This window comes from Polypterus senegalus, chromosome 8, assembly GCF_016835505.1.
Source record: "Polypterus senegalus isolate Bchr_013 chromosome 8, ASM1683550v1, whole genome shotgun sequence".
Lineage (NCBI taxonomy): Eukaryota > Metazoa > Chordata > Cladistia > Polypteriformes > Polypteridae > Polypterus > Polypterus senegalus.
In genome coordinates, this window is record NC_053161.1 from 96,548,417 (window position 1) to 96,836,774 (window position 288,358).

At 37.0% G+C, this 288,358-nt stretch overlaps 1 protein-coding gene across 1 annotated transcript; it reads right to left on the reverse strand.

Moving 5' to 3' along the window:
• Positions 1-22,977: 22,977 nt before the first annotated feature.
• Positions 22,978-185,691, reverse strand: sema3e (sema domain, immunoglobulin domain (Ig), short basic domain, secreted, (semaphorin) 3E). The gene is made up of 17 exons (XM_039761469.1): positions 184,848-185,691; positions 110,792-110,952; positions 108,579-108,638; positions 104,780-104,899; positions 78,466-78,559; positions 68,164-68,280; positions 60,807-60,949; positions 60,030-60,144; positions 59,437-59,506; positions 56,574-56,718; positions 52,384-52,606; positions 45,231-45,322; positions 42,702-42,743; positions 37,260-37,426; positions 36,122-36,189; positions 29,953-30,089; positions 22,978-27,425 (listed from the first exon to the last, which is right to left on the reverse strand). The coding sequence occupies exons 1-17, from the start codon at positions 184,951-184,953 to the stop codon at positions 26,970-26,972; spliced, it is 2,316 nt and encodes a 771-aa protein (XP_039617403.1). The 5' UTR covers positions 184,954-185,691; the 3' UTR covers positions 22,978-26,969.
• Between the last annotated feature and the right edge of the window lie 102,667 nt (positions 185,692-288,358).

Sequence of the window (288,358 nt, forward strand, 5' to 3'; positions counted from 1 at the left end):
TATAAAGGATGCAATTGTGTCCAACCATTGTTAGGCATCACACCGGATATGGTGGTGTCATCAGCAAATTTAAGGATGCAATTAGAGCTGTGTTTGGCCACACAATCATAAATGAACCAGGAGCATAGTAATGATTTCAAATATTAATGATAGTAATGATGTAATGATTCAAGAAGTTCAATTAACTTTCTTGATGTGATGCTTACCCCATTGCCTAAGGTTAATGGTCTCATTGACAACATTGGTAACATGCATTTGTTAACCACAGTTATGACTAAGAAGTGTTGGTAGATTTCTTTGGCAGATTTTGATAGTACTGCATTCTATATTTTGGGCTGCATAGGTTCCAGCGACCTGTCAGAATCTGATGGACAGACTACTTGCCTTAGATGAATATTTATGCCACATAGGGGCTTTACTAGGTTTCCTAAAAGAAAATCTAAATCCAAATTGGTGCCTTCAATCGAGGAATGTGGCCTCCGCTCCACACTATTGGACATAACATAAAAGAATGTTGCTAACTGTTGTCTTAAGAAACAGAGAATGTATTCCATGTTCTTGACACTAATACTGTTAAATTGTCCTCTCGCTTTATTCTACAGGCACATGTGTCAGGGACAGGACTGTGAGCAACACTGAGCCTGATCATTAATAGTATGCAGCACCCCAGTATGTACTTGAGCCGGAAACTGCTGGACAGATAATGCCACCTTGGAAAAAGAAACTCTTACCATCAAGTGGACCATCATGCAATTACATTATTATCTGTTGTGTTCATGCTATTGACAGATTATGCACCCTTAAAAGTGGGCAACCCAACATAACGTACTAAAGCTCATGTCACAGAATGATTTATTGACCTTCATCCTTAAAAGTTCTTGGTGGTGCACCAGAAGAACACTATCCAAAGTTAACAGCTGATGCTTTGTCTCAGGTTCACAAGCATAGTGTGAGGTTTACAGAAACCATTTAGAAGGGAACACTAGGGAAGGATAATGAGGGGACACCAGAAACTAACCATGTCCCTTCATCCTCCACAGTAACAACCAAGATTAGGAGGAAATCTTGAGAGCCTATCTCCTATAAACTGGTAAGTAATGACTCACTTAATTAGGCTAAGAGTCCAATGAAAAGCAGAAGTTGGTTGGAACAAAAACCTGCAGCCACAGTGGGTCCCCAGGACTGAGTTTGGAAACCACTACACTAGTGTGAGCGAAGTATAACCTTATTTGTTTTTCTTTTGATTTGTTTCCCTTTTTTTCTTTTCTGATGGCATTAAACTGGGTTTGTCCATTGTGGACCCCCAAACCTTTCTTTTTTTATGTCTGACTGTTAATTACAGTCAGGCACAATGCATAAACCAGGCCTGAATGGGGCAGAAAACCAACCTATCCACTGCCCGCAATCCACTAAAGCAAAAAGAAGCTTTGCTGTATGTTCACTAGAATGTTCAAGAGTGTTTGTGCTACAGTTGGTTCACTGTTGTTTTAGCTTCTAGGTTGAAATGTATAAAAATATCACTTTAGTTTCCGAAATCAATAGATTTCCACCATTCCACCACTGATTGCATTTTGAGTGTCTACTAGCCTAACACAAAGCCTCTGTTGATGTAGGTCAAGCAAGTAAACTGCTTTCTGTGCCTTTTGTTCTAAATATAGTAGGCTGCACTTGTTTGAATGTCACACCAAGATTTATATGCTCATGTAAAAGAGGCAGAGGCATGCTTTTCCTCATGGAAAAGCACATTCATGTTTCCAAAAGAATGTTTCCCATTTTTCATATATAGTTAATTTAAATTTAATGATATGTCCAGAATAAGTGGTTTAAATTTCAAATGGTTCCAAATGGATAAAACATATTCAGTAATTAAATAGATATATAGAATACAATAAAAGAGGAAATACACATATTTAAATTACTCATGTCACATCATGCTATATGTTGAAACCTGTGCTCTTTTTCTGTTTACATTTTATTTGGAGCAATGCAGTATACACTTCATGCAGTTTTTTTTTCTTTTACTGTCACAAAAAAAAAATTAGAGCTGATATTTGATTGCTTTTTATGGAGCAAATCAAAAACAATCTCACCCTCCTCCCATAATGCTATGCACAATATAATGTGGTTATTGGCACATGCAAAAATGCAGCAAATAACCGGTGACTTTGTCCAAGTATAAAGTCTAATGGCAGTATGCAATCAAGTCAGTGCTGGTTTGGCTACCACCATCTACAATTGGAAAGCTGGAGGTATGCACACATGCTTCAGCCAATTGACGTGGGTGCCATGGGCTAGTTCTATGAACCCAACCAACATTTTGATAAGGAAACTTGAACTTTATTTCTCTTTAAAGTATAAAGCCTTTTTTTTCATAACAGTCAAATCAAAGCAGAGATTTCATCTTTGCCATTAATCTCCTAGTTAGTCGTAGTATTGTTTAGCCCCTCATTACTTGTAGGTGGAAGCTGCTGGCAGACCTCGAGATTTCGTTGAACCTGAAAAAACTTTGCCTATATGTGGATGAATGTAGGCTACAAAAATACTACTAAAGCACCCAGTTAGTTGCTCTGTTACTGCTACTTTTACTATTGCAAATAGCCAAATGGACGATTTTTTTAATTTCTTTCAGAATTAAGAAGCACATATTAAAATAAAGATAGACAATGGCCCTAGCAACATTATATTAAATTGATATTTTAAAGTTGTTTTTTATTTAAAACAAAACAGTTAACTAAAGACATTTATAAAGGAGTACTCTTTCATACTTGTCTGTATAATAAATGCAACTTCTGAATTTGTAAAATGCACTAATCAAGGATCTTGATGCAAATACAGATGGGCACTGAAAACATTAATTAGCTAGCCAATAATAAGTGTAAATGAAGGCATATCAAGAAACATGAAATAAGATTTTATTCATATTGACAGGGTCTGTTCAATGAGCTAAAAAATAAGTTGAAGTGCTATAGCTCTACATCTGTAACTAAAAACTGGCTCTTTCTAGATCTGATACTAAATATCAGATTTTAATTGCTATAGATGAAATGCCATCATACTTAAAACTCTTTACAATTTTTATCACTATTTACATGCAAATGTCATTGGTAGCATTATTCATTCTTTCATTGCTGTAATGTGAGGTAGGATGAGCATCGCCACATGAGGGCAGGCTTAACTTTTTTTGCATTTACATTTACTTATTTAGCAGACACTCTTATCCAAAATGACTTACAAAAAAGTCAGCATAGGTAAATATCAGTCTGGGGGTCTGTTTTGAAAGATGTGCTACAGGTCTAGGAGAAAATAATTGATTGTCATTTGTATTCACCCCAATGGCTTTTTGATCCATATTATTTACACGTTTATTTTTTCAAATATTCCACTCTTGTGAATTCACGTTGTTCAATTATAACTTACTGTTATTTTAACGTATCATATTATCTTACAGTTTAAAGTACCAGTTTTCTGGTGGCACAATGACAACTTCTCTTGATCAATGTATTTTACACCAAAAATCTATTGCCTGTTTTGTATGTATTACAGGGAATTCCAAATAATTCTTAGCCTCTTTGGTGGATGCTAATACTGTTGCCAATAAATAAGAAAGAATTACAACCATGGTTTACTTTTAATCTTTCTAAATTAAATGAATAATTGTTGAAATATGACCTCTTTTAACATATCCATCATTTATAATTTCAGTTTTTGTTTTATACAGCACACTCCCATTTACAACTTAAAAGCACTGTACGTATTTCAAATATAGCATTGTTGAAATAAAACATGTAAAATTATACAACAACACCAAAGGACGTGATTCTGGTCACAGTCACACAGTGTAACATGTACATAGCGATTACACATTATATCATAAGGGCTCTGCATAATAAGTGGCTAGGATAGTTCCCTTTAAGAGCATTCCAAATCTATTGTAAGCATGATGTGCGCAAAAGTATTTGTCTCTACGCGAAGACACACACTAAAATTTCAGTACATGCAATATTTAGAACAATCTTAGTGGTATCTTCTCAAGTGAGAAAGACAGAACAAACACCATTATGTTCAGAGGCATTTACAGAAAGGGCAACAGTTTATGAGTAGAAAAGGCTAATTGCATTTGATATGCTGGAAAGCATATACACATAATAGATTATGGTTATTGCAAACATGCTCGATTAGATGGAGGCAACGTTTGCTCTAGATTAATGTTATTGGTGTGACCTACTTGTAGTATTTGACTTGCTATATTATGTACCTTTCCTTTCTTGATGGTTGGATGAGGTATACATAGCATTCATGCATATTGTTATGGAATAATATACTCATGGGGTGTCAATAAAACCTAGAAAGTAGAGTTCATGGGTAAAAATAAGGATGAGATAGACTGGTGTTAGTTCAACAATCGGGTTCCAAGAACCTGATACAGCCAAACAGCGTTGCCCAGTGTACTGCTACGATGGTAATAGCAGCAAAGTTTTTTAGGCATCAGAAGATGAGACTGAGTCAAAGAATGAAAAGCAAGAGAAATCAATGAGAAAATTACCAGAGCCAGAACAAACCACACAAACCATACTTGAAGAGATGTGTTGAAAGAAATGAGAAATCAGTAAATAAGGTGGGTTTTTTAAAATTTTGATATCCTTAGTCTTGGATACCTACATGGCAGAACTACAGAGGAGCGGTTGCTGGCGCACACATTCTGTTGTCGCTCCTCCCTGATAACAACACTTTTCATAAAATTCATCTTAATCCTGTACTTTTTTACGCTTATTTCTTTTATTGTACGTATTATTCTTTGCATTTATATAGTGCTTTTTCTCACTATTCAGCAATTGCAGGTTAAGGGCCTTGCTCAAGGGCCCAACAGAGCAGAGTCCCTATTGGCATTTACAGGATTCGAACTGGCAACCTTCCGATTGCAAGTGCAGCTCCCTAGTATAGTTTGTGGATGCAGCTGACTTGAATTGTATGGATTTGGATTAATTTTACGGACTTTATGGACTTTACCTTGACTGGGAACAACTGAATCTGTGGATAATTGGACCAAACCTACAAACATTTCTTTGAAACTGGTGATCTAGGAGCCTGGAATGATCTGTCTCCTTGATTATAGTTGCTATGTTAGTCTGATCTGGATTCATTTTATTGTGCTTTTTGACTAAGAACTGATCTGATGTTCACACCAACCTGGCTTGTGGCTCTGGGGTGATCAAGCCTGTAATACCCAGCATTACTTGTTTGCGGCTGTATGTTAGAATCTCCAAATCATGTTACCTTCTCCTGCTATGCTTTCTGCTGCTTTGCTCACCGCACCTGTTCATCTCACAGGCTCCGCTGTGCTGTGCCTCTTCTCCACTGCTAATAGATAGGTATTGCTCAGTATCATGTTAAAATACTCTCGTGTCAAACTCCTTCATATTAAACAGTTTTTCCAGACCAAATGGTCTGACTGGAATATCCTAAAAGACACCAGTATTTTGCGATGCTCGAAATATGTACATCGCGGGTCAGGTCACCGCCACCGTTGGACTGCGAATGAAAAGAACACGGGCAGCATTTGCTCAGGAATACGCTGTCCTACTCATGGCCCTGGAAACAGTGTGCCAAATTTACAGTATCTGAAAATAAACTCTGGTCATGGCTCTGTGCAAAAAGAAGTCTCATCAACTAATATTGCATTGTTTAATTTGAGATCTCTTAATGGCAAAGCATTGGTGATGCTTCATCATTGACACCAAACTTGATATGCTGTGTTTAACAGAGAGTTGGCAAAAACCGAATGAATTTACGTCTCTCACGGAGGCCACACCACCTGGTTATACTTTTCTCACAGAGCCTCGTAGCTCAAGACAAGGTGGAGGACTTGCAGTAATTGTCAGAATGGAGTTAAACATCAAAAGAATCCCAATTGAATGTCCATTGTCTTTATAGTGTCTGGCTCTTAAACTAATAACGGAATCAGGTCCTGTCTTACTCATTGTTCTTTATCATCCTCCAAAATACAATTCATCCTTCTTATCTGATCTGACTGAACTATTAACCCACTTACCGTAGATCCCGGAATACAGGCCGACCCGGTATATTAGCCGAACCCCTTCTCTACCTACTAAATTACATGTATTTGCCGATGACCAGTATTTAAGCCGACCCCCTTCTCCAAGCAAAATTTTCTAAATTTCCTTAAAAGTGTCTCTTCGGGTATATTTATAATGTTTATCGGCGAGAATTTGAGACTGCCGGCATTTTTGATATACAATATAATGTGCATAATTTACCAAAACACCAATCATTTTTCTAATGTACTAACCAAAAAGTTATAAAAAGTGCCAAGCCTACTTGATTAAGCTAGGAGCATGGCGGCACGCATGTCGCAGCGGCTCAGGGCTCTCCTTTTCAGTGCACTTTTTTGTTGTTTTTGTACTTTTTTTTGTCCTTGTTTGTGAGAGCCAGACATCTGTTTCGAGTGTTTTTCATCACACGCACAACATCCCAGACAACATAGCGAGACCAGCGGGCTCTCCGTGGATTGTTGTCGGGTCTAGGAGACAACACAGACGGAGGAGGGAAAGAAAGCAGAAGCGGGGCCGCAGATCCGGCGTTATGCTAAAGCTAAAACAACCATACAAGCCCTATACAGAACTTTTTTCTGCACTGAAGGAGCTGCTTTTAATCTCATTGTAGATGCGTATAGTGACAATAAAAGGCATTCTATTCTAGAAACACTTTCATACTGTACTCACCATTTAATTTGACATCTTTGGGCTGCAGTAAGGGAGGAGATATTTCCACACAATGTCCATCTTCGTTTCGATTCGATCGCTTACTTTTACCTTCTCTTCCTTCCTTAGCAATTATGTGTCTTGCTTGCATGGTCTTAATGAATTATATATATAGGTAAATCACTGCAATGATGGAAATTACATCCACAAACACATGTATCTGGGCTCCGACTGACGCTACTAACGCTCTCGGTTGTTTGTTTACAATCGCGCAAGCGGATACACGTGACCGCATCCGTTTCGAACGCAAGATGTTGATCGTAAATCAAAACAAAAAATTTCATTTTAAACTTCCCGATAATTTATTATAAATTTTATTAATAAAATCAACAACTAAAACACTTTTTTGAATAAATTATTTATTTAATTTAAAGTACCGGCATGCAAAGTTACTTCTTCATCTGAAAGATGGCTCTGTGGTTTCGTCATTATTTACTTCCGTATTCATCGGCAAAACCGGCATTGCGCTGGAAATCTTGAATCTGAAACGATACTCGTTGTATAAACCGACCCCCAAACTCCAAGCCAAAAATCTAGGATGAAATTCTCGGCTTATATAACGGGATCTACGGTAAGTTCCTTTTCCCAGAGAGTTATTCTTCTTGGTGATTTCAACATCCATATTGATATCCCCACATTTAAACTGAGAAATGAATTCCCATTCTTACTGGACTGTTTTGACTTGACACAACATGTTGATTTTCCCACCCACTTTGGTGGTCATATAATCTGGAGTATCTGTTGCCAACACTTACAGCACTGATTTGGGACTCTCTGGCCATAAAGCAGTACTTTTCACTGTCTCATTACCTCTCTATCCTCTTACCTGTAAACAACAAATTTCTTACAGAAACCTTACAAATATCTATCCCTCTATCCTTTCTGGATCCATTTCTGAACTTTTACTGTCTTTACCTATTCCATCAACACTAGAGACCACTATAACACAGCCCTTCATTCAGCATTAGTTAAAACAGCTCCTTTAAAAGCATTCAGCTCCTTGGTATAACTCAGAATTGTGATCTTTGAAAGCAGCTGGCCATAGCCTTGAGAGAATGTCACGTAAGACTGGCCTCACCGTGCACATCCAGGCTTTCTCTGACCACCAAAGAGCTTACAGAGAAGCACTAACTGCTGCTAAGAACACCCACTATGGCAGAATAATAGAATGTGACCACGATAACCCAAGTGTTTTGTTCTCTGTAGTTAATAAACTACTCCAACCCACATCTGGCCCAACTATCTCTTCTACTGAAGTCTGTGAAAAATTCCTCCACTTTTTCCATAACAAAATTAAAGATATAAATAATTCAACTAACAAATACATCAGTTTATATCTTTCCCTGTTTTTCCACTCCATCCAGCTCCTTCTCTAAGTTCTCACCAGTCACATCTGCTTTTGTCAGTGACCTGCTTTGTAAGATTAGAACGACTACTTGTGTACTGGACCCCATCCCCACCACACTACTTAAATCCTGCCTTCATGTCATAATCCTGAGTATTACAACAATAATAAACTCATCCCTTGACACTGGCTTTGTGCTGCTCACTTTTAAAACCACTTCTCTAACCCCAGTGTTAAAAACATCTGGTCTTGATGCTGACAGTCTTAACAATTTTCGGCCTATTTCTCACTTACCTTTTCTGTCAAAAATTCTTGAGTGTGTTGTAGCTTCCCAACTCACCAACTACTTAACTTCTAATGATTTGATGGATCCCTTTCAGTTTGGTTTCAGAGCACAGCACAGCTGTGAAACTGCTCTGCTACGGGAAACCAATGATTTGCTTATGGCAGCAGACTCTGGACAAACCAGCATATTAATTCTGATAGACCTTAGTGCAGCATTTGACACTGTCAGACATGGCATTCTACTGTCCAGAATGGAAAACATGCTGGGTATCTCTGGCACTGCCCTCCAGTGGGTCAAGTCCTATCTGACTGATAGGCAAGAGTTTGTTAGTCTTGGCAACAGCAGATCCAGCATAGCGCCAGTCATACAAGGAGCTCCACAGGGCTCTGTCCTTGGCCCTCTTCTCTTCTGTATTTATATGCTTCCCCTTGACCATATTATTCGTAGCTTTGGACTGGGTTATCATTTTTATGCATACGATACTCAACTCTTTTTCATTGTTAAAAGTCCAACTTCATCAGAGTTTTCTCAGCTCACAGCTTGCCTCAGTGAAATTAAAACTCTTTAAAATTAAATTGCAACAAAACTGAACTCCTGCAAATTGGGACTAACGTGCAACTTAAAAAAATTAGCTCCTTCCCAATCAATCTTGGCAGTGATCTCATCAGACCTGCCTCTACTGCAAAGAATCTTGGTGTCATTTTTGATTCCTCTCTTTCTTATTCTGCCAACATAAATCACATTAATAAACTTTCTTACTTTCATCTCCGTAATATATCACGTGTTCACTCCTTCCGCACCTTTTCTAACGCTGAGAAACTTGTCCGTGCTTTTATCACATCCCGCATAGATTATTGTAACTCGCTATTGGCAGGTGTGCCTTCTAATCTTATATCACAGCTAAGGCTTATTCAAAACTCGGCTGCAAGAGTCCTTACACGGACCAGCAACAGCAAGCACATAACATCCATCCTGCTTTGTCTTCACTGGCTCCCTGTGTCTTACAGAATCAGGTATAATTCTGCTAATAACCTACAAAGCCTTAAACGACCTTGCACCAAACTACATCAGTGACCTTCTCCATCACTATGTGCCTGTCCGCCTACTAAAGTCCTCTGATTTTGGCAATCTTGTTATGCCCCACACTAATCTACACTCCATGGGTGACAGAGCCTTCAGCTGTATAGCGCCCAGACTCTGGAATGAGCTACTGAAATTAGATCAGCTGACTCCATGAATTCTTTTAAAAAACAACTCAAAACTCATCTGTTCAGGAAGGCTTTTAGCTCTACCTGACTTTATTACCCTTCTTTCATTTTACCTCTATGCCCAGATGCTCATGTAACCCCTTTGCTGTGCTAGACCATCAATTATGTTATCTGTTAGGCTTTTTCTCTGAATTTACTGTCTTACTCTTCTTTATTTATTTATCTGGTTTAGTACAATGCTATATGCAGGCAGTCCCCTGGTTACATACGAGATAGAGACTGTAGGTTTGTACTTAAGTTGAATTTGTATGTAAGTTGGAACAGGTACTTTATTTTAATAAATGCTGTTGTTGACCAACTGTAACCAAATGCTCTGCCAATGAATGATGGAGTTTCACCTCTTTCTGACCTTTTTATCATTTCTACTTTATTTTCAATGGTGATGTTTTTTCTCTTCTTTACTGTATCACCAGCACTTGCATCAGATTTGTGTTTCAGAGACATTCTTGAAGGGTGAAGACAAATCATTAAAGATGAGCTCTTCTGCACAGCACTGTACACGTTATCACAGCAGGAAGGCACCGGACGTCAACACGTCTGATGTATGGGGTGGTCCAGATATAATCATGTAATTTTCATTACGCTATAACTTGTTCAGTTTATTACATAGAAAATCACCCGAAAAATCCCGGACCATCAAGAAGTGTGCAAACTGACGACATGAAGAATCATTTTCGCGCCGAACTGGAATCGTCTCTGCATAAATCAAAGTCGATCTGGATCTGCATAATTAGATATGGATCACCTTGTACTGACAACTTCCTGCTATGTGCGTAACAGTACAAGCAGGCTTGCTATTGAGAATGAATGGGGGCAGCGAGGGGCGGTTCATCACCAGCCCACCTCACAGTCCCCTCCACTACAGTAAGCTGCCTGCAGTGTCCGCCGCACCACCACCCCCATTCAACACGCAGCCATCCGAGGCACACTACAATGCTACCCACCGCTGCCCCGTTTACCCTCAATGGCTTTCGTTCAGCCACAACCGGGTCACCGTTTGCAGCATTACCAGCCGCCCCAACGAAAATGAACGGGCAGCCGTGTGTGGAAGGCGGGCAGTGAAACTGCTTGCCGCTGGGAGCCGCCCGAGGGATGCTTCACTGCGCGGAGCAGCCACCGCTTGCAGCATCTCAAGGCTGAAGATGACGGAGCGGCAGTTACTGAGGCGCATGCGTCGCAGCTGCGGCGCTATATAAATAAAATGCATTATTGTTATTATATGGAAAAGGTGTTATTTTATTTAGTTGTGTATGGAAGTCACGTGTTGCCTTTGCAAAATCTTTGCTATTGAGACTATTAGGCTACTTGCTTTTTAAAAACCTGAGGCTTCCATAGAAAATAAAATGGTGATAGAAACAGTGCAAAATAAAAATGCAAAATCAAAAATGCACTTAGAACAAAAGGATAAATAGTCTAAGTGTAGTATTCATGCAATAAAACCCCAAATAGAGTCCGACAAAACAATGAAAAAGCTGAGAAAATGAGAAAAAAAAAACATCACATAACACTGAGTGGTGCATTTGGTGTTGCCTGGTCAAAGGCCAGGTGAAAATAACAGGAGGAAAAAAAACTCTGATATTGTACCACCAAACTGATGTGACAGTTTTTTTCTGTGATTGATTTTTAGAAACTGTTCTAAGCTTTTTTATTTCTGAGTAGACATGTTTACCTTTTTAATGTGTCTAGGAGCTCCCAAGAGGTAGTATGGCATGATCGGGGTAGTCAAATTATTCCAAATCTCTATGTGTGACTTCATTGCTGAGCTATACATGGTCAGATGTTACAGTAGACTGTTTTAGTCATGGCGATGTTTTTTTCTGTGCCAAATAAATTCTGAGCTGATTCATACAGTATATGTGGTACTATTATTTTTATAGAAGTGATACAAAAAATGTATCTTGCATTCCACCAGAGTGAAGTGGTGCTGCATTACTGAAGAGTGACCTTTACTCTTCTACGAGATACACAATGGATTGTACAGACACAAATCACAGTACCATCACTATTTTAATGGAACCCTCTAAGCAAAAAGTCATCAACTTACAATTAAAGGGCAAATAAGAAAGCATGATAATGTGTTAACATTTTGGAATATTAATTACAGTTTTCGTGTAGCACAGTAGCGTAGTAAGGAGACCTGAGTTCGCTTCCCGGGTCTTCCCTGCGTGGAGTTTGCATGTTCTCGTGTCTGCGTGGGTTTACTCCCACATGCAGGTGAGGTGCATTGGTGATTCTAAATTGTGTGAATGAGTATGTTTGTGCCCTGCAGTGAACTGACGCCCTGCCCGGGATTTGTTCCTGCCTTGCGCCCTGTGCTGGCTAGGATTGGCTCCAGTAGACCCCAGTGACCTTGTGTTAGGATATAGCAGTTTGGAAAATGACTGACTAATTACAGTTTTCAATTTTTAAATATCACTGAATCTTCTATTATAAAGCCACTTGTTATTGACTTTACTCAAAAGTACAGCCACATTTTGAAATTTTATTTTTCAGGCTGAATATGAATACTTTAAAAAGGAATATATCCGTTTCTGATGATTTACATATTTTCTACAATTTTATTTTTATCTTTAAATAATTTTATTTTGACCTGTTCATTCCAAACCTATTATCTGTTTAACATCTGATAATATTTCAACATTTTCTTCACCTCTACAAGTTGACCCCAGTGACTTAATAAGGAATTTCAATGATTTACATCAAGAAGCTCTTAATGTTACCGCATGCAATATAATAAAAATAAACATTTGTAAAAATGTATTAAAATAGATAATTATGAAATGTCACACATATTTGTAATGGAAACTCAACTAATTTAACAATCCCTTACAATAACTGTATATGGTGTTTTGACATAAGCTAGTTTAGGGAAAATATTTTTCTGATCACTGTCAGATATCTGTCACAATTCTCAAATCTCATTCAACATTCTCAGTTACATAATTAGCCCTGGTCACAAGATTATCAAGGAATGAATTAGTGCACAGAGCAAGAAATTTTAGTCATTTTTAACTATAGGCAGAGATCATAACCAGGCTCATGTTGGTTAGGTGTGAGCTTAGTATCATTGTTGGTGAGGTTATTTCAGGTGAGGATTGTTGTTTTCTTACATCTACATTAGATATTATATTACAAGTCATAAGATCCAGAAACAGGAAAGAACCAAACAAATAACAAAGGGAAAAAAGAAAATGGCAAAAACAATTCCATGAATGTACAGAATCACAAAACCCGATGATTGCTAGCTTGCAAATCTCCCTGGTCAGATATAACATTAAATAGTGTAAGAGGGCAGAGAAGAATACAATATAAAATATTAAATCACTATAGCTTGTGTCTTACACAGACTGGTTCCTAAATAGAATAGCTTCTGTTTTCATTATTGAATGAATAAAAAATTCCTGTTTCAAGTGTTTTTTTTAAACGTATGACAGCGTTTTCTTGCAATTTTTGATTTTTTCATTTGAGATTTTTTTTATACTAGTCTTTTCCTGTGTGTCGTCTTTTACAATTCATTTGGTTTTTACCTTCACCTATGTAGTATTCCTTATTAGCTGGAATTAAACTAGCATGTTTACATAAACCACACATGAGAGAGGATGCTGGGAATTGCTGCGAGATTTTGTGTTTTCTGTGGTGTGAGATTTAATTAAGAAAATATATTTTGCTCCTATAAACTTGGGTTTTAATTGCTGCTAAGGAACCTTGCGGGAATTTAATTTTTTTTAGTCCTGTTGGGTGTTGGAGATTTCAGATGATGACTTGGAGGAGTCAGTTGTCTATGAGAGCTAAATCTGCAGGAGATGCCAGCTGATCCAGCACCTTGAGCTCAGGGTTGCTGAACTGAAGGAGGAGTTGGCTTGCCTGCATTGTAGTAGATAACTGATGGACCTGGCCCAGGTGTCCTTTAGAAAGATAGTGTGCACCCCCAAGGTGGGAGAGGAGATTCCAGACCTGACAGGTGGGTGACAGTCACAAAGTGTAAGGTAAAGGGGTGCACACTGTCTGGGGGCATTAACCCCAGTATTAGAAGTGTCAAATCACTTTCAGGTCCTTGCAGAGCTGATCAGTGTCTCTGATGATTCTGAGGTGGTAGGTAGGGATGAGGGTCTCAGTCATTAGGGAGACTGAAGCACAGGTTTGCTCCAGAGAGAGAGAGAGTCTCAGACGGTGGGTTGCCTTCCAAGTGCAAAGGTGGTGGACCTCCCTGGAAGGGTGGATGGACTCTTGGCCAGAGTGGGGGTGGATCCAGTTGTCATTGTCCATGTTGGAACAAATGATACATATATAATGGTAGTATGTCAGTTCGGCAATCTAAATTCAAAGAGTTAAGTGCCAGGCTGGGGAGGAAAACTGACAAGATAGTCTTCTCTGAAGTTCTGCCTGTGCCACACACCAGTCCAGGTAAGATTGAGGAGATTAGAAGGCATAATGCGTGGCTCAAATCTTTGTGCAGGGTAGAAAGGTATAGGTTTATGCGGCATTGGGGCTCCTTTTGGAACAAATGAGATATGTTCCGTAGCGACAGGTTATATCTGAACTGGAGGGGTATCAAGTAGGCATATGAGTAGGCTAGTCGAGGATTGTTTAAAATAGGGATTGGTGGGGCAAGGAGTTTAGAACAGGCCTACACATAGAGGAACAAACAGTATTTTTTTTTTGTTTAGAAATAAAAAAGTGTAGTAATGTAAATTCTAACCAAACATTTAAATGTAGAAGGAGTAACACATTAAAAATAGCTTGCCTTAATGCTAGAAGTATCAAAAATAAGGTAAGTGAGTTGGAGCTGTTTGCAGCAGAGCATAACTATGATATTATACAGTGGTGTGAAAAACTATTTGCCCCCTTCCTGATTTCTTATTCTTTTGCATGTTTGTCACACAAAATGTTTCTGATCATCAAACACATTTAACCATTAGTCAAATATAACACAAGTAAACACAAAATGCAGTTTTTAAATGATGGTTTTTATTATTTAGGGAGAAAAAAAAATCCAAACCTACATGGCCCTGTGTGAAAAAGTAATTGTCCCCTTGTTAAAAAATAACCTAACTGTGGTGTATCACACCTGAGTTCAATTTCCCTAGCCACCCCCAGGCCTGATTACTGCCACACCTGTTTCAATCAAGAAATCGCTTAAATAGGAGCTGCCTGACACAGAGAAGTAGACCAAAAGCACCTCAAAAGCTAGACATCATGCCAAGATCAAAAGAAATTCAGGAACAAATGAGAACAGAAGTAATTGAGATCTATCAGTCTGGTAAAGGTTATAAAGCCATTTCTAAAGCTTTGGGACTCCAGCGAACCACAGTGAGAGCCATTATCCACACATGGCAAAAACATGGAACAGTGGTGAACCTTCCCAGGAGGGGCCGGCCGACCAAAATTACCCCAAGAGCGCAGAGACGACTCATCCGAGAGGTCACAAAAGACCCCAGGACAACGTCTAAAGAACTGCAGGCCTCACTTGCCTCAATTAAGGTCAGTGTTCACGACTCCACCATAAGAAAGAGACTGGGCAGAAACGGCCTGCATGGCAGATTTCCAAGACGCAAACCACTGTTAAGAAAAAAGAACATTAGGGTGGGCTCGTCTCAATTTTGCTAAGAAACATCTCAATGATTGCCAAGACTTTTGGGAAAATACCTTGTGGACTGATGAGACAAAAGTTGAACTTTTTGGAAGGCAAATGTCCCGTTACATCTGGCGTAAAAGGAACACAGCATTTCAGAAAAAGAACATCATACCAGCAGTAAAATATGATGGTGGTAGTGTGATGGTCTGGGGTTGTTTTGCTGCTTCAGGACCTGGAAGGCTTGCTGTGATAGATGGAACCATGAATTCTACTGTCTACCAAAAAATCCTGACGGAGAATGTCCGGCCATCTGTTCGTCAACTCAAGCTGAAGCGATCTTGGGTGCTGCAACAGGACAATGACCCAAAACACACCAGCAAATCCACCTCTGAATGGCTGAAGAAAAACAAAATGAAGACTTTGGAGTGGCCTAGTCAAAGTCCTGACCTGAATCCAATTGAGATGCTATGGCATGACCTTAAAAAGGCGGTTCATGCTAGAAAACCCTCAAATAAAGCTGAATTACAACAATTCTGCAAAGATGAGTGGGCCAAAATTCCTCCAGAGTGCTGTAAAAGACTCATTGCAAGTTATCATAACGCTTGATTGCAGTTATTGCTGCTAAGGGTGGCCCAACCAGTTATTAGGTTCAGGGGGCAATTACTTTTTCACACAGGACCAATGTAGGTTTGGATTTTTTTTTCTCCCTAAATAATAAAAACCATCATTTAAAAACTGCATTTTGTGTTTACTTGTGTTATATTTGACTAATGGTTAAATGTGTTTGATGATCAGAAACATTTTGTGTGACAAACATGCAAAAGAATAAGAAATCAGGAAGGGGGCAAATAGTTTTTCACACCACTGTAGAATTAACAAAAACCTGGCTAAATGACAAAGATGGGGATGAGTATAACATAGAGGGATACACATTTTTTTAGGAAGGATAGACAGAACAGAAAAGGAGGTGGAGTTGCTGTTTATGTCAAACAGAATTTATATGAAAGTCCTCTTCAGTTGGACAATGAGCCCCATCTTAGTGAGGACATGTGGCTTCACCTGGAAAGCATTAGGGAAAGAGCCCTTATTTTAGGAGTGTATTATAGACCACCCAATTCAGACAGTAACTTTAACACACAACTTTTTAGAAATATTAAAAAGGCAAGTTTACAAAAGGATATTATAGTCATGGGGGACTTTAATTATCCGAATACTAACTGGGATAACATTGCAAATGGAGGAGTACAAAAGCAGAATTTTTATAAGTACTCAGTGACTGTTTTAAACACAGTATGTTAAAGTACTAACATGGGGTGAAGCTTGTCTGGATTTAGTATTTTGTAATAATCAGGATAGAATTGAGGGTGCAGAGGTGACTGAACCACTAGGGTCATGTGACTATAATATACTACAGTTCTCAGTGCTTTGTAAGAGTGTGGTTGCAAAGACTAAATTTGTTAAGTTTAACTTTGGTAGGGCAAATTTTGAGCAGATGAGGCAAAGTCTAAGGAGGTTAGGCTGGGATAAGCTTTTAAGTGTGGAGACAGTCGAGGAGCAGTGGAATAGGTTTAAAAATGTTTTACATGTAATGCAGGGCAGGTACATGTGGTATAGTGGATCCACAGATCATGTCAAAGGACCATTTTTAAAATAAATAATCACCGCACTTGTGGCTTAGCGAGGGGGAGTGGTGATCCGTGGCTGAAATGGTTCCTGGGGTGATTTGTGGTACGGGCGAGTCTCACTTAAGTGCACAGGTGAGGAGTCGTCTGCATCCGTAATTGTTCCCGGGAGACGCTGATTGCCACAGGTGAATCACGTCCCAGTCATAAATAGAAGCACGAGGCGGCTAGGAGGGGGAGAAGAAAAAGGAAAAAGAAAAAGAAAGACGGAGGTTGCAGAGAAAAAGGCAGGAAACAGGAGGGAGAAAGCCGGTAGAGAGAAAGCGGGAGAGCGACCAAGCGCAGGCTCGCTCTGTATACGAGCAACTGGGAAAGGTGAACCCGAGTGAGGTGTTTGGCCAGCACCTGAGGGCCGACAGTAGTGGTCGCTCCTGCTGAGTGATTGTTTGGAGCAGGAGTGACCGGGAGAAGGTTGGCTCACCTCAGCAAAGGCAGGCAGCAGGAGTCGGAGATTGGGAAGAGAAGCCCCAGTGTGAGCGTCCTGGTCTCTGGGCAACCAAAGTCTCAGTCTGGAGGGAGCGGAACCGAAGCCAGGGATTGGGAATCCTCCAGACCAGTTGAGTGGAGAGAAGCAAAAGGAAGGAAAAAGAAAGACGGAGGTTGCAGGAGAGCAGGAAGCAGCGTGGAGAGAGAGCCGGTGCGAGTGAGCAAAGGCTTGCAGGCAGGCAGCTGGACAGTTGAGCCCCTAGCAAGGGTTTTTGGCCAACACCTAGGGCAGTTGGAAGTGGTCGCTCCTGCTTAACATTTTATGGAAGAACGGGAGTGACCAGCAGTAGGCCGAGAAGGCAGCGGGGATTGGGAGGCTTGGGCAGTTAATTCCCTGACGTGAGTGTCCTGGTTGTTAGGGAAGCCAAGTCTCGGTCTGGAGAGCGCAACCAAAGCCAGGGATCGGGAAACCTCCAGACCAGTTGAGTAGTGAGAAGGCCAGCTGCAGGAAGGGCGACTCCCCTGTTGTGAAGCCAGATGGGAGAAGGGATTTTTTAAAGGGACTGCTTTATTTTAACCTCATTGTTGTTTTAAAGGATTGTTTTTTTTTCTGTTTTTTTTAACCTCCACTTCACAACTGTTTTTATGGATTATTTATTTATGGAAATTGATACACTGCACTTTGTTTGGATACTGTTTTGTTGTTGATTTTAATAAAAGCACTTTTGCACCATCCCCTTGCTCTATTTGTTGTGCCTCACTGCCGAGCTCATCTCTAACATTACCGACAGTGACGGGTTCAAGGGCTCTTGGAAGCAAGATGGAAGCATGGAGCAGAACTCGCATTGTCACAGTACATACCTAGATTTGGAACTAATAAGAGTTTAAAAAAACTCCACAGTGGGTTAATAAAGAGTTAAAATAGAAGCTGCAAAAGAAAAAAAAACTGCTTTATTAGTCATGTAAGACTAATAACTGCAAAGTGAATCGTAGGGTGTATGAGAACATGAGGGCAACCATTAACAAGGATATCAGGGAGGCTAAAAAACAGTTGGAGAGGAATATAGCAGATAAGGCGAAAGATGACCCAAAGAGATTCTTTCAGTATTTTAGTAGTAAAAGAACAGTCAAGAAGGAGGTGAAGAGAATCAGAAATAGTTAAATGGAATTTACAGACAGTAAAATAGTGGATGCTCTAAATAAGCATTTTTCTGAGGTCTTTGCAAGTGAGGAACTGGATAACCTCCCAGTAGTAAACAGGACTACTAACAAGGTACTGATGGATTTGGAAATTGTAGAGGGAGAAGTACTGCTCAGATTAAATAAGCTGAAACCAAACAAATCACCAGGACCAGATAATATTTACCCCGAGTTCTTAAGTAGGCTAGGAGGTACATATATAAATCCTTGACATATATTTTTAGGAAGTCACTGTGCACTGGGGAGATTCCAAAGGCCTGGAAAATGGGAAATATTATCTGTTATATAAAAAGGGTCACCGGGCAAATCCAAGCACCTATAGGCCAGTAAGCTTAACATGCATCACAGGAAAATTAATGGAATGAATTATTAACGATAAGATTGAGCGGCACATGGCAAGTGCAGGAGTTTTTCTGAACAGTCAGCAAGGGTTCAGAAGAGGGAGGACGGTTTTTACTAATATGCTGGAATTATGTGAGGAAGCAACAAAAGGATATGATCAAAGTGGAATAAGCTACTAAGAAACATGGTAGACAGACAGTAAGACTTTCGGCACTTTCAAAATCAGAATTGATGTTTTTTTAGAAGAATTAAGTGGATGGGACTGGCAAGCTTTTTTGGGCTGAATGGCCTATTCTCGTCTAGATTGTCTAGACTGAGCTTACTCAGTCTTTAGAAATCTTTTCCACAGCCTTTTGCTGCATTTTGCAGCTTTCTTGTCTAATTTGGTTTATCACTGGTAGGCTGTTATATTGCTTTCTAATTATTCTTACCCTCAATTATAGTGGAAGTGGAAGTGATGTACTTTCTCTCTTTTGCATCTAACTTTAGTCCATCTTTTGTTTTTACTTTTTGATTTTGACTTATTCCACCATCTTGATAAGCTTGAAATTCATTTAGCAATTTTATTGATGTATGACGTCTCTTCTTGATTTGCTAGTTTTGTTGTTGAAAATGTCTATAGTTGCTGAAAAAGTGTATTTGTTCTTTACCACTTCTCCACCCACTTCAGCATAAGGAAAGGGCCATATTACATTTCTTAATGACTTCCTTGCATTTTTTTTTTTAATAAATGTCAAACAGGCAATAAATGCTACAGAAGGCTAAGATCTGCCTTGAATTGCTTTTATATTATCTTTATTGTCCTTAGAACATTAGAAAAATTTGTGATAAAAGCAGGCTAGTCAGCCCAACATGTCTATCCTAATGCCATGCAGTTTTATAAGAAGCCCCTCATGGAATACCTTATCAGATTTTTTTTGAAGGTCATGGTGCTTCTTAGCAACAAAACACTTTTGTTGCTTCATCATGAAACATGTGCACATTATACAACTGTGATATCCCCATCAAAACTCATGTTTTATGGTAATTTTATTCCTTTCCATAGCAGATTATCTGTTCTTGTGCTTTATTTTTGTTTCTATAAATGTATCTGTGATACATATTAAGAGGACTCACCTAAAATACCTGATTTTTCCAGGTGACATTTTTGAATATGCATTGATTTTTAAAATCTGTAAGGAATTAGAAATTATGGATACAACTCATCCAAGCTTTATTCATTTGTAGTCTTTTAATTACAGAAATTATTTTCATTTTTATTTTGTCCTTTACATTTCATAATATCTTCTCCTCTTCTTTGACCATTTTCTTACTGCTAAAATAAAGAAACAATCTCCTGGGGCTATCTTTTGTATTAACAGGAATATTCTTATCTTACTGCCTTTTGGCATTTCTAATTTTCTTGTTAACTGTGCCTTTCATGTGTACATAAGCATTATGATATGCAATGGACTGCATACCCCTAGCTTTTATAAATAATTTTTTTTTTTATCTCTTTACTGACGACATCTGCTAAATTTTAAATTGCTTGTAACATCTGGAATGAAATTACCCAGCAAACTTTCAAGCATATCCTATTGCGGGTGGAGTGGTAGCTCTGAACTAGGGATCTGCACTGGCAATCAGAGGGTTGCTGGTTCAAATCCCATAAATGCCAAAAATGACTCTACTTCATTGGACCCTTGAGTAAGGCCCTTAACCTGCGATTGCTCCATCCTGGGTATGACGTTAATCTGTATCCAGCCCTGCATGAGGCCCTCCAAACTGCAGGGAAAAATGTGAGGGTTGGTGACAGAATTGGCATTGCAGCCACCATAAAAAACCTCCCACTGTTTCACTCCATCTGAACTAGTGTGGTGCTGAGGTGACACCCATTGCATGACTGCACTCGGGTCCTAATCTGGGATCCTGAGTTGGTTTGTCGTGTGGTGGGTGCGGTAATGCGCTGTATCAGTGCTTGCTCCTCTCTGTCTCTGTTGTTCCATAATTATTGATATATCTTGGAACTTTATCTGTTAACATTAAAAGTAATTGTTTTGTACACTTAATATGCTAAAGTGCTGTAAAGTATATACTATACCTAGTTATCTATATATGCATGCATTATGAATTTTCATGTTTATCCTGAGTATCAGGCCCAGAGAAGTTTCCAAATTAGCCAGTACTTTAACGTACCAAAAACAATTACTGATTATATCTGTGAGCCTGTGTTTAGTGCATTCTACTACTTATGGAGTGCTCTCAGCATATACTGTATTTGAATTGCCATTACTATAACAATCCCTAACTAAACCTGTTTTTTTGTTATTAAAATAAAGTTGACGATACACGCTGTTATCAACTTATTTGGATCTTTAATACCTGCCCGTTGTTATTCTTCTATCCATGTAGATTTCTTTTCAAACCCAGTATTTCGCCTAAGTTGTATCTCATTTCTCACATTTTTAAAGTCTGTTCTATGTGCCTCACTTTTCCAGCATTTCCAGCCAATCTTTTCTAAGTAATCCCTGTCCATTATACTCATCCCCATTCCTCACATTAAGGTAGGTTTGTGTTATCACTATCATTTCATTCAGTGCAGCCATACGCGGCTGTAATGCATTTATTTTATTAAAACTTCTAACATTAGCAAAAGCAATTTTACACTAAAATGACTTATATTATTGCCTCTTCCCAGCATATTCCCATTTCTATTTTCTGTAAATATTCTTTAATTACTGCCCAACATTTTACTTTAACTACTAACCATGATATGCTGCCTGCTCCCTGCACTGCAATTACCTTGTTTAAACACTCCTTGTTGCCTTCCTAACACCAACAGTGCCCACCTGCTTCCAAAGAAAGTTGTCCTGAACTGCTAGTCCAGTCTACTGCAAACTGCACCCACATGTCCCATAAACCGGTGCCTCTCTATCCTGCATCAGTTTTGAGCTGTACATTAACACTTCTGAATTCCTCAGTCATATTTGAACTGTTTCATGTGGCACAGGAAAAAAATTCTGAGAAGCCCACATCCACATTTCTGCCCCTAAGCTTTTCACCTATCTTTTTCAGTTTGCTCTTAACAACAGAAACCTATTTGTAACCAGAACATTTATTTCACATGATCAGTGATAACTTGATCAAGCTCAGCTTTGTACAGGAATATATCCACAAGCCCTGAGGGGTCTGCACTGGAGATAATTACTGGTGTAAACCTACAGGTCCTTCCATCTAGCAAAAGAGATAACAATCACTTCCTCTTCATGGAGACAAACTTGTAAAGTTCCTCTATAGTTCTCTTATCTTGCCTACCACACCAGAAGTATCAAACTCACTGTCCAATTAAAAATGTTGTTGACACCCTGAAACTCCAAATCAGATGGCCATGGAAAGAAAGCAACTTACATTTTTCTGCTGTTTATGTTGTCACAGTCTGAACGGCTTTACTTAAATGAGAGCAACTTAACCTATTTATTTTCTGTGTCATTTACAATTTGTGTTCTTACCCTTATCACTATGACTTTAAACAACAGCTGAAAAATTGAAGTCTCACTAGGTAACTCTTTGCCAAGTTAATCTGGCTAGCTGATTCCCTCCTATAAATCAGTCACTTGACAAGGACTATGCAATATTCGGCTCTAATCAGCTGCAAAGAACACTGGGCACAAAATGTTCAAAAAACAATATGAATGACCTCAGCATGTTGTAAGCCGCTGCTTCTGTTGTCAGTTGAATCTTTCAGTTCAATGGCAAAACAGAGTTCAAGTTAATGTGCATATTTAATTTTTTTTTTTTTACGTTTGATACTTTTGTTATTTTATACCATAAGTCATCTTAATATGGTATGTATATTCCCATTTGCAATATAATTTCAAGACAGTTCTTCAATGTATTATTTTCAGAACAAAAATATTAAATGGACAATGTAAGGACCAGAAGAACTTCAAGACTGGTAGAAATTAATAAGAAATTGATGGCCCAGCTTGAAAATACAATACAAATATTCTTGAATTAACATACCTCTTTATTCTTAGATACAAATGAGGGGCATGTTAAAAAGTATTATAAAATAATGAAACACAACCTAAAAAAATCCTTAACATACGTTTAATATTTTATTTAACAAAACATTCATACCTACAAGCCTCATATTTGCTACATACTTGAAAGACTTTACTCCATAATTTACATTTGTCGGAATAATAATAAATTTTTTTGTTTGTTTGTTCTCCAACATATTTCCAAACTGAGTTTTTATTCTTAAATATGATTTAAATGGAATGCATGGTTGTGCTTTTAAACATATGTACAAAAAAGCATGCTGATGCCAATCTGATGCATAGCATTTGTTTCTAGCACAAGACAACAGTTGATAAACAGAAAGATCACAACAAGCAGATCATAACAAACAAAATACAGTACAGCATTTCTATGAAAATAGGGTCAATGCTAAATGTTTTGAAAGAATTCTGAATGTTTGTGGAGATGCTGTGGACAATCAGCTTGTTTAGATAATATCACTGCATCGGAAGTATGAATGATTTTCTAGCAAACCACATTATAGAATAGGAAAACTTTTTGACACAGTTTCTCAAATCAGCATAGAGCTTTAGTTTATGCTACTCTAAAGACAGAAACCATTCATATTTACAACTTATTTTCAGGTCAGGTATTTTCCTTGCACTGCCATGGACAGGCGCCTGGTCCTGGGTGGTTTTCTTGCCTTGTACCTTGTGGTGTCAGGATAAGCGCTGACCCCCATGACCCTAAACCGTAGTGATTACATCATAAGTAAAATATTACTTTTGTATTCTGAAGTGGTATTTATTTCCTATTTATGTCCCTTTCTCAATCCAAATGTGTATTTTGATAATGAAAACAGAAAATGCAATGAATATTTTTTATGTTTCACTTAATGCAATTTACATGAAAAGCAATAGTCTAGTAAATGTTACCATAACAGCCTTGTATGCATTCAATAAAATGAGTTAACAAACTTAGATAAACATATATTATATGCAAATATACAACTATGAAATTTACTTAGTTCAGTTTATAGCATATAATGTTTCAACAAATATTTTGAAGTTGTAGATTCTGCGTAGCCCGTATTTAACAATAAGTCCTGTTCATTTCATCAAAGCCTTGCTCCAATACTAAAGAAAGGAAATTTGTGTTTGAGAAAGAATACAATATACAGTACATGTTTAAATCACTCCTGGTAGAAGATAGTATAAAGGCATTATCAAACTTCATAGTGATCTGCTTTGCTTTATGTTTCATTCATAAATAAAATGTATTTAATACAAAAGCATGTGAATCTTGAACATGGTAATGACTGTCGTGGTTTCGAGTTTTTATGTGAGTAGTGGAAACGTAACATAAAAACTGTACCATGCTATAGGTGTAATAATGTAGTGTTTTTACATGTTTGATTTAATACAATTGAAGTACTGAATTTTATTTAACAGAACATGCATACTATGGTACAGCTCCATTTGGGCCTTTAATTGCAGTTCACAAAAAAGTAAACCAAAAGTAAATTACACATTTTACCCAAATAATGTATCATATCTTACCATCATGCTATGTTCTGTTTTTTTTTTCTACTCTATTCTGTCAAGTTATACCTTAAATTGAGCAAAGTAGGTACAAAAAATGGATGGGTGGATAATTTCAATGGACTAAATGAAATATACTGTACTTAGATCTTCTTTGCTATTAATACATACTATCATGTTATTTTAAATGACAATTTAAATGTAAACAGCAATAAAATTTTGAATTAGTGTTTTTATTTTGTGTCACATTTGGAGGTATTTAAAATAAAAACCTTTGATTGTTTGGAACCGGGGCTGTACAAGTGTGTTTGTGTTGGGGTTTGGGGCTCACTGATGTCCTGGATTTAACACAACATTATCCCCTTTAATATGACACACCAAAATAATCACTAGTTTCTAACAGTCCCACACTTAGTTCAATGGAGATCATCTGTCTGTAGTCAATGGATTTCAAGTGATTGTAGTATACAGTAAATGCATGTGCATTTGGAAGGTCCAACTTGTGGTGAGGCAGTATTGCTGGCATACCTACACAATGACATCAAAAAAACACTCAAATCAACTCCATGAAAAAGGGACTGAAAAGCACAAGTCTGGAGATGAAAATGTCCAAGTCACTGAATATCCCTTGGAGTCCATTTAAATCAATTGTAAACAGTATGGCGTGATTATGCAAAAAGTGAGGGAGGGCACAGAATTCTGAAAGAGTTAGCTTTATGGGAGAATGGCAAAGAGAAAAACAACTACATTACAACTGAGCTAGAGTTTGCTAGAAGGTATATGGGAGGCTCTAAAATCAGCTGCAAGAAAGCCCTACGGTCTGATGAAGCCTGGTCCAATGAGGTTGAGCGTCTGGCCTTTAGACTAAACACCATGTTTGACAAAAGCTAACACTTCACATTATCAAAAACACACCATGCCTACTATGAAGCATGGTGCTGGCAGCATCTTGCCATGAGAATGCTTCCCTGCAGCAAGCCCTAGAAGGCTTGAGGAGGTTGAGGGTAAAATGAATAAAGCAAAATATGGAAAAATATCGCTTAAAAACAATATCATGTCCTGAAGTGGCTAAGTAAAAGTTCAGGTCTCAATGCAATAGAGAATTTGTGCCTGTACTTGAAAAAGGCTGTTCAGTCATGATCCCCATGCAACCTGACGGATCTTGAGTAGCTTTGCAAAGATGACTGGGGAAAAATTGTAGTGTCCAGATGGGCAAAACTGATAGAGACCAGTGCAAACAGACACAAGGCTGTCATGGCTGCCAGAATTGCATCTACTAAATACTGTCTTGAAGGGAGTAAACACTTATGTGAACCTTTTTTGTGTGTTATATTTGTAATTAATTTAGACTACTTTGAAGAGATCTGTTTCCAGGGTTAAAAGGGTTGAATACTTTTTATAACCACTGTCTATTCCCAAACACATGCAGGTTAAGTTAATTGGCAGCACTATGCTGATCCTGGGCTATGTGATAAACTGGTACCCCATCCTGGGCCTGTCTCTGCCTTGCGTCCACAACTCTGAACTTGTTAAAGGGATTTTGAGAATGTTATACTATTCAATTATTTTACAATGTGGTCAGATTTCTGCATACTATCAGGCAGTATGGTGGATCAGAGTTTAGTTCTTGTAAGTCATTGATCCAGAGTCATGGGTTTTAATTCTAGACTTGGACACATTCTTCCTATTTCTTGAAAGGTTTCTATCCAGGTGCTTTCTTGTTGTTCACACATTTAAAATTCATGCATTTTAGTTTAATTGGTGATTCTAAAATGGCCATGTGTGAGTGTGTGTGTACACGAGTGATTTATGTGATAGAATGGTTGTCTTTCCAGGGTTGATTCCTGCCTCATATCCAATGCTGTCAGACCAGGTGCCATCCATTGTGATTTTGAATTAGACTGATTGGGTTTCAGAATGCTTTGATATGCTAAATGAGATAATTTATACTCCTCTCTAATTTGTATTTGTTTTTATTGACATGTGCAAATTTGCAAATATTTTAAGTTAGGCATTTATATGCTGTATGTCCTGAGAAATTCTTACCTTCCATTTGTAGAAATTAATATTAGAGCTGGCAAAGCTACAGATCATTGATGAGAGTGTATGATAAATGATGTCTGAGCAACAAGAGCGAAAGGAAACTATTCTTCTAAGGGGATGATTTTTGGCTTGAAGTTATTAGTGAGTGATATTGATTTGGAAGATACATGTATAGTACAGTATATTAGCTATACAATAAAATAAATTATAATCCTGAGAGATGCAGGGCAAATGTTAAAATGTTCATGGAGTGATGTGATAAAACAAAAAGTGCTTAAATGATGCATTTTTTGGAGAATACAGTACCAAGATTGTTCTTTTTTAAGTTTGTAAACTTACTGTATATGTTCAGGTCTAGAATCACTGTCAATATTGCCAGTGATGAAGTAATTTAAAAATTGGAAAAATAATGTGAAGCAAAAGAAAGAAGTCCTTGATATATTCTTTTGACCATGCATGATCTTGCTTTCCATAGAGTCTTCAAGAATCTGTTACATCCCGAGGCAGGCGATGATGTTCCCCTTTAAGCTTTATTCGCCTCTCTGGCAGATGAGGGTACTTCCATTTTGGTGGCAATGGTCTGTGCTTTTTGCGTTTTTTATCCGTGCACCAAACCCTCTCACAATACTCCTCAACCCTTTGAAAATTGTTGTATCCTATAAGTTGTAAGAAATCCTTGTACCATAGCTTGCTGGAGCCCTGGGGCAAGCCAGAGGGAGCAAAACAAGGAACTTTATGGTGCATTTCTTCCTCATCATCTTTTTGGAACATCTCCCCAATCCGCTCCACTTCTAAAATTTCTAGAGTAATTTTAGTAACTGTGTGAACAAAACCATGTTCTACTGTTTGACATATGTATGTCCCAGCATCAGATTTTTGAAGCTTCAAAAACAGAAGGCCGTGATCTGTTTTTAAAACTCTTTCATCCGGTTTAACCTGTTAAAAAAAATGCAATTAATCCAAAAATATATAAACATGTGAATTCAGTATTCAACATGATACATAGCAGTCATGATTATTTAAAAACAGTTACAAAGACTAACCCAGCTGTGTAGAATAAATTAATTTTGTGGAGAGTCTATTAACATTTCATAAATGAGGTTGTATAACACTCCCTTTGTTACTCTTTGTACAATTTAAACAATGATACTCTAATTTCCTCATATGTTAGGGCAGCAGTTCAGCTGCAGGAAGAGGTGGAGCATGGATACAAAGTCAACTGAAAAAGTTAATTTAATTTTCTTTCTTTGGAACTCCAGCTAACTAAGATGACTGGTTTAGAAAAAATTGTGATACAAACACTGAAAAATCTGTCGAGTTTCATATCATATCATGAAATACAGTAAATGAATGAACCATAAAATGAAGAGATAACACATTATTTATAAACATATATAAATGTGAGTGGTGTTGTTTTAATAATAGCTTCTTTATATTATTTAGCCTTTACTATTACGAAAAGGACAGTGAGAGAATGAAGCCAATATTCATATGCATACAGACTACTCAGGAGATACGTTAACATAAAAAAATTCTGCTAAGTATGGTCTAATTCATACATCAATTCATTTTCTGAACACTCATTAACCAAAAGAGTCATATTAGGGCTTTCCTGGAAGCAACAGGAAAAAGACATGACCAGGATGCCTGGCCAGCCAAGAGTGCACTCCTTAGACTCCTTAAACTCAATATACATTTGCCAATTAATATAACAGCATGTCTTTAGACTGTCAGAAAAAATGATGCACAGAACGCAGACCAGTCATGAATATAAAAAGGCATTTAGTCAACGCTATATCATTGAGTAAATCAAAATTTGACAATTATGAATGCTTAGGTCAGTCTAACAGTACATGTCACTTCAACCAGGCCTCACACCTCAACATCTAGGTGGTGAACCTACAAAGTGATGCTACTTCTGTTTATGGCCTGTGCCTGACTAGGATACAGAGGTCATCTAACCACTCCATATTTGGTTGCAACCATCACTCCTCCAAGCCTGGATCCAAGATCTTGTAACCCAGTTCTGCAAGGGGTTCCTCTACATTTGTTAAGAACCATAATAAGATGCATATTGTTGTATTATCACTGTCTGTCCACTCTTCTTAGGCAATTTCATATTGAGCATTTCTATAAGGAGTACATGGCACTAGATAACATAGGATCACTGAGGCACACAAGCTCAATTACTGCATGGTGTCATGACTAGTATGGTATTCTCCATTTTGAAAAGTGGGGAGAGTGTGGCTCATTCCAGTTCCTCAGTGATCACAGTCCTAGTTCTCTGTGGGAAAGCCATTGCTGGTGTAGTAGACTGGAGACTACATCCAATAGTTGATCCTCAACTCAATGAGGACTTTACTTTGGCCAGAGAACAGCGAACCATCTCTTTGTCCTTTCAGGGATATTTGAGGAGTCAAAGGAGATTGCCTGTCCTGTTTAAATGTGCTTTTTAACTTGGAAATCATTTATGACCATGACCAGTATCTTTCTATTGTGGTAAACTTTACACAAATAAGGGGTACAATGGCTTTCTGTATACCATTACATTCCTAAGGTGTTCTTGCATTCTAGGTTAAGATAAGTCTGTTCAAGGTGGGCATGAGATTCCATTAGAGTAGTATCTCCAGGGTCCTAGAAAAGTTTACAGCTGAATATAGTAATATTGTCATATTTATGGAGTAAATATGAAATTCTTACTTGCATGTTCAACCAACATACAAGAAGAAAAAGTGGGTTGCTTACAAGTGCTGGCCAGAAGCCCAAAATTTCAAATACCTATGTGAGGGTGACCAACAATTCAATGTAGTGGCATCAGGTTTACCAACAGTACACCAAAACATGTTTCAATATGTCTAGACTGATATAGTCTAGTCATGAGCTTTAGACAGTGAGTGAAAGAAAAAGACTCCCAAGCAAACAAAATGAGATTCTTACATGGGGTAAGACATTCAACAGTATGGGAAGACCTTATAATAGATGTGTTTTTGGGCATGTTGTTAGGATAACCCTCTAGGTGCCTTCCATGTGGAGTATACAAGTCCACTGCAAAGATACTCTGAAGGATTTTATAGAGGTTAAGTTGATCGGGTTTGCTCAGCTCAGCATGTGTTCTTTTGACCCTCACCAGAAAAAGCAGATTGGATGTGAAATGAGAGAATAAAAGGGGACAGGCTGTTCTGCCACAAAAAGCCAGAACCATGTTATTTGTTCTGTGATTTTTTCATCCTACAGAACATTGGGAGACTTCTTTTTTATGTTAAAACAATAATAAGCAGTGCTGAGGCTTAAAATGGCATTTACAATTACATGGTAGTAGGATGGATTCTTGTGATGAACAAATGGGAAAAGTTCAGTCCTGCGGTTAAGAATCTCAAGTGATGTGAAGAAAAAAATCTGATTGTTGTGCTCTGCATATTGCTGTTAGCAGCTGTGCTACTTTAAATACAAAAAGCCCACTTACTTCTTCTTTCCTTTCATCATGGTTGCTTTGTGTAAACCACAAAACTTTTGCTTGAAGAGATCGTGGAATGCAGTCTAATAGGGTACTGTTATTTTCAATGCCATAAATAATTTTTCCTTCAGCCTTCTCTGTCACCTCTGAATAAAATCAGATTTGTATTAAGCTTTTCCTATTACATAAGTAAAGACAATTAGGTATTTGTTTTGTAAAATTCAGATGATACAAACCACAAAGGTGAAACAAACACATTCTCATAAGTATAAGGAATTTTATACTTAGCAATTCAAAACATAACATAAGAGATATTATATGTATGTTCTACAAAATAAAGAAATATGGTATATTTCAGTTTAGGACCATTATGTTTTGCACTTTGCCTTTTTAAATTCAATTCAATTCTTGTCATATATTAATTTTATAAACTCACTTTTCTTTGTCTTAGTATTGCAGGCAGCCCCGAACTTTCAAAGCAAAAAGAGAACTAACTCTGAATGAGATATCACTTCACGCAGAACATGCATCTACCCTGGGTCAATTTAAGGCCATCAATCAACCCATTCTGATGTGAGAAAGAAGTCAGAAAACTGAGATAATTTATGTAGAGAAATAGCAAGCTCCACTGTAAATCAAATTCAGCTCTGTGACGTTGGAGGTCAGTTAAACTAACGTAAAGTGCTCAACTAAAGTTCAATTCATGATAACTATCTTTTAATAAGAATAAGAGGTATGATTTTAGAAATAAATTAATATCAAATTAGTACTTTGAACATTATAAATTTAAGACCATTTAACTATAAAAGATAGATAAAGCTTTAACAGTGTTAGAAATTATTATTAAAGTTGAGAATCTGCCTTTGAAATAAAATGATGTAGTAAGGTTATATGTAATATTTTCATTTTTAGTTAGTTTTACACTTCCAACATATGTCATTCTCAAATATGCTTTTATTAATATTGAAACATTGGTACATACATCTTTCAAAAGCAATATGACTGTATTATAGCAAAGCTGATCAGGTCAGATACAGTGTTGATATAACATGGTATATAAGGTTAAATAATCAATTAATTTTTACCTTGTATTTTTTTAAATAAACAAAAGTCTTTTTAATAATTGTACAAACCTATCTTTTTGCAGTAATAATATTGCAATAATTTACCTATTTATTCTATATTCTAAATCATGAGAAGAATAAACTAAATTACATTTTCAATACTATTATTTTCAGTGTAAAATTTTAACTTTGAACTGTAAACTGCTTTCATATAATCAGAAAATGGTGTAAAATTGCATTCTCCTGTACCAAAAAAATTCATAAGACGGTAAATACAGAACTTGCAGCTGACTCAGTGAGTTGTTGTCAACATGCAGGCTCACTGGTCTTTGAAATGGCATCATGCATGATAGTATTTGCCACTGCTGAGCCTTAACACATCAATCGTTGCTCGTCCCCTTACTCAAATTCCTGCCCCTGCACTAAAATGTTAATTGAATGAAACTGCCTTTGCCAGAATAAATCTAATTTTATACCACTAGACTCAATCTCTATCCTTCTATATACAGTATATATATATATATATATATATATATATATATATATATATATATATTATAGCAATAAGAATGCATGTCAGCAGCAAGGTCACTACCCTCATATGCTACAATAAAAAATGAACCACTCAGTGCTATAATATACAGAGCTGTACCTGAACAGACCCACATCTGGCATCATAACGCCTTTAACTTGTCCTTTTTTTATTAAACCACAATGGAATAGATAAGTGTACTTTTAACAGGGCATTTATGTAAGGTTTATAAGAGTATTGATTCAATTCCTAAGTGATCTATTCATGAAAATCATGTGGAGAAGGAGCACGAAATACTGTAGTCTGTACACATGAAAATATTACTGTTACTACTACTATTCACTAATACACACTTTCCCAGCAAGTGTACTAAATAAGGAAATTCTGGACTCCAACGTGGAGCAAAACAACTTAATCCTAGCTTTAGACAGATTCATCTAGGAAAAAAGATAGGTGGTAGACATTTTAGGTACCCTTTTTATTACCTTGTTACCATTTCTGGTTGTCTTTAAATGTCACTCAGGTGGAAAATAATGAAAATGTTTACAATTCTGAATGAACTGAATAGGATAGATGCTATCAGTAATTTAAGAAGGAATTGCCAAATACACATTTATATATCTGTCAAAGTGGCAGTGGAGTGTTTAAGGAACAATAAGGGCTAAGTAAAATATGCAGATAATTGAATAACAATTACTTTTAGTTTGTAATCCCTAGGAATGTTCTGGTATCCATTCACTAAATTTTGCTCAGTTTTAAGTTTAGTGTTATAACACATGGAACTGTAATTTATTCTTAAACTCAATTGATACATCTCCAGCAGTGAATGACCAAGTATTATTTTAACTGTATGCTGTACATTAATCTACACTAACAAACTGCTTTTTATGTTTCCTCTGGTTTTGTCTCCAACCCTGTCTTATTTTTATGTCTCACTACTTATTCCATACTTAACATACCTCTAAAGAAGGCTCAATAGCAATAAGTTTCTGCTTCCTTTTTGTCTTTCTCTATTTTTTTAGCATGGAGTAAGCTTTAACCTTTAATTTTTTTGCAAATGCATAATGATGTAGCCTTTCTTAAAAGTGATTTTTGTTTTACTCTTCTAATAAATAGTCAAACATTTTATCTTGCAATTCTGGCCTCTAATCTTTTTATTTTTTTTCTGAAAGGTCCCTCAAAGTGTGTCATTTACTTCCCTGTCCATTCACTTAACATAATCTGCATTTTGTAACTAAAATATGTAACCAGTGTAGATATGAGTAAATATAACCCTATATTTTCAGAAACATTACAAAGCAGGTTTAATATTCTGGAAAATATTTTTCTTTTTAATTAATTAGAATAATTCAAATGTTTTTTGATAAAATATTAATTATTTAAAATAAGTAGATTACTATGTAAATCATGTGGACTGGTAATATTAAATAGTATAATTAACTGCTTGTCATTCATGGTGCTCCATGAAATAACCTTTCCTGTCCAACTCTTTACTCAAAATCTCTAATAGTTTTAGTCATCTTCATATGGATTCTCTCTAAAATGTCAGCTGAGATTGAGTTTTATTTTAGTTAACATTACCGCATACAGTAGGTCTGGAGAAAGTTGATAAGGAACTGGTTAACTGTAATGCTTTATAGTTAGAGTATTTTCACTAACCCAAACCCTGTCGCTTTACTGCACCCTTTACAATCTTACCACACTGTTTGTTTTTTGTTTTTCAGAAGTTACACAACTGCAGTTGTACAACTGCCTTTTTTCTCATTTTAGCCAAGAAGCTTTAAGTTTTCTGTAAGTTGTGCTCCATCTACTGGATGGCTGAGATTATAGCCGCAGTCTCTGATGTAAATGTGCAGATGTTTTCCTTTTTATTGAATCGGATCAAGTCAAACTTTACTGAAGGAAACGGCTTAGTAATTAAGGACAAAATTTGAATAAGGGAAGAAGTGCAATGTTTCATCAAGAAAAAATGTCACAGAGTGTTTGTGATATGTGTATGGCTGTGTCTGTAAACAGTACAATAAATTATAAAAAATTCATTGTCTTCCTTCTAGCAAAAAATGGGTGGAATCCTAAGTGATGGCTGCTGTATAAGATACTGTATGTAAGAAAAATGTAAATGATTTAGAGAATCTATACTAATAAAAGGCAAAGTCCTCACTGACTCACTCACTCACTCACTCATCTCCAACTTCCCGTGTAGGTAGAAGGCTGAAATTTGGCAGACTCATTCCTTACAGCTTACTTACAAAAGTTAAGCAGGTTTCATTTCGAACTTCTACGCGTAACGGTCACAACGGTCGACAACGTCCGCCATGTTGAACTTTCTTATTTATGGTCCCATCTTCACAAAATTTGGTAGGCGGCTTCCCTGCGCTAACCGAAACCAATGTACGTACTTATTTCGGTAGTATGATGCCACTGTCGGCCGCCATATTGAACTTTTCAACGAACGGTCTTTGTTACTTATGGGCCCATCTTGAAGAAATTTGGTACACGGGTTCCCAACGCTAACTGAATCCTACTTACGTACATACAGTATATACGTCCATAGCCTGCAGCTCGGTCACCGTGTGAGGTGGCATTGGGTCCCCCATCCCAACGCCTCCCACGTTGTTGGCTGCCTGCCCATATAAGGCCGTCTGTCGCTCCAGTCTCTACATTCCCTTACTTGCTTCGCCATGGGATTCTCGTCTCCCTGATGATAACTACAGCCTTTTCATTTAATCCACGGCTTCTCCGCTGTTTTATTGTTCATTTATTACGATTATAGTTATTGTGTAGGTATTTTAGACTTACTTTACATTGTTCAGGTACCCATTTCCTTTATCATTCCAACCATACCCCCATTAACATGTCTATCGAGGTGATCACCATCAATCAAAGAACTGTCACTTACCGAGTGGTTTCCATGCCCGGAGATGGCACCTATCTTTTCCATTCTCTTTGTTACATATTGCACGGCCATATCAGGCTCACTCTTGATATCCAGAGGAACATTGTGTCTTATGTATTGAATGATTGGGACAGGTTCAAGGTGTGGACTGATGGTGGTACAGGAGATAATTATACTACACAGGAGCACTATAAGAGTGAAATGCTTAAGCCCTTCACCTATGGTTCTGAATGTGAGTTGATGGCTGCCGCTGAATTGTTCGTTGTCGCTATCAAGTGTACCGAAATGACCAAATATTTTACACCTTTCGACAACTGCCAATGCCTCTTAAACATTTTAGATTCACAGGTGACAATTTCAGTAGTGGACACTTTGATGTTTATGAATGTTTAAACTCTCAAAAGCTGGATATGAAGTTATCGATGAAACCGGTTGTATGCTTACAACGCTTGACAGATGCCGAATGTCACTTCAACACAAGTCCTGCAAATACTGTCGGAATTGAAACAAACCATGAACTCAAACCGATTATGACAGCAGCAATCCAAGCTGTGAGATTTGAAACAAGATTACTGTTCACATGGCCAACTGTACGTTGCATGCTCAAGGGTAAGCCTAGCGCACAGCTTGATCATGTTACAACCGGAGGGCCGAACTCACAATGTGGTATACAAATGGATCCTTAACAAATAATTATTGGTATATTTTCCCTCAGTTTAAAAAGGTTTAATTTTCTTCTTAATAAAAATATTAAGGCAGTACTTCGCCGCTGCGAAGCACGGGTATTTTGCTAGTATTAATATAAAGCCAATATAGAAATATAAGCCAGAAATATTTCAGTTAATTATTCAAGGGTCTTGACATATATTAGTATATTCATATATAACATGGGGTAAAACATTTTGTAAGAAGAAATCTGGGATCAAATTAGAGGAGTAATTTAAATGTTAGTTTGTCTTTTTTAATTTAAGACACCACACAAAACTTTTACAATGTACAGCATGTAAATATTAACCTGGTAATTAATCAATCCTTTTTTTTAATCATTATAATTTCTTGAAAACTATACTTTTAGATTAGCAGGAACTGAATGCAATGTAGTAAGAATCAACATAAGATTTTATCTTCCACTCTTCAGTTTCACTTTCTTAGTCAATAAGCCATACTTACTATTGTTGCTACTTAATAATTGAATTTAAGTAAAAATAAATTTAAAAAAGGATGATTGAATATATATATATATATAGGGGGCAGCACGGAGGCGCAGTGGTAGCGCTGCTGCCTCACAGTTAGGACACCCGGGTTCGTTCCCAGGTTATCCCCGCATGGAGTTTGCATGTTCTCCCTGTGTCTGCGTGGGTTTCCTTCGGGTACTCCGGTTTCCTCCCACAGTCCAAAGACATGCAGGTTAGGTGCATTGGCGATTCTAAATTGCCCCTAGTGTGTGCTTGGTGTGTGTGTGTGTGTGTGTGCTCCCTGCGGTGGGCTAGTGCCCTGCCCGGGGTTTGTTTCCTGCCTTGCTCCCTGTGTTGGCTGGGATTGGCTCCAGCAGACCCTCGTGACCCTGTAGTTAAGATATAATGGGTTGGATAATGGATGGAAGGATATATATATACTGTATCATATAATCTGTATATTCAATGTGAATGTTATCTGTAAGGTGAATTGTTTTTTTTAAATACATACCATTCACTTGTTGGCCGTGACATTGTTGAACTGCATTGCCATGTCGAATATCTTGCCTACGGAATCGTCTAAAAGAAAAATGTATTCTTGTTTCACTTCATGACAATTATTGATAGGCAGTTACAGTAAATGTCATCATGTAATCTCTCAAAATAATAGCAGCAGAAAAAAAAAAAAACTGAATCAAACTCCTCATTTAGATAACTGAAAGAGTTTTTCTTTCAAAACACTGTGGCTCCCCATGATGAAATAATAGAAAAAGTGATTTGGAAGAAATGGTATCTATATTGTAGATTGTGCCTTGCTAAAAGGCTTTTTTTGTAGTGTGCACCATTTGCCCACAGAAGTTGAAAGGTATTTGCTTTCAAATTCTAAGTTGTACATTACGTATCAACTACTGTTTATAACAAAAACCTTGCAACAAATACCTCATAGACTTCATTAGGTCATTTGTTGCGGTGGGTGTCATTTAACTATTCTTTTGAATCACACACAATTTCGTTATAGTGACGTTTTTTTTTTTCATTAAGAAAATGCTATAGTATATTTCATTTCCACAGGAAGGTTTAAAAGCCTTTGTTTTCCACAAAAATTGTTGAAATAAAATCCTTTTCTCAGATATTTCTCTTGTTTAATTTATGAACATTAATATTTTTCTTAATTACATTTTATTGTATATTGCTGGGTTATACAACAATAGTAGCCTGCATAGATGAACATTTGCCACTTAAAGGGTGAGATGTTAGACAATAGCAGAAAAAATAAGAGACAGATGTATAAAGGCATTAGCTTGAAAATTCCTATCAATTCATTCATTTCCAAACCTGGCAGAATCAACTGTGAGACAGATACCAACTCTGTGAATCATATTTATCTGACACATTGAGATAAGTTCTTTCTATTTTATATGCAGAATGCATTACATTTTTTTAATTAATTGACTGATTCAACTGTGTTTAATATTTCACATGTTGAGCAATTCCACATTACAAGGAAACAGCATCGTGCTGAACAATGACACTTTAAAGGTGCTAAATGTTTTTAATGAACAGCCAACTTAATGCATGTATTCCTGTTTTCTATACACAACAGGGTGAAACTTTATTGAACCTGTGAAAGCAATTGAACAGCAGGGTACCTTTTAGTGAGTGTTCCGGCTGGGAAATATCTGGAGCATGACACCCCATCCCATGCACAGTAGGGGTCCCTGGCAAGACAGCAGTCAGAGCATGCTGTTCCATACATATCACACTGATGGAGCTTTACTTGAGCTACAGCAGATTCAGATCCTATATACAGTTGTTGCTGTTAGGAAAAAAAAAACCAGAATATATTAAATATTTCATCTATTTTATAACAAAATCAATTGAACAATCTGTAAATGCAGTCAAAGACATTTATCACATTTAATGTTTTGAAAAGAAGGCTTTATATTCTCTCACCATGCTTATTTTATAGAATCAAAAAGCAGATTGAATACTGTTAAAATTACCTCTTTTAATAAGTTAACCTTATAACTTTAGGGTAATCACAGCATATTATCATGTGCTAATGCTTGAAAGAGATAGACAATCTGCAACTTTTAGTTTGGGAATTCCTTGGAGTCAGTGAGCACAACTCTTTTGCTTCTTTCTCCTGCCAGTTCATTTTTCTGCATCTCACTTACAGACCAGAGACTCAGTACAGATATCATGTCAGGGGATTTTGAATTCCATCCTGAAATAATTTTCTGGCCAATCCTGCTTTTGTGGGCAGTAAGAGCCTAGTTTCTGTTGCATTCCTGAGCCTAGTGTATCCTTGAAAGAACCAGATCCCAAGGAAGCTAGTGTATTTTAAAGACTTTGTTCAGTTTAGTTTATTCCAATTCAGGACCTGATGCAATCTTTTAAAACTGTGATTTGTTTTTTTGTAAATTATATACATTTCTCTACTCCCCCATTTGTTCTATTTTTATGATTTTTGTATTGTTTTTAACTTTGTCCAGTTCCTTTCTCCCTCATTGCCTAAATGTTTGCCTTTTACTTTAGGAGTCCTGTTTAAAACCATTAATTATTGAGACATTGGTTAATTTTCTGTATTGTCATTTGGCTTGTCTAGTTTAGACTTTTGCTATTAAGAAAAATCAGGATATCTCAAAATATTTAATCTATTCTACAACAAAGGCAATGAAAAAATTTCATAAATAAATTCAAGGGGAGATTTTTTGAAGGCTTTATATTATTTCATTATAGATTTATATCATTTCATCATGGATTTTACATGTTGTTTAGTTGAGTAGTCCTGTTTTTTTTAACTGTCTGTTGCCTTGTTCAGTATTTAGTTTGTTATTTTTGGATTATTTTATTTATAGAATTTGTTTTTTATTCTGAAATTTTGTTTCTTTTGAGTGGCTGGACCAGGCCAACGGAGGGTGGGACTGTACCGTGTTTCTGCCTGGGGGGTTGCCAACCGGCATCGTGTGGCGGGTATGGCAATGTACTGTACCAGTGCATGCTCCCCAGCTTGACTTGACTTGTTTCTTTTGAGATCTTTTTGAATCATTTGATTTAATTGGACTCTTTAAATGTAATACATCCCCTTACCTGCCTGCCTGCCTTCCCCTGCCTGCCTGCCTGCTTCTAATTGTCCATCTCTTCACCAAGAGGATCCTCCCACCGCTATTCAGCAGCCTATAAGCCTTCTAACATTTCTCAGGTTTCTGTTGACTCTCGTTTCCTCAGAGTGTCAGTTCTGACTCCAATGGCACCTGCTGGACACCTTGTATGAATCTTGAACACACACACAGATTTATGTACAGCAGGGGTGCCCAATGCGTCGATCGTGATCGACCGGTAGATCACAAAGGTAGTGCAGGTAGATCGCGTTGCATTCAAAAAAAATTTTTTTTTTTTTTAACGGTAGTCTATCATATATCCTCACTTTGGCATTTGCCACTTGATTGACATACAGGGCGGCCAGTTTGAGATCTCTTTTCTTCTAACACATTGGTCATCCCGCACGCACAATCAAACGCACGAGCTACTGTAAAAGCTATCTAAGTGATCTAGTTAGCCTTCCAAAGTTATATCGACTAAAGAAGGGATTTAAAAACAAATTGTTTGGGGAGGATATGGGCTGGATGTGGAATTGGATTTTTTTCTCTCACAATGTCTCAATCGAAGTGTGTTTGTCTGATCTGTCAATCTATCATTGCTATTCCAAAGGAGGAAAAAGTGGAAAGGCACTTTCAAACTGTTCATAAAAAGTACGAAACCGACGTCCTTCCAAAAAGCGATCTGAGAAAGAGAAAGGAGAGGGAACTAAAATCGCAGTTAATCAGACAGCTGCCATTTTTCACTCGGCTGAATTCAAAAGATCCTTGACTGCATTATTTGGCTTTACTTATTTATGCGAGTCAGCCTTTTCCCACATGAAGATTATTAAATCCAAATACTGTAGTGACCATAAATGTATTGAATTGTTATTGTGCCATAAAGGTTATTCAGTTATGCAAGGTACGACAACATACATTTTATGTATAAAGTATTCTCTCTCTCTCTCTCTCTCTCTCTCTCTCTCTCTCTCTCTCTCTATATATATATATATATATATATATATATATATATATATATATAATTTTATTGTAGGTAGATCATTTCGACATGGTCATTTTAAAAGTAGCTCATAAGTCAAAAAAGTGTGGGCACCCCTGATGTACAGCTTTTCATAGGCTACATTAATTCTGGTCTACAAGCTTATAAACGCTATGAATAACTAATAAAAAATAAGTTAGTTTGTTCAAGAAATCTGTTTTGCTGGATTGAGTCACTAAATTGTATTTCAAATACAGAACTATTTGCAAGGGATGACATCAGCATATAATAAATCAATCCGTGGCATCCACTTTGGACTTTCAATACTAAAGCAGAAAACTTTCAGACATGCAGTGTCTTTTTGTGTCTTGCTGCCATATACTTATTTGTTTTATTAAATGCCACCTCCATTTTAGGTACTTTAAAATGCATTTTACTTTTGACTTCCTGGAAAGAAATGCAATCTGAAAGATGTTCATTAAGCATATTCTGAAGCATTTCATCATATTGTCTAATCATGAAAAGATGAAAAGCTACAATATGCTAATAATATACACAGACATTAAGATTAAACCTTAAAAGAGTCAAGTTATTTCAGGGAATGCCAAAAGTCCATCTCCAACAAATGTAAAGCACTGAACCCAACAAAGTTAAGCATTTTTAATTAGTCCTTGTGTGGCCTCCTCTGTAAACAGCGGTCAATGGTCAATCGGTTTAGCTTAAAAATTCATCCATCCACCCATTATCCAACTCGCTATATCCTAACTACAGGGTCACGGAGGCCTGCTGGAGCCAATCCCAGCCAGCACAGGGCACAAGGCAGGAAACAAACCCTGACCAGGGCACACACACAGAGCAAGCACCCACTAGTGACAATTTAGAATCTCCAATGCAGGAAACCCACGCAGACATGGGGAGAAGATGCAAACTCCACACAGGGAGGACTTGGGGAGCGAACTTGGGTCTCCTAACTGCGAGGCAGCAGCGCTACCCAATATGCCACCGTGTCACCTTTAAAAATTCAGTTTTATTCAAATTAAGCATTTTTAACAGCAAGACTGTGGCAGTAAACAGATCTTTCAACAGTCATCTTGCTTATTAGGTATATAGTATCATCATGCAGAAGCTAATGCTCTAAAAAGTGAGGCCTGAGTAAGGTACTAGGATATTGCATAAACTAATGTTAGATTTATACATACAGCAAATATTTATGCTAGAATAAACAAGATTAATTGTTTAATGAACATACATTGCAAAGCATCATGGTATACTGTATGCAGGTTTAGTCCTCCAACATGAGGTGACCCCTTAACTAATAACTTTGTAAACTGTTTAAAGTTAAACACCCAAAACAACCATCCAGTGTTTTTGAAAATTCAACTGACTTGATTATCTGCAAAATACCTCCATCAGTTTCATTGAATTTTATTTTACACTCATCCTTAGTAACATGTACCACCACAAAGTATTTTATACAGTAACAAGAATGTTTGTGCTGCAAAGCATTAATATCAGAATACTGAGATATAAATGTGTGGTAAAGTTTTGCTTTAAGGTTAAAAGACAATGCAGCTTTAAACATGAATCATGGTATTAAAATATAATACTGCTACTACCAGAAAGAAAGAAAGAAAGAAAGAAAGAAAGAAAGAAAGAAAGAAAGAAAGAAAGAAAGAAAGAAAGAAAGAAAGAATGCCTGCAGGACTTTATCAATTTCAAATCATTTTCAGTACAGCACATAAAAATGTTCAGCAATTATAGTCCTGTAATGCCTCTGGGTTTACATACAGCTGTAATATATTAAAAAGAAAAGTAATTTAAAGGAATGTAAAGTTGCCTGTTCAGTGTTTTACAATGGCTCTCCTTCTATTCATAAGCAATGATACTCTTTCTGAGTACAACTTTAAAACCAACATTCAGTACATTTGAAGGCATATTATTCTTATCACAATGACAATTAAAAATCCTTTAATTGTCCTTTCAGTTTTTTTTCAGAAAAATATAAATTGATTTTTTCAGTTAACACTCTTGAATCTCACCCACATTGTTCATTTTTGTGTTTCTATGGTTACCATGTAAAAAAATAAAATGTTTTTGTATTATAGTGTTTTGTACATATTAATGATCTTTATACAGGAGTGGGCAAAAGTAGGTTTACAGCTGGTGGTATGCGAAACACATAATATATTCTTGTATTAGTATTTATTTATTAATTATTGTATTATTTGCTTGTATTATTTGTCATCTTCTTCTTAAAGCTATTGAGGTAATAAAGCTATGGTAATAATCATAACCTGCATGTCTTTTTCCATACGAAAAACTTTGACCACCGTATATACTGACTTATGTTTTTTATATGCAATAGCCTCATAGGTGAAGGTCTGGGCTTTGATTGAATTACATCTGTAGTTGTATCATTTAGTGTGGAAAACAATGCCTTACAAATAAATGAAGGAAGGTATGTTAGGTACTGTATGCATGTTAATTATCACTATCATTGGGTATCTTGATAACAAATGAACAATTTTAAGTTACTAATTGTAATTACAATATATTGTTTATATGTAGTATATGCACAGATAGCTAATTTGATTAATGTTGATTTCTCTGCCATCAGTATCTATAATTAAATCATTTTTGCCCATCCAATTCTGAGATATTTGACTAAAGTTCTAATTTGATGCCGTTTACCTTGTAGCATGTCATTCATTGTCTATTATGAACATTGTACAAATGATATATTTTGTCATACCTAGACCAAGATGAATTAATCAATCTTACCCATCAAGAATGAAAGGTTCATATTATACTTAGAAATGACTCTCTCTGCATTTTCACATACAGAATTCTACAAATCACTATTAAATGCATTTGTGAAATATACATCATTCAGTTTGTTTATTTCTGATTAGACATCATGTTGGTAGCACAGTGTGAATTTGAACATGCTATTTTTTGATATACTGTATATAACAGGACAAATGAAAAATGTAAAAATACTTTCCTACCCTTTTGACAGAAATTTCCATTGACAAAATTGGCACTGGCACCTATCATAAAGAAAAAATGCAGTTTAGTATAAAAATGAATGTATTTTTCCATTTAAAAGCAATGCCAAATATAAATGCAAATTATACTGGTATAAGTTCTGTTATAACATGCAGAAAATAAATTTATCATAAGACACATATTTAAAGATAAGCAAGTATTATTCTATTCTATTCTTTGTATGACAATAAAGTAATTTATTCCACCCATCAGCTTCTTTTCACTGTTGGAACTGCATTAAAAATTAAGGTTCTGCAATATTACATGATATTTCCAGTCTATTTTCAGTTTAAATATAGAGTTGAAGATGAACATTTATCTCAATATGTGCAGACTGAGCAGAAACAGTTCTCTGTTGTGTAACTAAGAAAGTGTACTTTGCTAGGTGATAACTACAATAAAATTGCAATGATAACATTGCAGTGCTTCATGTTGTTGTTGTTGTTCATGAAACATCAAAATACAAACAAACATTCTGAATCTGCTTATTGCAATTCAGAGGGGTGGAATCTACAGCCGATCCTGGCAGCACTGTGTGCAAAGCAGGAAGTAACTCTGGACTGAGCACTAGTCCGTTGCAAAAGCCAAGCATACCCAGAGTTGTTCACACTCTTGCCAGTTTACTAGATAAAAGAGAAAAGACCATGTTGATATGAGGACAAAATGCAAAATCCACACAGAAAACAAACTGGGATCTAAACACAGGGTGCTTTGATGCAGCTGTGCTTAACTCTGCACCATTATAAAAATATGAAAACCTAATTGTATAAACCTGTGCAAGCTAGATTATCTTATCTTTTGGCAATATGGTTACAGTATATATTAAATAGCGACTGGGATGGAAATTAGCACCTCCAAATCTGAGACCATGGTCCTCAGCTGGAGAGTGTCCTCTCAGGGTTGGGAGCGAGATCCGGCCCCATGTGGAGGAGTTCAAGTATCTCAGGGTCTTGTTCACGAGTGAGGGAAGAATGGAGTGTGAGATCGACAGGTGGATCGGTCCAACTTCCGCAGTGATGCGGGCTCTGCATCGGTCTGTCGTGGTGAAAAAGGAGCTGAGCCGTAAGGCAATGCTCTCAATTTACCAGTCGATCTACGCTCCTACCCTCACCTATGGTCATGAGCTATGGGTAGTGACCGAAAGAACGAGATCGCAAATACAAGCGGCTGAAATGAGTTCTCTCCGCAGGGTGTCTGGGCTTTCCCTTAAAGATAGGGTGAGAAGCTCAGTCATCCGGGAGGGGCTCAGAGTAGAGCTGATGAGGTGGCTCGGGCATTTGATCAGGATGCCTCCTGGACACCTCCCTGGTGGGGTGTTCCGGGAATGTCCAACCGGGAGGAGGCCCCGAGGAAGACCCAGGACACGCTGGAGGGACTATGTCTCCTGGCTGGCCTGGGAACGCCTCCAGATTCCCCCGGAAGAGATAGAAGAAATGGCCAAGGAGAGGGAAGTCTGGGCATCTCTGCTCAAGCTGCTGCCCCCACAACCTGATCTCGGATAAGCGGAAGAGGATGGATGGATGGATGAAAATAAATCTAAGATAGACTATTTAAAAATGCACTTGTGGTTGATATTTCCATATAAACATTGAAAACAATGGTGTCCGGTGATACTGTTTTTTTTTCTGCTGCTGCCTGACATCTCCAACATCCTAGATTGAAGATTCCAGCAAGCATATTGTGTAAAAGTTGAATTTGAACCCTGGTCCAATGTACACCTAACATGTGTCTGAGTCTCATATCCTTCAAAACTTATGCTTAAAAGCTGATGCTGTTATTTTATTATTTACCATGATAAATGTATTTCTTGTTATTTTATATAACCCCTTAAGAGAAAATGTTATATTTATGGCATAACTATTCTTCTATAGTACTAACTTTCCTGTATTTGTAACCAGCTAGATCATAAAAATAAATTAGGCCATTGTTCTTTACTTTTTGGAAAACAAGATGTAAGTGGAAAAACTCATACATCTCCTAAAATAAAAATAATACGTTTAAAATGTCATGTACATCTTAAGGAAATAGGACTATCAATCAGATTGTGGTCATCTAAGATATCAACATCTGCCATGTCCCATTAGCAACTAGGTGTAACCAATCATGTTAAAAGTTTTCTAATTATGTAATGAATTCCTTTTTTGAATAGTGACCTAATCAATTATTTGCACAGTATACATATAGTGCAGAGTACACTTTGTTTCTCCGTAACATGTGGCTGACATGTAATGCACTTGTTACCTCTTGCGAGACTTAGATAAAGAATAACGATTGATACTTTCTCCTGCCTGTGTTTTATTACTTAAATCGGGGCATTTTGGTGGAGGATGTCTGTATTCAAATTCTTTTCTTCCACAGTTTCTCTTCTAGTTTAAAAATTGCATGAAATGATTATCTTTAAGAATATTTAAATATGTACTCTACAGAAGATTAACGAATGATGCATTAATGGGTACAAAAGTGACCAAATATGTAATATATGCACTTACCTTAAATATGTGAAGTTCTTCTAAAATGACTTCTTCCATAGTTTCACTTTCCTGGTTATATATCGTGATCACCTTTAATACAATTCCATTGTCTGGTGAAAAAAGCATTTTTTCATTTAAATATATCTTAGTTTTTATTTATTTATTAATTTTGCAGTGAGTGGTATTATTATTTTCATGCAAAGCACATTTCTTTTTGTTGTGCTTTCCTTCATGTCTTGCCAGCTACAGTAGAAATGATAATCTGACATTTTACACTGCATCACACAAACATTTTAGACAAGATGGAAGTTCTCAATACAGTAAAAGACATGAGTATTCAATCTAATGGTCCCTAGCTCAGATATAAGTGAATGCACCGACAGGCAGCAAGAGACTCGACATCTGTTATAAAATGCTGATCAGTGCGTCTGTGATTTTTTTAGTTCTCTTGTGTACTGCTAAATTGCTTCTCTGTGTTAATGGATATGGGATTTAAAACTGAGAAACTGTGTGAAAATAGTTTTCTGCCAGCCATGTCACAAAATGGTTTAATGTGTATTGTTTTATAATTATACCCTATATCTATCCATGTTCATTATCTGCTTTGTCCAACTCAGTGTATCACACAGGCCAAAGTCTATCCTGACGGTACAGAGCATAAGGGCAGAGACTAATCGTGGACAGGTCACCAGTGTTTCACAGGGCATAATTAATCACACACATATACTATCAATAACATTGGGCCAATTTAGGATTACCAATTAACCTAGCACAAATCAAAATACCTTGAGAAAATCTGTTCTGGCAGTATGAGGATATGCAGACTCCTCAAACAGTGACTATGTCTGAGAAATGAACCCAGTTTCGTGAGCTATAAGGCAGCCAACCTGCTGTATGTCCACCTACCAGCATAGCCACACACATTCATAATTCAGTTTTATGAACAGCTGACTAAGTGAATCTTGAGAAAGCAGCATTTTCTTCTTCTTATAGCATAACAAAAACACAAAAGTGCGGTGAACATTACAAGGCATCCTTTGGGCCTGTTTATTGATGCTGCTGGCTACAGTACTACATTTTACTACAGTATGGCTTAATTTATTGCACAATTTTCTACATTGATATTTCAAATGCTCTTATTATTTCATTATTTTATTTGCATTGCTTTACATTGGGTCGCTGTTTTAAGCTTCTATTTTCCTCAGAGGTTTAGGTGATGACACTTCTTAAAGGGAAGGTTTTGGTGGGGCATTGTTTTCTTTCACTGGTGAGAGAGTCTGCCTTATAACTGATTTTCTTACAAGTCTTCAAAAAACATAGAAAAGTCCTTGATAATTAAGTATTTCACAGATATCTGAAACACCCTATGTCAATAACCAGTCTTTTAAGTATTTTAAACAATCTATATATTAAAATTCTTGATGCTCAAAAAGTTATGTGTTGCTCTCAATTCTATAGCAATCTAATTGTTTTGAGCTTTTAGCCTTCATGTAGCTTAAGTCTTCATTACCACTAGACAAGGATTCATTGCAGGTTGCTTTCCAAACAAAAAGTTCTGCTGATAATGCTGTTTATGCTGTTTAAGTAAGTACCACCTTATCTATTAAAACACCTGGCATCAGTTTTTAATATGCACTCATTTGACTGATTAATTTCAGTTTTAAACTCAATTACTCCAGAAAATAATTTTTCTTAAACTATGGAACATGAACACAAATCCTGCCATTTGCTACTTTGAACCTTCCTAAAAACAGGCCCAAACAGTCTCATGCCAACCAACCATCCTCACCTCCTCGCAATTTTCTTTTTCTGTTAATTATTATCAGTTCTCAGAAAAGCTTGATCAAAGTATTCAGGCATGTTAGCAATACTACCATATTCACGTTAATCTTAAGAAATGACCTGCACCATTTCACAAGTGGTTCAGGAAGAAAGATTGTACTGGAGCAAGCACTGATACATCGTGTTGCTGCATACACAACACGACAAACCACCTCTGGATCCCAGATTAGGGCCAAATGTACTATGATGGTAATTTTACGCTAAACACTTTTACAATCACAAAAGTCAAAAATGTAAATGTTTCAATAATCATGGTTGATTTCTCAAACTTCTTTCTGCCTTTTTTTCATTGTATCTGATTTTATTCATGTGAACAGAAACCACATACTGTACATTTAGGTAAGACAGCTGACAGAAAAAGACATGTGTCTCTCACATAACACACAAGGCAAGCTGACTGACAGAGGGTGTGGATTTGTTAAGTTAGTAATATGACAAGAAGTTAAGTAACAAACAATTGTTCGCTGCCATGGCAGGTTATTCAGGGAAAGAAGGAGTATGCAGTGACCCAAAAGTTCAGTTTCTGGTTTAAAGTGGCTGTTCTATTTTATGTCAATGATGAACCAGCAAACCAGAATGTGCCATTGTTTGAAGCTTGCATGATCGGGTTTCAGACTTTTGAACTGTAGGAGATATATCAATGTTTAGACATTACCCAGAACAGAGCTCACCTATGGATGGAGGATGTCGCTCCTGCCTATACCTAGGATACAACATCCCACACACTGTCTCAAAGTTGGATGAGCAATCTCTAACAAACCTGTTCCCAGGGTGCATACTCCCCCTGCTGAATAAACACCTGTGTAAGCAGTTTAACTTACCTGTATGTCAGCAATGAACATGAAGGCTTTTCAAAGGCAGTACATCATGTAGCAACTGAAACATTACATATTTAAACAGCAGTCACTACCTATTTTTGTGCAACTACTTTTCAAACCCTGTTGGTATCTTTATGTATTACAGAAGATTATATCAAACTAGCCAACCCGTAGCGTAGCATAAGCCGTATAATTATTCATTGATCGGTGAACACTTCCTGAAAGACACAGTTGTCCAAATGGGGTGGGTTTGAGGATACGACTGTGAGTGAATCAAAATATGGAACTCTGGAGAGAGCAACATACAATTGTCCATGACTGAAAACTGATTTTGGCAGATACAGGCATATCTTTTTGAAAGTTTGGCCATGTGCCTTATTAATTGTCATTGCAAAGGCTAATCTAACAGGAAATTGTCTGCATGTAAAAGTAAAAGGCAAATTTGAATCTGATGGGGGAAATCCGGGGAATAAGGAAAGTTTGTGAGGTAGGACATGTGATAGTTTTACACTCCAGTACATTGTGGTGAATGTTGGTAACAGTCAGTCTAGTGCCATTACAGAGATCTCTTGCTTCTGAGAAGCATGACGACTGAACCAATTAAATTTTGAGTTTATGCGGAGGCATGCCAGTGGGAGTAAGACTGTTAAGAAATTCTTCGGGGAATGAAAGTTGATCTTCAGGATCGTCTGTGACGATGGAGTCAACGCTGGTGAAAGTTACTTCATCGGTAGGGATAAGTTTCAGTAATTGTTCATTAAGGTGTAGTGAGTCTTCGTTGGTGACGCTTAATATAGCTCGCGTACTGAGTTGTTCCGGAGTGACAGTTGAGAAGTCAATGTCGCCATATAGTTGTTGAATGGGATCAGAATTAAAAGGAAAACAATGTGAAGGTTATGTTACAGCTGTTCCATTTTTCCCATCTCCAACATCGGGGAGCTATTTTGCGAAAATGTTGTTCGTGAGGAAGCGCTCTCATATTTGTCGTCAGTGTAAGTACATGCATGTGACGCCACAAAGGTTGCTTGTTGATACAACTGGCGACAGTAAGTGCTCAGGAGCCACACATAATGACGGGGAGTATTTGTTGGAAATCTCCACAAAATAGTATTGTTTTCGCTCCAAAGGGCTGCGTGTCACCCGTGAGGTCACGTAACCTGTCAACTGCCTGGAATGCGTATGCATGTGTCATTGGTGCCTCGTCCAATATTATCAATTTGGATTGCAGAAGATGTTGAGCGTGTGGTGAGGTAGGTTTGATTTTGCATGTGGAAGTAGTAGTCAGCTTCAGCAGTATTTTAAAAACGGAATGTGCAGTACGTCCACCCGGCAACAATGTTGCAGCTATTCCTGTAGATGCTACGGTTGTAGGAATGTCTCCCCTAGCTCTGATGGTATGAATCAGGGTTTTGTAGACAAAGGTTTTCCCTGTTCCTGCAGGACTATCTAAGCGTGTAAACATGTTTGGTGAGGTGTTGGGAGCGGGCACATGAGCAGGCAGTGCGCATGCCTCGAGTGCGAGGGTGGGCATGGGAGGAGTGTTAGAGTTGGATGACGGGGCTCTGTCATGTGTACCCCATGGTCGTGCTTCCCATGGTTGGGCGACTTTGTCGATTATATATGTAGATTACCGTATATACTCGCAGATAAGTTCTCCTGCGGATAAGTCGGGACTTGACTTTTTCATATCATTTCTGGCATTTTATAATATCAGTCGTATAAGTCGAATGTGGAAAACCGAAGCTATTGGTCAAAGAGATTATGATATGGTAACACCCACCTGAGAGAGTAACCACGGACACTGCCTTTTTTTTCTATGTATTGCGCCTATGTAAACACATGGTAATACCCAAAGTATTCTGAAGCAATGTTTGCAGTAATTTGTGTTTTTTGTGTCTCACACCCTCACACACCTTTATAGTATGAGCATCCCTTATCTACGATGGAGCATTCAATCTGAAGAAAATATGAAGCTGGTTTTAAATTAAACGTCATTGAAGTTGTGAAAGAAATTGGTAACTGCGCTGCTGCAACAAAATTTGATGCATGTGCGAAACTGATGCGAGATTGGAGGAGGCAAGAAGATGTAAAATAAATGAAGTTTCGCATTTTTGAATGAGCGTATAAGTTGGGGTCTATGATTGATTTTTCAGGTTTCAAGACCCAACTTATACATGAGTATATGCAGTACTGGTTGTGACCTGCCCTCAGCAAGTTCTCTATTTGCTGCGGGTAAGCATATCATTTAGTATACATCAAAAATATTTTTTGGCTCTTTTCACCATATCTTTTAGCTTTTGGCAGCTAGCATAAATACAGTAATTTCTTCCATCATAAATAAGTATATCAGTATTGCTACAATTTTTTAAACAAATTTAAATTATTCTTCAATTTTGCCTTTAACATAATGCAAATTGCCAGGTAGAAAGACTTTATTATGATGTTAACATTTTGGGGACCATTTTGAAAACATAGGTAATCAATATTGGTCCCTACCTTCTAGATTTCATTAGACAGCCACAATAATCAGAAAGTCATGTTTACCGTGAAGGTATACATGATATGGAAGAACATGCCAAAGAGAAGGGTATAACCAGGACGGTATCCAGCAGGGAAAAGCCCCTCAACAGAGCTCCATAAATAAGTGAAAACAACATAAAGTAGGAGGTGCCTTCCATATACCATTGTTGGGACACAAGGGCTGCTCAATAGCAGCATGCCCTGTATGTATGCTGGGTGCCCCATCAACAAGCAAAAGCCCCAGTACAAAGAAGATACAGTAGATTTCAGAGTCTGAGTAGAAGCATTCAGTGTTATATACGAGGGATGTTCAAAAGTTTCTGCACTTTTCTATTTTTGTTGGAAATGGTGAAAGTGGGAAGAGTAGTAATTGGTCGTTTCTGAGAGTGTCATATGATTGATAATTGCATCACAAATGAAGGTGACTATGTGTTTGAAATTATTAGTAAATAAGAGATAAAATAGAGATAAAAAAAGTGTGGAAACGTTTTGAACGTCCCTCAAAGTAAGCTCCTGGACAAGTGACAAATAGATGCCAAAGGTGACTGACTTTTTCGTTAGAGAAAAAGAGGGAGCACATGGAGGTAAGGCAATAAGTCTGAAACACATCGTGGTGGACAAGTTGAAAGACACAGCTACTAGCTGAAATAATGGGGCTTGGTTGTCCAATGAGGACTGCCAGGAAATAAAAGTATCTCACTGATTCACGAATAAGCGCCTGAAAGATTTTTATGTTTATTTGTACTTTTATGTCCTGCCTGTTCGCCCCTTTCTTACTTCACAAATGCACAATGTTTTCTAAACATTTGCCTTCTTGCTGTTATTCTGTATGTGCAGGGTGCTAACAAGGGTTGCTGTTTTTGTAATCTTTGTTATCAAGAAGGTGTTTTTCACAGAACGTTTGGCCAAGTAGACTATTGGTCACAAGATTATTAGAAATCAGTTCAGTTCACGGCTTTGGGGTATGGCACAACTTGTTTATGTGATGTAACTGAAGATGATGTTCACAATGAAATTCAAATAAAGACGGATTGTGATTGCTTGATCACATTCAGTAGACCAGTCCAATTTCTAACCTGCTAACCAAATCTCAGGTAATTGGAGGCTAGACACCTCACTTAGGATCATTAGGTATCAATCAGGAAAAAAAAAGACTTGGCTTGCTGCTATTGATTTGTATTTGACATCACCCTGAAAAGAAAAGTGTTAACTTGCTGTGGCAGGTGATACTTTACTAAATCATGAAAGACTATGTTCAATCATGTCACATCAACTTCTCATACTATATATCAGTAGTTTTCAAATTCAATCCTGGGCACCATGGCAGCAGGATGTTATATTACAACTAATTTCTTGGTTAATGTGTAAATCTTACTACTAATTGATCTTGTTATTTGGCTTACTTTTAAGCAATTCGTAACTATTTGTACTCTGCCATATCTTTAAGTTCTTATTTTTATGCTGTTTCATTTCTAATTTACCCTTTTTCTCCATTAATTGTACCAATATACTGATAATTAGTAATGTGTGGTTCAGACACAGGTTCAAACTATTGAATTCTGAAGGGGTCAGATGCGTCAATGCTGTTTTTATTTGAGTGCTAATTAAGAAACATTTTCTACAAATGAGCAGACAAGTGAATTAATTGTTCCCCATTATATTTGAATACAATTAAGAGAGGAAACACTACAGCAAAGGACAAATTAATAAGAAAATGACAAAGAAAACATAAGCATTTCAAGACAAAATTACAAACATTTTAGAATTTCATAGAATAAGTCTCTGAAAAAAGGCCGATCGCTAAACACTGAGGTCAAACAAAAGTGAAAATGGTGTACTGATTGTGAAATTGGTTGGAGTAAAACCACAGCTAAGGAAGTCAACAAGGACTAAACTTTAGAACCACTGCTGTAGATCAATAATTACAGGTCACTATTTCTCTAAAACAGTGCAAAATAAATGTTTTTAGCATTAACTAAAATGTAGATTACCTGTTCCCAAAAATAGCACATTATACTGTCCATCTTCAGCTTCCACTCTGTCAGCTACTATCTGCTTGAGGTTGTATTTTCCGTCTGTCTTGAGAAGAACAGGTTTTTTGTGTGTAGGGAAGATGGACTGGTACATTAATGGGTGAGAACGCACAAAGCGAACAACGTCATCTGGATAATCTTTGGAACTTGAGTACTGACCCCCATTCATTTTGCTAGCACACTAAAAAAGGCAATAAAAACAGTTAGTGAAAAGCCAGGTTGAAATGTTTTGTAATTTGAAGATGTACAGTCCATATTGTAATAGTCGGGATGTACAGTATTTGAACAATGACATCCTTTATTGTGTAACCTATAGATGAATGCTATTCACCCAACCTAAAGAAGGCCAAGGAGGCCACAATAACAAAGTGAGAAAGTTGTTATTATAATAAAAAAAATGTTTTCTTAGATCTCTCTTCTAAAAATGTTTTCTTAGATCTCTCTTCTTCCAAACAAATGACATTTTACCATCCTTCCAACTCATAAGTTCAAAATTCAAGTTCAAAGTTTATTGTCATGTGCACAGTAAGGAAACACATTTCCCTATACAATGAAATTCTTTCTTTGCTGTCCACACCAAATGCCAATTGTTAAAAAACCAACGTATAAAGATAAACATAAATAATAAGTAGCAAACAGATAATAAGTAACAAAGGTAGCATAAAGTATAAAAACAGAAGAGAAGTATAAAGTGCAATGTGCAGGTAGGTGTGTGATGGACAAGTCAAATACAGTTGTGTGAGGCTGATAGAATGAGTTGAACCATGGCCTTGGGGAAGAAAGAGTTCTTTAGCCTGGAAGTCCTGCATTTCATACTTCTATACCTCCTGCCTGAGGTTAGAAGTGTGAACAGTTCGGGGGTGTTGGGTGGGGTCCCTGAGGATCGAGGCAGTATCGAAAAAATCGCTGGTCAGAACATACATTTTGGAACCTCCTGGATTAGGATGGGGCATAGGAGCCCCTAGACCCAATCACATAGCACCTAAATAGCCTCAGATGTCCCTGTAGCTGTGGAACTAAGATTGTAATAAAAAGGCCCATCAGGTTACCAGTCTGCTTCAGTGAGGATAAGGGAGCCATGAATAAACCAAACTACTTCAGTGCATCAAATTATTGAACTGAAGCTTTCACCTCATCACTGTTTTTTGCTTGTTTATTTTGAGACATCCTGTATAATTATAGGGCATAGCTCCCCTTGTTGATAGTGCCCCAGTACTACAAACATTATTAAAAGTGTGATGTTCTCTGCTAGGGCATCTTAATACCCAATTCCTATGTTTTACACATAATAGGTTGCACTCTCGATCCCAAGTGGGTTCCTTTTCATAATAAGCTAGGAAAGCATGTTTGTTTCAAAGTGCCATTACATTCCTTCTTGTGTTGTGTGGAAAACATACTAAACCAAATAAAACACTTATTGTTTCATAATAACAATATACTAAGTTAAAATTATTTTACAACTTTTTTTTTACTTTCCTCAGTTTATTCTTCTTTGCCAAGATCTAAAAAAAGATTTATTTCATACATCCTATAACTTTAACTTTATTCACCTATCCTTTATCTTACCCTGTAAATCCAGGCAGTGTGCCAGTTCATCACAGAGCACAGTCATGAACTCAAAAACAATTTGAACAGTTGCCAATTCAAGCAATATTCACATTTTTTAAATATGAAATGAAAAGCAGAGAATGTGAAGAAAAACAATTATGGAGATCAACATATAAAGTCCATTCCCAAAGTTGCCAACATTGGATTATAATGTTTTAAAATTGTATATACACATGCTACAGAAATCTGTGCATATGGACTTGATGAGACATAAAAGCTCTGTGATGGACAAATGCCTCATCTAGGGTTTTTTGCTATTGACTATTACCTACAAAAATGAATTAGATTTAATGGGTTTAAGAATGTTACATCATTTAATGATGAGAAAATAATAAATGTTTGGGTTATAACAAGACACTGTGTTTTACATGAATGTGCTATAAATGCACATAATACAAAAGAGTGTCTCTTTGTCTCCTCTTTTAAATATTTTGCCTTAAAGCGTAAAACACAGATTATGACAGAAATGTCATAAATGTCAGAGTGGTGGCTATGAACCACTGAAGAGGCTGTCAGCTTTAAAATGTGTCATTTTACTTATGGCACATGGAGAAATAGGATGACAAATTTTAAATGAAGGGGATTTAGTAAGGTTTCTTGAGAACTGTCAATTTAAATAGCAAAATTTCTGTTGAGCACTCATCACCATACTCAAGTGAGCAGTGACCTGAAGACTGTCCAGCGCAAACATCTTTGCTTACTGGGCATGAATTGATATTCCTTCTGAATATTTTTATTTTGGCTGATAGTCAATCAAGATTATTCTAATAACCTATTTTATGGCTTTCGTTCATTCATACTGTATATGTAGAAAAGTGAATTTTAAGTCTAACTTCATCTGTTGGTTGATGATGAACTTTAAGATGAAATAAAAATGAAAAATATTTATGTAGTAGGTTTATTACATCATTTAAAAATAATCAAATATTTTATTATTTCTTAAACATTGGGGAGGTGAAATTAAATGATTACAACAAGAATCTTGCCAAAGCTTCGGAAAAGGATAAGATAGATAAAAAAGAAGAAAATTTTAAAAGAAAGAAAGAAAACTTCTAACTTGGTAGTCAATGTCACAGTGAGACATTATGCAGACGTATTGCTGTTAGTATAAAGGTAAAGGGGCCCCACACAGCAGCATTTCTTGACACACTTCAACTGAATAATACGTTGGCTGAATGTACTTAGTGTCAATGTGTCAGACAGAGGATATGCAGCATTGTCCATAATGGCAATTCAATATATATTGCGGTCTATGCCCAGCTTGTCATCCCGGCCAATACCCCCAGGCCGCCAGGTGGAGATCTCCCTGGAGCATGGAGGTGCCCCGGATACCAGCAGGGAATCATGGACAATGGAGTTTTCCCCTACAGCCCTGCTGGATACCCCAGGGGCCAACAGAGGACGCTGCAGGGAGGCCCAGAGAGTCATATGTGCCCTATAACCCGGAAATAAGTCCTAGGCAAAGCGACAGGGGAAGTGACGTACTTCTGGGATGAAGAAGAGGACTTTTTATCTGACCCGGAAGTGAAAAGAAGTCACATGGCAATATAAAGGTCTGTGGGAAATCCCCAGACGGCAAGCTGAGCTGGGTAGAAGGGTGGCAACGCGTCTGGGAGTGGAGGATTGTATTGTTTATTGAGTATTGCGTATTTATATGAGAAGGGTGCTTTGTCCACTGTGCAGTTCAAATAAAAATTATATTTGGACTTTTACCTGGTGTCTGACGTATTTTCCAAGGGTTCAAGGAAGCAACAGCGCCCCCAATCTGTCACTATATATATATATAATGTATGTATATATATATATATATATATATATATATATATATATATATATATATATATATATATATATATAGAATATCTGTCTGCCTGCATGTTCCCTATACAATCCTACACCCTTTGACTGATCTGAAACAAATGTTACATAGTTGCTGTTTAGAACCAGACAGACAGTATAGACTACTTTGGAACTCAAAATTTTGACTCTGGGAGTTCCAACACAGTTTAACATTACTTACCCAGACTGCATTAGCATTGTCTGCTGCTTCTGTCTACTGTAATATAATTCAGCAGGGTGATGGGTAAGGCTTGGTTGGGAGTTTAAGTGCAGTGCAACATGGGGGAAAATCAAAGGGTTGTTGTTTAACTCCTCCTTTCTCTGCCTTTCTTCATAATTTATGCACTACAAACCTTGAACTAAGAGGAAGAGTCAGACATGACTGTGTTTATAATTACAACCCAGCAAGGAGTTCTCACAATTCTAGAATCCAATTGGATCCAAAAATTACAAATTATTGACATGTGCAATCAGAGACATTGATAGAGAGAAAGTGTGGATGATGGATGACACAGCTAGAAATAACAACATGGTTATCATTTAAAAAACACATTAAGCTTTGCTTACTCTCCTTAGCCCATCCTACAAATATACCTGGACAATACTGGTTGCTTCTGCTAATATTCTTTAAATGCCTGGCAGAAGAACTGAATACTAAATACAGCATTAATTAACTGGAAATAAACAAGTTAAATACTTACTGTACCAGGTCTTGGAAATGGTATTTTTCCTTCATAGGGTGTCCAGTGATATTCTGGTCCTTCCTTGTGAGCATATGGACCATTAAATGCTTCCCGAATTGCAGCCATGTGATAGATACATACAGCATACCCTTTAAATACATTACTATGAAAAAAGCAGGAATATTTTTTAAGAAAGCTTAATATATATTGCTTTTTTTATTTTACATCTTAAGTTGTTCTAACTATTCAATTAATTTAGATCAGCAATATTTCCCCAACTTACTTTAGATATAAGGTTCAGTGTGGCAGTTCAATAAACAGTGTGATAAACAGGAGAAAAACATTTATTACAGCAGATCTATTTTGTTTCTAATCTAAAAGCACAATTGCTAAAATATTCTTGATATTCAATTTGCCTTCTGAAATGATTATGACTGTTTGTTCATAATTATGACATTATACTTTTGTTGTGAATTTAATAATTGTTAAGCTCATATTGTGATTATACCTATATGCTCGAGGTTATCAAATAGACTTGTCCTTTCAAGGATTCATTAAATAATTACATTTCTGTTGTCTTAGTGCAAAAAGTGCATCTCATATGGTACAATGTATGACTTTTAATTAAGTCTTAACTTTAACTTAAGTCTATTCAAATGCTTCAACAAACAGTAACACAATGTACAAAAAAATTATATAATATGCTTCTAATAATATTTAAATAAATCAAAAACATTTGGCAGCTGGGTGGCTGACTAGCAAGAGTGATATTATTTCTATCCCTGACAGCCCCTTCATACAAGAGTATAATTACGTGTATGTTCACACATTTGGATTAGTTCTTTATAAAGCATGAGAGTCAGCTTTTTAAATCTGATTACACTGGTACTTGTGTAAGAGTGTTGAAAATGTATTCTTATCTACTGAATTTCTCCAGAGAGATCATCAAAGTCCTATCTATCTGTCTGTTTGTCTGTCCGTCTTATTGGCTGATTTTTAAATCACCTAGAGGGGTGTGCTGTTTAAAGGTGCTATGTAAAATTAATTTGATGGATTGAAACAATTGTATTCTTTATCAATCCAATTTTGAACACATTTATTCTGTTTAATGATCTGCAGAAATGATCATTTTCTTGTATAATACAAGGCATTCCCTATTAAATGAACTTTTGTTAGTATTAAATCCCAATGAAATTCTCATGGCTATTTAGTACCCAATGTTTCAGTATCCACATAACAAAATATTAAACCCTTTAATATGTCATAAATTATTCATTGATATTGCCGCACAATCAGGTGTTGAACTGAGCTCAAATGGGCCCATATTTTCCATCAAAAAAGAGAATATGCAGTAAGCTGCCTAGGCTCTAAATAAAATCTTGTTTTACTGGGACACAAGATTCAGTTCATTTGGATGTAAAATCTTGAATAGGGTCTTCTTCCACAATACGCTAAATGTTAAGGGACTCTTTTGAACACCTATGACCATTATGAAGGTCAGGGCTGACAGGGCACTGCCACTCTGCCATCAGGAGCAAACTGGCAGGTTAGTTTTCTTCGGCTGACTCATGTTAGTGTAATATTGCAGTAAGAGTTACTATCTTTAGGTAAAACATTGATTTCTCCTTAATAAAACTTCTAATTTAATTTCTGCTCAAAACTGACCATTTGTAATTTGTCTTTATTTCTATTTAATAATTGCATTGAAAATTATATTGTAATTAAAACTATTTGCATATTCAAAATCTTAGAATTATTCTTTTGTCAGTATACAGTATACATCACAGAATTGTTTTCTTTAAAGAGTATGATTTTGTTTAAAAAAAGCTTACAAACTCTTTAGTAATCCATATTTAATCCAAAAATAAATAAAACATTTAAATAAATGACAATTTTTTCAAGTATAATATATATATACAGTATATACAGATACGCAAACAGTGTGTGTATATACTGTATATACTATATATATATATATATATATATAGTATATTTTGATAGACAGCCAGGAACCCTGGGACGCATGGAGTAAGGAGGAACCGGCAGAGCAGCACTTTGCCCTGGGCACATGGACGGTCCTTTCGGGGAGGGAGAGTCGGGTGCTGGAGGAGGACGAAGCTTCAGTGACGGAGGGAAGAAAGGTGGCCCGCAGACATTGGGAGGCCAGAGTAAGGGTGACTGGTGTGGGGAACTGTGTGTGTGCAAAACTGTAGATAAACAGGTGTTTACTGGTGTCAGCCTGATGGTGTTTGGGCTTGCTCTCACAATATATATATATATATATATACATATATATATATGTAGTGGCCACTGACACCTGACACAACAGACGCAAGGCACAAGTCCAGCACAACACACATTTTATTTAAGTGTGGGAAATGCCTTCCTTTCATTCCCACCACCTCAGCACAGTTGCAGTAAACACAGCACAATAAACAGCACTCAATGCCTTTTCTCTTTCCACCTCTACTCCTCCTCTAGCAAGCCTCGTCTCTCTCTTCCTCCTGACTCTGGCTCCTTGAGTTAAGTGAGGTGGCTCCTTTTATGCTGTGCTTGGGAGCAGTTCAGGTGGCTCATCAGCATTATTTGAAAGTACTCCTAGATGTGGTGGAAACCCACAGTAGGGCTCTGCAGTTCCCCCTGGCGGCACCCACGAAACTCAAGAGGGCAGTGTCAAACTCCAACTCCCATGGGGCCCTTTGGAAATCCGAGGTGCTGCTGCAACCCAGGGGGGTTAGGGGGCATCAGTTTAAATAAGAAAGAAAACAGACTTTTACTGAACAGAAAATAGAAAACACTTCAATCTGGCCTCAAACATTCTGTTGGATATGATGCTTAAAAATGTGAACATTTATGACAAACAAATATATGAATTTCTGACCTTGTTGTGCTAAATAAAGCAATGATTTCAGGGTTTCTATTATCCTGAGTTTGTAGCAAGAACACATCCTCTAGAAAAAAAAAGTAAAGCAATTATAAAGCATTTCCTGTGAGGTTTCTTTTTTGAATTTATACTATCTGAGTAAAGGTGTTTTAGAGTTATGAACTAGACATTAATACTTCTTTTTCTGCAGAACTTTTGCTGAACACTTTCAGTGTAAATGCACATTTATTTCCATAGTTTAATCCATTCATTTACAGTCATAGAGAGAAAGGGACGCTGAAGGCAACTTTAGGTGCAAAGCAGCAACAAACCCTGAATGGAATGCTGATCCATCATATTCACACTCCCACACTCACTTAAACATGTCTAGTTTACAGTCACCAGTTAATCTAATATGCATATCTTTGGGAGATAGAAAGAAACCTAAATTATTACGTACTATAACAAAGAACGGAGTTGCACCTGTCTTGCATTTAATGATGCCAGGATAGACTCAAAATGCAAATAAGTAGTTATTTCACACTTTACCTGCTAAATCAGTGCAATGTCAAATATATATTCAATACAGTAAAAAAAATAGGAGCATTTACCTAGTTCATCAAAGTAGGTGTCAATTCCATTAGGTCCAGGCACTGAACAGATCAACTGAGTTTTGAGGAAGCTGGTCCACTTATTTACAAGCACTCTCCGTCCACCAACATCATTCTAGCAAAAATAAATAAATACAGAATGTAAGTGAGATTTGTACAGGGCAATGCACAATATCTAAACGTGGGACTGATGTTGTGCTGTTTAAGCTGTGAAACAGTTTTCATTATGCTGCAGTCTGTACAGGACACTGCTAGTCAGGACTTATCTAATATTAGACTGGTGACTGCTATCTTAGCAGATCTTCAGCAATGTCTCAGGAAGTTCAAGGTGGGCTTTAAAATTGGTTGAACAATAATATTTGATGGACTTATTTAAATGACCTGCCTACCATATGCACTTTTACTAACTAATTCAAGTTTACTTACTAATCTCTAATTTGCAGATTATTCTATGAAATAGTTTCATTTTAAGGTTTTGAAATGAAAGATAATATAGATGGTGGACAAGCTAATGTAGTTATCCTCCTTTACTGCACAACTTTTTTTCCTTCTCTCTGTGTGATGCAGTCGAGCAACATTTTTATCATGGGCATCACAATAAAAGGGTCCACTAGTTCACAACTACAACACTTCATATCTAAAGTTTCTATATTGGGTCAAAAATGGTATAAACAAGCAATATTATGAAAATATCTGAGTAATTTTGTTTATTTAACATCTACAACAAAAATGTCCACAAATGGGTGTAGATTAAAATTAAAAGAAAACACTCCTTACTGCGCAAACTCTTGCAATTCGAGTGTAAGAGACTCGTATGCCACTATCCTCCTCTGTCGCTTTTTCAGTGAAGAAGAAATACACCTTATCATCATTGTGGTCATCATTGTCAGGGATCACGTAGGAGCCAACAAATTTAGGTTCTATGAAAGACAAAGAAGTCAAAATACCAAATCATTCCTTTCATTTTTTTTAAAATTTTTGACTTTCATTAAGTTAATTATTTTGCATATGTTAATGCAAAGGACAGCTTATGAAAAGCATAATTTTGCAATTAGATACTGTTGTGAAGTTGCCTGTTTGATCAAGTATGGGCTTGAATAAAATACAGAATAAAATGATTCATTGTACTAAAAAAATAACATAGCTTGTTCTATTGTTATGTCCTTGTTATGCATAAATAAAACACAATGAGGCCACTAGGGCCTTGTCTTTCATATATAGGTATTTTTCAAATGGTTACAAATAATGAATTCTGTAAATGGTAGAACAATTATTAGTGGATACATTTTAAAAGCTAATACAGAGAAAATGAAAAAAACAGTTGTCATTTAATGAGAAGTTTGCTGTGAAAGCTGCATAGATTGTAGCTGACCTCAAAATTAAATTGATCAGTTACACCACAGTAAAAAAGCAGTAGCATTTTTAATGTGTGATGATAGAAGTGGTGTCATACAAAAGTTAGACTGGGCACTAGCAAATTGATTAAAAAATGCACTGAATAGCAATATATTATATAGTATAGAGCTGGGGAGGTTGAGGAGAATCTAGATATTTACAGTAAACATATAGAATCCATGTAACTGAGAGCATTTTTGAATAAAAACATGCGACTTGCCACCACTAATATTTTGTCCTTTCCATTTTATATTTATAAAATATGTAATCAGTACTGTCTTTATGAATCATCCCACACCATATGATTATTAATACTATATATATTTTTATTTCTAGGTCAATACTCAACTCAGCCACAGGGGGTGCAGACACCAGTGTGATTCTTCTTGCCGGTCCCAAACCCGGAAAAATGGGGGGAATTATGTCAGGAAGGGAATCCGGTGTAAAATGTTGCCAAATCAATATGTGGACAACAATATACTGTAGATTTCCATTCTGGATTGTCAAGGCCCAGGTTAACAACGGCCACCACCAGTACTGAAAGTCAACAGGGTGCTGGCAGAAATTTGGCTACTGTTGGCCGAAGAAGGAGAAGAATAGGGGGAAGGTGTTTTCAGAGGCAAGGGGAAAAGAGGAAGGTAAAGAGAGTTGAACTGAGGGTAGGGACTTTGAATTTTGGCAGTATGACTGGAAAGGTGGAGAGAGTTAGCTGATACGATGGAGATATGGAAGGTTGATATATTGTGCATACAAAAGACTAAATGGAAGGGGAGTAAGGCCAGGTGGAATTAGAGGTGTGTTCAAATTGTTCTACCATGGTGTGGATGGGAGGAGAAATGGGGTAGGTGTTATCCTGCAGGAACAGTATGTTGAGTGTTGTGAGACTGAAAAGAGTGTTGGACAGATTATTGATTATGATGCTGGAAATTCAAGGTGAGATGATGAAGGTTGTTAATGCGTATACCCTGCCAGTTGGGTGCGTAATGGATGAGAAAGAAGATTTCTGGGGTTAGTTGGATGAAGTGGTGGAGAGTGTACCCAAGTGAGAGAGTAGTAGTAATTGGAGTGGATTTCAGTGGACATGTTGGTGATGGGACCAGAGGTGATGAGGAGGTGATGGGTAGGTATGGTGTCAAGGAGAGGAATGAAGAAGGTCAGATGATAGTGGATTTTGTGAAAAGGATGGACATGGCTGTGGTGAATATGTATTTTAAAAAGATGGAGGAACACAGGGTGACATACAAGAATGGAGGATGATGCACAAAGATAGATTATTTACTATGCAGCAGGATCAGTCTTAAGGAGACTGGAGACTGCAAAGTGGTGGCAGGGAAAGGCATTGCATTATTGTCTATGGACATACATGCCCTTTTATCCACTCAGGCAGCTCCATTTGGATTCTCCGAAAAAGCTCTGAGTCTGTGGCTTAGGTGGTGTCTTTGTTGTAACCTGTTTTTGGAAACTCGTCTACTCATTTTTGATTTATTTTATACCTAAACGCCTTACAAGCCAAATATAGATTATAGAAGTGAAGACTGCATGGGAGAAAATATGGGTGGCCTATTAGAAATTGCAGTCAATTTTTAGTGAATAGTGAAAGCTCACAACTGAATAATTTTGAAAGTGCTGGTAAAGCCATACTATTGTTATTATTATTTTATGTCTCCACCTCAGTAACACGTCCTCATTTTGGTAGTTTGCTTGCAATTTTTGCACTAACTTTTGTTTCTCACATCTGCACTATACTGAATTCTATTTTTATGAATTTAGCAAACCCACCATTAATGGCAAATCTAAACATAATTAACAGATTCTTCACAAAGAATCCTAAATTTGATGAAGCAAGGCTTACTGTGTATCTCGTGTCCTACATCTCATTGACTGCAGAAACATTGAAAGTACAATATGAATCTCCAGAAAAGGCAGTTAGTTCACCTTGGCCATCCAATGTATCATCAGGCTCGGATGAACAAGCCACTAAACCAAAGTTGGTAAAATTTCCAATTATCATAATATTCAGAAAATCATGCTGTTTTTCCTCATGATGGTATACTGAATATAACTGGCTGGAATACAACATAGTTGGAGATGCAGTATTTTGTAAAATGTGTAGATATTTTCCTGAATTACAAAGAGGTGAGAAAACTACATTCATGAAAGATAAATTCAGAGAATGGCAGAGATTGGAAGAATCTTTGACAAGCATCTTTTAAGGATCGCGGATAGTAAGTATCACATAACTACACAAGCAAGAGCAGTTTTAAATCCACTAAACAGAGATAACGCAAATGTATCTTTTATCTAAAGAAATCATGAACATTTTAAAATTGTTTGCATCATAATGTCATGTGAAAAACAAGGCATCCCATTTAGTGGGCACAGAGAAACTGATGAAGTACTAAACCAATTGCCTTGACAAATTGCTAAGAAAAATGCAAAAATAATGAGCACTAATATACAAAACTATTTGCTTCAGTCTACTACTTCCCTATGCGTAAGACAAAAAAAATGCGTGCATTGGTTTTATCCAAAGAGGGATTATTCAAGGAAGAGCTATTTGGTTTGTGAATATGCAAAATATGAAAAATGGCTAACAGCACTACAATGAAAACCCTCGAAGTGTTAGGGCCACTGAATGTGGAGTCTTCATTGTGCGTGGCATATTATTTTGATGAAGTTTCATTAATGTTTGGGGAATAAAAACAGTGCAGGCACTCCAGAAGCATACTTACTATAATGAATGATGTATGAATGATGTATGCTGCAATTGTCAAGTTTTGGGAAGCTGTTTTTGTTTCCTCATGGAAGTTGTTTCATCCTGATAGTTATGCCTAGACTGTCTGTATAATATATAGCATGCATATATAGTATATGAATCTGCTGCTGTTAATTTCCCTAGTATAAAATTGCATTGAGAAATTCTTAAAGCTAATTTAATTAATTCAGTCCTTCTTTAATCTTCAAGTTTTTGTCAGCTTATTTCTAATAACTGATAAGCAACGGTTCAGTATACAGTATTTATGTGCTTTTAATGATAGTTCAACAAGACTGATTAACTTTTCAGTGGTTTAGAATTATGGCTTACCCTTCCAATTGTTTCTGTCATTTTGCAATTCCTGGCTTCACCACTGAAAGAATTTTTAAAGTTGTTACATTTCAATTTAGGTCTTGTAAATTATTATACAAATGAGCTTTATCTGGATTAATTGACCATGTAAGATATCATTAATGACGTTCAGGATGTTTTTTTTCTGTAATTCAAACTTGTATTACTATAAGTCAAATAAAGTTAAGTTGGGGAGCATGCACTGGTACAGTGTGTTGCTGCACTCACTACATGACGAAACAACTCAGGATCCCTGTTTGCAACCCCCCAGGCAGACAGGTAGTCCAGTCCCACCCTCCGGAAATGACCCTCTATCTGCTGCAGCCAGGTGTTATGTGGGCGACCCCTTGGCCTGGTCCAGCCACTTGGGTCCCCAGCAATGAGGATATTACGAGCCGGATCACCCTCAGGGAAACACGCCACGTGGCCGTAGTGCCGTAACTGACGCTTCCTCACAATGCAGGTAATGTGCCTGATTCGGGACTCCATGAGCAACCGCTCATTCGACACAAAGTCAAACCAACGGTACCCAAGGATTTTCCGGAGAGACACAGTACCAAAGGAGTCCAGTCTTCTTCTCAAGTCACTGGAGCATCCATGTCTCGCAACCATATATAGTGTAGTATGTAAGAAAGAACTTTAGTTTTTACTTTACTGTAATGATACCTAGTTTTTTGGTAAGTGTGAAGTACTGATGCATATGTATGGTAGAGTATTTTAAGTTCAGTTTGCTGCTTTTGAAACCTTGGTTGAAGTATTACAGACTGTGTTAAAAACAGTTGTGTAAAAATAAAGTAAATCATTGTCTGGTTAAAATATTCAAGAGCCTTAACCAAAGTCATTTATTTTTATTATTATACACACAATATTATTTGACTTTCATGAAAAACCAAGGCTATGCACATTTGTCAGCAATATTGCTTCTGGACTTAATAGCATCTTCAGTGAAATGTTAATCGTATTAAAAGAATATAATGTGACAATGTTATATAACTAATATGAGAATGCAGTAGTTTCATAAATACAATGATGATAGATAGCTGAAATTATACTGAAAGCTGATTTTTGAAATTAAAATAAAATAGGTTTAATTTGAACTGGAGCAGAATAAAAAGCAGGTCAGAGATGACCTGCACATTCATTTTAATGTCTGTTTGTATATGTTCTTACATTATGCTGTAACATCTAGAGGCAATAGTGACTAGGCTAGTAAACACAGTATTTCTCAGATTGTTTCATACAAGACTGACATTTTCAGTCTCCTGGCAGACTACACACCCCTGGGAAAACACCACCTGAAAGCAGATTTTAGGAGGATGTTGTATGTCATTGCTTTCTACACTCCACATCACTGGGTTTTCTGTCAACACTTAGAATAGCCTGCCCTGGAAAAAGAGGGAAATACACGTTGTTCATTTTGTACATTAAAATAGATGGCTGGTAATTGAAACTAAGGTAGAGAGAACAAGAATCAGAACAGGAGGAAAAGCAGCTAGGACTAAAATACTTGAATCAGGACTGTCCAATGTGGATAAAGTCAATTCCAAGCATCAACAGGACATACTACACCAAGTAATGGCATATACAGTAAGTGAATCAAGAGGATTGGCTTTGCATAGCCAGGTAATCGTGATCTCAGCCAATCAAGTGCTTAAGCCTGTGATTCACGAAGGCTGCCAAAGGCTTATAAAGGGTACTGAGCAGAACACACTCTTTATCTAGCAGACAACCATCAGTGACGACCACTACTTAGTGAAAAGTTAAATTAACCATTGCTGTATATGAAGAGACGCTCAACACAGACATCTATTGATGAGCTTGTCATTACCTTCAAATGGATGTTATTGTGATGACATTAACAACTGACATTATATACTGTAGCAGTAGTGAATTTTCACTCAAGGTTTTAGAAACGTCTTTCTTTTGATATTTGATACATATTGCTGTATGTGTACCTTCTGCGTTCCTTTTGCACTTTAATTCAGTGTCCCAATATGTCTGAACCTCTCTTGCCCAGCACTCCCTCACTTAAACATGTTCCTGTCAAGTCTGTTTCTCAGGCTTTGTCATTTCAAGGAACCTTGTTCGCCTCCTGTCCACTTTTTGACTATTACCAATGGTAGATGGGCCCCCATTACCCATTGTGAAAACAATGACTCATATGCTATGAATATTTTTCCGTCTCTAAAGGTAACTCTCAGTGTTTCCCCTATCCTTTTACTCCTCCTTCTGTTTCTCAACCTCTCTTGCCAGGCACTTCCTCTGTTAATTGTTATCACCAAAGTCAAACTGTCCAATGAGACCAAAGCCAAACTGAGTGATAAGATTGCTCAGAAGGACCAGACTTACACACATAGCCATGGACAGTGGTGTTTTATTATATAGCAGAAAATTGTAATCATGATTATTGTTTAACAGTGTCAAATATATTATACTGTATTAGCCAAATAAAACTAGTTTTGCATACATACAGTAGTTCAAACCTAGTGACCAATTATCAAAACGGATTGGTCTTTACTTTGCCACCAGCAATGCAAATAGTAAGCACATATTCCAATAAATAAGTAAAATGTTGAAATTACAGATGATGCTTTACTGTACAATTCAGAATTGAAGACGTTCTAATATATTTTGACTCAGGCTGAAATGTTTCCTCATACCAATAATCCAGTATTCTTCTAGTCTACATAATAAGGTTGTAAAAGTAGTGATAGCCTAGGAGAATATTAATAGCGAGTAAGGGCAATGTGTCATCCAGTTTAAGACACAGTAGATTTTCACAAAGCCAAATATATTTAACTGAGTGTCCTAAAAAGCAACTGGTAGAAAAATGTCTACCTTTTGAAGTAGAGATATATTTTTTTATTTCTCCGCTTCAGTGTGCTTGATATCCACATTATTTATTTTATTACACTTTCAAGGAGATCCATTTGAATTGATAAGACAAGCTTTTGAGATTTTTCTCCAGATGCATCTAGCTGCTGTTAAGCAGTAAAATTACTCATGTCATGAGTAGCAAGGTCATACTGAAAGTGATAACATTAGAGCTGTAAATATATATATATTAGACATTTCAGCAAATTTTTGAATGTTATTCCATTTTCACTTTTCTAAAACTCTAGAATTAAAATGTTATTACTTTCATAATTATCTATTTAAGGATGCAGTAAAGAAGTAAAATGTTACATTTCAGTTTTGAAATCTTTGCCCCTCAAGCTAGAAATATTTAGATACTTTTCAAAAAATAGTAAAGAAATAGCTGTGAATTTTTGCAAAGTGGAAGTAATTAAAAAGCATTACATAATGTTTCTGCAGTTTGGTTTATGAAGTGCTTTTCTAATTTGAGCTGAACACAATGTTTTTGAAAAGTAATTATTAATTACATATGTTCAAATTATCATAAAGCATGCCTATGTTGGCTAAGCATTCAAGTATTTGGCAACAAATGTAATTTATATCAATCTGTGCTTCTCATGAACGCCAGCTGTGTTTAAGAACAATGGGAATTCTTTTACCTCTGATAATACTTCTTAAACTACACCAGCCATTAAAGCTGTAATTTGTAAGTTATATGCTAAATATAGATTATTTAGGAATAAAAGCACAGAAGGAAGGAAACATAAAAAAGCTTACCTTTTAACTGATGTTTATTATCCCATTCTGTTCTTGTATAGGTGAGATTGCCCATTCTATAGATAGCAGCATCATTTCCCCAGTAGTCTGTGTAAAGTCCCACAAATAAGTCACCCCCTAAAAACAAAAGTAAATGGTTTATGCTAATAATAAGTCAACTGCTAATAAGTAAATATCATTTGCTTTCAAACCGTTAGGGACACAGAATGACATTTTCACAATACATGTTAATTTATGTGTGCTGGCATTTTCATTGTTGAAATAATTTAATGTATTCTATATATCCCATTGGTTAGCTAAATTTCCAATATGTTTTGGTTTATTAATAGTTTATAATTTTTATAATATTGATTTGTATAATAATTTTATATTTTGTTAATGCATACTGCACAAAATGTTTCAAGCTTGAAAAATGGACAAGAAAGGAATAAGAGGCCTAATGGAAATGGAAACTTCCAAATGGATCAACTGAAAGGGTGAATGAAAAAGACACATGAAACACAAACAAACAATAAAGCAAAAGAGAAATAGCGACACATTTAGAAGCACTGTGAGAAACTGAGAATGAAAATTTGAACAGGCCCATGATGTGGTAGTGCTGAGGGCTACGGTACATGCCAATTGTGAAAAGGAAGCTGACGTGCTGTGCAGCACTTTGGTTTAACTTTGGTTATTAAAAGGTGCTATAAAAATAAATTGATATCGACATGGAAACTAGAAGCTGTAGGTGTTAGAGGTAATCTAGGAAACTGGACCTCAAGTTGGTTAACCAGCAGGAGACAAAGAGTAAAGACAAGTCGAGAATGATGTATGTGGCGTGAGGTCATCAGTGGAGTCACTAAGGGGTCTGTCTTTGGACCATTACTTATTCTTTTTACATTAATGTCATTGTTTCCGGTGTAGTTAGTAAACTTGTGAAATTCACTGCTGATACTAAAATTGGAGAAAGGGCCAGGAGTTGTTGGAATCTGGAACAAGCTACTAAATCATGTAGTTGAAGAAGAAACCTTGAGAACCTTTAAGACATACACGGATAACATATTGGAACAGCTTAACTATTTGCTAAACAAACAAGTTTGATTGACTGAATGTTCTGCTTTCATTTGTCAAATTTCTTTTGTTCTTAAGTCCTTATGTACATTAACAAGTGTAAACCTTGACTGTGTTATGAAATATGTGTTTCTATATTAAATTGTCCTGTTCTCTAAAAATTGTTCTACAAAGATTTTGAAACAACATGAATTAACTTCTACATTACATTTCTACATCGGTTTTGATTTGAAGTTCTCTCTATCTCAAACTTGTTTTTATTTTTTGGTTGTTACTTTGAATCATTAGAACATAAGAGCATTAGAAAAACTTTGAGGAGAACAGGCCCATTAAATCTCGCCAACCCATTAAAGCTCCCCAATCCTATCCACCTAATTTCTCCAAAATAATGTCAAGTCTATTTTTGATGATTCCTAAAGTCCTACTTTCTAGCACACTACTTGGTAACTTATACCATATGTCTATGGTTCTCTGTGTGAAGAAAAACATCTGAACTTTTATGTATTTATAGTTTAAGCATAACCTCCTTTGACTTTTAGTCTCCACATCATGCTGTATAATCTAACATTTGGATAGCCTTCACAATGTCTTCTAAACACTGCCTGGAAGTTGATAGTGATGAGTCCACTATAATGCCCATGTCCTTCTCACTAGGTGTACTTTCAAGTTTCAGACCTCCTATTGTTTATTCAAATCTAACATATCTACTACCTCTGTGCAATATCTTTTATTTACTTCTACCACAAATCTGCCCAAGCTTGTATCCTGCCCAAGTTCCTCTGTAATGATTCAATTGATTTCAGTTTATCTGTCAATCCACTTATCTTGGTATCATCTGCAGACTTAATCAGCTTACTGTAAATATTCCTATCCAGGTAACTTATATATATATATTAAAAATAGTGGCCCTAGCACTAACCCCTAAGGGACAACAGTTTTAACATCAAATCCAGATAAGGTTCCTCGCACCATAACCTTCTGCTCTATGTGTTGTGGTAGATAGGGTGTGCTCTCGCTCCCTTGAACCCCTGTCCACGACTCCAAACACCAGGTAAAAGTCCTCAAATCGACTTTATTCAATTGCCACAGTGTACAAAGCACACTCTCTTCCACAATACTCATATAAATCACTAATACTAACAATAATCACAAATACTACAATCCTCCAGCTCCCAGATGCATTGCCACCCTTCCACCCAGCTCAGCTCGCCGTCTGGGAGCTCCCACAGTCCTTTTATATTCCCTGACCCGGAAGTGTTCTCAATCCCCAGTCCATGTGATCCTCAATCACTTCCGGGTCAGGTAAAAGTTCTTTTCTTCACCCCGGAAGCCCGTCGCTCTTCCTAAGATGAGCTTCCGGGTCATAGGGCACAAATGAGTCCTCAGTCCTCCCTGCAGCACCCTCTTGCGGCCCCTGAAGTATCCAGCAGGGCTGTGGATAAAAACTACATCGTCCATGATTCCCTGCTGGTCTTCGGGGCACCTACATACTGCAGGGAGGGCTCCATCTGGTGGCCTGGGGGTATTGGCAGGGATGATAAGCCGGCCAAATATCACAGTACTCCTCCCCCAGCGGAAAAACATGGTTTTTCCCGGTGTGTCCCCCTTGAGAAAACATCCTCCCCCAAGGTGATCCAAAGACGGGGTCCTGTTGATATAGTTGGTACTCCCGTACAAACCTAGGAGGAACAGTATAAGTATAAGCATTATGACGTCCTGCCCTCCTAGGACAACCTTTCCACTCGTGGCCCGGTCTGCGGCATTCGTAGCGGTCCCCTTGGTAGTCTCTCTCGTTGGGACACGAAACACCTGGGCACTTCTGGCTCCGCCCTTGTCTCCGCTGGGGAGAATTCCCCGGCCGCCATGGCTCTCTCATGGCCCTTTTCCACATTGTCAGGAGACCTCTGTTTTATTTGAGAAGCCTCCTGTTTCCTCTGGGGCTTATATACAGTCTGGGTCTCTCTATTACAAGAAGAGAGCCCTTTTACTGTTTGCACCCCTTTACTTTTACAATTGACTGGTGGCGCCGTCTTTAGGGCTGCCTTGCTCCGGGGGTCAGCACTGTTTAGCTGCCCCGGATCGATTAGCCCTTCCGCCGACCACTCGGTTAACGTACCGACCTCACTTGTACCACACGCCGTGTATTGGCACCCGCTATTCATTAAAACCGGGCCCGGATTACACTGCGTCCCTATTACTTTCTTTACAGTACCGGCTTGACTCACCTGTACTGTCGCATTCGTCATTGCGGGAGGCTCCCCACCAAATCGCCGCACGTAGGCCCTCACCTTCTCCAACGGCTCTCTGGCTGCAGCTCCCAATTCTCCGATGATCTTTTCTATGGTCATCAGGACCTGTAAAAAGCTACTTACGGGCTCGACTAAGCGTTCGAGTTCCCGCAAGTTAATACAATTATTTATCTCGGCCGACAGAACACTCACTTCCTTGTTCGCGTTACTTGCCGGCCGGGAGCCAATGAGCACGCCCGCTTCTGGCACGTGCTCTGACTGGTCTCGCGGAGGCTGCTGGGAAATGGAGTTCTCTTCGTTACAGGTTGAGGATCGGGTTGCTTCCTTCAGCAGACTGTGGTCTGTCTTATTTCCTTTTTTGACATCCCAAACAGCCATTTCCCGACCCTCCTTACCTTTTCGTGGGGTGAGCGGTGCCTCGCTCGCCTCCCCCTTCCCCTTCGGAATGTCCGAGTCCGTTCCTTCGGGCTCGAAGGCACAAACAGCGGGACATGGACCTCCTCCTTCCCAGAATGCACCGGGTTTGCTGCCGTGTCCCTTGTCGGCTGCCGTCATACGGAAGACATCTCGTAGGTGCTCCGGCTTCGACAGGAACGTGCCATCGTCTTCGGGGCAGTTTCCTTTTCCCCGCGGAGCCTCCAGGGGATCATCTCCGAGGTACATGCACGGAACAAAGTGAGTAATTATAAATGGATTATCCGTAACGTTTCCGGCACGTACCTCAAAGTAATCGCTGGTCCCTGGAGGTTTCTCCTGACTTGTAAGGCCGCTCCTCGACTCCTCCTGAGCGTCGGCCATTGCACCTAAGGCACTCCCGCTGGAGTTGTTGCTTTGCTTGCCCTTCCTCTTCCCCATTTTGGACTCAGGTTTTTCAGGTTTTGGCGATGCTGTGGCGATTCCTGACTCTGTAGTCTTCTCGGGGTTCACTTCCCACAGAAATTTTTTGTACAGGTCCTCCGCAATAGACGCTGGAGTATCCTGCCAGCTACGCCACTGTGGTAGATAGGGGGCGCTCTCGCTCCCTTGAAACCCTGTCCACGACTCCAAACACCAGGTAAAAGTCCTCAAATCGACTTTATTCAATTGCCACAGTGTACAAAGCACACTCTCTTCCACAATTCTCATATAAATCACTAATACTAACAATAATCACAAATACTACAATGATCCAGCTCCCAGACGCGTTGCCACCCTTCCACCCAGCTCAGCTCACCGTCTGGGAGCTCCCACAGTCCTTTTATATTCCCTGACCCGGAAGTGTTTTCAATCCCCAGTCCATGTGATCCTCAATCACTTCCGGGTCAGGTAAAAGTTCTTTTCTTCACCCCAAAAGCCCATCGCTCATCCTATGACGAGCTTCCGGATCATAGAGCACAAATGAGTCCTCGGTCCTCCCTACAGCACCCTCTTGCGGCCCCTGAGGTATCCAGCAGGGCTGAGGATAAAAACTACATCGTCCATGATTCCCTGCTGGTCTTCGGGGCACCTCCATACTGCAGGGAAGGCTCCATCTGGCGGCCTGGGGGTATTGGCTGGGATGATAAGCCGGCCAAATATCACAGTGTTTTATCCAAATCTTCACTCATGTACACACTTTAATTTAAACTCACCCTTCTTCTGTTTTAATGCTGAACTTCTCATGTGGGACCTTATCAAATGATTTTTGAAAATCAAGATAAATAATATTATATACACCATGTGGCCTGCAGAGGATGCTGCCCAAACCTTAGACAGGCAGCCACAGGACACAAGTTCAACAAGCACGCTTTTATTTTATTTTCTTATATGATGTCTCGTATTTTATGTATTATAACATAATGCAAAAAAGAAAAGACCGAGATTGCTACACAACACGCTGCATCTTTTAACTTTTCAAATAATGCTGGCTCTGTCAGGTAGTATACTATAGTCTGTCAAAAAAAGCAGCGAGCAAGACTGTGCTGCATCAGCCAGTAAATGAGACATGGGCTGTGATTTTTCAGTTGTGTAATCTGAGATGGTGCAGCAACATTGATTAGCAACTGCAGTCTGTAAACCTGATTTACCCCATTTTAAAGAGTTGCTTAATGCGATATCAACTTAATCTAACATCCTTTCTGAATGAAGACAGTGATTGGCCCACTATAACACATAAGCCATTTTCATAATGTGCATTTCCAATTTTTATTCCCACAAAATATAATGATATATAATATATATATTATAATATATTTATATATATAATATATTTTCCTTTAAAATGCTTACAAAATAATTTTTAAAACTACATGAGCATCTTGACATAGAGGTAAACTGAGAGAATGGTAATAAAGTCAGATAGAGCTAAAAGCCTTCCTGAACAGATGAGTTTTGTGTTGTTTTTTTAAAAGAATTCATGGAGTCAGCTGATCTAATTTCAGTAGCTCATTCCAGAGTCTGGGTGCTATACAGCTGAAGGCCCTGTCACCCATGGAGTGTAGATTAGTGTGGGGCACAACAAGATTGCCAGAATCAGAGGACTTTAGTGGGCGGATAGGCACATAGTGATGGAGAAGGTCACTGATGTAGTTTGGTGCAAGGATGTTTAAGGCTTTGTAGGTTATTAGTAGGATTTTATTTTCGATTTTGTAAGACACGGGGAGTCAGTGAAGGCGAAGCAGGATGGGTGTGATGTGCTCACTGCTGCTGGTTCGAGTAAGGACTCTTGCAGCCGAGTTTTGAATATGTTGGAGCTGTGATATAAGATTAGAAGGCACACCTGCCAGTAGGGAATTACAATAATCGATGCGGGATGTGATAAAAGCATGGCCAACTTTCTCAGCATTAGAAAAGGAGAGAAAGGAGCCTCCTCCGTTGATGGAAAATGGCAGACAGAGAGAGAGAGAGATAAAGAGAGAGACTAAGTGTATACCAGTTCCTGTCACAGGTCATGGGGCAAAGGGTGTCATGATGAAGAGTAGCCCTCCTGCTCCAACGAGCAATCTTAACCAGCCACACTTCAATCTTTAGACCCTCTACATCATTCCATTCAGTTAGATTGCCTTTTCACCTCAGACTAGGTGGTCAGTTTATGTCCTACCTATGGATATTAAAATGTCCTGTACAAAGTTATATCAAAGCAGCCTTTCAAAAATGGTTACAGTTTGATAGATGGATGCTCCCAAACACCCCACTCCAAATTACACTCCCAAAGCAGCACTTAAGAAAAAGGTTCTCATCAGTAATAGCATTCCTAAAATTCACAATGACTTACTTAAGGAACGTTCTATCTTTAAGTCACTAACTCATTTTTTAAATGGCAATTTAAAAACACTTATCAAAATGTTAAATACTAATCAAGACACTTCATTCTTACTGAATACCTTACAAAATCTAAATATTTTCATATTTGATTTTTTCTTCCTTTATGTCTTAATACCAAAATGTAAAGACTTATTATTATTACTAGCCAACTACTAGCCGCCAATTACTAGCCGCGGCGTACCATACGCCGCATAATCAGGTCGGTTTTTTAATAATTTTTAAGCACAGGGAGAAAATTAACATTTGAAAAATCGGTAATGTAATAAATCAGCAAGAAAAGCAACATTGTAACAATGCACGGAACGAACCAACACACAATCGTCCGTGCGCCGCTCAGATGCGGAGGGTGGAACGGGAGGAGAGGAGAAGGACGTCCACTCCGCTCCCTCCGTCATGCTAGTCTGCTGATTTCTCGTTCAGTATACACTGCCTGCTGATGTGCCCACCTCCAACTCGACACTCGAGTCGTTGTCGTCTTTGTACAGTCCAGATGCACCTGTGACTCACGTAGACTTTTCATTGCTCTGTGCGGTTTTGGCTGCCTTTCTATATATAATCCACCAAGACACCCGACCACGGTGGTAGCGAGGTGGGAGGGGGGTGTGTACAAAGTGCAGGAGCATCTAAGAAGATGCATGTTTGTCGCGGATGCGAATTGCTGTATGTAGCGTGTAAAACAGTTTGCTATGGTGCATGCGGTCGTGTGTCGTAACCGAAAACTCATTTTTTAAAGACTGCTCACTTCATTGTGTTTTACCTCAGTTGTAAAGGAATGTTTTAAGGATCCCATGGGATACCCCTCGCAAACAGTTTTACATTCACATACATATTCACCTCCCGAGAAACATGCATCTATGAACAGTCAATGTGGGTCAGAGCTGCATGTGACCTGTACGACAGACAATATAAATGACGCCAGTTTTTCTGTGTCGTCGCATCCGTGTTGGTGGGTGTGGCTCTGTGAGTTCTCGTCGTATCCAATGGTCTTGGAGTTGGTGGGCGTGGCTCCTTCCTGCGTGCGCCATAGGTGTCTCACTTGTCAGCGGCTTAGTGAATCCATGCCCCTTCTGGCGTGCTTTTCATGGTTGTCTTGCCTTTCCGGCGTGCTTTCCATGGTTGTCTTGCCTTAGTGAATTATATATAAAGATTATTATGCGGGGTTTGTTTCCTGCCTTGCACCTTGTGTTGGCTGGGATTCGCTCCAGCAGACCTTTAGTTAGGATATATCAGGTTAGATAATGGATGGATGGGTTATTATTATTATCATTATGCAATCTTTTGACTCTACTATTCAACTCCTTTTCTTATGATCATATATCACTTGGTTTTATTTAAAATTTAAATTTAAAAAAGTAAATGTTTTGATGTCTGTGTATAGAACGTGCTGTAAAAATAAATTTCAATAGACTGTGTTATTTATCTTAATACAAAAAATGGGTTATAAGTCCTTGCCTGTCACCAGGGCTTGGAGAGTAATACAGAAAAGGCCATCATATTAATATTTTCTGTCTATACCGATTGATAAATGATGTTTTAAAAATAAGTTTAGGGAAATCTTTGCTGTGTTGAATCCTCACTGCCCAGATAATGGTGGTGCAAAAGACAACCATTTTATTTTGCTTATTATTTTGTATTATAATTTACATACTGTGATAACATAGCTGATAATTTGTATAAGCATAATACTTTGTATACGTTGTTTTCCATGTATTTTTTCTGTCCTTTGTTTTTTTTATTATTAGTTCATGTTTACAGATACAGTATCCCTGACATGTAAAAAGGAAGTTCTAGGACTGGATATTGGATGCACTTTCCGTGTGATTGTTTATTCAACTATTGTTTACTTTTTACTAGATCTTAAATTTCTCTTTTGTGAAATTCTCTATTGTATGAAATATTTTACACTTCCATCAATGATGAAATACTGATAGAATTAAAACCGTAATTGTTCCATGTTATAATTATTTAAAAATAATAATTATAAAACAAACATAAATTAAATAAATGATAAATAATGCAAAGAACAATAAAAAGATCATCATCCTACTTTGCAGTAATGGAAACAGACTGAGGCATAAAATTATTTAAATCAAGTAATACAAATCAATAGCTATCTAAAGTCTAATATTCTCTTTCTCCACATGAGGGCAGCCTTGTACTGGATAAAGTTTAGCCTGGTATATCATGATACAAAATACAATTAACTTGAAAAAAATATGCAGTGAAAACTATTTTTAATTGATTATTTGTCATCTATAGTACACTCCAAAACCATAGACTTTTTTTGTAGTAACGTTATTTAATTTTCATATTAAGACTGACCTATATATTCATAAAGATACAGTATGTAGCACTGTACATCTGCATTAATGACTAAAGTTACATTTTAAATACATCCAGAAGAAAAGAAGAATTAACAGGAAAATTACATGAAAGAGTTAAGAGCTATGGTGAAAATAGAAGTATTTCTAAAAGTTTCTAAACTTTAATAATGTGCTTTTCTGAATTCAAAAAAGAGAAGAAATAAAAGACCAGTTACAAAAAGGGCATAATCAATTAAAGGTAAAATGAGTCACTGGTTGTGAAATTGATTGGAAGAAAACCCTGCAGCCACAGAGGTCCCCCGGGACTGAACTTGGGAACCACTGCATTAAGCCATTTTACAGTATTTTTCTTATCCTGTCTTAGCTGCTTTGTTTGTAATTTCTAAAGGCTTTATTTAATAGATAAAGTCACACTTGCCTTGATCTTTGTGTCAGTTGTCCTGTTAATGAACTGATGTAAATCATCCCAGTTTTTTAAATGGTTACCACAGGAAGATAAAGCAAGCAACATGATCCATGTCCATTTCCACTTCTATCTTATAATAAAGTGGCACAAATTTTCTTCCCCTGATCAAGATATAATTAATCAAATGGGGATGATATGCTGTACCTATTGTATTATTTGATCATAGACTCTTAGATATGTTTTCAGTGCACAAATTAATAGAAGTGTGTCGGAAACACCCAATTTCAGCTTGTTCAGTTTTTCTTCATATCTGTGTAGATTGTTCTCTAAATACTTCAGATTTGCAGTGACATTTCAAAGACATGCCTATTAGATACAATATAACTCATGCATTAAAACAGACCCCCATCAGTGTGAATATAAGCATGTGTGTGACTGTGACCTGCAATTGACTGCCACCCCAATTGTTCTATGCCTTGCAATTGATGCTGCTAGGTTAGGCTCTCCTACATCCAATCTGGAGTGGATTAAAATGGTTTGACAATAGAGATGGAATTGCTCAAAGTATGTCCTCATCTCAAACAATTAGGGGTACATCTAAAACCTAAAGAAATCATAAAAAGGTGTCCACTTAATTTGCTTAAGAACACAGGGTCTCATGCTGAACGAAAGATCCTCCTTCATAATCATTTCAATGTGAGTCCTCATCTGTTTTTTGAACTTGCTTTATACAGTAAAGGGACCTGGAGCATGTCACAGAAAATGTGCACAACACCTTTATTCTTTCCATTGATTTTTCTTAATAATTCACACAACATTAACAAGAGGCATTCTCAGTGATTCTCAACATGCAATCACAATTGTGATTTTTTACTCTGAGATACACTTAAAAAATTCATATACCACATGTATAAAAATATGTGCTGAAATAAAAACAGTGTTTTTATGTATATAAAGAGTGAATTTGCTTACTGTGATTCAGAATACTTACTATTTGTTACAGAAACTGTGGAAATGTTGGGGTCAAAAGGACATTTGCCTCGTCCACTTTCAAAAGAACCTGTTTCCAAGTCAAATAGTCTATCCTAGTAAAACAAAACATAAAAATATAAATGAATTTAATTATCACCAAAACAAATTGCAGTATGCAATATGAAAAACATACACAGCATACAGTATTATCACAGTTAAGTGAGCTATTCCAGTGGAGCAAATCAGGGAGTGACAAGGCAGGCTATTTACTAACTAACTGAGAAGACTTGAAAGGGTAGAAAATACATAAATGCTTCGCCTGTAAATGCTGAATAAAGTGCAGAATAAAGTGCAGAAATCAAAAATGAATAAATCCGGCACAAAACCTTGAAAAAACAAATCATAAATCATTGCAATGCCACAGATAGGTAAAGTTTAATACTTTCTTAAACTGTATAATAAAACAGGCCTATAATGGGCCTTAAATATTTAGATATGTAGGAGCCTACTGGTCTAGAAGTGAGGGCACTGGTGTGGTGCCCATGAGTTCCAGATTGCTGGTAACTGGGCAAAGTAAGGGATTGGTTTTAAAGTTGAACCTTCTTTTAAAAAATTAACTTCATTAAGATTATAAAGTCCTAAGGAGACATTTGACTTCTTTTACAAGGAGACGGTTTTGGTTTGGTAACCTTTGGGTTTATACCTGGATACGGTTATAAGAACCATCAATGTGTTTTGTTCTTGTAAATCATTCTACAGTGTTTCCTTATTCATAGTAATTTGGAAAGGTAGATAACCATGAAATGATTTTTGATAGAACTTTGATTGTGTGGATGTGCATACTTTGAAAATATATAGAACATTGCAAATTATTTAACAATAAAACTGGCATAGGGCTGGTCAAGGTTTGAGAACATCAATATACATTCATCGGGTACACCTGTCAGGCTCTCTTAACATAGACATGATCTCTGAAAGGCATTCTTGGAAGTGCTTTTAAAATATATATACACAATGCATTCAATTTTCTTTTCTTTTCTTTTCTTTATCATTAACAATACTCATAGTGCTTTTATGTGCATTCGCATATTAGGTAAAAAGCATCTACTGTGATAGTCATGTCTGTCTGTCTGTCCGCAGGAAACAACTTGGCCCGCAAGAACCAATTTTTTTGAAATTTGGGGCACCTATTCTTCAAAGATTTTGTCTAAGGCAGTTCAATTTTTATTGAGATTTCTCAAACATATTGCGCTGTACAAAGATTTGAAATTTCAAAATCTCCCACTGAAAAGTATTTGCAAATCTACAAACTCATCTGTGTTATAACAGAGAAACATTCTGTGTAACTTCAAATATGAAACAAAATATGATATTTGTCATGTCATCTTATTCAACTAGGATCTTCTAATCCACCCTCTATAATCCTGTTATATTGAAAATTACAAAAAAACCTAGCTGTCCAAAACTTCTTTGAAATCTGGGTAGAATTTTAATAACAGTGTCTCTAAGAAAGAATGCTGGGCCTGTGCTAATCTTCTGTATACTTCAGTTTCTTTTAGTGTCATAGTACTAAGGTGTTGTACCGTGTTAGCCATTATGAATGTAGAGAAAAGTCAAGCAAAATGACACCTTTTATTGGCTAACTAAAAAGATTACAATATGCAAGCTTTCAAGGCAACTCAGGCCCCTTCTTCAGGCAAGATGTAATCATAAAAATAGTGTCTGATTGTCTGATTTTATTTCATAGTTCTCCAGTTGTGGTGTACATTATGTTAAAGACAGTTTGGTATCTGCTTGCTGCATTTTACCAATGTTCTGCACAACCATAGTTTAGACCTGTCCAGGAAAACGACCTGGATAGATATCTGCCTCTGTGGCACATCAGTATCTACTCAGATTTTCAGAAATAAACGCCTGATTGTCAAAAAATTATGTATATTAAGTTGTTGCTGACAGGAAAATCATGGTAGTGTGCTGCCATTTATGTCACACAACAGCTATTCTACAGGGTACATCCTAAATTACTTTCTCAAAGAATTTATAACTATCACTGAACCACAAAAAATCCAGTTATAATTTATTTGCTGTGATAATGCTTCTGTTAGTGGATTGCTCACAGCACACTCTTTTCTGCAAAGGACTGGCGTATGTGTGTTTCTTGCCTTATATCAGGTCCTGTTGAGATAACTGTAATGCAGGTATTTTTACTTCAATAAAATAAGTGTTGCATTAGGTTGCTTGTTACTTTACAAAAATAATTGAACTACTTAACACCAATCACTTTTAACACGTTACTGCTCAAGAGATCTTGCTACTGAGCTTAACACTCTACATTCAGATACATCACCGACATAAATTTAGTATTTCTGAAATATTGAGTCAGTTTATTTCAACCAGGAGAATGAATAATGAGATAGATTGCCTAAACAGAGCAAACAGAGAGCAACAGACATGTGCAGAGTAGAAAATTCTAAACTTTAACCTGGTTAAGGGTTGACATGGCCAAATAACCAGATTACCCTCGGAGAAACTTATGTGTGATAACCAGGCTTCTCAGAGACCAATAACCCAGTTTCTCTAACCAGGATAAAGGTTTATATGGCATTTTAGAAACCACAGCTCTGTGAATAACCAGGCTAATAAAACACATGTAAATGCCCTGATGTTTACAATTACATGTGATAAGCATACTTTCTTTTTGGTTGCTGAAGACAGGATGAGGGTGGCTTATTTTTGGAAAATAATGACAAAAAGAAAGAATATTTTTTGTTAAATAAAAAGGCATAGAATAAGAACAAGAATATGCTTGTTATTTTTTGGAATAAAGACGGTTTCTTTAATTTTATTTATACTACCATTTCATTCATTTCTTTTTTAGGATTGGAACTAGAAACTCTGGATTAAGTAAAAGTTCTGGAAAAAAAATACTTCAAGTCTTTCTGTTTTAATCTGTTCTGTTATTTTCCTTGTCCAAGTATCCGTCTAGTATCATTGACTTGTGGCTGTCCAATTCTTATGTATCTATCTGGTCTAATATTGTTAAGCCAATTTCTGGTTTCTTGTTAATTTGACGATGACTCACCGAATTAATGCTGCCTACTAGTGTTAAGTCTGTTGAATAACACTGAGGACAGTTGATTCACACTAAGGGTAGGATTTTGGCACTTCCTATTAAATCATCCAAACATATCTGTGGTCTTATGTTTATCTGGTTATTTTCAGAATTTGAAATTAAACAGAAATATCCTTTAAATATCTAGGAGTGTCTGCTCATCATTAGAAGATGACGTATTCTAAAATATTCCTGAACATCTATTTTGCATGCCTTAGAAATGAAGCCAGACATGCAGCTCTATTGAGCTTATGAACAACAGATAGCGTAAGAGACAGGACATCAGTTACAAATGTCTTTAATTTTTTTCCCAAATACAAAAAGAAAAAAACAATAACTTAAAAAACAGTGTAGGACTCATCTATGTTCATGGTCAGAATTATTAAATTTTTTGATATGTATATGTTGAAGTGATTGTGATGGCACCTAATTTGACTTTTAAAACCTGCTTCCATACACTGTCATTTAGGTACTCTAATTTTTAAAAATAAAATTAGGGTTAATCTGGTAATATGATTTAAATTTTCAACCATATAAAGTTTTAATGTGTGCTATTTTCCCTAGTCTTAGTTTTAATTAATAGAGTGGCTTCATGCCTATACAAAGTAAATCCCAATATTAATTGACATGCTTGTTTTCAGGAATTAGACAGGCAGGTTTTATATATTAATATATTCAAAATAAAAACATAATGGTATATAAAAAAAAAATAAAGAGATAATGGCTATTCAATTCATTTTGTCAGGAAAAAGAGATTTCACTTCTAATGCATTTTTTAAGATGCACCAAAAAGTCAGCTTGGTAATCTGAATGTTGACTATATGGGTATCTGGTTATATGAATTGTGATCCATGCCTCTGTAATTTCAGAAGTTTCAAAATGATGGATAATTACAAATGAGTATGTTTGCAAGTACAGTCTTACCAAATATGACCAGTAATATGTGGGACAGAAATTAGAGTAATGTATAGTGAAGGGCTGATAAAATTAATTATGTGGCACATAGATTTATAGCATTAATAATAAACTAAAAAAAATAATGTTTAAAATGTTTCTGTATATAGAAGTAATCTGTGGAAAGTACACTTCAAACTAAAAGGGAGAAAAAAACACTGTACATCTTTTCTTTCCATTATGTTACAGAAAAAGTATAAACATTATGGTCTACATCTATATTTGCAAGTGCACAAGTCTATGTTAAACTTACATATAAAAGGGAGGGAAGTAGTGCTGATTCAGGAAGTTAGAGTTTATTCTAACTTGTATTATATTTAAAATATAATGAAGTACATTATAGATGCAGTGCAGAACAGGTAAACTGAGGGCAGTTACTGAGTCTAGATGGGGAACATCATGTTACAAAATTACTTTATATAAAAAAAGTACATAAAAATGTAATAAATGTTCTGTATGAAAAACACTAAATTAGGGTGCTGCTACAGTGTCTAAATAAATACCAACTGATACGGAGAGATTTCAGAATCATGGAGATATAATAATAATTTATTACATGTATATAGCACTTTTCTCAGTACTCAAAGCGCTATCCACACAGGGAGGAACCAGGAAGCAAACCCACAATCTTCCACATTCTCCTGTGGTATAGCGGGTCCACAGCTCACTGAGTAAAGGCCATTTTTAAATAAATAATCGACGCGCTCGCGACTTAGCAAGGAGTTGTTGGGCCATAGCGAGCCGCGGGGCGATCCATAGGGTGTGGGCGTTTCTCACCTATTGCACAGGTGAGGAACTGCTTACATTCGTGATTGTCCCGTGGCTAATGCTGCAGCTGCTGTGGCCCTCGTCATTTTAAAAGAAGCGCGAGTCGGTTGTGGGGGGATTGACAAAGGAACGAGAGAGAGGAGAGAGAGGAGAGAGAGAAGGAAATGGAGGTTGGAAGCAGGAAGGAGAGAAAGAGCGCGAGCAAATCGGTGCAGCAGGAAGGAGGCGAGCAAACGCTCGCAGGCAGCTGGGTGTTTGGCCAACACCTGGGAGAAGTGGTTGTGGTTACGCCCGCAGAAGTTTGTTGCAGGGCAGGAGTGACCGGGAAGGTGCAGGACTCTCCGCAGTCGGTAGCGGGAGTCGGGACTTGGGACGCAGTGTCCCGAATGTGAGAGCCTTGGCCATTATGGGATTCCCAAGTCACTGTCAGGTGGGAGCCGACCGGAGCCAAGGATCGGGAAGGCGACTGGCAGTAGCAGAGGCATAGAGAAGGTCAGCTGCAGAGTGAGCGTCTCCCTTGTTGCGTGGCCCTGATGGATGAAGCAAGAGGGACGCTAGTTTTAAAAGAAGGCACCGTGTTTGTTCTTCTTGTTTTTAAAGACTGCTTCCTTAAACATTTTACCTCTCGTTTTAAAGGATTGTTTTTTCTATATTTTTAACCTCCACATGTTTTATTGGATTATTTATTTATTTATTGACTCTTTTTGAATGAACTGCACTTTATTTATGTGAACACTTGTTTTGATGGACAGTTTTAAATAAAAGCACTGTTGCACTTTCAACCATCCCCTTGCTTAGATGTTTATTGCCTTCACTGACTAGCTCACTCGGTTACGTTATCGACGGTGTTGGGTTCAAGTGCTTCCAAAAATCAGATGGGAGTGTGGAGCCAGAACCCACATCGTCACATCTCCTTACTGCAAAGCATCAGCACTACCTCTGCGCCACCTGTGAGGGCATATATATCAAAACAGGTTACATGAAAACACAAAGTATTATCTATAAGTATGCTATATGAATAAAACTATATTTTTGATCTAATCAGTAATATTTTAAAATAAGTTCATGAAGCATAGAGAATATATTAATTTAGGTATGTTTAAAAGCTGTAAAATTTTTATGCCGTTTGGCTTGCTCTCTCTCTCAAGGGTGGGGATCGATCTGTTCTTAACTCTATTTTTCTTTTTGTAAAAACTTGATTGCTTTGTATGGAGTGAAATAAAATTAATAAAAATAAAAAAATATATATATATTTTTGTCTACACCTAGAAGGTTTATGGACTACATTATCTGGTTAATCCTGTATATCTAGGTGTGAGAAGAAAGCAATATATAAAGTTTATACTTATTGTTTACAATGCAAATGCTAGGCCACATCTTGAACCATTCATGCAGTCTTGAGCAACCAGAGAACAACAGTTATTCATATTCTTGAATTACAAACATTATAGGAGAAATATAGTGATCTGCGGCCTGAGTTCTAAATTTGAAATATAGAATAGGAAGAGATTCCTCCATGAAAGGATTTTTGCATGTCAGTGCATTCTATGAACTCCCCATCTTCCTCCTGGGCCTACTAAAATAATATTGTGCTTTCTTTAGTTTGAGTATTTTGTGCTTGTGATTGGATTATTAGTGAGATTAAAGAGTGGAGTGGATTACTGGAATGCCCTACTTTAGTAGCAAGATTAGACAATGGAAAGAATAAATCTGGGAAGCACACCAGAGTGTGCAAAAATTGCAACGTTGCTGCCAGCATGAAGATCCTGGTAAGTCATCTGCCTACTTGCTGTAAGTCTTAACAATACAGAGACCCTTAGGAAGTGTGAGATCACATAGATTGTAGTGTTTCAGCATAAGAAACGTATTAACATTCAAGATGGTCCTGGAATGAAGAGTCTGGCTCAGTAGTGATAATATGAGTTCGAGACAATACTCTGTGCTGTGAGAGGGTCCCCTGGGGTCAAATATTTGATGTCATGAGCCTTCTGAACTTTCCAAAAAAATACAGATCAAGATAGAATTTAATAAAAATCAGAAGGGCAGAGATATTTGAAAGACAATCCAAATGCGAGCAGTCAGATGTAGCAAGGGTAGAATCATTGACATAAGAGATCAGTATATCACAGACAAAACTTAAACTTGAGGTCATTACAGAAACAAATTGTTGGAGCCTGAAATGTATCTCAGACAACAATAGACATATTTTTAAAGAATCTGTCAAAGTTCTGATGCTTTCAAACTTGTCCTATTATGTTTACCATAATGTCACATGCCACAACGTGCCTTGTGCACGTGAATAATAAAAAAAAAAATACAAAAACAGGTTATTATATCTTTTGTTTAAATTTTTTACACAAGGAGCTTCCAGAATGGGCTCTTTGACTTAAGTGAATAGTGGAAAATTTGAAGCTGTGACACATCCTTGGAGTGTGGCACCATTTTGGCTAATGGAGAACAATTAGAAGACAGAATTTGAAGAAGACAAGAACTGAATTGAGAGAGATGCTGCACCACTCTGTGGTAGTTGGGACAGCAAGCCACCAACAAAAGACGGTATGGTGGCACCCCGAGTGAAGTTCAGTGGCACATACCAGTAATATTTAGTAGGAGAAGCTGAAAAATGTATTACAATGCAGAAATCTGAGAAAAAGTCTAGACTTTTATAAGAGAAGACAGTAAACTTCCAGCAGCAGAGGTGTCAAAATTAGATGAGATTTGAAATAAATACTTGTGTAAAGAGATGAAGAATTATATCACACATAGGCAGTGGGGCCAGCTGTAGTGATAGTCCAGGATAAGTGTAGCTCATTGTGAAAGGATGATGGTTTTTCTGCAATGAGAAAGAAAGTGCAGGCCCTCCAGTATCTTCACATCCACACTCCAGGGAATACCTACTGTATGCAGCATATTCGTACAAACAAGTAGATAAATGGGGCACAATACCAAGCTCAAAGAACTCCTAATTTATTAATGAATCCTAAAATTAAATTATAGTTAAATTAATTATTTTAAATTTCTGAACCTCTAGTGAAAAAGGTATGTAAAATCTTTTGAGAAAAAAATAACAGAGAAAAACAAAATTGTAAGCTAAAGGAGCCACATCTTTAAACTCTAAACAATTGAAACTTATATCAAATTAGTTGATGTTGATGTGAAATGTAAAAGGATCATTTGACAAAAAATCTTCCTGCAGCAAGAGCTCTTCCACATCTTTTGGAGGCTCCTATTACTTGTCTTTAGACAGCCTTTACAGGCAGCACAATACCTATAATTAATGGTTCATACAAAAAACAGTAATATTTATTGTCAGCTATCTTCAATGTGTACTTAAATAACAGTATTGGCCTTATGTTGTATTACAGTGCCAAGTCAGTGTGCTAAATATTTACAGCATGTTTATAAATGTGTTCTGAACTTCAGTGGACTTGCTTAGTCTGGTTTTAGGGCTGCAGAGAACAAGAGCTTATCCCATTAGTTCACAGGAAGGGACCAATTCTGGGCAGTGCTCAGCGGTAATGAACATTAAAACTTTATGAAGCTGAATATAATTATTTTTCTAGATTGGAAAATAATGTTACCAATGTTTTCTCAAAATTAATCTATAACACAAATTGATTCTAGAAAAGCTTGAGAAAAGGATTTTAACATAACACAAGCTTTGTATTATAGAGATATAGCTTTCTTTAAATTATAAATTGGATTCTTCACTCATATGAGATTAATTTTATGGAACTTTATTGCCAGTGTGTGGCACAAGGTAATAGACAACATCAATCAGACTTGAATTACAAACTCCAACTACATCTCTTTGAATGTCTCTCTATAGACAAAAAGCTTAACTTGACTAAAACCTAGTCCTTTGAAGCCTATGGTTTGAATGCTATATGTTATAAATGTTAAACATAGCAATACTGGGCTTTTCAAAAAGAGCAGATCTCAAAAATGTATTTCAAGCAAACATTATAAGACAGAAACACATTCCACACATCACTGGAAAGAGGAAAGCTTAAAGTTTAAAATCCCACCTAAAAGTATCAGTGAATTCTACCGAACACTGTTTCTCGTTTATGGCGACAACACCACAATATCTGGCGTTACCTGAATGACACCATTCCAGGACAATGGATTAGAAAAGGTGGACAACAAGATCTTGCTCATTGTCTATGGCCTTCCAGGTCTCCAGACCTTACCCCCTAAAGAAAGAGTGTTTATTCCACGTATGCCAGCTAATCTTCAAGATTTGCGACATCGAATTGAGGAAGCTGTGAATTCAGTGACTAAGGACCAGTTGACACGTGTGTGTCAAGAAATGGTCTAATGTTTTGATGTCTGTCGCGCTACATATGGTGCTCATGTTGAGTGCATGCAACCTCAAGGACCAAAGGACCAAACTTTGAACTTTCCTCTATTCAGTGATGTGCGGAATGTGTTTTTGTCTTATACAGTTTGTTTGAAATAAATTTTGAAATCTGCTCTTTCATTTTGAATAGCCCTGTATATTTCATGTCAACCAAGCCTATTTGCAGCTTCAATAAAACACATCCTGCACTGCTATTGCTTATGATGCACTGTCAGATAAGATCTTTTGAATCTGTAGCTTAAGAAAGCAAACGGACAATGAAACAAAGCTGACTGCAGCAAAAGGCTGCGCATTATAAAATTGACATAAACAAAATTAATTAGATTTCCTGATGTCATGCCACCTATCCATATGTTGAACATTATGTGAGACAACCAAAATGCAGTCAGAACAGGCAATTTTTATTTCTCAAAGGTCATTTTAGTTTTGAGCTAAAGCAGTCTTCTTTCTGTTTTGTACTTATGTGTAAGTTAATTAAAGTAAAGGGTTCTGCTTTTTGTTAAGTATGTCAGAAACTTCAGAACCTAACCCAAAGGAATAGGAGCAACTGGCTGCAGTAATTACACAGTTACGCCCACTAAGAAGGTTTTGGGTTTTTTGTGTGTGTGATTTAAATGGGTATGATTTAAAATAGACAAAGATTATTGTAATTTTGGATTCAGTGGTAGGGCAAAGGACAAAATGTTCATTAAATAAAAGAAGACAAGGACTTCTGTATTATAAGCAAAAGTTGAGAAAATGTGTGAACATCTACAGTGAATGGCAGTAATAATTATATCTTATTATTCTTTGGGTAATTTATGCATATAGAAAATACAGTAAAAACAATATATCATGTGTCATGACCATTGTGCATATAGTCAGATGATGAGATGGCTACATTTCCTCCTTCATCAGCAGAAGAACACAAAAAATGCATAAATCCATCCATCTTCTTCAGCGTATCTGAGGTCGGGTCACGGGGGCAGCAAATTGAGCAGCGAGGCCCAGACTTCCCTCTCCCCAGCCACTTCTTCTAGCTCTTCCGGGAGAATCCCAAGGCGTTCCCAGGCCAGCCGGGAGACATAGTCCCTGCAGCGTGTCCTAGGTCTTCCCTGGGGCCTCCTCCTGGTTGGACGTGCCTGGAACACGTCACCAGGGATCAGATCAGATGCCCGAGCCACCTCATCTGACTCCTCTCGATGCGGAGGAGCAGCGGCTCTACTCTGAGCACCTCCCGAATGACTGAACTTCTCACCCTATCTTTAAGGGAAAGCCCAGACACCCTGCGGAGGAAACTCATTTCAGCCGCTTGTATTTGCAATCTTGTTCTTTCGGTCACTACCCATAGCTCATGACCATAGGTGAGGGTAGGTACGTAGATCGACTGGTAAATTGAGAGCATTGCCTTAGCTCAGCTCCTTTTTCACCACGACAGACTGATGCAGAGCCCGCATCACTTCGATCACTGGACCGATCCGCCTGTCGATCTCACACTCCATTCTTCCCTCACTCGTGAACAAGACCCCGAGATACTTGAGCTCCTCCACTTGGGGCAGAATCTCGCCTCCAACCCTGAGAGGGCACTCCACCCTTTTCTGGCTGAGGACCATGCTCTCGGATTTGGAGGTGCTGATTAACCAAAAAATGCAGCTTATTGAAATTACACATAGATTTTAACACTGTAGAATACCTTTGATTCCTGAACACATTTGGATTTATCTTATAGATATTTGCCTAGCTATTCACAAAAGTCACCTTTTCCCATCATGTGTGATTCTATTGCAATCGCCTATTTTTGTTATTTCCTGTCATAAGTGTAAATATACAGTACAACAGCTACAACATCTGTGGAAATTTAAAAGTACTGGCACTGCTACTAGGAACGCAGCTCAGATATACCAAGTACTGCTGTTTAATTTGTGAACAGGACAGCCATGCTAAAAAGCACTTGCCGCTCCATAAACATTTGGTTCTAGTGTGACAGATAAACCAATTGTTGACCCAAACTTGGACTGATGAAATATTTTGTGGAAACAATAAACAAGCAAGATAAAGAATTTCGATTTTCAATATCTGTTTCCATGAATAACTGATTCGATTATGGAAGGCATTTTTTTGGTCCACAAATTAGACACATCATCAATGATAAGCAGTTAAATGATCTTCCAACTGGGTTAAAGGAAAGCACGTGGAAGGCATTGTTAGGAATTTTCTTAGAAGCTACAGAGCAACAAACTATGTTCATCTGGTTGCCAATGTGCTTCAAGCATGTAAAACCATGAAGGGCAACATGTTAGAGAAGATTAGTTTTCTGCATTCATACTTGGACACATTCCCTGCTAATCTTGGTGTAGTAAGCGATGAACATGGTGATAGTTTTCAAAACAACTTTGCAATGATGGAAAACCAATATTAGGGCAAATGGAAATCCATCATTGATGACCAAGTATTGTTGGACACTGACTCAAAAAGCATCAGATGCCGAGTATAAATTAATTCAGCAGTGAAACATTTTTTAGCTCAATCGATCTGATGCAATATGTCAACATCATTAAGCAATTGAATACACTATAGTCAATAAAAATAATTTAATGTTTCTCCTAATTCCAACAAGATACATTCAATCTGATATTGTATGTACGATCAGCTTGAAGTTATCTATCATGATCACCAAAGATTTTTCAGGAAGCAAATCTTTTGCCCAGTGTTATTTATTTACTTGTTAAAATAAAGAAAGGAATAAAAGTGCCAAGAGCACTAGTGTCCTGTAGACAATTAGAAATGATTACTAAAAGATTTTGAATTTTTTACTGGTCATTTATATTGCATGGTAAAAGAGATGTAGCTTCTACCAAACATATGACACTTTTGTAAATGTGCAATTTAATTTCTTTAGTTTAAGAAGCCTCTATTAACAGAGGGAGGGTGAGGACTGAACTAGAATTAGATGGAAAATGATTTACTAAAGCAAAGTGACAAACAATGCAGAGAACAGATGTAAAGCAGAGTGGGAATTCAGTGTACTATAAGTTTAGCACAACATGGATTAGAGATAGAGCACAAACAAAATATTATTAGTGTAATGTATAACATACAGTATAAATCTGTAATTCATTACAGAACCATTTAATTCTTCACAGCACAGAGCTACATCAAATTCTGCCAAGTGAAACAACAATAAAAAACACTAGATGAATATAAGACAAAGAACAAACATGGCTAGAACACCAGGCCCTGGCACTGTGACCTCACCCCTACTGGCTCAGTATAGAGTCACCAGTTACTCTAACACGTGTCACAGAAATTTAGGAGAAAATGAGAGGACTTAGAAAAAGCATGTGGAAAAATAAGCAAAATTCACACAGACAGTGATGAGGTCAGGAATGAAACTCGGGTCATTTGAGCTAAGAAGTAGAAGCCCTAAGCTCTATGCCATTGTACCACACCCAACTTAAATATGAAAAACAAAAGAATGCACTGGTTTTGTGTGAATGTAAGTCTGTGTGAGAAAACTCGTAATGAATTGGTACACAGTCTCCTTGTGTCTGTGTAGATTGCTCTCAGGCTGTTTGGTTTTTCCATCCACATCCTGAAACACATGTGTGGTAAGTTAACTGTTAGCTATACTGGCCCCTGCGTGAGTGGGCCTATCTAGGTTTACTGCCGGCCTTGTACCCAATGCGTTTGGGATAAGACACCACCCATTTTACAGCTCTGGATTGGATTAAGTACCTTTGGGAATGTTATCTCGTTTCCCACTTTGGGATTAAGAGCTCATTATTAATTCCAGGTCAGCAGAAATGAGAGAGGACACTCTCACTAGACAGTCTGTGCATAGTGGGTGAAACAGCACAATATATGACCAGGGGTATACCTTATTGGCTAAAACCCTAACTGCCTAGCAGGCAACTCCTTGAGTCCAGGTGAAGTTGTAAAATATTGGTAAAGTATGGAACATATGTGTAAGATTTACAGTCAGTTTTGGTAATATTACACTTATCTATGCTAAAGAGGCATTATACTGTAAACATCATTTTGGATTTTAACACATTAGTAATGATAACTTGAAAGTATGCTTTTTAGCATAATTAAGGCAAACACACATAAATAACCTTAGTTAACTCCAAGGAAGAATAATTCTAGATGAACAAAGCCATTTAATTCAGCACAGTGCTTATCACTGTTACCTTACAGATCCAGTGTCCGGGATCCAAATTCCTTCCTCTGTTGTTATACTGTATGTGTTGTAATTGCACATCCTCTCTGTATCTGTATGGTTTTTGCTTCAGTTGTTCTGGTTTTCCTCCTATATTCCAAAGACATATGTGGTAGGTGAATCGATGCCTTTAAATTGGCCCCACTGTGGAGGTGTGTGTATGTGTGCCCTGGAATAGACTGATACCCTGTCTGTTTTTTTTTTTCTGTCATGTACAATTTGTTGTCAAAATAGGCTGCAGACCCCCGTGTCCCTAATTTGGATCATGAGGTTTTTGAAAATGAATTATTTGAAATTACAGCTATGTAAGAAATATAGCAGGCTTTTTAGAACGGTGTGATACTTATAACCCACTTTTAAGGTTCCAGCCTTAAGGCCATTCGTGAGAGAACTGGATTAAGCTGGAAAAAAAAGGATCAATTGATGAAAGGATTGTTATGATCAACATTTACTGGTTACAGCCTTGTGAAAACGCAAACTTTTAAAGGCTACTACTTTATACTGGATAAATGACAAGGTAAAACCTGTTATGATTAGTTTGACATGTGAGACTTGATTTGTGTCATTTCAGCTGTTTTTGTGGATTAGATGACTGGTAAAAGTGGGTATGTTTAGTTTCTTACATGTCAAAGCTGGTCTGAAAGAGAGAGGATTTTAATGTATATATTTAAAAGATTTTTATTAAATTTTGAGATTTTCTAATTTCAGTGAAAACTAATGAAAATGCATAATTACAATTCTATGCTGCTAAAATTACTGATTTTGGGTGACTGGGAATGGCATGTGCTTAAGTGAACATATTATACATTAGCTATAATAGGATTTTACACTAGTGAGAATGGAATGCAGAACAGACAAGAGTACAGATTTGTTCTGACAAGCGCAGTATGGATTTTAGTGATATGTGAATGGTCAGCATTAGTCAGGCCCCAAACTGCATAGCAACAAAAACTGAACTATAATCCTGTCCGTTCTTATCAAAATAAAATGTAGCTGTAAAAAAAAAGTATGTTATTGTTAAGGAGGTTGTTTTGAGTTTTATAGAATTCAGGAAAAATAAATGTTCACTACATGACTGGTGAATTTGACCCAAATCTTAAAACAGAATCTGAACAGCTCTGTATGATGGGTGCACATAAGCTTATTGATTCAATATATAAATATAAAATATTTTAAAAATATCTCTTCTTTTCAATAATTCTTCCTGCAGGCTAACCTCTGAATCCTGATCATTATTAAACCTCATATCTTCTGTCTTCTTTCTCTCTATCTTCAATCCTCTATCGTCCAAAGCCCTACTCCATTCTTCCAGCTTCCTCTCCACTTTCTGTGTTCTGGTGCTACACAACACGATGTCATCAGTAAAAACCATGTACCTGGTGGATTGGCCTTTTATCCCATGATTCGACACCAGTGATATTTTCATAACGAAAACAAGAACTAGAACAAAAAATATTGTTTTTTCATTTTACAAGCACGAGAAATGAAATTAAGGCAAACAGAGATGCTAAAACTAAATAAAAATAAACATTTATGATATGTGAATGAACTAAAATGAGAACAAAAATTGAGTAAAAATGAAAAAAGCAGCAATAGCATTTTCATTCAATCCAGTTCAGTCATGCAGATGGGTTGTTTGTTGGTCGCCCTAAGGGTTCAGTTACGTCGCCCTGTTTACTATGCGGTGATCTTGTAACTTGGGCTTACTATAGTCATGTGATGCAACGTCCTTGAAGGGCAGTTGTTTGTTTGTTGAGCACATTTGGTTCGTTGGGTTGAAGCAGTAGGCATGTGTGATTGACGATCGTGAGTTTTGCACATATCTTTGTGGTTAGAAAGCAAAAAAGTAACGTGAAGGAGAATCAAAAGTATAGGTATTTTTCCCTTTAATGCCAGTAACTGTGAGCAGATGAACTTAACAGTTATATGACTTCTTCACATAGTCTCCCTACAGTTTGAAGCACATCTTATATCATTCCACTAACTTCTTTATTCCATTGAAAGAAGAAGTTTTTGGCTGCTTCCAAATCCAGAAATACCCTGCTTCCTTAACCTCATCATCAGAGGTAAATCTGCCATGGCGGAGACTGAAGATCTGATAGTCGCAGGTTACTAGATTAATGCTATGGGGTAGATGTGGAAGATGTCCAAACTACAGTTGTTGCATTACCTCCATCAAATATGTTGTGTTGTTTTAGCTATTATCCATTGGAGTTACCACATGGTTTTCAAGTTGACTTTACTTTTATATCCTTGTACATGAAATCATTGATAGGAAATGCATATAAAACTATTCACATGTTTTAAATAAAGGTAGTATTCTGAACAGACAAAATGCAATATAAATAGTCCAAAAGTTAAAGAGATTATCTTTTACAATAAATATTTTAAAAAATCCCAAGGTTTTATCACAACAGCAGATTCAGAAAAGAAAAAATAATGAGCTACTTAAGGTGAATCTAATTATCCCAGCTGTATGTGCATATTTATTTATTTATTTATTTATTTTGCAAATTACACTAATTTTCTATTTACTAATGTTTACAGATACTCAGAAAAAATGTCTCTTTTAATGATGAGTTTTTAATACCAGTAAAGGTTGACCTAAAGGTTGCTGAAAAAAAATATATGTTTCATTAAATGAGCTGTGTAATGTTATAATAAATGTTCAGGTGTCATTTACTATGGAGGAAAACAAATGTCAAAACTAAATGAAATAAATGAAAAAAGTAATAATCTACAGTGATGCTTAACAATTAAAGCCACTGGAGACAGATGTTCATTTTCATTCCATTTGTATGGAGTTAATTAGTTCATTATTTATGTGATTGTGAAATACAGTAAACATCTATCTGACTAACTTTATAAAATAATTGTTGTGCACCATAGTTAGGTCAAATATAAAAGACCACTAGTATCATTATTTATTTCTCACAAATTACTATTTTTGAATTTGTCAATGCCCAGAAGGATTGCTAATTCTGAAAATAAAACTTAAATTTAAAAACATATTTAAGACAAAAAAGGCCTCATAAATTGTACATTGCTCAAATCAACAATGGTATCGCCATTTTTCTGGTTTTATGCTCCTTGATATAAGAATCCTGGGCACAGCTCATTTTTGACCCCAAAGTTGCCTCACTTTATTCTATACAAGTGGTTCTCAGCCTTTATTCCTCCAAGGTCCCCCCAGTTTACCATGAGAATACACAAGGGTGCACTACACAGACCTTGATTTTAAGGCGACTCTGACAAAGGTGCATGTTTTTGAACTTACACTTCTTTTAAAAAAGCATATTTGCTGATAGTTCTGATACTCTGTGTGATTTCAATACATACTTTCAAAACAGACTATGTTCTTATAAAGTTATTTTTGCAAGTGAATAGATTTCTTAATTTACAGTACATATGTACTGTACTGACTGGCTCAGCAACTCATTTACTCACTCATCAATAAAAACACAATTTCTCATTTAGTTAAAAAGCTGAAATTTGGCAGTATGGTACAGTATATGTAGATATGTGGGTATCCATGAAGAAAGGACTTTGCTATATAGCAGTATTTAGGTGTAAACCATCCCCCCATACCGAATAAGAAAACTAAATACCCCATATTCTCAAAAATGCTTTGATGGATTTGAGAGCATTTTTTTGCAACCAATGGATGGAGCAGAAACAATTGATGGGCTGAACAGTAGCACTAACTTAAATGGGTGAATGAACAACTAAAGAAGAGGTGGTGTCCAGTACAGGACAATAGGGACAAAATCATATTTGGTGTATACAGTCAGGTTATGAAATGGAAGGCGAAAGTTTGCTGAGGCTCCAGAAAGATGCCAAAATCAATGGTTAGCAAGTAAGTTATAAACCTTGAGTGCCAGTGCCAGGTGTTGTGGTTGTCAATATGTGACACTCCAACAGAAGCAAAAACTGATTCAGAGAGAAGTAGAGGTGGAAATGGTGTCCTCCAATCCATGACCAGCAAGGAGTGATGCAGTGGCATCAGGAGGGTGGTAGGGCCTTTAAAGGCTTTTGCCCCTCTGTTATATAAATGACAATAGTGGTAAGCCCCTGAGCCTTTTGTCTATCATATACAATATAGCCTCTGAACAATGTTACACCATTATAAGGACGTTTTCAAAAGCCCAAAGGTATCTCTCCCCTTCCTTCTGCTGTTTCATTTTACATACATATAATGCCACACACAACAATTATAGGGGGGGCTAAGACCCTGATACCTGCACATCCCAGAAACACCTCTGGATGGACGGTGTCAGTTTAAAGTTAATGGGTAATCCTTCAGCTACTCCAATGTAATATACTGTACATTTGTATCTATGGACGTTGAAAGGGAACCTCACACTCCGACTTACATTTACATGCACATCTACTTAACTTTGAACAGGGATGCTCCACCGTTCCGTTTTCCAAAAATTCTTTGTATTGATGCTTGAGATCATCTGGTACTTCTAAATTTTTTGCTTTTGTTTACTACCACTCTTAGATGCGTACCTGCCCTCATAATGGTCATCCATTCCACTCTGTCTACCTCCAGCCCTTGGATGGACACAGAGCTGGTAACTAGAATTGGGACTACCACTTTTCATTCACTTAAATCGCACAATACCCTAGTGTTGGTCTTAGATTATGTCACTTAAAATTCTAATGGAAAAGCAACAGAAACTGTGTTGTGACCCTCAAAACTACTGCTCCCTGCTCCTCACTCTTCATGTTAATACATAGGTGTAACACATAGGGTACCGGCACTTATGTATACTCACTTAAAGAACTGCACTGCAAATGCATTTACAGTACAACTGCAGATTTTAAAGGGGGAATACATACAAATGTCGAAAAAAAGAAGAGAAATACAGTGAACGACAAATGAATATCATAAACATCTAATAATGATAATAATACATAGTCAGATTTCACATTATTCCTGATTACCTGTTTCAATTAAAAAAATACAATTTCCTGTAAAGTTGTGCTTTGCAATGACCATCAACAAAAGTCAAGTCGCTAGGGAAAGCAATAATTGATCTAATGCAGGAATGTTATACTTTTATATAATTGTATATACAGTAGCATGTTCAAGGGTAAGCAGATCCACTGACCTAATAATATTATTACTTACTATTTGACTGATGCCTCTATCCAATGTGACTTACAACATCCATCCATCCATCCATTATCCAACCCGCTATATCCTAACTACAGGGTCACAGGGGTCTGCTGGAGCCAATCTCAGCCAACACAGGGCACAAGGCAGGGCACAAGCCCACCGCAGGATTTACAACATTTGAGATACAATTGGTTACATTTCATTTGTTTTTCCATTTGGAGCACAGACATGTGAAGTGATGTCCTCACGATCACACAGTGTCAGTAGTGGGATTTGAATTCACAAACTTAGGGTTTGAACTTCTACTTCGAAAGTCTTAACCACTCCACCAAATCGCCTGCCAATAATATTAACCCTTTTGAAAAAAACTACAACGATTGTATACAGAAAAGTACTTAGTTACATTATACTGTATTTCTGAAACATCTGATTAACCGATGGAATAACTCCAGCCCTTTGTCTTACAAAATTTCCCTACAGATGCCAGGTAACAAAGATAGTCATAACATAAAACAAATAGCCATTTTGTAAAATTAAATAATAACCAGTAATTACCAAAATACAGAATTTGTCAGTATAAATATTTTTCATAGAAAAAGATGCTGACTAGTCACAGGGCTTAGGTATTGGTTTTTAAATTAAGCATAAAATAATTAAGCATTCTGAAAATAAAAAAAAAATCTAAAATGCAGAAATAATCACTGCTGATGTGTTTTCATAACTAGCACCTACTTCATTATTTTCTGGTTCAGCACTGGAACTGAATGCATTTTTTCTACACAGGCAACAATCACAAGTTAGCAGAAAATACAAAGAATAGTGAAGAGAAGTGGCAGAGCCGGCACACTAAATAATTGTGCCTAAGGCAAAACACATTTAAATTAAAAATGAGAAGATACACTTAATCCACAAATAATATATATATTACGATAATGCTCAAAGTGCCTTGGCATTACCCGTTTCATTGATAGTCATATACCGAGGATATATTAGTGTAATAAGGAAACAACGAAACTGGCTCAAAAATTGCTTAATGTGTTTATTCACAATCAATTGATTCAAAAGCAGTAAAAATCAGCTTCATCAATAATTAATCCATAAAAGGAAGTGCCTTTGCGGGATAAAAATTCAATAAATAAATAGATCCAAAAGAATGTTAAAATCAAGTTTAAAACAGAACTAAAATCATGTTGGTCTGTCTCTCACTCCCATCTCCTCTGCTCACTCCCTGAGTACTGCTCAGCAAAAGAAGAAGCCAATAAGCACAGTCAACCATCAATGGCTTTCGCCTCGGCCACCTCAGCTGGTAACCCACTGGGATGCAAAAAGCCCAAGTCAGTCGTCTCACAACCATCCCTCGAGAATGAGAAATCAGCCAATTTCCCTATTGAACACCCTGCAGCCTCACAGCTTTCCACAGGCACTCACCGACATCCACAAGTCTGAGCTGCACTGTTTTTATAATAATCGAACACCACAACAGACCCCTGAAGCATTTCATGTTATACTCCCACAATGCATCATCGTAACAACAAACAAAACGCTAAATAATTTCAACACTCTACAAATTACATTAAAAAAACTAAGACATTTGAAAAAAATGAAAAAAATGTTGCCTTTAAAACAATAAAATGCACAAAATATTTCAGCAACTAGTAGACTGAAGCATTATCAATTGCTCCTGGGCCAAGTACTTGTGTGTTACTGCATAGGGATAACTAATAGAGACAAAGTGAAGTTAGTCATCTGATTGACAGAAAGCTCTCTGGAAGCACCCCCTATGCTCCACAACTTTCTAGGGGGCGCTGTCCAGAGGCTGGCCACTCATCTTATTAAAAGAGTCCTCGAGGAAGAAGAGTTTTGCCTTTAATAGCAGCAAGAGATTATGACAAAGCGCAACCTGTATGATGAGTGAGTACTTCGGGTGGATGATGTAGCTGAAGTGCTGTGTGTGGCTGAAAAGACAAGGAGGTAGGAGTTGGGAGAACTGATGATCTGTGTGTTGGAAAAAGCATTGTAAAGGTGGGCACAAGTTGGCAGGTACACGATTTAAGTATGGGTAGTAAGTGAAAAATGCGAAGTGAGGCATGACTTGCCCTGGTGTTTAGCAACATACAGTATCTGTTGTTTGGGGTTAACTTGCATGTGTCTTTAAACCTCTAAACTAAACTGGACTATGAAAATTGGAAAACATTCAGTATATAGCTTGCTTGTTTCATAAAGGTAGCATTAAGGTTAGCATTACTGCCTCACATCTCCAGGTTTTTCATTTTTCTTATGCTTTTATACATTTTTCTAGGTATTCCTATTTTCTCACATACACTGAAGTTGCCCGGATAGATTTATGGGTGAATCTAAATTTTCCTGTTATGAGATACACTCATTTGGAAATCTAAGTAAATCTGAAATTGTATAAGATTCAGAAGATGATTTACCAGTAATACTTTTTAAATATACAGTTTGCAGTAGATTGTTCATATATTTTGTTTTATTGCCTTAACATTAGATGCATGGAGCCTAATTTTGTGAAACTCATACAAACAAAATGTAAATATAAATATATCATTAGGATAACAGCAGCTATCATTCCTTAAAAGCTTCTTAACTGACAGCTTAATATACAGTATATAAACATATAGTCACTACATTAGTGTAAAGACTGAATGTCAAAGATAGGATGTTTATGCATCTTACAGCTTGTAAATGAGTAAGAAATATGGTAGTCTTGGTATTATCTGCTATTTACTAGGGAAAAGGAGAGTGAACAGAAGGTGGGCTGTGAATGAGAGCTGAGAAACCCAAATCTCTGTCTGTTTGACCTAACAAACTAGATGGACAACATGGTCTCTTCTTGTTTGTCAAATTCAATTTATTCTTATAAGTCCACAGTGAGCACATGGTAATGAAAATTAGCAGCTATAAATTTGAAGTCATGGTCCACTCCACGAAGGTAAAGGGCAAGCAACAAGACTCCACGGTGTTCAGGTACCCTGGCAGTGAAAAAGGCAGTGATCATGAAACTGACCACAAATCGGTGCAGCGACAACTCTGCGGATTTTATATAGATGTGCTGGTAGATGACACTAGAGCCAGACTGAGAACACTCTGTAGGTATTATATGTCCAAAGTCTGGCAGGGTCCCAGAATTCACAAGGAGATGTTGGAAGAAGTTGCCTAACTGCCTAGCTATTGTCCTAGCACAGTTCACAATTTGGTTACCATGAACCAAATAAGGATAAGCACAGTAAAAAGAATTAGGATGAGATACGTGCAATCTTCTTATATAATACACTACTGTGGCTGTCCGTTTGTCTGTCCAGGATTTTAAATCACCTGTAGCTCGCAAACCGTTTGAACTATTGACATGAAATTTGGTACACATATGCTACATGACCTCTACTATCCGCTTTCGGGGTGAAGATTGACCTCCAAGGTCAAATGTCAACCCAGGATGGTCAAGCTCAAAAATCAAATAACGTGTAGCCCAAAATTTGGTACACATATACCATGTGACGTCTACTGTCCTCTTTCTAGGTGATGATCTTTATTACTCTTTCTATTTTTATTTTATTTTATTGCAGAATCAACTCTGGGCAGCGGTCAGCAGGGCGGCCATGCGGCACATGCATACGGGTGCTGTTCCCATCCCTACCACCTTCACTGTCTCTTTTCTCTACCTCTTCATATCTTAAATCATTCTTGAGACATGTTGAAGACTTAAGTGCCAGCTTAAGTGAAAAATGAAAGTGAAAAGATGCTGATAAAAGAAGAGAAGAAGCGGGCTGCTAGGGTGGAGAAAGGAAGAGCTGCTCATGAAGCAGCAAGCACATCAACCTCTGAGCAAACAAATGATAAACGTACAGAGAAAGAGGAGGAAAAACTAGGAATGTTCAAGTCAAGCGTATTCACTGCAAGTTATCGTGCAGTGCGCCATTACTGGTTTAGCAATAATTCAGATAAACAGTGAAGTGTTCCACTGCCTAGGAAATTTAAATTAAACTTCCACGTATAATATGCAAGAAATTATGTGAAACTTGTTATTGTCCAGTTTATTACAGTCTCCAACATCATGCCTGATGTGTAATTGTACTATAATAAAGTTGATTAATAGAGACTGACTGACCTTTTGCAAGTGTAAATTGTCTTGGTACTACAAATTACCTCTTTTCTTCTTGAAATAAACTCTTTTCTTGAGTTAATTCCATTGTGAATACTTCCCTTTAGGTATTCTTTGGGTGTTTGATTTAATTTATCAGCTTTCTGGGTCATGCCTTGCTGAACTAATACAGAAGTTGAGGGGTCTTAAAAATAAACAAATTAAATGTCTAAGGAAATAAGAACAAAAATAAATTATGTTAGATATATCCTAAGGGGGAATGCTCCAAAGAATGATGAATAATTCAATGATGTGATTATTCAACACTACTGTTACTTTATGTTTTATAAACAGAAATGAATGCAAAAATGTGAAAAAATGTTTTTTTTACAAATTGTAAATCAAAATTCCTTTTTTGCCATTACATTTTTAATATGTTGAATAATTAGAATAATTTTGGATTATTTTTCAAAATTTTTAGTTTCAACAGGTACAAGATTGTACATTTCTGTTTTAGTTCTGTTTTACTCTTGATGTAATAATCATTGTCAAAAATACCAGATAGATATTTGTGGAATATGCATATTTTCTTTATATTTATTGTCAACTTGCCAGGTAGCAAATGACTTACATTGCTTTTATGCTATTGACATTTGTAATTAAATATCTGTCTTAATATATATTTATTTTCAGAACAACCTGTCTCTAGTGCCTCCACAATTGTAAAAACTATCAGCAACATCAGGTGCAAGGAAGAAACCAACACTGCATAGAAGACCAGTCCACTGTAGGGCACTATGACACACATACATATATATATATATATATATATATATATATATATATATATATATATATATATATACACATTCATATCATGCCAGTTTACAGTCACTAATTAAGGTAATAAAGATACATTTTTGGAAGAGTGCACAAAAGCATAGTATGGGAATACCCAAAAAGTCATTGGGCACATATATGAATGAAATATTGACACTGCATGGTCAATTGTTTGAGCATAACACGGTGTTAGCCAACCCATACAGTAAGAAAGCTACAATACATTTTGTAGCAAACTGCAGGGTGGCTTAACAGATTCCTGGATTAGCTCAGCAGTGTTGTGCCTTCTGCTAATTTGTTTTTGACTTTAAATTCTTACAGACACTTATCTGCATCTACAAAAGTGTAACCCATTTTGTGACACCCGCACCCTGCTCATGCCTATTCAAAGTCACGCAAAGTAGGCAGCAGCAATAACAGGTCTATAATGCCCTTAGATCCTTAAGGTCTGAACGTGTCCTTCACTCAATGGATCGATGTTTGTCTACCCGGCACATAGTGGTGTGGGTAATTCGTTACACCCCCATTCATGATGGGGGTTGGGGCTTGCAATTGCTCCCCATGAACGAAGAATTCCCAATAAGTGTGAGTCGTAAGTCCCTACACTTTGTTACACACCACCCGTTGCTACTACTGATTGGATAGATTAATGAGGTCCTCAGATCGGTGCTGACACAGTCGCTCACAGTCTTTGGTGGAGCCCTAGAAGAGAATCAAATTTGACAATAGAGGAGGTAAAAGTCGTAGAAAGGTTTATGTTAGGTGAACCTGCTGAAGAATCATTACCAAACCTCGAGCTGTGAGTGCAAAGGCCAACCTCTATGGATTGATTATATATAAAAGGTACAGCTTTATACCTTACTTTCACTTAACTTTGTGGGTTAATAGAATGTTTCCGGTGGGATCACTGTAGGTTTTTTTTTGTTTGTTTGTTTAAATACAAACAAAAAATGGCCACTGAATATCTTATCCTCTTAAAAAAAAATCAAAAACCAGAAAAAAATTGAAAGGAATTACAAAATACTAAATTCTAAAAAAAGGAACCAAAAGATGAAAATGAGATACAGACAATGCAAAAAACCAAAACAAACTGCAGCACCACAATGGAACAATGTGAGTTTTTTTATGGTGGCTGAAGTGCCAATCCTACTACCAACCCCCAAGTTTTCCCTGTAAATTGGAGGGCCTACTTGCAGGGCTGGATGAAGATTAATGTCATACCCAAGATGAAGCAATTGCAGGTTAAGGGCCTTGCTCAATGGCCCAACAGAGTAGAGTCACTTCTGGCGTTTACGGGATTCCTCAAAGCCACCAGTCACTCAGTAGATAATAATGTTAATACTATCTGGTATTTTAAGCCTTTAAAATGAAATCAAGGAGAAGTTATATTTCAGCAGAAAAGCTCTTAGTAATAAAATATGCAGAAACTAATATCCATGGGGCAGTAAGTCGCCATTTTTTTATGCCTGAGTTGAACATCTGATTATGGTACACAAACAAAGAGGCATTGCAAGCATTGCCTACTAACAAAAAGGTAAATCATGGGACCCTACCAAGTTTTCTAGACATGGAAAAAGAATTAATGGACTGGGTAAGAAATAGGATGCTACAGGGAATCAGTGTTTAATTAATTGAACTCAGATTTAAAGATTCTCTTGTGATGGCAACAGATTTTAAAGCGTCTTATGGATGGGCAGTCTGTTTTATGAAGGGACACGGTTTTCCATCGCATAGCATCTTCAAGATGTCTACGAAAGAAAGTTTTAAAAAAATGACTGCAATTTTAATAAAATCTTGATAAGTTAAGGGTGTGCATTATATATGAATTTCTTTTTCTACCTGAAAATTTTCTGTTAAATCAGCATGTGCATTATACACAAGTGTGCATTATACGTGAGATTTTGCAGTAAACAGAAAGTATTAGGACTGAAGAGAGACAGGCTTCTAAGCTAATGCCACTCAGTTGCTATAATGGCTGCCTAAAGTTTATATAGCCCCCTAGTGCTGTAACCAAAATCAAATCACCAAAGGGCAGTCACCATATGGCACCTAACTTGTCCCACTCCTATCACAAGGGAAAAATAATTAAACTAACAAAAGGTTATTTGCAAAAAAATTTAAAATGAATCAATGAAAGGAGAGGAAAATAAAAAAGTAAAATACAAAAGAAACTCAGGGGGCAAGACTTGAATGAAACCATGACAGTCCCAAAGCTTTCTTTCTCGTTCACTTTCTTTTAAGGGCAATGCAGTACAGCTACTGGCATGCAGAGGTGTATTTTCACTGCCAAGGTCATTCTCTTTCTTATATAGTACTTTAAAATATGACATCTTGCCTTAAACCTTGGAAACTGATAATAATTATAATATTAATTTAGTTTATTTACAGTATATAGCACCTTTCCCATGTTCAAATGTTACTACATATCTTAAGGAATTTGTATGTTGTTTAAATAATTTAAATAATATTGTTGACAGTTAATTTTTGGTAATCCTTGCAGACATCTTGTACAAATCACCATTTTCATGGTGCAAGTCACACAATAGAAACATCAGGATATACTATAAGTAATCAAGTAAATTTCATATCAGAGTATCTATCGTTGTGCATGTAGACCATTTCCCTGTTTTAATTGCTATTAATTTTGTCTTCATTTTATATTTTTTTTAGCCATTTCCTTTTCCTTTTGTCTAGATTATGCTGTAAATATTCCTTCAAGTCTCCTTACCACAAACCTATACACAATTTTCTCAATTCAACAAATCCCATGCAGTAAAATAATTTGTAAAATTACAGTTAATATTATCATGAACATAATCATAATAAATACACAATCTACTGTACTACATAATTTCTGTAACAAGTGTATTAGCTTACCTGTCTCCAGTGGCCAACCCTAACAAAAGCACAGACAGGACTGAATGCTCCTGTTCCACAGGCCAGCATATGGGTTCTGTTGTGTTGTTGAAGGAGCCGAATAAAGTTAGCACATTCATTCTAATGGAAAGAAAAAATTCATTACTAAAATATATACACCAACTACAACTAATTTTAATTTAATGCCATACATTTTACATTTTGAAGTATTGTAGTATAATTTAAAAGAAAATATTTTGTCTGTACTGAATAAAGTAAAAGAAGGCCTGAAGAAAAAGAGTTTGACTGAGGTGGAGATGAAGGACTGAGCTATATGGAGAAAGTAGATCAAATACATCAACCTCACATAAAAGTGGGAAAGGATGAGGAAGAAGAAGAAAAAGAACAATGTGAAGAAAGAGCCTCATTATCTTGAGAACGATACATATCAAAGTGAAAGTTAAAACCTTTTGGCATATATTGTAGGCTTAATATATCACTTGATAATCTTAAGCTCCTGCCCTAAAACCTGCTTACTACTGAAAACCAATTAATATGACAACCTATCTTAAATACTTTTTAAAATCACCCTTATTTGATTTGTGTGGTTTTTTTTTTAGCATCGATAATAAATAATAAATATGCATGGTAAAGTCATTAGAGTTTTAGTAAATTTAGTTTACCTGGAAAACTACCACTTTGATAGTAAAATGGGAATTATTAAACTTCCAAGTACCATACATAAAAACAGTTTTGGTTATGGCAAATAGCATTGGTATTTATTATAATAATCTAAGTGTCAAACTGGATGACCTTTCCCTTTTTAACTGGATTAAAGAGAACACTTGCTTCATGACATAATACTGTACATTTCTGTATTAATGCTCTGTGCATCTAAATATAAGAACATTATTAGAATAAAACAATTATTTTATCTATTTAAATCTATGAGTTTGAATTAAATATACAGTATATGGTCTGTATATTAAATAAGAAGACTGACACAATAACTTATTTATGTGACAGTCCTAATGCTTGTCCCCTTCAATATACTCATTCACAATTACGCACCAGTGTACTCTTGGTTTCCATTTGTCGAAGGCATGGAGCAGATTAGTTTCTGTCAGCTGTTTCAAGACATCTGACGTTTTCTTCTTTACTTCTGTACTGCATCCATTGTCTCAAAAAGTGTTCCTTTAAGTGCCAATTTCAATTTAGGAAAAACACATGCGCATAAGACATGCAGTCTTCCCCATAAGCCTCAGTAAGCATTTGAAAAGATTCCATTGGTGTTTGGTTCAGTTTTACTAAAACTTCAAACTGACACGTTACTCATCATTTATACCGGCAGGGATAAAGGAAGGATTAATACCCTGCCTGGAGGCCATAATGGAAGGAGCAGTTGGACGAGCCCACCGGGAGCAGCTCATTCCCCCACACAACAGGTGGCACCATTTAAGGACCTGAAACACAAAGACCCTGTGGGTCTTTGAGGACCGCCAGAGGGTGCAGCTGGGGGAGGAATGCCCTGTATCATATTTTACCCGGAAGTGCTTCAGAGGAGACAGAAAGCTCATCGAATCAGAGTCGGGAGGCCGCAGGTATCACTCTTGGAGGACTGAAGGAGGAAAAAAAATGATTTGTACTGTGTTTTATAATTGACCTTTGCATGGGAGTTTTTTGTGAGGGCACTTTGGGCTAATAATGTTAGATATTACTGTGTCTGTGGTTTGGGGCTCAGTCATGCCCCCGGTGGTCACTATATATATGTACAGTATACAACGTATATATATATATATATATATATATATATATATATATATATATATATATATGACTGTTTTTTTCACTAGTTTTGCATTTGGCTATGGTCAGTGTCACTAGTGGTACCTAGACCCTACAGAGGTTGCACAGATAGTCGAACTTCTCCAGGATAGCACATCAATACATGCTATTGCCAGAAAGTTTGCTGTGTCTTCAGAACAGTCTCCAGGGCATGGAGGAGATTCCAGGAGACAGTTAGTTGCTCTAAGAGAGCTGGACAGGGCCGTGGAAGGTCCTTAACCCATCAGCAGGACTGGTATCTGCTCCTTTGAGCAAGAAGGAACAGGATGAGCACTGCCAGAGCCCTACAAAGTTATCTCCAGCAGGCCACTGGTATGAATGTCTCTGACCAAACAATCAGAAACAGATTTCATGAGGGTGGTCTGAGGACCCGACATCCTCGAGTGGGCCCTGTGCTCACTGCCCGACACCATGGAGCGCGATTGGCATTTGCCATAGAATACTAGAATTAGCAGGTCCTCCACTGGCGCCCTATGCTTTTCACAGATGAGAGCAGATTCACCCTGAGCACATGTGACAAATGTGAAAGGGTCTGGAGAAGCCACGAACAATGTTATGCTGCCTATAACATCGTTCATCATGACCAGTTTGGTGGAAGGTCAGTGATAATCTGGGGGGGCATATCCATGGAGGGTCGTGCAAGACCTCTGCAGGCTAAGCAACAGCACCTTGTCTGCTATTAGATGAAATCCTTGGACCCATTGTCCAGCCCTCTGTAGATTGATAATTTTCATTTCTATCAATGATGTGGCACCCTTTCGTTCCTAACACATTACCCAGTGCATATCAGTATAGATATCCAGCATGATTTTTTTCAAAGTGTTCATTTAAATTTTTTGAGCAGTTTATATATATATATATCTTTTGAGACCCTCCCCAACTGTGCTGCATGTTGAAACATGATTGACACAACTGTGAAGTGTTGCTTGCCCATTGCAGAGCCAACTGCAACTTTGCACCACCACTGAAGCAACTGTAAGTTCACAGCCTCCCTGCATGACATGTCTGTCACCCAATGGGTGATGTGTGGAACATTATAACCCAAAAACTGACCTGACCCATTCACTGCTTGTTTGCTTTGTCTGTTTGTACTGAAGTGGTATCTCATGTTTGAATAAATACCCTTACAGTTCCTGTTTTGATTGGAATAAAGTTGGTTCTCTTGAAGTTGGTTTTCTTCCTTTGAACTCAACAGTGCAAGACAGTGACTCAAGTGTCACAAAAATATATATATATATATATATATATATATATATATATATATATATACTGTATATATATTAAATGGCAAGGGACCTTGTATGTGGCTGTAATATGCGTCACTGTATTGTGTGCCTTTAATTTTCTCTCTCAGTAATACTGGTTTGTGTTTCCGTAAAATGCTTGTAATTTTCTCTGACAGTAATACAGTGGAACCTCGGTTTAAGACCATAATTCGTTCCAAAAGTGTGGTTGTAACTCGATTTGGTCGTGAAGTGAAGTAATTTCCCCCATAGGATTGAATGTAAATACAATTAATCCGTTCCAGACCGTATGAACTGTATGTAAATATATATTTAAGTTTTTAAGCACAAATATAGTTAATTATACCATCGCGCGCGAAAGAGAGACACACACACTCTGTGTGTGCGTGTCTGTCTCGTGTGTGTGTGTGTGTGTGTGTGTGTGTCTCTCACGCACGCACCTGTGTGTGTGTCTCTCTCTGCACAGGGAATGCACAGGAAGAGACTGGACACGTGCCGTGTGGCCCCGTGCGGCCCTGTGCATGCGCACACACACGGACACCTGGACGCACACAGGGGTTTTGTTAAAGAGGATATATGTATGCACACACAATTTCACTGTGAGTAAAAATGAAAATTCAACACCATATTCACACAATATCTCAAGAAGTTTTTGTCACTTAGCATTAAATTATTATATTCAATATGAGTATATAATGCTTAGACTTTATTTTGGGGAAATATATATTTACCGTGTTTTTGCCTTTCATGTGACATTGTTGTATCTGTTCAGTTGTGCTTGGCCAGTATACCTGCAAGGAAACAAATAAGAGATATCCTTTTTATTAAATAGTAGCTTTAAGAATGGACATAGTATATCATTATGGGACAATAATTTACAAACAGTGTAGTTTTTTCAACAAATAAAACAAAACTTTTGATATTGGAATATTGTGTGAAATGGATTATAACTGAATCCAGCTTTGTACTGAATTTAGGAAATCCTTAATGTTAATTTTATATCTTTATGTTGTTTCACACAAGTATTACAGGAATGTCTTCTAGGTTTTGAACAGGCAGGCACTACTTCGAGAGGAAGGGAAACACAACAAGTACCACTCTCTCTTTCTCTCTCTCACAGAGATGAGGTTCATTGTGAGGAAGATGTCTGATGTCACTTCCTTCTACAAACTTGAAGCTGTTTCCTTTTCTCCTTGGAAGCTACTGTATTTAACCATTGATGAACCTGGAAATTGACATTCATTTCAAACCAGTGACTGATGATGACAGAACTCTGACCTCAGCAGCTCCTTAAAAAAAGTTAGTCACACCATGCCAGTCCTAACATTGATTTTAATTCTTTCATGTTTTTATAGCTGCCTGTAAAGAGGGCCATGATTTGAATCCCAAAACTTCACGTTGTTTGCTGTGCTTCGTTTCTCAATATATAAGAATAATTGTACTGTGAATAATAAATGTAATAGAATGTTTAAGAATGAATTAAAAATTGGGTGCTTTTACATGGAAGTTGTGAACACTTTGTATGCCAGCATATTTACTTTTATTTTCTAGTTATTTGGTGTTTAATTAAATGTAATTTTTATTTGTCAAATCTTCACCTTTTTTAGCTTTTGAAGATTTATTTAATAAGTCACATGTCAAAGAATTAACCAGGTACTCAAATGATTTAGGCTGTTCCCAAATTATGATACAAATACAGCCTTTCTAAAAAAAGCTTTTTTGAGTAAATGAGAATTTTCAGTTGTTATTTTAGGCCTATTTGCAGAGGTGCACCATAAAGTCAAAATTAAAGACATTTAAATATATGGTTACTGTACATTTTCAGAATTGCCAGGTACATGAAAAGAGACTCTGTGTGATGCTGTCCAGATGTACGTCTTAGCTGCACATTTTCAATAAATGTTTACCATTAGCAAAAATCTTTAAACCTTTAATTTGCGTCCTGTGATCTCCTGTGTTTATCAAATGCGTAATTCAATGAAATTAGATCCAAATCCTAAGAAAAAAGTATAATCTAAAAACCATAAACAGGTTTTCCCAAAGTATTCCCTAAAGTGAAAATAAAGCCACATTCAAACCTGATAAGACAAAATAGTGGTTACTTATCTCTTTGAAAAGATTGACTTAGTTCTAATTAAATAACAATTTTAATGGAGAATTATGGAGAACTACTTAAGTAAATCTTATTTTAACATGAAACGTAGTAAGTGCATGTAATTAGTAAAGTATGCACTGATACTAAAGAACCATTAAGCTAAATGCAACAAAATGTTCAAAACTCTCCTTCTAACCTATATAGCCATTAGTCCACACCCCTTGTTGGTCTGCCATCATTACACACAACCAAACAGCAAAAACACAGAAATGCCCTGACGTAGGCCTCCTCACATCACCAAAAGCCCATTTTAAAAGGTTAGATGAGTGCACATTCAGCACCGTAGCTCTTGTTTCGTGGACTGTTATGAGTTCCATTTGTGGGCTCATATAAATCTCGCTTAAAGACTAATCTCTTCTCTCATGCCTTTGGGCCATTAGACTGTAACTGTATTCATATTCCATTTGTCTGTAACAACTGTACTAATCCTAATATCATTGTGCTGTCATCTCAGACTGTTAATCTACTCCAATGTACTATTTGCTGGTTTTTACTTATGTACACCTAAAATGAGCTAAAATGACCTATGTAACAAATGCCTACATGATTGAAGTGTGTGTATGCTTTACTTAACATACAACAGTAGTAACAACAAGAAAACGAAAAGCAAGATGTGGGGAGCTTAGTATAATTTCCTTGCAATACTGAAAAATTGCAGTTACTGAGAAATTGAGCATTTATATTAATTAGTTGGCTTTTGTAGATTGAATAATACTAATATACAGTATAGTACAAAACAGACTCAAAACATAACCAGAAATAAAAAGCACAATTTGTAAATTTTCATACCTCTTTGTATTCATCATTAATTTTTTCCAAGTTCAAAGAATACATAACATCACGACCTCCAACAAACAACCTTTCTTGATACTCGTCTAGAAGCATTGTTTTTAGATCCAAAAAGCCACGGGGTCCATAAAATACAGTGGTTCGATTTAATTCCCATAACTCTGTTTGAAAAAGAGAAAAATAATGACAATTAACTCTAATAAATAAGAATGTTATACTTAACACAAACACACACCCATCAGAGTGGGTTTCTAAAAAAATATTGACCATATATGTACAGAGGAACATGTTATGCAGTTACATCACAACGCCTGGACCCCAGCACAACTCTCTTGCAGAGTATGTCAGTTCTCCCTGTGTTGTCTTCGATTTCATTTGAGAATTTTGGTTTTTTACCAATGGAATGATATGCTTCTAGGTTGATTACCCTTTCATAGATAGATAGATAGACAGACAGACTATGGTCTGAACGCACACTAGAATGACTAAAAAGGAAGAAAAATTTTAAAAGAAAGAAAAGATAACTTCCGACTTGGCTGTCACAGTGAGGCATTATGCAGGTGTATTGCCATTGGTATAAAGGAGTTCCAGTAGCCCACAAACTGGGGTCTGTTTGATAAATATTACATTTTCCTGGAGTAGAAACAATGCAGGATGCTTTCCACAGCACACGCAGCTATGAAAGAGGTCACAGAACATTGATGGAAACAGTGTTTCTAAAACTGTAATCTGTAACAGTTTAGTATATCTAGAGTAAGTAAGATGTTTATAAGAACATGGTCAGCGTATGGTGACATATTGTGGAAAGGATGCATCATGCACATTAAATGCAAACCACAGCTATTATGTGTTATAGATATATTGCATCCAAGCCAGGGACACCACATACCTTGGTGGTGCCTACCTAGTCACACTGTAAGGCGCAGGTTTTCTGCACTTACCGCTATGGACTTTTTTCTTTCACTTTGGAACATATCAGCCCCTAGCCCTGTCCTGCAACATCTCATCTTGTTGAGACACATTGAGTCATGAAACATACAAGTGCCACACATGCACGTCTGTGGATTATCCAGGATCTTCTGAGGTATGTACTATGACCCCAAGTCGAGAGGGGGTGCTGGCATTAACCTTATCCTCTTTTATTCCCTTCAAAAGGCAGAGAAGATGTCCAGTGGGGACAATTGCCTCTGCCTACCCCTTCCAATCCATCTGCTAAATATCCCGGTTTCTGGAAGAAGGCATCACTTGTTATGAGAACGCACCCCAGAACAGAGCTCCATCCCACAGTGACAGTAACAGGTCTTTGTTAGCCAAGAAAGGTTCCTGAGACAAGATCCCTGATATTCATTTGTTTTGAAGCCATCAAGCAAACTCTCTGTTTATTCTTATGTCTCGATTAAACGGGGACAACTGAGTTGGCACCCCAACATTTCAACATGTGGAGCTGCAATTCTTTCCATCGACCACTCCAGGTTACAGATGAACACACAAGAAGCACACCAGGAAGTAGTTTTTCAATACATTTTAATATTTGTAACAGATGGGTGAAATGATAGAGTAATTGCTTGCACTCAAATTCATATATCAGTAAGAAATGTGGAAAAGTAAAATGAAATATTTTGACCTGGTATCATCTTAAAAAAAGGATACCTGAACAAAATAAAAAACTAAGACAAAACTCTTCTGCATTGAATTTTTTAAAATTACTGTAAAATTTGAAGTAGTAATTTACAGTAAATTGGAAGAGAATATCACAAAGGCAAAGACTCAAGTCAATTTCATTCAGTTTTGCTGCTGAGGCCTGCTGATACAGAAGTTATGATTTTACAGTGGCATATTTAGATTTCATTGGTTTCACATGAAATGCAACCATTTTTAATGCAATACCCAAACAAACATGCACACATAAAACTAGATTACATTTTTTGTAATGTGATCTACTATATTGTGAGGTGTGTGCAACAGTTTTAAAGTTAAATGGTCTCAGATAATTCATGATTTTAAAGAGAGGCAGCGCAAGATGTTCAGGGTGTGAGGGTGAGAAGGAAACTGCAGGACCTCTTCAGCTCTCAGACCTGCACTGACAATGTGAACAATCAGATGACTCTTTTATAAGCAGAAGTATATTTTTTACCAGTTCTAAATATTGATCAATTGAAGTCCAAGTGATGAAGTCAGTCTTTGCAGTAAAACATTAAATGTTTACTGATCTAATTACTAAATTGTAAATCTTTTCTCAGCAATGTTTGTGGTGTTTTTATAATGGGGCACATTTTGAGCTAATTAAAATAGCATGTCAGGCATTCATAAAACAGCATTTTGGCTTGGTTTATGTATGTTAAAAACCTTTTTGACCTTTCCTGTGTTGTCCTGTGTACTATACACAAGTTAAAACCATGTACTGTAACAAGCAGATTGTAAAAATCAGTGCATTGAAAGGTATGTTAGTAAACTTTCAATAAGTCCAAGTTTGAACATCTGTGGTAAGTTACACATTTATAGGACTGTGACGTGTAAACAGAAGACATGCTGGAGTTCTTATTACATGAATGAACCTGCACAATTTTATGTCAGTTTGAAAAATGCAAACTTTATAAAGTGGAACACACATCTTCTGCCTGCTACAGCCAATGAAGAATAGGCAGACCACACATTAATGTGTTTATGTTTTGATAATAAAAATGCAGTAAGCACTACTTTGCTACCTTCCACTACTGAAATATAAAATTTACACAAAATCTTTACATGTTTTATTAATTCATTTAGGAATATTATACTGTAGAAAATTGTGATTAAGACTTATAAAAGTAGGAATACAGTGCTGATTCAAGAGTGTGGTGGTAGTGTAGAAAAGTAGGGAATGCTTTCCCTTTGTGAGGGAAGGCCAGAACATTGCCCAAATGGGATGCCCTCATCAGTGGGTTGGGGGGACAGCATGCATGGGACAGTATCTCCCCCAGAGTACAAGAGGGCAGTCACCCAGGGTTTTGGCAGTGCCCCAGATTCCCACAGGGCATCATCAAAGCAGGATTCCTTGACTCAACCCTGTTGGGTTCTGTGAGCCTCTCTTTGTTGGGCTCCCACCACAGCTTCGGGACACCGAAAGTGCTGCTGGATGTAACATAAAAGGAGCTGCCTGTCACAACTCCAGGAGCCAAAGTCGGGAAGAGGAGAACAATGATTGCTTATAGAGGTGAAGGCAAAGAAAGAAAGAAAGACAGAAAAGTCAACATATAAAGAGCATTGGTGTGTGCTTTATTAGCCGTATTCTGGTTGTGGTGTGGGAAATACTTGTCGAAGAGTTTCCCATTAATAAATCCTCTTGTTTGTTGAGACGTGTGTTCAAGCCTGCTTGTGTCGAGAGGTTGGGGAGCTGGAGAGACCCACTGATGTCCACCTCCATCAAGGTGTAGTGTACCTCCACTACACCTTGTGCTTCTTTGTAAAATACCCAATTCATCACTGCAGGCAACTTGATGCTTGTTGATGCTTGACTCACTGGATGGAGATCAGGGTGGTATTCTATGCACGTCACTTAAATCATCCACAATCAGAAGCCTTATCTTGGATCAGCTAATGGCAGTTAAGTTCATTTGATTATGTTGGTTCTTCAGACGCACCTGAGGATTAGATTAGCATAGCTGGATTCGATCATCTAAGATGACTATGTTCTTTTGCTGCTTGAAAAACCCATATATATCAAAACTAGAAAACATGATCGGCAAGTCACTTATTGGTGGATAGAGATGGCTAAAGAAGCAGTGCCCATTTTTTCCCAGGCTGAGCAAGACATTTTACTGGAGCAGTATGATGAATTCAAGGAATTAATATGTGCAAAAGGAAACACTGCAAAAGTTGCCAAAAACTCAAAAAAAAAAAAAAAATAGCTGGCAAAAAGTAGCAGGCAAATTAAATGTTTATTTCTTTTAGGACCCCCTCCCCCCCAACGGGACGGCATGCCGAAGCGCGCTTGCCACGTCTGTGGAGGACTGCTTGTCCATTGCCGAGGCAACCACCGGTTCGCTGCACAGCAGCAGAGTGCCGTGAAAACAACTATGAGCTGATCAAAATTGCACTATATGCGGCTGTTACTGATGGGTGATGCAAGGGACGTTTTAAATGCAGGGAACAGTATAATTTGCCACTGACCTGGCCCCGACTATGCCCGTTTGCTGTGTCTCTGTATAGAAGAGTGGTAGCTCCCGCTGCAATAAATAACCAAGCTGTTCTAGCTAGTTTTGCAAAGTACTGAGACTCAGCCTCATGTTTTGGTGTGCAAGACAGTGAATCACACGTCATAATTTATATACAACATTAAATTTCCACAGGGTTACATCATTAATTATTATTTATTCATTATAATGCAGATCAAATAAAAGTACAGTCAGGACCTGGGAAAAGGTTAAAGTGAAGTACAATAATATGCTTCAAATTGGCAAATCTTACATATCACAGTATAAACAGTTTCAAGAACTTTATTTTTTTTTATATATTATTACATTATATTATTCCTTTAAAAGCTAATAAGAAGAAGGCTGTCCTCCTGTTGCAGACCTCACCCGTGTTGAAGAGTTGGCTCTCCAGCAAAATATCCATCTCCCTGTTTCTGAGGGCATTGAAGGGTAAAGCTCTTCCTCAGAGCCAGTTTTATGATGCAGCAGTGGTCACTTCATTGCGGATAAAGGACCAGCATTGCACATATTTGTTCTTTGTGTGTACCATAGGTGTGTTTTCAGAGGCCTTGTGGTTTAATTTTCATATATATACCTTTTTGATGGGTCAGTTGCAGGGAATTTCATACTTCCATCTGTGTCTGATGTGGCATGAGGCTGAGGGTGGTACCCAGCCAGGAAGCCCGAGGGGACCGGAGGAGGGCTGGTGCCTCCTCCCGACCATGAGGGGGCGACCGCCCTGGTTTTGTTGGTGACCTCGGGTAGGGGGCTTGGAAGCCCAACCCTGTAGGGGCCCATGGCAACCGCCAGACGGACGCCTGAGGAACCCTGGAGCCCAGCACTTCCGCCACACCAGGAAGTACTGGGGGGAAGAAGACAGGAGATACCCGGAGGGCACTTCCGACACACAGGGGCGTGTCCAAGGAGGAGTGCCGGGAAACACCTGGAGCCCATCCGGGGTGGAATAAAAGGGGCCGACTCCCTGCATTCGAGAGCGGAAGTCGGGTGGAAGAAGGACGGAGCTAGAGAGAGGACTGGAGGTGGCCAGAAAGGCATTTGGTGACTGTGAGGCCTCGACTTTGGGGAATCGGTGCTGGAGGCACTGGGGTGTGCACTGAACAAACTGTAAATATTGTACATAGTGTAGTGTGAATAAACATGTGTGCTGGGTGAACTAATGATGCCCGCCTGTCTGTGTCCAGGTCCCGTTCCACATTGAGCAATGAGAGGTTGACCCATATGATGTGTTGGGCAAGGAAACAGTGTCTAACTACTTGTCAGGAGAAGAGATAAGTATGTAAAAAATTAATATTTAATAATTTATAAACCCTACTGTAAGCATTCCAGTACCAATAGTGATATAACTGTTGTGCACATGCCTCTTCTGGTATACAGTCCACATCGGAAAAGGGGAGATGGGGAGGTTAGTAGTGATGTCTTAATGAAGCTATTTGAACCATTTGTTGTATTTTATGAACACGTGACATGGCAAAAGGGTTCAAAGTTCTATACTGTGAGCTTTTTCCTGACACCACCAGAGGGTTAGTACATATTACTGCAGAGGCAAGAGGCACCTTCTTCTTCTTTCGGCTGCTCCCTTTAGGGGTTGCCACAGCGAATCATCTTGCTCCATATCTTCCTGTCCTCTACATCTTGCTCTGTCACACCCATCATCTGCACATCCGCTCTCACCACATCCATAAACCTTCTCTTAGGCCTTTCTCTTTTCCTCTTCCCTGGCAGCTCTATCCTTAACATCCTTTTCCCAATATATGCAAAAGGCACCATGTAGACAAAAACTAAAAGGCATTTGTATTTGATTTTTATGTACAGAAAAATGTGTGTGCTTTGTATAAAGAATATCTTCAACAGAAAATGACATACAGAAAATTTGAAATAAGAAAAATGCAGCAGGACATGGAACTGGATTAACTGAGGAAAACCAAAATAAAGCTGCAGATATATCTACTTTAGAAACAAATGGTAAAGAATTAATCTCCCTCTCTCTCATACACATTGTGTGTACTTCTCAATCATTCTCTCCCCCTTACAGCTTGAAAGGAAGAACAGAGTCTTGTTGAACAGTTGTGTTGTCATTAAAATACTGGGCCATTAGATAGATAGATAGATAGATAGATAGATAGATAGATAGATAGATAGATAGATAGATAGATAGATAGATAGATAGATAGATAGATAGATACTTTATTATTCTGTCTCTGGCAGCTCTGCCACTGGGTTGGTCGAGGTGCAGTGGCTCAAGGTCATCATTGGGCTGTGCCACCAACTCAGGGGCCCTTTCTTTTCTGATGGTGGCTATGTTGTGTAAAATAGACCATGCAACAATTATGTGACATGCTCTGTCGGATGCATCCTTCAGCCTTTTTAGACATTGAAATCTCTCCTTTAAGTGGCCAAAAGTCATTTCTATTTGTGTCCTTGTCCTAGACAGAGCTGCATTTGTGGGCCTGGGTTGGGGATGGAGAATGGGGTCATTAAAAACTGCCTGCAGACATAGCTTCTGTCTCCAACCAGGATCCCATCATGATGACCTACGTAAAATGTAACAATTTTGAGTAACATAAATGCTTCACCATAATTTCTAAATATGTATGGGTATTACTCTGTTCAAGTGTCCAATTCAGGTGTGACACCCTAAAAATTCTGAAGTCATGAACTGACCTTGATCATCTAGCCTCCATGCTTGAAATGATGCAAGATACAGTACAGATCATCTCAATGTATTCACAGCATGTATGTTAGACAAATATATTCACTATGTCAACAGGCCTATTGGTTATTTTCAGCTGTAATGTCATAGCTGTAATGTACATTATCTGTACAGTAATACTGTGGAAGCCTATTCTATTCACGTAATCCCCTTCATTTGCACCTGATGGGGCCTTGATTTTGATTAGAGTACAGTCTAATGCTCCAATCACAATAGGGAATCCTGGTAAATGAGAATTAGTCTGATTTTAAATTTGTTTAAAGAAACATAGACTTTTGCCTCATTACCTGCAATGGTATAAAAGACCCCTTTAATTGTCTGCACACGCAGGTGTCCAGGAAAAAGAATAAAAACTCTGAGGATGTGTTTCAGGGCCAAGAAGACTTTGCGAATCACCTGACATACAATGCAGATTTTCTGCATCATCCACTGTACAAAAAAGTGCTGCCTGCAAAAAACCTCAGAGCAATGCACACAGACTGCATAGTAGTTTCCTCTCAGCTGAAGTGATATCTCTCAAAAAGCTGATCTTCCGGAGAGGCAAAAAGATGTTGACGATCTGGGAAAACTCTCTCACCTTGAAATTCTATTCTTATTATCTACACACCAATTGTAATCTATGAATGGCAAGGCCATGGCTGAATGGATTTCCATGCATGAAAAGTAGTTAAGTGTGCGATGCATGAAAACTAGTTAAGTGTGCAAGCTCCTTGTTTACATAGAACAAACCTGTTCCTAAGCAGGTTTGAGGTTTATGATTTGTTGCTATAATAATACATCCAATAAGAGTTTTCAAGAACCAAGAGATCTAGGATCTTGCTAAATCGTCAACAATTTAATCCTGCTAAACTGGTAATCAATCCACGTACGGAGAATATCCCTAAGGTGACTGGAGTTTGTCATTATACATACAGTAAATATTTAGAATAGCTTTCACTTCTATGAACTACTTTCAATTTGAAACCTTTGCATTTTCTGTTAACATAAGATTTTTAAATCTGGTAAGTCTAAGATAGGGCATGATGGTCGTTGCGTAGCCCATCAAAATTTGGTGCAATGCTAAATATGGGATAAATTTAGAATTGACCGCTAATGTAACATTATGCCTTTGCCATGATGGAAGTAAAACTGGACTTACCAAAATCCTGCACAGGCACGGACAGAATTTGCAATTTTCACACAGGCCTTGGCAAAAAATCCATATCATGGTGTAATTAAAAATTTCTTATAGTTTCAATAGATACTAGTATAACATATTTGTATATATTGATCCACAAACACCTTAACCAGCATCTATCAATAGTGGTATGGTGCATTGGAACTTTGGGAATAAAAGACTTAAACTGCAGCAATTACAAGACCCTCTTCTCTGCTACAATCCATTAACCTGGTTGTATAGTCGCTGGTGAGCCTCGGCAGGGATTCTGGCTTGGATCTCCTTATGTAGGTGGGGTAAATGAGTGCAGATGATGTTGACTCTGGTCCCCAGAAGACAGCTGTGTGGTGAAGTCTGGATCATTAATTTGCAGGCAGTGGTCACATTAGATAAGAGCACACCAAAAGTAACAGAGGAGACTGTAGTTATGAGGAAGCAGCAATAGAAGATAAAAACAAGTGGCAGTGACTGCAAGGATGGAGACAAATGGTTTCGATCAGGAATAATCCACGGTCAATTCTGGAGTCACCTTCCAACAACTTGGTCAGAGTGCTAGTCCATTCCTCCATTTTACATCATGGGATCATTGAAGCACTTTTAAGAGTAACATTTTTTTATACAAATAAGAAATACATTATTGATTGATGGATGGTATACGTGCTGTTAAAATGCTTATTAAGCCACTGCTACTCAAATATATTTAATACCAAACCTCTCAACTTATTCTTTCTCATTTACTCACAGACACCAATGCCTTGAAAAACCAGAACAAGACATGGCTTTTTCCTATCCCCTTTCTGACAGCTATAACCATGCATAGAGTACATTTTCAAATCCATTTAAAGGGTAAGTTTGGTATTTTTTAAAGTTGTATTTTTTCACAATCATGGTATTTATCAATTTGCCAAATGAAATTATGCTCTAAAGTGAAGCATATTTTATACTTTTTTAAAAATAACTAGCCTGACCTTGCCTTATATAATGGAGCTAATGGTAAAGGAGTCATATTATTAAGTAAACTTACTGTACTTCTATCAAACCAAAAATATTATTGTGTATTGATTTGCATCTTGATGTTGGCTATTTTTTTCAAAACAGTATATACTCTATTTACATCATTTTAAGAAAAATACATGAAATAAACCACTGTTGTAACATCTGCCTGTTTTAAAAGGAGAATGGCTCGGCACATTAATCCACCGCTCATCTTTCTCCACTGCATTTTTAGGGCTATGATCAAGACTTTGGAAAGTCATTGCCAAACAGAATTACTGACATTGCGTGCTGATGCCCAAATGTGAATTGCTCTCTCTGTTCTGCAGACAACTATGCAATAATACCTGAAAAAGTCAAATTTACATTTGCTTATATTCTTTAACTACACCAAAGCTTATTTCATCATTTTGCAAAAATATTCCCTGCTGCTGCAGAACTGATAATACACATGTATGCTTCAGTGAGAAAGAATATTGTAATGACCCAGGTTGCCAGAGATACAGAATGGAATACTTTAGGCCAACTGTGGGTAAGGTGGCCCTAAAAAGGAATTTCAGGCTTATTCAGTGGCTGCTCCCACCTGGCCTCTTCCAGATGTTCGGTGGAGAAAGATGTTCCCAGCTGCTTCCTCCTTTGCCACTCAAGCACACCAGACATCTCCATTTCACACCACTCATAACAGAGGTAAGGCGACTATGCCCCTTTTTACCCCAAGTCCTTGCTGGCAGCTACACAACATGGTTGATGAACTTTAGGATACAGGAGACATGTCCGAAGTATTGTCTAAGTGCTTTGTCTGCATGTGCCCCCAAGGGAATTAAAAAGTCAATAACTGGTCTGTAGCAATTCAATCTTTATTTTTCTTATCATGTGTTCACCATGAAAACTGTGATATGCAGGTGACTTGGTTCTTTCAAAAATCTGAGGCTTTATTAAAAATATAATGCAATGTAATCAGCTCATTTCAGATTTATTTCTATTTAGTGAATAAAGATCTGATCATTGTCTGAGTGGAGTTGCATAATCTTGTGTACATTCCATCCATTATCCAACCTGCTATATCCAAACTACAGGATCATAGGGGTCTGCTGGAGCCAATCCCAGCCAACACAGGACGCAAGGCAGGAAACAAACCCCGGGCAGGGCGCCAGCCCACCGCAGGATGTGTACATTAGAAAACCTAAATTACTGCTTACTTTACTGATAATGAAATGGTGGGGTTAGTAATTCTCTAGATAGATGATCTGAAAACAGTTAATAAATGGGAACTTGGTCTTCACTCCAGAAATGTTGGTTAGCTTTGTGACTGCAAAAAAATAATAACAAAAAAAAACAAAAACTTTTGAAGGTTTAAGTTTTAGTTACCTGACCAAATATTTGCAAAATGATCTTCTAGGCAATTTGAGAGCTGGCCTATTAGTTACTACTTTTTTAAAGTCCACGCTGATGACTCACATTTTTAGCCTGGCTTTTTTGAAAGCAATGCTGCTGAACTAGTCGTCTAGAAGTAGGGTCACCTTTCTTAGCTCTTTTTTTCTTGACCTTATGGTATTAATGTATTTTTCCCCATTTCCCTGGGTACCTTAATGCCATCATTCCATTTCATAAGCAATCACGATGAAGTCAAGATATAGAATGTGCAAAGACAAATGAATTGTGCAGCTAATCTCCAGAGAGGCAAGCCGATGATTAAGGTCATTCGTAAAGAATCTTATCTTTTTGGTTTTTGTCTGCATGAAAGGTGGCCAGAGCAACCTTTATGAGCCCCTAGAGATTGATTTATTTTCTTCTATTTTTTCCTCAGATCTCTGTTTCTTTTTTCATGTTTTCTGTTATTTTTTTTTTATTCGTTCTTTTCTACAAAGTTAAACAAAGTATGTGTTTGGTGCTATGCATGTGTGTTTTTCATTATGTAAAGCTTTGTACAGTAAAGTGTCTGCAACCACGGGAATAACCTAGGGTGTGCTGAATTCAAAGGGTGAGGCAAGACCATGCTCATTTACATGATGAACGACAAAATCCTCCAATATTGAAGTCTGCACATAATTGAACTCCAAGCGGAATTTCTTCTCTAGTCAAAGCAGTCTGCGGAACTCCACTTTACCTCTTCTTTGTTCTTTATAACTAACTAAAGGCATTTTTAAAAATGTGGCAATATACCTGCTTTGAAAAATAAAAAGACTCCAGCTGAAAAGAAGAAAATCAATAAAACCAATTTAGAAGAGGCACACAGAGCCAATTTAGAAAAGGCACTCTTTACTTTGACATTGTCCACACTGCAGATGTATTCATATTGATTTATTCTGTAAGATATTTCAGGGTTTCTATTGAAGTGCAAGAACATAGTTAAAAAAAGCTGAAAACGCTGACTGTTCAACATTTGGAGCTTTAATGCAGTAATTAAGCAAGTCAGAATTCAGAGGCAGAGTTTCTAGTCAGACAAAACAGAGAAATCTTAACCCAGGCAATGGAAAAATCCCAATTTACTAAAGTGTCTTGCTAGGGGTACATGCCAGTGTGGTACGTTTCAGACTAAGGACACGTGATCTGCAGTAAGCACATAAGGACAAGAAGTGCTGCAAGGCTGACACAGTCTGTCGTTGCACTGAGTGTGTCAAATTGTAAAAGTGTTTCATATGTTTGGCCTCAATGTAAAGCTACTAGAAAGCAATTTAGAAATTGTTCCCTGGTAGTATGACATGTTGCTTTGATGCTGAGGGACATCTGGTGGAGTCTGTCTCCGTACACAAGCCCAATTGTATGCTTTCCTGTACATGGGACATGTGGAAATGGTAGTACTGACCTTGATGATTCTGATATATAGAGTATCTTAAGTTCACATCCGATCAAAGGAGTAACCTGGTACTGGTTAAATGGAATCAATGTACCTGGACTAAATGAGTTGATAACTGTGAGAAAATAAACAACACGACAAATGAGAGAAGAGTGATGGCTAGAGTTAGAAAGGGAGTGACAAAAATAGGAAAAGGAAGAGAGTCAATGGGGTGACAGAATTAGGGAGTTACCCTCTCTGTTTGTGAACACAAAACCTGTTCAGTCTGGCTTGGGCAGGATAAGTAAGTGTTTTGTTACCCTCACTTTAGTATCACAAAGTATTTCTGTGTATAACATTTTAAAGCCATGTTAGTTTTGATAGGAGAATGATGTTATTCTTTTTCACAACTGATTATGAGGTACTTTGCCACATTTATCAAAAAGAACAGCACTTATCTTTTGGCTTTGGTGCAGAAAAGGAAAATGTAATATTTCAAACATCAAAGGGTAACTAAATATTATCACTTCATAAATCTGGAAGAACATCAAGACATAACCAATCATTTACAGTTGACTGTAGGAAATATAATCTTATAGTTTTAGAATGATTACATCAGGAGTAATTTTTAAACTAAGGATCTAGCAGTAAGTGCCAGGTGATGTCTACTGTCAGGCAGGTTATGAATTATGTACTACCAATGCATGACATAGTTTTAAACAAAATGTGTATGCTGGTGGCTAAGAACTTCGGATTCAGTCTTTAAAGCTTCAGTACATTGGTAATTTAGCCAAGTGTTTATTTGGAATTTTTTGTTTTTTATGTATGTTGTTGGCGAACTTCCCCAAAATCAGCCATGTTTAATTTATAATGTTCTTTCCCTTCTTGTGAGGTATTATTTATTACAGCACACAGTGCAAGACATTGTGTGAACAGTGAAGGGGTAAGATGTGGTTTCTCTTTCTCTGTCTCTTTATATTTTTGATTTAACTAGAATATATATATTTTTATATATATATATATATATACAAGACATGACATTAAATATCTGTGGTAGTGTTTTCAAGACTGCATAGTTATTACTTGGAAGGTAGGCACTTATTGCTGTTGCAAAATGCAGTCTGAGCATCTATGGCACATTGCAATGACATAACATCCATTTTCTCTATGGTTTCCATTTTAATATTTTGTTTGAATATGAAAATATTTCATTTGAATTTTTATTTCTGTATGAGTTAAGGAGGTTTCTGTTTTCTTTTGTGACCCAACTGTTTCTTTTTGCTTCATAAAAGGTGTGTTATTAAGTGTGATAAAATAAATTAAGTAGGTCTTTTTAGTAGACATTCATGTAAATAATTGCATTACAATGTGCATGTCATGTAAAACAGACAGAATGTCTGAAGAGTCCGGGAGTTAGACAGGAGTCTTTTTTCCTGTAGGATACCCAGGTTTATTTTATTTCATACAAAGGAATAAAGAATCTGACCCAGTCTGACTGATGTTTGCCTTTCATTATTACAACAAACACACTGCAGAGGGCAAACAGAAAGTAGTCTTCTACATTAAGAGATTTAGTCTCATATGATCGTGGTCTAATCCATAATGTTAGTTGCTATCTTTGCATTAGATTATTCAGTGTCTTCAACTTCATGGATTCTGATATGAAGAAATAAAAAACACAAACTGGATTAAGTGAGCTTGAGAAGGTTACATTATGGTATGTAATTAATAATATTGACTGTATTGTCTTGTGTGTCTTAATGTAACTGAATTAATATTGAATGACTCAATTATTGAAACCACAGCATACATTTTTAAGAAAATTCAGTATTTTTGTTATTTTCATATTACTATAGTAAGTACTTTATTACATTTATATTTTTGAGATTACACAAATCTGAGAATTATGTGCCTATGTAAAGTTTGTGTGCACTCCTCAAATTTGCAGATGTTATTCAAAAACTGAATTGGGAGTCTAAACCTGTAGTGCCCGCACACTCAGGGGGTGCAAGATGGTGTTTCAGGGGGGTGCGACAAAGATGAAGGCTGCACAAGTGAGATGCTTTTACCAACTTTATTATGGTGCAATCAGTGTCTTGAAATGTGTTGTCATTTGTAGGTCATTTATTAGTTAGTGCTCCTGTTCTATAATATAAAAACAATCAAGACCTCCATGCAAAATTGTCACCTGTTAATGAGCCACAGAAATGTGTATTATTGCGGGTTCCTTGCAGCAGGCGGGGCATTTGTAAAGGCAAATAATTTTTTAATTTAGAGAATGGAATTTGGAATTTGCAGTCATCTGTAGAGAAAGACAAATTCTAGCATTGATTTCTGTACAAACCCTGATTGTGAATGATGACTGATTTTGAGGTTTTGATTGACATTTTTGCCAGGGGGGACAGACTGAATCAATGCTCATCCCTGCTGCATGTACTCAGCTGCAGTGCAGGTATTATTGGGGGACAAAGCTCATCAACTGTGTTTTATTGCTTAGCGGCGAACAGCCACCCATTGCTTCATGGGGGTCTCTAATTCTCCAATCCCCTCAATCGTTGATTACGTGTCATTTCTTTGTGCCTTTAGATGCTTCACGAGACAACCCAAGTGTCAAAGCTTCATGGGGGATACAGTTACAAGTTTACTGAGATTTATAAAAGTAATTTGCTCAATTTATATTTAAATTGTTTGCACTGAGTTACGAAGCTTACTTTTTTAGTTCAATTTGTTTACCCAAAGTAAACTGTTTGTGGTAAATTTGACTTCTTCATTTTCAAATGTGATATTACTTCAAGTTACGAACATAAATCAAACATTTTCCAGAGATTCATAGAGCAGGTTGGGAACCACTGGTCTAAATTGGCCCTGAAAAGTGACTGTAAATGTGTTCTGTAATGAACTGATGTCTCATTCAAGGTCTGAATGCGCTGTCCTCCCTAATGCTGAACGCTGTAGCAACTTTCATAAAATGACTGGCTGGATTTATATTGTCCTTACTTTTCCTAATAATAACATCACAAGGTTTATCATTTAAATTGCTTATACAATAAGTTAGGTATTCTTGATGTTAAAGTTATTTTTCAAAGTTATTGCATACTGTCATCTACTGCAGCCCCCAGCTTGGTTAATTTATTATTTTTAGAAAAAAATGTGTTTAATAAATTTTAAGTTGCTGCTTTAAGATTTGGACTATTGCCCATCAGACTCATTCAGAACATGTTTAGAGAGAGGCTTTGTGTTCAATTAGTACAATTTAATTTAAAAGAAAAAAGAATCTGTGAAAAATGACAGCTTGCCACAACTATGAAACATAATTTTAAGTTCAAAACTCAGAGATGTATTTTACAAATTCACTGCATTCCAATTTACTGCTGCTATCTTAAAGTCAGGTTTTTTCCTCTGGCTTGTATTTATTTTCTGGTTTTGTTAAGTCAAAAATCCAGTAATTAACAAAAGCACAGAAACACAAGGGAACTCACCACACCATGAACGCATTCAATGAACCAAAAGAGACTGGGAATTTTCCTTAGCTTTTATATTGATGAGGAGAGTTCCTTGTGGTGATCGGCAGGTAACCCTGCCTCTCTGGACACTACTCCCAAAACATAAGGAACATAGTGGGTAGATATTTTTAAACCAAATAATGAACAAAGTTAACATAAACCATGGACAAAATAAACATAAATGATACATATGTACCTCAGTCATGGGGGGAGCCCTTGCTGAAACACACCACAAACTTTCACTAGGTTTGTGACTCCTTATCACGACACCTACCTACAGAAGATCCCATAGACATGAATGCTAGAATTACTGGTAATGCTAACCCTCACCAAGTGAAAGTGAATATGTGAGTAGTTTTGCTCAATGCTGTCAGGATAGTCATTTTCCACCTTATTAAAAGCATAAGTGTCTGTGTATCTTTGTGGCCATCCGGTTGCTATGTCTTTTTCATTCTAAACATTTCCATTATTAACATGCATTTCATTCATCATTCCAACAAATGGCCCATTACAAACATCTGTAGTAATGTATTTTATTAATAGAAATGTTTGTGATGCACCATCTGTTGGAAAGAAAAATGCAATTTAGCACTATATGATTACACATTTCATTCCAATAGATGGTGCAATAGATGGTTAACAAGAAGATCTACATTGATTACCTAGATTTCAACCAGTCTTAGACAAGAAGCAAAACTAGTATTCGAATAATTGAGCTCCTAAAATGAATAAATGGATGTACACTGTGTATCACAATACTGTATATTAGTTTAAGCAGGCATTACAAATGTATCAGGCATGATTTCCTAAGGTGGATGGAATTTCTTTTATGAATAAAGAAGACTGGATGGAGGCAGATTCCATGTTTGAAAAGAACTACTTAACAGATGGCAAGACCAAACATAAATAGAAACAATCCTCTCAGATTTGAAATTGCTTAACTTTACAGACACTATTTTTTACACATTACAGATGAACAGAGTAATCAACACTGCACATCTGAATGTAGATACTTTTATCATTCAAATCCCTTCAAATTAACCCTTGTTAAAAAGACAACATTAAACGCATGCTTCTGTGATTCTGCAGCAGATGCTCGTAACATAACCTAACTTTCTGAGACCCCCTTAATTCAGTTCTGGATTATAGGAGAGTAGAGATAGCTTATCCTGACTGAATTGGATGCAAGGCAGAAACCTGGCTTAGACAGGAAACCAGACCATCACAAATCAGATACGCATGACTCATTGATTTGATAGCTTCCTTCATCATTTATGACTTGCTGTGTTTCAATATTGATTTTTTTCCCCTAACAGAAGGTAAGCCTTTTCGGGTGTGTCATTATGTATGAATGATCATGTGGTAATGCCATCTTATTTGGCACCATGGCATGAATTTCATTTTTCCACAAACTATTAGTTTTAAATAACTACTAATTGCTAACTTATTTTATGGCCTGTATCCAGTGTTATCTGCATACAGATTTATTTTCATTTTCATAGCGAGGTCATAATTCCTTCACTTTTGTAAACTGGTGATAATAACAAAAAAAATCAGATAAAACAATTAGATTTCAGCACAAGTTTGAGCCCAGTTACATACAGTAGTGTCCGAAACTCATGATTTAAATATTGGATAAAGATGGATGTAAAAATGAATGGATGGATGGTTCATCAAGTGTGTAACGGGCCTGAAGTCTCACATATAGGCAGGTTGTTGTCTTGGATCTATATTTTTACCAGACAGGCTATGACTCCCAGGAATTCTACCAGGAAAAGCACATTCAAAACTTGAATGAAAGATGAGGTAATGGTTGTAATGTTTGCCATAAATACCCATGTTATTCGCTGGATGAAAAACAAAGTATCAACACATTTAAGTGAGAGCCATTGTTTGATGCAGTTGGGAATGTAACGTGTGAGATCTCATATTTCACATTTTGAAAAAACTGCAGGTGACTACAGATAATGTAAATATTGGTAAATTAAAGCAGTTCCAGGGTTGTCATCACACAATGTGAGTATATAATCATTCCTGCAATTAAATTTACCAAAGTCTTCCATGTAAACAACTGCTTCTAAATGGTTGACACACCCATGCACATAATAGGTAGCTAGAGGGCTTAAATAATAGTAATACCACTCTAGACCAGGGGGTGGCGAGCTGCACTAACTCTCTCTCTCTCTGTCCTCTGCAGACAATCCTTGGGATATCCCACTAGGTGCCGGTGCTTTGGATGACATCACTTCTGGCCCCGAAGACGTCACTTCTGGTCCCGATGATTTCCTGTCACGACCTTTACAACTGCCATTTTACTCAACCTAACTTAGTTCTGTTTTGGACATTGTACCATGCACAACTCATGGAAAAAATAACCATTTTGCTGTCAGGGATATTATACAGGTGGCTGCCCCAAACCTTTGATATTTCCTGCATGTGTCTTATTGTGACAGCTGAAAACATGATATCAAAAAGAGAAGATGAGCTTGATATTTAATTAGGCTCATCTTCTCTCTTGGAAATAATCTTCAATGTAAAGGATCAAAAGAATAAAATCAACAAAAGAAAGAAATTTTATTCAACATAGTTAAATAGTCAAATCTAAGTTATTCTAACACATTTAGATAGAAAAAGAGATTAAAATAAAAAATGCATTTTGAATTGAATGTACTTGGAAATGTAGTATATTTATCTAAAAGATCGCCCAGCAAAACAAGGCTCAGCAGGTCATGCTTTAATTAATTTATGGCAGCTATCTTTATAAACATTAGAAAAGCTACAACCAGTCATTTTGTCCTTCAGTTTGATAAGTTTAGATAAAAGATAAGCTTTCTCATGCAGATATTTTATAAATGCCATCAGATTCTCTGCATTACTGTAGGTTTTTGTTCCATGTTACAACAAACACTTATGTGAGAAAATGCCAGATTTTTGTCTTGTATTCACTGCTACCTTATTACCAGCTGGGAGTTCTCAAGGACCTGATCCACTATTCATTTTATTATTATTATTATTTTATTAGTATTTTTTCTTTATTTGTAGCTTTAAGGTTTGCTTCCCACTTTCAGTTAGCCTTCACTATGTCTTATGTCGATGATGTCATCATCATAAGTTTGCTCACTACCACTACCAACATCTTCTCCCGCATGTTTGCTTTATTTAAAAAAAAAAGAAAATACAGTCAGTCAGTCATTTTCCTACCCACTATATCCTAACTACAAGGTCACTGGGGTCTGCTGGAGCCAATCCCAGCCAACGCAGGGTGCAAGTCAGGAACAAACCCCGGGCAGGGCACCAGTCCACCACAGGACACACAAACACCAAGCACAATTTAGAATCGCCAATTTACCTAACCTGTATGTCTTTGGACTGTGGGAAGAAACCGGAGCACCCGGAGGAAACCCACGTAGACACGGTGAAAACATGCAGACTCCACACAGGGAGGACCTGGGAAGTGAACCCGGGTCTCCTTACTGTGAGGCAGCAGAGCTGCAGCAGAGCTACCACTGCGCCACCCTAAAGAAAATACATTTATCTGAATTATAAAGGCATTTCGGCCCATTCCGCTTTACAATGATCTCAAATGCAGACAGTAAATTAATAAGAAAGTGACTTAAAAAGAAGAAAAAAGTTCCAACCCCAGTCATAATGAAATGTGGAAACAAGATCTCAAAAAATCCATTCATGAAAAACATCCCAGAAGCAAAAGTGAACTTAAAAAAAAGTTAACTCACTAGGAATTGGACAAAACACCTTTTGAAAACTGAGCAGGTGTGAATGGCAGCTTGGAAAGCATTGGTTGAGATATCCCTGATAAATGAGATGCCACCAATGACTAAATCTAAGAGTACACAACCATTTTAATCTCTAGAGCTAGTTATTGATATCCGGGAGCTCATGGTGCTAGTTCTGGAGCTGGGTAGGGTCTGTGTGACAGTATAGTAGGATTAATTCATAGGCGATAATATTAGTGTTGAGCCATTATGTCAAGGTCTGAAAAATCATGGCACATGTCACAAAGCCTAACATTCTAGTTCTTTAAATTTGAAAAGTGAGAGAGGAAGACTCAATAATGATTTGGATGCTCAACACTGAACTCTTAAGGTTGGAAGGTGAGAATAAACTTATATATTTGCAAAGATCATATTTTACAGTAATAATCCTTTAACCACTCTTCTTCTCAAACACGGCCGCATTGCCCACACAGTTGATGCCGGAGTTCACTACAGATCTGGGATCTGTTTAGGTCTGGGCTAAAGTTGTAGTACCAAAATGGTAAAGGAAGCATCTTGTTTGGATCACTCCCTAAATAAAAATGCTGATTAGAATAGTGATGGTGCAGGGGTCTCCAATGTGAGAAAAGTAAATCACAATATCAAAGTACTATTCTGCAAGCACCATGGAGCTCTTCAACTCACTGAAATTCTAGAGGAGTAAGTATGATCGGCTAACCCCTTTCCATCAGAGTGGTTGGGCATTTGCTCTACTCCAACATCGTATCAGACAAAATGGATTTCACAAATAGCAGGGAGCACTTTAGCAGTGTGTAAAAGTAATTAATGACACGTACCAGAATGTTGTTCAGGTGGGTGATGTTTTAAATATTACCCTTGGTGACTAAGATACTAAAATTTTGAAAAGTCCAGATGACATTACAATGAAAAGCACTATCCTTTACAGGGTGTACACCGTCTTGGGAATACGACTTTCTAGTACTCATTGTAAAGGCCGGAGGAGTTGAACCACTCGGACACATCTTGCTATAGTTTTTTTTTTCAACCATTAATTCTCAAAATTTGCCTATCCAGTTTACAGCTACTGAGAGCTGGTACTTAGAGTATAATTACCACAATGAGGACAAGGTGGAAACCAGACCAATATGGTGCACCGGACTACTCACTATTATTCTTTCCAGTTTAGAGTTGCCAATTAACCTAAAGCACTTAGAAATGTAATACTTATAATAATGATTTTTTTTGTCAAACTAACCAAAAACAAAAATGCGTGTAAACCGTTAATGTCTTGCAGGAACTACTTTTACATCTTAATTAAAAAAAACCCTGCCAATTTGGGAGAAAATAACAATTGAACATCTACCCAATACCAAACGTCATTATATCATTGCTTTTACCGAGTTTCCTCCTGTGATTTTAATTTTCTGAACTGCCTGTGTAATTACAGCCAGATAACTTAATTTAACTTCAGTTAACTTTACAGTCTTTCTTTCCTATGCCAAAAATGTAACATAAATTGTAAAACCTATATAGGCTTTTCTAAACTTCTGTAGGTTTAGTTTAAATGTATTCTGCCAGTTTGTGTATTCAACGTAATCATTTGTGAACTAAAAACACTTTACAGCTTGAAATATTTAAACCTTATAGGGATTTTAAAGACAGATAAGAAAACATTAATTATGCTTCAAACATCCATTACTTAATCCTTGTATCTCTCAGCAGTTACAGTAAGATTTTATTTTACTGGCTTTTTTATAAAGTCACGGTAGAGCGAGAGTAGCCTTTGACCTGTCTAGGACTGCCTCGGTTAATTGAATAAAGTTTAAGCCATTACTTTTGCAGGATTAGCTTGAATAAACACATTAAAAATATGACTGTTTAAAACTGAGCCAGAGCACAGATTATAAAAGGTTGCATTTACCATAGCCCACTTGAATTGATCTCACTGTCTGTTCAGTGTATGTTTATGAAGGAAATAGTAAAAGACATTTTGTAGGAACTAGAAGAAAATATTTGCTATTTGACCTTGACTTAGTCACCTTTGTAATCTTGTTAGTTATTTATCCAAAAACTAGCATAAAATAAAGGCAGATTGTGTTAAAGAAGTCTTCCTTTTAAATAAAGAGGACCAAATCAATCATTAAAAAGGTAACAAATTCCAATATTAATCATATTATTTGCAAATTAAAGGCACATGACAATTCTTCCTAACAGCATACCCTGATTAGTTTTACATTACACATGGAACTCCTTTTTTAAATTTATATTATTTGTTATTATTTTCAATGATATAATTCAATAAAATTGTCAATATTTAAGCTATAAGGTTTCTTTTCTCTGTATTCCTAGGTGGAGCCATGCCCAAATGCACATAATACCCTTGAGTAATTGTAATGTTTTGTCTCCATTCTAGTGCTACTTTTCATCATCATTTACAGATTCAGAGATAAAGACTTTCAAGTCTGTAATTAAATCAAGCAAAATGGGAGTCTCTACATAAAATGAGCTGCAAATTAATCAAGGCAACTGCCTCAACAGTTCTGTGTGCTTCAGTTTCCAACTGAAACTCACATACACACATTTCTTTAGATTTCTCGTGATTCACTTTTAAAAAGATTGGTTCTTTAACGACATTTTATGGTTTTTTGCTGGGTTGTGTGGCACCTCGTAGAACCATTGCTTGACAAAGCACCGTTTTATTCTGGGAAGGGATCTCTGCATATGAGGTTGTTTTTTTGTGCTTTGAAAAACTTCCTTACATGTAGAAACAGACAACCTAGCAGGACACTAATAAATAAAGAACATTTCTGTGCTTAGCCTGTGTATTGTAAGTGAGAGCCTTTTTTTAAATCATGACTTTTTAGTATTTCACAAATCTATTACCATCTATTTATGGTTATTTACTGTATAGAGCCCAGTACAGATATAAATAAATAAAGGTTCTGTTGGGAACTTTCAAGGGGTCTTTTGGGAACCATTGGCACTGCACAGAAGAACCCCTTTGGCACCGTTACTTTTAAGAGTGTTGGATGTTTTTTAAAGGCATCTCTTTTGTTTCAGCCTTATACATTACACTTATTCTAGACTTTTAAAATGTCCTGTTCTGTGAAAGCAACATAAATCTAGTATAGTTGAATCTACCAACACTTAGAACTGCATATAAAAAAATCACTGTCAATCGAATAAATGAAAAAATAAATGTGTACTTTATTGATTGTTTTATCAATTCAGTATTTGTATTATTGCCCACTTAATATGATAAGATATGCAATGGTCTAATCTGAAGACTTTATATTAAACAGAATAAATCAAATGAAAAATTATAATTCACAGAGGTAATACACAAAACTCTGTGCCTGAGAAAGACAATTTAAAAACAAAATGTTATACTATTTAAAACAAACAGCGAGAGCATAAGTGAGAACATAAAAACTGATATAAGTAAAATCATAACACAATATAATTAATTGCAGTGTAATGCATTAATGTAATGCGTACCTTTTCGTAAACAGTGAGCTGTTTTATAATACACAGATGAACCCATGAATTGGTTGGCACTATTGTTAACACTGCTGTCTCACAGATACAGTATCTTGGGTTGGAATTCCATCCCTGATAATTGTCCAAATAGATTTTACATGTTCTTCCTGTGCTTGTGAGGTTTATCCCTCCTGGTACTCCATTTCTTATTCCATATCCCTATAGCTGTGCATGTTAGGTTAATTAAAGTCTCCAAATGGCATAAGTGTGCATTAGTATATAATGTGTGTGATGGACTGGGGACCTGTTCATGGTTGTTTAATACCATGCACCCATTGTTCCAGCCCACTATAATCCTGATTAAGCAGTTTTGATAATGTATGTGTGTATAATTAAGTATTCCTGTATGCAAGTATTTAATGAGTATAGACAACAATACAATTAACTTGATGCTAGTTAATGAATAAGACTATGTAAAAAAAATTAACAATTTCTTAAATTCTTAAGAGACAACATTAAAGATTTTCTACTTAAACTTAATAGAAGAGTAGCCAAAAGACATAATACTGCATTCTATATTCTCTCCTTTACTGTTGCTGAACATTTCATATCACATTGTATAACTTCTGAATTCAACCGGCAACAGAAAATCACTTATTCTCTTACTCTTATGTGGACTTTAGAGCAAGGAAAATTTTATTTCTATATCATTTATATTATAAGTTATTTAATTATGTTAAGTATTGGATTTATATCAGTTCACTACATTTTTTATCCTTGTATGTTCTAATTGCAAAGTCACACCAATTTGCTGTTAGCTTAGACAGACAACAAAGGAAAAACAAATCATTTCAAAAAGAAAGCTTCTGGATCATTAGGGAAACAGAAATTTTTAGCTTACTATCTGCTTAAAAAATTATATATATACTAGCTGTATAAGCCTGTGCATTAAAAAACTCGGGGTCCTAGAAACTATTGAAATCATCAGAAAAAAATTGAAATGTCGAGATGTCAGGTAATTGAAAAGAACTACTCTGGGAATCTCTCTCCTGAAGGATTTGTTTTGCCGATGTGCTCGCATTGCTTGTGCATTAGCGGCAGGAGGAAAAGTAAATGAGATACCGTTTTGCTGATGTTAGCAGCTAAGCGACTTTGTCTTTCTTGTGAGGTTTAGTTTTGCTGACGTGCTGGCCTTGCTTGTGTTATTAGCGGCTAAGCAAGTTTTCTGTTTCCTCGAAGGTGGAGACCTTACCCTGACTACACCTCTCACTTCTGGGCAGGACAGTCACACACTCTTCCATGCATAGACATTTATATATAAGATACATATATATACATATTGACACACATGCACGCATAGGAGACAGTTTACAGATTCGAATAAATGTATTTTTTCACCAGATTAGGGGCCTCATGCATAACACCGTGCAAAGAATTCACACTATAACATAGTGTACGAACAAAAGCGTAAATGTGCGTACGTACAAAAAAATCCGGATGCATAAATCTGTGTGAATGCCAACTTCTGCGTTTTTCCACTACATAAATCCTGGTCAGCGTGAAAAGTAACGCATGTGCCTGCTGTCCTGCCCCGTCTCCTCCCAGAATTATGCCTCTTTGAATATGCAAATCAATATAAATAGCCCTTAAGCTCAGCATTCTGTGAAAAGGCAATGACAAAAGCACGGGGGAAAATAGAAGCGAATACCAAGTGGAGGCAAGGAAAAACATACTATTTGTTGGTTTAAACAGTGGTATAAACAACAAAAGGAAGTTGATCGAGTGACATAGAGTGTCGGAGAAACTCGAAAGCTCAAGCTCCCAAAGTCGCACAGTGCCCGAAATAAAAAAGAAGTTGTCAGATATCAAAGTTGCCGTGAAAAGGAGAGTCGTAGCCCACCGTGTGCGTGTCATATGAAAGCTTATTAGGGTACAGAGAAAAAAAAAATAGGCACACAGTGTGAAAAAAGCACAAAATGTCAACTGTAATTTCATCTTCTATGTGCTCTATGTGTGTGAATCACTATGTGCTTCTTAAATGGGCTTTTTCTTCCTCCAACAGGACACAGAATCCATTACATTCGTGATATTACAGCTGTCTGAATAATTAAAATACTCAGATGTATACTTGATATAATTTTCTTGATGATAGGAGTTAAAGCATGTTATTAAATATGGGAACATGGTGGTGCAGTGATTGTTCATGCCTTATGCAAGATGCCTGCTGCGCCGTGCGTGACCTTCAACCAAATAATTTATTGCAGCAGTACTGTCTCTTTCAAACGTACTAACCTCCAATTCCTGTCCTTCTTTTTCTTTCTCCAAGTAACTAATCACCACACAATCAGCTCTGTAATAGACATTAGGCCACCTATAAGCTTAAAACACATATTCTTCAAAATTTTTAAGGAACATTGAAATATCTTCATAGAACATGTTTAAGTATTCTATTTATCTATCCTTCCAGTTTTACAGCCTGCCTCAGCAAGAATACAGTGCGAGGCAGGAACAGTCCCTGCTAGCGCTGCAGCACCGTGTCCTCACATGTTTAATTATTAACAATATAGAATATTTAAATGAAGTTAAAGTTTTATCTGTATAATATAATAAACATATTTTGCTGCATTTCATCTTAAAAATGATATTGTCATCATATGTAAATACACTCTTTATAAAGTGGCTCAGGTGCAATATTATAACTGTATCACAAGTTTACAGTGAGGTGATTGTACTTATAAGTACAAAGCATTCTACAAGGAGCACTTGATTGACTGAGTGCGTTATATAGTTCTTGGGATGAAACTGTTTCTGAGCCGCGAGGAAAGGCTCTGAAGCGGTTGTCCTATGTGAGCAGTTCAAATAGGCAGCATGGCTGAGGCAGTGTGTGCTTGATGCTATATACCGATAATTCTCTTTTACGATCAGCTGCTTTAGAGCTGTGATTCCCCATTCAGATACAGAGATATCAATTCTCCGAGTGGTGCAGTGAGAGTAATATGGAAAAAGATGATCTGCTGTGGCAACCCCTAACAGGAGCAGCTGAAAGAAGAAGAAGAAGAAAAAGATGCAGTGAGAGTAACAATGCTAAAGCAGCTATGGTATTTAGAATAGTTTGATCATTCTGTGGACCATTACATTATTACAGGTTAATTATAATCTAATGCATTAAACTAATAAACAGTATGCGGTTAATTTCAGTGTATTTATAAAGCCGCGTCAGAGATGTGGATCTAAAAAAGAAAGGGAAACCACACAGGAACAGTAGCATTGCTTTGACGCTGGGTGGGGCCAGTTTGCATAAACCGAATGGAGAACTTGCGTATGCTAGGGTTGGAGCTACCGTGAAAATGTGCGTGGCTTTACACCAAGTTTAGGTTTTATACATCGCAATTTGAATGTGGAAACATTCATACGCAACATTTTTGTGCGTAGACACCATTTATACATGAGGCCCCAGGATTGCCATTCTACACTTTTTTCTCTTTCCCTCTGCAAACCATCAGAAGAACCCGACTCATAAAAACATCACTTCCACTTCAGGTCCCACAGAATCTGCCTCCCACAGATGTCATTTCCGCCTCTGGTCCCTCAGAACCTGCCCCACATGACAACATTTCCGTTTCCAGTCTTGCCTATGTATCGGCCATCTTTGTCATTTTACGTCAGTTCTGTTTTCTACTCAAGTCTGTAAAACATATAATATTGTTTTTTGGCCTTTTTCCAACCTCTTATTTTTAAGTATACAAGCTTATGCATGTCTTCCTTTTTTATTATCTGTTTTGTTATTATTAAAATTTTGTTGTTATTAGTTTATTAAAATAATTATTAGTTATGTAATAAATATTGTATATTTGTTCTTCTCAGCTACATTCCTTATGTTTTTTGGTGGAACCTCAAGTGGCAATGTCACCATGGCATCACTACTAAGAGAATGTCCTCAGGCTTTAATTTTTAGATAAGGAGACAAGTACTTTAGGGTATCATTAAAAGTTTTTAAGACTGTGAATCTTTTTCTGGATATAAACTTTATTTTTTGCTTTCTGAAATTGGGTAACAGAATGGAGTTGTTAGCCGTATGTTGTCTAGACTTAAGCATTCTGTTCATAATTCTAAGTAAGCTAGACTGGACCTCTTCTGGACTGGCTAGTTTTATGGCTATATTTGGAGACCTCATGCCCATTTTTGTTATGTTTGAGGCTTCATAAAATAACACTAGCATGCACATGGTTCAAATGTGGGAAAAATATGTAAATATGAGGAAGATCCATATAGACTCCTTGTGGACAGTGACTAATAGATATTTATGTATAGTATTTATGTATAGTACATTCATAAGCCAATCTACATAATAGATGTAGATCCATAAATAACTGATCCATAAATGGATATATATCCCTGCTGTATAATATATGCATATTTGAACAGTATGTACAAATATTTGTTTAATATGGCCACCACTTTCTATATCTGCCCACTATATAGAGATGAATTAAACTGATCACTGGAACATATGATTTCTTGCTCCATAAACCAAGAATGTATATTACTGTGATAGCAGACTTAGAAAGTTTTAAGAAGTCAAATACTTTGTAAATGTGAATATTATAATTATAATTCATTTATCATCAAAGTAAAGTAATAAATTACCTTTGCCACAAGCACAAATAATAATATGCTGGGTAAACCACATATATGAAATTGAAACCATTACAGTATTACATATTGCTGACTAGTTGGTTTCTCATATAGAATTACATGAACACATATCATAATATGTCAGATCAACAAAGTCAGACATTTTAAATTATTATTTAGACCTGTACATATTTGTCTTCAGATAATTAAGCTCTCCTAAATGATCAGACAAGTAAGGAATTAAAAATATAATGTATGCATATACTATAGTTAATATGATGAGCAGTATTCATTTTTAATTTTAAGTTACTAAAATACTCTACCTTTAATAGCTCTTGTGAAAGAACATTTAATTGCTTGCAAGCTACTAAGAAATAAAAGCTGGCAAAGCTGTTTTACTATAACAGAAGGTTATTCACACAGGCATCTGTAATAAGACAGGGTGCAGTAAGCTGACGTAGGAAAACATCCTCTTTAGGAACACGTCTGTTAGACTCAGGAAAGATGACCTTTCCTTCTTTAGGGCCCATCTGACACGTACACAAAACAAAAACAGCTGGTAGATTTGCACAAGTTTAGATTAAATGGTTAGATAAACGATATTATGCTTTTTAATAAGTAAGAGGAAGTAGGAGAGAGAAAAAAATATATAAAGCCCTCCAAAAAGGGGAATCTGTGCTCTTTTGCCTTGCAACTCAAGAATCCATGTCCTCGTCTGTGACTGAATAAAAGCTGATTGTTTGAGCTATTTCTGTCTTCCTAAGAGGTTTCTTCCACACTCTTCAGTAGTGATGAGCTAACCCCATGGAATTTGCTTCAGTCTGAATTCAGTGAAAGCATGGAAATGATCAGGAATTTTGCTGAGCTCGGTAAAACACATTGAAGTCAACAGGGAAAGAGGAACTCAACTAGTTTTGAGTGGATCATAATGGCACAATGGTGTTTCAAGTTTCTCTTAGGACTAGGGCAGTCTCTGCTGTCCATGCTGGACTAATTATTGTGGCAAAAAATGTGAACTGTGCTTCAAATGACAAAAAATGCAGATGGAATGAATACTGCTAACAAAATACAATGAATGGCCTCAATGTAGCAACAAATAAATATAATGTACATGATTGCGCTCAAGAGTTCCAATCTTGGGTCACACATTTGCTGCGCCTCAGAGCAGTGGCATGGGTCTGGCTCATTTAATTTAAGCAGCTGGAACTGCTTTTTTGTTTCCCATACATCTGTGCAGATGCTTTTCACTGTATTCTTACATTAATATGAAATAAATGCATTCAAAATGAAAATAATAATGTAAAATGTATTACTATTTCATAGGTTTTCCAGTGTTTTCTGTGTATGTTCTGACTCATTATCCTTACATAAGGTTTAAGCTTCAAGTGCTGCTATGTCTTTCTTGTAACATGGTGACCAGAACTGCATCCAGAACTCTAGATAAAGTCACACTAGTGCATTATATAGTCTACGCTTAAAGTCCCTTGATTTACATTCAACAGTCTTTATGATATTACCCAATATTTTATTTGTCTTTTTAATAATTTAAACATGTTGCTTTTATTAGGGATCACTGACTCCAGTCCTACTACGGCTGCAGGTTTTCATTCTAACCCTTTTCTTAATTAGTGGACAGATTTTGCTGGTAATGAATCTTTTGCATTTATTTATTTGTTTGTTTGTTTATGCTATTTAAGCAGACAAACAATAATTCAATATAAAATAAACCAAAATATGAACATTAATCTGTGCCCCTTATACAATATCTGAAAGTAAGGTGAAGGTCTAAGTAATGTTGGGTCACAAAACATTTTGACGGTGTTTTTAATAAAAACGAAATTAACAGTGTTGAAAATGTCTGCTGTGGCAGAATGAGAACACCAACACAGCAAATTATTAAGTTATTATTATTAAATTAGCATGCAGTCCAAGACCTACACCCTCTGAACCTTACTTTACTAATCCACCACCACCATCTACACCCCCTTTCTCATTTGCTATATATTGCCTTTGATTCCTGTATATTTAATCATTTTCCTCTGATGATGACACCTGTCAGGTGTTGAAAGCTCAAAAATTAGAATATATTAAGATATGTGAGTCAATTTTCTCCCTTTGTAGACTTGTTACTATAAATATGCAAATCTTATCATAACCCTTTTATTCTACTCATAATATGGATTGACTATTTCGACCACACCTCTCCACGTCGATGGATAGGTTGTGGTGGACCATTGCCATGGCCTTCACAGTCCCCCAATTTGACACCCTGTGATTTCTGCTTATGGGGTATGGTGAAGGAGCTTGTGTATATCAGGAAATTCTGTGATATCAATGATCTGTAGGACAGAATACAGACGGTGGTATCATCTATTCCCCACAAAATGTGTGTCCGGGCTTTAAATGGTACTGTTGCGCGTTGTTTTTTTGTGTGTTTAAAATGATGGCGAACAGGCTGAGACATTCCTGTAAATCATCTTGCACATATGAAGTATATTTTATTTGAATAAATTGTTTCTGCCATTCAAATGTTAACAGAATTTTGACTCACCCTGTATATATTTATTTGGTTAGAGAAATGGTGAAAACTACCTTCTTCTTAAATTAAGCTTTGTTTCAGATACATTATAGAAAAAAATAAACTATATGACAGCTTGTAATTACAGAAGAATTTTCTTTTATGACATATGTATTATGGACACATATTCTATTTGGTAAAGTATGTAATTTAAGGAAATTGTGGCATTTTATGGTTGCTGAACAAGAAGCATACATAGTTTCATTTTGTTAATAAAAATGAACAGATAACATCTATGATCTATTGTGTAATTTTAAAAATACACTAATATAGGACAGAAGGCTTCTATGTGTTTGGTTATGCAGGAGCACAAAATAAAAAAATGGAACTGGTACCAGAAAAGACTGATCAAGTAACATGAAATCGATGATAAGTTTTGACCTTAAAAAAACCTGATTGGAGCATCCCTAGTAACAAATTCTAAAAGCTAAATATCTTAACAGCAGTTCCCTTAAACAACAAAGGTAGTTACTCACTTCTGTAACAATAATGTTCAGTTACTTTCTATACTGCACAGTATCATTACATTTACATGAGAAACGACTGTGAACATAATTTAATAAATAATAAGCAGTGAAATTTTTAAGGGAATTGCTTTTAATCCCTGCCCACTGTGGTTTTCTTTGTAACTGTATCTGTTTCAGTTTGTGTCCACTTTATCAAACTGTGTAAGGCAGACTTATATTTACATTAAAATCCTACTGTGATTAAACAGTTAACATTAAATTTCATTGTCACAGCAATATCTCAAATAATTTATTAATTATCATTAATTTTCTTTAAAATTATAAAACTAAATTACTTCCCACTAAATATATTTTTGTGTCAGTGAAGTCACTAAAGTGCTTACATGGAATCATGAAATTTAGTTAGTGACTCTTTTTTTTTTTTAGAATTACAGAAGATAATCTTGCATCTTTTCTTTTTCATAAAATCAACACCTTAATTGTGAAATGTATTAATTTCTTTTCCACTCAGTGTGTTGCTGTATTACATGACATGTAATGTGAAATGTAATTTACTGATTCAAACTGTTGGTCAAGTTGGAATGCAGGCTATAATAAAGTCCTCACTTAAGTAATATAATCTTTATGAGTATGAGCACTTGGTTTTTTATATGAATTCACATTGTAATAATCTAAAAGATTTAAATGGGTATAGAGTATAACTATAAATTCCAAATTATATGACAAAAGTTATATCAAAAGTATTCATTCAAAACACCCTGTTTGATTTAATTTTCCTTCTAAATTTCATTGAACTGAATTTCATTTTATCTTAAATTTTCCTTGAATATCAGAACACTTTAAATGCCTCCACATTGTCACATTTATCATACAGTTTGTCTTTTCAGTACTGATGGATTGAGCATCTTAATTTTTTTCACTGTTAAATCAGTTAATACTTGTTTCTTTCTATTAAACACTTAGTATCAATGTCTAAAGTAATGTATGATTGTTTATATAGTTTAAGTCTAGTAATTTTTGAGCTATGCTTTGTATCATAATATTTTAAGTCACATATAATGAAAAGTTGTAACAGAATGTGCTATGCAAAGAATCAGAAGTAAAAAGGAATTAAACCTCAAAGTACTCTATGTAACACCTATGCTACCAATTGGTCTACTGATTCAGTATTACTGACCACCTATAGCTAAATTACTTCTTGTATCTGATACATTTTTCAAATTTATACTGTACGTAATATTTATTCAGTGGCTTTTTTGGTATGAAAATTCTGATGGAAGCTAATGAACCTGGGAGATAGACACTCACATTATGAGAAGCTGTGCAGAGGATGTGTGTGCATGTCGGAAAGGTTGAGTGTGTGTGTGAGAGACGGAAAAGGCTAAATATAATGAAGAAGTTAATGAGCAGCTCTGCTTAAATCCATTTGCATAGATCTGAGGCCTTGAGCAATCTTGGGAAGGAGTCGGGTTTGGATCAGAATTGGGGAAATTGAAGGTAGCTGGTTGTTGCCTCAGATGGTGATATGAATGTATAGTAGATGCAGCAGAGAAAAGAACATTGGAACCTCATGGAAAGTGCTGTGGACAATTATAGTTGTATGGTAGCAGTAGTGTTTTAAGGCTAGTTGTGGAAGGAGAAATGCTGCAGTAAGCTACTTGTGAGGCAACAAGGGATACACACTGCAATTCACAATGTGTTAGAATACCAGCACCAGTAATGAAAAAAATGTCAGCTTAATAGTGCCATAAAAAATACAACAAAATAAAGATTTATCAACATATTGTAATATATTGTCATAAAGTATAACCTCCTTAGACAGGATTATTTATTATTTTAATGTGAAATACTTCTGCCTAAAGCAGAAATGAAAATAAATATCCATAATCAACATGGTTCATGGTAATGATGACAGTTACTCCAAAACAGCGAGCTGTACAGCTTCACACACTTTTTAAATTACATCACAAAAAATTGTGGAAATGGTTCAGTTAAAGGAGATTTGACATTTAAGCTCCAAGGCAGAACTGAAAAATTAAGGCCTGAGAAAAGGTATGCCTGAAAACCTAGGGGTGATTGGGCTTATTCTAGGAACCTGGAAATAGGTGAGTGGCATCATACACAAAAAGTGAAAATTAAATAATTTTCTAAGTAAGAAACTGTATTATGTCATGAAAAATTGCAAAAATATGATTAAGTTGATCAAGATGAGCTTATCATAAACATTTTAACAAATTAAAATTGTTGCGATATTAGGTTACCAGTTATTTTAGTTTTGCACAACTGTGCCATCTGCTGAGAGATGGGGGTATTGCCCCACTTGGTCTTAATGCAGAGACATCACTGCATTTATTTATTAATTTTAAATTTGTTCAGTAGCATACATGATAGAGGTTTAGTCAAAAAACAGTACCCCATATAAAAATGGGAATAGCCATGGAAGAAGAAGAAAAAGAAGAAGATTGTCATTTACTTGTTTAATGATGTGTATCTACAGTTTTGTTGTACAGTGCACTTTTTTGGGATCTTTCCGCACCAGAAGAACTAGAAACATAGACATATTTTATTGCAAGGTACAGAGTTGTCACACACGTGTGAGTAGGAGTCAACTAAATAATGGCAATTCCACGTCCGAGCAGGGGTCGGCGGGGTGCACTAATGGTCTTTCTTGACCCTTTGCAGACCATTCTCGGGAAATCCCACAGAGTTCTGGATCCTTTGATGATGTCACTTCCAGTCCCGCCTCTGATGACATCACTTCCTACACTGGCCTTTAAAGCTGCCATCTTGCCTATATAGTACAGTTCTGTTTTGGACTCAGTCTTGTGAACAACTTGCTATTTTTAAAATACCTTTTTGCAGCCAAGGCACATTATACGGCTGGCTGCCCCAAACCTTTATGATGTCTTATTGTCGTTCTTGTGACAAGTGACAATAAACTGAGTTGAATTGAATGCTTTCAAACATACAGATGCAGTTAAAACAAATCAGGAGCGTATTTTCGGATTCAGGGAGGTCTAAAATGTCAAGATTCATCAAAATCTCGAAATCAGATTTTTGGACGATTACAATACTTCCCCTATACGAGAATGTAAAAACACAAGCTATCCATCATTATTCGTTAATCTGTTGCACTGAATACCTGCTATTCCATTCCTTTCTTGTGATTCAGGAACAATGTTTGATAAGAAAATCAAAAATACTAAGTGTAACTAGATTTGACAGTTTTATAGAAACAGGTTACAAGATATCAGGCATAAAAAAATCAAAAGACCACTGGAAAAGAGGTTGCTTCAAATTAGGAGTAGATTTAAACTGTTCATTTTGTTAATATACATTACCAATTCATATCAATACAACCTAAACTAAAAAATTGCTCAGATTTGTGTAAAAGGTGTAAAATTTCCTTTTATTTTTTAATTATCTGTATTTGTTATTGAATGGTTGTGTTTTATAAAGTGAATGTCCACTTATACATTCCCATTTCAACACATACTGCACATACTGTATACTATTGACGCATCTACAGGGACTAATTAAAATGGCTAAATCAATTCCAATTCACTTAATAAACATAATTATACACTCTGGGCATTATAAAATCATGTAAACTTAATGAAATGTAATAGATTTGTTGTTTATTTTAATAATACAGCATATACCCAGTGTTTTAATCCATTTACTTTTAAGAACAGACTCCTTTAAATTGTTGTTTAGATACAAAGTCAGACTTTTCTGCAAATATAAAGATGTAATACCTTTTCATGTTTATAGTAAAACAAATTTAACTACACATATCATCAACTGAACTTCCATGTACTTAATAAAATGAGCATGTGAAATATTCTTTATGGAATAAGCAACATTATTTACCCAAGCACTTCATTACAGCCTTAAGACACCCACTGCTAAAAATAATGAGTAATAATAAGAGGCAAAAAAATGTGGAACACCTTGTTTTAAAAAAAATATAGCCTTTGGCTAACTCTTGCAAACTAATGAAAATTGGCAGCTGTGGTGTTTGCCAGGAGTGTTAACTGTATACCTCTGCACTGCAAAGAATAACCTATGACCTTCCTTAAGGAAATGTAGCAGGATCCAAAGATTATTTTTGTTTAAAAAAAAAAAATCAATTGAACCTCCACATGACTGACAGATAAAATATATATTGCTGCCAAGTTTGGTGATTCTGAATAAGTTGTTCAAATGTTCATTCTTTTTAAAAAATATATAACAGACCAACTACAACTTTTAAATATATTCTAAGTACTGCACAAACAGATCCAGACATATTTATTGTTACAAACTAAAACAGAGGTTTATATGTACTGTAACTATGTAGTTTGAGTTGTTTCAGCATAATTTTAAATGATGTGTGATTAAGCCTTATAAGCTTCATACGTCAAAACATCATTTGGTATAAATTGTTTGTAGTTTCTTGTCAATTTTTAAACTAAAAATGTAGACTATAAAAACATCCAGACTCTTGGCTTAGAAATCTAAATGAATGTGAAGCATAGTGAGTTTTTAGTTATACACCTTCATTTTACTAGTAGCCAGACCCAAGTAGATTGGGTACTTTGGTCATGAAAAAGAGCAGCACAAGTAGAATATCACACATTGGTCTAAGCAGAATGCATATAGCAGGTGGACTGTTAAATCCTATCACTGAGATTCCATTACTGTAGGCAGTGCGATTTCTCATTTCTAATAGGGTGCCGCAAAAGAAATAACATTTACTGTAACTTAAGAAATTAATTAAATATAAATAAATAAGCTTTCACTAATTTGCTATAGGATTAAAAATACTAAAAATTAAAAAAAACCCTGTTTTTTTGTAATCACATCTTGTTTATTTACTCTTCTCCACTATCCTCCCATTTTTCTTATTGATTTTCAGTTTTTTCATTAAGTGTTGATAGTGCTCAAATCTGTGGACCCTGCACCAAAATCCAGGGCCAAGATTTAGGATGACAGACAAAGGTGTTTTATGTAAAACTTGCACTTACTAGCTTAATTGTTGGGTACATGTTATTTGTAGCTAGACCAAAAACATCAAGCATTAATTAATTCATTTATTTTTTTAAACACCTTTTTCCAGTATTGGATCTCAGGAGTCTCCTGTCTCTCCAGGTAGCAGCATTAGATATAAGACAGGAGGTAAACCTAGACTAAGCACGCGCCCATTACCAGGCGATTATCCTTTCACACAAGATTTCTTTCCTACAATGCAAAGTAATTTCTGAGTATACAGTATTTGGAATTTTTTTACCGTAGAACATAATTGAATATAAAAAGCTGTACCAACAAATAGATTATTGGCCTATTGTAAGAATGTCCTTATTTGTAACAAAACCTTTCAAAAATATGACATTTAAGTAAGATAAGAATTCCTGTTGGATTAAATACAGAATGAACAACTGGCTCTCAGACCATAATAAAATATTTAATGGTAGTTGTAATATTGTAAGTCTGTAATTTTTCTTTTAGGAATTGTAATAGAAGAATGTATTTTTCACAAATAAAACAAATAATCATTGCTATAGAATATCTGAATTTGTATTTGTTTAACATGTCAGAATAAGGTTAAGAATTCATAAATTCCCTGAGCCAAACAAATCAACACAATAGTGTCATTCTTTGATGCACTACTCATGCAGAGTCAGTCCTTAATGTTGTATGATGATTATTTGAAGAATAGCTCTCAGCCTTTAATTAACAGTCCAAGAAAGTCTTTAGTAGATGAACGGCTGTTACTGCGTAAAGTGAACATTTCTAACACTTACCACAAATCCTAGGTAATATGATAGGAGACAGGAGTTCAAGTCTTGGATGCAGCCTGTGTGGAGTTTGTATGCTTCCCCTATGTCTTTGTGGGTTTCCTCCCACAGTCCAAAGACATGAATGTTGGGTGAATTGGTGTTGGAAGGGTGTATGTGTGTATTCATCCTGTCCAGTGATAATTTCCATTTTGTGGCTGATGCTTGTTGGGATTGGCTCCAACTTCCGTGTGATCCTGTTCTGGGTAAGCAAGTTTGGAAAATATAAGGATGGACCATAAATCTTTCAGTTTAATTTGTTTTTATTCTTAGTACTCCATAATATTCTATTATTTCTAAGTCATTTATTTTTTGACATATCGTTTTAGGTCAAGATGGGGTTTATTGGAAACTTGCAATACATGTGTTTAGTTTGTCCAAATGATGCCATCCACTACTATACCGTGATCAAAATTGCTAATAAATACTAAAAAACGCTTTCTGTTAAATATTCAGGCTTTAATTAGTTTTAACTCATCAGATTGAAGAGAACATTAGACCAATCAAATTTAAACATTACCTCATCCTCTTAACTTGATTTAGTATAATTTGCTAAGGGAAAAAACAGTTTTGAGTATAATTCAATAAGGTGCTGCACATGAGCATCTCTTTTATTAGCAAAAACCCTGCTTCTTCCCTTTTTCATTCAATTGACAGGACATTTTTCTATTAAATCATACAATGATTCAGCTTAATGTGTGCACTCCCAATTCAACAACTGCATTCTTTGTCCACTGCACAACACCCTAATCTTTATGTCAGTTTGTCCGGCTGGTCTTATTTATAGGGCACTTTTCTAAATTAACCAAATGGACGCACTTCTTCCAAATCACATTAGAAAAACCTATAAATAAAACCATTCGTCTATTTTTAGTGGTTAATACAGTAAAACCTAATCAGGCATACTGAAGGGAAAAAAATCAAGGTAAATCTCATTTATTTTCAACTACAGGCTGATAGATTCTTTGCATTTGTCAGGAATGTAAAGTAATAATTTTTAGAGTTATTTGATTCATAGAGACATACTGCAGGTCAGTTGAAACTTAAAGTTACATTTTCTTTAGGAGAGCAGAGCTTGATTTTTCAAATTAAGGCTTATATCATAAAAGATACTGTGACAACAAAGACAAGATGGGTTATTTGGTCGAAATTCTGCAATAGTTTTACCTAACCTGACATGATTTACAAGGCAAAGCTATACCTCTCATGGAACAATCAATCAAATAACATTTAGTAATAACATAAACAATGATTTTAGTTTGAGTATGGGTATGATATGCTTATTCTGTACATCTGGCTAAACTCTTTTTCCATTAAATGTAGCAGGGAGCCACAGGCTATCCAGACAACAAGAGAGGAAGCAAACGTAGAAGGGAGGCCTACTTTACTTTAGGGCACATTTTGTCACTGCTGGTCAATGTAGGTTCACCAATTAACCTAACACACAAGAGTGTGGAATGCAGGAGGTTACCAAGGGTCTAAGCAAACATGCAGAGAAGGTGCAAGCTCTATACAGGTCTTTGCTGAGAAAATTTAATTCAGTATAATAAAGTCTATCTACTACCAAATACTTTATTTCTCTCTGGGTAATTCATATAGTACTATGCAGTGCTGGGCATCACATCTTTTGTCAACATGTTTTAGGATTACTTTTAAATAACCATTTTAGAAGAAAACAAACACCTAGTTGCTGTACACATATTGCACTTCAACTGACTAGCTCTAGTACTGTTCTCTGTCATAATTTATAGGTAAGTCAGATAAATAGCTGCCAAATTCAGTCATATGCAATGAATATAGCCCTGGTGGTCTCTAAATCAGTATTGTCCTGGAATCTGGAATATCTAATGTGAGTGCTTCAAAGGAATGTAATTTCAACTAAATTTTAGAAGTGATATGCATTTCATCAGACAGAATTATCCACAGGCCTCCCCCTGGATGTATGAATGAATACAAAACCATTTCGTGTTGCATCAGCTAAAGGAATACTGTCAGATTTTCTAAACCAGATTTCAGTAATAAGGCACAAATCAGATTTTGCACTTAACATCACTTATCAAAGCAGATTTATTTCCAAGGGATAAAATGTTTAGCATATAGCACTTTAAATTATAAAGATCATTTTGAGCTGCTGCTATACTTTTTATTTTCATTTGAATTCAGTTAATAATACAGGTACCCCTGACCAATGACACACATCATACATAATTCCTTGACATACAAAGATTTTTTAATTTTCTGTAGTTATTTTTTTTAATCCATATTAGGTTTTGATACATGGAGATTCCAGTTCTGGTAATGTTTTTTTTTCTATTTGGAATTCATTTAATTAAGTGATTATATTTTTGCATTTTTTTCAATGCCATTTTGCTTATCATGGTTACTGCCATTTTGTGAAGCAGTCGCGGCTGCTTTTTAAATTACCCAGAAGTGTGCAATGTCACTGACCCATCCGTATAAAGTTCACACAATGTACTTCCTATATCATCTAAGTTTATGGAGGAAAAATAAATAACTTAAGTTAGTATTCAAGGCAAACAAATCAGTCCTTTCAGCATGTTGACAATGAGCTTGGGTACTTTTTTGTTTTGATAATCGAGCTTTGTTTTATTTCCCATTTCCCAATTCTTGCCTGTTTTCTGGTTTACATCTTGTCTTCTGGTCCTCCCAAAATATTTTTCTTTAATTTGAGTCCAGAAGAACAGCAGAGAATAGATTGAACTTACATATAGATCTGAGTTCATTATCACTTATTTGTGTTCCTGGTGAAGTTCAAAAAATGCCATCTTTACTGCTTAGTTCCACTGGTTGACTAGTTGGTTTTGAGACAGTCATGTTCAGGCTTTTAACACCTGTTGAGACAACTGACTTCACTCTGCCGGTTTGTTTTTACTTATCTCTTTTTGTGATCCTGAAACCTGTCTAACATCCACAATTATACTACAGCGAGAATCCTCTTGATACATCTTGTTGTCGTATTTCAGGCAGCATTTTTCCCCTGGCTGGTGTTCAAAATTGTGTTTCTTGTTTGTTTTGTTAATTGTATGGCATTTATTTGTATTAATGTTTATTATATTTATTATGTACATTTTTCTATATGTGTGTTGGTAAATGGGAAAGGTCTAGGTTGTGTCTCATGTGCTTTATGGGTGGTACCCCAAGAGGCAGGACCACCTGCCAGTCCTCCATCCTATTTATAGAAGGACAATCCATAGTTCCTGGTGGGTTGTTTTGAACGTGCTAGGGAGTGGAGTTTTTGTATCTGTGTCCTTGCTTTTGCATTATGATTTTCTTGATTTTTGAACCTGTGCTCTGTTTTTAACTACTTCCCTGGATTTTGTATTGGGACTATGTTTATTAATTTTTTTTAACCTCTGCTCTGTTTTTTACCATGATTTTTGGATTCTGATTTGGGACTTGTTTGCTTTGTTTGCCTTGCCTCTTCAGGCATCTCCTTTGTGTTCTTTGGAACTTTGTGCTTGCAAAGCCTTTTGTGAAAATAAACCTTATATCTTTATAAAGATCTTTCATGGACCTTTTTGGTGTCTTGTCTGGGTTTTCACAGTGTCCCCCCCCCCACTCTAGTGGGCAATTTTTCAAAATGCTTTTGGGACTCCCACGTTCACAACACTTGCAGCCACTGAATATACTGTATTTGTCATGATAGAGCAGTGGTTTCACTTTCTGGGGACAGACACATTTTTACAAAGAAAGCATACTTTCTTACAAACTTAAATCAAAGAAACTCCAGGTCAACATTCAAGTCTCATGTTTAATGGTAATACCAGTCTTCTTATGTGCTTGTTTCTTTAATAAAAGAAGTCATAGCCCTGCTGGGTTCCTCTTGTCTTTCAGATCTTGATGGAAGACAGCAGCTCTGAAGAAGACATCTTTGAACTTTACTAAATCTGATGTTATCGAAAAAGTAAAATTATTGATGAAGATCTACTAAATTTTCATTTAAAATGTTGAAAGTCTCCAAGGTTGTTTTCTTGCAAATGGAATAAAGTGTACTTTACAAAAGGACTGATTTCAAGTTTTTTTTGTGCAACACAGAGCCCAGATTGTAACTATATACTGTACATATGTACATGTATATAACAAATACACTGTAAATGCTACATGGGGCATGGGCATCCCGACCAGAGGCGGGAATGGTTGCTTACCCTAACGGGAGGCTTCAAGGAGGCAGATGGGGATCCAGAACAGGAGCCAAACCCGGAAGTAACGGCCGGATGGGATGGATGGACAGCTCCTCAGAAATGAAGGATGTTGCAGGGGACAGATTATTTCCCAAGGATAAGAGATGGCAGTAGTCATTCGTATCAGTGCCAATAGGGAACCAGCAGGGAATTGGGACATGTAGTCCAGCACCATAGCCCTGCTGGGGACCATGGGTGGTGCAAGGGGGCACTGCAGGGAGATGTGCTCTCTAATAAGTGGGACTTCCATTTGACCTCCAAGTAATTCCATTGGGCAGTGGCCCTGGCACTGGAAATACTCCAAGGTCCTTAATAAAAGGGACTAGGCGAGTTGGAGCTTGGGAGGAAGGAAAGAAAATCCGTGCTTGTGCTTTTTATTACTTTTGAAGGGTATTTGTAATAAAAACTGTCCATTATTTGAACCCAAGACTCGGAGTGTGTTAAGGTTTTGGAGTTTGAGGCTTGCTGACGGCCCGGTTCCATCACAACAGTTATGAATTTATTGCAAAATGCTTGGCGTTTACTTATAAGTGTCATCTTATGTTTTGCTTTGCAACTGGCACATTTGTTTTTTTATCTTTGTCAAGATTTATTAAGCAAAGTAAATATTTACTTTTAGTAATCTCTTCCAGCATTAGTGAAATGTAGTGTGCTCCAATTGGAAATGAAAACAACATCAAATGTAACCAATTGTATGTCAGATGTTGCAAGTCGCCTTGGATAAAGACATCAGCCAAATGAATAAATGTAAAAATGTAAAGAAATGTAATGTAAATGAAATCAGAACAGCAGCTGCAAAGCTTACGAAACCCATCAGATAGGGTCACTGTCATTTCTCTGGGTCTTGAACTCATTCCATAACCACATACAGTAACTTGTAATAACAGGTCTTGTCTTTCCTTCTACTGACTTACGCTCTCTTGCATTCCTTTCATTCCTGTGGCCATGTGTATATTTATTTGCAAAACAAATGATAATGTTGTTTTGAACTTGCCGAATTACTGCTTCCTACTGAATTATAATTTCATCTGCTTAACTCTGCTCAGACACTATATAGCAGTATATAGTATTTACAGTTCTGTATGATCTCTCATTAAAAATTAATTACTTGTTTGACAATGTGATGCTTTGATATACAAGTAGATTTTTAGGTAGTTTGGTTTTTTCTAATTACTTTCTCATATATTCATTTCCAGTTAGTGTTTCAAAACATCTGGAAGGTATCTGAGTTGTATTTGACTAGATTGAACTCCATTTGTGCTATATAATTTCAGAATGATAAGTCAGAAAGACCTCTTTCTTCACATAACTTGGCTTGTGATCTTCTTGCAAACTGCAGTCCATTTTATGAAGTCTACATTTTGTCCCTGTACTATGTGGATCCTTCAAGGATTCTGCTTTCATCTCTCAGTCCAGAAACTGCCTGTTATTTTTGGTGTAAATGTGTGGACCTCTGCATTATTCTATAGTGGACATGCGGGCCAGTTGCTGTTAAATATTTTCATGTAAGCCACACATTAAACTGAACTGATCTAATGCAAATTGTTATATACTTCAAACAGAAAGATTTTTTATTTCAGTTTGAGCTACTCTGTATCAGTGTGAAAAAACAAAACAAAAGTCACCCTTGAGTGTTGTGGTAAAACAGCACTGAATTAAAGTTGGCTGGATGTGGTTTGGGTGGTGGCCCATTTTCAAGACACCCATGATGTTGTTAAAACCTAGCGGTGCTACTGGTTATCTTTGTGTGATTTGGTATATTGTAATTTAGTCCTTTACTTACAATCCTGTACTTTGCTTGTTATTTTTAATTTTTAATGCTCTATAACTGAAAATTATTCTCTGTAGTTATGTGTTTTTCCACTTATTGTGGTGGATGAAATATTACTTAACTTAATATTGTATTTCAGAGTGTTTTCCTTAAAACATGCCATGCAAAAGAATAAAGGGGCACAGCAATAGCATGTTTGTATTGGTTTGTGTATAGTCTACAGCCCAAAACTGTGGTAGGATAGGCTCCATAGTTGAAGCTACATACAGCACAGCAACTCTATAAATATTTTGTGGTGGTGTGGTTTAATAAAAACATTTTTTAAGTAATTACTTATGTCTCCTGATGACAGTGTGTTGGAAGAAGTTGGCATCGAGCTCATTTTACATTAGCTGGCAACCATTTAATCTGGAGCAGACATAAACAAGCCACTCTCATCAGATGAAGCAAAAAATGATCATGAAGTATATCAGAAAAATCAATCTTAAACAAAACTGTGGGAGTTCTAAGTGTGCAGCAGGCTCAGAAAGATACGATTTTCACATGTTACAAGGACTCATCTGAAAAAATCTCAATTGAATTTGAGCACTTCAGAAAAACTGTTAAAATGCACGTAATTGTAAATTGTTTTTAATCGGGAGTAACGTCATTGCAGTCAACACTGTGAAGATATTTAACAGAGACAGTGTTAAGGTTCATTGTTAATTTCTATGTGTTTTAAAAGTCAGTGCCAGATGCATCAGTGGATAATGACAAACCATATTGCTATGGGCACATTTTCTCTTGTTATTACCAGTAGTCTCTTCAATGCAATCAGTCTTAATGGAGACCTCAATCAGACAGAATTTCTTCCTTATTGTCTCTATCTCACAGAATATGCTATTTGGATTCATCATTTTCTTACACAGATATGACACACCAAACAAGTAATGTGATCCACCCATATTGGAAGTTTTGAATTGTATTTATACCACACCCAGCTACGAACGCCCCGTGGATGCTTTGTTTTCTTCATTTGTGTGTATGGTAATTAAGTTTTCAAATTAAAACAAATGACTGAAATATTATCAAACGATAACAAGAAAAATGTTATAGGTGTATGTATCTACTGCGGTGGGATGGTGCCCTTCCCGGGGTTTGTTTCCTGCCTTGTGCCCTGTGTTGGCTGGGATTGGCTCCAGCAGACCCCCGTGACCCTGTAGTTAGGATATAGCGGGTTGGATAATGGATGGATGTATGTATCTAAACTTGTAGCGTTTTTATCACCATAAAATAATTGTAACTTTAAGGTAGCATGGTTTTTTTCAGATAAGGAAGGCAGAACATTCAAGGTAAAGTAGTAATATTCACTGCTGCAGGAGAGTGGCAAAATGTGGCATGTTGATTAGCAAATGCAAATAAGAACTTTGCTGTACATGTGACAATATTCACCATACAAACTCTAAGTATGACTTCCTTGCTATGGAGAGCACACCGTTAGGACCATATACAGTAACTGTAGTGGCAAAATTGATGAGCAATAGTGTTGTTTAGTGAGAAGGAGAAAATATTTTTTCAACAGGAAGAGCAATTTGACAAGATCAAAAGTAAAGTTCTATGATAATAAAACAAATACAGTATAGTGCAAAATGTAAAATCTTTAATAAAGGCTTTACCTTCTGTCTTTAATTAATGAGTCATTTGTTGTTAAAGTGAAGTGAAAAACGATCAGTCTGTTATCAGTATATTCTTTTTTGTGAATCTATTCATTCCAGTTTGGGTCTTTTTGTGCCAAATCCTATCCCAGCAGTACTGGGCAACAGGCAGGAGTGAACTTGGGACAAAGAATGTGTCCACGTCAATTTATATAGACCAGTGCAGAGCGCCATGATTGTTGTTATTATAGGCACATGTTTCATCAGAAGATGGTTTTGTAAACAAGTTTTATCACTCTCCATATATTTCATGTTTATTGTTTGTAATGTGTTAATTTACATTCATGTACAGATGCATCCCAAGAGGCATTTAGGTAAAAGCAAAAAAAAAAAATGCACCTGTAAACATCTTCAACATTAACAAATGTTAAAAGAGATTTATTAATAACAGAAAACAGAAACACAAGATGCTATCATCCCTCCAACATAGACACACAAAAGACTTTCTTTAAATCCTGGCAGTAACCATTTTTTAAAATCATGTTATGTGTCCAGCTTTCAGGTTCTATCCTATGCAAGTGCCATAGCCAAGTTGGAAGGAAACTGCAATTGTCCAGTATGTAGCAGAACACTTATGCACCACCAGTGTCTATTATATAATAAAACACTAAGGTCTGTGTGTCCAACTGTCATAGTAATCTAATTGGTCAGTTTTACTTTGATGACAGGATGAAGAAGGAAGCGCAAGTGTGAGACGCACAAGAAGGAGCAAAGGCACATGTTCAGAGATTCACCTTTAAAGACAGAAAGTATAAAACAGGACAGGAAGCAAGAAAGGTGTTTTCAAAATAATTGGAGAGTCTGAAAAGTGCCTTTCTCGCTGCCTGTTACAGATGAAGAAAGGTTCAGACACACATAAATACAGAGTAAAGGTGCTGATAGTACAAGTAGGTTGAATTATCAAATATTTCTGAATTATTCTATTAGCTTTTTTCAAAAGGTACTGCGGCTAGTTCTTCTGCAATGCTCTCCCATCAGTTCACATCCTATTAAGAAATTATCAGTCCTCAATATCCTGGAGATATCCTGTGGCAGAGCTTAATTTCCATATTAGGCCTTCATTGCCTTGCATCCGGTGTGTTTAATATTTGTTAGACACTGCCCTTATTTACTGACTTATCCTTAATATTTTCAAAGTGAAGGATGCTGCTGGTATTGACAATGAACTGATATGATCAGTGTTTAAGGTTAAATAATTAAATTTACATCCATTTACATTTTTTTACAACTATTGCAAGGTTTCTAAACTCTTTTGGGACTCCCCCAAAGGGACGACACACCAAAGCGCGAACCCCGTGTCTGTAGAAGACAGCTTATCCATTGCCGGGGCAACCGCAAGCTCCCAGTGCTGCAGCGGCTCACCATAAAATCAAATTCAAGCCGACCGCGATTGCCCTATAAGCACATGTCGTCGATGGTGATGCAAGGTACATTATAAATGCAGGGAACAGTATTACTTGGCCACTAACCTGGCCAATGCCCTTCCTGATTGTTGTGTCTGCGTATAGGAGAGTGGTAGATCCCGCTACAATAAATAACTGTGCTGTTCCTGTTTCAAGTGGAATAAAGCTGGTTATGCTAAAGTACTGAGACTCGACCTCGTGTTTTAGGGTGCAAGACAGGGACTCACACGTCACACTGTAATGATGGGATTCCACCTGGAGGCTCAAAAAAGCATTGGTACTTGAACAATACTAACAAGCCTATGCCAGAGTAATACAATTCCTCACATAAAACGGTAGGTAATCCACCTGCAAACCCTGGTATTAAATATACATGATATGCATGCTATAAAATGCTCTGTTATATGATGTTTTACACAGCGGTGCTATTTCAGAGAGTTTCTCACCATACTTTTTTTTACATTGAGAAGTACATCTCTGTTCCTGAAAATGATAAGCAGCGACAGACAAGAGGCGTAACACTGTATTTCTTTAACACTTAAACACTATATTATGATGTGCACACACTTATAATGAGTATGCTGACAGATATAGCACTTACAGACAGAATTTGATTATTACTCCTGTTATTATAGGATATTATAGCACAGAATCACTTTAATACTTTCCTTAGTCATTGCTCCCAATCAGCTAGCTCTGGTAATACATTATGAAACATTACCAAAAGAAATTGTTTCATCAGATCAACAGCACACTATGCATATGATTTAGTGTTTGCGTATATTTTCCAAAAGCATAACAACCAAAGATACACAAGCACCCAGAATGGCCCAGTGTCATAGCCCATTCGTTATCTCACTCTGTCTCTCCTGGATATATCATAATCTTGGAGGCTGTAGCCCTCAGTAATTACGCTCTGAATCTCTGTGCTAAAGTGTCTCTACATATGATGAATATGCATACCTCTACAAAATTGTACATTAATTATTATTGGTTAAAATATTGTTTACATGAATAGCTAGATCAAACACCAGTATACCAACTAGTGCTTTTTCCTCCATTTTGGTGTATTTACATTGCTCCCATCCATACCTCTATATTTCTAATTTCCCATCCCAAAGCTGATATAGTTTGTTATTGTGTTATCCCAGGGATGGAGACGTTGTCTACCTCTTTATGAAGTTCACAAATCAGATCCTGAGTCCTGCAGTCTTTGTAAGTGGTTTTGCCTGCTCTACATCTTATGTCACTTCAAGCTTTATGCAAAGCAACAAGGCCAGGTTTCTTTGCTTGTTTCCAGTGGACTATTTCAGCAATTCCAGACTGGCTCTTCATGAGTTTGTCTGTGTGTGTGTGCGTGTGTGTGTGTGTGTGTGTCAGTGGCCCCAGTGATGGGCAGACATCCTGCATGTTCCCTTACTGTGAGAATAGGCGATTCTGAATTGGATTAAGATGGTTTCAGAATTAAATTTTCCAGTTTATCACACAGTGAATGTAATTCCTAAAGGAAAAATATACACTTAAAACAGACACCACAACAACTACGTACATTGGGATGAAAAAAGAAATATGTTGATAAGTAGAGTCAATATAAAACAGAAGCGAGAATGCCAAAGAGTTCACAGGGTCAAGCCACTGGGGCTTCATTTATGTCACAGTACTCCCAAGGCAACATCAATTATATCATTAGGTTTTAAGCTTTTATGCTGAAGGCTCTATGCCGATGAAGTCCAGCAGACAAAATTAAAAACATACAACACTATGTCTGGACTGAGGTGAATCCTGCAACTTACTTCAAAGTATGACCTTGCGAATAGAAAAAAAAAGACTTATTTCAAATCCCAAAGTGCCTGAGAAAACAATTATGACTTCCAATAGCACATAAGAAGCAGCCTTTCAAGAAAACAATTTGCACATTTTCACAACCAATATTAAATAAATGTTTACTAAGTAAAATAACATTCTATTTTAAACCCATGGGGTACATAATACAAAAAATGCATGTAGTACAGATGATAAATTGCATGCAACAGTTAATTTTAAGGGCTTGTGTACTTAGATTAAATACTTTTAAACCAGTACTTATATGAAATGTAAAACCCAGCCATAAAATGGAAGCTATTGCAATAACTTATTGATAATAATATACCATAACACCTCATCCATATCATGACCATTTAAGGAAAGAAAATCTTTTTATAGTAAAATATTTTAATATTGCTTAGCCCAGTACAAAGTTAAATACCAAGCTGTTACCTACATTCAGAACACAGTGAGAAGTCAATGGTGTTAAACACCGCACACAAGACAGAACAGCACCCTGGAGAGGACGGGCATCTGCTTCTGGCTTAATGTTATGACAGACCTTAATCTGTCTGTTACTAGAATGCAGTACTTACACTGAACACTTAACAGGAAGATCAAAAACCCATTGGGGAGTGATCAGAAATGTCAAAATGACAAAAAAGTAGGACTTAAAAGTGCAGCTCTTTTTTACTTGTAGTTAAATATACTTAAAATAAAATGTAGAATACATTGGTTTAGCAAGAAAACATAATCTCAGTAATTAATGTAATCTATCTACTGTATTTTCTGAATCTGCCTAATCCAATTCAAGGTTTTGAGCTGTCGGAGCAAATGCCAATGACATTGGCCACAAGGCAGGAACCAGCCCTGGGCAGGGTGCCAGTCTGTCACAGGGCACTGTCACTTACACTTAGTTTAGAGTTCCCAGTAAAAATAATCTTGTTTTAAGAAAACTTGAAGAAAAAAAAAAACTATGCAAACTCCACACACAGATAATGAGTTGAAAATCAAACCCAGGCTTGTGCACTCCATATTATTACATGGCTCAGAAATACATAAAGTTTTGAAATTGCCAAGTGCTAAACTCTCAGCATTGCTTAAACATCTTGTGGTAAGCCATATTAGCAGAGCAACACTCTAGCTGTAGGTTTTTTTTTCTTCATATATAATAAACCAGATGCAAAATGTCTTTAATTCAGATTGTTCTTTAATTTCAATATTGCTTTTAGAATTATACAACACTGAGCATAATGTCAATATAAAAATACCAAATTTTCATTATATACCACAGTATGGTGGTACAGAGGTTTGCAATCCTGCCTCACAGCTACAGAATTCTAGGTGCAAATCACAGCCTCTGCTTTGACTATGTGGAATTTGCATGTTCACCCCTTATCTTTCCCTTTTTTTTCTTGGGGTTTTCCTCCCACATTCTAGTCTTGCTGGTATCTATGAGCCATAGCTCAGTAATCTGGATAGAAAATAGAAGAATGGATAACAGATTGGAAAATTTTACCTGAAAAAAAAACTTACTTTCAAAATAGTTTTCAGTAATGAGTATGCTGGTGTGGTGGTTGGAACTGTTGCCTTACAGCTTTAGCAACCTGGCCCAGTCCATATAGATACTGAATATGCTTTCAGTGTTTTCAAGGATTTTGAAGGTCTTTCTGGTTTCCTCCTTCATCTCAAAGACAGATAGCTTAGGTTAACTGCTGAGTGACATAATCACCACCTACAAATGCATTATAACCTTGCACCACTGCTGACATTGTACTGTAATTCATCTGGTGTGGTCTATTTATTACTATGCTCTTGTCCTCTAATGGCGCTTTTCCACTGCATAGTACGGTACGACACGGTTCAGTTCAGCTCACTTTTGGGGCGTTTTCCACTGGGAACAGTACCTGGTACCTGGTCCTTTTTTTAGTACCACCTCAGCCGAGGTTCCAAGCGTGCCGAACCGTTACCAAAACGTGACGTGTAAACTCTGCTGGTCACTGATTGGCCGGAGAAAATCGTCATTATTGCGTCACTGGCTATTCTTTTCTTTAAAGGTACACACACGCGGAAGTTTGTGTCCCGTCTCTCCATCGCTGGACGCAGTTTGTTGCATAAGTGGATGAATATTTCTTCAGACAATCGAAAGTTCTCCAGCCACTGAGTGTTTGTAAAACCGGGAACAATCACATCCCACCACTCTGAAGCACGATTAAATGTCCAAACAGATGGTCTGTTGCGGCGACTTTTTACAAAATGTGGAAGATCTGTAATATACAGAATCAGCATTTTAATGTTACACTGGCAGTTAAGTTCATTTTATGCTTTGCAACAGTGATAAAAGTTAGCTAGTGACGTGCTTATATTAGATGCTTACCCTTGCGCGTCGTCGAGCTAAATTGTTGTCGTTGTCTGCGTGTTGTTGTAAAAGTTCCACGGTGTCACGGCAGTAGAGGCGGCACAACTATAACGACACGTGAATAATCCCGCCCACTCTAAAGCGGTACTAAACTGCAGTCGAAACGCAAACCAAGGTGAGCTGTACTGAACCGTGCTGTGCCGTACTATGCAGTGGAAAAGCGCCATTTGTTATGTAGGGTAAACATTCCGTAAGGTGAGGATATGAACTGTAAAACATACAACAAATCTAAGAGCTTGTAATATTAAATATACAATTTCCAGGCATTTTATGATGTCTAAACATGTTCTCTCTCATCTGACGTACATGGTTCTAGAAATTGTACAAACTCATTCTAGTGCTGGCAGTTTTTAACAATCATTTATCTTGAAGCCTTTAGAATATTTGAACTTAGTTCATGCAGTGGTTCAGGTTTGAACAACTTAAATGAGACTGACTGTTTCATATAAATGCTCCCACTCTGGCCATCATTTTTGCTTTTTATGGTTTGGTGTTAGATGCTGTCCTTGTCGGTCTCTGGCCAATCCCAAATACTCCCTCAGTCTATATTCACATAAGGGCAATCTCTCTTGTTGACATTTACAATTTGTGTATTCTATACCCTTTACACAATCCATTCCCCACCACATTCTTATTACCATTGCAAGGTGGGTTTTTGCAATCTCAGTCCAGGTATCTAAGTTGACTAGATGGTGTTCAACATTATCCATTTAGTAATTTTATATGTTTTTCTCTCCAGCCTTATTTTCTGATGTTGATTTTTATTATTTTCTTCCATAATTGTGATACATGCTTATTATTTAAAGTAACTGGTGTGCTCTTTTTTTTTTTTATTGATTTTATTATTCTTCTTATAATACGCTACAGTGGCTGTTCGTTTGTCTGTCCTGCATTTTAAATCGGCTGTAGCTTGCAAACCGCTTGACCTATTGACCTGAAATTTAGTACACATATAATATGTGATGTCTACTGTCTGCTTTGATGCTTTCGGGGTGATGATTGACCTCCAAGGTTATTCCTCTTTTTATTTTTATTTTATTTTATTGTAGAATTAACTCTCGGCAGCAGCCATCAGGGCGGCCGTGCGGTGTATAGTTACGAGCCATTCTCATCCCTACCACCGTCACCATCTCTTCCCCTACCTCTCCATATCTTAAATCATTCTTGAGGCAGATTGAAGACTTAAGTGCCAGCTTAAGTGAAAAATTAAAGAAAACGTATTAAGTAATTGCAGCACAAACACTGACTTAATCAGTTTTAATGCAAAAAGATGCCAACGGAAGAAGAGAAGAAGCGGGCTGCTAGGGTGGAGAAAACAAAAGCTGCTCAGGAAGCAGCAAGAGCATCAACCTCTGAGCAAACAAATGCTAAACGTACAGAGAAAAAATATGAAAACAATGAATGCTCAAATCAAGTGTATTCACTGCACGATATCGCTGTTACTGGTGAATTAATATTACTTAATAGACACTTGTGCTGATCTCTATATGCGACTCAGTTTGTATTGGTTATTTACTGCTTTTATCCTTAGTGGCTCACTTCAGTCATTTGGTTCTAAAGAAGGTAAGAATTCTCAAAATGTGTTACCCATTTCAAGCTGATAGCCATCCGAGCTTGTGAATATTCCTTGTGGGTTTTGAAAACATGAATCTTGTTTCACATTGGCCTTTTCAGCCCAGAAACTCTATTGTGTTCATTAGCAATGAATGTGTCATAGCTGTTTATTTATGTGTGGTGATCATTGATTTTTCATTTTTCATATTAACAGAAAAGTGTTTATTTAATGTATATTGCTTATGGTAAAAAATAAATTTCTCATTACTCTGAACTGACCACGTCTGAATATGAAGTGTGTGTGCGTATCCTGCATTAAGATTTTCGGGGCTGGCTGCTGCCTTGTGCCTGATGTTTTGGAATAGGCTCATTCCCCCAAGTGACTCTCAATTGAATTTAAAGAATTTGAAAATGGATGGATGTAACAATGTTTATTTAGACATAAAATTATATTGATAAACAAGGATTTTGACTTAAGATAAGAGTTAGCCTGTAACATAAAAATAAATATGTTCAAGAGTCTACACATTTCCAATTGTAAATTATTCTAAGTGTGCTATTTTTGTTGATTACAAACAAGAGCAGCCCTGCCAAAGGCTGCTTCCTTTCATATAACCCATTCAGTCCACGGCATTTCTTGCTCTTATAACACAATTATGAAAAGTGAAAGATGGGGAAAAAAAAAACTCTCAAAAGACACTGCCTAAATGAAAAGGTGGCACAAATTAACCTAAAGGACTTATGAAGCAAGGAGTCCAATATAAGAATACAAATTAGTTTGGGAATTGCAGACAATATTCTTTTCATCTTAACTGCAGTGCTTTAATTTTGCCAAATGCAGTATATAAAAAAGGACAATCTTGATTTTTTTGGTTCCACCTTCCAGAAGTTCTTTTCATGATATTCACTTTACAAAGTTCCTCAAAAACGGTGATACTATTTCCTACTAATGCTTCTCATTTACTTATTACTAGAAGTATTTTGTGATAGTTTTTTTAAAAAGAAAATTAAAAAGGTATAATTTTTCACAATCAACAAATATTAGATTTTTTTTTTACAATTGCCATGTAAACGATCGTGAAACATAACAAGAAGCTATAAACCATCGTTAGGGTAATAGAAGTTTGTTCTGACAAACTTTACCACATGCATGTCACCATGACCCTAATCTAGAAAAGCAGATAGATAATAAAAAAATATAACTGTTTTTCTCTTTTTGTTTTCATAATATAAAATTTATGTTTAAGACTGTGATCAATGGTAGCCAAATTAGACAGTGCACAAAAAAACATATAACACAAAAAATAAACAGAGCATGCAGATGTGTGAAATCTTCTTTGATAAGAAGATTACTGGATCCATCTGTGCTTCTAAGCTATCGTACAGAGGGGACATGCTAAGATAAATGTCAAACTGAAACATTATTCTGTTATTTCTTTGGTTTGGCAATATCAGAAAGCACACAATGATCTCACGTAGCAACAACTCGAAAAAGCTGTAAGTAATTTTCCTGTTTATAACCCAGATATAATGCTTGATGCGCAAAACAGAGTATTTTAATAGAATTCCTTGTAGAGCCACTTTACAATCCACCCTTTAAGCAGTTTGTCATTTGGGATATTTTAAATAATACATGGCAAAATATACAACATACCCTGCAGACTGACGCAACAGTTGATTTTATTTTTTAATCTGATTCTGAAATTTGGGTAAATGCCATCACATATGAAAATTATTGCAATGAAAATAACTGAATTCATAGTAAACATAAGACATATTTGAAGATGGTACATTGGCAGAGGAATTAGCACTGTTTCCATGCAGCTCTAAGAGACTTAGTCACTGTTCGTGTGATTCTCTCCATGTTTGTATGGTTTATCTCAGGCGTTCCAAAGATGTGAGTGGTAGGCTGCTTGTTGACTCTAACCTGGCCCCATACTGGCTGAGTGAGAGTGTGTACTGCATCGGACTGGTGTTCGGTTTGGGATTCTTGTCTTGCACCAAATACTTCTGAGATGGGCTTTGACTGTCCATGGTTATGTAATTGCATTGCAAAAGTTCAGAAAATTTTAAAACACATCCTTGTTGTACAATCAAATTTTAAAGAAGCTTGTTTTGAAACAAATAGATAATAAAGGTAATATTAGTCATTAGTCAATTTAAATAGGAACGAGATGGGGAATCAGGAATAGTAAAACAAATAGTTCAAAATTGCACACTGGATAAAATTCTTCTGGCATTTCATCATCATATGGAACATTTGATTCATTTATATAAATGTTGTTAGGAGGATGCTTTTATAGTATGCCACACACTAGGCTAAAGACAAGTAGGGCAAAATGGAAAAAAACAATAGTGTGAAAACATCTCTGAATGAGTCACACAGGAGTTGCTTTTTTGAGTGAAAACAAAAAGTACTGTTTGCCATTTATTTATGAGGCTGCAATATAAATGGTGACCTACTGCCACCCATTGTCTTTGTCATAGGGAGACCCTTAAAACAATCAAGCAAGCCCGCCTTCATCCTGTCATTCTGGTGTTAACTTTCTCCCCGACTGTAGTGATGCAGTGCTGTTGTCCTTTCCCAACGCACTCCATTTTCCTCATAGCCTAAGCACGTATTCACCATTTTTACCACCAATACGAGGATATTCATCTCTCAGGTCTGTCATTCAGTTCTCTAGGGTGGTGCCCGTGCCTTCATATGAAGTGTTTTTTCTTGGGCCGCACCCTGTTCTGCCTCCTACACTCTGCAGCTGCTGGAGACATTACAATATATTTAGAAATCTAATAAGTAACAAGTAGGAATAAGCAAAGTCAGAACCTGGATTACTTAAACAGAAAGATAAAAAAGAGCTTTGCTGCCTCTTAGGGCTTGCATCAAGGTACTGTAACCCAACGCGAACTCCACACCAATTTATCCTATTAGCTCAAGACAGATTTGAAACCTGTCTCAGGATCACTTCAAACCAGATTTTGGATCTAGCATGACTCTGTCCACTACATGGACACCAGTGTAGAGGTCCTAGCAGCCTCCTGATGTCTACTACCCCTAACCCTTATGCAGGTCTGAAATGATCAGGTCTTCATTTGGTAGAGGGTTAAGCATCCCTGATGTACTCAAATTCCCTGTCTCACTTTGGGGAAACATTACACATTTCCGATCCAGCTCATTGAAGTCTTTCTGGGGTACCCTTCACACACACAGGACATACCAACTCTTTGCAATGTCAATCTACTTTCCAGGACATGCCAGCTTAGGTTGCTTTTGCCAGTGTATATTTCTTCAGATTTAAGAGCTCATACAGTACTGCTCTTCCTTCATAACACCTTCCAAATCATGTAGTTACAGTCCCTACAGGGTTCCTTACTACAAATGATATAATATGTACATGCAATTAAATAGTTTCCAAATTTGCCACGTACTACTGAAATTCAATGAATGATGCCAAATAACAATTAAATTTGACAGGATTCACCCACCACATAGTTTATATAATTCATAATGGAGGGAATTTTGTAATGAAAACAAGAAAACGCCTTAATCGGCCTTAAGTGCTTTATATATCTTTAGTAGATATAAAAAAAATGCAAAAAACACAAATGGCAAAAGCGCAAAAGCACCTATAAAAACGGCAAAGATGACTTCAACATTTAATGTAAGTTCTATCTGCTCTCTGCCCATCGAGGGCACGTTTATATGTTGTGTGTCCTGCAGTATGTACAGCTCAGGTTTTCCGGCCGACAGTGCAGATAGCTTCACCTGCCAAAAATGTTTAGTTAATTTAGAGTTGGTCGGGAAAATACGCGAATTGGAGGACCGCGTTAGGAATCTGATAGCGATTAGGCAAACCGAAAATTGGATCGACTCGGTTTGTTTAGACAATTCGGCTACATCTGATTCGGCTTCAGTCTCTCCAGGTCCCACTGTAGTCAGTGCGAGGCCGAAATCAGCAGCACCAATTCAGCCACAGGGCGAGTGGGTAACAGTAAGACGGGGGTCTAAGAATCCAAAATTTAGTCCCCCAGCACCCAGGTCACCATTTGGACCCAGAACAGGTTCTCAGCTCTCGCAGCGCCTGTGGAAACTGAGAATAATAAAGTGCTCATAATTGGCGATTCCATAGTGCGGAATGTTAGAATTCCAAACTATGTTAAACCAGCAGTTAATGTTAAGTGCCTTGCAGGGGCCAAGATTTCTGGCATAAAGGCCGCATTGGACCGTGTTGCCGACGATGAAGTATCTACCTTATTGCTGCATGTCGGCACTAATGATATTTATTTACAGCAATCTGAGGTATTAAAGCGGAACTTCATCTCTCTATGCACCAAAGCTAAAACAAAATGTCGGAATTTAATTGTATCTGGTCCCTTACCAAGATTGTATAGAGGGGATGTGATTTATAGCAGATTGCATTCCTTTCACTGCTGGCTAGAAACCTGGTGTGCAAATAAAAGCATAGCATTTGTGAACAATTGGGATGATTTTTGGGAAAGGCCTGGATTTTTCAGAAGAGATGGTCTTCATCCTAACTGGAGGGATCTTATGTATTATCCCAAAATATGGCAGCAAAACTGCCTGGTTGACTGATTAGAGCACCATCCAGGCCGCAGTCATGTGATCTTAAATCACAGGCTGTTGTTTATCCCACCTGTTATTTTCCTGAAGCTGTTACCCATAATCCCTGTTGTGGGGCATCCAGTAAATTTAGTCTTGAAACAAACCATAAATTAATTGATAACCAAAAAATAAGGTGTATAATTAGACCAAGGGATAAAACCAGACACTCCACCAGGGGCATCTGTAATAGAAATTTAATTCAAATTAAAACAAAAAATATATCAGCAGTTCAGAAAGAACCATGCAGTTTTAAATGCTGTTTATTGAACATTCGCTCTCTTGGCACTAAAGCTGTTTTGGTAAATGATATATATTAAGTACAAAATCTGATCTGTGTCTTCTTACTGAAACCTGGCTTAGTAAATGTGACACTGTTCTCCTAGCTGAGGCGTCACCAGATGGATACTCGTTCCTTCATAAGTCTAGAGATTCTGGTCGAGGAGGAGGCCTTGGAATAATTCATTGTAACAAAATGCAAATCACTCCTAAAAATTTAGGCAACTTTACATCCTTTGAGGCATTCATTTTAAATATTAAAACAGATTCCAACACAATTATAGTGCTAGTCTACAGACCACCAGGGCCATATTCATTGTTCATGACTGAATTTAGCAACCTTCTGTCTGATTTGGCTATAAATTATGATCACGTAGTTCTGATGGGGATTTTAATGTACACATTGATGTGGAAACTGACACTTTTAGCAAATGTTTTACTTATTTGTTAAATTCAGTAGGATTTTGTCAGATTGTCAAAGGTCCAACTCATAATCATAACCATACATTAGATTTAATTATAACTTACAAAGTTGAAATTCAAAATTTAAATATTACTCCATTAAATGTAGTTATTTCCGATCACTTCTTAATTACGTTTGATTTAGTTCTGCCCATGCCAGCACTCGCAGATTAAAACAAAGACAGTGCGACATCTAGATTGTAATTCTGCTTCAAAATTTATAGATACCTTGAGTAAGTCGAGTGTAATTGTGGAAAACCATTTAGATCAGTTAACATCAAATGTAAACGTGGAAAACAATTTAGATCAGCTAACATCACATTATAATGTGACCTTGAGAGATGCTCTGGACACAGTGGCTCCCCTAAATACAAAAGTGATCAAAGCACATAGAAACTCTCCCTGGTTTAATGAAAACACTCGAGCTCTTAAATTAGAGTGTCGAAAACTGGAGCAGATGGAGAACAACAAAGCTACATGTCTTTCAAATTGCATGGACAGAGAGTGTTAATAAATATAAAAAGGCCCTCTTTAAAGCTCGCTCAGAATACTATTCTACATTAATAGATAGCAATAATAAAAATCCTAGGGTACTTTTTAGAGCAGTGGCTAAATTAACAAATGGGAATTCAGATCAACAGTGCAAAATACCAACAGATATTAGCAGTACAGACTTTATGAACTTCTTCAATGAGAAAATTAAAAATATAAGATCCCAGATCTCAGCATCACAGTACAAACCAAATACTAGCTTAGCAGACCCTGTCTCACATTGCATTCAGCACTTTAATAATTTTAATCCTGTAACTGAGCAGGAAGTCTTAACTTTAATTACTAAAATGAAGCCCACTACTTGTTCCCTAGATCCAGTGCCAACAAAACTAGTAAAAGTGCAATGGATGTTCTTGTAGCACCATTCTAAACATTATCAATAGTTCATTATTGCATGGCACAGTACCTGATGCACTAAAAGTGTCAGTCATTAAACCTTTACTTAAAAAGTCAGACCTAGACCCACACATACTAAATAACTATAGGCCTATTTCAAATTTACCATTTCTCTCTAAAATACTAGAGAAAGTAGTCGCCAGTCAGCTTCAGTCACACCTTACGCATTACAATTTATTTGAGAAATTCCAGTCTGGCTTTCGCACTGGTCATAGTACAGAAACGGCACTAACACGGGTTGTAAATGACATTCTGATATCCTCTGATGAAGGAAATTCCACTGTAATTATGTTGTTGGACTTAAGTGCAGCGTTTGACACCATTGACCATTCTATTTTACTGCACAGGCTAGAAAACGATGTTGGGCTTACAGGCCCGTGCTCGCTTGGTTCAGTTCTTATTTATCAAATCGATTCCAGTATGTACAGAAATGTGCTGACAGTACTCCATCATTATACACAGAAGTTGAATATGGTGTCCGCAGGGCTCAGTACTGGGACCTTTACTGTTTTCACTTTACATGCTTCCACTGGGATCTCTCATTAGGAAACATAATGTTAATTTTCACTGTATGCAGATGACACCCAGTTATACCTTTCATTTAAATCAAATGAAGTTTCTCCGATGTTGTCTTTAATTAGTTGTGTTAGTGAATTAAAGGAATGGATGAATGAGAACTACTTGTCTTTAAATACAGATAAAACAGAGATGTTAATTGTTGGAGGGAATGACGCTGATCACAGCAATATTTTGTCGTCATTTAACTCAGTTGGAATCCCAATTAATTTTACTGAATCAGCCCGCAATCTAGGAGTTATCTTTGACTCTAGCATGTCATTTAAAGCATATTACAAAGTCGTCCAAAACATGTTTTTCCATCTTAAAAATATTAGGAAATGTAGGCGCTTTCTAAATAAACAGGATTGTGAGAAATTAATTCATGCATTTATCTCTAGTAGGATTGACTACTGCAATGCGGTGTTCACTGGCTGTTCAAACTGTTCTCTATACAGCCTCCAGTTAATCCAAAATGGCGCTGCAAGAATTATTACAAGAACAAGAAAAAATGAAAACATAACCCCAGTTCTTAAATCTTTACACTGGCTCCCAGTTAAGTTTAGGGCAGATTTCAAAATCCTCCTTTTAACATATAAAGCATTAAATGGCCAAGGTCCGCTTACTTGTCTGAACTTATCATGACTTACAAACCTGAGCACATTAAGATCTCAAGATGCGGTCTGCTTAGGATTCCAAGGATTAATAAAATAACAGTGGGAGGTCGAGCTTTTAGTTACAGGGCCCCTAAACTGTGGAATGGTCTTCCTGCTTCCATAAGAGATGCCCCTCGGTCTCAGCCTTTAAATCCCGGCTGAAGACTCACTACTTCAGTTTAGCATATCCTGACTAGAGCTGCTGATTAACTGTACATACTGCATCTCTGTTGTTAGTCATTAGCACTATAACATAAGTAACATGATAATTATATTTGAATACTAACCCTCACCTATTCTGTTTCTTTCTCGGTACCCAAATGTGGCCATTGGTGCCACGGCCCACCTGCCAAGTTGTTTGCCTGCCTATGGTAAAGTCATCCCTGATGGAGGATCACAGGAATCATGGGAAAGAGGGTCCTTTCATCGAGCAATGTTTCAGCCGTGGCATGGCCAAATGGAGATGCAGCTAGATGGATGAGGTCTCCAGGACTCTAAAAATATCCAAACCTAATTATGTCATATCATCTACTGTTAAACCGTAATTCTAAAATTTTTATTATGCTGTCTTAAGGAATTGTTCTGTTGTGTATATTGTATTGTATTGACCCCCTACTTTTGACACCTACTGCACGCCCAACCTACCTGGAAAGGGGTCTCTCTTTGAACTGCCTTTCCCGAGGTTTCTTCCATTTTCCCTACAAGGTTTTATTGGGAGTTTTTCCTTGTCTTCTCAGAGAGTCAAGGCTGGGGGGCTGTCAAAAGGCAGGGCCTGTTAAAGCCCATTGCGGCACTTCCTGTGTGATTTTGGGCTATACAAAAATAAACTGTATTGTATTGTAAACTGTATTTAAGTGACTCACTGAATCCTTAAGAAATACTTTCAGCAAAAAAATGAAAAAAGCAAAAAACAATTCCCAAATAGTGTGGAATAGCAAATAATTTCTTCATTGAAATATTTGGCAATTTTTAATTTAACCTTTTTAATTTTTGTACAATAGCCTCATGAGGACTGTCGCCTAAAAATGACAAATCTTTTACTGCAATCCAAGAGTTTTATATCTCTGTATCTCTTAGTATTGAAAGAACATTGCATTTTGAAAACAAGCAGACCACCCACCACAGAGGCAACATCTATCAGCTCTGCTTCTTGATGACTTCATTCAATCATTAAAAATAAGATGTTAAAAAACATGCACATGTATTACAGAAAGTACATCCAACCATTAATCAATCTTTTGAAACTGATTTCTTCATTACAAAGTCAAAGAAACTCCAAGTCTTTCCTTGTGGCTCAGGGCACAAAGTGGAAACTGATACCAACTTGATTCATACTGGACCAAGTTAGATTAACTTAATACACACATCTTTGGGGTATCGTAAGAAAATTGATTATCTAAAAAAATCTAAACGGACACTGTGAGAACGTGCAACATGTTCACAGTTACTAACCACACAAAATTCTGCCTGGGCAATAATAGGCAAACAAAAAAATGCAAGGAGCATAAAGTAAGAGGAAAAATGCTAAGTGCTTAGAGTATTGCTAACAAATATTTATAGATCAGCAGCCTTCTCCAGACAGTCATGCTGTCTTGGAAGACTAATAATTAATTCAACCCTTGGTTTTATCATTCCAATTGTCCAGCACAGGTTTCAGAAAAGGTAGAATATTCCAGTACCTAAAAGGTATACCTATGTGTTTAATAGTTGTGTGATGATCTGAGACCAAGAGAGGCACAGACTACAAAAAGATATGTAGAGTAAGAAGACAAAGAGTGGTCTCATCTTAAGTTCATTAAACATTAGTTTATTTTTTACCAGTGTATGAAGCCATTACCCGGACGACTGGCCAGTAGAACAAATAAGTAACTTTGTACCGGGCTGGTGTAAGTCAATGGAGTTAAGTAGGGAGTGATTCCATCCCAAGTATGGCAGGTGGCAGTGTTCCTCGTATCACAGGGCACCCACAGGGGTGCTTGGGAGATGGGAGTCCGGAAGTGCAGCCCTGATGGGGCACATGAGGATTGAGAGAGAGCACTGTCAGGGGAGGGCCTCCCTATTTTCCTTATGGCCCGGAAGTGATCCCTGGATGATATGACCCTCTGCCTAACGTAGTTGAGTGGAGTGGAGTCGGGAGGCAGCAGGCAACACTCAAGAGAAAGAAGATTTGTCAGTTTATTTATTGTATAATTGTGGAACATGGCTGGAAGGAGGTCTGTGAAGGTGCATTGTGGAAAAGTTATCCTTTATTTTATTCTGTTAACATGTGGTGTGTTTCTGGGTCTGTGGTTTGGGGGCTCTCTGGCCCCCCTTGTGATTACACCATCATCACATTCTTCCTATGGCAACAATGCTTATTTTTTCCAGGTGACCATTTTTCTTCACACACTTTTAAGATCTATAGGTGAGGTTGAATGTAAATGAGTTTTTATTAGTGAAGTTAAGTTATATTATCAGAGTCAAATATCCATCCCATGGCACACAACCCCTCCACTCAAATTCCCAGCCAATCCCACTTTGTATGAAGAGAGATAGGCCAGAGGTGAAAGGTGCAATGATATTAAAAGGAAGCAGAGGGAGAGAGGGGGATAGAGCTCAGCACAACTAAATGGACATTGGATTACACCTCCCCTCTATAGTGCTATGTACAAGTCACACAGAGGAAACTGTGGACTCCAAATTGGCTATACATGAGTCAAAATTGGTGTGTGAGTGAGCGTATCCAGCAATGCCACCTGATCCAGGACTGACAGAAATTGTGCAAAGGATATACATTGGCTTCCTGCGATGCTGATGTGGATACATGTACTGTGAAAATTGATATACAGCAGGAAAGTGTGCACATTGCATGGTATTTTGTTTTTTGTATTGTGCAAAATCTTGTGTATTCACTGTATGCTGTACGCTGGGTGAATAGATTACTCCCAAACCAATATGGATGCTCAACTGGACATTGAGTTAGTTGATGCTTAGTTGAGAAATTTGCAATGATTCATAAATCACCATTTTTGCATATTTTTTAGTTTACTGTTGTAATCCCTTTATGAGAACACACACCCATGGTTTCCTCTCACAGTAACACTACTCATAGCAGGTTTGCCAACCATTACTTATTTCACAAAATTGTTCTGTATTTGAAATAGATATGTTGTGCTCCGTAACAGAGTGCTAACAGAGTGCTATTTGTTCTGTATTTTATACAACTCCATGGTTCAAGGGTACTGCATGGCAATGCCCCTTCAATCCCCCATTCCAGCCACCCACCTTCACAAGCCCACCCATCCCAGTTGTTACCTTAGGTTCTCCCTTATTTTTGTTTATGAAAGTTGGTAACTTTAAGTTAAAATACAAGATGATTCCACTGGACTAGCAGTACCTACAGAGCCAATTAGATTATGTTGGCAACATTATTTCCTGCACTGCACATACTGTAATCCATTCTGCAAGTCAAAAACAAAATAGGAAACTGCTACCTCAAGGAGACAAATCACTAACTACAAACTCTAATAAAAATCATATTTAGTTAGTGATGTTGCTAATTGCTGTATATATCAATTACAAAGAAAAATTTAAACAATTTTTTTTCATAACTGGAGTTGAATGGCTTCTTCTTCTAGGCATTCCTGCTGTATTTTTCTCTTGAAATGATCTCAGCAGGGTGGCCAAAATACTAAAGCATGTTATATGGGTAGTGAGCGCATTGTCGTAGATATGACATTTACAATCATGGGAGAGGCGGCACTGTGGCGCAGTGGTAGTGCTGCTGCCTTGCAGTTAGGAGAGCTGGGTTCGCTTCCCAGGTCCTCCCTGCCTGGAGTTTGCATGTTTTTCCCATGTTTCCGCCCACAGTCCAAAGAAGTGCAGGTTAGGTGCATTGGTGATCCGAACTTGTCCCTAGTGTGTGTGTGTGTGTGTGTGTGTGTCCTGCGGTGGGCTGGTGCCCTGCCTGGGATTTGTTCCTGCCTTGCCCCCATGACCCTGTAGTTAGGATATAGCGGGTCGGATAATGGATGGATGGACAATCATGGGATGTCTGACTGTTGAGATCTTGTCTGTTTTGAATAGAATTGATGTATTTGATAATTAAGCCATTGAATCTAGTGAGCCTAACATAGTGAACAGTGCTGTATCGAAATAAGTGACGAAACTGAGATTTTAGTGACATCTAAAAGGTGTGACAAAACGATTTGCATGTAATAAATCAAGACAAAGATATACGTGACTATCCCAGTAATTTCAAGCTACTGTATGTTGTATCATATTTGTAAACATGTAAAACACTTTTCAATGGGTAATATGGTGTATAAGAGCAATTGTTGTAGGTAATGAAGAGCATTTTTGAACCAATAAAGTGCAACATAAAAGAAATTTAAAAGTTGTGCCTCATAACATAGTGCTAACAGAATGTTTAAAGAACTTTGGAATTGCATTTTTTATACAAATAAAGCTCTTGTTATACTATCTCATTGTATTTATTTTGTGCTTTACGTTGCTATCTACACCACATGCTTGTGAAGGTTTCATTTTTTTAATATTTTATTTCAAATTTTACTATTCCTAATATTTTATTTGGACAATGTATTTTTGAACTTTTAAATGCAATTATCTTCAAAAGTGAAAAAATAAGAAGGCAAGGTTTAAAAATTAAAAATAGTCAACCCCTTGTTGTAACTCCTTTAAAAAAACAACCTATCAGTAAGATGCTGAAGTATGTGTGAGATTTTGATTGCTTTATCACACACAGCAGACTATTTTAGGAAGTGCTGATATTTCCAGATGCAAGGGCGTTAAAAGATCATTATATCAGCATTTAGTGACAAGGATATACCACTTAAAAAGTCTGAGACCTTCGTTTTAAACTAAGGAAAGATGTGTTCTATACATGAGTTGTTCACTTTTCTGGATCCAGGTGTGAATTATTTCTCTGTTTCTGCTTTTCAAGTATCACTAAAAGTAAGAACTAGGCAATATGGTGATCCCACCTCACAGGACTTGTTTCAGGGTGTGGTACATTGTTTACATGGTTTCCATGTCTCCTCATTATAATTTAATTCTTTTCAGGGTCAAGGCACAGGAAACACATTGATAACTGGCTCAGAATGGTCTGGTATGATTGAAGGTGGGTGTGCGCATTGCCTGGCATCTCGTCCGGTTTAGGTTCTTGGCATTTCATTGAGGCTGGTGGATCCTTTAGTGAACAAAGTTATTACAGAAAATGAAGAGGTGGAACTTGATGATACACACAGAAAACATTTAATTATCATTCACTCCAATGTATAGTTAAAGTTAACTTTTAATGTCGAATTAAACAGCATAGCTAAAGGAATTAAAATCATTAGGTATATTATCTCAAATAGAAGAGACTGACTGACTGACTCTTTGGTATTGAAGCAGTGACTGTAATGCACATTTCCTCAGAAAGCATACTACTAGGCATTTAGGCAGAAACAAATTAAATTCAGACACAGAAGAAGCATACCAGTTCTAATTAAATGGAGATGTTCATTGAACACAGGAAATGAAGTCTAATTAAAAAATTGGAAATTGGATTGAAAATCAGCAACCTCAGTGTTCCCGTAGGAAACAGGCTGAGAGACAGCAACTCAGCAGATCAATAAAACTTTTTATTAAAACAAACAAATCCAAAAAAAAAAAAACAATATTGAACACCTGTACCTTAGTTCAGTGTCTAATTACACTGAAAATGTATCTTTACCAGGGACAGCATGAAGATCCTAGAGCAAAGGGGCGTGCAGTGTGATGGTAACAGTTTTCCCTTTTGCCATTGCAGATATTAAACCTATTGGCGTATTTTAAGTAAATGTGTGGTTTTATTGATTCCACATGGTAGTGCCCACTTTTTGATCATCTGAGTATCTACAGTGGTCACACTGGTGTAGTAATTAGTACTTTAGCTTAAAGTGCGTCAAAGACTTGAGTTAAATTTAAGGCCCAGTCACTGTCTGTGTTGTGTTGGCCTGGTCTTCCTGTGTTTGCATGTTATGCAGTAACTGTAATCGGGACTGGTGTGGATGTATTTGATCATGAAATAAATGGGCTCAGAAAAACAAGCGGAAGGATGAATAACGGTGGACTAGTGCATCTGATATTCTAATAAGTTATCAGCCATCACCTTCTCACCTAGTGCGTATGCTCAATAAAACAAAATGTAAAAACTTGTTACTGCTGATATACAGTACTGTAAATATTTCTCTGACAGAGATTACTTGTGCTATTCATTTAAAGTTAAGATGCACCCATCTGTCCAGTTCAGGGCTGCATAAGCAAAAACTAAAGATAAATGGAATGCTGGTCAATTACAGGGCACATTCTTGCACACCCCATTCTCACTGACACTTGGCCAATTGAGTATCAAGTATCAATGGTTTATTCTGACTTTACTGAAAAAACATCACAAATAAAACCTTGTTATTGTTCAGAATATTAAAACTAATAATTTAGTAATTTCCATTTTCGAGTGAACACAGACTGCTGTGTTGTGTTGTTTTGAAATGCTTTAAACCTTGCTGTTCATAAGTAATCGAACAATATTTTGGAATTCCATTTGAAAGTACAGTGCTGCTTTGGGGCATATTGAGTATATTGTAGTCTCTGCATTTATACTCATCATTAATATGTAGTATCTCTTTAAAAATAAAGATTTAAAAGAAAATTGACAGAAAAGTTAAAGATACTATTTTGTTTAGTCTCAAGAAGGTCTTGACTTTACTTTAATGGCAATGTTTAAAAAACCATTACACAATGTGACTTTTTCAGATGTGCATTCATTTGTTCTTCATCCACAAGATTAGACTTAAATTCAGCATCCTGTTAGATGTCTAGCTGAATTTTGATTGAAATGGTTATACTGTACAGACCACAGAATATTTAGAGATATAAGGTTAAGGAGAAAATAATGAAAAGCTTAACAAAGTGGGTATTATAATTGCAAGAGTGGGCTGCCTATAGATTCAATAGATGCTGAAATGTCCAACGGTACAAAACAACCACAAAGAGTTAAGTAGTACTATTATTGTTTCAAGAAAGGGGTTATTATGGGCTTAAGTCTGACTTTTGTACGCTTATATTCCAAATGTCAGCTGGTTTTAGTTTTTGAACTTGCTGAATTTGTAAGATAATCTGTTTATACCAGATATTAAGGTAGCTAGGAAAGGTACGGTTTTCATTAAACTGATAGGGCTGTAATACTGTATCAGTATAGGATTACACAGAAATACAGTGCACTATTTGTTAAATGAGCTTCTAAAATATTGAACTACAATATGGTTTCTGATTTTAAATTTACATTTCTTCTAAATAGCTGTAGGTAATTTTCTTTTTAAATAACAGCTCTTATCGCAACTGAAGTGGCTCCAATGGACATCCTTTTTTTACAACAGATCTGAGGGAACATCTGACATGTGAACAGCCTGTGCTCACAAAAGAAAATACTAAAAAATATGCAGATCCTTGGGCTTATGAAGGCGTAATAATCTGCATAACATAGCTGTAAAATACATACTTTACACCAATCAAAATAAAGACAATGGTATAGCTCATTTTACACCCTATATATGTTTTGTACACATAGAAAGGCACCAAAATTTCAGGGCAGATTAAAAGCCTTTGGAAAATATTTTATCATTGAAGGCAACTACTATAGTTAATAAAACATTATGAATACAGTTAATAATAAAAAGATGTACTGGAAGTGATGGGCACACATGTTATGAATCTGGTGTTCGGCAGCAGTTTATTAAATAAATTAGTTTCTCATTCAATAAAGTTTTCTCTTATTTAGTTTAAATTTGCATGTAATCTTTGTGGTATGGAGTTTGTTTTCTTTTTTAATTTTGTTGACTTTGTACTTTATGTATCAAAGTTACAATTATCAATTTAGTATCCTTTATCATTATGCCACAACACCATCTTTGTTTTGGGAAGCATTGCAGCCATTTTATGCTTTTATGTTGGGACTCACCTACAAGTTGCATTGGAATGGTGTGCTGATGACTGGTATAAGGTTCAATTGAGCCATTCCTCGATATCTGGGATTGGATGAGAAATGCAACTTTTATATGTCCTCTTAATGTTTTTTTTGGTACTTGTCTCTTGCATATTCATTTTTTGACTTCAAATTTTTGGTTATCATTGTGGGCTGTTTCTTGCTTCTGGTTTTGACCTGTGCATTGTTTCTTGTACTAAGTGTTTTCTCCAAGTCTTTCTTCTTAAAAAAAACTTTTACTGACTTCCTCCAGTTAGTACAATCTTAAAAAAGCCTCTCAAAACAAAATATGCCTGGATATAAACTAAAAATGGGGTTAACAGCCAACACACTAAAATAAGGCCAAGGCAATTAATCTCAAAAATGAGAAGGGAAATCTAAAACCCTGTAAGTGTATAGGGAAGAGAATGTCACACCTGATGTCCCTAAATGTATTATTTTAGGGAAGAGAACCAGGGTAGAATTACAAACAAAAACATAAATAAGAAATACACAAGGGTGGATACAAACGGACCAAGAAAACGTGGGAGCCTCATCTCTTTATAATTAATTTATAATTAATTAAAAGGTGTCATTTTGTTTGACTTTTCACTATAATTAGCATAAATTTCTACCCAAAAATATATTAAATCTAATATTGAGCTTTACTGAAGACATTAAGAGAGTATTATTCTGAGATAAAACTTATCATGATGTCATTTTCATACTAACATACCTAAATATCTTTCATGCAGCTTATCCATAGAAAAGGAATTTTGGATATAAGTGACTGCAGTGAAATTGAAATGAAGCATATGATGGCACCTGATCTAAAAAAAATTCCAAACTGAAATTGAACCTGAACAGTTTTGTTATCTGGTGTTATGCCTTGGCTGGAAATTTAAGAACAGTATCAAGAATGAGGAAAAATTCCTGTCTTAGCCTGCAGACATCTCAAGCTCTTTGTGAGATTTTATGATGCTCACATCACCACCCCTGTAATCTGGAAAGCATTAAGTTCTATGTAAAGTACTTTTTTCCCATTGATCCCATTGATATTCTTGGTTAAGTTTGATTTCTTGATAGTTCTTTACTTTAAGTACACCATAGTAGTAATATTTTAGATGTAAAAATATCAAACAGCAAACAACATATAAAATAAATTACTTGGTTCTACTTAATTAAGCCTTAAAAATAAAATATTTTCTTTAGTTGTATTGCATACACTATACAGTATGTACTATAGTAGCTGTAAACACATTTTGAACATCACAATGCAGTATTTATCATATGATCCATAATACTGCAATAAATAAAAAAACACAACCTTAGGTTATTTAAAATAAAATTTAAAAATTTATATCCAACTTTTTATATGAACTATACTAGCATCATAGTAGACTGTATAACTTTAGGGACATTCAAAGCTAAATTTATTTTGGAAGAATTAAGTAAGTAGGTAGGACTGACAAGGTTTGTTGGGCTGAATGGCATGTTTTATAGGACACCTGTTCTCATATAGATTATTGTAATGTCCATCCATTGTTTGGACCTATTTTCTTATGGCACAATCACAGGTAAATTGTTGTAATGTTAATCCATTGTTTGAACCTGCTTTCTTATTGCACAATCACACGTAGTCAGGATTTATCCTACCAGTATCAGGTGCAAAGTAGTTACATTAACTTTAACATATATAGGTATATATATATATATATATATATATATATATATATATATATATATATATATATATATATATATATATATATATATATATACAGTCTATATAATATGCAATCATATTTCACTCTGCTTTCCCATGTGTACAGACCTGGGAACTCAGTAAAAAAAAAACCTCTTGGGGAAGGACTGAGAATTACACACCTTGGAACGTGTCTTGCCCTCAGGGACAAGTAAGATGGTCAAGAAAGTGAAAGAGAGGAAAATCCCTCAGGTCATGTGACACTGTCAAGGAGGTGATGAAAGTGGATAACATCGACAATATAGCAGTTTGCAAGAGGTCACTGGAAGTGATTGATGTCATTTGGAAAGGCTATTCTAGACCATTCATTTTAAGAGCTTCTCCCATCTGCTAATCAGGACCAAATACTGTTTTTTTCCTTGCCAGTGAGGCATTTGTTTTCATCAATAGGAATATCAGTCTGAAGATAAGGACATTTATTTGATTACTAATAATTACTGATAATAAATAGACAAGTTGCCTGGAATTAAACGTATGTTCAGTAATCCTGTCTCCGTGTTTGTTGATCATCCCCTAGTACTTTGTTTTCCTTTTTCTCTATACCTGTATAAATTTACCTATTTGGGGCATTCTTGAGCTGTCTTATATAATAATGGAAATGAAGCGAAAGTATTTTAAAGAAAGTATAAAGTAATGAAAATAGAATAATTCCTGATGCCTCTTGGGTATTCTTTACTGTGTCATGTTCCCTATCAGTTAGGCAGGGTGGCTTGTATATCTTCCCCTCTGAAAATATGTATTTATTTTCCTTTTCTAACATTGTACTTCTCCCTGTCTCTTAATTTCTATAAACTTCTTGCCCCTTTTCTTACCACCAGTTCAGTGGTTGCCTAATGACAGAGCTGCCTTTAAACACCTTCCTATGGTCACTTTGATGTCAAAATTACTTTCATGGTCACAGAAGCCCTATATTCATTCATTGGAAGTGAGGTTAGTGCTCCTTAAAAAAGCCACTTATAGCCTTGTACCCTGAACTCTTAATAAGTATGTTAAGAAAATATGTTCTTATTTTTAGATTGTCAGGGAATCCCATCCAGTACTATATTCCAGCTCCTTACAGTCTAGAAGAAACAAAGCAAATATATACCAGGGCACCCTTTTTCCCATCTGTGCTTTTGTCTGTACCAATTCCACAGACATACACTCACAAAACAAACCACTTCTGGTGTTGTACTTGTTATTGGAGTGGAATGGCAACTTTTATTGACACTGATATTTACATACATTGTTGTATAGTACATGTACTATTGTAGCTAAAGTAACTTGCATTTCTTTAGCTATGACAGTTATGTTTGTTCTTGCCTTCTGAGATTATGCACTATGGATTTTATTTATTTCATCCTGCGTGAAGTGTATTACATGCAATACACAGCTTCTTATTTTATGAATGTGAATTGCTTTCCAAAGTGTTTATAGATTGAAAGATTCATAGATAAGTATTATTTACTAGTCACGTTACCCGCCAAAGACAGGTAATACTATACATTTAAAAATATTTAATGCCCATTGCCCTACATGAGCATTCAGTGCCTTTCCTCGATCTCCTCGTGTATCTGAACCTCTCCCGATTGGCACTCCCTCTCTCTTGTGAGCGTTTCGATATAGCTTGCTTCTCAGACACTGTCATTTCGGGGCACCTTGCTCACCTCCCTGTGGTATAGTGAGTCTGTGGCTAAACAGCTGGTCCATTAATAAATAAATAATTAAATGGCTGGCTTTATCTCAGTGGATATGCATGCTTGCACGACTGTGGGAGGTTGATGTGGTGATTGAGACAGAGCACACCTGAAAGTGAGGGTGTATTTTGTCTTAATTGCTTTATTGGCTTTCTGCAGTTCGAGATTGAGGCACTGCACCCATAGAAGCATTTAAGGGGGATCTGGCAAGAAGAAAAGGAACATAAAGACAAATGAGGGGAAAGCAGAATCTCAAAAGAATGGAGGTTACAGGAAGCAAAAAGAAGCAGGCAGGAAGATGGGAGAGAGAGCTGAGTGCAAGAGCGAGTGAGAGAGGAGGCAGGCAGCTGTGAGGAGAACCTCTCAGGGGAATGTGAGGTCAACTCTCAGAGGCTGCTGAAGTGGATCACTCCGGCTGAGCATTTCAAGGAGCTGTAGTGATAAAGGGTACGAGCAACTCTCCATGGAAGACCTGTAAGGCAGCGGAAGTTGGAGAGGCTCAGATTGGGAGCCTTAGGGCTCATTTATACTTCACGCTCAGAACGCGTAAGCGCCCGCATCATGGCTGCCACGCGTTCATTTCACGCGTCCTCTGAGCAGGTCCTCAGAAATTAACGCGACGCGTGCGCGAGTTGCAGTACCAGCAAAAGTCGGGGCAGTGTGCTAAAAGTCGGAACGTGACGTCAGAGTCTCTGTTTACTATCTACATGTGACAGCAAGCCTCTATGGAGATCCTTCGGGGATCGATGTGCGCACTTTGCTGTTTGATGAATGGCTCAAATAAAGTGCTCTACATTATGTAGCCAATGTGAAGTTGGAAAAAATAAAAATAAAAAAAGAGACAGCACAAAAGATGGTATGTGAGACTTTTAAAATGTATCGTGTCATTTATATATGTCTTTTTTAATTTTTAATTTTTGCAGCTTAACAGCAACATAATGTATAGCATTATATTTGAGCCACTGAGAAAAAAATAAAGGACACGGTGAAAACGTGTATTTTGTGATTAAAGTGGAAATTTCGGCTTTAATCTCGAAATATCCACTTTAACCTCATAGTTTACTTTATCATTAAAGCAGACCGTCATAAACGTCATCCCAGTTTTTAATCGCTACGAGCTTCTTGGACCTGACAGCAGGTAAAGTAAAACAATAAAAAATAGATGGCACAAAAGATGGTATGTGAGACTTTTAAAATGTATCGTGTCATTACGATCGGGAATATGTGACGCTTGAATATAAAAGCACCACGAATGCATCTGTATGTCAGCATTTTGCTCCATCAGCTGAAAGCAGCAATAGATCGCCAAACAGAACAAATTAAATGTATGATATTCCAACTCTCTGCACATTTAGAATCTTTAGATTTATACTTGATATCACTTTCATGATGAAATGCATTAAAATGTGTATGTTACATTTTACATATAATTTCGTTTAAATAATGAATACTGTTAATAAATACACACATGGGGGTGTCACGGTGGCGGAGCGATAGCACTACTGTCTCGCAGGGAGTTATGTTGCTGGTATTTCCTGCTAGTATTCCACACTGTGCTCCGGTTTCCTTCCAAAGATATGCAGATTTGGGGATTTGGTGCCGCTAAAATGACGCTAGTGCACAGTATATGTGTGCTTGTATTCACCTTGCGATGAGCTGAGGCCTCATCAAGGGACTGTTTCTCACTCGTGCCCAATGCTTCCTGGAATGGACACATACATCCCTGGATTTATGGATTTAATCAATAAACATCCTTTTCAGAGATATTGTGGTAAGGTGTTATCGGAATTTAATAGGTGTTTTAGGCAATTCACAACACAGAGAAGCCGAACATGTTCTCACCGCGATAATATCTCGCACTGCCACCTGGTGGATTCCTCCAGATTTACGTAAAGTACGTGTGCAAGTATAAACACTACAGCGCTTGCATAGCAGGAGCGTCCGCTGCAGCATGCGTCGCGTCGCGTGAAGTATAACTCCGGCCTTACTGTGAGCCATGGAACAGCAAGGAATCAGACCTACCATTTAAGAAGGTTGTTTGTGCCTATCAGTTTGATGTTTTCTCCTCCTGCAAGGTCCAATCAGGGTAAGGAGAGAAGATGCCAGGATAGAGAAGTTACACCAGGGTTCGGAGATTTTTAGGACAGTTTTATTTATTGGATTTTATATTATATGTATCATTTATTGTGATTTTTAACCTTCACTGGACAGTGTTTTTTTCAGATTATTTATTTATTCCATTTTTATGCTCTGCACTGTTTGGAATTACTGTTTGGTGTTGAATGTTTTAATAAAAGCATTGCACATTGTATCACCTACCCCTTGCTTTGTGTGTGTCCTCATCTGCTATGCTCATCCCTTGGTTACGTTACAGAGGATGGCGGGTTCAAGAGGCTCCATAGAACAGCTGGGAGGGTGGAGGCAACCCACAACATCACACTCCCATTGAATTTTATACACCTCTGCTTTGAAGGTTACTGTCAGCGTGCCTCCTACACCTTTACCGCTCCTCATGTGTTTCACACTCTTTCGATCTCGTTAACAAAGCCAAACTGATCAATCATACCAAAGCTCAAATGACCAATCAGATTGCTCAGAGGGACTGGACAAACTCAGACCTTGGAGCTGGAGCCAATCCCAGCCAGCACAGGCGCAAGGCAGGAACAAATCCCAGGCATGGCGCCAGCCAACCACAGGACACACAAACGGGACAATTTAGGATTGCCTATGCACCTAACCTGTATATCTTTAGACTGTGGGAGGAAACCCACGTAGACACGGGGAGAACATATCAACTCCATGCAGGGAGGACCCGGGAAGCGAACCCAGGTCTCCTTCTTGCGAGGCAGTAGCGCTACCACTGCGCCACCGTGCTGCCCATATAGTAGATCTAACAGTTGCAAATTACTTTAAGAATCCTAATTCTTAAAAGAAGTTATAGGATAGTATTATGTGAATTTAACTGTTGTAATACATTTTCTGTGTATAAAATGATTATAGTTATAGTCAAACCACATAATATAATAAAGAGCCTTTATTGAATTGTTCAGATCCTCATTGTAAACCAGTGACCGTTTCCTCTTTAATCTTCCTATGGAGCACAAAAATAAGCAAACAGCCTCCAAGCTAAAAGATCATTTTTCCTGTCACTGTTCAGTGTTGGTGTGGTGGTGGGCAGTGATGTCACCATCATTTTTAAAGCTGGCTCCTACATTAGGCTACACCTATGTCACACTATGGTTTGTGGTATTAAGTAATTATAAGTCTTACCATTTCAACTCGTCTGTTGCTATGCCTCTGAAATATAATGCATATGACTCCACTGTGTGTGTGTGTGTGTTTTGGTGTGTGTTGATTTTTCTCAGTTAGGTTTTGAGAGGTGTCATTTTGTTCTAATTGCTTTAAATGTTAGCCAATAAGATCATGTGGCTTTTCCGAGTAGCTGCTAAGAGACTCTATAATAATAACCCCCAAAGGAACATCTTTCTTCCTTTATAAAGAGATCTGCTAAGAATGCAAAGAGCCAAGCATTTCCCAGTTTCTAATGACTATTTTATTTGGGGACAAATACAATTCTGGACATTTAAGTATACCTTGGCTAAACTATGTGCTTATAAATATATGTATACTAAGGGTTAAAGAATTCTTTAATCAGTATTTGAAGCTATTACATACAATTAAAAAAAGTGTACAAGTGTCTTCTTATCTATCTATCTATGTAAAAAACAATTTTAAAGACAATAATTTAAACAGACACTAATGCCAAATGCAATAGCAAATAAAAATGTCATTTAACCAAATACTTATTAAATACTTGGTGTCAGCCTCATATACGTGAAAGAACTGTATCATTATATAAAATATAATTGCACTAATATCTCCATTTTATTTATGCTCATTATCTTCTCAAAGCAAAGAAAAAAAAAACAACTGCATTTATTTTTGATTCATGCTATGTGCTGTATATATTGTACCTCCGCTGTATATTCACACTGCTGTAAACATAAACTTTCTGTCTGTTTAAGTATGTTTTAAAGAAGCACACCTCATTCCGCAAATTCTTAGTCAGCACTGAGAATTATAGGCTCAAGGATCAATCCACACTTATAAACAACTGAATTTTCTAGTGGCTTTAACATAGCAAAGTGCTTTCCTTTAAAACAGCTCTATACAAAAAAATGTTCACAGAAATATTGACTATTGTATAAGTTGACCAATCTTACCTTTGTGAGTCAGTCTCAGCCTTGGCTGACTGTAAGAGACTGCCAACAATCGACTCCCAAAAATTAGCCACAAGCAATAAGCAACAAACCTCCTGGCTGTTATCATTCTCTTTCAGTGTCACTTTCTTAAACTCCCTTGGACTCCTTGTAATTCCCTCATGCAGGTCACAGCTTTCAAAAAGACACTGGTTTCCTCAGTTATAATGAGACCTTACTTTTCACAGTCCATTTAACGAGAATGAAAAAACAAAATGAAATGCTTTAACACAGAAAGCCCTCCACATGAAGTGTCACATTGCTTTCAGTGGTCAAGCTGCTGTCAAACTCAATCCCCTGCATTGAACTGTATTTTTTTTTTTCTCTGTCAAGTTTTATCCAGAATGTTTTGAAATGCAGCCTTCCAAAGCAATGAGGTTTTTCTTAAACGCGATGAAACATCCCCTGTAATTTCTGCTTTCTTCTAAACAGAAGGCAGGCAGGGTTTAATGCAGATTTACGCTTCTTTTCATCATAACACAATGGGATGCAACCCCTTTTAACTCTGTCTTGACAAACGGCAGGCATTAATTCACCTTTCACCTCTGCTAATTAGCATCCTCTCTCTCTCTCTTTCCCTCTCTCTCTTTCTTTCAGTGTCCCTCTTTCTTTTACAGAGTCTCGATGTCTCCTAAGATCTGGCAGTTCCACCCAGCCGGGATATAGCAATCTCTCTGCTCAAGTTCAATGGGAATTGAAGTCAGCTAGGTTTCCAAGAAGTATTTTTAATCCACGTGCCATTCAGTGATCCTCCCTTTTCTTCATCACTCCCAGATCCCCTGGTGTCAGCATGGATAGGGGCCAAGTTTTTTATTACTGTGATTATGACGGAGCACTTCGCTGGTGCAGTGCTCTCTTTCACCAGGAGCGAATCTGATTGGATTTTGGAAATAGACTGTTTAGGTTTTTGTGACATGTGCTGTGTCAACACAGCATGATGTGTTTATACAGAGCTCACACTGCAGATACACAGATACTTTTAAAATCAGGGGCGTTGATCAATTAGCTCTAAGAGATAATAAAGGCACCAGCACATATGGCCCATTTTAAAAAAACATATTATAAATTGGACCATTTTGCTGAGTTTAGCATTTATATCAGGTTGTCTAAGAATTTAACAGGGATCCTGAGAGATGTTTATCATTCAAAATAACTAAAACTAATGTGGCAACATTAAACTTTTTTTTTTCTTAACACTGAGTTCTTGTCATGGATTTTTTGCAGCTAATTTATAGCTTATCTTCTAGCCTATAGATACTGTATCCTTAAGTCAGTAAATTTAACGTTATTTTCTTTTGTCAATGTACTTTTACAATGTATTGATTTAACAATAATAATAATGATACATTTTATTTAGATAGATAGATAGATAGATAGATAGATAGATAGATAGATAGATAGATAGATAGATAGATAGATAGATAGATAGATAGATAGATAGATAGATAGATACTTTATTAATCCCAAGGGGAAATTCACATAATCCAGCAGCAGTATAAAGCACCTTTCCCATGCTCAAGGAACTGTTAGAAAAAATGTACAATACAAGTAAACATCATTATGGTGTATTAAGTATTTTATTTAACCTATTAAAAAATGGTACTCAGTTTACACATTATATTATAAAAAGTAAAACTGTGTGCTAAAATGCCATCTGTTTATTTGTGTAAGGGAACTAGCATATATAGTTGTCCAGTGCATGAGTACTCACGCTAAAAGTACATGACATTGTCTTTTCATAAAAAAATAATAAAACTGAGCTAACTCCTAATAATAATTAAAAATAACGACAAGCATTCATGAAAACCTTTAGCTTGATTTTGGTTATATTTATGTCAAAACGTACTACTGTTTTTTCAGTAATGTTTGCTTTTTATATAGAAATACCTATAACTGTTAAAATTGATTGTGCATAAGAAGTACAAATTTGATGCCAAACTCTGAGTGTACTGATAACTTCATTTAACTACAAAAAGTGTCCTTCAGAAATGGCAGATGCCTCAGCCTCCTATGCAGATTAGCACATCTGTCTGCAACATGGTTAAACAATAATATTGCTATTAAACAAACTGTTTTTTGTGTTAAGGTGAGTACTTTAGCAATGATAATGTCAATGGGAAAATTCTTAATGTTTGAACTACAGAATATATGCTTTCCAAGCTTTCAGCTCCATTAATCAACACATAGTAAAGCAGGTTGGGGGAGCAGAACAGTTTCCATTTAGATTACACTCTGTGACCCTCCAATGTTTGCTTGCTTTCATCTGGAAATGCATCTGTAAAGAAAAAAAATATGCCAAGAAATAAACGTATGAAATAAAAAAAAAATATATATAGCAATTATAAGAATTTTATTATCATTTGTAGAATTTCATAAAGCATTAACAATTTTAGGACAACACTTTTTTCCATTACAGGGTCACTGGGTAGCTGAACTTACCCTGAGACCCCTTTATTTGATCCCATATTTACATATTATGCATGCCTGTGCCTGATCATCTTAAATTCAATTTCTATTTCTTTTTTCATATACATTTACACTTATTTTTAATGTGTTTTATTAACTAAATATTGCAGTATTTATCTCTGGAGTTCTGGGTTTTAATCCTAGTTCCAGAGCACTAAACTCAAATATATGTATGCAGAGTCAGCAGTCTTCATTTCTTTATACGGCTTTTTCTTCTGGCAACTGTGCTTTATCTCCTATCATATTCCAAAGGCATGCATGTTAGGTTAATTGGCTGCTCTAAATTGGCTTGTATGTGTTGTTGAACATACCCTGTGATGGACTTATTTCCAGTCTAGAGTTTGTTCCTTACTTGTTTCACATGCTGCCAGGATAGGCTCCAGCTCCTGCTACCTTGAGCTAGATTAAGTGGGCTAAAAAATGGATGCATGCAATCATAACTGATAAAATGTGTTCAAAACCATAAGTGTAGAAAGAACTCTTTCAATAGATTCAGATAAAGTATCCTTTGTGCTTGTAATTATCTTTATAGTGTAGTGTATTTAATAAGGCTTACTCTTATTTGAACTGTTTCAGGGTTATATATTTTGGTATTAACAGTTTACTGTGTCAATGCCATGGGTGTAGGTAGGGGGACAGGGATATTGCTTAAGGAAGGGAGTGGGATTGTGATTTTTAAAGCCACCAAAATATATTTTATGATAGAATTGTCATATAATTATATTATTATTGTTATTATTTATTTACTTTTTCATTCCCCTGTAAAACCTAGCCTACGCTCCAGATTTAACTGGTGTGACATACCTTTGGTCTGGAGTTTGCATGTCCTCCCAATGTTTTGATGGTTTTCCTACAAAAAATTCAGTTTCCTTTAATAGTCAAAATGATAAGTTGCCGTGTAAATTAACAATTTTTAGTTGCCTTGGTGTAAATGACTGAGGTTGTGTATGCATTTGTCACAGCTAGCATTGATTCTAGAAATTCTAAATTCTAGAAAGATTCTATTAATAAAACAAAAAAATTCCCATTCTTCTTGGATTACTTTAGATTCACTATTTATATTTACAGAATGCTTTATTAATCTTGTGCTATGTAAAGCCCAGGGGTGCTCCAGCCTCCCTAACCCTGACACAGACAGGCAGAGACACGAGTTCGCCACACAGCACACGTTTATTCCTGTGGGGAAGCACTTTTCTTGCTCTCCACAGCAGCACAATACAAATAAACAGCACCAAAGCCCAGTCCTTCTCTTCTCTTCTCTTTCTTTCTCCACCTGCACTCTTCTCCTGGCAAGCTTCGTCCACCTCCTTCTGACTCCGGCTCCCCGAGTACTGGTGGCTGGCTCATTTTATAGGACACCTGAAAGCACTCCAGGTGTCCAGTGACCTACTTCCGGGTGTGGCGGAAATAAATAGGGCTCAGGATATGTCCAGGCACCCCCTGGTGGTGGCCACAGGCACCAGCAGGGTTGAGCTTCCATGCTCCAAACACGTGGCCCCAGTGTAGCATTCCAGGTGAGATCCGGAATAAGCTCTCTCCCCTGGTCCTTCCATGATCAAGTAAGTGACAGTGCAGAATTGTCTATAGCTATACAACAGTTTATAACATTTAGAACCAAACATCGTCCCTTAAATAGACTAACTGTCAAATCCTATAAAGTCTTCCCTTCATAACCCCTCAGCATGTTTTTCTGGGCACAGAGACCAAGCCCAGAAGGTGAAAAGAACCTCAATGCCAAAATGCACACAATTTGCAAGACACGCAAAAGTGATGTCTTAAGATTACAAAGTGCTGAAACATATGCTTACTACCTGGGACATTTTGCAAATTCTTTTCTTTTCTTTTGCTTAAAAGAAGTATTTTCCACTGCCCTATATTGGTGTTTCAAGAGGCTTTGGACATCAGGGAAATGTCAATGTAATATTGCAATTAAATCACATTTGCTTATCATTATTATTTGGGTTTAACCCTTTTTGATTTGCAAGCTCCAAAATTTAGTAGCTGTGTTGTCAAGATGCAGCATACCATTGCTAGTGGTTTGGCTTCTGGAAGGCATGATGCACTCCGTCACTGATGCTATATTTGATTTAAACCTCAAGCAACTTTGGTGTGTGCAATTCGAGTAATTATCTTTTGGGTATTAACTTCTAGCAATTCTCATTTTGACTTTATTAATTGTTCAATGATTAGGTGTTACTGACAGTTTTGACAATGTTAAACATCCAGTGACATTTAAAAATAACCCTAACTACATTTTTCTGAGCATGTGCATATCTGCCATCCTGATTATCCCCACCCTAACGGATGCCACATATTATCTCACTGGCACAAAACATATAGAGAAGCAAAAAAAGAGAACATTCATGAAGGCAAAATGGTTCAGGGCATTTGGAAGGAAATCTAGTTCTTTAAATAAATAGGGGGCAGAGCCAGAAATAGAAAAACTATCAAGAAATCAAAAACCAAAACGTGAACAAAAAAATGTGTGTTCTAGAAAGACTCCCAAGAAAAGCATTTAACCCCATCTACTCACACCTCAAAGATTTTATTCTTTATCCACAATCTTGGACACTGAAACTGCACAGCCATCTTAAGTAACAGTGCTATAAAGAAGGCTTGAAAACAAGCAATGGTCAAATGGTAGCAACAGGGCATCATTGCTAACAACAATATGGCCATGGAAATCCCAAAATGGTGATGGCTGCAACTGAAAATGCAGCTAAAAATGGCAAAAAAATTATAAAAAATATTAACATATTGAAACATCAAATCTTTATATATATACAATCCAACATCTGTCTGTCTGATTTTCATGAGTGATTTAGATCAGGTTTTTCTCTATAATTTGCTTGAGCATTACGGTTGATTTTACGAACTCTCCCATCGCTCCAAGTATCATAGTTTGCTTGTGTTACCGATTTATTTGCATGACTCCAAGAGAAACGCAGCAGGCCGAGAGGATGGGGGCAGGGGCCCTCCTCACTTATGCGCCAGCCTCAGGGCATTCTTTACCTTCAGTTAGCTAGCGGCTTTTTCCTAGAATTTGCTTGAACATTCCAGTTGATTTTGGAACTTCTCTCATTGTGCTATGTATCATAGTTCGCTTGTAGGAGTGATATATTTGCACTAATCCGAGATAGACGCTGCGTGTCAAGGTCAGGGGGAAGCGTGACGTCAGGAGTAGGGAGCCGCCAGGGCCCTCCTCGCTGTCCTGTTTCACTTCTATGCAAGCAAAGCTGAAGGAGATGGCTAGTAATGGATAAAATGCAGTTAGAATCAGAGTCTAAACTCAACAAGACAAGACAAATAAATCGACAGCTTTCATAATGGAATTTAAGCTACTATGTTAGAGCACAAATCCAGCACACGGTTTTTTGTTTTCCCTGTCCAGGTATGGGCAGAGGGCCATTTTTAGATCACTGTCTTAAGCCCTGCTCAGTTCTGACTGTCCACAAACTTATAAGAGCTGCCTTAGAACTGAATAAAATTAACTTGTAACAGAATGTTAATCAAAATTCAAGTTTACCTTAATTGTGAAAAAACTATAGTAAGCATCTAATCAAGAAATATACATTAGGACCCTTGCAGTCTTAATAATAATCTCATCAAAGAACGGAAATGTCACTTGTCAGAATTTTTTTATGAAATTTCTTTCTAAACAATCTCTCAATGGCTTATTTTCATTTTATCATTGGTCACTGTGGCAAGGCACATTTAGGTCCATGGTGATGTGTAGTTTTTTAAATAAATAAATAAGATAATACAGGCCACATGGATGGTTGCATGAACAGATCTAGAGGTTAATGGCGAGATTGGCTGTCCAGGCCCTTACATGCAGATGTGTGTGGTTTGGTCAGTTTCCACATTAGCAATCTGGAGGTGAGCATGAAAATGAAAATAAACCTTTAGATGGCAGAATTGGAATGGAGACATTGCTGATGTAGAGAGGAGGCAGGTGGTTCGGAAAGTGAATCATGGAAGAGAAGCATGTGGCCAGGACACAGTGTGAGGCAGGAGTCACTCTTGCTGAGCACCCAAAGGAGCTCAGAGTGGGCTCTCACTTGAGGCCAAGGAACAGTCGAAGGAGAAAGACCCAAGGCTTAGGTGGGGGACCCCAAGCCAAGATAACTGATTTTGCCTATCAGTGGACATCTCCTCATATGGAAGGTTTCTTCGATTTTTTTTCCCTACTAGGATTTTTTTTTGGCAGTTTTTCCTTGTCTTCTTAGAGATTCGAAGCCTTTGGGGTCTTTGTCAAAGCCCATTGCGACACTTCTTGTGTGATTTTGGGCTATACAAAAATAAATTGTAATGTATATCTAATTATTATGGACATGTTTATTGATTATTTTGGACATTTTAACCTCCACACAAACAACCTGATTTTATTGGAATATTTATTTATTTATGAAGATTTTGCACTTGGATCTTGTCTGATTAAAAGCATAAAGCACCTTTCAACTGTGCTGTTGTTAAGTGTCCTCATTGCCTGGCTCATCTCAGACACGACTATCGGTGGTCCTCAGTTCAAGAGGGTTATAGCAGTTGCAGCAAACCTGGAACAGTCACAAACACTTGACAGGTTAATAATCTTCCTAAATATCTAATTAAATGCACGGGAATATCTGGAATCTGTAACTTTGTGGATACCATCTTATGTCTCCAGGTAGGCACAGGAAGTCATTCTAATGGCAAATCCAAACTACCTGTGGCCTCTCTCCTCAATGTTCAATGCTTGGTTAGCTTTTTAAACATGATATCCTTTTTTAGAATAACAAAATATTGCTCTTATGTACTAATGGCTGATCAACATGAAAATCATTCCTGAATGTAAATGTGCCACGGTAAAGCAGTTTTCCATAGGGATATCCCTACCTAGTCACCTCATTGCACACAAATATTATTTATCTTGATGCCACTTAAAAACTCAAGAAGTCTGACTCCTCACTGAACCACAATCTCTGCAAAATTATACTACTCTTTTCAGTCATTAGACTGGGGATTATACATTGAAATAATCTGGCAATTAAATTCCAGTCAAAGCTTCATTTTATTATGTGTTAAATCACCAGAATCTGAACCTACCTCTCTAGGTTACATGCTAAAGTATTTTACAGTTTAATTATTTCAACTAAACAATCTGACCATATTTAAACTCATGTGGTTATTCTGTATTGTCAAATATGAAACTCTCTTCAAAGCTACTACCACCGATTTACAAAGCTGTTACCTTCTTTTTTTGTGATAACATGTTTAGTTATTTATTTTTTGACCAATAACAATAAATAAAACATTTAAAATAACAAAAGTAACACCACTGGGAGAAATGCATAATTTTTGATTAGATTAGATTAGATAAACTTTATTAATCCCAAAAGGAAATTCAGATGCATACAGCAGCAGAAACATAAAAAAACAAGGATACAGACTCAGAGGACAAATAATGCAACCTATCAACCAATCAATTGATAAGTAATTATAAATAAAAATAAACTTAACAAGTTCATTATGTGGAAGCATTGAATTACCTGATAGCAGTGGGCAGAAATCACACCCTGGTAGAATGAGCCTGTGGCTACATGTGCTCTAAGAGAGTACCTCCTTGAGAGGCTGGGGTTGATTTTTCATGGCATCCAATTTTTCTATCATCCTCTTTTCCACAGCAGCTTCCAGTGTGTCAACAGGCTTTCCTGATAAGTTTGTTCAGGCATTGTGCTTCTTTTGTGTTCAGGTTGCTTCCCCAAGAGACCACAGCATAGAACATCACACTGGCTATCGATTGGTAGAACATTTCATGCAGTCTGCTGCAAACATCAAAAGACCTAAGCATCCTTAGCAAGTGCAGTGTGCTCTGGCCCTTTTTGTACAGTGCCATTGTGTATATACCGTATAATATGTAAACCTAAGATTTTTTTTTCCATTTAAAAACTGTATTATTCAATCTTTGTTTTTAAACAGTCATTCAGCTTAGTGGTTCCTGCAATCTGGAACTCTTTTTGCAGTTTTTTTTATTGTGGTCGAAATTTAACATCTTATTAAAGAAAGAAACATCCTTTAACAGGACAATTCAGTAATCAGGCAGGAGAAAAGCTCTTCATTGTATCTTTTAATTACTCCTCAGCAAAATGCCTTGGAGGGATCATTCTTCAAAAGCAGTCCATTACAGCATTGTCAGAATGATCAGAATGGTCAGAGAAACAAAGAATAGAGGTTCATTTTAGAAACTGTGCATGCATGCACAATGCATACTTTTTATTCTGGTTGGTTCGTTGGTTTACACCCAAATGATTTATGTAAAAATATTATATTATATTCTGGTTCTTCTTATACATTTTGAGATGAGCCACCACCCTTGACATTTCTGTGCATATAACAACTGTCTATTCATTCTAGTTTAAAGGACATCTGTGATTTCTTAGTCATCTCTTAGTCATCCTTCAGTACATTTTGTACAGTATATTACATCAACCTTTCTTCTGGTAAATTTTTTATTTAATTGACCATCTCCGAATTTTTCCTAAACCAATTCTTACATTTCAGTGTACATTTTGTTGTTCATGTGACCTTTCTTTGGTTTCCCACATTTAACCCTTTATGCTATTTCTTTAAGATGAATGCTATGTGATCCTAAAATTATTCTTGCACATTATCTATTTTTATATTTTTGCCTTGACATTCAAATCTACTGCAGTGGGTTGGCGCCCTGCCCGGGATTGGTTCCTGCCTTGCGTCCTGTGTTGGCTGGGATTGGCTCCTGCAGACCCCCGTGACCCTGTGTTCGGATTCAATGGGTTAGACATTCAAATCTAGATGGATGACTCCACTGTTGACTCTGTCTTGTTTTTGTCTGTCCCTCCATTTAAATGTTTCAATGTAACCACTTTGCTTTCTCAAACCTGCTAAATACAGTTGTTGAGGACCAGAACCTCTCCTGGCATTAGTGCACACAAGGCATAAGCCAGCTATAAGTGATGGGCCAGTCCATTGCAGAGGCTCTAATGTACACATCCATAAATTTAAATCGGGAAAAAGAAATTAATCTAACATGCATATCTTTGGATTGTGAGTGGAAACCCTATGCAGACACGAAGAGAATGTGCAAACTTTACAGTAACCAAAAATGAGTCAGAAGTTCTAACTATTGCACTGTTTCAACAGTCTTTGCTATTAAGTTGTATAGTGCCATCAGTGCCACATTGTATGCTTATATTAATTTCGTCTTCTAATTTTAAAACCTGTAAAACTTTTATCCTGTACACTTTTTTAATCTATTATGTGTAGTATATGACAGTTCTTCTTTGTAGTTTTGTAACTTATTTGTAAAGTTCTTTTTAACATATGTATTATTTTTTTCATTATACTTCTCACCTCTGTCCAGAATTAACAGTTCTAGTTTTTTTTTTTTGTGTTATTTATGTTTGATGTGTGTGCTTGGTGTGTGGGTGTGTGTATGTCTGCGTGCCCTGCGGTGGGCTGGCACCTTGCCCGGGGTTTGTTTCCTGCCTTGCGCCCTGTGTTGGCTTGGATTGGCTCCAGCAGACCCCCGTGACACTGTAGTTAAGGTATAGCGGGTTGGATAATGGATGGATGAATGGATGTTTGATGTGTTGCTTTTATTTTACTGATAAATTTACATACATTTTACTCTGTCCCTTCCTTGTTTGCTATGTAAATGCTTAGCGTTTAAGCATACAAATGCAAGTGAGATTTAAATTCGATTTGTTGGTTGAATAATCAGCTCCTATAAAAGTTTAACTTTTTAAAATAATATTCTTATGCTTCATTAATTCAGATCAGACACCTGGAGTAAGTCTATTCTGGAAGGACTGGGTTTAAGGCAGGAAACTGTCCTAGACAGGACACCAGTCAATCACAGGGCCCAAACCTTTACTTTCTAATGAATCTGTAAATTATTTTTATTTATTTTTTTAATATAATACTGAACTCTTGCTCAGCACTGAACATTGCAACATAAGCTATTTAAATTTGTCCCTCAAACCTTTGTATGTTTGCGAAACAGAAAACAAGAGGAAAATAACAGCGTGTGTGTTAAATTATTTGAAATTATTGTAATTATACCCCTAATAATTATATAATAGTTATAACAGTACCTCAAATAGGCATTGATTAACAAAGCCAGCAGGTGAAAATATACAAACACAATAAATATATATCTAATTGAATAATATAGAAAAAGTAGGGTCCATAAAGGAGAAAAATATTTAACTGACCTACACAAAACATTAAGCCATCCACAAGTAGGGGTTGCTGTTTTGTTCCCCAAGAAGCTCTCTGCCTTAAATGACTGAAAAATTGTGTTAATATTCGGTGGTTGCTACAACTGTACTGTACATGCATATATATCACCAGCTAACAGAGTAAACAATATTTAGTTTTACTGTTGGTAAATTATCAAAGCTATGTGATTTAAAGCAAAAAAATGGTATGGTATATTTTATGTTAAGAAATATGTTTATGTTTTCATCACTCTAACTACCTTTAATTTACTTCTGGGGGAGGTTAACACAGAATGAACCCAAGATTCAGGCAAGTGGACCTATTTGTGTCCCATAGGCTGTTATTGCAAAGCTGATGAGCACCGGAGACTTCAGGAAATGCAAATCATCCGGTTTATGTAGCTGAGGCTTAACTAATTAAAGGTTGTCCCTCCTGTTTAGGCTGTATTTTTAAAGACCTGTTATTTAACCTATATTATTAAGAGAATTATGTTGCCTAAGTTTAGATTCTGTTAAAAAATGTTGAACTTATAAGGACAGGAATATCTGGTTATTATTTTGGAACTGCAGCAATAATCAACATACTGTCAATCAATCATTCAACTGTTTACCATTGACCGTTTTCAAAAACTAGCAGAGGGGTTGAAAGCAGCTTAAGACAGTTTAGCTTAGTCTAACTCTAGTTAAGAAATGTCTTGTGGAGTGTTACATATGCTGGTGAATTTGTTTCTGATAATGCAGTCATAATAAATGTACATGATCTTAAAAGCCCTTACATCACATATGAATCATATACTAAATATTGGGGATATTATTGAAAAGGTAAATGAATATTTGCTGGCACTTAATGCACTGTCGGATCACAGGATATTTAGTGTGTCAATGAATATTCATGGATATAGTTGCACATAATGGATGAAGTATGAAGTATCACAAAAACAGAAACAAATAAACAGCTGCCCCACAGTTTCTGGCTCTGCAGGGTTTTGTCCCTTTTTATCAGCTAATGCAGCTTATCCACTTGCACATCACCCAAGATACAGCACATCCTGAACCAACAGTTCTCTCCCTCCCACATCCTGAATACTCTGCTGTCTCTCCACTACCACCAACCATTACCTCCCTGACAGTCATTTCCAAATGACCTCCTGACTCGAAGATAAGGGGTCACTGGCAGGGAACAGCATTTAACTCCATCCTTGGGGTTGCTTTTCAGACAATTCCTGTAATCACTACCAGGATCAGGAATGACCTCTGAAAATCCAGGGTCTACTCCAAAGCTTTTGCTGCCACCAATTGGTCTTGTGGAATTCTGCCTCATGACTGCTGCCTTTTTTATATACTCAAATACATTCTGAACAAAGAATACAGTACACTAAAATGTTGTAATTTGTAGTTTGATACAATAAATAAAGATTTTTAACTATATTTTTGTTTACATCTTTCATTGCAGCTAATAGAAATATTAAAATTCTAAATAACTCTGATACACTGATTAAAATAGGGAAAGTCATCCAGAATCGTTACATAAAACCTTCCACATAAGTAGATGTTAAATGACTGTTTAAAACATGCTACATTATTAAGGTCGATTTAGATACAGGTATTGTGAAGCTTAGTTCTCCATGTCATGGTGGTTAAAATATCAGGTTAAACTTAGTTTAGCATGATAAATGTTTAAAAGTAAAAGGAGCAATCTGTTAGAAATTTGCAATCACTACCATTGTTTGTGTATGAATTAGCCAAAGTCAGTGGAGTTTCATGTTTACAGTTATAGCAGCTTCCAGGATCAAAAATTACTTAAGAATCAACAAATATGATTTTCTTTGGTTACCAAGATCCTTGCTTCTGAAACAGTTACATTCAAAATATTGTAGTGAAAAATCATACCACCAGTTCTTTCATAAGTTCTAAATAATCTCCAATATATATACACTCACCTAAAGGATTATTAGGAACACCTGTTCAATTTCTCATTAATGCAATTATCTAATCAACCAATCACATGGCAGTTGCTTCAATGCATTTAGGGGTGTGGTCCTGGTCAAGACAATCTCCTGAACTCCAAACTGAATGTCAGAATGGGAAAGAAAGGTGATTTAAGCAATTCTGAGCGTGGCATGGTTGTTGGTGCCAGACGGGCCGGTCTGAGTATTTCACAATCTGCTCAGTCACTGGGATTTTCACGGACAACCATTTCTAGGGTTTACAAAGAATGGTGTGAAAAGGGAAAAACATCCAGTATGCGGCAGTCCTGTGGGCGAAAATGCCTTGTTGATGCTAGAGGTCAGAGGAGAATGGGCCGACTGATTCAAGCTGATAGAAGAGCAACTTTGACTGAAATAACCACTCGTTACAACCGAGGTATGCAGCAAAGCATTTGTGAAGCCACAACACGCACAACCTTGAGGTGGATGGGCTACAACAGCAGAAGACCCCACCGGGTACCACTCATCTCCACTACAAATAGGAAAAAGAGGCCAAAATTGGCCAGCTGAAGAATGGAAAAATGTTGCCTGGTCTGATGAGTCTCGATTTCTGTTGAGACATTCAAATGGTAGAGTGAATTTGGCATAAACAGAATGAGAACATGGATCCATCATGCCTTGTTACCACTGTGCAGGCTGGTGGTGGTGGTGTAATGGTGTGGGGGATGTTTTCTTGGCACACTTTAGGCCCCTTAGTGCCAATTGGGCATCGTTTAAATGCCACGGGCTACCTGAGCATTGTTTCTGACCATGTCCATCCCTTCATGACCACCATGTACCCGTCCTCTGATGGCTACTTCCAGCAGGATAGTGCACCATGTCACAAAGCTCAAATCATTTCAAATTGGTTTCTTGAACATGACAATGAGTTCACTGTACTAAAATGGCCACCACAGTCACCAGATCTCAACCCAATAGAGCATCTTTGGGATGTGATGGAATGGGAGCTTCGTGCCCTGGATGTGCATCCCACAAATCTCCATCAACTGCAAGATGCTATCCTATCAATATGGGCCAACATTTCTAAAGAATGCTTTCAGCACCTTGTTGAATCAATGCCACCTAGAATTAAGGCAGTTCTGAAGGCGAAAGGGGGTCAAACACCATATTAGTATGGTGTTCCTAATAATCCTTTAGGTGAGTGTATGTCTGGTGGGAAGACAATGTATACCTTCATTTTAAACTAAGATAAAGTAACACTTTGTTTTTATTTTATGATTCAGGCATTTGCCTTTCTGAATGCTTGCAATCAATTTTCAAGGCCAGAGACCCTGAAACAAGGAATACATACACATTACTATTTACCATATTACAGACTAACTGAGAGGGCCTGCTGATTGCAAGACAAATAACAACCAGTGGGTAAATGGGAAACTAATAGGGCACGCAGCTCAATAAACATCAATCACCCAGGGCAGCAGGTAAAAGAGTGGTTAAAGGTGCACTGACAAACAATAGAGACCACGGGTTACTTATGTCCAGCACATGTTGCCGCACCCACCACATGACGACACAGCTTGGGATCCTGGTTGGCAACCCCCCCAGGCAGACACAAGGTGCAGTCCCATCCCCCAGAAATGACCCTCTATCAGGTGTTATGTGAGTATCCCCTTGGCCTGGTCCAGCTGCTCGGTTCCTCAACAATGAGGATCCTGTGAGCCGGATCACCCTCGGGGAATCGTGAAAAAAAAGCCATAGTGCCATGAGGAAAGTCCTCGGGAGCCTCATCCCTAGAAGAGTCAAAACTTTCAAAGAGTCAATGGAGTCAAGCCTGTTGGGGATCACAACTGGTGTGGTGCTGAGGAGTCACCCGTTACATGGCACCATTCGGGTAAAAATTTGAAGCAGCCCATTCAGGTAGGCAAGTGGAATGTCTTGCCTCTTATAAATCAGACAAAGAGTATATTCCAAATGGTCTAAGTGTAAGTTTGTCAAAGACACCTCGCAGATAAAAGTAGAGTGCTTCATGGATGGTCTTATATTATTCTACACTAAGCCAGAAAACGGAGATCTTACACTGGACCAAAATGTCAAATTTCTGTTAAATAGCCCTCTTTAATGTAGAGCACAGCCTATATATCCAAATGTTAACAATCTTAAGACTATACAATTGAAACATAATGGGGCTATATTAATCAAAAACTATATCTATTATAAAAAAAAAATTCTGGAGAGAAACACTAGGGCATTGAAGATCATGGAAGATACTTAAAAGAAACCGCAAGATGAAAGAGATTGGCCATGGAGCATCTCGCGGGGACCTTAAACATGAGACTTTGTGTAAAGAGATTGACCCAGAACCGTCTCGCGATGACGTGGAATATGAGATTCTTGCAAGATACGCCCTACTTACAATCAATATCAAATAAGCCCAGAGGCAGCAAAGCACTCAGTCGTGTAAAGGAGGCTTTGAGCACACACAGATCCAGGGCTCTCAGCGCACATAAAGCGTATAAGGATAATACATTATAAATGAAACATAGACGACTAAGCAAAGAAGAAAGCAGCGTGGAGAAAAGAGACTCAAAAGCGTTGGAGAGAAAAAAAAGAAAAAGAAGAATATAGGTGCAAATTCAGAAAATAAGGAAAGTAATTATCAGCCTGGAACAAGTGGAATTGAAAAAAAAGCACATCAAATCCGGCTCAGAATGAAAAGACAAAGAGTAAAAGACGAAGTAGAACTTCACAAACATTGGCGTTATACATATGCAGAGCAGGTTAGAGATTATGAAAGCAGTGGAATTCGAAAGGCTCAAATAAAAAACGTTGCCGCGATGCAAATGTGGAGAAAGTTAAAGAATATGAAAGTAGGAAAATCTGAAAGTATAAAAAAAAGAAAGTAAAGATCGCAGTAGCACAAACAAATGGAAATTATTACTCGAAAAAGGGACAATAATCAACATGGACCAGGTGTCACTGAAAAAAAAGCAAGACAAAGCGAGGTCAGAAATAAAAGACAGAGTAACCCCCTAGTTAATTTAAAAGATAATTTGGAAACTTGGGCTGAGGCTTAAAGATACAATTCTCATTGAAAGCCACATTATCCTGTACTAAAGGAGAGATGTTGATATCTAGGTACATAATTGATTTGAGTATTGGAATTGACAAAGGAAAAACACACTGATGATAGGGGGATTTAACACTGAAGCCCTCAGGTTTAGAAAATGACTGCATTTTTAAATTTCCTAAATTGACAGCTAAATCATCACAGGGTAATCTTATTATTTGTTTATCTAAGTCTCTCCAGCCGATCTCTGGCCCAATCAGGTTTTTAGGCTGAGCTTTCACTAGTGGGGCAAGGTGGTCTAGATTTATGATAACATGCATAGAAGAATACTTTAGGATAAGGGCTAGAAACAGGAATATAAGTGGTCAGATCATGAGTCTGAAGAGCTACGGCAAGATGGTTTGTATTGACTACACAGGATAGCAGCGGTTTGAAAAAACAGGAACAAGAGATGGTTGTTGTAAAATAAAAATAGCCAAAGTTAAAACCATAAGAGCGAGAATCAATTAAACAGACCCCAGAATGTGAAACTATAATTGTAGTAAAGATTCTAAATGAGAGAGACAAAACCCATATCTTATTCACAATCTGAACTGAAATGATCAAATGTACAGAAAAAAAATTGTAACTATAGATCAGTTTTAGAGTAAAAGAAAATAAATCTAGGCTTTTAAAGTCATATCAATTGGACAACCAGGAAGCATATGACACTGACCTCCATATGTTTGATCTGGTGATGTAATGAGCCACATACTTCCCATTGTTCTAGCAACGTTATAGAAAAAATATATTAAAGCATTTCACAATAGTGGCACCGTTACTAGTGATATTCATTTTTAGCATAAGTAAAAATGTACTTAAAAAATAAATGTGACAATTGGATTCCTTGGTCTCTTAAATCCCCATAATGAGGTATACATTATTTATAGAGGCCCAGGAACAATACAGAAAAATTAAAAACAAGAGTAAGAACAAATCAAAAGGTTGAAAGGAAAAGTTGTAAGAAAAACCATTGTCTGACACTTTAAAAAATCTGAAAAATGTAAAAGTATAACTTTTTATTCATACTACTACTATTATTGTTACTAATAGAAGCGTCACCAAAACCCATTAAGTAGACATCATGAAAGAGAAATTTCCAGCTTATGCAGTCAAAGTCTTTCTGCTTGTTAAGAAGTAATGTAACTCCTGGGTGGGACAGAGTGAAGGCTACATCTATGATACGTATGAGATGTCAGAAGCCATTTCAGTTAGGTAGAAATAACTTGTGAAAAAGTAATGTCAGAAGTCTAACCAAAACCACTGCTAGTAACTTTACATAAGCATTCATCAAATATAAGGGACAACACTTTAAGCAAACTAAAGGATAATTGTCTTTATTTAAAAGGAGAGAGATCATAGATAAATCATTGTAGGGTTTAACACTAGAATTACCAAAGCCTATGAAAAAACTCATAAATCTGGCCCACCTTAAGTGCCAGAGAGTTGGTAGAGGAGATGGTTGAGTTCAACATCAGCAGACATCAGTGGGGTATTAGTTGCTATCACAAAGCAGAGAGGATGGAATCCCTCAAGTTCAGAGCCTCATTCAGCTCAGAAATCATTAATAATAATAATAATAATAATAATAATAGGGGTGGCACGGTGGGTAGCACTGCTGCCTCACAGTTAGGAGACCTGGGTTCGTTTCCCGGGTCTTCCCTGCGTGGAGTGTGCATATTCTCCCCGTGTCCGCGTGGGTTTCCTCCCACAGTCCAAAGACATGCAGGTTAGGTGCATTGGCGATTCTAAATTGTCCCTGGTGTGTGAGTGTGTGTGTGTGTGTGTGTGTGTGCGTGCGCCTTGCAGTGGGCTGATGCCCTGCCTGGGGTTTGTTTCCTGCCTTGCGCTGGGATTGGCTCCAGCAGACCCCCGTGACCCTGTAGTTAGGATATATCGGGTTGGATAAATAATAATAATAATGATACATTTATTCGTAGGCACCTTTCTAAACACTCAAGGAACGAGCAATAGATAAAACACACATTATAAGCAAAACCAAAAATACATTAACAGGGAATCCAACATGGGAGTGACTTTCATAATGAGTTGAGGGTCAGGTAGGTCATTCAAACTTCCCCAAACTGCTAATGGTCCAAAAAATAAATCATAATAAGCGCATAGTATTTTATTAAAAAAAGTATACATTTTATATACATATAAATTCAGACAATTATGCCTACCGGAATGCTGAAAAAATGCATACTTGCCATGAAGCAGGTGTTTTGCCATGGGTACTTTTGTAGGCAATCAGCAGTTTTTGAAAATAGGACAAAAGGAGCAAGCAAAAAGAAAACAGTAATGATCTGCTGGACGGTCCCAGAATACAGAGCAGGTATTCTGAAAATTAGAAATAGTCGGGCCTTCAACTAGACTTTTAGTGCAAGCAAAATTGTCATCTCATTAGCCAGCCCCTTTGAATTGAGGAATCCATAATCTAACATCTGGTAATATTTTCCACTACTGTTGTGACATTATCAGTTGCTAAAATTTAGTTATATGCTCCTCATGATTCAGAAAGAACATTGGGATATTTGCTCCAGTTGTATTAATCGTGATTGGCAGGAGAATATTGAAAGGCATTTGTGCCAAAATTAAAAAAATAAAAAGCAACTGTGAAATAAATAATCACATGAAAAAGTGCAGTGATATAGATAAACAAGTAATTAAATTGTACAAAAACTGCAACAATGTATATAAACATAATTAACCAATTGAAGGGCAATAAAACCAGCAAGAAATTAGACCTTTTGTAATAAATATATTCCAAAATGCAATGGCATTCTCATTCTAAGCATTTTCTTTTATTCTAAAAATCTGAGCTTTCTTTCTGTAATTTCTGTCTTCTGGTTCTGTTTAATTCTGGAAGCCACACCCTGGCCATCTTGTCATTTAACATGGTGACCTATAGTTTTCATCAGCAGCTCAAACTTCAGCACATTCTTCCTTTGCTCATCTTTAACTTCTTTCAATTCTAGATGCTGTATATAGCACTAAATTCATTTGGAATCTCTGCTGAATGTAGTCATGCATGAAATGAAGCTGTTACACTATAATATAAATTGCTTCATAGTCTCGAATAACGCATCCATATTTGCTCCACAGGCATGTTCATGCAGTACCTGTATCTTCAGGAAATTGATAGGGTGTAGATTTGTGAATGAATATTTTTTAACCCAAAAAAGATGTCTATACCCCAATAGCTTAGATATGTTAGTATCAAAGGTCAGACAGGATGAGAGTGAGAAAAGAAGAAAACAAAGCACCAGCACATACAGGGCCGTCTTAACACATGGGCATGCTGGGCAGTTGCCCGTGGGCCCCACAGACATAGGGGCCTCATGCTAATCTATGTATGTTGTTGCTGAGTAGTTGAGTAGGTAGGGGGCCCGGTGCACTGCTTTGACCGGGGTCCTATAATGCTGTTAAGATGGCCCTTAGCACATGTCTGTCCACCTTCAAAGACCACATTTGTGACTGGAATTGAAGTTATTAAGAATCATGGTGATCACAGATGAATTCTATGTGTGTATCAGATTTTATTTTGCATAGAAACTTTCATAAAACATGTCAGAATGTGCTTGACAAAGCATACAAAAGTACAATTTAAAGTAACAAGGTAAAGTACAGTACAAGATAATTTATTCAATAATTAATTATAAGAAAATAAATTTTGAAGACTCGGTAAGAATGTGTATATTTACTGTATTGCTTTTTTTAGTTTTATCCCAAAATTGTTAAAGATACACTATATTTGTCGTACATTTTTATGATTAGCGTAGGCTAGAACAATAGTAGTCAGCAGTAACATCAAAAATCTATATTAAGATATAATTACAAACTCAGACAGTTTTAGTAGGTACTAGCACAATGTTTCTATGTATGCTTTTCAGAATGAAACATTTTTTTAACAAATACTAAATGTGCTACCAATTAATTGTGCACACTGCTGCACTTCCTATCAGTTGCAATGCTAATTCACACTTAAATAGACTTGTTAGAAAGTATTCACCTCTCTCAGACTGATATGACATGTGTTGAGACAGCTGTCTGAACGTAATTGTAATTTCCCTTGTTTATAAATCTCTTCTTTCTCATGCTACATATCTATATATTTAAAACTCAATGTGTGTATGTATGTATGTTCCAGCATCACTTCCGAACGGCTGGAGTGATTTTCATGAAACTTGGTACACATGTTTTTCAATGGTCGACTAAAAATACTGTAGGGAGAAATCAACACTAACCCATCCCCTTCTGGGTACGGTGTGGGGGTGACCATGCGGCCTTGTATGCATGTTATCATCCAGTTGACACTCGGAACGACTACCAGAGGGCGAAATGGAGGTGACTGCCAGCATTCTTTATGTTTGAGCAGCACCGTGCCCCTGTTGCTTTTGAAATTAAATAGAGTTGGCAGGTTACGAGCGCCAACTGGATGATAACATAAATACAAGACCACAAGGACAAGCACATTACTGAGTCTTGATTGTTTGTTGATTTATTTTTATTTTTAAAGTTGTGGGTTTTTGTTTCCTTAGGAGGCATTAGGTCTCCGGAAATGTGTTCTTTTGACATTGCGGCATGTTACGTAACCGAAAAATATATAAATATGACAGAAAAGGCGATATCCCTTCCATCGTGATTACGGCGGTACAAAAATCATATGAGAGAAACAGATATACTTTAGCTTACTTTACTGACGGTTTTTACGCGGTTACGGATGGGAAGCTTATGACAGACTTTATCAAGGTGTGGGAGTCTTGATCTACACAGTCTGCCATCTTTCGTCACCACGCTGAAAGGGTTTTCCGGATGGAGGACATAATCTTCCTCCAGACAGCTTCAAAGGGTTTGACTGCTTGTTCTATGTATTTATACTGTCTTCTCCACGTGCAGGGCCCTCTCTGGTCTACAAACAAAGACAGTAAACTCAAACCCCACCTCCAACAAGAATAGCACAATGCTCACACTGCAGTTTGTCCCATTCTCCAAACTTTTAGGCTAATGGTGTCTAAATGCAGCCTAGTCCCTGTGTACCATACTTGGTCTGCCTGTATGAATGACTCCAACAGTGTGCAGAGAGACAGTGACAATAAACGGAATATTATAACAAACTGAGTATAACAGTTTTTTAACTATATTTTTCTCAAAAAATGAAAAAAAAAAAAAACACTTCATTTTCCTGCTGGGCAACGGGGAGTATTTCAGCTATTTTTTTCATATAAAGAATCTCCTACTTACCTTCTGAAATCCAAAGATGGTGTGCAGTTTGAGAAGGTCTCAGTCTGAGATTTCCAATCCCAGGCCAACAGATGCTCTGTTTGATGACTAGAAGCATCTTGTATTCAACCAGCCCTCTGCCATGTGTGACTGCTGCAGTAGATTCCAAGCTGAGCTTGGTATTCTCAAACAAAATAGTAGAAGTCTAAACTGAGTAAAAGAACATCTCTTGGGAGTTTAAAGTATTAAGTAAAACATAATAAATGAGACTGCTTTTCTGGAAAGTCAAGTGACGTCATTACGTTCTGAAATTAAACAACTAGGAGATTCTACTAGACATCTAAAATTATTTTCAGTCCAGCAATGTAAGCCTCCTTCTTCTTCTCCCCCATCTGGTGTAAGGCTAATTATAACTCTATTCTTTTTCATTTCTTCATTCTTTTTTGCTCACTTAGTTTGTTATTACTCTTTCTGGCCAACACCAACATTAACAACTTTTAATCACTAAGGGTCTCCTTTTACAGAACAGTTTTGGAATTTTTGGGGTGGGCGGCATGAAGGTTTTGCAGGTGATTGCTTTCACTGCTGATGTCTTATTAGGATGCTTTTCATGACTAGTTTTCTTATTGATATCCAATAAAAATGTCATCAAAAATAAGGCTGTTTTTACAAACCTTTAGCATTAACAATGTGGGACAGTGATTGATAACAATTTGCTGTGTGTGTGTGTATTATAGAACAGATTTGAAGTGTTATGAATGTTAGTTATTTCATTTGCATGTGTTTTCCACTTCTTGTGGGAACAAACTATAAATCTTTTTTAGGGATTTTTACCCAGGGAATTTGTGTTTAACGGCTCCCAAAAAAATTTTTTTTATTGTTATTTCACAACATTATATTGGGCACTGACATTTTTTGTTATTTGGCATTGCAATTTACATGACAAACATACAAGACATTGGGAAATGCATGTGTGTGATGTCACTGGAGCCACCATATAAAGGTCACTGCACACCACTCTTAAATATCTGAGATCTGAATATTGAGAGTTTTCAGTGCATTATTTCATTTTGTTATTTTGGTGGTAAAAATCTTAGCCTTGTTTGAGGATATGAACTTTTGTTTTGTATTTATTGTTATTTTGAAAGATCATTATGACTTTCTGGGTATGAATTTGGCTTTTTTTAACCAAATCTTTTATCCCTGTCCTTACCATTAAAAGTAAGAACTATGCCCTGCAGACCGAACAAGAACAAAAAGATAGCCCAGTGTGATGAGAGGTCCATGGCACGGTGCAGTACATAAATAAATAATCGCATCCCATGAAGTGTAGTCTCCAATCGAGTGCGGGTGTGTGCGAATGCATTTCACTCCAGGATTTATTGGGTTGCTTGGCTAACACGTGCAAATTTGAGCTGATCAGTCAGGTGCCTCGTTCACACCTCGGAGTGGTCAAAGCTCCACAACTGCGCCCAATCATTCAGGAGAAAAAGGTAGCCTGAATGGTTCAGTGGGGAAAAAAAAAGAAACAAATCAGAAAATGAAAGAAAAGAGCAAGATGGAAGTTAAAGAGTATAGAGAGAATGGTAGGAATGGGATGGAGCCGGTGTGAGACAGAAGGGAAGAAGGCGGACAGGAAAGTGAGCTCAGAAGAGAAGAGTGTGGCCGAAGCTTGAAGGGGCTGAGGGTTGCTTCTGCTGAGCAGCCTGGGAGCAAGAGAAATGAAAATACTCCAGGAGGACTGCTCCGCAAGGCTGGAAAATGCCAGCGGGAGTCAGAGGAAGTAAAGCTCCGTGCAGCACTCTGTACACGCCAACTGACTGACAACAGGGGCCCAAGCAGAATCAAAGGGTTGTCTGCACCTGCTAGTTGACATCTCCTTGTGCTGCTGAATTCAAAGAGCGACATCGGATTTTAGAAAGTAGCACTGTGGCTTGTGGTTTTTAAAGAAAATGTTCCCTTGTGTTTTAACCTCATTTTACGTAAATATTTATTTGGAATTTTTACCTCCACTGGACCATCTCATTGACCATCTCATCATCACTGAGACAATTTGAATTACTAATAACACTTTGTTTTTTTGTTTGGTTTTAGTAAAAGCAGTGAAACTTTTTACACCACCACCTTGCTGAATGTGTATGTCCTCATTTGCCCGGCTCACCTCAGTACATGACTATTAAAGGTTACAGGTTGGAAGCAACAATAGAGTGTGGAGCCAACCTGGATTGTCACAAATAGAGGTTACACCAGTAAATAAGAAATGACCGATATTATAGAAAGGGTTCCTCATAACAGGCTTTCCAACCCAAAAAACAAAAAGATACACAATTGTGGTGTTTTTATTACACCACCAGAGAGAAACACACAAAAGAGAGAAAATAAAAATTAAACAAATGACCTGTTGCCTGTCTAAGCATGCATAAATGGAGCTATGATATCTGTCTATACAGCCAAAGTATCACTCCAAGGCATTTCTATTTTCTCCTTCCATTTCTCTATTTCTCTTAAATTCTTTCTTTTTTTCCTTGATGCATTTAGTGCCAACTTAGTAACACAAGTCTCAACTGATCTCTGTCACAGTCTTTAACCCTCAACCTGTCATCAAATCCAACTTTCCAGTTGCGCTGCAACCAGAATACTAAATCACCCTCTAGCAGCTCCAGGTGTCCCTGAATATTTAAGGCTCCTCAAGCACTACATGAAGGACAACACTGTTCCTTATGTTTCCTTGTGGGACTATATGCCCTCTAGCAGCCAAGAGGGGTTGCCACCTCTAGTGTTTCCTTACTGGATTCACTGTCTTTGCAAGGAGAGAATCAGACATGTATAAAAGTTGCTGAATTGACTGCCCCCTAGGCCTCCCTTGTAGCCTGTTTCTGTCATTCAGGTATTCTATTGACACTACCTATTGTACCAAAGCATTGCTTACTGCCCCCTAAAACCCACTCCATTTGCACACTGGCATGTGCAGTATCTCCTCATCCCAGAATGGTTTTCTATCTCTCTCCCTCCATAGAAGGCTGTCTGGGGGGGCATTTTTCTGTTCTGTGCCTTTGTAGTGTTGCATTTAAACATAGCCTCACAATGTACAGTATGTAATTGTAATGGAAGCATAGTTTTGGGGAACTTACTGAAAGCTCTTCCAAGACGTTTGTAGGTGAATAAAGGTTTAGCAAGTGTTAGGTGAATTACAGCATGCATGGTTACATTACCATTTGCTGTCAAGTTTTAAGGGATAGTCTGTCATATTCAATTCTATGGTGCTTAAATATTTGGACTTGGTGTGTCATTCCTAAGCTTTAGACTGAGCGGGTATTACCCCTTTGCCTTACTGGACCCATGAAAGAAAGACACTCCGTTAGACGTCCAAACCAGGTTCTAGAGACTGGCAGGAAAGGTAACACTATGGAAAAAAAATGACCGTATGAGTTGACAGTTGAACTGGTACAAAATAATCAGTAAGAGAATTAAACCTTACAGTTGTCACATCTGATTTAAACATCAAGACTGACAGAGCTTCATTGTTGTGAAAAGATCACATAATAGCACACCTGGATTTTGCAAGCTACATGGCAGACAGCATTATATGTCAAAGATTCTCTGGTGTGATGAAATTGAAATGGACATGTTTAGCTTGAATACAAGCCAAATACAGCTCATTGCGCCTTTAAGAAAATCTCTACAATTGAGTATGATAGCGACAGCACTATGTTATAGCAATGCTTTTCAGCAGGCAATATATAGACATTTGTTAGACAAAATGAACAATGAATGAAGCCAAGTACAGGCAAGCTTGAGGAAAAGCCTACAAAAGATCTTAGATGGGGCAAAGATTTATGTCATAACATGACCACAACCCTTAACATAAAGCCAAAGCAACACTGAAGTGGTTTCAGAACCAGATGTTGAATGATACTGCAGGGCTCAGCCAAAGCACACACTTGAATCTTTTAGCAATCCTGAAGAAAGACATGAAGACAAGTACAATGGGCTTATTTTCTTTTGAATCTACATAACATTGCTTTGTTTTGCTTTGTTTTGTTTTCCTCACTTCTATCTCCAACTGGCCACAGCCTCTATTAATTAATATTACATACATAAACAGAACTAAGAATTTCACTAACACGAAACTCAGTAAGAATCTGAAAAGTACATTAATGTATATATGCTTAATTTTATTTATATACACATTTTTTGCATGATATTTCTTTGTATATATTCGGATATGTATATTTGTCTGTATACCTTGTATAGTCTTACAGTTGTTGACATCTGAATATTTGTGCTGTGCTCTAAAGAAAGCAAAAGTTGAATGAAAACTGACAGAGTCACTGACACTATTCATCAAATCTGACAAAGCTGTACGGTAAAAAAAAGGGAAAAAAAAATCTAGATTTGTTACCGTCACAGTAGTTGTTTTTTTAAAAAGTGTTTCAGATTTTTAGAAACATTTAACTTGTAAGTACAATATGAGACTCAAGGGATAAAAAAATTATTTAACTGAATTAAAAACTCATAACACAGTTATGTTATGAGTTTGTTATAGATAAAATAAAAATAGAAATATAGAAATTTGCCAGGCAAATACTGCAGAACAGTTTTAAAAACTGCTAAAAACTCATTATTTTAAAATGTTTTTTTCTTAGCTACATTTTAGTTGTATCCCTGTTACACTATAGGGACACTGAGTTATCATTTTCCTCTGAGTTCTGCAATTTCCTACTTATCTGTACTATTCTCTGCTGTCTTCTGTGATGGCGATCTGTGCCACTACCACCTGGTCAGGGTACCATGCTGAACCCTGTGTTTATGAATTGAATGGAGGGTATTCGAGATGTCCACGTGACCATCATAATCAATTTCTTCCATGTGAAGCCTGAAAACCATAAGGACTGATTTAGAACATTTATGTTAGACAGAAGGCCCTACGGGGTCTGGGTGGACTTTTGGCCTTGGTTCCCCTGCAGATGTTGTTTTTTGATCCAGCCTAACTGGTGTTTTTTGTTTTCTCTGTCCTCTTGGCCATTCAACCTTACCTTTTTCATTGTTACATACTGTATAATATTATTGCCTAATCTTATTTATGTTTTTTATTAACTTTCTTTTATTTTATTTTGGAAAACAATTTGAGCTACATTGTTTGGATGAAAATGTGCTATATAAATAAATGTTGTTGTTGAATATAATTTATCCTTTCCTCAAAGCATTGTTCAAAGAACATATCTTTACATCTTAAAAGCACAGCTTCTTTAATGTTCATGTTTGTTCTTTACGTACAGTTTTATTTTTCAAGCAACAGACATGAAATCTGGTACAAAGGCGCTTCTCACCAAAGTCAGGTTTATGGCATATTGTGGCTGGTCTTTGAATTTTGAGCAAGCCGGATACAATGTGATCTATAAACACAGAAACAGTGTCACAGTGGTTGTGATGATAGTGTGATAGCTAAAATATTTATTTGCCTTTCACTCAAGAAATCTGGGTTTGATTCTTGCCTCCTACATTACTCTGAGCATGATAGTTTTTCTTCACTTTAAATTTACAGAAGAATTTTGCAATATTATCTGGCAAAGCATGTAAACATAGATGCAGTATTTCTACAGAAATAAAGCTGATTTTGTGCTTCTTTGTGTATTTACTGTATGTACAGTGTGAATGTTCCAGCATAACTCAAAACCATCTGTACATATTTTAATGAAAATTGGAGGACTTCTTACCTTCGAATACAAGCTATATGGCATCTCAATGCTCAATGATGAATCCCAAATTGTTAGTTTCTGTTTTTAGTGACTAAGTCCCTCCTTTTTGATATCAGAGTTTAACTTTAAAGCTGACTGATTGAAGGTGAATGGCAGTCCAACTGGTGTGGTTTGGGAGCACAAAAACTAACAAGATGTGGTAAAAAAGAATCCATATCTATAATGCAGATTCATCTCAACCCATCAAATTTACCCTTACATTTTAAATGGCTGCTGTTCTCTGTGAGTGAAATTCAGTTAAATTATTTCATTGCTCAGATGAAGGCATAGTTAAAATTACTGAAAGAAAACTCGCAAGCATGGATATTATTTATAAAAAAAATAATATATCTATTTCATGAATGTAAATGTTTTGTTACAAAGTGTATTTTTCGCATGAAATCTAAAATCTAACCTACAATGAATTTCTTTATTTAACCATCTGGAATAGTTTACAAGGAAAGACTACAATAAAAAAAGAAAGCTTCCTACTAAAGCATATAATATTTATGAGTATGTTTTGTATATTCTTGTGAAATTATCATTTGCAGTTTCTTCTTGCATTTTAGCCACAAATGGATACCTATTTTGTCAAGTTAGTTACCATAAAATGAAAAAATTACATTTCCTTAAAATTTCATTTTGGTTATGTTAACAATAAATTAATAATACATATTTGTGATACAGCATTTCAGCATAAAAAATGCTGCTCTCTCCCGCAGTCTGATATCGTGACAAGAAGCTGGCATTCTTTTCACTGTATATAATTTAGAAGGCTGAAGTTGAGATTTACTGGTCAAAAAACTATCATTTGAAATTCCTTGTGAACAGTAGATCATTGATTAACTTTTCAGCTTATGACTCGGGTGTCTATTTTATTACCATTTCAATTGCACAGTAGTGAGAAATCCTTTTTGAAAACCAAACTGTTTTTTGACACACTGATAAAGAGATTTGCTAACATCTACATACCTAAGCAGAATGAGATACAAACATTGTGCAATTACAGAGTTGGCACTTTTCTTACTCTGCTGAACAACGGGTAAAGCTTATTGGAGATTTTGCAAAAGTGTCTGCAAACTGGCAAAAAGCTAAGCCTGCTGTGTTTGTCTAACCTGCAGTAGGGCTACACATGAAAACTCATCTCTCCTCCATGTCCTCTGTGTAGGTCACGTAAGCCTATGTGGAACATTTATGCATACTTTATAGTCTTTGTAGTCAGCAGCACCTCTTACCAAAAATTGTTCCCTTGGCCTTGATCATATAGATTAAAACGTTTCTATATCAATATATCTGAGAATATTCTGAAAATTCCCTTAAAGCATATTGTAAGGAACAGCCTATTTTATATGTTTCATATAAATTACAAACTAAAAGATTAGCCAAACTACTTACTAAGATTTCTAATTGCTCAAGAATGTGCAAAATTACCCAGAGCTCTACAAAAAAGGTTGTCACTACAAACAACATATGTTTAGCTACAAAGAAGAAAAAGAAAAAAATTCTTCTTCTTCTTTCATTAGGAACGTGGACAAAAATCTATTAAGATTTTACTTCAAGAAATACATAAAAAGTAGGTTCTCATTGAGATTAGTAATGTTTTTGGACTTCTTTTATATATTTGAGTGTCATGAAAGTGGTGCTGTTACTATTAACTTTTTTGAAAAAATTGTATGCTTGATGCAATGAGCATAGATCAGTTGAACAAGCCATGAGGGCTGTCAATAATCCTGGATACTATCATTTTTCTTAAACAAAAACCCTAAAGCTGTTCCTGCAGATGATGTGCAAAAATAAATCTGTAAAATTCAATAACTTTGTACATTATTGTGGTGTAAAATGAAAAAGAAACATTTTTTGCATTTAAATGCCAGTTTTTGTCTGCCTTTGAATAAGTCATTTTAAAAAAAATTAATATTAAAAATAAATAATATGAATGAAATACTTAGAGATTACAATGCAACATTTACTACATTCAGTGTTTTCATTTGTGAAACACATATAGACTGACAGTGCCTCAGTTTATATAACAGAGAGATGAGCAGTCACTCTAGGACTTCTGACCTCTGGAAGCAAGACATACTTGGAAAAATAAAAACATAAGACAAGAAAAAAGTTAGTCAAAATTGGCATCAGTCCAAACCAAAAAAAATCAAAGAGATCCAAGAGACCAAAGCTCAATACAGAAAACTTAAAGCAAAGTTAATGTCAGCACTACCGTACAAAGGGTTATGTTCTGAAATCCAGAAACTTGGATGTGAAGGATAGAGAACCACTGCTATTTGGAAGCCCAGGAGTACTATTACAAACAGCAAACAACCCATTACATAATACCAGTAATATTAAGTTCTAATACACAGAACTGGGAAATGGTTTTCTGCTGCTATATTTTGATTTTTATTTATTTTTGCTTACAATACCGGAGGACTGGAAAGTTGCAAATGTGGCTTCAATATTCAAAAAGGGAGACAAAATGGATCCTGATAATTACAGATCAAAATGTATTAGGTCTGTACCATGCAACATTACAAACTGTAATAAGAAATACATTAGAAAGCATAGGTTTATAAGAGGAAGAGGTAGACATTGCCAAGCCAATGTTTTAGATTTTGTATCAATAAAAAAAGCATTTCATATCGTCCCACACTGAAGATTGATTCTGAAACTGGAAAATGTCAGCATCAGGGGTAATCTACAAAGTTGTGCGTCTTATTTGGTGAACCCTCAGGACACAGAGAGTACAGATAAGAGCTGAAAGCTCCTCGTTCAGTAAGGTCATCAGTGGAGTCCCTCAAGATTCTGTCCCTGGACTGTTACTTTTTCAGATTTATAATAATGACATCGATACCGGTATAGTTAGTAAAACTATGAATACCACAGATGACACTAAAATTTAATGAATCGAAGACAGTGAAGAGGCAGCAAAAACAATTCAACAAAACCTCTACAGGCTTCAGGACTGGGCAAATACTTGGAAAATACAATTTAATGTAGAAAACTGCAATGTGCTACATGTGGACAAAAGTAGTGTCAATTATAAATACAAGATGGGAGATGCTGTCATATAGGAAGCAACCTCTGAAAAGGATTTAGGGTTTTATGTTAACACAACAATTTCTATGGTCTGAGCAATGCACAGAAGAAATTAAAATAGAAAGATAAATGTTAGGTTACATTGTAAAAAACTGTAAATTGAAGGATGTTATGATTAAACTATATAATATACTAGTGAGTCCACATCTGGAGTATTGAACATTATATCAGTAGAAAAATCTAGATGAGAAAAGGCCATTCATCCCAACAAATTCTGCCGTCCCTATTCATCTAATTCTTTCAAACAACATCAACACCAGTTTTGAAGGTTTCCAAAGTCTCACTTTCTACCACACTACTTGAAACTTATTACATATATCTATGGCTATCTGAGTGAAGAAAAACATAAAACATTACATGAAGTTCTGGCCACCATGCTATAAAAAAGACATGCCAGCACTTGAAACTGTGCAGATGAGAGCAACCAGGTGCATCTCAGAATTTAAGGACATGTCTTACTCTGACAGAGAATTAAACCTGTTTTGTCTGAATGAGAGGAGACTGGGTAGGGAACCAATCCAGGTTTTCAAAATTATCAAAGGCATTGATAAAGCAGATCCAGCTGAATTGTTTTATCTTAAGTGTGAATCAGTATTTGAGAATAACAGTGGAAATTAAGGGAGAGTGTAGTCTGGAAAGATTTTTTATGCAAAGAGTTGAGGGAATTTGGAAGAAAACACCCAGACTTGTAGTTGAATCAGAAATCTTTAATATTTTAAGTCAGTGGGTGTGTTATGTACTATTTGAAATTGGAAAAAATCTAATTCTCACTTAGAGAACCTGTTCAAAACTTTTTAAAAACCTAGCAGGATCTAATCAATAACATTTTAAAATATATTGGGGAAAAGGATTATCTTCCCTTTCTTCTACTCTTAAAGTTTTACTCTGACTGTTGGCCTTCCTCTCTTCTCATGGGTGGGGGTTGATTTGAATTTAGCTTTGTTAAGTTTGACTTGATTGTATGGAATGTTATATGCTTTTAATAAAGTCTTTTAGAAGTGTCTGGAAGAGATAATGGGACAGTTTGGCCTTTAGCTAAATAAATGACTTTAATGAACTGAATGATCGTCTCTCGTTTGTCAAATTTCTTATGTTCTATATTGTGATGTTCTGAACATATTTTATGCAGATTAGTTTTCTATATTTATTCAAGTCACTTCCCCAGTTGAACCTTAAAGTTCTGTCAGCATTTACCCAATAAGTACACATATGTATATTGTCATATAATAATCAGAAGTAAGTTTATAAGGTATCTGTTAAATACAAAAACATGACAAAACAGAGCCAAGCAAACATTTCCTTCATGTATAGACCTGTTGGTGTCCTTTCTAAAATGAAGCAATTATTTAGGCTGTTTTACCTCTGTACCATGTAACATAATAAGTAGTTAACTCGAGTCTCAGGCACGGCTGCTTATCCTTTTATGTGGTTAGTTGTAATTTAATTTGCTTTTAGCCTCCATTAAAACATATTATTCACAAATGATGTTGATTGTTTTACTAGAACAGTGCGTGTCATTACACTGTAAATTATGTGGCAAAGTGGATAATCTGCCAGTTTTAGAGACATTACACACAATTGGTTTTTCTGCTCATTCCGTTTACTTTAAGGATACATTCTCAAAATCGGCTCTTCATGTAATTGGTTTTATGTAAAATGTCAGATGACATAGTGATCTAAAAATCCATTAACTTGTCCATTATTAAAGTAGTTAATCCAGTTCATTGTCACCAGACACTTGTGCCTATCCTGGCAATATTTGGCACAATACACCAGATCTTTGCCCAACATTTTCACATCTATTAATACTCTTTTGTTTCCTCATAGTGAATTGTTACTTTCTTTATATCTATATATGTAGGTAAACTACTGTGGATGTAAACTACAATGTAAAAAAGTCAACTACAATGGACGAATATGATTTAACAAAGTTTAGAGTGATCTCGGTCAACATGAATGTGTCTGCTAGTATGTCAAAGTGTAAGTCTGTTGATATGTGTAGAAGATGTAGCAGAACTTTTCTTCAAGTGACTTAAACTGTAAATTAAGTACTTTTACAAAGACATTTTTCCTTTCATATGCAAAAACAGCCTGCTGTATTATATGCAAAATGTACTTTGTTTATATTTGCTTTTGTATTGAGTTAGAAATTGTCTTAATATTTTGTTAAACACTTTAAATGAAAAGTGTGAATGACTGTGAGGCACGGTAAGTCAAGAGTTTCCAGAAATGCTGCTCTGCTACTTTTTAACTTGTGCTGTCACAAAGCCTGTATAAATTTTATGATTTTATGGGGAGCATTAATACAACCAACCCTCTTCCACACTTTTGGGAACAAAGCTGTATGGACACGGTTCTGTATAGCGTATCACTTCTGAATTAGTTCTTGTAAGCTCTGCTTATGAATGCAATGCTACACAAACTTGCTTTGTGTTTCTGCTTCAGATCTAAAATATATGGGTTTAGTTTTTATTAGGTCCTTTTTGGGAATAAGAATAGATTTTAAGAGCCTCCAGAAGATGCGACAGAAGTTAGATTTATAAGACCTTCAGGTTAGCTTTATAATGTCAGTAAAAAAGCTAGTTAAGGGTCTTCCATCATCATCATCATGACTGAGGTATATATACAGCACACAAGAACTTAAGAATCAAAAGAGCAACACTGCCAGAGAGATTGAACATCTAACACTATCAGGTTGTATGGTGTGCTTAGCCACATCTTTACTTGTTTTAGCTGTGGCATATAAGATTATTTAATATTAATACTTTGAACATTATAATATTAAACTGAATTATCTGTCTGCTTTCCTGACTTAGTCCCTGGGCACTAAGTACATTAGTTAGATTAGTTGGTGAGGTGAAGGACAATCCAATAGCTTTTTATACAGTATAGAGAGTAAAGTGTAAGCTGTATAGAATTGATATGGTAGTCAATATACTGTAGAATAAAGTGTAGGCTCTAAGAAATTCATACAATAGTATGATACAGAATAATGTATGGTGTGAATACCATAAGGGCTGTTAAACGTTAAAGTGAAAGACAATTGCATTTTTATTTAGTTCCATAGACTCTGTGAATTAGTTAGAATAAACAGGTGAGGGGAACTCTCCAATAGAGCTGATATAAGTCATATGTTTTGAGAAGAGATGTTCTCAAAAGCCTTTCCATGAAAAAACAACACAGTAACACATAAACGAATCATGCAACCTAAAAGAAATTGTGCACAGTAACTTTTAAAATGCTAGAAACCTGTTGAATTTGAGCAAAACTATTATTAGATTGTGCTCTACAGGGATAATTTGTTTTTCAACACATTTGTAACTGTAGAACACCTGAGAAAGTACAATATAATTTCTTTTAAAAGGTATAATTCTTCATTATCATATCATATAATAGATAGATAGATACTTTATTAATCCCAAGGGGAAATTCACATAATAAAGTGTTAGGTTGCAATATTTTAGTAGACAGATGGACTTTTATGTACAAAATGACATGTGCAGAACATATATTTTTGTGTTTATTATTCAATTATTATTTCTGATTTTTATTTTGTAGACTTCACTGTAGTACAAAAATGAAGAATTTCAGCATAGACTTGGACAAAACTGTGGCATGGAACAAGAGATACATTTTTTATTGAAACCAAAAAAGAAAAAAAAAACGGTGGAGAAATCACAAAAATGTAGCTAGGTTCCCAAGAATTCTGCCACAAATCAGGAAAAATGGGCTTTCCAAATTGTGGTGTAGGAAACACACTAGCTTATGCATCTTGCTTCAAGAACTTGAGTGCATAGATCAGTTAATGTGCTATGCTGCTGTACTTGTAGTCTACAGATAAGATGATATGATTCTTATTACAGCTGTAGACAGAAAACTCCTGAAGCAAACAGCAGTGACAGATACAAAGAGTGACATGGAACTGAAAAAGACAAACAAATCAACACTTAGTTTAGAAGGTACTTTAAAGAAGACATGGCTTTAAGGTGTTGATTAAAAAGTACTTCAAAACATCTGAAAAGTTATAATTTCAGGGGTGTACCTCATTGCACTCTGTGAAGGGCTAGCCTTCAGAGTATGTCATTTCTTTATTGATGCTCTAGGTTGCTTTTTGATCATGTGCGGTTTGCTCAAATACAGGGAGTGCAGAATTATTAGGCAAGTTGTATTTTTGAGGATTAATTTTAATATGGAACAAACACAGTGCTATCAGTCAATCCAAAATGTTAATAAACCTGAAACCTGAATGTTTCACAACGGAAATGTGAGTGTGAACATCATCAGGGGAATACATATGTGTGCACAATTATTAGGCAACTATTAGTGTGCAGATTTATTATGCAACTAAAGGAAAAATGAAAATTTTCCCATCTCACTTGTTTATTTTCATCTGTTATAGTGAGAATAATAAACAAACACCTCAAAATTTACAAATAAACATCTCTGTCATTTCAAAAAAAATAAATCAATCAATGAATGACCAATATAGCCACCCTTCTTTCCAATAACAGTCATAAGCCTTTCCATTCATGGAGTCTGTCAGTTTCTTGATCTGTTGACGATCAGCTTTTTGTGGAGCAGTGACTACAGCCTCCCAGACACTCTTCAGAGAGGTGTATTGTTTTTCTCCCCCGTAAATCTAGCGTTTAAGAAGTGCCCACAAGTTCTCGATAGGGTTTAGGTCAGATGAGGAAGGGGGGCCATGTCATTATTCCTTCATCTTTAAGGCCTTTACTGGCTGGCCACGCAGTGGAGAACTTCGATGCAAGTGATGGAGCATTGGCCTGCATAAAAATCATGGTCTTTTTCCTGTATCACTGAAGAAAGTGTCTTCGAAAAACTGGCAGTAGGTTTGGGAGTTGATTTTGAGTTCATCTTCAATGCAAAAGGTCCAACTAGCTCATCTTTAAAAATACCAGCTCATACCAGTACCCCACCTCCACGTTGGAGTGGAGCTCTGTGCCATTACTGATCCACAGGTCCATCCATCTGGTCCATCAAGAGTCACTCTCATCGGTCCATAAAACCTTTGAAAAAAATCTGTCTTCAGATATTTCTTGGCCCAGTTTTGACGTTTCAACTTATGTTTCTTGTTCAGTGGTGGTTGGGTTTCAGCCCTCCTTACCTTGGCCATGTCTTTGAGCACTGAACACCTTGTACTTCTGGGCACTCCAGGTAGGTTGCAGCTCTGGAATATGAAAGTACTGGAGGATAATGGGTTCCTGGTAGCTTCACGTTTGATTCTTCTCAAATCTTTGGCAGCTAATTTGCGTCTTTTGTTCTCAACACGTTTCTTGCGACCCTGTTGACTATTTGCAACAAAATGTTTGATGGTTCTGTGATCACACACCAATATCTTAGCAATTCCAAAAGTGCTGCATCCCTCTGAAAGACTTTTACAATTTCTGACTTTTCAGAGTCAGTTAAATCTCTTTTGGCCCATTTTGCCTGAGGAAAACTAGCTGCCTAATAATTCTGCACACCTTGATATAGGGTGTTGATCTCCTTAGGCCACACCCTCCCTCATTACACAAATACACATCACCTGACGTGCTTAAATCCAATAAGCATTCAAGTTAATACAGCTTGGAGTTGGAATATACGCATTAAAAATGATGATATGGTCAAAATACTCACTTGCCTAATAATTGTGCACACAGTGTAAAGGGTATTCTTTAAAGTTTGACTCATGCCCATCTCTTAAATTTTGTTAGATAATCTTTTACTATGATAAAAAATGTGTAAGTATTACATGTGAAAATATTCCTGTAGCACTCAGTTCCTAATATTTCATATGCATTTGCAGCATCAGAGAACTAGGTGATAATTCACATTTAGCAGAGTAAAATGAACAGAAAATGTTAAAAAAAAAACTCAGCTAAAGTTATAGTTTGGTTTTGTCAGTGAGTAAATACGGGCATAATTCTAAATGAGCAAATATACATCTAAGCTGTCAATAGTGAGGAAAGGCATTGCACAATAAAAGAAAACACCTCAGGCACAGAGAAATAATAAGAGCTTCTCTGACACAGAAGACGAGGTTAGGGGAAGTAAAAGAGGAAAGGTCTATCAGATACACAGCACTCTTACATTCCAAAAGGATGTGTAAGCATGAAGGACTTACTTTTACATATATCACTGTTTCAAAGAGAGGCTGAGGTTTTGCTAACTATATGGAAAATCTTGGAAAACAGAGGTATGTCTATAATTAAAGTTGAAATATATTGAGAAGTGATATGAACATCACATTAGTTTATGAATTTGATATTTTATGGCAAAACTAAAAACGTAGAGCATGAGAAAGGTAAAATGCCCTATATTACCATGACTTTTTTATACTTTAAATACAAAGTTTAATTTTACTATTTCTATCCTCTGTAGAAATGTTCCAAATAAAGGATTACATCACAATTATTTATAAGGAATCATTTTGTTTAATTACATGTTTGAATTTGAGTTGGCTATTTAGCATCAGACATGTAATTTTACAACAGGTACTTTTCATGAGTTATTTTGGAATATCAAACATGTGATTCATTTTGTTTGAGGGCACTGTGGTTAATGTGGTTGACGCTGCAGCCTTACAGTCCCAAAGACTTGAATTCAGTTCCAAGCCTGATCACTTTTGGTGTCCTGGGGATGGGTGGATTTTATCTGGATATTCTTGTGGCTTTTATATGTCTGAGCTATACTTCTTGGGTTAAATAAAGACCCTAAATTGGTTAGATGTGAGTGAGCATCAGCACGTACATGAGTGAGCTCTCTGTTGAACTCTCTCCTGAACAACATCACCCAAAAGGAACACTTCTTGAACAACTTTGAAGAATTTCATTATTACACCTCACCATATATACCATGTGAAAGTAATCTCATTTTATGACTTTCTCTCTATAGCTGACAGTTATTCTGGCCTAAATACAATTCTTATCAAGAAAAAACAAAACTGGGGAAACACAACTTAGACATTACCCTTTTCACACATATTACAAAACTGCTTAAAACCTACTGTTCCAGATAGTTCTTAGAATACGGGATACAGAAAAGATCATTCATGCATTCATTTCTTGCTACAGATACAGACTGCTCAAATCACTTTAATTGTAATTCAGAGTTAATTCAAAATGCTACTGGAAGGAATATTACTAAGAAGTATGTGTTTTTGGTTTTCTCTTCTCCACTTTTAGCCGGCCATAACATATTTACGTATAGTATTAACAGACTTTATGTTGTCAAAATCTATTTATATTAAAATTGCTCAGTTTTTCTATGTGTTTAATTTATTGTGAGTTTATGTATGCTGGTATTATAAAGTTTACCAATTTACGTTTATCTTATTATAGTTGTACATTTTGCAGGTAGTCTGAACCTGAAAAGGCACTACTTGAAAAATAAACTGAATAGGAACCAGCAGCAATAACAATAGACCAAATTTAAAGCAAGGCATTGCCTTAAAACAGATGATTGTGTTGATTGTGTGCAGTTAAACCTAAAACTAGGTGGAGCATTTTAGATTGTTTATGACATGATTAGTAAGATGTCTACCAACTAGTTATACATGTTTCTGATTTTTACAGCAGTTTTTATGAATTCAAGCTCTGGTCAGCTTGTTTACTTCATAAATAAGGAGCTGAGCAAGGGAATTTAAAACAATGATCACCAAATTAAAAACATACTTTGTGACGTGACTGAATCCACTAACAGGGTAAAATCTAGGGACTAAACTGTAGGCATACTTGAATGTGGTACATAGAGTGACACATTTTATTTGAAAATGGAAACACTTCTACGGTTGAATTACTACATTTCAGAACTAATCCAAAAATGTTGCTGATAAAAATTCATAAGATATAAGTGAATACTGGCAAAGATGGCAAACTGCAGCTGAGTGCAATGACCTTACAAGTAACTGATAAAGTAAGTAAACTGCTAAGAAAATGAGGATTCAGACTATATAGATGCAGGTACAATTCCCAATGAACAATAATTAACATTAACATTTCACAATCCATCATGCTTATAAATAAATAATTGTCAGATCCATTTGTTCATTGTGTAGGATATCATGGCACAAAGAAGAGATTCCAACAACTTTAAAAGAGAACACATTTGGTAAAAGTTTTAGTGATGGTGACTGTGAAGTTGAATTTGGTAATCTTTTACAAGGAACAGTGATTAACATGATGGGGGTATAGAATTCAAAGGAAAGGAGATCCCCAATTAGGGACAACTATGAATGAGAGACCAAACTCATTGACTATGATGTCATTGCATTGACTTGAGATGCAAGGAAAAACAGAGAAGAAAATCTTAATTCCTTCATTATAAAAAAAATATTCCTTCTGCAGCTAGGAGAGATGAGAAACAGACAGAGATTTTTTGGTAATTGAAGGCAGTAGGGAGGATGGCATTTTTACAGATAGTAGAGGGTTTGTTCAGAGAGTGAATGCTCTTTTGGCAGAAGTATGGAGGAAAGACAGACTTTTGCTGGAGAGAGGAGGATGTTCTAAAATGAATACCATATTCACTTGGTTTATATATATATATATTATCTGTATATTACTCATTTCTGTAGAGGGGTATGTAGCTTTTTCAAAGTTGAATTTCCTAAAGAAAAACATCACTAATAATATTATGCCTAAAAAACAGTTTATGGGTTTCCTTTTCTAGATCTGGTCTTATTAATCCAAAATTTGGTCTCTCCCAAGATTAATGAAATTACATTATTTAATGGAGTTTTCTTGTTACTCCCTATTGAGTAATGATGTGTGTGTGTGTGTGCAGGGTGCTGATGAAGATAAAGTTTTGAGCGACATAAGGAAGCATGCATTGGTCCCTGAGTTCCTTACACTAAGAGTCAGCTCTCCCCAACCTTTCTAGAGATTCACATTTTTTGGCAGAGCTCTTCCAACAGCATTCCCAATCACATCACATCCAAAAAGGCTCCAATCCTAACAAAAATGGAAAGTATATATTAGCTCACACTAGGTCCTGAGTGAAGAAAGCAGCAGATGTGGAAGCGGCATTTAGTATAAGTTGGATTTTAAAAGATGTACGGTAATAATTAGAAGTTCTGATGGTAGATTTGTAAAGGGATAAATTGGTGCATGACCTGTAGCAAGATGAAAATGAGGCATGTTCAATGAAAGGCATTTATATTGTCGTAGAAAGTATGTTAATGTATGGTAATAATTACCTTTATGAAAAATGCTGGTAACGATTTACTGTACTCTGAGATAAATTAAGAAATGTTCTTTACAACATAATTCAGAAAGTAGAGTCAGCAATTTGCCTATCTGATGTTATTGATGAAATGTTTAAGCAAAAAGGGGACATTTTTTCAAATGAAAATTCAAGATAGAGTAAAGTTAGTTGTGAGGGTCTTCATAAGAAAATAAAATTGTGGGATTATACGGCAATCTGAAGGGAAGTGAGGTTGTTACAGCTGAAAGACTTCAAACTTGAAAGGATGAGAGTGTAACAGCTTTTTTCTTTTATTTTTTAGATTGAGTTTTAACAAAAAAAAGGGATTTTATGGTGTATTATTTTCTTAGTTTGTGAATATGAACCACCCCTTTTTAAAATCCCAATGTTTTGGAGATATTGCAGCATATTGCAAATGTAAATTGAGATGTGCACAATGTGGGAATAATTATGAATATGAGAAATGTGGACAGCGAATGTGAGATTAGGTAACTGTAAAGGAGCACATAGTGCTGCCTATATAGGTTGCAGGTATTATAGAAATGTCATTAGATTGAAAGGGTTAGGAAGATTTACAGTTCCACTTATGCAGAGGCAGCACTATTTCTGTACAATGTTAACACACACAGGTTTGGTTGGGGTATGAAGATTAATGTAGAGTTGGGATAGAGACTGTAAACTTAAAAAGAATGATGGGTGATATTGATTGTCAGAATGACTGATTTTCTTTCTTTTATGTTTACCAGCAGTTGTAAAAGGAGCTATTCATCTAAAATGAAAATCATATCAACTGAAAATTGTAATGGATACTGCAACTAACTCTTTATGTGAAGTGCTCTTTAGGGAATGTAAAGGATATATGGGTAAAGGAGATGTCCAAGTACTGAATGGTGTAGAGTTCTCAGGGGGAACAAAACTGGATTTAAACAGACAGTTGCATTGAAATTCTAGAACTTTATTTTCAAATAGGTAGAAATTTAAAGTATAAGTTTTAGGTTTGAATTGTTCTCCATATGTATTTGTAAGTAACCTGGCTTTGTGCTCATTTATTTCTTAAAATCCCTAGATATGAAGTCATAAGATGCAATAGAGAAGTGGGAATTGGGGATATGTGTACTTCATCTGAAGAACAGGTTGGTGACTCACATTTATCAATTCCTGTATAGTAAGAATACGCTGCAGTGGAAATTTGGGTATTGTTTTAGCTTATTAGAAAAGAAAAAATAAAATGAGAAAAGTAATAGTGTAGGCAAAAAGGCCATCTTGTAAGGTTTATTTATGCATTGCGAGACCCGGCCTCAACCACGAACAGACACCAAGGCAGCTATGTCCAAAAACACACACATTTATTGTACTTTCTTTACACTCAGAGCACAATGCACAAATCACTCACAGTCCTTTTTCCTCTCTTCAGGCCGCCTCCACTCCTCTCTTGTAAAGCTCCATCACACTACCTCCCAATTCCGGCTATCGGAATGGAGTGAGGCGGCCCCTTTTATACAGTACCCAGATGTGCTCCAGGTGCTTCTTGACGAACTTCCTGCAGCACTTCTGGGTGTGGCGGAAGTGCTGCATGAGCACCCGGAAGCACACCGGGGGTATCTGTTTTCTGATTTGGCAGCACTTCCTGTTGTGGCGGGAGTGCTGCAGTCCATTTTCCTGGAACGTTTGGACACCCCCTGGCGGTGGCCACGTGCCCCAACATCCCTCTTGCATCCCAGAGGAGGTATTGGCAATCTCTCCCGGCCCTTCCATGTCCCAGGCATCCCGACTGTTCAGCCATCTATCACAGTATTTATTATTTTTTTGCAATTTACTTGGGTAACAGACAGGTATTAATGTAATCTAACAAATGCATTCCAGTTTTTCATGAAATTTTGTGCATAGTTGTTACTGATAAGGAAAAAGCTGAATGTTTACAAAATACTTTTGCAGAAATTTACAATATGGACAGTCTTGGATATGATTGCTATGGGAGGCATAAATGACAAAATTGTGTTTATTTCATACTATATAGCGTACAAAGAAAACAAGCGGGATATGACATCTTACCAAATAATTAAGAATTTGCCAGATGTCGTTATTTTACTAGAAATGTATAAGGAGATAATGAGGCAGGGAATTCTTCCAGAAGAGTAGAAAATGGAGAATAATACTTCTTCGTTGTTAAATAATAAATCTATTACTCTTATATTTTTTGTCTAAACAGGTAGAAAAGGTGATAGTGGCTAGATAGACAATTTTAGGAAGCAAAAGGATTATTGCATATTCTTTGCCTCAGCTTGGCCAAGTGAGATCCTTCGAGAAAACAACAATATCAATGCACCCTAAAGAAACACCAAGGTAAATGTCCCAGAGTGTGCAACACACTGAGAGCCCGAAAACATCACCTACCACTGCCCAGTGTCCTATTAACCAATGCCTATTCATTGGAGAACAAGCTGGGCGACATCAGAGCAAGGATAACGTTACATTTCAACCAGGATTCCTCCCCTGGCTAGGATTCAAGTCATTCTTTTATGTCTGTGTATTTACAGATTTCACTGTATTCAATTTTGTCTGTTTCTTATGTTCCAAGTGTTTTGTGAGTAGTTCCCCAAGAGGTGGGACTACCTGCCAATTACCACCAGAAACTGCTTTCCGTTCTATGAATCTGGATGGTCTCTCCCAGTCCCTGGCTGTTGCATGTAAGAGTGATGATTGCTTGTATTTTGCTGTGCTTTGCTTATTACTGATCTAATACGTTTGGCCTTTTGCTCTGCAATTTTTTCGACTTTGCTCTGGGATATTGATTGCTTTTGTACTGAGAAGGCAGTTACCTTCTGTGCTCAGTAGAGCATTTTGTAACAGTATTTTTGTTATTAATAAATATTTTATTTATAAGAATTCGTTGATGCCCTTTTGATGGACTTTACCTCCTCTACTGAGCATTTTTAGCACTTTTGGGATATTTTGGAACTGTGCAGTCTACTTGGAGGACTCCCACTACTTCAGCCATTAATATGTTGCAGAAATATGACAGATAAAGTTCCAGCAAGACATTCAGTAGTGTAGCATTTTTTGTTTCACATGGCTGACTCTTTTGGTACCAGGTCATACAATTCAGCCTGCTGAATCTCTCTCTCTGTTTACAATATGGACAGAACAGACGAGTCCAGCAAATTGAACGTGAGAGAATGTGCATCATGGTTAACAACAATTGATGCGACAACAGGAATGTGTTTTATCACGTTACTGTACACCTGATCTAGGGCTTAAATGATGATTAAATGCAGGCCATTGTATCTTCCCTGGGAGTTTATTTCAGTCATTGTCATGGCCATGCATATTCCACCTCAAGTGGACACTGACACTGCCTAGACGGAATTGTACGAGATACTTAATCAGTATAATCTGGATGCTACCTTCGTCATGGCTGGCAATTTCAACAAGGATACTTTCAAATAAGGAAATTAACTTTTATTACATTACATGTTCTACCATATGTGATGGGAACCTGCATCATTGCTATACTCCATTTAAAGACAGCTATAAAGGAGAGGTTCTGCCTCTTTTGGACAAATCTGACCATACCATGGTTTTTGTTGTACCCAGATCAAAACAAAAAGTTAAAGGAAGATGCTCCAGTCCATGTTTGAGGTTGTACATTGGACTGACCAATCAGTTGCCATTCTTTTGTACACACTTACTGTTGCTGACCATAAAATGTTCAGACGTAGCTCTGACAGCAATGTGTTTATGGACTCTGTGACTTCCTAAATTGGATTTCTCATAAATGAAATAGCACCAAAAGTTATCATCAGGACTTATCCCAAACCAGAAACCATGGGTGTCCAAAACCATTTGTGATGCACTAAACGTAAGTACCACTGCATACAGCTCAGGGCTTGTGTCTGGGAAAATGGATGATTACAAAGCTACCTTTTACAATCTAAGAAGCGCCATGAAAGGTGGTAATCAACGATAGTGAGAGAAAGTGAAAGGGAAATCTGAACAGTCTGATTCTAGTGCATCTGGCAAGTTCTGCGGACAATAATGAACTATAAAGCAGCTACTCCCGCCACTATGAGAGCCTACACCTCTCTGATAGATAAACTTAAACTGCTAAGTGAGGAAAGAGTGATTTATTTTTTGAAACATAACGCAAAAACAACAGTCATGAAAGTGAACACCAGGAATTTAGCAGGTCCAGACAGCAAATAAGGATGTGTTTTTCAGATCTTTGCTGATCAGTTTGTACCAGTGTTCATGGTTAAATGTATCTCTCCTTATCCAGGCTTTCATAAAAACATGCTATAAAAGATCCACTATTGGCCCTGTACCAAACAACGCCAGTCCCAGCTGTCTGAATGACTATAGTCATCATCCCACTAATGCATATAGAAATGAAATATTTTGAGCGGATAGTCAAAAATCACATAGTCTCTTCTTTGCCAAAAGAACTGAATCCATTATAGTCTGAATATCGCTCCAGTAGATCCATAGAGGATTCATAGAGGATGCCATCATCTTGATCCTTCATACACAAATGGCCTTCCTTCAACACAAGGGTGAATTTTGTGTGAAAACTATTTATAGACCACATGGCTCTGCAAAGAGTGGTGTAGTTAGTTGAACACACCACTGGGTGAGCACTCCCTAACTTCAGGACCTCTACAACAAGCGAAGTTGGACCAGGGCGAAGAAAAAAGACAACAACCTCTTTTCTGTGCTGTCGTCAGGTAAACAATGCCACTATCTAAAGTTCAGAGAGACTAAGCAGAAGCTTTTTTCCACATTCCATAAGCATCTTGATATTGGCAACTGTAGGTAAATAAGTGTGTCATAGCAATAAATACTTAATAAATAACAGAAACAGCGATTACTTACATTAAAAAAGGCAGAGGCTAACTTTAAAGCAATAAATGGAAAGGCTCAGTGATGCATAGGTAAGGTAAAGGGCGCACACTGTTCGGAAGCATCAACCCCAGAATTAGAAGTGTTAACCCATTTTCAGGTCCTTGCAATGCTGGATGTTGTCTCTGTTGATCCTGAGGTGGTAGGCCCTATGGGCCACATCAAAACTAGTTCTCAGAAAGAGGAATTCAAGCGCAGGTTGCTCCAGAGACAAGTGTCTCGCACATTGTGTTGCCTTCTCAGGTGCACAGGTGGGGGACCTTCCTGGAAGGGAGGATAGGCTCTTGGTCAGAGCAGGGTTGGATCCAGTTATCATTGTCCATGTTGGAACAAATGACATATATAAGGGTAGTCTGTCAGTACTGCGGTGCAAATTCAAAGAATTAGGTGCCAGGCTGAGAAGCAAAATTGACAAGGTATGGTTCTCTGAAGTTCTGCATGTGCCACGCACCAGTCAGTTTAAGATTGAGGAGATTAGATGGCTCAATGCGTGGCTCACATCTTGGTGCAGGGTTGAATGTTATAGGTTTATAGGGCATTGGGACTCCTTTTGGAACAGATAGGACCTGTTCTGCCGCAATAGGTTATATCTGAACAGGAGGGGCACCAATGTATTGGAGAGGCACATGAGTAAGACTAGTTGACAATTGTTTAAACTAGGGAATGGTGCGGAAAGGAGTTTAGGACAGGCCAGGTTTAGAACTATACATGGAGGAACAAACAGTGGTGTAGAAATAAAAATGCATAGCAATGTAAATTTTAACACAACATTTAAATATAGAAGGAGTAACACATTAAAAATAGGTTGCCTTAATGCTACGAGTATTAAAAAATAAGGCAAGTGAGTTGGAGCTGTATGTAGCAGAGCATAATTATGATATTATAGCAATAACAGAAACCTGTCTAAATAACAAAGATGGGGATGAATGTAACATACAAAGATAAATTTTTTTTAGGAAGGATAGACAGAACAGAAAAGGAGGTGGAGTTGCTGTTATGTCAAACAAAATTTAAATGAAAGTCCTCTTCATCTGGATGATGAGCCCCTTCTTAGTGAGGACATGTGATTTCGCCTGGAAAGCATTAAGGAAAGAGGCCTTATTTTAGGATTGTGTTATACAGTGGGATGCAAAAGTTTGGGCAACCTTGTTAATAGTCATTATTTTCCTGTATAAATCGTTGGTTGTTACGATAAAAAATGTCAGTTAAATATATCATATAGGAGACACACACAGTGATATTTGAGAAGTGAAATGAAGTTTATTGGATTTACAGAAAGTGTGCAATAATTGTTCAAACAAAATCAGGCAGGTGCATAAATTTGGGCACCACAAAAAAGAAATGAAATCAATATTTAGTAGATCTGCCTTTTGCAGAAATTAAAGCCTCTAAACGCTTCCTGTAGGTTCCAATGAGAGTCGGGATTGTGGTTGAAGGTATTTTGGACCATTCCTCTTTACAAAACATCTCTAGTTCATTCAGGTTTGATGGCTTCCGAGCATGGACAGCTCTCTTTAACTCACACCACAGATTTTCAATTATATTCAGGTCTGGGGACTGAGATGGCCATTCCAGAAAGTTGTACTTGTTCCTCTGCATGAATGCCTTAGTGGATTTTGAGCAGTGTTTCGGGTCGTTGTCTTGTTGAAAGATCCAGCCCCGGCGCAGCTTCAGTTTTGTCACTGATTCCTGGACATTGGTCTCCAGAATCTGCTGATACTGAGTGGAATCCATGCGTCCCTCAACATTGACAAGATTCCCAGTCCCTGCACTGGCCACACAGCCCCGCAGCATGATGGAACCACCACCATATTTTACTGTAGGTAGCAGGTGTTTTTTTTGGAATGCTGTGTTCTTTTTCCTCCATGCATAATGCCCCTTGTTATGCCCAAATAAGTTAATTTTAGTTTCATCAGTCCACAGCACCTTATTCCAAAATGAAGCTGGCTTGTCCAAATGTGCTTGAGCATACCTCAAGCGGGTCTGTCTGTGCTGTGGGTGGAGAAAAGGCTTCCTCTGCATCACTCTCGCATACAGCATCTCCTTGCGTAAAGTGCGCCGAATGGTTAAACGATGCACAGTGACTCCATCTGCTGCAAGATGATGTTGTAGGTCTTTGGTGCTGGTCTGTGGGTTGACTCTGACTGTTCTCACCATTTGTCGCTTCTGTCTATCCGAAATCTTTCTTGGTCTGCCACTTCGAGCCTTAACTTGAACTGAGCCTGTGGTCTTCCATTTCCTCAATATGTTCCTAACTGTGGAAACAGACAGCTTAAATCTCTGGGACAGCTTTCTGTATCCTTCCCCTAAACCATGATGGTGAACAATCTTTGTCTTCAGGTCATTTGAGAGTTGTTTTGTGACCCCCATGTTGCTTCTCTTCAGAGAAAATTAAAGGAGGAGGGAAACTTACAATTGACCCCCTTGAATACTCTTTCTCATTATAGGATTCACCTGTGTATGTAGGTCAGGGGTCACTGAGCTTACCAAGCCAATTTGAGTTCCAATAATTAGTTCTAAAAGTTTTGGAATCAATAAAATGACAACGGTGCCCAAATTTATGCACCTGCCTGATTTTGTTTGAACAATTATTGCACACTTTCTGTAAATCCAATAAACTTCATCTGTTTTTTTAACGCAGTTCACCTCCACTTCCCCTCTAGCAAGTTTTGTCACCTTCCTGCTGACTCTGGCTCTTGCAGCAGTGGTAGCTGGCTCCTTTTATGTTGCACCCGGGAACGCATTTAGTGGCCAGTTAGCACTTCTGTGTGAGGCAGAAGCCCAACGAAGTAGGGTTCTGCAATCCTAGCAGCAACCCCTGGTGGCACCCACGAAACACAGCAGGGCCGAATAGCAGAACTCCATTTCCCATGGTGGTATGTGGGACTCTGAAGTACCACTAGAACCCAGGGGGTCTGCCATCTAGTAAACTGCCGACCCCATAAGTAGTAGCGGACTTAATAACCCACTTAATAGGCAAACATTCTTTCTCAATCGGGAGCAGTTTCCTGCTCAGAAATATGATTGCATGTTCCTCCCCATCCAATCAGTGAGAGAGCACTGCCCCAAAACTGATAGCATTCTCATCCGTCTGTAGAATGAATTCCTTAGAAAATTCTGGATTCTGCACAACCGGGAATGACTACAAAGTTGCTTTTAATCAGTACAGAATATGCCACTGTTTTTCCTGCCCTTTATCAGTTCAGTGAAAGGAGCAGCTCTATGTGCAAAATGTGAAATGAATCAACTGTAACAACCAGCGGGGCCAAGGAAAGCTCGATCCTGCTCCTGCATTTCCGGATGCAGATACAGAAGCACGTCACCCACCTTGTCCAACTGAACAATAGAGTACCCCAAACTAATTCATTTCCAAATTATCTACTTTACACTTCTTAATGTTAGCTGTCAACCCATGCCAGCCTCAAACTGTCAAGCACTTCTTGCAGGAGGTCGAGATGCAACCACCAATCATTACTAAAATGCCCACATCATCGAGATACACTTTAGCATACGCGGAATGGGATTACAGAACCTGATCCATTATTAGCTAAAAAATTAACAGCACACCATGGAGACCAAAAGGAAGACTTGTGAATTTGAACAACCCCTCTGGAGTGCAAAATGTGGTCTTCTCACAACTGGACATATCTAGAGGCACCTGCCAGTACTTCTTTGCGAGATCCAGGGTGGAAATATATAAGACTTGTCTGAGTTTCTCCAACAAATCATTAATATACTGCATTGGGTAGGCATCAAACTTTGAGATCTTATTCAAGCACCTAAAACCTAATATACAGAACTGAACCATGCCATCCAGTTTTGGGACAAGAACAATTGGGCTTTGCCACTCGCCTTTACTTTAGCGATTTACACCCAGCTTGAGCATCTGCTTCACCTCCTCACATATCTCTTTCCTTGTTGCTTCCAGAAGATGTTATGAGTGCATCTGTATTTTGACGCCGGGTTCTGTTATGATCTTGTGATCAGAGTTCCTTCCAACCAGTGACAGCAAATCAGCTTCATATGTATTTATGTATGTATGCATATTTAGATTTTGTTCCAAAAACATGCATTACAAAGGAAATTTTACAATATGACAATCAAACGTAAGTTTTAGTGAATACAATTAAAAGCAATTGAAAAATTTAAAAGTCTGTTTATTCTGAAATACAGTCAATCCTACATGTCACACAAACAAGAAGTGCAATTAAAAACCACATTAAAACCACAACTCTCACCCAAAACACACGATAAATTATTAGTAAAAAGAAGCCCACTGTATTGTACAACCTCATCAAAATCAGCACAACAGCAGTTCAGAAGAGACACTGATGAAAGCATGGCAAACTTTTTTTCAGAAAAACATTAATGAATTCTTGCAGAGTTCTAAAGAAGCTGTTCACAGGTCCACAGTGCAAAGAAAAACAGATTTACTTTCTAGTTTCAGATAAAGTATAAAATATAATTTTCTTATTGAGAGATAGAGTGTGTGTAAGGGTTCTTCCAATTGAGCAGATTTAGCCAGAACTCTAATACTGTACGAAATGATAGCTATTTTTTACCAGGTAGTCTAACATATTTCCAAACACTTCTGTAAAAGGATTTGCATTGATCATAAAAACTACAATAGTTAATAGATTGAAAAAATATTTTTCCAAAAGTGTTTTAATCTTAAAAAGTTGGAAAACATATGCCAGAGTGAGGCCGAAGCTTCTTGGCATTGTTTACAGTTAGAGTTGTATGTTTTATAAAGGTTTAATTCGAAGACGTGTCAAATGTACAATTTTCAACTGACTTAGAGTGTATTTTACACAAATAATTATAAGAGAATGAATTCTGTAAATTATGTAATTCAGCTCCTTCGATGGGATATTGATAGAGAGGTCTTTTTCCCAGCATTGCCAAAGGTGGGTACTCTAATGACTGGTAAAATACTGAAATGCTGCCAATGTTCTTCTCATTGCTAGTTAAAATATTTTCAAGTGTGAGTAAGTGTTGGTGGAGGATCACGGAAGTTAGGCAATTGTTTTTTTTACAAAGTTCCAAACTTTCTAATAGAAAAATAATTAATTTGAAGGTATTCTATATTTACAAGCGATAATCCCGTCATTAGTATAAAGATCTCTTATGTTTCTAGTGTCTTTTAAGACCTAATCACTGTGTAACTTTAACTTTCTGCTTTGGTTCCACATTTAGAATGAATGACACACAGCCTGCTTACTAGTAAATGGTGATAATTACTAATGACTGGAGCACAGAGCACAGCATACAGAGAGGACTTCCTGAAAGATTTACTTGTATAGATCTGACCAGGCAGTCGTGTATTCAGCATTTTTCCATAGTCTCAAATTACCATTTATACAAAAAAGCAAATTCTGCATCTGTCTGTATTTTTACTCCTGTCAATATGTTTTTCTGCTGATTAAGTATTGCATGTTGCAAGGTTTGGTATGTATCAGTATAACGGTCCACTTTTGTTGAGTGGTTTTGAGCAATTAAAAGTTTCATAGCATTGCAAATTTGGAAATTAAAAGGAGCAGAAATGGATATAGCAGTTAGTGCAGGGAAGAAGCAAGTAAAATAAGTTTTGGTGGTGCAGCTATTAAAAATGGCATAAGGTAGTTCTGAGAGGAAGGTGATGACTAGGTGGTGGTATGCATTATGTAAGTCTGCAGGAGGGGCATTTGATAGACAGAAATAGGAAAGTGTTGGTATTGTTGATGAGAATGAAGGTTTAGGCACTATGAATTTAATGCAACTTAAGTTCTGTGCTCTGCCTGGGTTAAAATAATGGCAAAGGATTTTTTGAAGGACCAAGATATACACATTATGAAAACTGAAATCAGGGACATGCAGGGTCATTACCTAAATCAAAATCAACCAGAAATACTGTAGCCTAATGTGCAAAACAAAAATCAATTACTGGAAATGTGAGAAACTTTTAATCATTTAAATCATTCACCAACAGTAACAATTTGCCCCAAATGTTTTGTTTTTTTTTTTCGAAAATCTGGAATCTTGGACAACTAGGAAATACATAGCATCAACTTTTATACTTTCGCAATGGTGATATCCTGCATCATGAATTCCGGCTACAAAGTAAATAACAGTACTCAGAATTTCCCCAAAATGGCAGCACCCACGTGTTAAAAAAGGGTAAGAGTGCCAAGACGTGAAATATTTTCAGGTGTCTCCTCATGTTTTAAAATCTCAAAAATGAAAAATAAAATGAAGGAAACACATTAATCCAAACCAAAAGATAAATTTAAAAGTATACTAATTTATATTATGGGAAAACATAGCGATGGCTTGTTTGCTATTTTTCAGTTATCAGAAACTGTGTAACACTAGGCTGACCCGCCTTTTAAGGCAACCGACTTTTAAGTTGACCTCTTCTTAAGGCAATTCAATATGTAGATCAATTTGATTTTTTATACAAACTCATTAATTTGGTTATATTGCATTTGAGCGGTATTACTTTAATACTCGTAGTTTCTGTTATTTTTGTGATGAAATGTAAACTTTTTTTCTATATTGAGGTCACCCTTTTGAACCCCCCTGATATTTACTACGCGGTGAGGCATTTGTACTCCATCAACATTAATTATTTGTGCTATCATCATGAAAATGATACCAAGTATACATCTCAGTATTTTAATTATTCAGAGAACTGTAATATCACGAATGTAACGGATGCTGTGTCCATTCAGAGGAAAAGAAAGCCCGTTTAAGAAGCACATAGTGATTCACACACATAGAGCAGATAGAAGATCAAATACAAAATAAAGTATTTAGCATGCTACTATAGTTACGATGGTATTTGAAAAACTAGTAAATTAAATGATTTAAAGATGAAGTTCATGATGTTCTACTTTAATGACAAAATAAACTACGTATTAAAGTGGAAATTTCGAGACTAAAGTTGACATTTTGAGCTTTTTTCTCACTGTGTCCCTATTTTTTTTTCTAGTCTCTGTACCCTAATAAGCTTTCATATGACACTCAGCCGGTGGGCGAGGACTCGCCTTTTCCCGGCGACTTTGATATCTAAAAACTTCTTTTTTATTTTGGGTACTGTGCGAATTTGTGAACTTGAGCTTTCGAGTTTCTATGACACTCTATGTCACTCGATCAACTTCCTTTTGTTGTTTATACCACTGTTTAAACCAACAAATAGTATGTTTTTCCTTGCCTCCACTTGGTATTCACTGAAATTCTTCTATTTCCCCCGTGCTTTTGCCATTGCCTTTTCACAGAACGGTGAGCTTAAGGGCTATTTATATTGATTTACATATTCAAAGAGGTGTAATTCTAAGAGGAGTTTGGGGAGTGGAAACAGGTGCGTGCATGTGCATTACTTTTCACGCTGACCGGGATTTATGGAGTGGAAGAACGTGTAAGCTGGTGAACACACAGATTTATGCATCTGGATTTTTTTGTTCTTACGGACATTTCCACTTTTGTCCTTACGCCATGTTTTAGTGTGAATTCTACGCTCAGCGTTATGCATGAGGACCCAGGTGTTACAGACTCAAATCAAATATATGTTTTTATTATATTATAGTAACAATAATAGCAGCTCACTACTTAAAACAGGCAACGTCTGCTCTCAAAACAGCAACCTTTCGGGTATAAAGCAGCAGTCATACCTCTACACCTTCAGAAATATGTATTAGCTTTCTGTCAATTGCCATTTAAACTTGGGTTTGTAACTCATTGACAGGAACGTTTAAATTGAATTTTTTTTTTTTTTTTTACTTTGGTTGTATTCTTGAATAAAGGTGCACTTGTTTATTTGATATTTGGACTGAAGTCTTCACACATTATACACTTCACATAATTTTCAGTATAACATGGAAAAAGTTTCTGCTTTTGGTATGTGTTCAGCATTTCTTGAATTTCTCGCATTTCCTTTGATCCTACAGTTACCCAGATCTTTGTAGACACAGAACACACGTGAAATGCATGTATTCCAAATAACAATATACTGTATTATTTGCCCTATACAACTCCAGGCACCTCACATGCAGGTGAGGAGCTGTGGCTTGAGCTGGAAGAACTTTTTGCCCCAGTTGCGCTCCGTCAAGGGGGGCATTTGGGGGAATGGGATAGCAGGCTGCTTGTGCTGATCCAGACATTTACAAAACAAAAGACACTGATGGAGTGGTGCGAAGCAATTTAAGGTGGGCTGGGATTACAAGGGAGTCTAGTGTTTAGACCAAGGTTATTATAGTTTTGCCTTTTTATATTAGTTTTTATTTCTATATTTTTTCTGACCTTAGAAATTCAGTTTAGCTTTAGTTTTCCTTCAACGTGTATTTTTAGTTTTAGTTTAGTTTTTATTTCACAAAGCATTTCTATTTTATTTTTATATCTATTAGTTTCAGTCTTAGTTTTAGTAATTATGGCATGGAGCGCCTACAGAGTTAGTTTTGTGTCACTCAAACAGAACTGTACACTTAACAGATTTGGTTAAATTTAATGTTAGTGGAAGCTTACTACACCGCATAGTTTACCATCTGGTTTTGTTTTTGTCTGATAAAAACAATCATAATCAAAACTAGACACTGAATATAAACAATTTTACAATTTTTGTCTCATGAAAGTCACAGGGGCTTTGGAAGAACAGGGCTCTTAGACTTGAATCAGTGTGCAGACCCCACCTAGCTGTATTGAGGGAAGCAAAGAACAACAAGCATGTAGTGTCAAGGTTAGGGGTGGTGAGTCTTGAATAGTCCACCATAAGAACAGTAAACCCATAATGAGCAGAGCAAGAGCAGGTAATAAGAGTATGGACAGGCACAAAACAACAGAGACAGTGTCTGGGATTAAGAACAACATATACGTTATCTAAACCTGTTTATCCAGAGTAGGATTGCAGGAAACCTGGAGCCTATTGCAGCAGGTTTGCATGTAAGGCATTAAAAATATCTGGTAATAAATATGTATGATAATACTGATGTTAAGAACAAAAAGAATATGATATTTCAATTATCTATTTTGAGAGAGAGAGAAAAACATTGAAAAAAGGGAGACAAATTTTTTAAAGTATAATTCTGCTAATGGATTATTTTCACAATATCAGGTATTTTGAGTTGTGAATATGACCTAAAAAAGATAAATTAATAAATATGGAATAAATACAAAAACCCATTAGTATGTTTAGTTTTTCATCACATGTCAGACTCTACATTTTTTTGTATGGCGTCATTGTTAAACAATGTTTTTAAAGCAAAAGTGATTGGTCAGCAACAATATGCAGATCTTGTATGATGACCTAGTCAGTCTCTTGATCAGTGCCATTTTATTTTTCAAAAACTGGGAGTGGTCTCCCCTCGACTTTCTTGTATACCCAGATATGGGGATGGATATTTGAGGATTAAACCACAAGAAAATGATTATATTTTTGTATTATGTACAGTAAGGAACCATCAACAGCAAATCAAATGAATAATATATTGAACAATTATTATAAAAGTAAAGTTGAATAAATCGAACTCTGCAGCTGCAATAATAAAAAAAAAAAGGAGTATGTGTTCAGGTAAAGTACCACTTCCGGGTGATGGATTTGGCCCAAAAGTTAATACAGATCTACAATTTTGGTGTAACAACCACATGCCGAATTTCCCACACACACATACAGGTGTGCACGCACGTGTACACAAAATTCCGAAAAACAGTATTGTTGGACTCTGGGAGGTCTATAACGTCAAGATTCATCAAAATATCGAGGTAGAATTTTTTCATGATTAATATACTTTCTCTATACTTCATATATGAGAAAGTAAAAACAATTTCTCCTGTGAGAAGAGGCAGGTGTATTGCTGTCAACAAAAAGCAGACACCTGAGAAATAAAATGAAACGTTACTCACTCGTGATTTTTCTGTCCATATGGTAAATGTTTTGTTGACCAGCACATTCTGATTTCAGTCGTTTGAATTACATCTTGATATACAACAAGCGCAAAGAAAGGTGGCACTCAAATCGCTTTCTATTTCTCATGTTTTACGCACCCGCACCTTGCTGTGTCACTGCAAATGCTGTGTGAACAGCCACCCTCCGTCACCAGCCGCTGTTCACTGGATGAATTTGTGCAGGTGGCTTGTGGTGGATGACTTTCTGTTTTAGGTTAAAACTTACAAGGGTTAAAGACTAACGGCAAGAATATTCATTCAAAAACGAAAACTAAAAATGTTTTAGTAAATTATTATTTTATTTCAGTTAGTCTTTCCAGCTACTTCAATAGTATTTTTTAGTTTTAGCTTTTAATTTCGGTTTTGTTAATTATTTAGTTTCAGTTTACAAAAATGTTTTTTTAATAATAGTTTCAGTTTTGATTTTAGTTTTTATTAAAAATAATAATCTTGGTTAAGCCTGAAGTGTTATGGGGGACCCTTCGCAACCAGCGACAAGGTCTGAGGAACCACTTTTGTCTTCAATGGGGTTGTTGTATGACAGATCACATTTTTTTTTGATACTGCAATAACCTTTTAATTTGTATTGAATTGCACTATATTAGTAATATTATTATTTAAAAAAAGGCTAATACAGTAGACACAATCTGTAACCAATGTGGACTAAAGTTGCTTCTGGGGCCCCCATGGGATCAAACTGTCCTGAAGCTCAAATTTCATTAGTTTCGTAGTATATCCACCCTTGCATTTGTTACTGCGGCATGATAAGTAAGTTGGGACTCTTTCAACATGCTAGGGTAATGTGATGTGCCATAAATGATCATAATTGACTGTTCTTTACTAAGTGACGTCCCTTTAGGAATAACCTCAAGAAGTGCTATTAGTGGGTTAGAAACTATGATTCCAAGACTGTCTGATAAATTAAATAAAATTTCATTCTAATAAGACATGCGCATGTGGCATATCCAAAATGCAATGTACAGTACAACTTCGAGTTCACACAAATGATGAATGAGGAATATGTTTTGTTGATAACAATCTTCCTTTCATTATGTAAAATTCTGACTACAAGCACTATTTCCTAATGCTACCTCATACTACCTAAAGGAACACTTTTTAAAAGAAAAACAGTTAAAGTCTTCAGAAGTGCTGTAAATCTTCTTTACTGCCAAGTAGTGAATTTCCCCAATCAGATATTGAAAGAAAGTTAGAAAAGTTGCCCAGGTTTATTCTTTCTAGTCTTTGACTTGCATGTAGTATTAAAAATATCTGTTTAACATTACAGTCATAATCTGGATTACACTGAAATGTAACTATGAGTACAAAATTGTTTGACAATTAACTAAAGATTTTTTTGTTCTCAATATGACTAGAGTGTTGTCAAACATATGATCCTGCATTTAAGATTGAGGAAGATTAAATTATGCCAATGAGTAAGTTTCAATTATTACCTGTTGCAATAAGACCTGACTTACTGCAGCTCTAAAAGGAATTAAATAAGCTTGACCATTGATGTGCAGAATGGTGGTGAACGAAGTAAATGCTGCTACCAAGTGATTCTACAAGTTTGAAGCCTGACAATAAAACTTTATTTCTTGTACGTCGAATAGACATTGTAATTTGCTAAAATTCTGAATTTAAATAAAAATTGTGGAGAGTGTATTTTATGATTCCAAAGCTCTTCTACGCCTCTTAAATAAACAATTTGCCTTTCTTGTGCAACCACTTTTCTTGATTTGACATCCTTTTTTTTGGCATAGCATATCCCACAAAGATAGCCCTCCACCTTGAGGAACAGGTGGCATTCACAAAGAGTCTGTTCTGAAGAATATAGGGTCTTGGCATCTCTGTAAATCTACAGTTAATCAGTGCAGCCTTTACAACCCATACAGTGCGAGCCAAAGGCACTGTTGTGAAGGAGAATGGGATGGTCTTTAGATTTCCTCATTAGTTTTCTGTGATTGACTTCTGCAAATGGCAAAACAACCCAGCATAATTGTGACATAATCAATATAGAACACACTCAAAAATATAAAGAATTTTGCACATGATAACACTGGCATTGAATTGGATTTGAATTTCTTTGATTTTGGAGAATTACCATGCTCCTATTGTTTTGATTGGTGTTTCTACTCTTGCTTATAGTGATGGATCCAAATTTTTATGCCCAGTTATAAAAACTTTAATTCATTTTTCCAAGTCCAAATCCATTAGGTAGATTAGGTTTTCTTACACAATTGGATGTGGTGATACTTCATTTCAGGAGTCAACGTTCTGGGCATCTAAAATGAACTGGTATCCAGAATTTATGCACAATCACCATAATGATTCTTCATTATGATTTGCTGCATTGTGGCGATACTTTCTTCAGTGCTGAATGCTGGCTCATTAGAAGATGTTGTGCCATGATGGAAATTTATAGCCCATGTATTGAGTATGGTGTATGAAAGCATATGACTCTCTAAAGTTAGACTTCCAAAGATAACATGGAACTTGATATAATGTGAACATCAGCATCCTTGCTGACTTGGTTTTAAAACAGCAAATATACACTGTCAATCTCAAATGCCAGAAACTTGTAATTCACATAGTTTAGCACACGCATATTAATGTGTGTAAATTAGTACTGTAGAACACCTCTTTTCAGATTAAGACTGAAAATTTTACGATTGCCTCTCATACAATAGGTTTATGTCTAAAAGCACTTTTAAAATGCTGTATTTTTTAGAGCTGGTAACCAGCAAGATTTATTATGTCTTACCCCTAAAGAGTATTTTGATTGTCTTCCATGTATAGGGTTAATTGCATTGAGCCTCAAGCTATTGGTAATGCAAGCATAACACTTACTCTAAGACAAAAACATTTTTAAGAATAACATTGAAAAATATGTATCCATTGATTTTCTAAGCCCATTTTATGCATTAAAAGACTGCAAGGAGCCTGAACATATCATGGCAGCTATGCATGGAAAGGCAGGAGCCAAAGCTGGCTGACAGACCAGGGCACTTTCATACAAACATATATAACAAACTTATATAGTACAGCTTAATGTTGCCAAACAGTCCTTTAGACATGAGACAAAAATGGAGCAAAGCCAACTGCCATATAGACAGTGACCTTTATGTCACCCGTGTAACATCTGTTTTTAAAGTGTTAAGCAGTAGTTATTTTACAGTCCATTATGATCCTAATTTACTGTTTTTCCATTTATCATGGTTGACATTGTACTGCAACACTCACATTGAAATTAATATATGACCTCATGTATAGATTCTGGTTTTAATGATGCTGTATAGGAAGTGTGTGTTTTAATTAAAGGGCAGCACAGTGGCACAGTTATTAGTGCTGTTACCTCAGAACCCAAGAGAATCAAGTTTTAAATTCTGGTCCAATGTGTGGAGTTTTGCTTTTCTTATGTATGTTGTGAGTTTTTTGGTTACAATGGTTCCTCCCACATCTCAGAGATGTTCTCATTATTGTATTGGTGCAAGTTTCTTTAGTTTTAGGCAAGGGGTGATCATTGGAGTTACAAACAATGATAGCTCACAGTCTCTGATGACTTGTGATTACCTGATCACTAAATTAAGAGGATCAATGCATTACACAAAAATTTTAAGGAAGGCTGGTCAATGTAGAATAAGAAAAATATGTTTTACCTTGAGATTAAGAGGTGGCTCCTGGGTCAAGCACCCTGCTGCTAGCCCCAGTTACCAGTAGTGATTAGAAAAGAGTAAAAAAAAAACTGGAAATCTCCATCTTAAAGGATGAGTTTGGTATTTTGCAAGTCAGAGATATTTCTTCACAATTACGGTATAAATTTCCCACATACAGTATATTATAAAGTGAAGCATTGTTTTTTAATTAAAAAAACAAGCAGTCTGTTCTTGTGCTTTAAAATATAGCTCTTGGGGCAGGGGTCCAAAAATGAAAACAAAAGCCTTAAAACTTCACAAGTATGTCCATTTTGAAGCAGCAATGGTTGTGATTCAAGAAAATGTGTATTTTGCGTTTTCGAGTAACAAAAGAAAACTAGAAATAATTAGTTTCACAGATTCGTGGAACTAATTTTCTTGAGATAAAAATATATATTCTTTTCACTTGTCTGCTTACAGCATCAGTCATGGGTGGAGCTATGACAACATGACAAGGCCCCTGAACAAAGCTATTTTCTGCTCATTATCCTATTTTTGTTCTGCAACTGTATTTTTTAACAGTTACGCACGCCCCCATACAATTATTTTTCCTAAATGGCTCTTCCTTTGCGCCAGTTAAATTCTATATTGATATTTTGCGTAGCCTAACAAACTAGGATTCAGACTGAGTGGCACTGTAGTGAAAAAAGCACATAAGAGTTCCATTGTACTTTGTACAAAAAACAACCAGTCCGTAAGTATATAGGGAGAACTTGCAAAACTCATGCACATGCTGGCAGTGTGAGGTAGGAATGAGAGCTCTCTGTTACATTCAGAAGAGCAGTGGAGTCAGTGACAGCGGCATCACCTTGGGCTGGGAGCAAATGCATGAGAGACGGTGCTTGTTGGAATAAACTATCATCTTGTTTGAAGGCTTTATTAGCCGTACCTTGTATGACAGATTAATAGCACTGTTTGCATGTCTGGCATAAAGCTTCTCACTGAAATTGTGCTACTGATGCTTGGCTGCAAAGGGGAGCCAGTGGCCTATTGACTGCCTCTGAGTCTGGGTGAATGTTGTGAGGCGGTAGAGCATATTTCCGCATGGTGGAAGTGGAACTGAAATAAATAAATAAGCTTCCGGAAAGTGACGGAATATGCGCGATTGTAAGTTTGCCTTTTTCAGTTATTATTGCCTCGTTGTGAAATGCTGTCTGTATTCTATAAACAACTCAGTGTCAATAGCTGTGCTTGGTGATGAATTTCCCAGGTGAATCCACACCCATTGCCCAGAAAGAATATGAGGGGGCACTGTAACTTGCAGAAACCCCTAATAAAATGTCTGAACCTTACAATAGTGGTTTGCTTTTTGCTTTTTTACTTTCTTAAAACAATACAGATACGTTGTTTAGCACTATGTTTACAATCGGGGAGGCACAGTGGCGCAATGGTAGCGTTGCTGCCTTGCAGTTAGGAGACCCAGGTTCGCTTCTCAGGTCGTGGAGTTTGCATGTTTTCCTCGTGTCTACATGGGTTTCCTCCAGCTGCTTCGGTTTCCACCCACAGTCCAAAGACATGCAGGTTAGGTGCATTGGTGATTCTAAATTGTCCCTAGTGTGTGCTTGGTGTGTGTGTTTGTGTGCCCTGCGGTGGGCTGGTGCCGTGCCCGGGGTTTGTTTCCTTCCTTGCGCCCTTTGTTGGATGGGATTGGCTCCAGCAGACCCCCGTGACCCTGTAATTAGGATACAGCGGGGTTGGATAATGGATGGATGTTTGCAATCTCAAGACGCAGAACAATACTGTCACTGCAATTTTAAAGTACAAGAACAGGTTGCATAATTTTTAAAGTTTATAACAAATACCTTACATCAGAACACAGTTTTGGGTGGCAAATTAATATATACCATGACTGTCAAAAAATAACTTTAACTTGAAAAATATTAAACTTTAACATGAGAAATAAAACATTTGTTTTGTGATATGAGTCTTTTTATTTTTCCTGGTTTTAGAAAATTGTTCACATTGTTTAAGTATGTTTTTAGGGGTTTTGAACCTTCAATTCTAGTAGTTAGTTATTTGCATTTAATACCTGAAAAATATTACTTTTTGTTAATATTATGTTTAATGTTAACTGTGTCACAATTTATTTTTGTGCAGGTGGATTCACTTTGTTGCTAGATTGCTATTGTGCAGTGGTGGACTATGAGGGTGCATACTATAGATTGTATCATTAAAGGCATGATGGTTTATAAGCTGGCACCACATGCAAATGTCACCAAGGATTCCGGATATTTTATAGTATAAACTGTTGTTGGATTTAAGACTTTCTTAACACTTTCAGGGCTGATGTTGACTTTTATCAAAATTTAGGGATAGAGGACCGTAATCTTCTGTAAACTGCAACAAAATTCAGCCTTAGATTTTAGTTTGACTCTCTTTGTTAGGAGGAAAATGACATAGCTTTGTTCATTCAACTTTGATTCCCTATGCATGCATGAGTAGTGAAGAGCAAATAACATCTAAAATGGCATAAACATGTTGAGACCAATGCGAATGTACAAAGCAAAATACTCCATGGACATTTAATGTAATTTCATTGTATAGGACTCTTACTTGTCCAACTCCGAGTTTAATGCAAGTGATCTGGGGATGGAGATCGAAAATGAAAGTGAGGTACCAGCCTCATCTGATTGGTCTCCAGCTGATCATGGTGCTGAGCACTTTCGTGTAGCTGATTAGCCTACAGCAGCATTCGCCAGCGAGGACCACCACTTATGATAACAAAAGGTACAAACCATATTGCGTCACACTGCCACCACCAGTGCCACCCACCTACTGTGTAAAGGCAGCCAGGTAGCCAACCCACTATTCATTCCTGCTGACCATCAAGGCGCCCCTGCGCAGCCACTGCTGCCAGAGATGCCGAACATGTGCCAACAGCAGCCACAGCACACAACAACAGATGTTTTATGTTGATTAATGTGTGAAATCCATTGCTTTGTGTGCTTTCAGAAAATTTAGTTTTTTGGGAAAAATATTCAGCCCTCAAAGAGTTCATTAACACCTTATTACAGAATATATATATCAATATTGGGCAAAATGTATGTTTTGGATTGTTCTTCTTTTTTTGGCCCTGTTCATGTTTGACTATTCTGATCATATGGTCAGTTATCACTTCCCCCTACTTGCCTGCCTCATACTAATATCAGGCAAACTTTCTCTTGAGCATTACATTGCCTCAGAAAATAATTGATCTTTTTAGACACTGCTGGGTGTACTGAGACCTGTAGCCACAGCCCCTTGACTCCAATTCCAAAAATGATGATTGAATTTTGCTGAGTTCTGAGTGCCTACAAGAAGGCTCCCTAGCCACATACCGCCACATACAACTTTGCCTGTTTCTCAAAATATTTGTTTTTCCTGAGTGTTGAAATTTTCCTAAATTTCTCAATTGTGTCTTATGTTGTAAATTATGGTTAAGACTGCAGGCATTTAAGGAAACCCAGGTCAAACTTTTCAAAGAACAATAGAATCAACAAGAGTCATAAGAGTTGCATACTTAGTCCCACAAACTTAAAGCATAAAATATGTTTATCCTACAGCCTGGCCTAATAATGGCTAATGGAGTGACATAATGTATTTGAAATATGCTGCAGACATATTTGTCATAAATAAAAATTGAGGAACAAGAAAATAAATGGTCATCTTTTAAAACTGAATTTTACATTATTATTAATGTATTTGGCTGATGCCTTTATCCATTTTACATTTGGAGCACAGGCAGGTGAAGTGTCTAGCTCATGGTCACATAGCACCAGTAGCAGAACTTGAACCCTTAACCTCAGGATTTGAAGTTCAAATTCCAAATCCTTAACCACTACACTATACTACTCAAAGATGTATAGAACCTAAACTGTCCATTCAGGAAAATTAAATCAAAAATAATTGTTTCATTTTGGTAAAACATACATTTTATTGAATCTAACAGAAAGAAAAACATCTTGTAATTCCATGTTGTGCCATCCAATGCAGTAGACCAGAGTCTGTAACAGCGTCTGGAATTTTTCATAAAAGAAATGTCATATTTCATTTTCACCTGTCTGTTTAAACTGGAAATGCTGGCTCGGAAGTCCTTATTGAATTTTAAAAGCTAAATGAGTTTCAGATCCAGTGACCAAAAATTCCAAGGTATTTAAACAATGTCAATATCATGCTGCCATTCTGAAGGAAACTCTTCTTTCTTGAACATTAAGTTAAAGTTTACAGTTACATTTACATTTATTTGCTTAGCAGATGCTTTTATCTAAAGCAATTCACAAATGAGGTCAAACTAATCGAATAACCATCTGTTTGGATACAAGTGATACAGCACTAATTCAAATTAAAGTTAGTTACAATTCCTAGGTTACAAAACCTAACAGCTATAGACAGAAATTTCACCAAACAAGAGAGTCTTCAAAACATATTAATCACAATGAAGGAGTCAGAATGTCAAATGGAGGTGGGAAGATCATTTCAGCAGCTAGAAGCTATGCATTAAAAGAGTCTGGACTGAGATTTAATACCAGGCAGAGGTGGCATCCTCAAACATCATTTAACAACAGGCCTGATGGTTGAGAAGCATAGGACCTGAGAAGTGCCTCCATATATAAAAGTGCTGATCCATTGACTCCTCTGTAGGCAAGAATTAAGGATTTGAGCTTAATACTTGTCGAAACAAGAAGCTAATGTAGTGATCTGAAAAGAGGAGTGGCATGAGCCCATCTCAGTTGGTTGAACACCAGACATACTGTACCACTGCATTTTGAATCATCTGCAGCACATTTTTAACACATGCTGGTACTCCTGCTAGCAGAGTTTCAGTAGTCTAGACCAAAACATGGACCAGGAGCTGTGCTGCATACTTTGTCAAATACAGTCTGATTTTACAGATAATGTATAAAGTAAATCTGCAAAACCGAGAGACCATAGCAACATGGTCCCTGAAGGATGGCTGGTCATCGATCACCATCCTAAGGTTGCAGGCAGATTTTGCAGGTATTAGCGTGTGGAATATCGGGTCCACGGCTTAACATTTTAGTGGCCCATTTTTAAATAATAAATATTTAACTGACCATCTCACTCACCATGGGTGTGCGTGCCAACGCAGCCTCAGGAGGTTGGTTAGGTAGTTGAGGCGAGACCACGTGTGGTCTGTCTCAATTGCTTCATTGGCCTTATATGGTGTGCGATTGAGGCTCTGCACCCACAAAGGTATAGAAGGGGTAGCCGGTACAAGAAAAAAACCATCAACAAAGAAAAGAAATAAAATGAGAAAAGCACTGGGGTGGCGGGGTGGGGGTTGGGTGAGTTAGGATGAGCCAACAAGTCAATGCAGTTAAGAACAGCAGCAGGTGTGAGCCCAGAAAAGAAGTGAAGTATCGGCACTCTGTGGCGAATAGTCCCCACTGAACATTGGTGAGGAGCGGGTGCGATCAAGAGGGAGCCCTACCAAGAGATCTGAGGTATGCCAGGTAGGGAATCCAATCCCGGGCTCCCGATTACCAGACATTTTTCATTCCCAGGAATGAAACTGCTGTAATTCCCGGGAAACCGGGAATGGCCAAGTTTGCATATATAGCGTGTAAAAGTGTAAAAATCGCTCAAGAAATAACAGAGTTATAGTTGAAAACTGAACACTTCATTGACGTCTGTCAGACAACAGCTTTGAACACCAACTTGAAATTGCAATGCGTCACTCTGTTGCATCCGCATTATCTGTGCCAAGAAACTTGCCATCACAGAATGATGACAAGAAACTGGATGCATCAGTGACAGATGAAATGCCAGTGTTTCACAGCAACGGCAAGCACGGGTGTTGTTTAGAACAAGTGTATCTGTATCTGATGACTGTGCTGTCTACTTCGGTTTAGGCAAAGCGTGCTTTCTCAGAAGCTGGTGTACTCTACACGAAGTACTCTCTCACCTGGACGACCGCACGCTGGACAAGTTATGCTTTCTATGCTCTTATTACCGCAATTAACTAGATCGGGGTGCCCACAGTACATATATACACACACTTGCATAACTGAATAAACTTCATGGCACAATAACAATTCAATACATTTATGGTCACTACAGCATTTGGATTTAATAATCTTCATGTGGGAAAAGGCTGACTCACATAAATAAGTAGAGCCGAATAATGCAGTCAAGGAGGTTTTGAATTCAGCTGAGTGAAAAATGATGGCTGTCTAATTAACTGCAATTTTAGTTCCCTCTCTTTTCTCTTTCTCAGATCATTTTTCGGAAGGTCAGTTTCGTAGTTTTTATGAACAGTTTGAAAGTGCCTTTTCACATTTTCCTTCTTTTTAATAGCAATGATAGATTGACAGGTCAGACAAACGCACTTCGATTGTGACATTGTGAGAGAAAAAAATCCTCTTCTAATTACACAAAAGCCCATACCCTCCCCAAACAATTTTTTTTTTCCCGAATTCCCGGGAAAGGATAAACCTGTCCGGGAATGCATTCCCTAATGCCAGGGGAGTGAGAAGGAAGAAAGGAGGACAACCAACCCTGAGCGGTCTGGTCAATGCCGCACGAGGAAGCTAAGACTGGGGTTGAAAAATGTGTAGTGTCTCAGTCACATGAGCAAGCAATGGGTAAGCTGGGAAGACGAAGAGGGTGAATGTTGTGAAGCGGGAGAGCATGGGCTTATCTGACAGAACATGAAGTCCGTAATGCCTGTTAGTTTACTTTTTTTTTATTCTGAATTTTTAATCCCATTGATTGGTACCTGGTTTTTAAGGATTATTTATTTATTGAACATTTGGAGCACTGCTTTATTTGAACACTGTTTTAGATGGATTGTTTTAACAAAATCACTTTCACACATACTCCCTGCTATGTTTGGGTGTTGTGTCCTCATCTCCCGGCTTATCCCTCTAATATGTTATTTGCGGTGGCAGGTTCATGAAGCTCACTGGAAGGACCCAGTAGCATGAGCCGACCCACACCATCACATAGCAATAATGAGCCAAGCTGAATAGAGATGTTCAGTGGAATAGATAGACGAGCTGGGATAATGAGAAGATCCATCTTTGTCAGGTTGAGCTGGAGAAGGTGCGCCTTAATTCAAGTTACAATATCGGTAAAACATGCAGAGAGTAGCTGATGTTGTGTGGTCTTCGGGAAGGAATGACAGACACAGCTGCATATCATTAGCATAGCAGAAAACCATAAGGCTCAATGACAGGATCTAGTGAGGAGAAGAGGAGAGGGCCCAGCACCGATCCTTGGGGCAATCCATGCCTGCCTGGTGCACCTTTGACTTCTTTACACGCATTGACACACAGATAGGACACAAACCACCTGAGGACAGTCCCAATGATGCTAAGGTCAGACAGGGAGACAAGGAGGATCCGGTGAGCAGAGAAGAGATCAAGCTCGATGAATACAGGTGACATGTTGGTAGCTCTAGCCTGCTGTAAGGTTTCGATAACAGTAAGAAAAGCCATTTCAGTGGAATGGCCCTTCTTGAAGCTTGGCTAATTAGGATCAAGCAGTCTGTTCTCTAGAAGCACGAAAGAGACTTTGTGAGAGGCAATGTGTTTCCATGTTTTGGATAAAAGCTATCACTCCGGGAAATGACTAGTGCGTGGGGCCCGCATGGGGGTTGGCAAGCGAAATGAGCAGGGGGCAGAGCCCACTAGTATATACACAAATATCTATTAAAAATTTGTGAAGTACACACTGATACGTATGGAAATTCATCCTCTGAACTCTATTCTCTATTTGACATACATACAGTACATATATTATCAGCCGTAACATTCTTATGTGTTTAAGGCAACACATCTCTGGTAGTCTGCTCTGTAGATTATGCAGAGGGCAATTCTTCTTCTTCTACTACTGTAGATCTGAGTGCCCTACTTTGAGGTGTACAAATAAATAAATCAACTGGCTGGCTTTTTACCATTCATAGTTGTTACTTAGCTATTATCTTTTATGAAATATTAACCACTGAGTGTTACTCCATCCATCCATCCATCCATCCTCTTCCGCTTATCCAAGGTCGGGTCGCGGGGGCAGCAGCTTAAGCAGAGAGGCCCAGACTTCCCTCTCCCCGGCCACTTCCAGCTCTTCCGGGAGAATCCCAAGGCGTTCCCAGGCCAGCCGGGAGACATAGTCCCTTCAGCGTGTCCTGGGTCTTCCCCGGGGCCTCCTCCCGGTTGGACGTGCCCGGAACACCTCACCAGGGAGGCGTCCAGGAGGCATCCTGATCAGATGCCCGAGCCACCTCATCTGACTCCTCTCGATGCGGAGGAGCAGCGGCTCTACTCTGAGCCCCTCCCGGATGACTGAGCTTCTCACCCTATCTTTAAGGGAAAGCCCAGACACCCTGCGGAGGTAACTCATTTCAGCCGCTTGTATTCGCGATCTTGTTTTTTCGGTCACTACCCATAGCTCATGACCATAGGTGAGGGTAGGAGCGTAGATCGACTGGTAAATTGAGAGTTTGCCTTACGGCTCAGCTCCTTTTTCACCACGACAGACCGATGCAGAGCCCGCATCACTGCGGATGTCGCACCGATCCGCCTGTCGATCTCACGCTCCATTCTTCCCTCACTCGTGAACAAGACCCCGAGATACTTGAACTCCTCCACTTGGGGCAGGATCTCTCCCCCAGCCCTGAGAGGGCACTCCGCCCTTTTCCGGCTGAGGACCATGCTCTCCCCTCTCAAGACATATGGCCGCAAGTCCGACGACACGACCACAAAGTTGATCATCGACCTGAGGCCTAGGGTGTCCTGGTGCCAAGTGCACATATGAACACCCTTATGCTTGAACATGGTGTTCGTTATGGACAATCCATGACGAGCACAGAAGTCCAATAACAAAACACCGCTCGGGTTCAGATCGGGGGGGCCATTCCTCCCAATCACGCCCTTCCAGGTCTCACTGTCATTGCCCACGTGAGCATTGAAGTCTCCCAGCAAAACGAGGGAATCCCCAGAAGGTATGCCCTCTAGCAACCCCTCCAGAGACTCCAAAAAGGGTGGATACTCCAAACTGCTGTTCGGCGCATACGCACAAACAACAGTCAGGACCCTTCCCCCCACCCGAAGGCAGAGGGAGGCCACCCTCTCATCCACCGGGGTAAACCCCAATGCACAGGCTCCGAGTCGGGGGGCAATAAGTATGCCCACACCTGCTCGGCGCCTCTCACCGGGGGCAACTCCAGAGTGGTAGAGAGTCCAGCCCCTCTCAAAATGATTGGTTCCAGAGTCCAAGCTGTGTGTCGAGGGTAGTCCGACTATATCTAGCCGGAACCTCTCGACCTCGCGCACTAGCTCAGGCTCCTTTCCTTTCAGAGAGGTGACATTCCACGTCCCAAGAGCCAGTTTCTGTAGCCGAGGATCAGACCGCCAAGGTCCCGCCTTCGGCCACCACCCAACTCACACTGCACCCAACCTCCTTGGCCCCTCCCATAGGTGGTGAGCCCATGGGGAGGAGGACCCACGTTACCTCTTCGGGCTGTGCCCGGCCGAGCCCCATGGGTGCAGGCCCAGCCACCAGGCGCTTGCCATCGAGCCCCACCCCCAGGCCTGGCTCCAGAGGGTGGCCCCGGTGACCCGCGTCCGGGCAAGGGAAAACGTCGTCCAAGGTTTTTATTCTTCATTAGAGGTTTATTGAACCGCTCTTTGTCTCATCCCTCACCCAGGACCAGTTTGCCTTGGGTGGCCCTACCAGGGGCATAAAGCCCCGGACAACATAGCTCCTAGGATCATTGGGACACGCAAACCCCTCCACCACGATAAGGTGATGGTTCAAGGAGGAGCACTGAGTGTTACTGTATCATGAAAAAATGTCTGCTAAAACATATGAACTGTATTTTGTGAGCTTCTATGAAACTTTAATTTTCCCTTGGGAACAAATAAAGTATAATAACGTAATCTAATCTAATCTGAAAGTGCCTCAATAATCACTACTTTGATGAAGCATCTCTGTTTTTTTTCTGTAATGATAGCAATGTACTGTATAGTCAGCACTCTGTGTGTTATATTCTTGTGCTTTCTTGCACAGAATTCTTGAAAATACATCTACAATTCACAATTGCTCAATTAGTTTTATAAATATAAAGAATATAAAAGAAAAACTTGTAAACAAATAATAAAATTAGCTGTATAGTATTTTAATATAAATACAGAACAAATGTTTATGCAAAGTGTTGAAAATGCACTTATGTTTACAGATTACTTCACATTGTTTAGTAGGCCACTGAATTCTGAAACTGAGCCAAAAAGCTCATTTAGTAATATGAAGAAGAAGGCCATTTATAACAATAACATTTTGACTTTTAATAGTTTTAAAAGCTAAGTATGGAATGCATTGATTAACATAAACATTTGTATCATAATTAACATTTAAGATACTCCTCTGTTTCATTAGTTTCAAAATATTTTGGTTGATTAAGTGTCGAGTAAATTTTTTACTATTTAGTAGATAAATGAACAAGGATGAGCAATATAGTCTACATTTCACTATCTTAATTTTCTTTAGTGGAAGTCATTGAGCGATATTACACATAATTTTTGAAAGCATTTGATGTATACTGTAAGTTAAATTTCATTTCAAAATCCATTTAACTTTTATTACATATTTTGGGTTTTGGCTTCATTCCTCTTTTTTTAGGTGAAATAATAGTTTTGTATTTTTGATTGTTTTAACTGATGTTGAGGAACTGATTACTGTCAAGACTTTACTATTTTTGTGTTAAGGATCTGATACATACTGTATGTAAGCAGGTTTCTGCATATGAGATAAAATGATGATTATGCTTTAAAATGAAAATTTAATTTCAGTCCATAGTGTGGAGTGTCACAATCTTTGGCACAAGAAAATTCCAGAAGATAAAAAGCACAGCACAATAAAGTTATGAAAGAAAACAAATGCCTTCTGTAAAGACAGATTCAACAAACTGATACAATTATACAGTAGTGATGCTTGCCAGTGCTGCCCCAGTAAATTTCATGCTTTTTTTTTATTTAGCTTGCTATCTTTAGGAACACTTGCATAGCTCACTATAAGAGAGATCACAAACTCTGGCAGGGTCATCCTTTTTCTAGGTTCCCATGCAAAAGGTGCTGAAGCTGTTCGTTTGAATGATGAAATGTCAGTTCTTACTGCTGTTGACTCAGCATTGATGTCTTCTCCAGGCTGATGTAACTTGTCAGCACCATTACAATGCTGTTTAACCTTGCTTTCTAATAATTTGCTTTCCAATATCAGTAGGATGCTCTAATTTCAAAGTGGTTTCAGTTCTGGTTACCCCCAAAAAGATCATCATTACTTATTTCAGATCTGCTATCCATTTTGTTCCTAATGTACATAATTTCTTTAGCAGGTTTATTTAAAATTATATTTTAGGTGCCAGGTTTATACCAATTACTTTTTAGCTTTAACCTTTAATGCTGATCTTTCTGGAGATCCTTCTTTTCTTTGCCACTTTTTAAAGGAAGTCAATGGAACCTGCTTTTTTTTTTTAATTATGTCTTCATCACCACCATTAAGTGCAAAGCAAGAGCCAGCACTGCACAGAGTACAAGTCTATTGCAAGGCACACTTACACACACATTATATTCACTTACCTTGGTCCACAAACCAAATGAATTTTTGTATATGGGATAGTACTGGGGTGTTGTACCGTGTTAGCCATTATGAATGTGGTAAGGAGTTAAAGGACACCTTTTATTGGCTAACTAGAAAGATTACAATAGACAAGCTTTGAGGCAACTCAGGCCCCTTCTTCAGGCAAGGTGTAATCTTACATGTTTGGTCAATTATTGTATTATATTTCTTTTCAGTTTTGAAAATGTAACTCCATCAAGACATTAATTAAAACAAATTGGCATGGTTCCTATATTCAAGAACATTATGTGATTATGTGCTTTTTTTTATTCTGTTACATGCTGGTAGATGAACCCTCCTGAATTTGTGCAACTATATGTTTGTTTTCTGCTCTGCCTTTTCTGACTTAGGGCCACTTTCTATTTTTGGATGGGCTACATAGTGAATTGGCATTGCTCATTGTATTTTACCAGTAGTACAAACTATACATAGAAATGCAGGTATTTAGTGAATGTTTAAAAAAATGAATAAAAAATAAATAATAATAATACACTTTATTTATACAAGGTGCCTTTCTAAGCAGTCAAGGACACCAAACAAACAATAAATAAAAAAGCACATTATAAACAACTTAAAACATCAGAAAATACAGAAGACATAAAAAATTAAAACCAAACAAAGCCACTGTAATCACAGAGAAAAGCCATTTTAAACAGATGCGTTTTAAGTTTACATTTGAAAGTTGAGAATGATTCAGTATTTCTAAGTTCAGTTGGTAATGAGTTCCAGAGCTTGGGAGCAGAAAGGCTGAATGCTCTGCTCCCCATGGTGGTTAGATGGGCAAGAGGGACAGTCAGATGGATGGAGGGAGAGGATCTAAGTTTACGGGATGGAATGGCAACATGAAGAAGGATGGACAGATAAGGAGGGGCAAGGTTATGAATGGCCTTAAATGTTAACAGCAGAATTTTAAAATCAATTTGAAACTTAATTGGGAGCCAATGGAGCTGCTGCAAGAACGGAGTAATATGGTGCATAGATGGGGTTCAAGTAATGATGCAAGCATCAGAATTCTGGACTAGCTGAGGCTTATGGAGAAATTTATTAGAGAGACCAAAGAGGAGCAAATTGCAATAGTCCACACGAGAAGTAACAAGACTGTGAACAAGTATGGCAGTGATATGGGGAGTTAGGGAGGGGCAGATGCAATTAATATTACGTAGGTGGAAGTGAGCAGACCGCGTGATGTTATTAATGTGAAATTGGAAAGATAGTGTGTGCTTGGTGTAAGTATGTGTATGTGTGCCCTGCAGTGGACTGGCACCCTGCCTGGGGTTTGCTTCCTGCCTTGCGCCCTGTGTTGGCTGGGATTGGCTCCAGCAGACCCTGGATGGATAGATGGATGGATAGAGTACTATCAAGGATGACACCCAAACTCTTGACCTGAGGTAAAGGGGAAACAATGGAGTTATCAATAGCAAGTGAAAGATTGTTGGCTTTGGATAATAATGATTTTGTACCAATGAGGAGAACCTCAGTTTTGTCACTGTTAATTTAAGAAAATTTGAAGAAAACCAGGATTTAATTTAATCAATGCAGTCGATAAGCGAAGATGGTGGAAAGGAAGTGGTGGGTTTACTAGCAAGTTTGAGCTGTGCATCATCAGCATAACAGTAAAAATTGTTATATTTACGAAAGATATTGCCAAGGGAAAGAAGATAAATAATAAAAAGATGAGGCCACAGGACAGAGCCCTGGGGCATACCTGAAGTAACAGCGGTGGGTTAGGATGTGAAAGTTTTAAGCTGAATGAACTAAGTGTGGAGTGAAAGGTAGGATCTGAACCAATCTAGTGGAGTGTGGGTAATGCCAATCAAAGATAATCTGTTAAGGAGAGTAGTGTGACAAATAGTATCAAAGGTGCACTCAGATCAAGGAGGGTGAGAGTCGTAATTAAACCAGAGTCAGCAGCCATAAGGAGGTTGTTGGTAATTTTAAGAAGTGCAGTTTCTGTACTATGGAGGTGACGAAACCAGACTGGAACTCTTCATATAGATTATTGTGAGGTAATTAGGAGTGAAGTTGGATAGCTACTATTTTTCCAAGAATTTTGGAGATGAAGGGCAGATTAGAAATAGGGCAAAAATTATTGAAGTTAGTCAGATCGGCACCAGGTTTTTTCAGTATTGGGGTGATTGCATCAGTTTTAAAAGATGAAGGGACAGTACCAGTGGTGAGAGAAGAGTGAATTATAGCAGAAATAAGAGGAACCAGAGAGGGGAGGCAAGCTTTAACCAAAACTGTGGGAAGGGGGTCCAGTTGACAAGTAGATGGCTTAGATTTGCGGATGAGATCTGAGATTTCTGAGAAGGTGGGAAGCTGAAAAGAGGAAAATGAGTGAATAGATGTGTGTAGTTTAGAGGAAATACTAAGAGAATCTGAACCAAGATGCTGATGTATCCTCTGGATTTTCTCATTAAAAAAATACATAAGAGAATTACAAAAAGCAGTCGAGTAAAGGTGAGATGGTAAAGAGTCTGGAGGTTGTGTAGCATTATTAAGTAATGAAAATGAAGACTTAGTGTTACCTTTATTACAAGAAATTAACTGAGTGTAATAGTTGGATTTGGTTTGAGCTATACAGTCCTTATAATAAAGTACATTACTTTTATGCATCTCTTTGTGGACAAAAAGTCCAGTTTTTTTATGTAACCGTTAAAGTTGCCTGCCCTTGGCTTTCAGAAGCCGAAGTTCAGGCATAAACCAGGGAGCAGAAAACTAAAAGGAAACAGATCTGTTTTTTAACAGAGTGAGAGAATTAAGAATATCATTGAGTCCAGTGTTATAATATGAGAGCAACTCTTCAAGAGTGACTAAATTATAAAAGTCCATATGGGAATCAATTATAGAAGAAAAAGAATTGCAAGTTAATATTCTTAATATTACGGAAAGATATGAGACGAGGGAGCTTAGTAATAGAAAAAGTAAGTTTAGCATTAAATAAAAGGAGAAAATGATCAGATAATAATAATAATATTATTATAAAAAATAATCCTACAAAAACTTTGTCCTAATCTATTGAAAGAACAAACCAAAATATATACTCTATATATAGCATTCAGTTTTTCAGTTAAAACATTCATCCGGTGTATGAATTACATCTTATATTAATTAGTATTGCCTAATTTTATTTTTTATATTTTGTCTTTTTTCTCTTTCTTCATTCTGTAAAGCACTTTGAGCTACATCATTCATATGAAAATGTGCTATATAAATAAATGTTGTTAAAAGAACCAATATGCCTATGGCAAAACTATTGAATCTTTGTGACGATATTGATGAAGATGATCCATCCATCCATTATCTAACCTTCTATATCCTAACTACAGGGTCACGGGGGTCTGCTGGAGCCAGTCCCAGCCAACACAGGACGCAAGGCAGGAAACAAACACCGGGCAGGGCGCCAGCCCACCACAAATGATGATGATGATAAATATCTAGGCCTGAGTAAGTTGTTTCCTGTGCAGATTTTAAATGAATGAAAGTGTAAGTGAAAGTTATGGTATGAACATCTTATAAGAATGTGCAGTAACAGCACCTGCTCACTGTGAAGAAGTAATGTTGGGTCATGACGTAGCTGGATAACTAAAATTAATAATTTTTCCTCCAATGTACAGGACAAAGTTTTTTTTTTAAAACGGTAAAAGTTTAAAATCAGAAAATCTAATTATCCTAAAACCAACATTAAGGTTCCTGATCAAAAGTCTTTATCAGGAGAAAGTTATTGCCCAAACAGGTTAGTGTGTGTGAAAAATTCATGTGTCTTACAGCACGGGATACATAAATTTTGATTAGGAGACATGCTAGGTTCAAAACTGAGAAAACAGAACAGCAATACTTAGTTGTCAGATTACAGGACTTAACAGACCATTCATCACCTTTCAGTTGGACAGCAGTTTGGATTAATGATTGGCTGACAGCATAGATGAGATGGAAACAAGTCAGCAGGTGCTTATGACCAATGAGGATTTTCTTTTAAAATCCCCTTTGTTGCAGTATTTCTGATCACATCTGTAGCAAATACTCAAAAAATACAGTGACATGAATAAGCTAACCCACAGATGAGGTACCTGTTCCCAACCTAAGAAGACAAATGCTTTACTAATTACTTTCACATCAGTGCTTTGATTGATTCTGCAGCAGGACAAATCCATCTTTTCACTAGAGAACTGGTGAATTGTTGTTTTGGGGGAAAATTCTTTTAGTGCTTATATTTTAATGGTAGAGGAATCTTCAATTTTCTAGAGGAGTCTATATATGCAGTATTCTAATTTCTTGTTAGGAACCATCCTTGCAAATAGTTTTAATACAGTACCTGCAAATAAAATTGTGGGATTAACTTACTGCCTAGAAAAAATAGTAAACTATATGCATTAACTAAATCCTGAAAATAGACTTATAAAAAGTTTATACATATAAGTTTATGAGGAATCTCATGTCTAGTATTAGAGTGTAGGATTTTGATTTCTTCTTTGGAACAGTCCTCGTAATTACTTCTAATACAGTACCTGCCAATAGAAATGTAGGATTAACTTACTGCCTGGAAAAACAGTAAACTATAAGCATTAGCAAAATCCTGAAAATAAACTAGAAAAATATATCTAGCAAAATTTGGTTAACTAGTTAACTTGTCCTTTCAATAGCTGTCTTTGTGCATATGTTTGTTTTTTGAAAAGAAAGATAACGTCTTGAGTTATTGCATTGCTTACCAATACCTGAACAAGATAAACGTTAAGAACAGCTATCCACTTCCCTTAATTTTATTTTTATTAAATCAGATTAGTAGCTCTATAGTCTGTATCAAAGTCAGTTTTCTCAGGGCCTTCAGTTTTAAAAGAATTATGAAGTTATGAATTGTTTAACAAAACATCTGAGTATATGGTAGTGCCAAGGGTTGGTTAACAATCCCACAGTCTTTCAGGCCTTCATAAGTTATATGTTTATGATATTCTTACAGCATACAGTATGTCTTAGTGTACGTAAATGGCATTCACTTAACTCTATCCAGATGCTGACAATTGCAGATGATTAGTGCAGGTGCAAACAATCACGAATGCTGTATCATTGACTGGTGTAAGGGTTGTTGGCAGTCATGCGACAATGTGTCATGTGAGTCATCATTAAGGTGGCAATACAATACTACTTATATAAGAGCATAAGGATACATGATTTAAAAAAGGCTCATTGCATGCGATTTATTTATGAATCATCTACTCAATTCCAGAATTCTGATAATTTTGTCTTTGATTAAAGGTTTAGCATTTTGGTCTTTAGCAATCAATTTTCTTTCATTTTCTTGGTATACCAACCTTTTGCCTGTCCCCAGACTCTGATTTATTCCTGTTCCTTTCTGCCTTTCATCTCTTGGTCTTTTTTAAGAATGACAATTTATTTTCAATGTCTATTTTTCACCTCTTAAGACCATTACTAATGGCATGAGTAGCAAAAATCAAACACTGAAAACAAACAAAAAAAGGTAATACTGGCTGATACTGTGTGAAAAGTTTATAAGTATAGTAATCCCTCGTTTATCGCGGGAGATAGTTCCAAGGCCAGCCACAATAACTGAATTTCCGCGAAGTAGGGACACCATATTTATTTAATTATTTAATGTGTATTTGGACGTTTTTAAATCCTCCCTGTACTGTTTACAAGCCACCCTTTACTCTATTAATAACAGGGACAACTGTTAAGCAATATGAAATTGGTAGATAAGTTTACAGTTACTGTATAGCGAAGTACACGTACCTATATATGACGTGATGATGGTGATGAATATGCTGTGCAGTAAAAATGATGACAATGAAGATAATGATGACTTTTACTGTGCAGCCGATGACTGTATTTTACGTCTCTTCAGACGGCGGTGCCATTTCCTGGGGCAGCTCTTCCACAGTATCCAAAGGTGTATCCGTAGTAGTAGTAGGAACTGGCTCTTTTTTGCGAGGCTGCAAAAACATTGTGATCGGCAGTTGCTGCTGCTGCTGCTTCTTTTTCCGGTCGAAGAGCAGCTTGTAGGCAGTCATGACGTCGTCGACCTTGTTGCAAAATTGGACCGATCGAACCATATCGTCGTCCCATTCCTGTGACCGCTCTTGCAGATCCTTAGCCAGTCTGCAGCCACAGCCACGAACGTTCTCCCTACCTTCAACATATCCAAAAGTTTCACCTTCTCAGCGATCGTTATCGTTATTCGTTGGCGTTTAGGCTCAGCACCAGCCTTGGAAGGAGCACGTTTGGGAGCCATTACAGGGGGTGAACATTGAAGCGAAGTTCAACACAAAGAAACCACAAAAAAATCACACACAGTACAGTGTAAAGTAAACCGCTCGGTGAGAAAGCTTGAAGCGAAATGGCCATGACAGAGAGACAAGGGGTGGTGCTGTGGGATCTGGGCATCAGTCAAAGCACCAATCACGGGCCCGATTAGAAAGCGGGAAGCTGTGATTTGTCGTCTCCCTCCCATGTACCAATCACAGCCCGTGTTACAACGCATTTAGTCACTGAACTTGTTTTGTTGTTCTTAGACTAGGAGATACTACTACTATATTTAAAAACCCGCAAAGTCGTGAATCCGCGAAAAGTGAACCGCGAAGTAGCGAGGGATTACTGGATTTCCTATATCCTGACAGAGAGAAGTGTCTTGACTAGGTTAAAACGGTGGGCAGATAATATGAGCCCTAAAGAAGGACTGACTTAAGGGGGGCAAGTGTGGAAATCTCTTATATTGAACTGTGTGGAAATCTCTTATATTATTATTCTTAATTGCATTTTTTCAGATGAATTGAGGTTTATCCACTGTTTCGTGCATAGGTACACTATCACAGTGACTTGTGCTGCCTCCTCATGGATTTAACATCATGGGTTTAAATCCTGTGGCTGTTTTCTATCTATGATGTAAAATCAAAGACAACAAATGCATTTCCAGCACGTCTTGTACAAAAAAAAGACAGTCTTTAGAAGTGTCATCTGATTTTGTGTTGTCTGTTGGGATAAGACAGTATCTTATGGCAGTGGAGTGCTTTTTATTCATCCTGTGCTAAAGGAGAGTGTGGCCAGAGGTGGAACAAAGTGATGTGAGTGGTGTTCTACCATTCTAAAGAGAGAAATAGAGATTGTATGAACAGTCATTATACTGCTTTAACCCTCAGTACACCTGGTGCACAGTCCAAACTCACAATGCTTTCGTGTTTTATGATTGCACATTCTCTCTATGCCTGTATGGGTTGATCTCCTGATACTCTGGTTTTGCTTTCATACCCCAAAGAGATAGGTGAGTTATATTAATTAGCAATTTTATATCAGCCCCATGTGAGTATACAGTATATGTATGAACATTACAATTTATGAGTTGGATACTACAGTGCATTGCACCCAGTGTTGCTGGAAAAGATTCCAGATAGCTGATTTGTTTTAAGCTTTTTAGAGAAAGTTATGTTATGTTGTTAGGTTAACTGCTATCACCAGATTGTAAGTGAAATTGTGTGTGTGCCATATGATGGACATGGATCCTTCATAAGGCGTGTAAACCAAAAATGAATGTCTTAATCCAGGGCTGAAATAAAAATTTCAAAGACTTGCTAGACTTTCAAAGACTTTCTAAATTTGGAATTATGTCCTGATAACACATTTAACTCAATTAAACTGCTACACATTGTGCATTTTTAAAAGAACACTGGTAGCATTTTACAATTAGTATTACTAATGTCTTCACTTCCAAAAATACTTAATTCAGTATGGGTTTGGATGGGGCCTGGGATTAATCTGCTGGCATCAGATACAAGGCAAGACCAAACACTGGGAGTAACATCGGCCCATCACAGTGCACACTGGGCCAGTTTAGAGTGACCAATCAATATATAGTGCCTGTCTCTGAACTGGAAAAGAAGGAGGTATATCCAGAGAAAAGTAACACAGATGATGTCTAGAATGGAATTTGACCCCAAGATTTTAGAACTAGAAAGCAACAGTACTTACCAGATCACCACTGTGCTGCTGAGGGAAGAAAACTCCCAAAATATAAAAGTTTAAAAATAATGTGCATGTGCCTATGGGAGTATTAGATGACTGTATTTATGGTGAGCACTAATATATATTTAGGGAGTCTCGTAAATCAGAATGATTCACCTTTGCTATCCTTGTAGCTAAATTACTACATATTCGGTCTTTACAGTTCTTACCATAGGACATGCTTAAAGGATAAATAACAAAGCACAGATAATGCACTTCAAAAAAGCAGATGGTATACATTAGAGCAGCAAAGAGAGTAGTAATCCCACAATGTTACAAACATAGTCTAAACAGTTATTTCATGTAAGTGAACCATAAAATTACAATGCTCAATGTGTTATTTCTGTAAAGTAGTGGTCACTATCTTTAGGTTCTTTCTATAATTTAAAATGTTTACATGCAACAGCAAAACCAGATGTGTTGAGAAAATAAGAGCAAAAGAAATGGCATATGCACCTGCAATCAATAGCACTATTTTTTAAATTTCTGTACGATGAAATCTTATAAAGGAAGATGTATGTATATAAATAAACATGATAGGGGTGCTGTTGTAGTGGCTGTGAACCAAAAATAAAGCAAAGGCAGTCAAAATGTATAAAAATAAAGATTTATTATATAAATAGTTACAAGAGAGGGATAAAAACAGACACACAGACGTAACAAACAGACTAGAAAGGACAAACTCCTGAGTCACCAGGCCCTCCATATAAGGATTTGAATCCTTGTTTTCCATGTAAGGTGGCTCACCCCTTTACTACCTTAAAAGTGTTATAATACATATTCTGGTTTCTTCTTTCTCCTTCTGACAAGCACATCTGGATCGAGGGGAGGGTTGGGAATTAATATAATCCCTTAAGATTTTGCCCCCGTTCCCTCCCTTGTCACATACAATAGTAATAGCTGGTAAGGTTATTGTTCAAACACCAAGGATCTTTTGACATTTCTGACTGTACCACCAGGCGAGGCAAGCTTAAACCAGGCCTTGCTAACAAGCCTCTCTGAACCCTGGTCACTTTTTCTCCCATTCAATGAGTGCTTGCTGCAATCTTGCTCTTGACTCCATTATTAACAAAACTTTAAAACCCATTATTAAGATCACTTCCAAGTCTGTTCTGGAATTACTTCACAGGTTTGTGGTGTATCATTCCTTGTGACCCTTACTATACCTGCCTCGCTTCCATAGACCTTAAAGAGCTATGCTTCTAAGGAAGCCCTGTTGTTAACAGTACTACCTAAGGCAGAGTATCATTCCACAACTTTTTGTGGTAGTGTGCTCTGAGCTGGCATGTGTTCATTGCCATTTGTCAGTTCCTTAATAACTGCTTGGTCAACCCAAGCATAAAGTAGCTTATCTGGAGTCTTGTTTATAAAACTTTGCATGGATATGAGCATGAAAATATCAAAAAAACAAGAAAATGTGTACACCAAAAACAAAAACAGATTTTTTAAACCTTCCATAAACACATTTCTATTCAATTTATCTTCATAAATCACAATCATCTTGTAAATGTACATACAAGAGTGCACCGTGAAATTACCTCTTTCAAACAGCCATATATGGACTAGGTTAACCAGCTTCATACATTTGCAGCAATGATGCTTCAGATGATCATTGGTTAGCAGAGTAGTCTCCCTCTCATGCATCAAATCATATGCCATGCTGTACAACTGAGCGTGCAAGAACATGCCACATTGTAGGGCCTCTCCTCCGTGTTCCTTGGGGTCTGGCAAAGGCGTTAGGCATCAGCATCTAAACAGGTCCCCACTATTACCTGGTACACCAGGAGACCACATGACATGATTGCTGTTACAATGAATAGTACAGGCCATGTGAAAAACTGAGGGTTCAGCCAATTACCTTACCAATGAGCCAGCTGCAACATTTAGTACCATCATGTCTGCCAAAGTTACTCTGCCTGAAAATTATTTAATCATGGGTTGACCAATGCCCATGAGTTTTGACATTTGCCAGTCTCATCTTGGCATCACAAGTGACTTGTGCATTAATAGAATGTAAGTACATACGATTAGCATGTGTGACTTCATTGTTGCTAGATGCCCATATTGCTATGAATGCAGTAAAGTGCTCTGATTATGTTATGATAACTGGGAAAAACTGCCTTTTTATTTTGCAAAAAACATGTTATGTTTTATGTTTGTACATCCACACCAAAAAAATAAAACAGTTCCTTAGTGCAAATATGCAGATTTGGTTATCTTAAAAAAAATTAAAATAGAGCCTGTACATCATACATTCATCACATTTGTGGTTTAATATGTTTATGAAATCAACAAACATACTAGTAGCTCAGTGATATGAATTATTATACAGGTGAGTTGTCCTTTAGCTGCATTTCTCTACTTGATCAAGGGTTTTATCATTTCACAGCTTCTCTGAAACATTGAGTAGAGGGGTCAGAGTTGATATAAATATATGCAAGCTCTTTTATCAAGTTTCTTTTATAAACCCTGCCTTTTTCTTATAAAAAGAAGTCTGAAATGTGCGTAGGCCTACACAAGTTTTATAAATCTAAACTCTGTCCCCCTGATTTTCTAGTGGAGCTTTTGAAATTCCAACTATGAGTGTGCTATCTTTTTTACCACTGTAGTGGTGACCTAAATGTATCCCTGCCATGTGACCTACAATACTCAAAATTCCCAGTGTCCCTGTTGGTGTAGCAGTTATGACACTGGCATGGCAAACTGTCAGTTTCATTGCCATTTTAAGTGTACACCTTACCAGGGTTTGTCCCCATCCTCTCCCACCTTGGGAACACTAAAAAGCTTCTCAGCAATATCAAAGACCCTGAATTATCATTGTTTTCTAGGTTTCCCTACTCCAGGATTTTAATCACTATTCTAAAAAAAATCCAAAAATTAATCAAAAAGGTTTTTGCTATAAAAAGAAAAAAAAATCCTTGCTTTAGTAAGGAACCAATGAGAAGAAACCCTATGTGTGTGTATTGATTAATTTTTTTGTTACAGCAGAATTTTCTTATATGTAGCAAACAAAACAAACAAAAATATCTGTTTTACTGACTATTTTGCAGGACTGTCCTTTTTGCAATGTATTTTTGCATGTTCGAAGGGTGGAGACATTAAAAGGAGGAGCGATTTTAACTTCAATATTGACATGCTATTATTGCTCCAGCAAAATTATTAAGAGATTCAGTCCTTTTCAAAATGCTTTCCAGTGTCACTCTGGCTAACAGGTCAATGTGTCATATTTTTGTCTATACAGAATCTTTATTTCAGTGTTCTTTATGATAAATGAATATAAAATAATTACTGTAACATACTATATCATTTTCTAAATCCGCTTAATACAAAAGGCAGTAATTATTTATCACTGTAGACACAATAAAGAGATGGATTTATTTGTAATATATAACATATTGTGAAACATTTCTTTTCATTTCAAATTACAAATGAGAGGCAGAATGACTCATCTTGGCATTTGTACAAACATACTTAATGTGAACATGCTGAATACACTGAAGCATTTTATATTGGGACATGCATTGTTAATGTATATCGATGTCCACAACCCATAATGACATTAGCATCATTACAACTTAATTAAGAAAATATACATAGAGTCATCAAAATTAGTGAATTAAGCCAGCTGTCTTTCATTTAGCACAACAGAGCTAACCATCTATTTTAAAGTGCTTTGTAAAAATAAGAAATCTTTTATCGACATCATAGAAAATCCCATGCAGAGGCCTTAAATGATTTACAGCAGTGGTATTCAGATTCATTCCTGGTGACCCGATCTGAGAACCACTGATGTACTATAATCAGCATATTATACCCACCTCATTGTCATGTATATGTCACCTAATCATCATTTTTTTTATTTTTCAATAAGTTATGCAATATGTCACCATGATCTCTTGAATCATCTGCACTTTTAAGTGGGCAATACTAGTTATAAATCGGACTTGCTCAATAACCTTTACTGTCATGGATAGCCTAGAAATCCCAATAAGGCTCGTTACTGTGTTTCTAATGTATCTGGCATAGTGTTCACAATTTCTGAATGACAAGGCGCCATATTTTTTTAGAAGTAATTCAGTGTTCTCCATGATGTACGGGGTTTGAGGTTTTTCTTCATGATAATTGTATTTACTTACCAAGTAATTTTTCATGCTTTTTTACCATTATCATGATAAATATTTTATTTTAAATACTAGTCATTTCTCAAAGTAACACTGTCAAGATTTGAAAATGAATTTGTCTGAAACAAATATAATACAGTTAGATGAATGATAATAAAACAAAACAATGAAAGACTAAAAATACCATGCATTGGTTCAATCTTCTCAGCTGGAAGCTACATTTATTATTATTATTTTCTCTTCAAGACATAATCTATTACTCCAGTTTTGAAGACTGCATTTGTTCTGCTAGATCTCACTCCTGGGCTTGGCAATATTAAAATATCCTTCTTTAGAATCACTGAGATAATAATCAAGGACTGGACTGAATTGAATCTACAACAGTAAACTGTAGCTATCTAGTCACATTGTCCATTCTCTAAATGATCTTGAACTATGCTCAATAGTTTCATGTCATGTGATATACAGTTGTAAGAAAAAGACAAGACCATGATAAAGATTTGGGATACCACCCTAGTAAACTCGTATAATTGAATGGCTGAAAATCAAAAGAAAACATCATCAAAGACACAAGTTCATAACAGAACTGATTCAATATGGCTGATCTTTAGGTTTTAAGTCTTTCTGGCAGGTAGAGGCAGGTCCATTATGTTCTATTAAGGTCCAATAGTATGTTCTACTAAGTGGCAATGAGTGACTGCCATGTGACTTCTCCTATCATATTGCATCTTGCAAAGAAATGCTTTAGCAGAGATTGTTATTTTGATTTGTGTTCTAATTTTTCAATGCAGAACAATTTTATTATGACAAAAAATGTTGTGTGTTTGTTTTTTGGATGGGCTTCAGCCCCTATGACCATGACCTAGATTAAGCAGGTTAGAAAACTAATAAATAAAATTAAGCTAATATATATAAGAAAATAAACAATTCATTTTATCCAATTTTTATTTTTTTTTATCTTAAGAATAAGTTTAAGGCAGTATTTGTAACTGCACTTCTTAATTATTCATTGTATACTTAGTAATTATTAACTTCTAGTTTCCTAAAAAAATACTTCCAGTTTCCTGCAGGTAGACATTTATTCAGATACATTTTATGATGAAGCAGATCTAATTTTAGAATTTTTGTGCCAATATGGCATTGTGAGTTATGGCAATTTTAAATGAACTTGGAGTGAATCACTGTTTGAATCATTATAATAACATTACTGAATACTGAGTTTCAGCAATCTGGGAGACAACAAAACCACAGCATTCTGAGTTAAAATGCCGCACACCATTACCCCACCAAGTGTAAACATTTTCCATGGTATGTGAGTAGAGCAGCTAAGTATTCATAATTCACAAGCATCTCTCCATTTCTCTACCCAAGTCTCCTGCCTGAGGCAAATGTATTAAACTTCAATGTTTTAAAATTACAATGTGGCAACGAGAACGGTTAAAAAATCACAGAGCCCTACTTAGTACACATGACAATAAGGGCTGTATTGTATAGACTTGTGTGTAATCCACTTTACAGTGTACAAACCATCCATTTTTTCAACCCACTTATCCAGAGCATGGTCATTAGGCAGCTGGAGCCCATCCAGTAATCCTCAGGCGCAAGGTGGGAACAATACCCGGCCAGGGTGAACACACAGATATACACACACATACACGAGTGCCCATTTAGAAACATAAATTCACCCATCCTGCATCTTTTTGGACTTTGGGAGGAAAATGGAACATTCGGAGAAAACCCACACAGAATATGCAAACTCAATGGAGAGAGCACCTGCAGTCTCCCTGTTGAAAGGCAAGGGTGGAATCCTCTTGTAATGAACCTCATGTGACCATAAAAATATTTAATAATAACAGAAATTTTGTTAAAATGAATATGGGGAAAATGCGTAAGCTATTGTGACCAAAGTCGACGGTTGCTCTGCTGCATCTGATAAACAGATAAAACCAATGTAATTGGTTGTCCTCTGCTGGATCATGCTTACTGTGTAAATTGCATATCACACAATGTTTAAAGCATTTAACACCGGACTTTGACTTGCTCTTCCTTGCACTCTCCTGATCTCTCTTCTCCAGAAAATGTCTGCCACAGTGGTGATTCCATGCCACTGGTGTTCTTCTGAAAATGGGAGCTAAAGCAGGATAATTGGCAATGACGCGGCTCCTATCTCTTGTGCTTGAGTGCTAAAGTAACAGCTCCTGTTTTGAATGAAGTGTTGAGACTGTACCTGCCTTATCTATACAGTAATAAATTGGCTGTATTTTCCTTAAAAACTTGGACTCACCTTCCTGTCTCTTGTGCAACACTTGAAAATGAGAAATTAAATGTAATTTGTTTATAGAAATACAGGTATGAAAATACAAAGTGAAAATGAGAAGTTAGATGTATTTTTTTAATAGAAATACAAGTATTAAAATATAGAATGAAAATGACACATTAGATTTAACTTTTTTTTAAAGAAATACAGGTATGGATACAGAATGAAAACGAGACATAAGATGTAACTTTTTCATTTTTACAGAAATACAAGTAGCGGGATTTGACCTGTATATTTTAAATGGCCTAAGAACTGGCACCCGACTAGAATGGGGGCGATTCCTGGCATGGATAGGAGGCCATACTAGATAGACACTATTTATAGAGGTGTAACCTGGTAAATATCGCTGTTGATTATTATCCCAGCTGGGCTGGAAAATTAATGGATTGACTTGGGGAAATGGTTGGTTAAGAGCAGTTCTTTCCCCAGTACAATAGATGGCAGTGCTCCTCTGGCATACCCCCAGTATGAACACCTGCAGGGATTTGTAGTTCAGAAGGACAACCCTGTTGGGGTCCTTCAATGCCACTAGAGGGCTCTGCAGGAAGAACTTCCTGTTTTTTAGGGCTTCAACATGACCCAGAAGTAGTTTTGCTATTCAGTGCTATAGCACTGGAAATACTTCCAGGTCCAACATGAAAGCCACTTGGCCTCAACCAGTAGGGTAGTAGTAGCAGTAGTAGTAGTAGTAATATATATATATATATATATATATATATATATATATATATATATATATATATATATATATATATAGTGAGACTTGCCCAGACACCACTAGTTGGAGACCACATATTCATAAAACACGCACGTTTATTTTTCCGCAATAAACACAGGATTAAAGTCCCGAGCACCACACAATGCACTCATTAAATAAATCACAATTATTCTCTCTTCTTCCTCAGTCCTCGTAACTTGTTGTCTCCCAGGGCCTGGTCCTATAAAAATAAAAATAGACACGGGGAGAGTCGTTGCAATGATGCCTGGCTTTTTTTCCAGTGAAATAGGGCCAACTCTCCCCCCTTTGATCAGCACCCTGGTCGCCAAAAGCTCTGCACCCGCTCAAGCACTTTATCCTCCCGGCTGACTTTGGGGCTTCCCTCTGACCCTGCCCCTCTTTGCTTTACAGTATCAGTTTTACTCACCTTTACTGCCACGGACTCCCGGCCAAAGATTCCAGCGTCGCACCCTTCCACCCTGTGATGTTGCGTCTGACATGGTACGACCGCCTTCCCCTTCAACTCGGAGGTCGTGTTCTACCTGCTTGATCCTCTGCATTAATCGAAGCACCCTTGCCGATTCTTCTTGATCTGTAGGTAGAAATACAGCATTAGCCAGTGGAGGACTTACCTTAAAATCGGTCCTACTCACCGGCTTTGCATCCTGGAGTTTTCTTCCGGGTCTCTGGACCCTGCCCTTGCTCAAGATTGACGTTCACCGGTCCAGTCGTCAACCAGTCAGTGACGGGAACACGGCACACGCCGTCCAATCACTTGCCTGTCATGGGGAGGGACTTCCAGTCTGTTGCCATCTTCTCCTTTCTTCCAAGGGGTCTGTGAGACTCGTAGCAGTCACTCTGCCTCGGCTTCTGGAGATGTGCCAGATTCTCCCCTTTCTGTAACGACGCCATTCCGGCGTCACTGACAAGATCGGCAGACCCCAGCCAGTGACGCGGTCAAGGTAGGCTCCTCTGGACGCATCAGTGGTTGTGCCTACCGCAGTACCTCCGGCGACAATGAACACTGGGGAATCCCCTTCTCCTCTGCCTTGGCTAGTCTCCCTCACCCCCCTTGGGTGGAAGACGGCACTTCAGAGAATCTCTAAGACATCAGGATGATTCGCGGAACATCTGTGGTGCATGTGTGAGGCCGACTGAGGTTCACAAAAATTTTATTTGCAGGGTCCCCCACTTTCTACCAAGCGGAAGGCCCCACGTTGGGCGCCATTGTGAGACCTGCCCTGACACCATTAGTCGGAGACCACATACTCATTAATCACGCACGTTAATTTTTCCACAATAAACACAGGGTTAAAGCCCCAAACACCACACAATGCACTCTAGCAAATAAATCACCACAATTATTCTGTCTTCTTCTTCAGTCCTCGGCCGCCTGTCTCCTCCTGGGAGCTTTGTCCTGCTCCCTCTCAAGCTTTTCGAGTGTAAGAGGGCGGCCCCTTTTATTCCCGCCCGGATGTGCTCCAGTTGGCTGATGACGGCCTTCCGGCAGCACTTCCTGGTATGGCGGAAGTGCTGCCCTTGCCACCAGAAGCACTCGGGCGTCCCTGACAGGTTCATCCGCCATCTTGCCTGGTGTGGCGGAAGTGACAGTTCTCCAGTTCCCACGAGTCTGAAAGCGCCCCCTGGCGGTGGCCACGGGACCCAACGAGGTAAATCCTTTTCCCTCTTTTCCCGTAGTCCTTTTATAGTCCAGGGCGGTTGCCCTCTCGTGCAAGCTTTTAATGCCCACTTCCGGTCCTTCCAGACATCCCGGCCAGGTAAGGACCCCAGCAATATGCCACAATACCTGCTGAGATAAAGAGAATATCAACATGGTGAAAAGGGGCTGGGGTAAAAGGGTTAGGAAATTACAAAACATAAGTAATAATAATAATTACAAAATAATTACAAAACATAAGTCATGAGCCTGACACGGCCTGTATTTGGTTATCAGAAGTGTCTGCTTAAAGGATACTGCAAGCAAACAGCTGAGGTAGGAATGATGACAGCAGCTAAAAGTCTCCCAAAAGTGGGATTATCTGACAACACAACATGGATGAAAATCAAACAGAGGGAGGTGGGTTTCTTATGTTTTTAATTTCCTTGGAAGTGATTATTCCGAGTGATTATTAAACTGTTAAAGAGCTTAGGAGAGATGGGCTGGAAACAGGAAGCCCGGACTGCTAGTTTGCAGCATAGGGCTTTCATAAGGCATGGGGGAGTCCTGTAATTCAAATTAATATAACAAGATGACACTGAAAAAGAAACAGGCACCTGGTACAGATATATATACTTAGCATTTACGAAATTTTATGGTTACCCTACTGGACACTTTACTTTCTAATGGCACTGCATGGTTAAAAATTAATCTTTCACTAGTTGCAGATGTACAGTAAACAAAAACACACTCTAGCATATCTTGATTGCGCCCAAAGCTAAATAATATTCTTCTGTCTATCTTATAAAGTGCCTGCTCTTATTAGGAGATTTCTACATTTGCCACTGCCGTTTACAGCCCAAATGTATGTTTCATCCAAGTATATCTGTTCTCTGCTGCCTAATATACTTGATGCAAAATACACTGATTTCCACCCAATATTAATTTGTTTATTTACTTTCTAACCTTCATACCCAGTTCAGAGTAATGAGGAGGTGGTGCCTGTCCTAGCAATACTGTGGAGTTTCCTAGACATTACAAAAACATGTTGTAATCAGAATACAATAACACATAATATAGTCCACAGGTAACATCACTGATTAGCATCTACAGTATTCATGTTTAGGATTGTAATTTGAAATACACTTCATACAGATATGTAAGAGTTTTAGCCAAGTTCATAAGTACATTTTCTGCTGCACACCTTGTAATTTGCTCATTTTCTGTAATGTAAACTTACCTCCCCTTTCTATAATTTACAGCACATTTAAAAACTTTGAGATCAAATCAGATAATAAATAGTCCTCATACATTACGTAAAAAAAAAAAGTTAATGAAAGAAAAATGTATGTATGCCGTCAAATATTGTAGCTCAACCTGCCTATTTGTAGACATTGTAATAAATAATCAAAATTTTGCTTGCACATCATCTAGTGATCACAATTGTAAAATTATTCTAATATGTGGTCATTTTTAATAAGAGCATATAAACTGTTTCAACTAGAAGAGGTCATTCAGCAAAACATAGCTCATCAGTCCCTATCATCAAAACAATTACTATCATGTCAAGATATAATGAATAATAAAGTACTACCATATTGCTTGGTAACTTATTCTATGTACTATGCATGTCACAAAACAAGTGTCACACACGTGCGACTAGGAGCGAGCTGGAGGGACCAAGTGAAGGTGATTACCCGCCAGGCCAGGGGGTGGCAGGGTTCTCTAAACCTTTGTCTGTTATTTCTGCAGATCAAATACGGGAAAACCTTCCTGACCTGACGTCACTTCCTGTTCCGGCACCTAGACTGACGTCACTTCCTGTTCCGGCACCCAGACTGATGTCACTTCCGGGTTACAAGATATAAAAGCCTCCATCTTGGCTAACTCAAGCAGTTCAGTGTGGAACTCAAGGAAGCAACATTGCTGTATCAATATAATCAAAATAATTTGCAGCTAGGAACAATATACGGGTGGCTGCCCCAAATCTTTTTAAGAATGTTGAGACTCGTTCTTTTACACAAGACATAAACATTGTTGCACACACAAAAAAACAGTGTAGGTAAAAATGATTGCTGTAAAGCAGTCAACACAGATAAACAAACATCAAAGAAACTAGTGAAAGATTGATATCAAAACAACAGTATTGATTCTGTGTACAACAACAACATTAATGTATGTCTTCTGCATTTGCTAAAATGCTAAAAAATTTGCAGTCAAAAATCAAGCTTTCTTTTAGGAATCAAGCATTTTTAAAATATGATTGTTGTAGCCGCCAAAGTGTAAGTCAAGATCAAGCACAGGTAAAACATGTGCCGAAAGAAATCTCTCAGTCCAAAACATGGTTTTAAAAATATTTAGTGAAAGTTAAAAGCAAATAATCCACACAAGAATAAAAGAAAAATAGTTACACACGTAGAATAAAAGGCAAAAAACTCTAAACTTAGCTTTTCTTGAGAAACTTTAGCTATTTCTGTACTTAAAAGTTCTTTACTTCTTCTTTCTGTACGCCTTAAACGTATAGTACAGTACTTAAATAAGCACTGTTTTCTTAGAGCTGTTTCACACACTGAAAAGGCCTGTAGGCCCGCAGGCACGGTTTAAAACCTTATGCCTTCTAAGCCTTACAAATGGCAATGCTGGTCACTAACTGAAGAATAACGTTTAGTCAAAACTATTAGAAATGGCAAGAATATACCAATACAATTCTACTTACGGAGGTTTTAGGAACCTCCCATAGATTATGCTTTGTCATCTAGTAAAATATTCATGATGCTTATAGAACTAGGAAAATGGCTCTTACAATTGTTTTGAAACACCCAACACCAGGTTAAAAAGCATTGAATGAGAGGGCTTTCCAGAGGAAGAATCAAAGACAGACAGAACTTTGTTACCAAACATCTGTTCTCACTGGATGGAATTTGCCAGAGTGAATTAAGCCTAAATGAACCAGGAGTTTGGTGACACAGAATCAATGCTGATACAAAGTGCTCAAGTCAAAACTGGGAGACAGAATAAACAAACATTTGCTATAAGCTAAAATGAAACCGAAAATCTAAGCCAGGAAAATATGTATTTTTTTCATCCAAAATCTCAGATGGTTAGTTTTAGTGCGCTACTGCTTCAAATATCCTTGCAACAGTGACATCACCTAGTGTAATTTCCAGTAACTGCCCTCTATTAACTTGCTGTCATATCATAGAAACAACAGCACAAAATGACTTTGACCATGCCAAAACAAAATGACATTGTGGTAAAATATACAGTAAATAATAATGATCAAATATGACTTGTATTATTTAAAAAATAAGTAAAACTAAGTACTCCATCACTCCAAGAATACAGAAAAAAATTATAATAATGATAGAAAAATGTATCTAATGAAAGAAAAGTTAATCAAAATTAGACTCCAAATTCATCACACGACAAACCAACTCGGGATCCAGATTAGGACCTGAGTGCAGCCATGCAATGGGCGACACCTCAGCATCACACTAGTTCAGATGGAGTGGAACAGTGTGAGGTGTTTTTATGGTGGCCAGAGTGCCAATTCTGCCACCAACCCACAAGTTTTTCTCTGCAAGGTTGGAGGGCCTACATGCAGGGAAACATCATAAAAGACAAAAAAAAAAAATCATTCTATGAAGACGTACTGTAAAAATCTTCCATGACACTATGTAAGCTAACATCCCAATAGCCTTATTTTTCCTTTCTGTACACTGTCAGAATGTAGACTGTGATGAATCCACTATAACTCATAAGTTTTTCTCATGAGGTGTATTTTCTGACCTACTACACAGTATAATCCTTTTATCTTTATTCCATATATAAAACGTTTATCCATCCATCTATTTTTGAAACCCACTAAATCCTGAGGATGGTTGGGGGGGAAACTGGCATTTATCCCAACAAGCATAGGATACAAGGCAGAGACAATCCTTGGACAGGGCACCGGTCCCATATTTCCCCAAGTCTGAACTGTTGAAATCCTTCCGTAATGAGTACTGTGTCAATTTCTCCCATGCTGTGCCATCTGTAAACCTAACCAGTTTGCTTGTTGAATTTCTATCAAGGTAATTTCCCTAAATTTAAAAAGAGTACTTGCACCAGCACTGATTCTTGGGGGACACCACTTTTAATATCATCTAATTCAGAAAAGATTCCCCCTCCTATATCCATTTTCTTTCCATATTTGAGCCTGCTTTGCACACATCTACACACAGTGCCTTGAACTTCAATGTCTTTCTTTGATCACTAGCCTCTTTAATTACAGTACATATATAAAGCATAGGCATCACAATTAAAGTTAACCAACTTTAAATTAATGTGGAAATGTTTTTTCTATCATATAATGTTCATTAAGTCACAATGTGAAATTAGCAGCAGTCCTTTTCAAAGGAGGACTGCCACAGCACAGTGCCTATAATCAAAACTCATTGCTGCCTTATAGGACCTGATGACTGGTCACTGTCTTTGTGAAGTGTGCATGTACTTCTTATATTGAAGTGGGTTCTTCTACATGTCTCCTCCTCCACCACAAAGACATCCCCATTTGATTGACTGACTCTCTTAAAGAGTCCATTGTGAGCTTGTGTATGAGTGTAGTCAGAGATGGAGTCTAGGACAGGTCCCTGCCTTATTCCCAATGCTGTTGAAACATACTTATGCTTTAAATTTTTAAGAACAACTGTGTAATAATGTAATCTCAGGTGTATTATTTTGTTTTATATTAATTGATGGCAGAAGTAGAAGTTGTGTTCCTATGTGCTAAATTCAAAGCCAAATATTCCTAAATTGTTTTTCAAATAAAAGCAAAAAAAAATCAAAGTAACAAATGGGTATTTCAGAAGTCACTAACAAGAAGAAAAAGACCAAGCCTAGGTATTTGGTATCATTCTGCTTTGGCACATACACAGAATCACTTGATATATGGAATGTTACAATTACACTGTATTTATAAGTACATAACAGAAAAGACTCAAAATCTAAACACATATTTGTAAAAATTAAACAGGTAATATTGCGATGGTATGTTTTCATACTTAGCATCCCCACTAACACAAACCTCTTGACATCTGTCTGACAGACACAACTTCCAGTGTGCAAATTAAGAATGCACGATATCAAACCACTGAAAAAAATAATTAGGAAATATTAACATTTTTTAAACAAGAGCAATACTAATAACACAATTTCATTTGATTAGTTAAAATGTCAGTCATATTATATTATGAAGCCAGTGTTTTTACCATTAGGCAGCTAAAGCCATAAAACAGGCCAGAACAAGAATTTCAAACTGAGTAATCTTCTTCAGGCACTATAGGAGCATGAAAGAGAGCTGTTTGACTCCAAAGAAAACTCCTTTACAAATTAAAAATAATTTAAAAACAATGATGAAACAAAAAGAACAGTTCCTAAAATTCCTAATTATTCAGGTTGCATACTGCAGTTCTGTGGAAGAGGAGTGCAGTGTGCTGTTATAACATTGGTGCCAGCAGATGAATATGCTGTTTATTTTTACACTGACTAAGGAGTCAGTTGAATCAAACATCCAAGTTCTTTTAAACATTTGAAAATTGCCAATAATATACCTATAAAACATTTGTATTTGTTTTGTACTACCTTTCCATTTAGGATAGCTTCCCACTTCCTGTTACATTGTAACCAGACATCTGAATGGGATTAAATATAGCCAGCTCTGAAAAATAAAAATCCGCATGTAGATGATTCCTGGTGCCAGAATGTCTGGAGTATTTCACAAATGGGACTTACAAAATGATTCTGCTTGATTTTCTTTTTAGTAAATATGTAATATTTTTTACATTTAACTCTTATAAGGTGTTGTTTGAAATGAAAGGAGGTTTTCAGCTAAAGAAGAGGAACTACTGGAAACCTACTGAAGGAAGGTATGTATGTCCTTACACATGATGAAAAAAATGGATAAAATGTTAATGTGAGCATACTTTTAAAAAAAAACCTATAGTGATCCTGCTTTAGAATTGCATAAAATACTGTAATTACCATCTTTATGAAAATTGAGAATAGTTAGAAGACTATAGCATAGATCAAACAGTTAATTTAAGAAACTCATATTGTGCTCATTTGCATAGCACTAGATAAGGTTTTAACTTTTTTGTTTTAGTTTACTAGGGATTAAATTATAATATTTACAATTTTTAACACTTGAAAAATATATTGTTCAAACAGATAAAAAAGTAAATACACCCACAATTCTTTGTTTTTTATATGCTTCATTAGGACATAACTAACAATCATCTAGCCATCACAAACCCTTAAAGGCAGAGGTAACCTCAGGTTGCATACAATGGATTTTATTCCATTATTCTTTCATCAATATGAAATTACCCACCAATCCATCCATTATCCATCCATCCATCCAATATCCAACCCGCTATATCCTAACTACAGGGTGACGGGGGGTCTGCTGGAGCCAATGAAATTAGCCAACACATATAAGCAATGTGTAAAATATAAAACCATAGCATTGAAAGAGGATGTACTTACTTTCCCAAATGTCTTAATGAGATACATTTTACAACTCCTTTCTAATTCAGCTGCAGCAAACATATGACAGAACCTCATTTTTGGCCACTTAGAGAGAATGCCACTCCATCCAACAACACTGAAGTATTGTTTTGTTAATAGGGAATTTTTAAAAAGACACTTACATAAGCACAGGGCAAAATGTATACTACACCTTAATATATCCCCACCAATACTGAAGCATTGCCTAAGAGGTATGAGACAGAAAATGTATTGTAGATTCTATTACACAAAACATGCATATTCAATCCTTGGATATCAAATATAAGTTACTATATTTGCCAAATGTTTCCTGTTGCTAGAATCAAAGATGAGGAATTATTGCCAGTCGATTACAAGTTATGTTGGAAAATGTGTTGTTCCTTAATGAACCACTTACTGTATATTAAAGAAACACAAATAGGTAGACATTTTCATATTCAGATCAACACACGAAATGCAAGAAAGAAATTCCTTTTCATAAATATCTACCCCTTTTGCCTGTCTTAGAAAGGGCAGGTGAGATTTTTAGCAGATCTCTTTTTTTAATTGGCTTGCTATTTGATATATAAAGCAAAGTGTTGGCTTCATTTATGCTTTTAATTCTGTCGAGTGTATTTGGAGAACTTGCTGCTTTTACTATGAGATAAGTTATAAGGCATCGGGTTCAATCTTAGCAACAAAACCTTTTCTTATAATATAATTCACATAACTTTTTTCAAAAGTGATCAGTCCAAATCAGGATTGCAGGTGGGCCAGAGCTTATCCCAGCAGCCCTGAACACAAGGTAGGAAAATGGCACCAGTCCATTGCAGAGCCCACTCACACAGAGCCAGTTTGGGGTCATCAATTAACCTAATAGGTACACCTTTAGGAATGAGAGAGGAAAATCAGAGCACCTGAAAGAAAAAGTTTGAGAACATGCAAACACTTCATGGACAAAGACCAGACGCAGGATTGAAGCCTTAGAATGACAGAGGTAGGAAGCAGTACTGACTGCCACTGTGCTATCATGCCTCTCAAACATTTGTAGAATTTTTTTTTTCTTAATATCTGTTCATAAAACACACAACTTTTCATTAACAAATGACGCCTGCTCATCTGACTAGTACAATCTTTCATAATTCTAAAAGTGTCTGTGTTATATCTAAGTGGCCCTTCAGTTTTAGTTCACTGATCTCTTACAAGTCGTTTAGTCTGTGATTTCTCTAGGTCTGGACTATATTTTGCTTAGCCCTTTTTGTGCTTTATAAAATATGTCTTTGGACATTCCCTGGTGTATGAGGATTTCTGCAAACATTTTTTTTTTTTGGTTTCTAACCTGGCCCTACACCCTTCAGGAATTTCTCCTTGACTCACACCTTGACAGCATGAAACTCTTTTAATGTGTTCAATTTCTGATCTGTTTTCCTGACATATTCAGTATGCTTTAATTACATTTCAACTTTGAAATTAAACATAAAACAGATGGATGCCACAATGTAACAGACTTCTAAAATACATATATACGGTACTAGCTCTGCTACCCATCTAACATGGGTTGAAATCTAAATAATCATCATAGACATCAGCATTAATATTTGCAGTGCACCATCAACTGGAGTGTATTTCATTATCAATGTAGTATTAAAATGCATTGTCATTCCAACAGATGGTACTTCACAAACAATTGTAGTAAGTGATTTGCCATCTGTTGTAATGACAAATGCAATGCATATGTCTCTCTTATATGCCATTTGGTATGGGATTCATAAAATCAGTTTTAATGTTTGTGATACACCATCTGTTGCAATGACAAATTCAATGCATTTTATTACTACAAATGTTTGTGATGTGGACATAGCAGCCAGATGGACACACAGGCACTTATCCCTTTACTAAGATGTATTTTTATTTATCATTATATATTGATGTTAACCTTATGAGTGCTATAGATTAAATAACTTAGGCTCCATGAAAACCCTAAAATAAGGAAGTCACATGGACTGAGGGTCCAGCAGCACTTCCGGGTCAAGGGCTATAAAGGACTCTGGGAAATCCCAGACGGACGAGCTGAGCTGGGTGGAAGGGTGGTAACGCGCCTGGGAGAGTGGAGGATTATTGATTATTGTGTATTGTGTTTATTTATATGAGTATTGTGGAGAGGAGGGTGCTTTGTGCACATTAAATATATTATTTATATATTAAATATTAAATATTATTAAATATTATATTAAATATTATTAAATATATTTATTATAATAAATTCATAATTTGGACTTTTATCTGGTGTCTGACGTATTGTCTGAGGGTTCAAGGGGATGACAGTGCCCCCTATCTGTTACACAGGTTAATTCTAAGGTCCACCTAAACAGCCATTTTCCAATTCTCTTATTCATTTCAGGAGGACCACCTGATGGCACTAAATTTCAATAAGCCAACAAGTTAAGCAAAATGACACCTTTTATTGGCTAAGTATAAAGGTTACAATATGCAAGTTTTCGAGGCAACTCAGGCCCCTTCTTCAGGCAAGATGTAATAACCCTGAGTGGCCTTGAAAGCTTGCATATTGTAATCTTTTTAGTTAGCCAATAAAATTTTGCTTAACTTCTCACTACATCCATAATGGCTAACACGGTATTACACCCTAGTACAATAAGCCAAGAAGGAAGCCTTATGTGTGTTCCTTCCAATTCATGGAAAATAAGCTACAAGTATGATGTTCCTGCTTCAAAGAGGCACAGAGTTCTGGTGCAGAAAGAACAGGTACATATGTAGAAAATCATTTTTTCAATTGTTTGGTAGCCTTGCACTGTCCAGCAATCATGTGGCCGCATGGTTCTATTTCTACTAGTGGATGTGCAGTATAAAGTCCGACTAATGTAATGTAGGCAAATCTGCATATTCTTTCCATGTTATTGTGGCTTATCCTTTTTCACCTCAAAACTGTTTTACTCTAAATCTGAGGGGTTTCTGTTTTAATTTATTCATAGGCTATTTATATTATCCAGTGAAGCAGGCAGTTAAAAAGTGCTAAGTTTACGTCTCTATTGTTGCATTTTGTTACATGATGACAATTTTAGAGGGTATTACAATGACAGACCAGACACCAATATCCCATTACTTGAATAATTTTTTATGTGAACTGGGATGTTGTACTTGTCATCAGCAAATGATGGACAAGTATAGTTTAGTTAAGTGAATTAATATTAATGTTAGACAAGTCTGAATGAAAAAGGAAAAGAAATATAGGAAATAAAGGAAAATTCTAGAAAGTCCCTACCTGTAAATATCATGCCACAAACAACATATCTTAAAAGCTAATGACAGACTCATTTTAGTTTTCACTTTCTAATTTTTTTATACTGCTGCTGTCATATGCAGGACTCTCTCTGTATATAACAGTTGCGTAAATGATTTCTTACAGATAATACACATAATTATGACATGACTTGAAACTGCCTGCCTTTTAAAAAAGGACATCCTGACATTGGTACTAGTATGTTTAAATAAGAAGATGAGGTCATATATAACGTTTAACCTTATTTATTTATTTTTTGGTATTTTGCTTATATTTTGTTCTCTGATAGAAGTTTACATATAAGAAGTTGTATTTATATGAACTAGGGATTTATTTAAGACTTTTAATATGATTAACTAATTTGGGACTTAATTAGTAATAATACTTAATGGCATAAAGAACGTTACTAGAATATACCAGTTATCTGTATGGTAATTGGTGTAAATTAAAATATATTTAAATGTTATGTAAATTAACCTAAGTGGTTGTATATTAAGACTAATCAGTCTTGCTGTGGAGAGCCTTGCTGCTCACATGACACACAAGTCAACTGCCATTTTGTAAGATGGCAACATTGATGACCTTGAGGAAGTACACATCTGTCATTTAAGAAGAGTTGGACATCTGACCAAACAACTGCCACAGAATGCTGCCTTGAAAGCAAACTATTGAAAGGCTGGTTTCTAGTCTAAGGAGCAATGATTTGCATAGCATGAAGCAGGAGCTATGTTATTTTACAGAATTGTCTCTGACCCCAAAAATAACCCTTGGATGGGACTTGAAGGTAGCTTCCTGTCAGCACCTGGCTGAGTTGGGAGAAACGTTTTCATAAATGCCCCATGGTTAAGAAGAAAGGTTAGAGGTATGAAACAGAGAGAAAGAGAGAGAACTGTAAAAGGGTAATTTAGTGATTGTATATGTCATATCAGAATTTAGGGAAGCTGGGAAGCCATGCAACATAGTCTGATAATCTGGGCTTTTCATTAAATTCTCACAGCCTTTTCCTTGTCCTTATAAAGTAATGTAGGTGTCATTTTAAAGGACTTCATTGTTATGAAATACAATGGTCTCACATTGTTTAGATTCAGGTCAATTTTTGTAGATGTTATTTATGAAATACATGTTCTTGTGCTGCCATTTTTATTTATTATGGACACTACCATTGTTATACTCTTTTCTGGTGTACAGTTCCAAAGAAGTGTGACGAGATTGCTGCAGCAGTATAAAAGTCAGCATCATACATTTCTGTATGATTTGTGGATTTGTCAAAAGAATTAAAACATTCGGTTTTCGAGTAATTCTGTTAGAATTCTGATGGCAAATTAATTTCTGTTCCCCGATTATAATGTACATTTTTTTTATTTGGCCCCATTTCTTGATTCTCATTGTTTTCTCACTTACTTGCTATGTTCTTTGGCATATACAGTAACTTTGATTTTATAAACTTAACTTGCTCTTTAGGTCTCAGACTTCCTGATTATGACCCTTGCTTTATTTTGGTTCCAAGCCCGTCTCCGGATTCAATTCTTCATTTCTGTGACCTCTTAGTGCAGTCATTACACATAGTATATAAAGAAAAGAGCAGTGTATTTGCAGATTCAGTGGGGATGTTGAAATTATTGTTTTTTTCTGTTATTAGCTGTTTATTGGATAATTAATAAGTAGTCGGATACTTTATAAGCAGTTTGATAAGCAGTTTGACCTCTATTCAACCCAACATAGCTAATCATTTCTTATTGAACTAACTTTTATCATTCAATCAAGTTTCATGCTAGTTAGAGAGAGCTGGAGTACAAACATAGTAAATGGCAAGAACTGAAATAACTTTACAGTATAGGCATACATTTACTTTTTATCATGTTAAAGTTTAGTAATTTTAGTACAGGTATTTTAGCATAGCTCCTCACAGAACCAGGGTCTACAAGTAGTATGTATGTTCTCCCCATTGTGACAGATAGGGTGTGCTATCGCTCCCTTGAACCCCTGTCCACGACTCCAGACACCAGGTAAAAGTCCAAGATTTGACTTTATTTAAATGCCACAGTGCACAAAGCACCCCCTGCTATACTCATTAACTAATCACAATAACCAATAACAAACAATCCTCCACTCCCAGACGTGTTGCCACCCTTCCACCCAGCTCAGCTCGCCGTCTGGGAGCTCCCACAGTCCTTTTAAACACCCTGACCTGGAAGCGTTCCAATCCCCAGTCCATGTGACTCTCAATCCCTTCCAGGTCAGGTACAAGTCCTTTCTTCTCACCCCGGAAGCACGTCGCTCTTCTTCTGATTCACTTCCGGGATATAGGGCACGAAGAAGTCTTCAGTCCTCCCTGCAGCTCCCTCTTGTGGCCCCTGTGGTATCCAGCAGGATCTTGTATAAAAACTACATGTCCCATGACTCCCTGCTGGTCTACTGCAGGGAGGGCTCCATCTGGCGGCCTGGGGGTATTGGCCGGGATGACAAGCCAGCCATATATCACACCATGTATTTATGGATTGATTGATATCAGTCAGTGTGTTTAACTGTGGATGATTATCTATTTTAACAACGAATACTGAAAATGTGTCAGTAAAACTTGTTAATTCTTTGTGAACTATGAAGTAAATTGCGACCATCCCCTCTTTCCTAGTATGCAGCTTGTTACGCATGCAAGCATAAAAGATTGCGAGTGTGATCATGTGACATTCCATAAACATTGTCTAGCCGTCTACAAAAGAGAGACAGCAATTCATACCTGAGTATCAACATACAATAATGACAATAACAGTGCTCAGAGATGTTTTTTTGTGGTAAAAAGCATATGCTGGAGAAAACTGCGCCCTTGAGGTGGAAAGGTCTCCATTGCAGAAGACGAGTAGTGAGGTGAAGTGCACAGCCACTCTCTTTTTCAAATGGTTGAATCTCACAAAAATGTTTTGCTTCTTTCCCTACTTAAAATGACATTGATGTGCTGTTTTGCAATATGTGTGCAATGTCAAGAGATGGCTCAATACCCAATAATACTTTTGGCTTGAAAAATGGATGTATTTGGTAAGTTTAAGGTGTTTGTTTTAACCTTTGGACCTGGGTACCTTTCAACAACAATATTTATTTATAGAGCAGATTTTCATACAAATGATGTAGCTCAAAGTGCTTTACAAGATGAAGAAAGAAAAATATAAAAATAAGATTAGGCAATGCTAAGTAACAAAGAATAATTTTAAAGCACATGCACAAGCTAGGCATTTTTTTTCAAATGTTTAAAAAATGCTTCACTTTAGAAGACAATTTGATATGGCAAATTAACATATATGATGGTGAAGAAAAAACTTTGACTAGAAAAATTCCAAACTTGTCCTTTAATGCTGCAGTTATTTATTTATTTTTTTTTTTGCATGCTGCTAATGGTGAGTTCATTGCCTTGGTTTATCTGCTATGTGCTTTTCAGAAAATTCCTGGACCTTTTGGTGTAATTCTATACAGTATATGACTAAAAGACCTTTAATATAGAGAAAATAAATACATTATAACTGAAGAATTAAAAAAAAATGTCTTAATCAGTTTTATTTTAAATCATTTTTCTTCTACAAACATGTTTATATTAAAAGGTACAGAAAAACTAAATGAACAGCTTTCCTAACTCAAGACCATCAAAAATGAGATCTACAATCTCTAAATTTGGTTTGTCAGTTTTTGGAAGAATAACATAGTAGTAAAGGAAAGCAGTGAAAATTGAGTGTGACTTATCTGCAAGTAAAAGTGTATAATTTTACAAATGCCAAATTCATCTTGTTACCAGTCATAAATGTAGTTCTCTAATGTCTGGATTAAGTCTTAAAGGTTTCACTGTGTCATTCATCACCTCACTGCAATTAGCAGTTGCAACTATATTTTCCTGACATACAGTTTTTTTTTTTATTTTGATATTTTAAAAGATTGTGTTTTGCTCACGTAGCTTTAGTAATTGTAGAAATGAAGCCAGTCACTTACACTGTGGAATTTAGCTGAATACAGATTATTTAAATATTTCTTGTTTATTTATTTAAAGTGTGTTTTACAAATTACAAACCATTCACCACCCAAAGTATTTTATTTTTTGTTCATCTTGTTGTACAGCCCTGTATATAATAAATACATATTTTCTACTGAACCTTTTTCATTAGATGTCAACTGGCATATGATATACTACAACTGAAATTGAGCATGATGAAAATAGCTAGTGAATTTAAACAGCAGACACATTTGTTGAAAATTAAAGTTGTCTTCATTTTTTTTTTTTTTTGACTTTCCTGATTTCTCAGTTTCCACGATCTACCTAGGCAAAAAAAAATGACACTAACTAGAATGTCAAGCGGCTACTTAAAGAAAACCATATGCAAGGTTCATGTGAAGGCATTTGTGCCTCATATGGTCTGAGGCCCCATGTTGCTAATTCAAAATGATTGCTGGTCACAGTGGTGTACTTACTACTTTCCAGGTGTATTTGCTTTGACAGATGCACTGTTAAAAGCACAACATCATTTAAATCCAGTGATGGGAATTTACTGAACATTTTTTGAATAGAGAAGTCAGAAAAGGAAACAGAGAAAGTAATACTGAAAAGTGAGGCCTACTAATGAAGGCTGAAATAATACATGGCAAGATTTTTTACTGAACTAGTTTAGAATCCATCTTGACTGGACGTAAGAATCTCCATAATTAACTTAAAAATTTTAGTAATGATCATTAAAAATGCATCTGTAATCAAATCCCTAAACTTTATAAACTATTGTCATCTAATTAATGTAAAATAGATGGCATCTCAGCGGAGCTCTACCAGAATCCTTACCTGGCCAGGATGCCAGTATGCCAGAAGGACAGGGAAAGACAAGTTATTCAGGTAATGGTTTTCCCAAACACGATAGGTGGTTATGGTACCGCTATGGATACCCACAGGGCATGCTGGGAACTATAGTTCTTAAGGGAAGCTCTGTTGTGTTCTGTGGGTGCTGCCTGAGGGCTCAGAGGAGATTAAGGAGTGCTACTTTGAGGGGTTTCAAACATACCCAGAAATACTCCTGAGAGCCACACTCTCAGGACTTAGGGAGTACACCCAGGTTTTGTATAAAAAGGGGCAGCCAGAGTTAAGAGGAGGAAGAAGGCAAAGCTTGCCTGGAGTAGCAGGGGACAGACAGAAGGATTGCTGAGTGTTTAGTCTGTTTGTTTTTGAGCTGTGTGTACAAGATTTGAAAAGAATTAAACCTTTAAAGCACACCGCAACTTGTGTCCTGCTATTGTGTCGAGAGTTTGGTGGGGCTGCAACGCCCCCATGGTGGTCACAATGATAATATTTTAATATATTATTTTGAATGTTAAACTATTAATGGGTACATCTGAAGCATAAAATAATAATACTGATCAACATTCAAAACCATCAGATTAAACTCAATGTCTTTATTCACATCATGAAACATTTGCAGCTGTGTTTTCTGTAACATTACAATACAAATTTGTTTTTAAATGTGATTATAATATATTGTGATTGACTTTACGGTCAAACGGTCACTGACATTCATAACCCTGAACTGGATATGCTGGTTAGATTAGGAATGGATGGGAATCTCTCATAGTAAACTTTATGATAAAATAGCAGACAAGACCTCATCATTACATTCAAGGAAAAAGATGTGTTGCAAGGGCACATGAATTTTCATGTAGCAGATGTATTTCACTGGGGGTTGTACCATATTTTGACAGTGCTCTTGCACACTTAAGCCATTTAAATTTCATTTTAACATGCTCAGAGTTGTAAATCTCAATAGACAGAAACTTAAGAAAGGAATCTGGCATATGCAGTCTAAGTGAAAACTCATAAAAAGTGCAAGATTTAAAACCTTTGGGGAAATTGTGTGTCCTTAATTCTGGGGGCAGAGACCATCTTAATGCTTGACAGCAACTAAGAGAAAAAGCTGGAGATGCTGGTAATGATAAGTCATGGAGACTTGAGATAATTCTTACGCTGTAGGGCTGTCAACTTCAACTCCCAAGGAACACAATTAATCATAATGAAAAAGAGATTTATAAAGTCTAAAAAAGTTTGAACTTTTTATTCAATATACAGTTAAGGCAAAGCATAAAGTAAATTTAAATTTAGCATAATTATACATTGTTTAGATAACTGAGTGTCTTGTCTCTTTTAGCCAGTGTCCAATGTCTTAAAAACTGGCTTGGAAGATTAATTTAAAACAAGGCATTATCTTGGCAATTTTCTGCAGCAAATAATACTTTTTAATGATGCCAATGTATATGAAAAATAATAATTAATCAGAAAGCAGTAAAATAATTTAGATGATGTAACAGTATACAGAAAAGGCATCCATCCATTTATTTAATCTGCTTAGTGCTGATTTGGGTCATGAGTAGGTAGAAACTTAGCATTTAGACTAAAGGCAGCGTTCAACCGTGGAAGTGGCAATAAAGGGAAAAGCATGGGTCAAAAATCATGATATGCAGTACAGCAAGAAAAATATTCTCATTAAAGAAGCATTGAATAAAGACATTGAAGACCCTGAGTTAGACAGTTAACCTACATTAAAGTGAGTCCAACCCTTCATTATTATTAAATTATTAATCTATATATATAATTCACTAAGGCAAGACAACCATGGAAAGCACGCCGGAAGGGGTGTGGATTCACTAAGCCGCCAACAAGTGAGACACCTATGGCGCACTCAGGAAGGAGCCACGCCCACCAACTCCAAGACCATTGGATACAACGACAACTCACAGAGCCACGCCCACCAACTCGGATGCGATGACACAACGCGTCATTTATATTCGTCTGTCGTAGAGGTCACATGCAGCTCCGAACCACGTTGACTGTTCATAGATGCATGTTTCTTGCGGAGGTGAATCGCCATATGCAGCGTGTAAAACTGTTTGCGAGGGGTATCCCATGGGATCCTTAAAACATTCCTTTACAACTGAGGTTAAAACACAATGAAGTGAGCAGTCTTTAAAAATGAGTTTTTGGTTACGACGCACGACGCGTGCACCATAGCAAACTGTTTTACACACTACATACAGCAATTCGCATCCGCAACAAATATGCATCTTCTTAGATCCTCCTGCACTTTGTACACACCCCCCTCCCACCTTGCTACCACCGTGGTCGGGTGTCTTGGTGGATTATATATAGAAAGGCAGCCAAAACCACAGAGAGCAATAAAAAGTCTACGTGAGTCACAGGTGCATCTGGACTGTGCAAAGACGACAACGTCTCGAGTGACGAGTTGGAGGTGGGCACATGAGCAGGCAGTGCATACTGGACGAGAAATTAGCATGACGGAGGGAGCGGAGTGGACGTCCTTCTCCTTTCCTCACGTACCACCCTCCGCGCCTGAGCGCCGCACGGACAATTGTGTGTTGGTTCGTTCCGTGCATTGGTTAAAACCCAATGAAGGAGGCAGTCTTTAAAAACCAATAAGCCCTGTGCCTCTGTTTCATTACTGTCTCACCTGCTTCACCAATGCAGGCCCTGCAACAGTCGAGACGCTCTCTCGGCAGCTGACCTTCTCTGTGCCTGACCGGTTCACACAGAGGCACCACATGACCAGGCAGTGTGTATGCTTCAAGAACGAGGGTGGACGCAACAGGACTATCTAAGAAGAGGCATGTTTGTCACGGATGTAAATCACTGTATGCAGCGTGTAAAACGCTGTATTGTATGTTGCCCTCTCCAGAGTTGCATCTTTTCACTC

Bases quoted from the DNA above. Each gene is read 5' to 3' on its own strand.
- sema3e (XM_039761469.1), bottom strand. From the start codon at position 184,953: ATGATAACAGCCAGGAGGTTTGTTGCTTATTGCTTGTGGCTAATTTTT. The intron at 30,090-36,121 runs GTATGTATTTAA...GATTTTATTCAG, and splicing joins TCACGGCCAACAAGTGAATG to AGGTGACAGAGAAGGCTGAA. The intron at 27,426-29,952 runs GTAAGTGGGCTT...TTTTTTTAACAG, and splicing joins ATGATGAAAGGAAAGAAGAA to GTTAAACCGGATGAAAGAGT.